Source organism: Panthera leo, chromosome E2 (assembly GCF_018350215.1).
Source record: "Panthera leo isolate Ple1 chromosome E2, P.leo_Ple1_pat1.1, whole genome shotgun sequence".
Taxonomy (NCBI): Eukaryota; Metazoa; Chordata; class Mammalia; order Carnivora; family Felidae; genus Panthera; species Panthera leo.
The window spans coordinates 13838108-14085930 of NC_056693.1; the positions used below are offsets into that span (position 1 = coordinate 13838108).

Sequence of the window (247823 nt, forward strand, 5' to 3'; positions counted from 1 at the left end):
GAAGCTGGGTATCTTTGCAAGGGGAAATGTTAAGTAAAGTAATGTCCTTTGCTATTCCCCAGGATTTCCTGAATCCTGAGAGTGAGTTCCACTGTAAGAATCTCGTCTACACAGCGGTCTTACTGTTGTTTGCTGGCACAGAGAGCTCCAGCACCACTCTCTAGTTTGGGATTCTACTCCTTCTTAAGAACCCCGATGTTTTAGGTGAGCTGGGCTTATGGTGGTTGAGGGCCAGAAAGGGTGGAGGGTCTTGCAGCTATGCTGGAAGGTGGTCACGTGATGGGTAAAGACATACAACTTCTAGCCTTGTCAGTCCAAAAAATAAGATTCACCCCTGTGAAGATTGGTAACTTATGATAAAGCTTTGTTGCTAACAAGGCACTTTGAAGTTGACAGCATAATTTAGTTTACAAAATATTTTTCATTCAATTAAGCAACCCATGGTTTGAAAGGTACTTTCGTACTTATGAAATACATAAGGTGGTTGTAAAATGCTTTATGGTTAATGAAGCTTGCCCCAGTCACAAAGAGTACCATTGACAAAGCATTTGCAGTCTAAAACAGCACATGGCTCTTTTTTTTTAAACTTCTTAAAAAACATTTTTTTTTTTTTGTTATTTTTGAGAGAGACAGAGAGAGACAGAGGGCAAGCAGGGAAGGAGCAGAGAGAGAGTGAGGCACAGAATTGGAAGCAGACTCCAGGCTCTGAGCTCTCAGGACAGAGCCCGAAGCGGGGCTTGAACCCACAGACTGAGAGATTGTGATCTGAGCTGTAGTCGGCTGCCCAATGGACTGAACCACCCAGGCGCCCCCTTAAAGCACATGGCTCTTGACACAACGCTTTGAGATTGACACTTTGAACTTGACAAAGAACTTGATTCTTTGGAGCAGCTTGCTGATTTACTAATTAAAAAGCCCCTCAATTGTTTCTCATGTTGGTGGTCTGCAGATCAGACTTGGAGAAATTCTCATCTAATCAAATTCCCCTATTTCACAGGTAATCAATTTCAAGGTCAGAGTGGGGAAGTGGCTTATCTAAAAATCACATAGCAAATCACTGGGACAAAAGGATATGACACCAGTTTCAGCCATAATCCATCTTTAGTTAAAAAAAAAAAAAGTGGCCAAAGTTTGAATGAATTTCCACCCACCCATCATTACCCACGTGATCCCCACTCATAACTAGAGTGGAAACATCAGACAAGATTTCCCTACAACAAGGCCATTGACTTTCTTTCTCCATGCTTTCATTGAGAAGGAACAATAACATAACACCTTAAGAAAAGTTCACAAGACCCTCCCCCCACATTCTGTAGGTCATGTTTTGGGTGACTTGGTTGAACCCACTATTAAGGTCATTCATTGATATTACCCACCCTACCACTCTCATCATTTTTAGAGAAAGTCCGGTGGAGATTGACAGAGTGATTGACTCACACCGCTTCTAGCCCTGGAAGATTTGGCAAAAATACCTTATACAGATGCTGTCATCTGCAAAATTCAGAGATTCGGTGACGTCATGCCCCTTGGCATCCCCCGCTCTGTCATCAAGGACACTCACTTCTGGAGATACCATCTGAGACAGGCAGGATCCTGATAATCCTGATGCAGTCTTATGATTCATGTCTCTGGTTGTTGGACTATAACGAGAATTTTTATTTCCAGATTTCTGTGGGAAGAAGGGAGATTTTAGAAATGTAGAAATGTCCTCTCTCTTTTGTGCTTTTTTTTTTTTTTTTTTTTTTTTTTACTGTATTAGATGTCAGGAAGACTGAAAAAATACCTCTTGAAATATGTTGTACAATAGAGCTGTCTTTTTTTACAAGCTATTTTGTCATCTCTCCTACTTTCCTCCTTCATGAGAAGACATTCAAAATTTGATGTTTCTCTTTCCACGATTTCTTTAAGTTTATATGAATACATACTGCATACACCTTCCTGCAATATTTCCAAGGTATGTCTGTAGATCCTGCCTCTTGTATTTGAGTTGGGTCTTTGGAGGCTTCTGGTGATCCAGATGTGAATCTTTTAGTTGATGGGTTATAGAGAAGTCCAAAGAGATTTGGGGAAGAGGGTAGTCTTCAAGGATAGCTAGAGGGATCGGGATACAACTATTAACCAAATAGGGCAACGTTATTTCGATAGATCAACCACTAACTGTAGAGCCATGAGTGGATGAGGCTTATTATCAACTGTGGATGTACCATAAGTGAGTCAGCCACTCCTTGTTGATACCCACTTGGGTCCTCTTGACTTTGACACCCTCTTAGGGCACAACCCTGTATCCCATCTTGAACTCTGTCCTCCATCATCCATTCCACTTTGAGAAGCCAGAAGCCTTCCACCCTGGCCACCTCCTGGATGCAGAGGGCAACTTCAAGAAGCAAGAAACCTTTGTTCCATTCTCCCTAGGTAAGTTGGGCCCATCCCCACCTGCTCTCCACCTCTCCCTTGTGTGACTTTCTACCTTTGTCCAGCTCCAAACACCAGGTGAACATTTTTGATAACGATGAGGATTCTGAAGGAAAGAGAAAGCAAGAAATATCCAAGGACAGAGGCAGTGTGAGAGGGAAGGAAAAGGAGGGAGCACAATGGGGAAGATAGAGACTAAACTAATGATGGAGATTAGGTGAAAGACAAACACACACACATGCTCACACATGTACAGACAAAGAGCAGACACATGAATGATCCATTATTGAGGACCTGCTATGTACCAGGAACTGAGAAAGGCATTTGAGCTTTTCTTTCAAAATAAAAATAACTTTATTATTTTTTCTAATTTGTATCCAACATGGAAGCAATAAAATTGAAAGTGAAAATCATCTGTAATTCACTACCAAAATCAGGCTTAAAAAAAGTCTAAGTGGCTTTATTAACTGATTTATGAGTTGGGAAGAATCCCATCTAGCAAGTAGAGAGGAGCTCTAAAAAACCAGATGTGTTAATATTACAGAGGATGTCCTTCCACATTTTTTATGAAATACATGCACACACACAAAGGTAGGTGATGGATGGATGGATGGATGGATGGATAGATAGATAGATGATAGATAGATGATAGATAGAAGATAGATAGATAGAAGATAGATAGATAGATAGATAGATAGATAGATAGATAGATAATCCAAATTTTTTATGAAATACATGCACACACACAATGGTAGGTGATGGATGGATGGATAGATAGATAGATAAATAGGTATATAAAAGAAAGGTAAGATGAAAAAGAGAACAGTAGGGAAGGGAAAAGAGGAAAATTAGTTGATTTACTTCTTATGAGCCAGTTAAAATCCAAGCCCCAGACTAGAATGAGGCCCAGGAAGGACTTAGGGCATAAAAATATAAGGGATATTAACTCTTGTGGTTGTACAAGTGCTTTGATTCACTTATCAAACAGTTCAACTTTTAGCCACTGACTTGGAATTGATCATATGCTAAAATTTTAAATCTCCTTATGTCTATTCTGTGCTTATTTATACAGACCCATATTGACACTGATTCACTGATCTGTCTTTTCTAGCGCTACAATACTAGTTGAATTATTATACCCATAAAATATCTTTTAATATTTTACAAGGGCTAGTCCCCCTCCATTCCTCTTTTTTCTCAGATAGTTATATGGTTCCTGTAACACATTTTGTTCTTCCAAGCTTAATTTTTTTAAAAAATTTTAACGGTTATTTATTTTTGAGAGAGAGAGACACACAGTGCAAGTTGGGAAGGGGCAGAGAGAGAGGGAGACACAAAATCCAAAGCAGGCTCCAGGCTCTGAGCTGTCAGCACAGAGCCTGATGTGGGGCTCGAACCCACAAACTGCGAGATCATGACCTGAGCTGAAGTTGGACTCTTAACCAACTGAGCCATCCAGGCACCCCATTGTTCTTCCAAGTATACTTTTAAATGATTTTGTCAAGGTCTCAAAAAATCCCACTAGGGTTTTACCAGGATGAATTTAAATTTGCAGATTAATTTAGATAGCTTTGACAACTTTAAAATTTGAGATATCCCCAACAAAAAAGTAATGTGTCCATTGAAGCCACTGTCATACCATTTGCTGGCAAGTGGGACTTTCATTTTCTTAATTAGGTTTTACATATTTCTTGCGAAGTTTTTTTTCTAAGAAACACAGGAGGAGATTGGGGCTATAGTTCAAAGTGCCTCTTTGTCTTACCGAGCTCAGGATGACATAGACATAACTCAGGGTGGGGGACTTACCCAGCAGACATTTATTTTCTCACAGTTGTGGAGGTTGAAAGTCTAAGATCAGGGTGTCGCTATGGGTGGGTTCTCATGAAGCCTCTTCTCCTGGCTTGCAGACAGCTGCCTCCTTGCTGTGTCCTCACAAGGCAGAGAGAGAGAGAGAGAGAGAGAGAGTTCTGGTCTCTGGTGTCTCTTCCTCTCTTTACACGGACACTAATCCCATCATACAGGCCCTACCCCTGTGACCTCATTGAAGAAGAAGGCCTCTTCTCCAAATACCATCACACTGGGAGGTAAGGCTTCAACATATGAATTTGGGGGTGCGGCGGGGGAGACACAATTCAGGCCGTAGCACTCTTTTAACATAGTATTTAAAATTTTTAAATGTTTATTTATTTTTGAGAGAGAGAGAGAGAGAGAGACAGAGAGAGACAGAGCATGAATGGGGGAGAGGCAGAGAGAGAGGAAGACAGAATCTGAAGTAGCTCCAGGCTCTGAGCCATCAGCACAGAGCCTGATGCAGGGCTCAAACCACCAACTGTGAGATCATGACCTGAGCCAAAATGGGATGTTTAATTGACTGAGCCACTCAGGTGCCCCTTAACATAGTATTTTAAATTGTTTTAATTAGTATATCAGAAGTTCAGTGGGCTTTTGGGGGGTAGGATATTTTTGTCAAAACTGGGCAATTTCTTTATATTACTTTTATCTATAATACTTTTTTTTTAAATTTATTCTCTTGGTGTTAACGTCTGAAAATAATGATATTTTGACTTAATTTTTTCTTATGTTAAATCATAACATAAGATTTTCCCTAATGTCATGGGCTAGCACTTACAGAATCATGTTAAATAATAGTAGTGATAGTGAGAAATCTTGACTGTTCTGAACCTTAAGAAGGAATATTTTCTCAGGGAACCTGGGTGGTTCAATCGGTTAAGCATCTGACTCTTGATCTCAGCTCAGGTCCTGATCTCACAGTTTGTATGTTCAAGCCCCAGGTCAGGTTCTGTGCTGGCAGCACAGAGCCTGCTTGGGACTCTCTCTGTCTGCCCCTCCCCTGCTCATGTGCACACTCTCTCTTATAAATAAATATATGAGCTTAAAAAAAAAAGAATATTTTCTTTTTCTCTGTTAAGCTTAATGCTGTCTATGACCCTTTCCATATATTTTATGGTTATTCTATTATATATTCTTCTCTATTTTATTATTTTATTTTTTTAATATGAAATTTGTTGTCAAATTGGTTTCCATACAACACCCAGTGCTCATTCCAACAGGTGCCCTTCCCTATGACCCAGCAATAGCACTGCTAGGAATTTACCCAAGGGATACAGGAGTGCTGATGCATAGGGGCACTTGTACCCCAATGTTTATAGCAGCACTTTCAACAATAGCCAAATTATTTTTCTCAATTTTAAATCAAATTAAGGAAAGACCTTTGCTCCCCTCTATTTTACATCAGATTCTTCATTTTTAAACATTTTGATCAGGATTTGATTTGGGTATTCTTTTGTTTTTTAATATTTTGAGAGAGAGTGCAAGTGGGTAAGGGGCAGAGAGATGGAGAGAGAGAATCCAAAGTAGGCTCTGCACCATCAGCACGGAGCCCAATGCAGGGCTTGAACTTACAAACCATGAGATCATGACCTGAGTGGAAATCAAGAGTCGGATGCTTAATTGACTGAGCCACCCAGGTGCCCTTGGTTTGAGTATTCTTAAATATCTTTTCAGCTCCTGTCATAATGGTCAAACTATTTTTCTCCTTTGATCTGTCTAAAAAATAGTAGGTGTCTTAGTGTTGAATCATGCTGTCCCCTAGAGCTGGAATAAGAGAGGCCCAGGAGGGCAGGGGACTTGACCGAGTCCCCGCAGAAAGTTGTGGCCTATGTTAGGGTGTGTGAGGCTGTGATGAACAACCTGAACATCTTGGCTTAAGGCCAACAAGTTAATTTCATGCTCACACAACGTTTATCCCCTCATCAAGTGATGGGCACATGGATTGTTTTCTCCTTTTGGCTCATGTGAACGGTGCCACTGTGGACACTGAATACAGGGTGGCCTTGCATTTGTTTTACTTTTCATTGGGAATGGAAAGCAGATGTTTTTCATTCTCTGCCTTTGGGTGTCTGTGAAGACCCAGGCAGTACTGAAGATTGAATGAGACCATACTGACAGAGGAGCTTGGCATCTAATGAGTGTTATTGAAGTGACTGCCATGTAAATAAATCCTCACCTTCGAGTTGAGGCTCCAAGAGGCAAAGTCACTGGCCTGAGGGCAGAGCTGGACACATAGGAGCCTGACGACTCCCAAGGGTGCCATGGAGAGAGATGGCCTGTAGGTAGCTAGTTCCTATGTTTGAGACAATAGATGTGGGGGTAGGGGGGTTCCAGTCAGGAAAAGTAACCCCCCTTTCCCATTCCATCCTCTCTGCCTCAACCCCAGGCAGTTGCTTGGTCCCAGTGCTCAGGACAAGGGAGGCTGGGGGTCTGAGGTGGGTGAGAGACTTACTACATCTCAGATTACGGTCCTTAGTCTGAGCTACAACTTCACAGCTGAGGGATAGGTCGCGGTTGAGGTCACACATGGAGCTAACCAATGTTCCTTCCCTTCCTTATTGGGGTGCCAGACAGCAAGACTCAGGCTCAACCAGAGCAGGTGGCCAAAAGGAAAGCTGGGGAAGCTATACTCTAATGTTAGGAGGAAAACAGGGCATTGATCTTTCCTCCAAGGGCTCTGGCCCATGGCAGTGCTGTGTGGGATTGAGGTTTCTTGGGAGGGGCTGAGGGAACAGTCCAGGGATTCTCCAGCAGGGGCAAGATCAGGGCTCCTGGCACCAGTCTTACGGGGAATCAGAGAATGGAGGGTGGAGCACAGAGAGAGCCAGGTGGGAAACTCTTGCCTTTTAGGACTTTGCTTTGGAAGTCTGGCAGTGTCACTTCCCCTGCATTCTACTGGCCAGTGCAACTACGAATTCCACCCAGGTTCAAGAGGAAGGGAAGGAGAGGACATTGGATAGCCAACAAATCACACACATAACAAAGCAGGTTACCATCAACAAACATGCAGATATTTACAAATTACTTTGTTATCTAGTGTGCTCAGTACTTTATGATGTGGAAATGTCGGGGTTTGGAGCAAACAGTCAAGAAAGAATTCCTGGGGCACCTGGGTGGCTCAGTCGGTTAAGCGCCCGACTTCGGCTCAGGTCATGATCTCACAGTCCGTGAGTTCGAGCCCCGCGTTGGGCTCTGTGCTGACCGCTCAGAGCCTGGAGCCTGTTTCGGATTCTGTGTCTCCCTCTCTCTCTGACCCTCCCCCGTTCATGCTCTGTCTCTCTCTGTCTCAAAAATAAATAAACATTAAAAAAATAAAAAAAAAAGAAAGAATTCCTGAGACATCTTCGGTGCAAAAGGTGGTTTTGTTAAAGCACGGGGACAGGACCTATGGGCAAAAAGAGCTGCACTGGGGTTTGTGAGGGCAATTATGTGCCTTCAAGTTGGGAGAGGGTTAGGGACATTACAAGCCTCGAAGGTATTTATAAAACAAGGTTTCCAGGACTCTGAGGGGGCTAGCTATAGTTAGGAAAAGGTCATTTATGAATGTTTAGTAAAATCTCAATCATGAGACCCTTCAGATGTGTATCAGTGGGCCATATGCTTGGAGAATGATTGTTAGAGAAGGTAGAGATAAAGGATGTTTTCAAAGGTATTTCTATTATGTTTAAAGTAGACACAGGGGGGGCGCCTGGGTGGCTCAGTCGGTTGGGCGGCCGACTTCGGCTCAGGTCATGATCTCATGGTCCATGAGTTCAAGTCCCGCGTCGGGCTCTGTGCCGACAGCTCAGAGCCTGGAACCTGTTTCGAATTCTGTGTCTCCCTCTCTCTGACCCTCCCCCGTTCATGCTCTGTCTCTCTCTGTCTCAGAAATAAACGTTTAAAAAAAAAATAAAATAAAGTAGACACAGGACCCTGAGGCAGGGGTCTGGATAATGTTAAGCTAAGATTGCCGCTTACCCTTAGCAAAGGGTCAACATCCAGGCAGCTGAGATCCCAGATGAAGGTCACTGCCTGTCTCAAGGACTTGTCCGTTGGCTGTAAGTTGTAAGGATACTTAATTTTTTTTCTTTTGCCTTTGTTTCCCACCTCACTTTACACTGTGTAAGAGACTTTGCTTCTTGTCAATAATTTATTATGAAGCATATAGCAATGTATTTATCTCTCCAAATTATTAAGTGTTTTGCAGTATAAGAGCACTTTGTAATTAATTACCAAACAATTTGACGTGGACAGATCATTTTGCGTTTAAAAATATTCTTTGCTTTCAGCAAAACTGTTTGAGATTTGCGGAGTATTCTGTAGTATACAGAATGCCTTGTTGTTTACAGGGCATTTTGTAGTTTTTAAAAATAGTTTGACATTTACAAAGCACTTTAACATTTACAAAGATTCCAAATGGCCCAAGTGATAAGAGTATTTGTAAACACTGTATGTGGTTTGCACAGCATTTGGTAACACACAAAAAAATTTTCTCTTTACAAAAGACCTCAACAGAATGGCAGGGTGCATTGTTATGAAGTGATTTTCCATTTTACAGAGTTCATATTTATTAATTCCTTTGTAACATTCACAAAAAAGCTGCCATTCACGAAGGGCTTTCCTTCTACCTATAGAACAGGTCAAAATAGAACAGCATTTGATGAAGGCTTAAATGTTTCCAAAGCACTTGGGGAGTAGTTTATAAGCCTTCCAGCTTTCATCTGATAAATGTTCATTTGGTGCCTACCTGGAGCAGACAGTGTGCTAAGGTGAAGGTTAAGCAACAAACCAGGGAGACGTCCTTGCCCTAGTGGAACTGCCATCAAGTGGGGGAGAAAATAAAAAAACAAAATCATGGCAGACAGTGATAAGCGCTATGAAGAGAGAGCAGAATTGACAAACTTAGGAAATAAATAGGAAGAGGCAGGGAGCTTAGTTAGAGCAAAGGTTTTCAGTCACAGAGCACTGCAAAATACTTCCTCCAACAAACTGGGTGTCTACAAAGTGCTTTCCTGTTTACAAAGCACTTTTGAAGTCATCGTAACACTTGACTTTAAAAAAAAATTTTAATGTTTATTTATTTTTGAGAGAGAGAGAGAGAGACAAAGCATGAGCAAGGGAGGGGCAGAGACAGAGGAAGACACAGAATCCCAAGCAGGCTCCAGGCTCTGAGCTGTCAGCACACAGCCAGATGTGGGGCTCAAGCTTAGGAATTGGAAGATCATGACCTGGGCCAAAGTTGAATGCTTAACATCCTGAACCCCCCAGGCGCCCCTTGACGCTTTTTTTTTTAAGTTTATTTATTTATTTTGAGAGAGAGACAGAGACAGAGAGAAAGCAGGGAAGGGGCAGAGAGAGAGATGTGGAGACAGAGAATCTGAAGCAGGCTCTGTGCTGTCAGTGCAGTGCCTGATGCGGGGTTCAAACCCAGGAATAGTGAGATCACAGACTGAGCTGAAACCAAGAATCGGATGCTCAACTGACTGAGCCACCAAGTGTCCCCACACTTGACTCTTAAAATAACTTTGGCAGATGAATAAATATCATAAACTAGTCTTGATTCTGGAAGATATTATCTAGACCAACCCAACATCTCAGACATTAGGATCTAAGAAGGGAGGTGGTTATCCAATATCTCAAAGGAGATCAATGGGGTAGGCAAAACTTGGAATCCAGGATTCCGGACTCCTCACAACTTCCCCACTCTATCACAATGCATGTTTACAAAAACGAGCTGGAATTAAAAATTAAAGTCATGTCCATATAGGACTTTTTACCCGTATGACACTTGATGGTCCCACTAAATAGTGGATGTCTGAGACCTGGCTTTTGGTCCTATTGGTTAGAGTATGGAATGGGAATGACTCCCCTGTTTAGTACCAATTTTCCCAGATTCACCAGTCCTTCCAAGGCTTTCTTGGAAAGCTGCTCCTTGTCAGTGAGGTTCCCTGACACTTACTTCATCCAGAGGAAACACAGAAAGAGGTTTACAAGGTGATTGGCCAGCTCACCCATATGAAATTGGCCACCAAGAAAAAAATCTCTGAACTAAAGCTGCTCCTTGTGAGATCCAGAGACCCTGTAATCTCTCCCCTTGTTCAAGTGCTTTGCCTTCCCCAGAAGTCTTTGTTTCAACAATAACTCACCCCCAAGACAAGACTAGCTAGGGCCAGGAAAATTTTGAATGAGGGTCTTTATTCCAATGAGAGTCTCTTTTGTTCACCAAAGTGTACTGAGGGTCTTCTGCCAGGCTGCCTTTGGGAAGGAGACCTGTGTAACTCTCCTAGGATCACTCAATCCCAGGATATACTCTACCCCTAGCTTAATCCTTTATGACTTCACTGCTGTGAGAAGTGAGACATCATCTCTCTTAGCCTCGATGAGGAAGAGACATTCAAGGAGGATCCCATCTTTATCCCCTTCTCTCGAGGTAAGCAGACCACATCTACTCTCCACATTTAGGGTCTTGGGATGGGGACTGACTTTTCCTACTGGACCAGGGAACAGCAGTGGACCCTATTTATTCAGTCTCCCTATGGGAAACAAATAGACAAATTTTAAATATAAGAAAATGAGATGAGGATGCCTGGGTGTCTCAGTCAGTTAAGTGTCTGACTTCAGCTTAGGTCATGATCTCGCGGTCTATGAGTTTGAGCCCTGCATCAGGCTCTGTGCTGACAGCTTGGAGCCTGGAGCCTCCTTCGGATTCTGTGTCTCTGTCTCTCTCTTTTCCCCTTCCCTCCCCCTCAAAACTAAACATTAAAAAACTTTAGAATAATAATATTAAAACTATAGTCCTAAGTATAGTGTTTTGCTAAGTTCTGTGAGTTGTTCTAGTGAATTAGTGAACTACTGAGAGGGCTGTAGGAAGCCCTGAATTTGTAGCCAGCTAGGCAGAAGTGTGGATGGCTTGGGGATACCTGAAATTTGTAGGTAGAATCTGAAGTGGGGACAGTCCTGTGGGATGGAGCCCTTAAACCTGTGGAATCTGACGCGAATGCCAGGCAATCAGTGTCAGAATGGAATTGAATCACAGGCCACCTCACTGGTGTCAGCGAATGAATGATGAGACAGACACAGGAGCAAAGGAAGTATGTGAGGGAAAGAATCAGGGAAAGAAGAAGGAGAGGAGGAGGGGCCAAGGAAAAGAAGGGCAAGACCAGAAGGAGGGGGAATAGTGGGTAATAGAGTGACAAAGACACTCAGGAAGATGGTGAATGAATGAGTGAGTGAATGAATGAATGAATGAATGAATGAATGAAATGACCTTTTATGTGCCAGGCGATGTAGCAGGTATGTTCGTATGGTTTGGTAATGCATATTATGTAAATAATATATAATGTAAATAATGTATAATGCATATTTATTATGTATATATATGTATTATGCATGTGTATAATAGATTTTATATGTATATGCCAGAAAATCTGTTTGTTAAGACCTGAATCCAACTGAAAGTCTGGAGTCCTTCATTCTGGGGCCCAAGCTAATGGGGAAGCAGCTACCTCTCCTGCTCCTCTCCTGCTCCTCTCCTGCAGATGACAGCAGCATAAGAAGCTATCAAACCTGGGCAGCAGAGTTAAAGCATCTGTTTGCATCCCATTGGTTAAAGCAAGTCACATGGTCAAGTCCAACATGGAGGGGTCTATATATTCTGCCCACAATGGGAGGTGTTGCAAAGGTACATGGCAAAGAATGTGGGTGTGTATATTCCTGTAACAGAGGAGTGAAAATTTGGGAACAAATCAGTCTCTCTCAGGGAGTAAGGTTCTTCCCTTACCCAGTCACCATATAGCCAGAGGTCAGGCATGTGATCCAATCTATATTCATCAAGCGGTCATTCCTTGGAGTTTGAGTCTTGAGTCACTGGCAAGGAAGGAGAGACAGTAGCCATGGAATCTATGACTCATTTATGTCTTTCCAAAACATTTTTCTCTGTTTAAGAATCAGAGTCATGCCTATCCCCTGTACCAAACACTTCTACCACTTCTTATCTCTAGAGTGACTCTTCTTCAAGGGCTCACACTTTCTACCAGCTCTGCCCTGTACATTACTTAGAGTATCTATTCTTCTTAAGCTATCCAGTTGTTAATATTTTTTTAAATTTTTTAATGTTCATTTATTTTTGAGATAGGGAAAGAGAGACAGTGAGCAGGAGAGGGGCAGAGAGAGGGAGACACAGAATCTGAAGGAGGCTCCAGGCTCTGAACTGTCAGCACAGAGCCTGACGCAGGACTTGAACTCACAGACCATGAGATCATGACCTGAGCCGAAGTCAGACGCTCAACTGACTGAGCCACCCAGGGGTCCCAATATTTTTTTAATTATTAATATTTTTTTAATATTAATTTTTTTAATATTTTTTTAATCCACACATTCAAACATTCATGTAAGCCTTCAGCAACATGAGTTCTGCCAGAGTCCATCCTTGTAGACCTCTTGCCCCCAGGTCTTTCTTGTTACAACAGTTTCAGGAGCCCTGAAGGATTCAGTACTTAGGAGAGAGTCCAGAAGATACTGGGAAAAGTGTTCTGGAAAGGAAGCCATCAGAGTCTCAGAATCTGCTTTTGAGAAAAGAGCTCGTTGATTCCTTCTACATTAGTTTCTGTGATTTACATCATGTGACCCTGTTCTCTTGTCCAGAGATTCCACATCTGCACCAAAAGAAGGCAGCTTTCTAGAGGCTGGATGGGTGGTCAATGAGATTGACAAAAATCTGGCCAAAGGGACATTTTGAAATTATTCCCCACCCCTGGTGCCTTCCAAAGGGATGTTTTGGGCAGTCATATCATTTTTACTACATTACCTCACTGTCTTGTCCACAGTTGTTTGGCTTAAAGACAATCTTCAAAAAGACAATCTTCTCATCTGCTGAGAGGACAAGGAGTCAATCCATGGTTTAGATCAATCCAATTCACTTTTCCAACACTATGAACCCAAAGTCACTTTGCTCGAGTAAGTCACGATGCCAGGGAAAGCCAGAAACACATTCAAGCCAAATGTTGTGGGTTCACAAAAGCCTTCAAGTAGGCATGTTGAGGGAAGCAAAACAGGAAGCTATGAGTCCCCAGGGAGATATTGAGAGATACAGCCTTAATTCCCATAATGTGTTCCATGAAAGTACTTTCTGTATTTTTACTTGCATTTCCTTAACTCAATCTCAACAGGGAGATTATCCTGGGTGGGCTTGGCTTAATCACCAGCCCAGTCAGACCCTTCATCCACCAGCTCAAATAGAAGCAAGTGGGGAAGTCAGACCTTCAGGAGAAGGGGCATCAGACTCCCTCCCTGACTGGAGGAGTGTGAAAGCATTTATAGGCGTGTCTAAAATCCATCACGACATCCTTGAAAAGGTTTGGGAGAGAATAGGAATAGGAGGTTTGTGGGCCGCTGTTCGTGGTGCTGATGAGTGGTTGCCTTTCGGGACTGTGGCTGCTTTTCCCAGCCCTGAAACAATGGGGACACACACAAACCTCTCCAAGCATCTGACGCAGCAGAGGAAGGAATGATATGGAAAGAAAAGGAAGGGCGCCTGGACAGAGGGAGAAACAAACGTACAAAATCTGCCGAGGTGGCAGCATCACAGACAGCTAGGAGGAAGCAGAGATTTGTATTGACATCATTTTCCAATAATTGCGCCTCTTAAGAAGTACGTATTTTGTTCTCACTGGGGGTGGAGCTCTTGTGCCATTGATGTAGTACAATTGATAGCTTTCGTTGTGCCCTCCCAGCTTCCGCTCCTCCTTCTTCAGATAGCAGCACCGGTACTTAGCTCTGGGTATCTCAACATCCCCACTAGATGAAATCTACTTGGGGGTTGATCAAGTTGCCCCATGCAAGTTTCCCTGGCCACATGACCCAAGTCAGGTCCACCAGGTACTTAGTCCTCTCTGGATTTTGAATTTTGAGTGGTTGAGTGCCGCAAACAATGAGGACCCAGACACCCTACTGTGGCTTCCAGACCTAGCTGTCAATCAACACACCCCTGTCCCACTGGCCTCTCTCTTTCCTGAACCTCAGGAGTCCTTTCAGGTTGAGGACTGCTACACTTGCTGCTCCCTTTACCTGCGATTCTCTTTCCTCTTTATTTCTCAACTGGCTTCACTTTCATCCTCCAGACCTCTGCATAAATGCTCTCTTTAGAAGATTGGATCAACTTATTTAAAGTAGCCCTCTAGGGGAGCCAGGGTAGCTCAGTCCGTTAAGCAGCTGACTTCAGTTCAGGTCATGATCTCACACTCCATGAGTCTGAGCCCCATGTTGGGCTCTGTGCTGACAGCTCAGAGCCTGCAGCCTGCTTCAGATTCCGTGTCTCCCTCTCTCTCTGCCCCTACTCTACTCACACTCTGTCTCTGTCTCTCTGTCTAAATATAAACATTAAAAACATTAAAAATAAATAAAGTAGCCCTCTAATTAAATTACTTTTAATTTTCTTACTCTGTTTTCTTTTCTTTTTTACGATTTTTATTTATTTTTGAGAGAGAGAGAGAGAGCGTGCACAGGCACAAGCAGTGGAGGAGCAGAGAGAGGGAGACACAGGATCTGAAGCAGGCTCTGAAGCAGGCTCTGCACTGTGAGCGCAGAGCCCAGTGGAGGGCTCGAACTCACAAACTGTGAGATCATGACCTGAGCCGAAATCAAGAGTCAGCAGCTTAACTGACTGAGCCACCCAGGTGCCCCACTCTGTTTTAGTTTCTTGGTCCCACTCACTAGCCAACACCTTGTGTATGTATTAACTTGTTTATTATAGTCTACTTCCTCTACACTATGATGTCACTCTCTGCAGTATCTGTAGTGCCTGGAACACTGCCTGGCCCACACTAAGATCATATGGTCTTTTTCCCCTTTGACCTATTAATGTAATGGCTTACGTTAATACATTTCCTAATACTGAAACATCTTCTGTTTTTTAGACTTAGGAGAACTGAGGCTCAGATATCTAGAAGGGACTTTTCCAAAGTCACATAATCAGTCTGTTATGTTTCTTTAGGTCCTTTCCTTTTTTGTTGGGATTGCAGCAAGAGGGTTCCAAATAGATCCAAGAGACATTAAAAAAATTAAAAATAAGAAAAATGCACAGCTTAAACAGTCCAAGACTAGGATGACAGCTCCATGTGTCTAGGGCACCATGAAATCAAGGACTTAGGTGACTTCTTCCTGCCCGGCCACTTTCAGCGAGTGCTTTAGTTCCTATGTTGTGCGTTTTTTATCTGCCTGGTTTCACATCCTTGCCTGGCTCCACGTTAGAATTAGCAAGAAGCAAGGATGTATGGGATTTTTGAGGTGGAAACCAAGGAGCAGCCATTTTTCTTTGAAGACTGCCATAAGTCACAGACATTGGGAGACAGATTTAGAATTGGTGAAGGGTTCTGATTTGTCCTCGATCTTATTTTTCTACATACAACTGTCCTTCCCAACTGCTGGTCCTGCTGATCAAAAATGGCCCCAAACCCACCACCAGCCATCTCACTTTGAACTCACAGAAGTGGTAGCCCAAAAAGCCAATAAGCTTCTAGAGAAGTTCCTCCCCCTTCGTGGTCTTTCTCTAACAATGGATGTGCCTAACATCCAGATTTCTGACTCACTCATCTGTCTCAGGGCTGTTTAATGAGCTTTCTCTGGTTCTTGATTCCCTGTTCAGATCTTTATCTTTCTAGCTAGTCCCACCATTTTGTAAGGTCTAATTTCTATAATAAATTCCTTATTCTGTAGTATTATAGTCACTTGATTGGACTCAGGAATGAATCTTTCAGCCTCAGCCAAGCCTTCGGATCAATTTAGCCCCAGGTAGCAACCTCAGGAGAGACCCAAAATAAAGTTTCCACCAGTATCATTTCTACCCAGTTTACCTAGTCTCTGTTGTTTCATATTTACTATGGCTTTACAGTTTGCATGGCTCAGGATATGAGAACAAAACGGCACGGAAGGGATATCTTTGGCAACTCATCTGGATGCACCTGAATCCACTTGGGACATCTCAGTCCAGACCAAAGAAACTTGGCAGCATCTGAAGAGTCTCAGAGGTCTTAAAAGCTCCTGAAATGGTACCAGGCCTCAGACTCTCTCTCCAGTTTCTTCCTCTGTATGAAGTGGATGTGGCACATAACAGCATGAAAGATACAGAGCAGATAGCCAGAAGGTGATAGGCATGTCCTGAATGCACTTCTTAGCACATCTACAACAATGGGTGCTCACCACATGGTTAACTTCTATACACTTAGATGACTGTCTTCATCCAATACGTGGCTGTTGCTGGTTGGGTTCTTTGGGAAGCAGACTCTGACATGGAGTTTGGTCTGTAGGATAGTTATTAGGGAGTGTTGTTGGCATCAACCAACACCCATAGAAGGGAGACCAGGAAGCAGGAGTGGGTGGAGGAAGAAGTTAGCTCTGTGGCTGATTCCATACCAGCCTCAGCTAACTCCATGGGTGCTCTGGAGCAATATGGCTCATCAGAATTGTCCTGCATCTCCATCAATCGCTGAAGTGGGCTGCCCCAGAAAAGGCATGACCTTGGGTGAGGTGCACCCTCCCCCTAACTTGTATAGAAAGTTTGATTCAACGTGCAATATTTTCCAGCAAAAAGGCAACGTACAGGAAGGGGTGCTGTACACAACTGCTACAGAAACAAACACGATGCTGGAAAAGAAAGAAAAAAAGGTGGGATTTATTGGTGCTATTTTCCTGCACTCGAAACTAGACGGGCAGTTGTCATTAGCTCCAAAGTAGAAGAAAACAAAGCTGACACTGAAATAACACCATACAGGCTAATGTCAACATCAGTGAAATTTACTCACTGACTCACCCAACAGAAGGTCACTGCCAACAAGTGTTACTCTACACATCCATTAGTTAAATATACAATTTCATTTTTTCCAGTTTTTCTTTCTTTTTTTTTTTTTTTGTTTGTTTTTAAGTTTTAATGCAAAGCCAACATCTTTGCTATCCTGGTGAACATGCCCTTTTGCTCAGAGGGTCTCCTTCTTTGTTGAGCAGAGGTGGACCCTGAGGCTGACAGCTGGGGGCCGGTGACACTCTCAGCCACTGGGCTTGCAATTCTGCCTTGAAGGAGGGTGGGGACGACAAAGTTAATCCATCACCATGGGTCACAGGAATCCCCACATCTAAGGGGTAAATATTATTTTTTAAATTTTTTTAATGTTCATTTTATTTTTTATTTTTTAAAAATTCTTTTTAATGTTTATTTTTGAGAGACAGAGAGAGCACAAGTGGGGGAGAGGCAGAGAGAGATAGGGAGACACAGAATCTGATGCAGGCTCCAGGCTCCAAGCTGTCAGCAAAGACCCAGACATGGGGCTCAAACTCACAAACCATGGGATCATGACCTGGTGGAAGTAGATTGCTTAACCAACTGAGCCACCCAGACTCCCCTAGGGGGTAAATATTATGGAACATGTTTCCTCTTCATTGGCTTATATGTTTTTGATCCTTAATGAGCCTTTGGCTTTCCTTTTGCACAACTGAAGGGCTCACTGAAGCATCTTTCCCTAAAGAAAAAGGACTAAAACATGTCTTAATGCTAATTACAGTCAGAAAACTTTGGGCTTCCTCAAAATAGCAGTTTGGTCCTCTTTTCTAGCCTTTTGGATTTAAAAATTGTCAGGTCCTTGAAAATAGATGTTCAAACAAAAACTTTAACATGGATGTTTGTAGCAACACTATTCACAACAGTCAAGAGGTGGACACAACCCAATTGGCCATCAGCACCAAAAATGTGTTCTATCCATACAATAAAATATTATTCAGCCATAAAAAGGAACAAAATTCTGATTCATGCTCCAACACTGAAACATTTTGAAAGCCTTGAAAACATGTTAAGTAGAAGAAGCCAATTGAGGGGAGCCTGGGTGGCTCAGTTGGTTAAGCGTCTGACTTTAGCTCGGGTTATGATCTCACAATTCATGACTTCAAGCCCCACATGGGGCTCTGTGCTGACAGCTTGGAGCCTGGAGCCTGCTTCAGATTCTGTGTCTCCCTCTCTCTCTGTCCCTCCCCTGCTTGTGCTCTGTCTGTCTGTCTCTCTCTCAACATAAATAAACATTAAAAAGAAAAAGAAGAAGAAGAAGAAGAAGAAGAAGAAGAAGAAGAAGAAGAAGAAGAAGAAGCCAGTCACAGAAGACCACATATCATAGTTGACTCTTGAACAGCGTAGGGGGTAGGTGGCACTGACCTCTTTTGTAGTTGAAAATCCATAATTAACTTTGACTCCCCCCAAACATAACTACTAATATTTACTATTGACCAGAAGTCTTACCAATAATATAACCAGTTGATTAACACATATTTGGTGTGTTATATGCAATATATATTATATTCTTATAATAAAGGAAGCTAGAGAAAAGAAAATGTTATTAAGAAAGTCATAAGGAAGGGGTGACTGGGTGACTCAGTCAGTTAAGCATCCAACTCTTGATTTCCTCTCAGATCATGATCTTGCAGTTCATAGGTTCAAGCCTCATGTTGGGCTCCGTGCTGACAGTGGACAGTGTGGAACCTGCTTAGGATTCTCTCTATTTCTCTCTCTCTCTCTCTCTCTCTCTCTCTCTCTCTGCCTCTCCTTTGCTCTCTCTCTCTCTCTCTTGAAAATAAATAAATAAACTTAAAAGAAAAGAAAATCATAAGGAAGAAAAAATACATTTACAGGGATACCCTTGGAATCTCACCTGGGTTCACCTGAATCCACTTGGGACATCACAGTCCAGGCCAAAGAAACTTGGCAGCATCTGAAAAGTCCCCCAGACCTTAGAAGTTCCTGAAACGGTACCAGGTCTCAGAATCTCTCTCCAGTTTCCTCCCTCTGTGGTGTAGGAAGTGGTTATAGCACATATCAATATGGCAGACACAGAACAGACAGCCAGCAGGTGGTAGGCATGTCCTCAATGTACTTCTTAGCACATCCAAAGCAATCCACACATGTTTATTTGGGGGAAAATCCACATATAAGCAGACCCGCACAGTTCAAACCCACTGTTGAAGGGTCACCTGTATAGGCTTTCATCTACACCAAATGTCCAGAGTAGATAATCCATAGAGACAGAGTGTAGACTAGCGGTTGCCAGGGGCTGGGGAGGAAGGAGGGGGACTGGGTGGTGGCTGCCTAATAGATATGGGATTTCCACTTGGGGTGGCGAAAAAGTTCTGGAACTAGGTGGTGGTAACGGCCGCACAGTATTGTGACTGTAGTTAACGTCACTGAGTTGCACACTTCCAAGTAGTTGAAATGGCAAGCTTTATGTTATGTGTATTTTGCCAAAATAAAAAAATAAAATATTAAAAACTTATTAGGATAAATAAATAAATATTTTTTTTAAAAGGGGCGCCTGGGTGGCTCAGTTGGTTAAGTGTTCGACTTCAGCACAGGTCATGATCTCACAGCTCTTGAGTTTGAGCCCCACATCGGGCTCTGTGCTGACAGCTCAGAGCCTGGAGCCTGCTTTGGATTCTGTGTCTCCTTCTATATCTCTCTCTGCCCCTCCCCCCGCTCATGCTCTGTCTGTCTCTCTCTCTCTCTCAAAAATAAATAAACATTAAAAATTAAGGGGCGCCTGGGTGGCTCAGTCGGTTAAGCGGCCGACTTCGGCTCAGGTCATGATCTCGCGGTCCGTGGGTTCAAACCCCGCGGCGGGCTCTGTGCTGACAGCTCAGAGCCTGGAGCCCGTTTCAGATTCTGTGTCTCCTTCTCTCTGACCCTCCCCCATTCATTCTCTGTATCTCTCTGTCTCAAAAATAAATAAACGTTAAAAAAATTAAAAAAAAAATATTGGGTCCTGGAGCGCTTGGGTGGCTCAGTGGGTTGAGCGACCAACTTCGTTCAGGTCATGATCTCATGGTTCATGGGTTTGAGCCCCACATCCGGCTCTGCGCTGACAGCTCAGAACCTGGAGCCTGTTTTGGATTCTATGTCTCCATCTCTCTCTCTCTCTCTCTCTCTCTCTCTGTGTCCCTCTCCTGCTCACTCTCTGTCTCTGTCTCTCTCTCAAAAATAAACATTAAAAAAAAAACTGATTATAGTTAAAAAAAAAAAAAAAACCAACCTTATTGGTCCTGCAGTAGTCACATCACCTGGTGCTTCTTCCCCATTACCCTCCTGGCACCGAACGGCTTCCGCCCTGGTACCCAAAGCCTCTTTCACTTGGGGGAAGCAGACCCCAGAGGAAAAAGTTGGGTATTGGCCTTCCTTCTAAAACCTCACCGCACAGCAGAGACGGTGGTTGTTCCTCAGGGAAATCCCTGCAGCCCCAGCCCCCAGCTGCTGGGCCCTACGGTCGCAGCCCCTCCTCCCGCAGGGGGCGCACGAGCCCCACGGTGACCCGCTTGACAGGCGGGCCCCACCGAGGTCCTCTGGCCAGAGCTGCAGTCACACCCACCCCGCCGCCTCCCAGGCCAGATCTGTGGGTGGGTGGGGAAGGGGCCAGCCTCGGCCAAGGTTGGTGCTTGTTTTGTTTCCAAAGGAAACAGTTTCAACAGCAGGAGCCAAAACTTAGATTATGAAATCAGAAGTCAGGCCTTGTCGGGAATGGGTGAGAGGGATGGGGCAGTTGGGGGGTGGGGAGGGTGAGAGGAAGCAGGGAGGAGAAGCAAAAGGAGGAGGGGGAGAAGAAAAAGAGAGGGCCAGCCACCTTCACCCCTGCCCTGCTCTAGAGCCCCAACTCAGGCCTCTGCTGCACCTCTCACCTGGAATGTTGTTACTATTAAGTTATCCCTTAGTATTTCCTGTGGAGTAGCCTCTCAAGGGGCAGCAACACAGCAGAGATTGAGACAGCAGGTGTCCTGCCCTCACAGAGCACATGGTGGGAGAGACAAACCTGCCCCCCCCCCCCCCCCCGCAAGAGCGACAGTCCAGAGGGGTCAGGGCTGGGCTGGGAGACACAGGGAGGGGGTCACCACCCAGATGGTAAGCTCTCAGGGAGTTTGGACAACCAGCCTCTCTCTGTTTCTCCCTGCCCTCCTGCCTCCTGCTTCTCCCTGCCTGTCCTTCTCCTTCATCTCTTTACTCCCCCAGATTTCTCACAGGTATCTGCTCAGCTGAGTGGGAGGTTCACTCCCAACCTCCCCAGGCAGGCCTCTCTCACTCAGGAAATGTGAGGCTGGGAGAGCTGGGGGCTGGGGTATGTGTCCCTGAGCATGTGTCAACAGGAGCCAGGCCCTGGGAGATGGCTGCCTGCCTGGACACAGCTCTCTCCCCGACTAGGGACATGGTGAGGGAGGCACTGGGCCGCCGGGGTCACTGCTGTGTCCCCAGCACCTCGCACTGTAATATTCTGGTGAAATCTAACAAAGGAAGTTTCCCTCCTAAAAGTATTTCCAGCTTGATATTCCTTTTTTTTTTTTTTTTTTTTTTTGAGAGAGAGACAGACAGACAGACAGAACACAAGTGGGGAAAGGGCAGAGAGAGAGGGAGCACAGTATATGAAGCACGTTCTAGCTTCTGAGCCGTGAGCACAGAGTCCGACACGGGGCTCGAAGTCACAAACCGTGAGATCATGACCTGAACCGAAGTCGGACACTTAACCGCTGAGCCACCCGGGCGCCCCCGAAGTGGATATTCTTTACTCTGTTAATTCACCATAATTTGGGATCTGGTTCTTAACCTTTGTTTTCTTAGATTCCATATTTGTATGTGACTTTGAATCATCCAGTGCTGTGCCTTGGAGCAAGTTTCTTAAGCTTTTTGTCTCACTTTCCCCATCCACAATCCCCTCCTCCAAGGCATGTGGAGATTAACTGAGTTAATACTTGTGAGAAAGGCAGATAGAGCCACTAGTGGTCCAGGGGGAGCCTTATACATGAGTTTATTGTCTTTACCAATCAACAAAGTTTTAGTGAGCACGTACTACATGCTAATGTAGGCACAGGGGCTGTATAGCAAAGAACATGAAAATCAAAGTCCCTCCCCTCATGAAGGCTGTAAATTCTAGCAGGTGCAGCCAACTAAAAGCAAGCAGCACACCAAATAAATACAATGACTTCAGCCAGTGATAAACACCATGAAGAAAATTAAGCAAGGAAACGTAAAAGATACTGAATGATGGGGGCTGCTGGAGATTGGGTGGTCAGGAAGGGCTTCTTTCAGGAGGTGATTTCTGAGACTCAGCCATGGGAAGCTGTGGGGAGAAGCATTCCTGGCAGAGGAAATGCCTTGGTGAGGGCAAAAGCCTTGAGGCAAGTGCCAGCCTGAAGAACTTTGGGAGCCATCAATGACTCTTCCTGTCCAAATGACAGCTATGAGGACAGGGATTCTCATTGATTTATTTATTGTTGTTGCAACTGTTTGCTTTGGTCCCTGTGGACCTCCATCCTTCAGAACAGCACCCAACATGTAGTAAGGTTAATAATAACCATGTGTGGGTGGAGTACTACATGGCAATGAGAAAGAACGAAATATGGCCCTTTGTAGCAACGTGGATGAAACTGGAAAGTGTGATGCTAAGTGAAATAAGCCATACAGAGAAAGACAGATACCATATGTTTTCACTCTTATGTGGGTCCTGAGAAACTTAACAGGAACCCATGGGGGAGAGGAAGGAAGAATAAACAAAAAGAGAGGCTAGAGTGGGAGAGAGCCAAAGCATAAGAGACTGTTAAAAACTGAGAACAAACTGAGGGTTGATGGGGGGGTGGGAGGGAGGGGAGGGTGGGTGATGGGTATTGAGGAGGGCACCTGTTGGGATGAGCACTGGGTGTTGTATGGAAACCAATTTGGCAATAAATTTCATATATTGAAAAAAAAAGAACAATAAAAAATAAAAAAAAAATAATAACCATGTGTGGAACAAATTCGAGCTGTACCTTCCAGGGATCCAGAATACTTGAGCTCAGTTTCTCCAGGTAGGCATTATGGAACCCCATGATTCACAATCATTTTGAGGGCATTCAGAGGCTCCTTCCAACAATTTTTGGACTCTGGATTAAGAACTCTCACTTCTGCAAATTTAGGGGGCACAATTTTAGGGTCCCCAGTGCTCTCTCTCTCTCTTGGGAGTGGAGGACTTAAAATGGCAGATTGGAGCCAGACAGCCTGGGTGTTGCCTCCTCGCTAGTGACCTTGACTTAACCTTCTGCATGCCTCAGTCTCCCCCTCTGTGAAATGGAGGTCACAGTTGCCCTTACTGTGTGGGGTTGCTGTGGGACCAGCTGGGTGTGTGCAGAGTGCTCAGACCATTCCCAGACATAGTCAGGGCTCTGTCAGTGTTACCTGTTGTCCTTGTCACTGAAGCAGGTAGTTGGGATTACAAGGGATCAGGTCTGTCAGGGCCCGACACATAAAACGTACTAGAAAAATATAATGTCTGCTGGCTGTTCGCAAGGCTGGGCCAGGTCGCCAGCCCTCTGAGGAGATCATCTGTCTGGTCCCCACTGTCACTCTGTTTCTGCCTCAGGCAGGTCTCTGTCTCCTTCCCTGGACTCTTGTGGCTCTTCTTTGTGTCTCTGTGTCCCTCTCCCTCACCTTCTATCTCAGGCTCTATTTCTTGCTTCTGTAGATCTCTCCATGTACCCAGGTCTCTCTCTTTGTCTGCGTTATCTCTGAGTGAGTGTCCCCTAACTCTACCTCTTCCCTCCTCTGTCTGTGTCTTTCCCTCCTGGGCTCTGTCTGTCTTGTGCCTTCCTCTGATTCCTTCTCCTTGCCACTCTGGGTCCCAGTTGACCCCTCCCTCCTGTCCTCTCCACCTCTCTCTCTCCTCATCTCTCTCTGACACTCTCTCTCTGTCCCCTGCCACTCTTTCTCTTGCTTTCTGTAACCCTGAGCTTGCTTTCTTTGCTCTCTTCTTACTTACATATGTTCTTTGCCCAGATCCCTCCCCTTCTGACTCCTGCCAAGTAAGACGGGGCTGATTATGTAATTGTTTGTTATGCATACAGGCAGTGGGGGATGAGGAGGAGACCAGGAAGGAACAATTTTCTTTCTTCTCGCCCTTCTTAGCTCTCTCTTTTTTTTTTTTTTTTTTTCGGTCCACCAACCTGGCCTCATAGATGCTCTCCCAACTCATTCTTCCTGCAGAGATGGGGTAAATGCCCCCCTCATCTGTAGACAGAATAAAACAGTTCAGACCAGAGGGCTGAGGACAAAGCTTTTGAAGGACAAAAGCCTGCAGTCATGGGGAGCTTCCAGGAGGAGATAGACCAGCACTTGGGCTGTCCCTCAGCCCCTAGAAAAATTGCAAAACAATGCAAATGAAGTGTCAATGGAAACTGGAGAATCATCCAATTCAGCTGAGCTTGGGTCTCTGAGGACAGAAGGAAGGACGCCTGGCTTCCAGCCCAGCCCACTGACTTTGAGCTTCAGCAAAGGAGACAATGCTTTATTTTCTCCCTTCTTTCTGGGGACTCTTGGTCACCATGGTGCTCCTGAAAATTCTATAGGTCACTTTCCCACCCACCAGAGAAAAATAGTAAGCAGCTACCCTCCCAACACCCCCATTTCAGCACCAGGGACCTCCACACTCCACTCATAGTCTCCCTAGGTCTTACCCCCTCTCTGATACATACCAGCTGGTCCCACCCCAAATCTTCCCAGGAGCCCCAAGCCAGTCACTGGCGGGAGATAGTTCCTGGAGGGGCAAACTGAGGTGCTAATAATCCTAACTCTGCCCCTGAGAGCCCTGTAACCTGGGCAAGCCTCAGTCTGTCCATGTGTAAAATGGAAATGATGCACAAAGACGTGAAGATCCATATAAGTGTGACAGTTAGGAATCTAGCACAGAGCTGGCGCATAGAAGATGCTCAGGAATGGGCAGCCCCCACCTCTTCTCCCTGCTGGTCTAGCACCCACTGGCGGTCTGTGCTGTGGTCTGTCTATGACCTGCCACTGACTATAATCTGCACTCAGCCCTGCTCAGTCTCTCTGCCCTCTCCAGTGTCCCCAGTTACAGTAAATTCCTCCCTGAGAACAGATTTCAAAGGGCTGAGGACCCCGGATTAGAGAGAATTGGTTGTTGAGTGATAGTAATGCCACAGTGCTGACAGCTTTAAATACATCCAATCTGCACAAACATCCAGGTTTGGCAAGGAAGGTACTGTTATGGGTATCTCATTTTATGGGAATGGAAACTGAGGCTCAAAGAAATTAGGTGTCTTGTTCAAAGTCACACTCACCAATAAAGAAGCAGAGGCAGAGCTCAAACCTGGTTCTCCCTGACCCTAGAATATTCTGTGACCTTGGACCTGTTCTCAAAATTGGAGGGTGCAGACATGAGTGAGGAGGGGCTGGGGGGGGGGGTGAAGACACAGCACTCAACAGTGAGCTCAGAGGAGACTAGAAGTTACATAAACTCCACACCTGTGGCAACTCCCACGTGGGATCCAACCCCCAGGATTTTAATCCAAAGGTATTCAGGTTACTGAAGAGGCTGAATCCCAGGATCTCTGATTCCAGGGCCCATGGCCAAGGACGGTTCCTTCTTCCTGGTAACATGGACATCTGAGAGGTCTTTACCTCTTCCTGTCTGCCACATGTCTGTCCTGGTGATCTTTGCCATCTGAAAGCATGTGAATAAAAACAGCAAGTTGCCCAAAGTATTCATCTCTGCCACGTCCAGGAACCTGTCTGGGACCCCACTCACTATTCCAGAACTTCATAATAATGAGTGCATCAGCTGAATATCAACAGTGTTGTTTGCAGATTGTTTTTCTTTTGTTTCCCTATCAGCTCCGAGTTGATCCCCAAGGCAGACACTGTTCATTGTTCCTCTATGTCCATTTACTCCTTCTAGCCCAAGACCATCCAAAGTAAGACTGCATTCCCCAGCCTCTCTTGCACTAGGCATGACATTGAGACTGTGCCCAAATGAGATTTGGGGTTGAAGGGGTGATGTGTGACAACCTCCACTCCCGTGCTCCATTGCCCTGCTGGTTGGAATGCAGTCCCAGCGCATGAGATGGTGAGCTGGGAAAATCAAGGCAATGCCTTGGGAAATTGTGGAGTGAAAGACGGATGAAATCTGGGTTCTTAGCACTAGAGCTCCCATATCAGCCTCTGACTGCTGACACTCAAACGGGCGTGTCAGAGATATGTTATCTTGCATAAGCCACTGTTATGTTTGGGTCTCTGATACTAACAGATACAACATTTATTCCGCTTATGACTACAACTGAACACCCCTCGGCCCCAAATCTGTAGGAACCATACACCTCCAGCCTCAGAGAGATCCCTAACTATCCCGCACCATTTTCAAAAAGAATTTACCCCCCCACCACCACCAGTGGTTCATTCAACCTTCCCTTCATTCTGCCCATCAACAGGCATTCTTCCCTCCATTCACATCCAACCAGGCAAACCTTTCTAGTATCATCCATTCTTCTCTCCTACTGGGCATCCATTTAGCCATCTATCCACTCTTTTGTCATTATGTCCTCTTATCCATCTATCAGTGCATTTATTTGTTCATCCTCCCCTTCACCAGTCCACACAACCTTCCGCACATTTGCCACCCTCCTACTCGCTAATCCATCAATCCACCCACATCCAGTGATTCTCCTCCATTTGTCCACCCATGCTGTTGTCCATCCTCCCAACCATTCATCCTCCTTTCCATCATTCAGTCATACATGCTTCCACCCAGTCCTTGCTTGTATCCATTTCTACCAGCTTTGATCCTTCCCCCTCTCCATGTCGCCCTCATCAGGAAATTCCACACTGACTGATTCGCTTTCCCTCTTTTCCAGTGTGACCCTCTCCTTGAGTCCTGAGCTCTCTTTTGACTTTTTTTTAGGAGTGAAAAAGTTGGGGTCTGATCTTCTTGTCCAATTTTAGAAGAAAAGAGGAAGGGATTGGAAGGAACAATGAGATGGGCCCTTCTGGGGAGAAAGCACAGCAGGAAGAATCAGAAATGGGCTTCCAGGAGGTTCCAGATGATCCAGGCTGTGCTCCTCATCATCAATTATACACCAGTCTCATCCCACCACATAAGCTCACTCCCCATCACCGCCTGAACCACCACCCTATGTTCTCTACTCAAAGTCCTCTTATCCTGGGTTTCAGCCTCCCAGACTGTGAGAGACAGAAGGAGGGATGAAGAAGAAGGGGCCTCACAAGGATGTGACACAGGGACTGGTGTTGTCCCCACCCCACTCTCCCTACAGCATGGCTTGCCATGAATCTGGGCACATTAAGGAAGGAGGGAGATCCTTAAAAGAAGGACCCAGACAGATCCTAGCATGTCTCCAGCCCTGGTCTATGAGTAGGAGGAAGCAAAAACAGACATTAAGGTGCTAGCAGGTGCGACTGGTCAACAGGGAACATGGGAAGATCTTTTGCTACCTCTTGAGTTTTCTGCAGGATTTGAGGTTGGGGAAAAAGAGCAGATCCAAAAGGAGGCTGGCCTTCTGTTAGAGGTGTCCTAGGAGAGACTATTTGTATGGGGTGCAGAAAAGATGAGGAAAGGGATATGGTATTGTACTGGGTTGAATAGTATGTAACGCCCCCATTCATGTCCAACCAGAACCTCAAAATGGAACATTATTTGGAAACAGGGTCTTTGCAGGTATAATTACTTAAAATGAGGTATACTAGACCAGGGTGGGCCCTAATCCAATGGCTAATGTCATAAGAAGAGAAAATAGAGACACAGACACGGAGAGAACACAATGTGAAGTCACGCATAGACACACAAGGAGAATGCCATGTGATGATGGAGGTGGAGATTGGAAGAATGCATCTAGAAGCCAAGGAACACCAAGGATTGCCAGCAATCACCAGAAGCCAGGCAGACTTAAGGAATAATCATCCCCTAAAGGCTTCAGAGAGAGCATGGCTGACACCTCGATTTTGGATTTCTAGCCTCCAGAACTGTGAGAGAATACATTTCTGTTGTTTAAGCCACCTAGTTTGTAGTGCTTGGTTACAGCAACCCTAAGAAACTAATATGGAAATTATGGGGTCAGGCCTGAGAAGCTTAAATCACGTGGTCAGGGTCTTATCAAGTCTGGAGTGAATTGGTCTCCTTGGGAAGGTCTGGGCTTGGTGTTCCTGGATACAAGCTGGGGCCCCTGGCTGACTCTTTATAGGAAAGGTCATTAAAGTTCCTCTTGCCAGGGAAATCTTAATCCAGGGTCCATAACTAGGAGTAGAGAGTTTCTGTGAAATCCTTAAAATAATGTGCAAGACCCCCTTAGCAGAAATATCCCTGCAATCCAGTTTGGATATAGGGTCATATTCAGTAAAACATGGTCCTGCTTCAAAATTAATTCAAAGTCTGTTAAAACGTGTATTTATCTTTCTATCAGGGCAGTAAGAAGAGCTCATGATGGAATGGAAATGACAAATGTCATCGTGGCAGAGACTGGTTAAGCGTTCGCCAACGCTGTTTCTTTCCCCTGGGCACACAAGATTACATTTCCCAGTATCCCTTGCAGCTAGGTTAGGAGCAGGAACATCAGCATGAGCCTTGTATAAGTGAGAAATAAACCTTTTTGTGTTAAGATAATGAGATTTGGGGCTTGTTAGAGCAACTAGCTGAATAACTTGTGGAATCAAGCACGTAGCCCTTGGGATCTTATTAAAATCTCCTTTCTGAGGCACCTGGGTGGCTAGGTCGGTTGAGTGTCCGACTTCCGCTCAGGTCATGATCTCATAGTTCGTGGTTTCAAGCCCCGAGTGGGACTCTGCACTGTCATCCTGTCAGCACGGAGTCCACTTTGGGATCCTCTGTCTCCCTCGCTCTGCCTTTCCCCCGCTTGCACTCGCCCAAAAGTAAATAAATATATTTTTTAAATCTCCTTTCTTGTCTTCCTCAATTGATCAGCTCTTTGCAATTCTCTGAAGACACTGCCTCATCTCATGCCATTCCCTCACCACCATCTCTTCCCTCATCACTCTGTCCTTCATCGGCCACTCCCCTCATTTGGCCTTCATGCATACCTTATACGTTCCCCTGGGACTGGTGTTTCCACCAGAGTAGCCCCTTCAGAATTATAAATTATCTTATGGTCTCACTGTTTTTCTGATTGAAGCATTCACAAATCCACCCCTATTACCATTGTCTCTTACAGTCTACCTCTTTCCTCAGTTTTTTAAGTGGAATTGGCTGTGGTCAACCATTTCTTTTGTTTTCATTACCTATGCACATTTGAGTGTGGTGGAGGGTGGGTTCACCTGAAAATAACCAGAAAAGAAAAAAATTACAGGGGCTTAAGTAAGATAATGTAATTCTCTTACAAGTTGGACACTTTCAGAGGTTGTCAGTGTAGGGTGCTCCACAGGGTCTGGCTCTTCTCTCTTGTTCTATGATGTGTGTTTTCCATTCCCAAGATCATGCCATGATGCAAATGACTGCTAGAGCTCCAGCCATCAATTCCACTATCCACAATCCCAGCTATCAGAAAGGGACAGAAATTCTAACAGTTAAATACTACTAATAAAAATATATTATTCTTACAGAAACTCAGAAATGTTTTAAGAATCTAATATTAGGGGCGCTTGGGTGGCTCAGTGGGTTGAGCCAACTCTTGATTTCAGCTCTGCAAGCGACTCTGTGCTGACAGTGCTGAGACTACTTCAGATCCTCTGTCTCCCTCTCTCTCTGCCACTCCCCTACTCACCTACTCACACTCTCTCTCTCACAAAAGAATTAAAAAACAAAACCAAACCAGGGATGCCTGGGTGGCTCAGTTGGTTAAGCATCTGACTTTGGCTCAGGTCATGATCCTGCCTTTTGAACCCCACGTTGGGCTCTGTGCTGACAGCTCACAGCCTGGAGCCTGTTTTATATTCTGTGTCTCCCTCTCTCTCTGCTCCTCCCCTGCTCGTGCTCTGTCTCTCTCGCTCAAAAACAAATAAACATTAAAAACAATTAACAATATCAAGTCTTTAATCCATGGACATGGTAACTTTCTCCCTTTCTTTAGATCAACACCACAAAAAGTCAATGTAGTAACCATATTATTAAGTAAGGAAAAAATGCTACCAAATTCATTATACATATTATACAGTACCACATACTACTACTACTGTTTCTCCTTCTCCTCCTCCTCTTCCTCCTCCTCCTCCTCCTCCTCCTCCTCTTCCTCCTCCTCTTCCTCCCTCTTCTTCAGGTTTTCAACTACAACTTCAATTTCTTTAATCGGCATAGGGTCATTCAGGTTACCTGTTTCTTCTTTTGTGAGTTTTGGTAGTTTACATCTTTCGAACGATTGGTATGTTTCACCTAAACTTTCAAATTTATAGACATAGAGTTGTTGCAAAAGTCCTTTACTATCTTTAAAAAAAAGTCTGTTTATTTATTTAGTTATTTATTTAGAGAGGGAGGGAGAGAGGAGGGGCAAAGAGAGAGGAGAGGGAAAATCCCAAGCAAGATTTGCACTGACAGCTCCCACTGAGATCCCACAAACTGAGATCATGACCTGAGCTGAAATCAGGAGTGGAACACTCAGCTGACTGAGCCTCCCAGATGCACCCCCTACTATCTTTTTTATGTCTGTGGATCAGTACTGATGTTCCTCTTTCATTCCTGATATTGGTAATTTGTGTCTTTTTCCTTTTTATCTCCATTAAACTGGCTATATCAATTTTATTGGTCTTTTCTAAAGAATCAGCTTTTGACTTTATTGATCCCATTTTTTTCCTACTGTCAATTTCATTGGTTCCTGCTCTAATTTTTATTACTTCCTTCCTTCTCCTTACTTTAGATTTAATTTTTTCTTTCTCTAGTTTCCTAAGATGAAAACTTAGGTTATCGATATTAGATCTTTCTTCTTTTCTGATATATGCTTTCAGTGTTACAGAGTCCCTGTAAGCATTATTTCAACTATATCCCACAAATGTTGACTTTCATTTAGTTCAAATATTTGTAAGTTACATTTGCAACTGTCTGCTTGACAGATGGATTATTTGGAAGAGTGTTAATTTCCATTAATTTTTAAAAAATCTTTACTTTTGAGAGAGAGAGAGAGACAGAGTGCGAGCAGGGGAAGGGCAGAGAGAGAGAGAGACACAGAATCTGAAGCAGGCTTCAGGCTCTAAGCTGTCAGCACAGAGCCCGAAGCAGGGCCCAAACTCAAGAACCTCGAGATCATGACCTGAGCCAAAGTTGGACACTTAACCGACTAAGCCACCCAGGTGCCCCTAATCTCCATTTAAAAAAACATATTTCCTCTTGTTAATTTCTAGTTTAATTCCTTTATGGTCCAAGAATGCGCAATATATTATTTCTATTTTTTTTAATCTGTTAAGACTTGCTTTATAGCCAAGAATATAGCCTATCTTAGTGAGTGTTTCATGTTTATTTGAGAAGAAAGTGTGTTCTGCTATTGTTGGATGGAGTCTTATGGGTGCCAAGTAGGTCAAATTGGTTCATGGTGCCATTTAGGTCATCTATAACCTTACTTATTTTCTGCCTTCTTGTTCTATCAATTATTGGGAGAGGAATGTTGATGTCGCCAACTATATTTGGGGATTTTTCTCTTTCTCCTTTCAGATCAGTTTTTGTCTTGTATATTTTGAAGCTCTGTTATTATATAATATGTTATTATATTAATTAGGACTGTTTTGTCTTCATGAAGAATTGACTTCTTTTTTATTATGTAACATCCTTCTTTCTGATAATTTTTTTTGTTATGAAATCTATAGTTTAAATCAAAATTAATATAGCTATTATAGCTTTCTTTGAATTAGGCTTTCATAGTATATCTTTCTTCATTATTTTGATTTTTTAATCTAGGTCTTTATGTTGGATACAGATTTCTTAAAGACAACATATAGTTGAGTCTTGCTTTTTTACCCAATCAGGCAATCTGTGTTTTTTCATTAGTATATTTAAATTTTATTTTATTTTATTTTATTTTATTTTATTTTATTTTATTATTTTTGAGAGAGAGCACTCATGTGCATACACACACACACACACACACACACACACACACAAGTGGGGAGGGGTAGAGGGAGAGAAGGCGAGAGAATCTTAAGCAGGCTACACACTTAGTGCGGAGCCCAACACAGGGCTTGATTCCACAACTGTGAGATCATGACCTTAGCTGAAATCAAGAGTCAGATGCTTAACCAACTGAACCACTCAGGTGCCTCTTTCATTAGTATATTTAGACCATTGACATTTAAGCTGGTTATTGATGTATTTGGATTAAAATTTACCATCTGCTAGGTGTTTTATATTGGTTATATTGTTTTTTCTTTCTGCTCTGATTTTAACTGAGTATATTTTATGATACCACTTTCTTTATGCTTGTGACATATTATTTATACCTTTAAAAAAAAAAAAAAGTTTAGTGGTTGCTCCAGACAATATACAATGTTAAATTGTAGGTCTTTATTTTCAAATAAAACTATACCATCTTCTGTGCAGTGAAAGGACCTTAGATGGTATATTACTAATTCCTCCTTCCTATCTCTTATGCCATCATTGTCATATATTTCACTTCCACATATGCTATAAGGACCCAATACATTATTACTGCTTTTGTTTTAAATAGTTATTTGGGTGGCAATTAAAAGCAAAAAGCAAAAATAAAAAATACTATATATTGAAACTTTATTTATTAAATTTCTAACTCTCTTCATGTATTTTGTAGATACGAGTTCGACCTTAATCATGTTTTTCTGACAGAAGAAATTCCTCTAACATTTCTTTTTTTTTTTTTAATATTTATTTATTTTTGGGAAAAAACAAGTCAGGGAGAGTCAGAGAGAGGGGGACAGAAGATTCAAAGCAGGCTCTGCACTGACAGGCTGATAGCAGTGAGCCTGATATGGGCTCAAACTCATGAACCAAGAGATCATGACCCAAGGTGAAGGACACTCAACCACTGAGCCACCCAGGTGCCCCTCCTTTATTATTCCTTTTTAAAAATTTTTTTAAATGTTTATTTATTTTTGAGAGAGAGACAGAGCATGAGCAGAGGAGGGGCAGAGAGAGAAGGGGACACAGAATCTGAAGCAGGCTCCAGGGTCTGAACTGTCAGCCCAGAGCCCGTCATGGGGCTCAAACTCACAAACCGTGAGATCATGACCTGAGCCGAAGTCCGACGCTTAACTGACTAAGCCACCCAGGAGCCCCTTCCTTTAATATTTCTTATAAGGATAAGTATGGGGACAATATAACTCCTTTCCCCCAGCCCTAGTTTGTTTCGTTTTTTTGTGTTTTTTTTTGTGGTTTTTTTTTTTTTTTTGGCTATGAGAGTCTTTATTTGCCCTTCATTTTAACATTTTGGTAAAATATATGTAACATTAAATAAACCATTTTCATCACTTTTAAGTGTACAGTATAATGACATTAAGTACAGTCACAATGTTGTGCAACCATCACCACTATCCATTTCCAGTTTTTTCATCATCCCAAACTGAAACCGTGCTCATTTATCCTTTACTTAAAAAATGATTTTAATGTGAGTTTAGTCGACACACAACATGACGTTAGTTTCAGGTGTACAATATAGTGACTCAATATGTTTATATATTATGCTATGCTCACCACACATATAGCTACCATCTGCCACACATACATCACTATTACAATTTCTCCTTTACTTTTGAATGATGTTTTCACTCAAAAGTATACAGAATACTGTATATAGAATTCTTGATTGACAGTTTTTTCTGTCAACACTTAAAAGATGTCACTCCATTTTTTTCTTGCTCACATGATTTCTTTTTTTTTTTTTAAGTTTATGTATTTATTTTGAGAGAGAGACAGGAGGGGCAGAGGCAGAGGGAGAAAGAAAATACCAAGCAGAGTCTACACTGTCAGTGAGGAGCCCAATGTGGGACTCAAATTCATGAACCATGAGATCATGACCTGAGCCAAAACCTAGAGTCAGACGCTTAACTGACTGAGCCACCCAGGCACCCCTCTTGCTTGCATGATTTCTGAGAAAAGTTTGTTGTACTTATCCTTGTTCCTCATAGGTAAGGTGTATTTTTTCCTCTGGCTTCCTGCAAAGTTTTTTCTTTGTCTTTGGTTTCCTGAAGTTTGAATATAATACACTTACATGTGGGCTTTTTGGTATTTACTCAGTTGGTGTTCTTTGAACTTCTTGAATCTGTGGTTTGGTGTCTGTCACTACTTTTGGGGAAAAAAAAACTTGGCCATTCTTTTTTGTAATATTTTCACTGTCCCGTTATGTCTCTCTTCTTCATCTTCTTCTGGCATTACAGATATGCACATGTTACACCATTTGGTCGAGGAAGGGTTGGAAGATGGGGGAAGAAAGAAAGAAGAGAGGAAAGACAAAATGAGGGAAGCAGCAAGATGAGAGAGAATCAAGGAAGAAAGAAGGAAGATAGGGAGGAGAGTCTTCAAAAGAGGGAAGAGAGGGGAGAAGGAGGATAGAGAAAGAGATGAGAAGAAGGGGGGGAATGGAAGGAGGGGAAAAGTGAAGGGAGACAGGAAGGAAGAGAAGAAGAAAATGAGGAAAATAAAGGAAGGATAATTCTCAAAATGATAAGAACATAATTCTCAAAGTAGATGTACATGTGACAAAGATTATTTAATCCATTAATGAGGGAACCAGATATAAACAAAGCTGGTTCAAAAGACAAATGCAACACTAGGATTTTTTATAAGAAAAAAAAGAAGCTCTGAGTTAAACACAAAATTACTACTGTCTGATTTTATGGCATTATTATTTTTTTAAATTTTGGTGGAGGGTCACCATCTCTACCAAACAGAAAAGATAGTCATCATGACTTAGCTGTTTGGCAGAATTGTAAAAACCTTGGACCCTGGTTAATTGTGTAAACAAAGTAACATTCCAATTTTGGAATGAGATTATCTTTTTTTTTTTTTAATTTTTTTTAACGTTTATTTATTTTTGAGACAGAGAGAGACAGAGCATGAACGGGGGAGGGGCAGAGACAGAGGGAGACACAGAATCAGAAGCAGGCTCCAGGCTCTGAGCCTTCAGCCCAGAGCCCGACGTGGGGCTCGAACTCACGGACCGTGAGATCGTGACCTGGGCTGAAGTCGGACGTCTAACCCACTGAGCCACCCAGATGCCCCGGAATGAGATTATCTTTAAATGGACCTGTTAGAAAGTATGCCTAGCTTGACATGAAAAAGTCCTATAATCACTTTTTTCTTTATTAGATTGTTTTTGAATAATTTCTGAATAATTTTTCTTGGCAGAAGAAAAGAAATTCAGAAGCCCCATTTACTATCCTTCCCATTCTCCAACAGAAAAATGATCCCTACACCACAGTCACCATCTAGAATGTGGTTCCTAAGACTTTACGAGTTTATTTTGGTTGTGAAGGAGAGCAACAGGTATGCACCAGCTGTACCTTCCTGCTGCTGCTGAAAACATCCAGGAGGAGGTGAGAAGTCATTCTGCCCCTCTCCCCACAGTTCCTCCCTTCTCTAAAGCTCATCTCCACTTCCAACTGGAAGAACCCACAGATCACCGAAAGCTGAAAATCATAGAATTCCAGAATCTCAAAAATTAGAACAGATTCTGAGAACCACGGAATCTTAGAAAATTGACAGCTTGGGGCGCCTGGGTGGCTCGGTTGGTTAAGCATCTGACTTCAGCTCAGGTCATGATCTCGTGGTTCATGGCTTTGAGCCCCGCGTCAGGTTCATGGCTTTGAGCCCGCGTCGGGTTCTGTGCTGACAGCTCAGAGCCTGGAGCCTGTTTCCAATTCTGTGTCTCCCTCTTTCTCTGCTGCTCTCCTGCTCATTCTCTCTCTCTCTCTCTCTCTCTCTCTCAAAAATACATAAACATTAAAAAATAAAAATTTTTTAAAAATGCCAACTTGGAGAAGTTGTTTATCTCAGTCTTGGAACCATTCCATAAAACACCTCCCATAATGGGTCTTCTTAGATGATGCATGATGATCTCCCAGACACTTATCTTGCCTCCTTAAAAAAAAAAAAAAATCAGTTCTAGGCATTCTCCCTTCTACCACAGCCAAAAGCGATTTCTCCAGATTTCCATGTCCTTTCTCCACTCAGCTTTTCCTGGTCCTGGCTCCTTGACCAGTGGTGCTGTAATTTTCATTTTAACTAATTTGTTAAGTGCTTGCTGTGTGCCATAACTCACTGAATAGTCCCAAACCCCAAAAGATCAATACAATCATTTGTACCATTTTCCAGATGAGAAAACTGAGGCACAGATACTGTCCAAGGTGTATTCAGACAATCTTAGGATCATGCTATTTTACAACCATCTAATGATGCTAAAAACCTCACATCGGTTGAGCTCTTTATTCTGTGGCAAGCTTCAAAAATCCTATGAAGGAGGTACTCATGTTATCATATCCCAAATACAGAGGAGGAAGGCTCCAGGAGGGAGAGGCTCACTTTCCTAAGGGTTTCATGTCAGTCTCCAGACTCCTAGAGTGTTGCCTCCCGTATGCCATTATCCACGTGCCCTGCCTTGTAAGCTGCTCATTTGGGTTAGAAGGTATCCTGCTTGTTAGGCACACAACTCAGTGCCTGGCACAAAGATGACAATAAATAAATAATGACATCCCTGGTAGCATCATAGCATGTCTTGGTCCCAGAAGGAGAGGCAGATGGCTAGGCATAAAAGGATCCCAGCTCCATTTCATACACACACCCTGTGAAGCTCAAATCATTGTTTCTCCATTTCACTTTGCTCTGGGTGTTTCTCTGTCTCCGTATCTCTTTGTTTCTCTGACTTGTCTCCCTGACCATCTCCGCCTCTGAGTCAATGGTTTTTTGATAATGATTGAGGGAGGAGGAGAGAGAGGGAGGGGGCACTAGCTCTCTAGGTTCCTCTTGTTTCTTCTTTCTTGGCCATGTTTCTCTTTCTCAGTCTCTAGGTCTGTCTCCTGAAACTTCGTTGTTTTTTTTTTTTTTTTTTTTTTCTGATTGTCTCTCCTTCTCTCTGTTTCTTTGAATTTCCTTTGGTCTCTGTGTCTTCCTTGATACCTATAGTTGACTCATTCTCTGTCTCTCTCCGCTCTATTTTGATCTCACTCTGGTTCTGTTTCTCTGCACCTTTCTTTTCTCCTTTGTTTCTCTCCAGTCTTGGTCTCTATCTTGGCACAATCTGCCTGTCCATGCATTTCTCTGCAGTTAATTTTCCTCTTTAACTTGCTTGCACAGTTTAGTTCAAGTGTCTCTCCTCCTGGCTTCTTGCCTAGAGTGGGATGGTGAAGGGGGCTGTTCTAAGGACACTTTCTCTTTTCCTGTCTGAACAGAAAGACCAGACTCAACCACCACCATCACAGACAATTAATTAAGGGACTATTCCCAAATGGGTGTAAGTGTATGTGTGTGTCGGGGAGGAGGTCAGAATGGAAGGGAGAAGCCAAAACTGTGAGGGTCATAGGAGGCAGCCTACAGCTAACTCTTACCCCACAAAAGACATCCTGGTGGCCCATAGAAGATCCAAAAGGTGGTGCACTGGGAGCCACTCAGTTTTCACAGAATCCCCACCACTTCTCTTGGACACCGCATACCTCAGCCCAGCCAGCCAGGTCTTATTCCAAAACCTGCAGGTTCGCTAAGGGATTTATTTTCCAAGTCTGAGAATCTGGACACATGAGAAGGGTATTTGATTTTGTTTAATAACATGTATAGGTAGGATATAATACCCAGGAATTTTGTTTCAGAACAGTAAAGAAGATTGGCAGATATTTGGTACAAAAAGTGCTGAAAACCGTTTATTTAGATAAACAGACAGCAATCAGTAGGCCATGTTTCTAGAGGTGGGACTCAGAGGTGGCCTCTATATCTTAGACTTTGAAAATAAATGTGCACACACAGACACACACCAGCAAAGTCCTGCTAAATCAACCCAAGTAATCTTTGATTATTACCATTTAGCAATGGTAGCACTTTGAGTAGAAACAAGAGAACTCGTTGAATAAAACCCTTTCAACTGAGTTATTTCTTTTGCTATTCCAAATCTTCATCTTACTGTATTTTTTTTAAAAAAATTGATGAATTAGGGTCTGGCAAAGAGAAAGGAGTCATCTTTGTTCTCTACCAAGACTTTCTAAGACAGTGTGGTTACCCTATTTTTGACAGATAGGGAAACTGAGGCCAAGAAGGTTAGGCGACCTACCCAGTGAAGAAAAGGTGGAGCTGAAATTTGAAACCAGATTATCTAATTCCTAAACACAACAGCCTAAAAATGATGTTCAACTGCCTCCCATATCCTACCAGGACATGTTGAACTAGGTTGAGCTGGGGGACTGGAAATATAAAGAAAGAGGAATGTCCCCATTGGATTTCCCTGGGTGAATTCAATCCACCTTTATTCATGTGGGTGATTATAGGTTATATAACCACCCTCCAGATAAAGCAATATCCTCTCTAATGGCATCCCTACCCGGAAAACTTGAATCTCAGGGTGTTCAGATTTCTGCACAGCTGATTTTCCAGAACATATTTAAGAAGGATCTGGTGCCCTGGACACAACCCTTCAACCTGGCACCATGGAGCTGGGAGGGGCCTTCACCATCTTTCTGGCACTCTCCTTGTCTTGCCTACTTATCCTCATTGCCTGGAAAAGGAGACACAAGGGGGGGAAGCTGCCCCCTGGTCCCACACCAATACCTTTCCTGGGGAACCTGTTGCAAGTCCGTACTGATGCCACTTTTCAGTCTTTCATGAAGGTAAGTCTGACTACTCCTCTCACAGAGCCAAAAGCAATGAATTCCATAGAAACATGTATAACCTTCTAATGTCCAAAACACAGACTCTTGGAAACATAGACTTCATAAACCTTAGAATACTGAAATTGCAGAATCTTAAACTCTTGGAAACACAGACTCCTGGCACACTGGAACTTAAGACTCTCACAATCTCAGGACTTTGGAATCACAGCACCTTACACCCTTAAACACAAGAACTCATGCTCTCTGATGATCTTAGAACGTTGACACTCAGTATCATGAAATCTTAAGGTTCTAGAAATTAAACATTGCAGATAGAGAAGCATAGATCTTGGAGCTTAGCTCACCCAGGCCCACCATTTTACAGATGAGGAAACTAAGGCATAATTATGGAGGTGTTGGGGGGGGTGTCTTACCCAGGATCACAGGATCCAAGGCATCTGTGCCTTTTTCTCAATAGTCCTTCCAAGCCCAAGACTCACTTTTATCTGTTATTCCCACATTTATGTTCCCTTGAAATTTCCACCCCTAAAGTCCTTGATTGGTCTATACTTGGTACTCCAGATAGCTCCTTCCTCTTATGTCTTCCTTCACTCCTAGCTCAGGGAGAAGTATGGCCCAGTCTTCACTGTGTACATGGGTCCACGGCCTGTAGTTGTTTTGTGTGGACATGAGGCAGTGAAGGAGGCCCTGGTAGACCGAGCTGATGAGTTCAGTGGCCGTGGAGAACTGGCTTCAATAGAGCGAAACTTCCAAGGTTATGGTAAGTAACAACAACAACAAAATGAATATACACTCCCTATGTCCCCAGTTCTTTGATAAGTGCTCTACATGAATTATTACATTGACTCCTTTGAGAGAATATTAATGTCTTACTAATTTTGCAAATGAGGAAACTGAGGGTGAGAAAGGTTAGGTAATATTATATAGTAAGTGGTAGAACCATTTTGTTTTGAACCCAAGCCCTCTGATTCTTGAGTATCAGCTCCATTACTTTTGTTTTTAATGCGTATCCACTGAAGCCCTTATAGCCAAACTTCTTATTTCTCTATACATATACACACACTCAACCCATAGGTCTCTGCCGCCTCCATTTAAGTAGATATCTTTTTAGTGTTATCTATACACTCATTTCTAACTGCCCACACCTTTCAATTCCAAGCTGTGTCATGCTCTTCTTTCCATACTTCCTTCTATCCATCCATCCACATACATCTCCTTCCATTTATCCACTTTTCCATTGATCCATACATCCACCAAAAAATCCATTTATTAATTAGCCTTTCTTATTCTTTCTTTCTTTATTTTTTTAGAGAAGAGAGTTCATGAGCAAGAGAGAGGGGCAGAGGGGGAGACAGAGTCTTAAGCAGCCTCCATACTCAGTGTGGAGCCAAACGGGGGCTTGATCCCAAGACCCTGGGATCATAACCTGAGCTGAAATCAAGAGTCAGATGCTCAACCAACTAAGCCACCCAAGCATCTATACAAATATCTTTCTATCCAATTTATCTAGACATCTATGAATTAACTTTCCGTTTACCCCTCTATCCATCATTCATCCATTCATTCATTAATCCTTCCATCATTCACTCATCTATTAATCTTTCCATCCTTATATCTTTCCAACCAATTATCCTCTTATCTCAAACTATCTATTATTAACTCTTTATTCATCCATTGAGTCTTTCTCCATTCATCAGTCATTCCAGTCAAAAGCTCTTCCTTCCATTCATTAATCCACTGAAATAATTCATTAAGTTTCCAACATTAATTCATCAATCCATGCACATCTAGTAATTTCTAAATGTTTCTTACTAGAAGGGAATTCCTTTTGTGTAGGTATATTGATATACAGGTGTAAGTTTCTGTGTATATGCATGCTTATGTCTAGAGAATCCAAATGGTATTAGAAAATAGAAGTAGTCCCCCATTCCAGGATATTGTGTATGGCATTCTATCTGTACCTCCCTCCACATTCCTATGCATCCATCCAGTTATTTATCCTGTTCTGGGTTATTATCCTGTAAGAAACTCTCCTTCATCTCCCCCAATCATTGCCAGCCTAATTTCCTTTCCTTCCATCTCAATCCTAGACTGTTTTTGAGGTCCTGTAGGGAGGGAACCATAGTCTCTCCATCAAGCCTAGGAAGTTGGGAGGGGCTTCCTTGAGAGCAGAGTCTAGAGCTTTCATAATTTATCCCAATCCTTGTGTATCACAGAGTTGGACACAGGAAGGGGAGGGGAGGCAGGAGGCTGACATTGAGATTCTGGCAGGTGTAGCTCTGGCTAATGGAGAACGATGGAGGATTCTCCGACGCTTCTCCCTGACCATTCTTCGGGACTTCGGGATGGGAAAACGGAGCATTGAGGAGCGGATCCAGGAGGAGGCTGGCTTCTTACTAGAAGAATTACGGAAGACCAAGGGTATGGAGGTCACAAGGGGCAGGGCTACAAGATGACTGAATGGTTATAGAGAGCTCAGTCGTGAGAAGATGGGCCTTGGTGGGAGAAAGCTCTAGAATGGGAAAGGATGAAAAAGACTAAGGGTTCACTAAGATTTCCAGCCAGGTTCCATGTTAAAAGTTAACATGAAAGACCCTTCAAGACCACTTGTGCAGAAGCTTTAATCAGTGGATCTCAAGAATTTTATGAGCTCCTGAAATCATATGCAGACTTTTACAATGTGTAAATTAGCACCTTTTTCTAGTGACAGGATCAAATTTAATTACATATATCTGTATACATATAACACATACATACAATTGTTATAAAAACATAACATAAATTTTTACCATCCTAACCATTCCTAAGTGTACTTTTCAGTGTTGAGTATATTTACATTGTTGTGAAACAGATCTTTAGAATTGTTTCATCCTGCAGATCTGAAACTCTTAAGCCCATTTGATTATATTTTTTAAGGAGTCTGATCGTTGCCCCAAAATAAGGTCTGGAACCAATGGGATTTGGAGAAGAAAAGACACGGAAGCTAAGAACTACAGAGATGAATAGATAAGAGATAGATAAATTTCTCAAAATCAGAGATTTTTCTTCTGGGTCTCATGGATGCTAAACAGTCTACATAAAGGCTTTGAACATTCATGTACCCCCAGAAATTATTTGCAAAACTGTGTATTTGTGACTATGAAGCATTGTGTTGGAGAAATTGTCCCCCAATCCAGCATCCTGTTTTATTTTTTAATTTTTTTAAATTATTTTTTAATGTTTATTTATTTTTGAGAGAAAGAGAGAGAGTATGAACAGGGGAGGGGCAGAGAGAGAGGGAGACACAGAATCAGAAGCAGGCTCCAGGCTTTGAGCTGTCAGCACAGAGCCCGATGTGGAACTCATGAGCAGTGAGATCATGACCTGAGCTGAAGTCGGATGTTTGACTGAGCCACCCAGGCACCCCCAGAATCCTATTTTAAATGGTGCAGCTGAGGCCAAGGGAAAATTTTTCTTAATAGCTCAAATGGAGTCATTGATAGAGATACACATAATTCAGCCATCCTTTTTTCCCCTAATGTGTCCCATACCACAACTTCTTTCCCAAATCTGTGACTCTACAGCACAAACACAATTAATTAAATACTAATGCCAAAAGGTGATGATTAAACTCCACTAGCATTTTCTGAGTACTTACTACATGCAGGGACTGTGCTAAGCATTTCACATGGATAATTATATTGAAGCTTCAGGTTTAGTGGTTACTAAACCAATTTGCAGACTGGGAAATCTAGACTCAAAATACAAAAAAACAAAACAAAACAAAACAAAACAAATGAAGTAACTAACACATGCTATGAACCAGTGGAGTCAGGACTCATATCTGTGACTAAATGATTCCCCATCCCGTGCTCCTAATCATTGCCTCTAACATAGACAATTTCTATCACCCAGGTTCCCCCATCGAACCCACCTTCTTCCTGAGCCGCACTGTCTCAAATGTCATCAGTTCTGTCGTCTTTGGAAGCCGCTTTGACTATGAAGACAAGCAGTTCCTGAAGCTGCTGCAGATGATCAATGAGAGTTTCATTGAGATGAGCACACCCTGGGCCCAGGTGCCCACCAGCCACCTCCCTGCCCACCCCCAATCTCAGTTAACTAAGCATCTGCCTATACCTCGCTTAATCCTCCCCACAGCCCAGGGAGGCAAGTATCAATATGCCCTGAGTCTCCAAGAAGCAAATGGACTCACCCAATCCTCAGACCCAGTGCTGGATGTTCAGCCTGACTATCTGGCTCCAGACTCAGCCTATGGTGACCCCAGATGCCCATTGTTGACAAACCCTCTTTGCCTATTCCCCACAGCTATATGACATGTATTCTGGAGTCATGCAATATTTGCCAGGAAGACACAATCGCATCTACTACTTGATAGAGGAGCTCAAGGACTTCATTGCCTCGAGGGTCAAGATCAACGAAGTATCTCTTGACCCACAAAACCCTCGGGACTTCATTGACTGCTTCCTCATCAAGATGCACCAGGTACTTCTTCCCTTTTCCCCAATCATTTCCTCTCATTATCTTTAGCCTATAAACTGCAACTTTAACCTATAAACGTGTTATAGACAAAAGAAAAAGTATTGTTTCACATGGTTGACTTTTATTTATGGATGAGATATAGAAACTGTAAAAGCATACATAAACTCTTACACCTTTAAAATAAACTTTGAATCTAAAAATTTTAGGAGCAATGAAACTTAAAACCTGACCCCTTTTAAATCATTTATGATTACAACTACCAGAGACTTACAAATACGGAAAACCAGTCTTTACAGTCTTAGAATTTGAGAAGCTTAGACTTTTAAGTCTTTAAGCATGAGTTTAAACTTAAAAGTCTTCAATATGTAGAAATTTAACTTCTGTATCACAGAGTCTTAGAATTTTAGAAACATATATATTTTTTATTATACAAACCTCAGCACTTGGAAGTTTACAATTATATAGCTTAATGTCCTAGAACTTTCAAATCTCTACTTTTTTCTCCTCCTGTTCCCCTCACTGTCCACTCCAACTGCACTGGCCTCCTCCTTGCTATTTCTCTAACACACCAGGTGCCCTCTGGCCCCAGGAACTTTGCTTTGGCTATTTCCTCTCCCAGATACCCACTGAGTTTACACATCAGTTGTGTTTTCACAAAGGGAGAAAAGAAGAAGATAAAGACAGAAGGTAATTCGATTTCCTATCCCTCTCGTTTTCAGGATAAAAATAATCCCCACACGGAGTTCAATCTCAAGAACTTGGTCCTCACCACTCTCAACCTCTTCTTTGCGGGCACAGAGACTGTGAGCTCTACACTACGTTATGGATTGCTGCTAATGATGAAGCATCCTGAGGTGGAAGGTGAGGGTCCACTTGAACTGCTTACCTGGTGACTCCCACTCCCAACAGAGAAGAAGACGTACACTCGATACTTTATAACCCCATAGCTTTACACTCTTCACACTTCAGAATCTCAGGATATGGAATCTCACAATCTCTGGCTTGGAAGGCCATTTAATTGAATCTTCTACTTGGTGCTTATGTTAGTTTCCTATGGCTGTCATAATAAATTAACAAAAACTATTATCTTACAGTGCTGGAGTTCAGAAGTTCACACAGGTTTTCACTGGGCCAAACCAAGGTAGAATCAGATTCCTTGCTTTTTTCAGCTCTGAGAGCTGTATTTCTTGCATTCCTGGGCTCATGACCCTTCCTCCATCTTCAAAGTCAGTAGCATAGCATCTTCAGATCTCTCTGCCTCAGTTGTCATATCTTCTTCTCTGACTCTGACCCTTCTGCTTCCCTCTTATATGGACACTTGTGATTATATTTAGGGCCAACCTGAATAATCGAGGATAATCACACATCTCAAGATCCTTAACTTAATGATGTCTTCAAAGTCTTTTTTGTCCTATGTGGTAACATGCATGGGTTCCAGGGATTAGGAGGTAGATATATTTGATGGACATTATTTAGCTGACTATAGTGCCAGAATCAGACAGACTCCATCCCCAACAAATTGCAATCTGGTCTGGTTGGGTAACTCTAGCGATGAGGAACTTATTCCTTGCTTAAGGAAAACCCCTAATTTTGGCCCCTCTCCCTTCTAATGCAGTTCAAAACAAGCCAAAAAGTTTTTTTCCTCATTATAGATGATGGGAGAGATTAACTTGATTCCACTCAAACTTTTCTAGTCTCTCCTCCATTGTCCTAGTCATGTTTTACTAATCTAAATAATCACATATTTAATGGACACCTGCTATGTGCTAGGTGCTGTTCTAGTTATTTGAATACTGGATTTTATGTAAATTTTACAACTCTGTGAACTTGGACCATCACACCCATTTGGAAGATGAAGAAACAGGCTCAGAAGGTAAAGCCATTTGCCTCAAGGCCACTCATCCAGGAGGTGCAGGGAGGTGCAGGGAGGAGGTGCAGGTGTACTTTTTTCCCAGTCTGTCAAAAGTCTGTGTATGAAAGCCTATCTGGGATGGGGACACTGCCCTGCTCGGTTCGTGCTTTCAAGATAAATACCAAACATCCCAGGGGGCACTCAAGGCTCCAGGCTGTGTGCCTCCCAATGGTCTGACGAGTATTTATTAACCCCACCAATGTGTCAGGTGTTAAGAATAAAGGGGCAATGCAAACACGCATGGTTGGCTCCCTCAGGGTCCACAGGTATTAAAGATACAAACCCATAGCCTAGCCTTGGCTCTTAGAAACACGCCCTGTGTCCTTGTCTGCTTTGTTTTCTGGCCCCTTCTAGCCAAGATCCATGAAGAGATTGACCAGGTGATTGGACCACACCGAATCCCAAGTGTGGATGACCGAGCCAAGATGCCCTACACAGACGCTGTGATCCATGAGATACAGAGACTGACAGATATCGTACCCATGGGTGTCCCCCATAATGTCATCCGGGACACTCATTTCCGAGGCTACCTTCTGCCCAAGGTGGAGTTGGGTTCATTGTTACCCTTTCTTCCTCTACCCCACCCGTCTCTCCCCCTGGTACCCTGCTCCCATCCTCCAACACTGATTTCTCATAACTTCCCATTTTCATCCCAGGGCACCGATGTGTTCCCTCTACTTGGCTCTGTCCTCAAAGACCCCAAATACTTCCGCAACCCAGATGCCTTCTATCCCCAACACTTCCTGGATGAGCAGGGCCGCTTCAAGAAGAATGAAGCCTTTGTACCTTTTTCCTCTGGTAGGTTTCTATGGTCTGAGTTCACCCCAGGAACATGCTAGATGTGCCCCCCCCCCCAACCATTGGTCTGTATTTGACATTCAAGTCTGAATGGAAGTTGAATGCTATTTCCCAGAATCCCAGAATCTTGGAATCATAGGATATTAGAAGCATTGACTCTGATAATTAGAAAAGGAGTAGCACTAAACAGAGGTCAGCAAACTCTTTTTGTTAAGGATGGAATAGAAAATATTTTAGTTTTTACCAGCCATATTGTATCTGTCTGAACTATACAGTCTGAACTACTCAACTGCCCCACTGTCCTGCAGAAGTGATCACGGACAGTACAAAAATGCATGAGAAAGTCTGTGATGCGAAAAACCTTTATTTATGAAATTTGAATAGACATAGAAATTTAAATTTCATTGAATTCACATGTCACAGAATGTTACCTTTCTTTTGATTGTTTTCAACCATTTAAAATGTGAAAATCATTCTTAATTTTCTTAAAGTATATTTTTAAAATTTTTAATGTTTATTTATTTTTGAGAGACAGAGAGTGACAGAGCATGAGCATGGGTGGGGCAGAGAGAGAGGGACACACAGAATCCAAAGCAGGCTCCAGACTCTGAGCTATCAGCACAGAGCCTGATGCAGGGCTCGAACTCACAAGCTGCAAGATCATGACCTGAGCCAAAGTCAGACGCTTAACCGACTGAGCCACCCAGGTGCCCCTGCATTCTTAGTTTTCTTAAAGAACAAATATTCTGTTGAGTGAATTTGAATATATAATTGGATTTATTAAGTGATTTGTAGAAATGGAAGGTCTTTATAGGAAGGAGGGTGGCCAAGAAGTTATTAGCAAAGGAAAAGAAAGGATTGTTTCAGGCAAGGTCACCTTCCCCTAGGGGAAAAGCAGGGGGCCTTATTAGATGAATTACCTCATTTTCCTTTGGGGGACGGAGAGGGTACATGTGACAGCTCACCTCATTGGAGTTGATCAAACAATTCCTAACTGGTTAAGACTCCATTTCAGGAGGGGAGGTTGAAACTGCCATTAGGTTAGATATTGAGCCTGGTTTGATGACTTGGCCTAACATAAGTGATTCCATTCTGGGCCTGTGGTTTTCTTTTTAACAGTTTACAGGCAGTACAAAAATAGGCAGCAGGTGGTTTTGCCTAATGAACAGTAGCTTGTGACCCATGACATACTAGCTTAGAATAGTATTTTAAGTATAAACCACATTGAACCTGGAGTCAATGCTGTGGTTAGGAAAGAGGACCCCACCCCACCATTTACAAATGGTAGAATCATGGGGCACCTGGGTGGTTCAGTTGGTTGAGCTTCCGACTCTGGATTTTGGCTCAGGTCATGATCTCAGGGTCATGGGATATAGCCCAGCCACTGGCTCTGCACTGAAGGTAGAGCCTGCTTAAGAGCCCCCCCACCCCGCTCTCCCCTCTACCTTTCCCCAGCTTATGGTTGTGTTCTCTCCCTAAAAAAAAATAATAATCTCATAGTTCTCATAATCTCATAGTTCGTGAGTTCAAGCCCCACACTGGGCTCTGTGCTGACAGCTCAGAGCCTGGAGCCTGCTTGGGATTCTGTGCCTTCCTCTCTCTCTCCCCCTCCCCCGCTCACTTGCACGTGCTTTCTCTCTCAAAAATTAAAAAGAAAAATCTTTAAAATGGAGATTCATTTCTCCAAACTATTGGAAGAGTGACCAACAAGTAGTAAGTACTCTTTAAGTGTGAGCTTTCTTTTCAAAAATTTTTTTACTCACTAGTATCTGGCACCTAGTAGGCATTTGATAAAGGTTTGAGAAATTGAAATGCACAGAATCTTCAAATTCAAGGATTTTTTAGAACCATTCCATCTTGGGATCTGGTGGAATCAAACCATCAGAGAAGTAGCTGCCACGTGTTGAGCCCCCCTATAAATGGCAAATCCAAGCTGAGCACTCTCTGTAAGAGTCTTTATAATAACCCCACAAAGTAGGTATTATCATGACCCCAGGGATGCTGAGCAGGGTCAGAAGGGTGATGGGGCCAGAAAGCTCCCCACACCCTTATCATCCCAGTGCAGATATGAGCCGACTTCTCGCCCTCCCCTGTGCCCACAGGAAAGCGCATCTGCCTGGGCGAGGCCATGGCCCGCATGGAACTCTTTCTCTACTTCACCTCCATCCTTCAGAACTTCTCTTTACACCCGCTGGTGCCGCCCGATGACATAGATATCACACCCAGGGTCTCAGGCTTTGGCAACATCCCTCCGACCTATGAGCTCTGCCTCAAAGCCCGCTGAGCGCCCCCTATTGGGCGCGAAAGGAACCGTGGGAGAACACAGCTCTTTCCACCGGTACAGGTGCACCACCTCATCTCTAAATTCTCCCAACAGCTCTAAGAGAAGGTACTATTCCTACTGTCATGGCTCTGCAGGTCAGTGAGGGTCACCTGCAAATATTGAGCTGTGTATCGGCTGGATCCAGTAGAAAAGCAATGCGCTGTCCCAGATTTCAGCAACAACCTGGAGTATTTGCGTTCTCACATTCCCCTCCACCCGCACTTCCCATCTCCACCAAATTCTTGCTGTAGATTCTATGTCTTCATGTGTAGGTGTGCACTGATAGTGACCCAAATGTAGTTCACCAATCTTCTCCCTGATTATCATCTCCCACATAAAATAAAATAAAATAAAATAAAATAAAATAAAATAAAATAAAATAAATGCAGCCAGAGTATCAAGACTGTTGTGTGTAGCAGGCTTCTTGTGTGTTGTGTGTGCTATCACTGTAGGACTTCGAAAACAACTTAAAATGACATTTTAGACATCCCTGTTATTCTTTTAATGTTTATTTCTTTATTTTTGAGAGGCAGGCGGGGTAGAAGGAGGGAGAGGAGCAAAGAGAGGGAGAGAGAGGATCCCAAGCAAGATCCGCACTGTCATCGCAGAGCCGGACCCGGGGCTTGATCCAACAGTGAGATCATGACCTGAGCTGAAATCAAGAGTTGGAGGCTTAACTGATTGAGCCACCCAGGGACCCTCAAGACATCCTTGTTACTAATTATCCTTCGTAGCAGTCAACCACCAGGGATTTCCCACTTGATGGTTCACCCCCTTAATACTCCATGTTCAACCGTCTTGCTGGCTCCTTGACCCCCACCTCCATCAATCTTCTCTCCCTCTAAACCTGCCTTTCTGGTCTAGAAGGAACTTCTTTCAAAATTCCCAGTTCCAAATTCTCCTCATTCCATTTTGATGAATAGTTCAGACACCCTGACTTCTATTATTCTATTTCCAAACTCCAACAACATGCTTGCTGGATGAAAGCTTTCCCTCATATCTCATTTTACTCAACCAATGTTTATTGAATACCCAACATGTGCCAGTACCTTCTTCAGGTACTTGGGATCCATCAGTGAACAAAACACACCCAAACTCCTGTCCTGGTGGAGTTTCATTCTAGTGGGAGAGGTAGACAATGAAGAATAAACATAACCAATGAGTAAATGATACAGCATGTTAGAACAGCACAGATTCCAAGTTTGGGATTATAATCAGGCCAGGGTAGGTGTCACCTCCAACAAGGTGAGCAAGTTATGCAGGTATCTGGGAATAAGTGTTTCTGGCAAGGAGATTAAAAACAGCAGAGTGGTAAGGTGGGAGGCTGTGTATGTGTGTTCTAGAATCCGCAAAGAGACTGTAGTTGGAGTGGAGGAGGGAGGGAGGGAGTAGGGGTAAATGGGAAGAGGGCAGGGCATGAAAAGGCCAGATTGTGTGGAGCCTCATGGACCTCAATAAGGACCTGGGCTTTTAGTCTGAGTGAGATAATGGTTCCTGGTGAGCATAGGGTGTGACATACACTGACTTTTTTTTGGTAATTTTTAAAAATGTTTATTTATTTTTGAGAGAAAGAGACAGAGTGCGAGCAAGGGAGGGGCAGAGAGAGAGAGGGAGACACAGAATCCAAAGCAGGCTCCAGGCTCCAAGCTGTCAGCACAGAGCCTGACGCAGGGCTCAAACCCAAACCGCAAGATCATGACCTGAGCTGAAGTCAAATGCTCAACCAACTGAGCCACCCAGGCGCCCCCATACACTGACTTATTTTAAAAGCAAACTCTAGCTGATGCATGAAGAATAGATTGAGGGAGGGATAGCAGAAATACCAGTTGTGCAAGCGGGGGAAAGTAGGTGGATTTGGAATCTGCTATGAAGATAGAACTGGCAGGGTTTGCTGATTAATTGGATGCAGGGTGGGAGACATAGAGGGTCAGGGATGAGACCTCATTCTTTGGAATCTCTCTTTTAACCTCATGTGTCCCAGGCACATGAGTCCCCATAATAGTTGGCTTTGTAATTTTAGGGAACATGAACAGATTTTGGCTACTTACGTATATAGGGCTGCTGGCTGCTGTAAGTTTATCAATAAGTGCATATTATTTTCTGAATTCTGGAGACACAGGCTCAGACTGTGAGTAGGAAAAAAAAAGAGTTAACAGCCAGGGGCTGCTGCCTCCATTGTCCCCCCAATGACACCTGCAACCCTGGGCACTAGACCACTGCCATGGGACTCTTGACCCATTGGCACCACTGTAGACAACTTCCTGATGGTATTTGTGATTTTGTGATTTCCTCACGATTCAGAGTTCCAGGCAGGACTATCCAGTAAGTCACATGTTAAAGCTTTAGAGCTCAGTGTTTGGTGAGGAAGAATAAATGGCTCTTCCATCTGCTGTGATGGATGGCAAAAGCTTGCTCCTCACCAAGAATTTCAGAATAGGGAATTTTCCAAAAACTGGAAAGGATTTTGAGATGGGGTGAGCCAGAAACAACAAACGTCATTCTTATATACACAATATGTCTATTGGGTCTTCTGGGAAGCAGAGGATGGGTAAGCATTTCACAGAGGGGTAATGCCTGTGAATGATTAGAGAGAGAAGGAACAGAATGGGTCAGGAAGGTCTTCAAATCCAGGTGTTGATGTGACACCTGCAAATGAAAAAAGAATGTATGAAAAAAATTGGGCAAGAAGAGACCCAGATCTCCACACAAAACTGACAGAGTCTCATTCCATCAAAAAAAGTACATCAAGGGGCACTTGAGTGGCTCAATCAGTTAAACACTACAGTGTAGAGCCTGCTTGGGATTCTCTATCTCCTCTCTCTCTCTCTCTCTCTCTCTCTCTCTCTCTGTCTCTCTCAAAAATAAATAAGTAAACTAAAAAAACAAACAAACAGACACATTCCTATCCTCAGTCCCGCACACGGTTGGGATCTGCTGACACTAAGGTGACCAGGATAGAGTCAGTCACAGACCACATGGCTCATAGTCCAGCACATTAATTACTGGTATCAAGGAAGACCAGTAATATATGGGTTTCATCTAACAAAGACCAGAACCAGAGTTATATAACAGAAAGTGATAGACACAGAAGGAAAAGCTAGGCATTAGGGGAATATGGACTTCATTTTCCTTTTCTTGAATGGGTTGCTGATGAGCTGGCTGCTATCAGAGGCTAGTTCTGCCCTTGGGCAGTTAGATGGGTCATCAATAAAAGCAAATGAATTCTTTATGGATTGTCCAGAAGCTCTTGAGACTTTAACTCTGCAGTGTGTGAAAAGCCCTCTCTATCCATATCCGTCATTGTCCTTAACACCTTCATGTTTGGTTTTTATCATTTCTTTACCAGAATTTCCCACACTGCTCCCTCATGAGACACATATATTGTCATTCTTTTCAAAATTTGCCAATTTAATGATCAAGTAAAGGCAACATGCTATGAGTTTAGGTTTTTGTTTCTTTGATTAGTAATGAGACAGGACTTTTGTGTGTTCATCCTTGCATTTCTATTTTTCTGAGTTATCAGTTTCTATCTCTGACCCATGTACCTACTCTATATTCAGAATTTGGGTTTTGGGTAAAGAGATTTTCATGATGCATTTTCCCTTGAATTCAGATTTCTTAAATAATTTATTACTTATGAAGTCAAATTCTTTCTATTTTTTGTGATTTGTCTAATTATCTCTAGTTTTAGAAACATCTTCTCATTGGAGCACCTGGGTGACTCAGTCAGTTAAGTGCTTGACTCTTGATTTCAGCTCAGGTCATGATCTTGCGACATCGGGCTCTGTGCACTGATCGTGGAACCTGCTTGGGATTCTCTCTATCCCTCTCCTTCTCTGCCCTTCCTCTGCTCTCTCTCTCTCTCTCTCAAAAAATAAATAAACTAATAAAAATTTTTCAAAAAAAGAAACATCTTCTCTGTACATACCTTTCGACCCAACAATTATACTTCAGAAAAGCATGCAGAGATGGAAACACAGGGATGTTTATTTCAACTGTGTTTAGAAAGACAAAAATAAGATAAATAATCCACATGTGCATTGTCTAGCAGAGCAGCATGCATTGGTTATCAATCCCAAGAGAGCAGAACCACCATGCACTGGTTACCAATCCCAGCAGAGGACACCAACTACGTGGAGGGTAGGAAAAATCATCACCATGACAACCACCAGAAATAGAAATCCAAACACTTTTGCCCACCGCATCTTGGTATCAGAGTTGCCAAGGAAAATACAGCATAGTCAAGTACTGGATGGAACAATGATGAATTGACATTGAGAAGAGATGGCAAGATCAGCTTTAATAGTGCCTATTCCTCCTCCATGGTCTTTTCTAGCAGTGATGCAGGGCAATTCAGCTCTAGTGCACCTCTCTTTTGCCACATGGAAGGACCTTGTCCCCATCCCATGGGAACAGACATAGCACTGGCATTGGTCACGTGCTATATGATACACATGCTTAAGCAGAACAAAGGGGTACTCACTGAGCTTAAACATGGAAAGATAGGGTGGCTCAGTCAGTTAAACGTCCGACTTCGGCTCAGATCATGATCTTGTAGTTCGTGAGTTTGAGCCCCACGTCAGGCTCTGTGCTGACAGCTCAGAGCCTGGAGCCTGCTTCAGATTCTGTGTCTCCCTCTCTCTGCCCCTCCCCTGCTTGCACTCTGTCTCTCTGTGTCTCTCAAAAATAAATAAACATTTAAAAAATTGTTTTTTTTTTTCATTTTAAACTTCCAGTGTTTCTCTCTAGCCCCTGACGTCTTTCTGCCCATCTCCTTGGGATTAGCAGAAAAAGCCATAATGCAGAGAGGGATAAAATGTTGACCTTATGGGGCACCTGGGTAACTCAGTCAATTAATTGTCTCACTCTTTATTTCAGCTCAGGTCATGATCTCACGATTCATGAGATTGAGCCCTGAGTCGGGCTCTGTGCTGACAGCATGGAGCCTGCTTGGGATTCTCTCTCTCCCTCACTCTCTGCCCCTCCCCCACTTGCACATGCTCTCTCTCTTTCTCTCTCTCTTTCAAAGTAAATAAATAAACTTTAAAAAATGTTGACCTTGCTAATTCTGAAATTACAGGAAGTGCAAACTACTTTGTGTGCATTTCCCCAAGATTTTAAAATCCCCTCTCTCTGACTTACCTTAACAGCAAGGCTGACTCAGAGTTGAAATCTGGTCAGAAATTGTGGAAATTCTCAAATGCAGGCCAACTCTGAAAGGTGTCCCAAAAGACCAAACTCCTTAAAAGAGCCCAAACCCATGCTCTCAAAACCGAGTGTGAACTTCATGTAAGGATTAAAGTGTATGTATCACTAGCTATTGAAGCTGTATGTGAACTGATTTCACTCAAACCAGCCTGTTGTTGTTCCTCTTACTATTTCCAACGCCTGCCTGGTAGACTACCATATGGTCTAGTGATTAAAAGATGGAGCCCTTTGAACAGGCAGACTTGATTCCTTAGCTCTGCAACTTCTGAGTTGGTGATCTCAGCTTCTTCACTTGAAAGCTGTAAAGAATAACATAACCAGGGGCACCCGGGTGGCTCAGTCAGTTAAGCATCTGACTTCAGCTCAGGTCCTGATCTCACAGCTTGTGAGTTCAAGCCCTACATCGGGCTCTATGCTGACAACTCAGAGCCTGGAGCCTGCTTTGGATTCTGTCTCCCTCTCTCTCTGCCCCTCCCCTGCTCATGCTCTGTGTGTGTGTGTCTCGAAAATAAATAAACATTAAAAAATTAAAAAAAGAATAACATACCCTATCTCACAGAGCTGTTGCTAAAATCTCACTTAGCATAGTTCTCGCATGGCATTTGATAACCATTAGCTATAATAATAAATACGGCCATTATTATTATCTGCTGGCTTGTTATAACACCATTTATTTCCTTCCTGCTTCCATGACCCTTTCCCCAAATGGGTTTCTGAGCAGAATGTCTTTGACCTAAATTCCTGGACACATTTAGAATGTAACCACACAGGGTCAGAGGCTGGACCGTTTGCTTGACTGCTATATCCTCAACCACTGAAACAGCGCTTGGCACATAGTCGGTGTCCTATTAATATTTGCTTCATACATAAACTGCTTGTCCAAATTTTCTGTCCATTTCCCAATCTTATTCAAAACAGGCTCTCCTCTCAAGAGCACAGCTTTCCCTAACACTTTCTCCAATGAAGGTGACACATTTGACCACCTCTGATGAGTCTCACAGTCAGAAGGTAGGTCAATACCTCTTGCTTCTCAAAACCACAGACATCTTTGAACATGGACATAATAGGTGCTTCTAAATCTCCTCAGATAAATTCCAGCAGTATGAACATGCCAGGCTCAATCTCCATCAATTGCCTTTTCTCTTGAGTATGATCATATATTCCTGTATATTTCTATGCCCATATATTTTGGATTTTATCCTGGATATGACAAGTAATATACTATAAAGACTCTGGATTCTCTAATGTTCTACTGAAGAATATTAATCTCTTTCATTTTGTTTCAGAGAGCAGTTAACTTGACTGAACTCAAATGCACAGCTCTGAAATCTCTTTTAAGTTCTTTTAACCTCACCTGCCACCTCGGGGAGTTTCCGAGCACCTAAGCACTTCAACAAACAGTCAGACATGTGGGCAGAGTTTTTACAGATTTGGGGCTCCCCAACTCCAGCTCTTACCTTTTGGAGACCCTGTCACTGCTGCCACCAGGCTCTGTAGTCACTCTGCATTCTGTCCTCTAATCCTTCAACTCAGAAAACTTAACAAAGCTTCTGCCTGCGTTCCAGCCATCCTCAAGGCACTGTCCCCACCTGCCTCAGGCCAAAAGCTTTAATCACTGGAAATTCCTTTCTTTTGACCCCATTCAGTATCTGCCTGCTTTGATCCACTCTCCAGTGATGTCAGGGAATCATTTGTTGTGGTTGTTGTTGCTGTTGTTGTTGCTGTTGCTGCTGCTGTTTTTAACATTTTATTCGGAGTTGATGGCTGTTATTTTCAGGATGCTTGATCCAGTAGGAGCTACTCAACCATGACCAGAGTCAGAAACTCCCCACAGCCCCTCTAGAGTATAGCCCTCCACCCTCTTAGGAAAACCCTTCCCTTTTTTTGAATCTGTCTCCTTTGGCCGTCTTCTCTCAAACTTTCTCCCTCTCTCTCCTCCAAGAGCAGCCCTGCTTCTACAAGAAGGCATGAGAGTGGCCTTTGGCAAGAGCTGTCCCAGCAACCAGACAGAAAGCACCTTGACTTTCTCCTTCTCCTTGGCCTTCCCTTGATGCCATTTCAGCCACACTCCCGCAGCCCACCCTGATCCTGGCCGCCGTCTAAAACCTGAACACAAACACTTCAGTCTCTGATCAAACACCTGGTTCTACTCATTCTCCCCTTCACTGTGTGACACTGGTTACCCAGCCTTTGGTTAATGTCCCAAAGAAGCAAACACAGCTGAAGGTCAAGCCTCCCTCCTATTGAAAGACCGGTTTTACTTTTATTTCCTTTTGAACATTTGAAATCTTTTCTTTTAGGCTTACAAGGAAGTTTTCAAACCACAGGATTATCAGCAACAGTTTGCTGATGTCTCATAAAGAAAAAAGGCGGGGCTTGGCAGCCCAGAGTGGGGTTAAGAGCATGAAATCTAGAGTCAACACAAGGCCAGGCCCAGGCTCTACCCTGATCAGCCGTGGAGCCCAAAACAACTCATTTCCACTTCTTTGGGCCTTACTTAACTCATCTGCAAACTGGGCATGATAAACCCAACCTCACAGGCTTGCAGTGAGGACTTGAATAAGATGCCCATAAAGAGCTTCACAGGGTAAGATCATAGGCTATGGAATGCTATCATTGTCAGCAGTACTAGCATTTAGATTTAAACCAAGAAGTGGCACTTGGGTGTCTCAGTCGGTTAAGCATCCAGCTTCAGCTCAGCTCATGATCTCTTGGTTCATGAGTTCAAGCCCGGCGTCAGGCTCTGGGCTAACAGTTTGGAGCCTGGAGTTTGCTTCGGATTCTGTCTCCCTCTCTCTCTGCACCACCCCCCATGCTCTGTCTCTCTCTCTCTCCCTCAAAAAATAAACATTAAAAAAAGAACATTAAAAAATAAATTTAAACCAAGAAGGCTTACCTAAGATTTTCACTTGGAAATGTTTTGAAACTAGTGAGAGGTGGTTCATTTCTCACCTCTGTGAATGTAGTAAATTGTACTAACTGCTATGAACTGTTTTCATTAAAAGGGTTAATTTTTTAAATAAGTATTATCTTGATTTATTTAATTACATATATGCATATACATATATACATATACATATATACACATACATATAAATTTATATATATGTATAAATGTATATATACATATAAACTTTACACCCAGTGTGGGGCTTGAAATCACAACCCCAAGATCAAGAGCCATACGCTCTACTGACTGAAAGAGCCAAGGGGCCCCTTTACTTCAATTAAACAAACAATCTCCTTTGGGAGAGGGTCATAGATTTCAGGCACACTTGTGACCGTGAGCCAGGTTTTCTGGAGTTTGGGTCAGGCTGGGGGTAGAGGGCAGAAAGTTGATTGATGAGGATGGCAGAGGGAGCAGGGGGTGTAGCGGTCACAGACATCTGCTCTGTCCCACCATCTCACATGGCCAAGCCTGGCTTGTGAGGCTCTCTCTGCCCTGCCCTCCTCTCCTCCCCCACCTGTGAGCTCATCCTGCAAGACCCAGTTCAAACGACACCGCCTCTAGGAAGCACTCCCAATCCTCAACCCCAAGTAGTAAATTATCACAAATAACTGTTAATGAATACTAATGGGATCATTGAAGATTTTGGTTTATCCGGATCTGCTCTCTCACCAGTCTAAGAAATCCCTAGAAGCAGGGATTGTGCCCAGTTCCCCAACATGTCTCCTGCCTCAAACCTGCTCCTGATCTGTGTCCCCAAACCAATGCATGACACTCCCCCCTACCCCCACACTGGGCTCTACCCCCACCTCACCCCACACAACCACCACATAACCAAGGAAGAATTCGTTTGTCCTTCCATATCTTTCTCCAGCCCATGCCTCCTCCCCATGCTCATGGCCCTGTCCTCTGTCACCTGGAGCCTATAGAAGCTACTTCTATGTCTCTCCATCTATAGTCTCAGCTTCTCCAAAAACCTGAACAATCCCTCTGAAACACAAATTTAACCATCTTCTTCCCCTGCCTACACCCCTCCTGGGGCTCCCCATCATCTTAGGACACGGTCCAGCTCCCCACCAAGTCACATAAGGTCCAGCAGGTCTGACCCCTGCTGATGGCTACAGCCTCATCAGTGCGCAGGGCCCCAGATCCTTCCACCCTAACAGCACCCGACCATGCTCCACTGCCTTGGCACTTGGATTCCTCTGCCCACAATTCTCCCTCTCTACTCTCCCTATCCTGCCCTGAAAAATCCCTACTTTGCCCTCAGGTGACTCAGCCTGAGTTGACAAGGTTGAAACAGGTACCACTTCTGGGCCCCTACAGACACCTGTGCCACCCAATCCTGCCCTGACCCCTCTGTCTGTCTCCCCCAACCTTGCCCTGACTCCTCTGTCTCCCCCATCCCCACCATGACTCCTCTGTCTGTGACTTCTCACCCCAGCCCTGTGTGTTCTGAGCTTCACTGACTTGTAGCTGCTCTGTCTCCCTTGTGGCATGACAGTTCCATGAGGGTGGGGCACAGTCTGTCTTGGTCACCTTAGTGTCCTCAGCATCCCTCAGCACAGGCGTCATGGAGTGGTGGGTTGACTGAGCACTGGTTGGATGACTGTCTGGAAATTTTTTAATATGTTTTTAAAATGTTTATTCTTTTTTGAGAGAGAGAGAGAGAGAGAACGAGTGGGGGAGGAGCAGAGGGAGGGGGAGACACAGAATGGGAAGCAGGCTCCAGGCTCTGAGCTGTCAGCACAGAGTCCGACATGAGGCTGGAACCCACGAACAGCGAGAACATGAACTGAGACCAAGTCGGACACTTAACCGACTGAGCCACGCAAGCACCCCTGGATGACTGTCTTAAAAGTGTTGATGGCTCAGGAGCCTGGGGGAGACTATGGGAGAGAATTTTCTGAGTGGATATTTGAGTTCATGCAATAGGAGTTGACCCACCTCAGAATGCTCTCAGGACACATGCGTCCGATGCAGGCTTTTTCCGCTGAGTGTAACCCTTGAAAACTGAGCGAGGCAATACCCTGAAAAATAAGGGAATCAGCTGGTGTTTAGAGAAGGGAGACAGAGCCGGGTCAGCATTGTTTGAATGCAAACACAGACAGGCACAAGCAGATCTCAGACAAGTGCACACAGCGTGACCCACGTGCCTACACACTGTGCCCGAATACACACACACGTGTCCATCCACATGCCCATACCCAGTCACCAGTAGTACGTGCACATACACCATTAACACACAGTCAGACATGAGGGTGCACACACAGACATATGTGTAGACATCCCTTAACAGGCATACCCCAAAGCATGTACTCAGTTACCCATAGACAGACAAGGGCTGGTGTGCATTCACACTGGTCTGCACACTGGTCTGCACACACATCCAAGGTCAATGTCCTATTATCAGCCCCAGGGGGGAAGGCTCAGCTGTGCCAAGGAAGGAAAGGCAGGCAGGTTCCCACAAGGTTTTCTCTCCCTTTCTCTTTTCCCAAAGAAGAAGTATTCAGAACTTTAGACCAGAAAAGATCAAATCCAGAAGGGGATTTAGAGAACCCCTTACTCATGTCCTTCATTCTGTGGAGTAATCAGAACAGCTACCATTCGTTGGCACTCACTGCCATGTACTTCACACGCATGAACCCATGACTCCTCTGAAAATAGGCTAAGAGGTGGGTCCTGTTATTGGCCCCATGAGACTCAGAGAGGTGAGGTGACCTGTTCAAGGTCCCACAACAAAGAAGGGACAAGGGATTCCAATCCAGAGCTTAATCATACTCTTAATTGTTAATATAGGCTTGGTTGGGTTTAGGGAAACTGATACCTGCCAAGCCTGTACTATTACCCCTCCCTTCATTAAAACCAAAAACATTCCCTGCCAAGGCACACACACACATACAATAAAACAAACCAACAAAAAAAGCACAACTCAACAAACAACATTCCTCTTTCTGCTTTGTTCTCTGCCCCTTGTTCCCTCCCTCATAGGACTCTGGCTCAGGGGCCTAGAGCAACATACCAGTACTGAGAGTGCCAACCTCATGCACCTGCACTCCTCTAAGGTTAGGGCTAGCATCTGAGCAGGGGGTCCAGCTATCAGATGCTGCCTTGTGCCCATCGGGGCCCCTCTCAGGCCCACTGAAGACCAGTCCAGCACCCACATGGTGCTCATGTCAGAGTCTGCTGGGACCAACCCCAGAGCTTCATGATGCCACCCTGAAGCCACCCCGATGGCCACCTGGGCCTGCTCTCAGACCCTCCTGGCACCAGACATGGCTCTGTTAACGATCTCCTGATATCAAGTTCAGGGCCAACCTGTTTTCAATCCTAGCGTCTAGGATTGAAAACAGAGCCTGCCACTGTATCTCTGCGTCCAACACTGATGCTAGTCTCCACGCCACCCATTGCTAGACTTGGTCTCCACTTGGCCTTCAGGGTGGGCTAGGCCAGTCAATGGAGGAAGGAATGGACAGGGTTCAAATCCCAGTTGCCTACCTGCCACCTGTGTGACTTCCAGTAGGTGGCTGTAGGGAGGCTTGTTCTTCTGAACAGCAAAATGAAGATGCTATGACAGAACCCCACTGCCAGAAGGATTCCATGAGATCACAGTTTGCACACTGCCTCTTCATAGTTAGTGCTCACCAAAGGGGAGCACCCTCTTGTTAAGGAAGAAGGTCACCGAGGACAGGACAGCAGGGCCACCATCTGTCCTCACAACCACTTTCAGCATCCAGGGCCCAGCTCTCTCCTGACTCAGGAGTTTTTCCAAAGCTCTCCTGCTGTCATTCCCTTTGCCTGCTGCTGACCACCCTGCCCAATCCCCAATCACCCCTAGGGTACCTCACACACTCTCCCATCCCCCACCTTCTCTTCTCAAGTGCTCCCCTTCTACTGGCAGGGAATCCCAGCTCCAGAAAGGGGGAGTAAGCGTACAGTTCAGAGACACAGGAGCCCTTGCCCACCCTCTGTTGTCTGTCCTCAGTCTTCTCACTTACGAAATGGGAAACATCAGTATTGCTACTAGTCCCAACAACCATGGAAATGATGAACCTAGCGAGCTCCCCTAGGGACTGGGTAGGACCAGTGTGGCTCTCTGTAAATTACACCCCTTGAGACAGTTGGGACTTTTTTGACAACATATTGGTGGATGTCATTACTTATTTCCAAGTCCTGCCCAGTCCCTCTGCCACTGAGACCATGAGTTACTCTTCTTTCATAAGGAAAGTTCTACTTGAATGTGGCTCTGGACTTCTACCCCTTTCCCAACCACAGACAGGCCATGACACTGATTCTGACCTTGCTCTGAGGTCCCAGTGAGGATTCTGGGCACCAGAGGTGACACTGTGTCCAAAGCAAAAACAGGTCAAAGCCTGGGGCAGGTGCTTACTCTTGATCCCCCTGGATTCCTGTATACTTCTCCCAGGAACCTCCATCACAGCCAGGGGTCACTCAAAGACCCCCAAATTCACTCCCTGGAATTTCCCCTCCTGAGAAAGACTTTTCATCATACATCCCTCCTCAGCAAGAAACCCCAAATCTTCAGCCACACATTCTGTCTCACTGCAACACCCATAAACCCAGATCTTGGATTCTTTTCTCCCAAGATGCCCTAACCCATAACTTTTGGGTCACTTCTCACTCTGACCTCAAATCCAAAGCTTCAGAATCTGAAACCAAATATTCCAAAATCCTGAGGTTCCTAATTTGTCTACTGCTTTACCCAAGTCTACAGCTCTGGGGTGGCCCCTCCTGAGGGGCAACAACTTTCTGTCTTAGGGGCCCCTCCCTATTGATCTCCCTGGGGTCACCTCTTCCTGCCTTGCTGGCTTGCCCCAAGCTCAGCGGTGAGCCCGGGGCAGGAGGGGGTGGGGGAAGGCACTATAGCTGGTAAGTGAAATGGCACAATTAACAAACAGAACCAAAGTCCACCCTTCTCTCCTAGGTGGTATAAAGGCAAACCACCCCAGCCATCTGTCACTCCCACTGCCACTATGCTGGCCTCAGAGCTCCTTCTGGTGGCTTTGTTCACCTGCCTGACAATGATGGTCTTGATGTCTGCCTGGAGGCAGAGGAAGCTCTGGGGGAATCTCCCTCCAGGACCCACCCCATTGCCCCTCATTGGGAACTACCTGCAGCTGAACACAAAGCAGCTGTCGGATTCCTTCATGAAGGTGCCATGAGGCAGGGGATGGTGGAAGGGGGTGGGGCTGGGGGCCTGCCTAATTGAGCTGGGGCATTGTGGCAGGGGGCGGGCAAGGTTGGATGGGAGTCTTAGGAAAGTGGAATTGTGAAGATGGGGCAGCAGTGTCCTAGGCAAGAAAGAGTAGATCCTGGGATACCTGCCCCTTGAGTGCCAGAACCTGGGGGAAATGCATGCAATTGGTGAGGTCTGGGCACAGGGCCAGTTCCCAGTGGGGCCGCTCCCTCTAAGCACTCTCACTTTGGTTAGATCAGCGAGCGCTATGGCCCCGTGTTCACGGTCCACCTGGGGCCGCGGCGCATTGTGGTGCTGTGTGGACACGAGGCCGTGAAGGAGGCGCTGGTGGACCAGGCTGAGGAATTCAGTGGGCGAGGCGGGCAGGCCACCTTCGACTGGCTCTTCAAAGGCTATGGTGAGGGGCTCGGGATGGGGGCATGTGGTCAGGAACACTCGATGGCCTCAGTTTCCCCACTGTTCTTCTCTTGACTCACCTTCCCACCCAAGGCTGAGGCCGAGTTCTCCCCCTGCTCCCCTCTGTCCCTGTCCCTGCTTATTGTCCCTTCTCCCTGGTCTTCTCTAACTTGACCCTGAGTGCCTGCGTCTCTATGTCCCCTGCTTCTTGGCCCCATGTCCCTGTTCTCTCTCAGATATGCCTCTTCTTTCTGTGTGTCTTTGAGGAGCTCTTGGATTTCTGACTCAGAACCGTGGTCAGTCCATCTCCACGTCCTTGTCTCTCTCCTGATTCTTTTCTTCCAACTCGGTCTCTATCTCTTTCAATATTTCTCTGACTCTTGAGTTGTATCTCCCTGTCTCCTCTGAACCCTTCCTTCCCCCACTCCTGCTCTCTGCACACCTCCCTCCACCTCTGCCCCCACCCCTCCCAGCCTCCCCCAACTGTATCCTCCCTCCCCAGGGGTGACGTTCAGCAATGGCGAGCGAGCCAAGCAGCTCCGGCGCTTCTCCATCACCACACTGCGGGACTTTGGTGTGGGCAAGCGTGGCATTGAGGAGCGGATCCAGGAGGAGGCGGGCTTCCTCATCGAGGCCTTCCGGGGCACGCAAGGTGAGCCAGATGGGCGTGGGCAAGAAGGAGGAGAGTACCCACGAGGATGCAAGAGCTTTCTGGTCCTGGAAGGGGACTGGCCTGGGGGAAGGCATCTAGGCTCCCAGCTCTGAGTTCTTGTGCTCAGAGCTTGGCTCATCATTCCGGTGCCCTCCTCCACTTCTCAGGCTGGTGTCAGATTGCCCAGTGGATGCTCCCCCAGATCCCTGTCTCTCCTCAACCCCATCCCATTCCCCAGGCACCTTCATCGATCCCACCTTCTTCCTGAGCCGGACAGTGTCCAATGTCATCAGCTCCATTGTCTTTGGGGACCGCTTTGACTATGAGGACAAAGAGTTCCTGTCACTGCTGCGTATGATGCTGGGAAGCTTCCAGTTCACAGCTACATCTATGGGTCAGGTAACCCATCCCAGTCTGTCTCTACAACACCCCTACTACAACCCTCCAATTGCTTTCCCACATGGAGACAGGTGCCCCAAACTCCCCTCTTCTTCTGGTAGGGTACCTTCAAAATCAGCCCCCATTTTTGGACAACTGAACAGCTGCACCAGAACTCAGGACAGGTACCCAATACCCAGTTTCCAGAGACACCTGTATATCGACAGTAGCTCCTCAACAAGAGAGGAAGGAGAAGGAGAAGGAGAAGGAGGAGAAGGAGAAGGAGAAGGAGAAGGAGAAGGAGAAGGAGGAGAAGGAGGAGAAGGAGAAGGAGAAGGAGAAGGAGAAGGAGAAGGAGAAGGAGAAGGAGAAGGAGGAGAAGGAGGAGAAGGAGAAGGAGGAGGCGGAGGCGGAGGAGGAGGAGGAGGAGAAGAAGAAGAAAGAAGAAGAAAGAGGAGGGCCAGGAAGAGGGGAAGGAGGAGGAGTAGGTGGGAGAGGAGGAGGAAAAGAAGAAGAAAGAGGAGAAGAAAGAGGAGAAAGAGGAGGAGGTAGGGGATGGGGAAGCAGAAGAAGAAGGAAGGGAGAAGGAGAAGGAGAAAGTCAGAGCCTATAGATAAGAAACACACCCTCAAACCAGCTGTCTCTTCCTCAGGCAGGTACTCCCATCCCTACTTACCTTAATATCTAACAGTTGCTCCCTATTAAAATATTCCATCTTTCCATAAATATCCTAACATCTGTACAAGAAGTCACCTCAGCCCACCTCTTGAATACCTGAAGACCAGGTGCTATAAATCTAGCCCAACAAAATCATTTGATATTTACACAAGCGTCCTACACTGGCCCACTAGAATAGCTAGTAAGAGCCACCTCCCAAGCCCAGTTAAATATCTGAACATCAGGACAGGTTCCAACAATGATTCCCTAAATGTGTAAACACCTGGATAGACTGTTCCCCAAACCATGAAATAAGTGTCCCCCAACCCAGCTCACTCAAACACATACAGATGTGCCCCTATCAGCCCATGTGAATAACTGAAACACATGAACAGGTGTGTCCCCCACTTTAACACCTGCACACCAGCCCAAATTAATACTGGAATACCTACAAAAAAGCCCCCAATTCAAATCCTTAAATATATGGACAATTACCTCAAAATTGTGAGACCACATGAATGCCTAAACACCTAGACATGTGTCTCCCAACAAAACCCAACCTATCTGAACACCTACATGTGTTCGCTAATCCAGCCTCACTTGAACACCTGAAACCTGGATATGGGTCCCAATCCATCTCAACGATATGCTGGGAAAGGAGCCCTCACAATTAAGTCATGTAAAAACTTAGATATCTCCTCCCATCAGCTCCATGTAAATCTTAAACACCTGACAGGTGCCTTTAACCCAGTGCCTACCTTGCCCCAAGAAAGGTCCCACTCCCATCAAGACCTGCCTGCTGACAGCTGTCTTTCCCATCCCTTCTTCTCTCCCCAACCCCAGCTCTGTGAAATGTTCCCATCAGTCATGAAACACCTGCCAGGGCCACAGCAACAGGCATTTAAGGATCTGAAAGGTCTGGAGGACTTCATAGCCAAGAAGGTGGAGCAGAACCAACGCACGCTAGATCCCAACTCCCCGCGGGACTTCATCGACTCCTTCCTCATCCGCATGCAGGAGGTACACCCCAACAGCCAGTGCAGAGAGCTGCAGAGCCAGGCAGAGGGAAACCAGGCTGGCATGGGGAGAGCAGAGGCTCGTTCAAACCATTCCCCTCATAACATCCTCACAATCCCAAGTATAATAACTATGGCTGCTCCCTCTACTGAGCCCCTGCCCATGGGCAGGACCTGTGTGTGCCAACCATAATAGCGAGCAATTCCGTACCATGCACTCACTGACTCTATTCCTCTCCTTCTCAATATCCCCACCATAAAAAAGTGTTCTTGAAGAGTAAAGGACAGATAGGCAGGTGGGTAAGGAGTGTGGGAAGGGCATTTTGGGCAGAGCCAGCAGCCTGAACAAAGAGCTCGTAGAACCAAGTCCCTCCTCCCACCTCTGGTCTGGATCTAAGAGAGAGGGTCCAAAGAGAAAGACCCCAGAAGGGCCCTGAGAGCCCTGAGGGGAGTGGGCTTGGCCTGAAGCCCTCTCTCCCTGTAGGAGCAGAACAACCCCGACACAGAGTTCTACTTGAAGAACCTGGTGCTGACCACACTGAACCTCTTCTTTGCGGGCACTGAGACAGTCAGCACGACCCTGCGGTATGGCTTCCTGCTGCTCATGAAGCACCCAGATGTGGAGGGTAAGGCTGCAGGGTGGGGGGCAACAAAGTGGCAGCCACAGGCCCTCAAACTTCCTCTGAGCCCACTGCAACATCCCCACCTTCCCCAGATCCCTGAAGCCTCAGACATACCCTGTTATCCGGAGACTAGGTGATATTCTGCTGATGAGCACCAGCCAAGTTTCACTAGGTGTTCAAGTATTGAAAATATCTGAACGGATTGGTAAATAGCTTCCACCCTGGGTCAAATGTATATCCACTGCCTGCTCTCCAAACCATTCCCCAAACTCCTCCCTTATGCCTACTCATGATTCTGGCACGACCGGGTGAACAGGATGCTGCACCAACAATGCGAATGGCCAACATCTGTTTTGAATGGTCTAAGTCCATGGCACACATGGATGTACCTATTTGGACTATCATCACTGCCCCGAGACCCCAGATACTTAAATACCTTCCCCCTCCTCCCACAGCCAAAATCCATGAGGAGATTGACCAGGTGATTGGCAAGAACCGGCAGCCCAAGTTTGAGGACAGGGCCAAGATGCCCTACACAGAGGCGGTGATCCATGAGATCCAAAGATTTGGAGACATAATCCCCCTGAGCCTAGCCCGCAGAGTCACCAAGGACACCAAGTTTCGGGAGTTCTTCCTCCCCAAGGTATCTTCTTGTCCCACCTTGGGGGACCTCCAACCTGCTCCCTGTGACCCAGCAACCCATTCCCTTAGAAGCTTCCCAGCCCCTGTCCCATTGCTTCAATCAAACACTGTTCCAATCACCATGTCCCTTCATTCCCCTCAGAGATTCCTGAATCCCGTGTCTCCCCCAGAGCTCTTTTCATAGGGAATATGAACCTCATACCCCCAAACTTCCTCTCTCAAGAGACATGAACTTCATGTCTAGACCTCCTCCCTCAAGGACATGGATTTCATGTCCCCCAAACATCCTGCCTAGAGAAACACAAACCTGATGTCTCTCAATCCCAGTCCCAGAGAGCATGAACCCCCATGTCCTCTCAACCTCCTGCCTTGAGAGACATGAACTGTGGTCCCCCACACCTTCTGTCCTAAGAGACACAGAACCCGTGCTCCTCAAACTTCCCTTCTCAGGAGACATGAACCCCCATGTCTGCCAAGCTTCCTGGCTCAGATACCTGAGTCTCATGTCCCCAGGGGACCCACGCTCCCCCGCCTCCCATTTCTTATCACTCAGGGCACCCGCATTGTCCCTCCAACCTCCATGTGCTTTCAGCACACCCTGCCCCCACTCCACCTTATCAAATACCCCTCTCCTCTTCACCAGGGCACTGAAGTGTTCCCTATGCTGGGCTCTGTGCTGAGAGACCCCAAGTTCTTTTCCCACCCCCGAGACTTCCACCCCCAGCACTTCCTGGATGAGAAGGGCCAGTTTAAGAAGAGTGATGCTTTTGTGCCCTTCTCCATCGGTAAGAGACCCCGGTCTGCTTGCTGCTAAGCCACCGCTCCCACCAACCAGGCCTCCTTCATCCCACATCCCGTCTCTAAGCTGTAGCCTGGGGTCTGTCTCCAGCTTGAAAGTCCCTCTAAGATCTACTCTAGAGCCAACCAGCTGCAAACCCCATGACTACCAAGTACCTGTGTCCAGGCAACTGGAAAGGGATGATTGTATCCATTTCACAGATGGGGAAAATCAAAGTCCTTAGTGAGTCAGATATTTGTCCAAAGTCATTTAGATTCTTGAGATTCCTTGGGAGGAGATGAGAGCCCGGCAGCCATATCTGGGTCTGTGCTTGGAAGGAAGGGGCACCTAAATTTCCCATTGCTACAGCTTGGGATAGCTCACCCCTATCCCATGTACAAGAGAAACTGATGCTCAGGGAGGGTTAGAGATGTCTCTGAAAGTTTCTCAGTCCCTGCTCTCTGGGAGAATGCAGTTGGTGGTGGGTAGTGGAGAAGGGAGCAGTGAGAGCAGGCCTCACCTCCAGCCCTCCCATTCTGTCTCTTCAGGAAAGCGGTACTGTTTCGGAGAAGGTCTGGCTAGAATGGAGCTCTTTCTCTTCCTCACCACCATCTTGCAGAACTTCTGCCTCAAGTCCTCTCAGCTGCCCCAAGATATTGACGTGTCCCCCAAACTTGTGGGCTTAGCCACTATCCCACGAAGTTACACCATGAGTTTCCAGCCCCGCTGAGCAAGGGCCTTGCGGGGTGGGGGAGGGGAAGGATGGGGTGGAACAAAGCAGTGGGCGGGGCATGGGTGGGGCTATCAGGAGGGAGGTGACTTAGGGAAATCTGAGGGGGCAAGATGGATAGAAGACGAAAGGAATGGGCCCTGTCTGTTCCCTTTGGTAGAAATAACTCCTTCAGAAGTGGGATGAAGGAAGGGAACATATTTATTGAGTAAATATTCTGCGTCAGCTCTATGCTAAAAGCCTTAGCACGTCCACCTCACCTAATGCCCACAGTCTATGCAACAGAGAACAGTGTTCATGCCCATTTTACAAGTGACAAATCTTAATTGATTCCCAAAGAATCTATAACAACGACAAAAACCTTCCCAGTAAATGAATTTTTCACTGTCACTAAACATACTAAAATCTTTTGTTTTTGTTGTTCTTTTCTTTTTAAAAAATTTTTTTAATGTTTATTTATATTTGAGAGAGACAGAGCGCAAGCAGCAGAGGGGCATAGAGAGAGAGACAGAATCTGAAGCAGGCTCCAGGCTCCGAGCTGTCAGCAAAGAGCCAGACTTGGGGCTCAAACTCACAAACCACAAGATCATGACCTGAGTGGAGGTCGGATACTTAACCAACTGAGCCACCCAGGCGGCCCTGTTGTTGTTTTCTAGCAACGAATCCTAGCAATGAATCCTAGGAAACCAAAATTAAAAACACTATACCACTTACAGTCACTCAAAAAAATGAAATACTTATGTACAAATCTAGCAACACATGCGCAGAACTTATTTGCTGGAAGCTACAAACTACTGAAGAAAGAAATCAAATCACTTTTAAATAGAGAGACAATCTAAATCTCCATAGACAGATGAGTGGATAAAGAAAATATGGTAAATACATACAATGGAATATTACTCAGCCATAAAAGGGAAGGAGTCATCAGTAGCAGTCTTCAGAATGATTCCCAATGGCCCCCACTTTCTGGTATTTATGACCTTGTGTGGTTGTTCCTCCCTGTATTGTATCCAGGTTGATCTATAGAATAGTCAGAAGATCTGGGTTGTCACTTATGAGATTAGAATAGTACAGGGGAATCATTAGTTTAAAAAAAATCAGTAGTCACTCAAAAGACTGGGGTATGGTATTTTACAACTCCTGCATGATGTTGAGAGGAATGGTGCTTTCTGCTAAATTTGCAACCAGCTTTCCCTGTGTCTATCACTCCAGCCTGATTAATGACCAGGCTGGATTTCTTATTGAGGCCAAGCTGATTTCATCTTCCCTGTTAGGTTTTCACTTTTTCAAATGAGCTTGGGGTATGGGGATGGGTTTGGTATATCGGCATTGAAGCTGAATTTTGGTTTGGTCTCAGGTTGGGTTGTTACATGATGTGTTGGATTTGGTGATTGGATTTATAGAATTTAGATGGAAAATAAGTATTGGAGAATGGCCAAATTTGGCAGTATTTGGGATAAAAGATGGAGCTGGAAGTTGGGAGAAAATCATGCATTCATTTTGACCAATAGAATTGGGATGGGATTGTTTACAGAAATTTATTTGTTTTAAATGTTTATTTTTGTGAGAGAGAAAGAGACAGACAGACAGAGACAGAGCGTGAGTGGGGGAGGGGCTGAGAGAGAGGGAGACAAAATCCAAAGCAGTCTCCAGGCTCTGAGCTGTCAGCACAGAGCCCTACACGGGACTTGAACTCACGAACTGTGAGATCATGACCTGAGCCAAATTTAGACACTTAACCAACTGAAGCACCCAGGCACCCCCAGAATTTTTTTTTTTACTTTATTTATTTATTTTGAGAGAGAAAGAGAGAATCAAGGAGGTGCAGAGAGAGAGAGGGAGAGAAAATACAAGCAGGCTCTGCACTGTAGTGCAGAGCCCAGGTCAGGGGTCTAACTGACGAACCGTGAGAGCATGACCTGAGCTGAAATCAAGAGTTGGCAGCTTAACTGAATGAGCCACCCAGGTCCCCCTGATTACAGAAATTTGTAAAGGGAGTTGAGTTGAGGTTTAGGTATATCATCAGAACTGGCTCTGGCTAATCTGACCTGTCAGTTGAGATGAAAGTTGGTAATGAGGATGATGTTAAAATAAAGGTTGGGATGAGAATGATTTGAGCTTAAAAAATGGAAAGGGGAATTGGAACAAAGTACAATTTAAGATAGTTGCTGTATTTGGGGAAGGTGAAGTTTGGACAACTTTATCCCAAGTCATTGACTCTGCAGCTTCCGTGTCGTCTGATGTCACTAGCAAGATCAATGACCCTGGGGGACACCAACATGGGAGAACCATCTCCCTCTTTCATGTTTCAATAATGAGGAAAGTGTTTTCTGGGATGGAAGAGAGGGGGAACAGGCTTACCATTTTCCCTGTTGAACTTGGAAAACAAGAGGAAGTCATTCGGGTCAATGAATTCCTTATCATGGTCCACAAGGGCCTCCTTCACAGCTTGGTACCCCCTAAGGACCACCAGTGACCTGGATCCTGGATACAAGGTGTTTATGGGGCCATACTCCTTACTCAGCTACAGGCAGCAAGACCGAGCTTACATTGGCTGTTTTATTCTTCCTTCCTAAATTGAGGGGCCCTGCAACTCTCTGAGTGACATCAGAGACATCAGCATGTTTTGGAAGCAGTTTTCCCAGGAGTGGGAGGGGTCTGGGCCCTGGGGGAAGTTAGTCCTTGTAAGCTGAGGGTCAGGAATAGACAGATAAGAGCCAGGGGCAGAAGTAAGATGGCTGTACTCAAAATGTCTATGGTGAAGGCCTGTTGCAGACAGTCACTGAAAGGAAAAGTGGGAGAGGTTGTGACTGGGCAGGGGATCCCTGCATCTCTCATCTCCATCTGGAACATGCCTTCCCCAGGCCCCAGATACAGGGGAAGATAAGGAGAGGAAAAGAAATAGAGAGGAATAAAGACAGGCAATCAGTCTGGAGAGAGAAAGGGCTGGAAGGTGAATGGGAGGGAGAGAAAGAGTAGCAGAGGCATAAAGGGGCAGTGACCAGGGGCGCCTGGGTGGCTCAGTCGGTTAAGCGGCCGACTTCGGCTCAGGTCACGATCTCGCGGTCCGTGAGTTCGAGCCCCGCGTGGGGCTCTGGGCTGATGGCTCAGAGCCTGGAGCCTGCTTCCGATTCTGTGTCTCCCGCTCTCTCTGACCCTCCCCTGTTCATGCTCTGTCTCTCTCTGTCTCAAAAATAAATAAACGTTAAAAAAATTTTTTCAAAAAAAAAAAAAAAAGGGGGCAGTGACAGAGGGAGAAACATTAAGAAAGAGGTAGGCAGAGAGACAAAAAGGAAACCAGACAGACATCAAGAAAGACAGAGAAGGGGCGCCTGGGTGGCTCAGTCGGTTGAGCATCCAGCTTCGGCTCAGGTCATGATCTCACAGTCTGTGAGTTCGAGCCCCGCGTCGGGCTCTGTGCTGATAGCTCAGAGCATGGAGCCTGCTTCAGATTCTGCGTCCCCCTCTCTCTTTGCCCCTCCCCCACTCATGCTCTGTCTCTCAGTCTCAGAAATAAACATTAAAAAAAATAATAATAATAAAAAGAAAGAAACAGGGAAAAGGATAGAAAGAGCTTGACAGGGAATGACTTACACAGGGATAGAGAGGCAGAGACAGAGGTAGTGCAAGAAAGAGACAGACCTCAGATCAGACCCCTAGAGACATCGGAGAGAGAGAGAGAGAGAGAGAGAGAGAGAGAGAGGTCACCTCTCTCCTTCTTTCCCTTTCTCCCCTTCTTTTTCCCTCCCTCTCTCTGTCTCCTTTTCCCTGTGTCTGTCCCCATTTTTCCACATTTCTACATCTTTTTCATGCTTCCCATCTGACACTGGTTGGTGCCTCTAAGTTGTTCAACGGGTGCCTCATGGTTTTTGTGCATGGAATGGGGTAGGGCAGTGGGAGAAAGTCCCAGAGCTGTTCTGACCATGTCCTGGGCAACAGGGAATTTTTCATGCCTCCCCTAATGGCTGAGTTGGGAGATGCGGAATTAGGAGACCCAGGGGTTGTCCCTTTCTTCCTCATGGCCCCTGGCCTCCTGTGTGGTAGACATGGTGAGTGAGAATGTTGGTAACTCAGTATAGTACATCATGACTATTTTTTGGGTAACAGACAAAATCCTGGAAACATTTACCCTTAGATCCAATCAATTTTAGAATTGTGAGACTTCAGGTTTGTAGTCTCCTCAATCTTCTAGAATGTAAGCTCCATGAAGACAAGAATTTTGTCCATTTTTTTGGACTGTGAATTTCCACACAAAACATCAGTGGCAGAGGTGGGCTAAGGTCCACGTCTCTATGACATACCCTTTGTACCTTTGCACTGTCATCTCCTGTTTAAGACCAGAACTCCCACCCCTAAGTCCCTCATCTACTTTTCCCATGCTATCCTGACAGCTTGGAGAAAGAGGGAGAAAAGCAGGTGCCCACATTCTCCTCCTTGTCCCTGGCTTCCCTACCACCTTCTTTGGGTATTTCAACAGGTTCTCTACATGCATACCCATGATAGTTCTTACAAAGTGCTTGGCTGCAGGGCTGACGAGGAAATGGTTAGAAGGTGAGGAGGAGAAAGACTGAGAGCCACACAGCAGTTACCAGGTCCTTTATTTTCTTGAATCACCACCATCATCTGCTCCCAGGTCTTATCAAGGTCTTTTGCATCAGGCCCGAAAGGGATGATGGGGGCAGGAGGTCCTGGGTGCCTCCTACTGAGTCAGTGTACCTGGCATCATGCTGGGTGTATTGGCTTGCTAGGGCTGTGGGTACTAAGTACCACATCTGAGTGGCATAAATGTCAGAAACCTATTGTCTCAGTTCTAGTAGTTGTTTCTCGGTTCACCTCAGGGACTGTGGTTGTTGGAGCCTAACTAATTGGCATTGTGGGACAGGACTGTAACAGGGTCCTCCTTAATGTGGCCATGGACTGTGCATCTTGGCCTGGTTTATTTGTATGTCTTAGAATGAAGCTGTGACTCATGCTAGGCTCAGGGAAAAGACTATACCCGTAACTGATTAGCTGTGTGTGTCCCAACCAGGCTTTGGCCCCAGATATAGAGCACTCAAAGGAAGGACTATACCCTGTGATAAATGGATCCATTGGCTCATGAAAGAGCCATCTCTAGGGAGCTAAAAAAAGAGAGGGAGAGGGGCTCCTGGGTGGCTCGGTTGAGCATCCAAATCTTGATTTCGTCTCAGGTCATGATCCCAGGGTTGTGGGATCAAGTCCCATATCAGGCTCCTCACTGAGCATGGAGCCCGCTTAAGATTCTCTCTTTCTTTCTTTCTCTCTCTCTCTCTCTCTCTCCTTAGCTCACATGTTATGCTCTTTCTCTCCCCCACCCCACAAAAAAAAGGAAAGAAGAGGAAATAAGCAACTGTAGGTGACATGCTGAGGTCCACACTCCTAAAAATGGACTGCTCACCAGAACCCTTAAGTTCCCAAGCTGCTGCTGCCTATGCCTCTGTTACAGCAAGAGTTTCTAATCCTCAGGGTTGTAGGGGAAAACATCCAGTGCCATGCTCAGCACAGTGAAGAGGTTAATTCAAACCTGACTTAAGCATTATTAAGTAATCACTGCCATGGTTCTCTATCCATTCATCTGTCAATGGACATCTAGACTGTTTTCATATCTTGACTAATGTGATTTACACTGCAATGAACCTAAGAATGCAGATATCTCTTGGAGATAATGGTTTCATTTCCTTTTTATATATACCCAGAAGTGGGATTTCTGGATTGTACGGTACTTCTATTTTTAATATTTTGAGGAACTGCCATTCTGTTTTCCATCATGGCGGCATCAATTTACATTCACATGGATGGTGCACAAGGGTTCTAATCCACATCATCGCCAGTATTTGTTATTGCTTATCTCTGTGATAGCCATCCTAACAAGTATGAAATATCTCATTGTGGTTTAGATTTGCCTTTCTTTTATGATTAGTGATATTGAACACCTTTTCACATATCTGTTGGCCATTTGTATGTCTTTTCTTGAATAATGTCTATTCATGTCCTTTGTCCAATTTTTAATCTGGTGGGTATCTTTTGTTTTGGGATGTTTTTGTTGTTGTTGTTGTTGTTTGTTGTTTTTGTTTTATTTTGTTTGGCTATCAAGTTGTGAGAGAGGCTGAATGACAATGCATGGTGTGTATGTGTGAGTGTGTGTGTGTGTGTGTGTGTGTGTGTATGTATATCACATTTTCTTCATCTGTTCACTGATTTGTAAAGGAAAAATAAACAAGTAGAAGTACATCACTAAAAAGTTTCTGCACAGCAAACAAATAATCAACAAAATGAGAAAGCAACCTCCAGAATGGGAGAAAATATGTGCAAACCATATACCTGATAAGGAGTTAATATCCAAAATATTTCCCCACTTCAGGATCCAATCTGTGACCATACATTATATTTAGTTGTAATGTCTTTGGTCTTCTTTAATCTAGAATAGATTCTCAACTTTTGTCTTTCTTAACCTTGATATTTTGAATAGCATAGAATAATTGTTTTGGAAATTGTCCAGACATCAATTTGGATTTGTTTCATGTTTTTTTATGCATTTTTCCAATACAATTTTTAACCCTTTGGAAGGCAAAGCCTTTTTCAATAGACACCAAACAAGGCATGTCACCAAAGCCTAAACTTTGGCTTCAATAAGCTCTACAGAAGTGAGCTTTGGAGAAAGCCCTTTCAATTTCCAGTGTCTGTTGTATTACAGTTTCATGAGGTTCTGTGGTCAAGGCCTTTATAGATAGGATTATTAAATGCCACATGACTGTTCACAGTGACCTCAAACTAACAGGAAATTTTAGATCATCTGCAGCTAAGATTTTTTTCCTTCATAATCTGCCTACAGATTTGGCTCACTTAAAAAATTCCTAGTTACTCTTTACAAAACACTGTTTTTACATACAGTAAAACTTATATTTTACAATGAGGTTTTACAAATGCATAAACTCTTTTTTTTAATTTTTAAAAAATCTTTATTTTTGAGAGAGAGAGAGACAGAGTGCAAGCGGGGGAGGAATAGAGACAGGGAGACACAGAATCTGAAGCAGGCTCCAGGCTCCGAGCTGTCAGCACAAAGCCCAACACAGAGCTCGAACTCACGAACTGAGTGATCATGACCTGCGCCGAAGTTGGACACTTAACTGATTGAGCCACCCAGGCACCTCTACAAATGCGTAAACTCTTATCATCACCACCACAGACAGGTTACTGAATAATTCCAACACCCCAAAGAGTTATCTGGTGTTATATTTTGTATTCATATCCTTACCCCACCTCTACTTCCTGGCAACCATGGGTGTGTTCTATGTATCAATATTTTTGCCTTTTCCAGGATTTCATATAAATGGAATAATGCAGTATATAACCTTTTGATACTGGGTTCTTTCACTTAGCACAATACATTTGCAATTCATCCAAGTTGTGTGTATTAACAGTTGTTGGTTTTATTGCTGAGTAGTTTTGTTGCATGGATGTGACACAATTTGTTCATCCATTCAACTCTGAAGAACATTTGGGTTGTTTCCAGTTTATGAGGATGATCAATAAAGTTGCTCTAAGTATTCATGCACAAGTTTTGTCCAAGTATAAATTTTAATTTCTGAGAATAAATACCTGGAAATGGGATTCTGGGTCCTCTAGTTGAATGTACATTTAGCTTTTACAGAAACCACCAAATTGTTATGTAGTATTTTGTATTTCCATCAGCAAAATATAAGAATTCCTGTTGCTCCACATCTTTGCCAGCACTAAGTGTTGTTAATATTTTTTATTTTGTCATTCTAATAAGTGTATGGGGTATCTCATTGGGTTTTAATTTGCATTTCCCTAATGACTATGGTGTTGAGCATTGATTCATGAGCTTGTTTGTCATTCACGTATCTTTTTTAGTTAAGTGCATGCCCAAAAATTTAGCCCATTTTTTAATTGGGTTGTTTGTTTTCTTATGTTGAGGTTTGAGGGTTATTTACATACTCTGTATATAAGTCCTTTGTTTGATATATGGGTGCTGGTTACCTGAATCTACAGGTGTGATAAAATTGCATTGAAACACACACACACACACACACACACACACACACGTGCCTGTAAAACTTGTGAAATCTGAACAAGTTCTGTAGTTTGTACCAACATGAATTTCCTGGCTTCTGATATTGTGCTATAGTCATCTAAAATGTTACCACTGGAGGAAACTGGATAAAGAATACACAGAACTTCTCTACTTTTTTTTTTTTACAACTTCTTGTGAAACTATAACTATCTCAAAATAAAAAGAAGAGAATCCAGAGTGTAGCCAAGTTGACAAAGATATTGAATCTACAATCTTCATAACAACTTAAAAGTTTTTTCCATTAATTTCTGAATTAATGTTTATTGTCTCCTCCTTTACACTATCTTTGAATGTTCTGGGCTGTTTTTTTCTAACTTTTATTTTATTTTTTTTAATGTTATTCATTTTTGAAAGAGAGAGAAAGCACAAGCACAGGGGGACAGAGAGAGGGGGGTATGGAGGATCCAAAGCAGGCTCTGAGCTGACAGCAGAAAGCCTGATGTGGGGCTCAAACTCACACAACCACGAGATCATGACCTGAGCCAAAGTGAGATGCCTAACTGACTGAGCTACCCAGGCACCCCTTTTTCTAACTTTTAAAAATGGATACTTAGCACATTAATTTTATAGACTTCCTTCCTCTCCAATATGAAAATGTAAGGCTACAAATTTATCTCTAAGCAGAATTTTTGCTGAATCCCAAGGGAATAAATAGGAAAATGTGATTTTTCACTCTTTTTCCTTCTTTAAAATTGTTTTAGCTCTTCCTTTGCCTTTCCATATAAATTTTCAAATAAATATCTAAATCCATTAAAAAAAAATCTTGCTGTCATTTCCATAGTAATGTGTTAAGCCTATACATCAATTTGGGGAGAGTTGGCTTTACTGTACTGATCTTCCAATCCATGAACATGGTATGTCTCTCCTTATTTAAAAAATATCTGATTTCTGGGACACCTGAGTGGCGGACACCTGAAGAGACAGACTTCAGCTCAGGTCATGGTCTCGCGGTGTGTGGGATTCTGCTTGGGATTCTCTCTCCCCCTCTCTGCCTCTCTGCTCCTCCCCCACTTGCACACGCTCTCTCTCTCTCTCAAAATAAATAAACATATATATATATATATATATATATATATATATATATATTTGATTATTTTTATTGGTATTTTGCAGCTTTCACCATACAGGCTCTGTGCATGTATTGTCAGATTCTACTTAAGTATTTCATTTATTTCAGTGACTACAAGAGTTATTGTGCTTTTAATTTTGATTTCCTAAAGTATATAGAAAAAAAACAGGAAAAGACTTTTGTATGTTTAGTGCCATTTCTAAACTTATTAAAAGGATTTGTCCTTGTAGCTCCCTTGGGAATCAGTTAAGCTTTCTAAAATGGGCATGTGCACTGTGCCCTGTCACATAGATTTGTGAGAATTAAGTGCAGTAAGTGCATAATGTTTTTAGCCCAGAACTGATACAGAGATTCAACAAATAATAAGTGTTATTATTATTATTATTATTAACAGTATAGTGTAAGGTTTCCCTTCCTCTTATCCCACCTCTGAAGCATCTATCTCTAGCAAGGTGAACAGAGTCCATTCCTTTCCTCTTCCTCTCCTGTCACCTTGCCCCTCAGATTTCCCTAAGTCACCTCCCTCTTGCTAGCTCCGCCCTCCACAAACCCGCCTTCCTGATAGCCCCGCCTCTGCCCCTCCCACTCCTCCCGCAGCCCTCCCCGCGTTCCCCAGCACAGCCCTTGCTCAGCGGGGCTGGAAGCTCATGGTGTAATTTCGTGGGATAGTGGCAAAGCCCACAAGTTTGGGGGACACGTCAATGTCTTGGGGCAGCTGAGGGGACTTGAGGCAGAAGTTCTGCAAGATGGTGGTGAGGAAGAGAAAGAGCTCCATTCTAGCCAGACCTTCTCCGAAACAGTACCGCTTTCCTGAAGAGACAGAATGGGAGGGCTGGAGGTGAGGCCTGCTCTCACTGCTCCCTTCTCCACTACCCACCACCAACTGCATTCTCCCAGAGAGCAGGGACTGAGAAACTTTCAGAGACATCTCTAACCCTCCCTGAGCATCAGTTTCTCTTGTACATGGGATAGGGGTGAGCTATCCCAAGCTGTAGCAATGGGAAATTTAGGTGCCCCTTCCTTCCAAGCACAGACCCAGATATGGCTGCCGGGCTCTCATCTCCTCCCAAGGAATCTCAAGAATCTAAATGACTTTGGACAAATATCTGACTCACTAAGGACTTTGATTTTCCCCATCTGTGAAATGGATACAATCATCCCTTTCCAGTTGCCTGGACACAGGTACTTGGTAGTCATGGGGTTTGCAGCTGGTTGGCTCTAGAGTAGATCTTAGAGGGACTTTCAAGCTGGAGACAGACCCCAGGCTACAGCTTAGAGACGGGATGTGGGATGAAGGAGGCCTGGTTGGTGGGAGCGGTGGCTTAGCAGCAAGCAGACCGGGGTCTCTTACCGATGGAGAAGGGCACAAAAGCATCACTCTTCTTAAACTGGCCCTTCTCATCCAGGAAGTGCTGGGGGTGGAAGTCTCGGGGGTGGGAAAAGAACTTGGGGTCTCTCAGCACAGAGCCCAGCATAGGGAACACTTCAGTGCCCTGGTGAGGAGGAGAGGGGCATTTGATAAGGTGGAGTGGGGGCAGGGTGTGCTGAAAGCACATGGAGGTTGGAGGGACAATGCGGGTGCCCTGAGTGATAAGAAATGGGAGGCGGGGGAGCGTGGGTCCCCTGGGGACATGAGACTCAGGTCTCTGAGCCAGGAAGCTTGGCAGACATGGGGGTTCATGTCTCTTGAGAAGGGAAGTTGGAGGAGAACGGGTTCTGTGTCTCTTAGGACAGAAGGTGTGGGGGACCCACAGTTCATGTCTCTCAAGGCAGGAGGTTGAGAGGACATGGGGGTTCATGCTCTCTGGGACTGGGATTGAGAGACATCAGGTTTGTGTTTCTCTAGGCAGGATGTTTGGGGGACATGAGATCCATGTCCTTGAGGGAGGAGGTCTAGACATGAAGTTCATGTCTCTTGAGAGAGGAAGTTTGGGGGTATGAGGTTCATATTCCCTATGAAAAGAGCTCTGGGGGAGACACGGGATTCAGGAATCTCTGAGGGGAATGAAGGGACATGGTGATTGGAACAGTGTTTGATTGAAGCAATGGGACAGGGGCTGGGAAGCTTCTAAGAGAATAGGTTGCTGGGTCACAGGGATCAGGTTGGAGGTCCCCCAAGGTGGGACAGGAAGATACCTTGGGGAGGAAGAACTCCCGAAACTTGGTGTCCTTGGTGACTCTGCGGGCCAGTCCCATGGGGATCATGTCTCCAAATCTTTGGATCTCATGGATCACCGCCTCTGTGTAGGGCATCTTGGCCCTGTCCTCAAACTTGGGCTGCCGGTTCTTGCCAATCACCTGGTCAATCTCCTCATGGATTTTGGCTGTGGGAGGAGGGGGAAGGTATTTAAGTATCTGGGGTCTCGGGGCAGTGATGATAGTCCAAATAGGTACATCCATGTGTGCCATGGACTTAGACCATTCAAAACAGATGTTGGCCATTCGCATTGTTGGTGCAGCATCCTGTTCACCCGGTTGTGCCAGAATCATGAGTAGGCATAAGGGAGGAGTTTGGGGAATGGTTTGGAGAGCAGGCAGTGGATATACATTTGACCCAGGGTGGAAGCTATTTACCAATCCGTTCAGATATTTTCAATACTTGAACACCTAGTGAAACTTGGCTGGTGCTCATCAGCAGAATATCACCTAGTCTCCGGATAACAGGGTATGTCTGAGGCTTCAGGGATCTGGGGAAGGTGGGGATGTTGCAGTGGGCTCAGAGGAAGTTTGAGGGCCTGTGGCTGCCACTTTGTTGCCCCCCACCCTGCAGCCTTACCCTCCACATCTGGGTGCTTCATGAGCAGCAGGAAGCCATACCGCAGGGTCGTGCTGACTGTCTCAGTGCCCGCAAAGAAGAGGTTCAGTGTGGTCACCACCAGGTTCTTCAAGTAGAACTCTGTGTCGGGGTTGTTCTGCTCCTATAGGGAGAGAGGGCTTCAGGCCAAGCCCACTCCCCTCAGGGCTCTCAGGGCCCTTCTGGGGTCTTTCTCTTTGGACCCTCTCTCTTAGATCCAGACCAGAGGTGGGAGGAGGGACTTGGTTCTACGAGCTCTTTGTTCAGGCTGCTGGCTCTGCCCAAAATGCCCTTCCCACACTCCTTACCCACCTGCCTATCTGTCCTTTACTCTTCAAGAACACTTTTTTTATGGTGGGGATATTGAGAAGGAGAGGAATAGAGTCAGTGAGTGCATGGTACCGAATTGTTCGCTATTATGGTTGGCACACACAGGTCCTGCCCATGGGCAGGGGCTCGGTAGAGGGAGCAGCCATAGTTATTATACTTGGGATTGTGAGGATGTTTGGGGTGTACCTCCTGCATGCGGATGAGGAAGGAGTCGATGAAGTCCCGCGGGGAGTTGGGATCTAGCGTGCGTTGGTTCTGCTCCACCTTCTTGGCTATGAAGTCCTCCAGACCTTTCAGATCCTTAAATGCCTGTTGCTGTGGTCCTGGCAGGTATTTCATCACTGAATAAAACATCTCATAGAGCTGAGGATGGGGAGAGAAGAAAGGACAGGAAGGACAGCTCTCAGCAGGCAGGTCTTGATAGGAGTGGGACCTTTCTCATGGCAAGGAAAGCACTGAATTAAAGGCCTCCATCCAGATGTTAAGGATTTATATGGGGCTGATGGGAGGAGATATCTAAGTTTTCACATGAGTTAAGTGTGAGAACCCCTATCCCAGCATGTTGGAGAGATGGTTTGGGACACATCCAGATATTCAGGTGAGGTTGCATTGGGAAACTCCTGTCCAGGTGTTTACCTATTTATTTCTGACTGATATGAAGGGGAGGTAGGTACCTGTTTAGGTCTCTAGATATCAAGTAGGCTCAGTTGGAGACAACTATCCAGATATTTAGAGGCTATGGAATAGTGATTTCTATACAGGTATTGAGGTATTAAAGTGTGGCAGGTATGCAAGTGTTGAGGTGGGGGAAATACCTGTTCATGTGTTTCAAATATTCACACTGGGCTGGAGGGGAGCACTGCTGTAAGTGTTTGAGTGAGCTGCATTGAGGAACATAATTTGGGTGTTTGGGGAACCATCTATCCAGATGTTTACATGTTTAGAGGCCTTCTTGGTTGGCGTATCTGTCCAGATGTTCAGATATTTCAGTGGGCTCTGAAGAAGTACTTATCTAGGTAGCCCAGTAGGCTGGTTTGGGACACCTGTGTAATACTCAAATGATTTTGGCAGACTGTATTTTATAGCACCAGGTGTTCATGTATTCAGGACATGGACAGAGGTGGTCACTTGTTCAGGTGTTAAGGTATTAAGATGAAAAGATGGAATGTCTTGACAGGGAGCCAGTTCTAGATATTAAGATAGGTAGGGTGGGGGCACATGCCAAGGAGGAAGGCTGGGCTTATAACAGCTATCATGCCTGCAGGCTGTTTTTTGTATGTTTGGTTTGGGTTTTGGATTTTTTGGTGGGAGAAACATCTGTTGAGATATCCAGGTGTCCTTGGAAATGGGGTATTCTGGTGTAGCTGTTCCATTGTCCAAGAGTGGTTTTGATGGAACCCTATCTGGGAGAGGAAGGGAGTTTGGGGTACCTGTCTCCATGTGAGGAAGCAATTGGAGGGTTGTAGTAGGGTGTTGTAGAGACAGACTGGGACGGGTTACCTGACCCATAGATGTAGCTATGAACTGGAAGCTTCCCAGCATCATACGCAGCAGTGACAGGAACTCTTTGTTCTCATAGTCAAAGCGGTCCCCAAAGACAATGGAGCTGATAACATTGGACACTGTCCGGCTCAGGAAGAAGGTGGGATCAATGAAGGCGCCTAGGGAAGGGAATGGGGTTGAGGAGAAACAGGTATCTGGGGGAGCATCCACTAGGCAGTCTGACACCAGTCCAAGAATTGGAGGAAAGCACCAGGGTGATGAGACAAGCTCCCAGCACAAGGCCCTAGAGCCAGGAGCCTGGACTCCTTCCCCCAGTCCAGTCAGTCTCCTTCCAGGACCAGAAAGTGCACATATCCACGTGAATGCTCCTGCTCCTTCTCCCTCATTCCCTCCTGGCTCACCATGCGTGTCCCGGAGGGCCTCGATGAGGAAGCCCACTTCCTCCTGGATGCGCTCCTCGATGCCGCGCTTGCCCACACCAAAGTCCCGCAGCGTGGTGATGGAGAAGCGCCGGAGCTGCTTGGCTCGTTCGCCATTGCTGAACGCCACACCTGGGGAGGGGGGGGGAAAGGGGGTCAACCGTGGGAGACAGAGAGAGATTCAACTCAAAGTCAGAGACATACTGAAAGAGAAGGCGACCTAGTTGGAAGAAAAGAGTCGGAAGGAGAGAGGCAAGTCAGATGCCCAGAGAAACAGAGATTTGGACAGACATAAAGACAGAGAAAGAAGTAAGGGAGGGCCAGAGGGAGGTGACATCTGTGGATATCTGAGAGGTGGCAATAAAAATCCTGAAGGATCCTAACACTGAGCTGGGGAAAGAAGAAAATAGGGAGAGAGAACAAAGAAGGTCGGGAGAGAGGAAAGACTGTTTCCAGAGACAGAGGCATGGGTGTGAAGCAGAAACAGAGTGAGATTCTCACACAGAAGAGGAAAAGAGTAGAGGGAGGATGAAGGGAGGGGAAGCACAGAAGCTTAGAGGGAGAAAAAGACAAGGACGTGGAGGTGGACTGACCACAGTTCTGAGGCAGAAATCCCAAGAGCTCCTCAAAGACATACAGAAAGAAGAGGCATATCTGAGAGAGAACAGGGACATGGGGCCAAGAAGCAGGGGACATAGAGACGCAGGCACTCAGGGTCAAGTTAGAGAAGACCAAGGAGAAGGGACAATAAGCAGGGACAGGGACAGAGGGGAGCAGGGGGAGAACTCGGCCTCAGCCTTGGGTGGGAGGGTGAGTCAAGAGAACAGTGGGGAAACTGAGGCCATCAAGTGTTCCTGACCACATGCCCCCATCCCGAGCCCCTCACCATAGCCTTTGAAGAGCCAGTGGAAGGTGGCCTGCTCTCCTCGCCCGCCGAATTCCTCAGCCTGGTCCACCAGCGCCTCCTTCACGGCCTCGTGTCCACACAGCACCACAATGCGCCGCGGCCCCAGGTGGACCGTGAACACGGGGCCATAGCGCTCGCTGATCTAACCAAAGTGAGAGTGCTTAGAGGGAGCAGCCCCACTGGGAACTGGCCCTGTGCCCAGACCTCACCCATTGCATGCATTTCCCCCAGGTTCTGGCACTCAAGGGGCAGGTATCCCAGGATCTACTCTTTCCTGCCTAGGACCCTGCTGCCCCATCTTTACAATTCCACTTTCCTAAGACTCCCATCCAACCTTGCCCGCCCCCTGCCACAATGCCCCAGCTCAATTAGGCAGGCCCCCAGCCCCACCCCCTTCCACCACCCCTGCCTCAAGGTACCTTCATGAGAGAGTTGTACATTTGCTGTGTGTTCAGCTGCAGGTAATTCCCGATGAAGGGCAATGGGGTGGGTCCTGGAGGGAGATTCCCCCGGAGCTTCCTCTGCCTCCAGGCAGACATCAAGACCATTATTGTCAGGCAGGTGAGCAAAGCCACCAGAAGGAGCCCTGAGGCCAGCATGATGGCAGTGGGAGTGACAGATCGCTGGGGTGGTTTGCCTTTATACCACTTGAACAAGAAGGGCGGACTTTGATTCTAATTATGTAATTGTGCCATTTCACCTCCAGCTACACCCTCCTGGGCTCACCACAGAACTTGAGACACAGCCAGCAAGGCAGGAGAAGGGGACCCAAAGGAGATTAACAGGGAGAGGGCCCCAAGACAGAATGTGTCACGCCTCAAGGGAGTCCACCCCAGGGCTGCAGACTTGGTGAGACATAGATTCCAGAACTGAAGAGTTTATAATATTTGCATGGGGAGCCCCCTGAGCTTTGGATTTAGGATCTCAGAGTGAGAACAGACCCCAACATGTACGTTTTGAGGTCTCCAGAGTGAAGAATCCAATATCTGGGTTTGAGGATGAGATTCCAGGGACTCAATTTGAGGGTATTGGGGCAAGGGAGGACCCCTGGCTGTGATGAGGGTTCCTGGGAGAAGTATATGGGAATCCAGCACGATCAGGGAATGAGCACTTGACCCAAACTTTGACCTGCCTTTGTTTTGGACACAGTGTCACCTCGGGTACCCAGAATCCTCACTGGGGCCTCAGAGAAAGGTCAGGATCAGTGTCATGGCCTGTCTGTGGTTGGGAAAGGGGTAGAAGTCCAGAGCCACATTCAAGTGGAACTTTCCTTAGGAAAGAAGAGAAACTCATGGTCTTCCCCCTTGCATCTGTCTCCTTCTATCTCTGTCTCAAAAATAAATAAACGTTTAAAATTTTTTCTTAACAAAAAAAAAAAAAAAAAAGACTAACTCATAGTCTCAGTGGCAGAGAGACTGGGCAGAACTTGAAAATAGTAATGACATCCACCAATACGGTGCCAAAAAGCCCAGCTGTCTCAAAGGGTGTGATTTACAGAAAGCCGCACTGGCCCTACCCAGGTCCCTGGGGGAGCTTACTAAGTTCATCATTTCCATGTTGGTTTAGGAGAGAGCCGGGCCCTGGATGCTGAAAGTGGTTGTGAGGACAGATGGTGGCCCTGCTGTCCTGTCCTCGGTGACCTTCTTCCTTAACAAGAGGGTGCTCCCCTTTGGTGAGCACTAACTATGAAGAGGCAGTGTGCAAACTGTGATCTCATGGAATCCTTCTGGCAGTGGGGTTCCATCATAGCATCTTCATTTTGCTCTTCAGAAGAACAAGCCTCCCTACAGCCACCTGCTGGAAGTCACACAGGTGGCAGGTAGGCAACTGGGATTTGAACCCTGTCCATTCCTTCCTCCATTGACTGGCCTAGCCCACCCTGAAGGCCAAGTGGAGACCAAGTCTAGCAATGGGTGGCATGGAGACTAGCATCAGTGTTGGACGCAGAGATACAGTGGCAGGCTCTGTTTTCAATCCTAGACGCTAGGATTGAAAACAGGTTGGCCCTGAACTTGATATCAGGAGATCGTTAACAGAGCCATGTCTGGTGCCAGGAGGGTCTGAGAGCAGGCCCAGGTGGCCATCGGGGTGGCTTCAGGGTGGCATCATGCAGCTCTGGGGTTGGTCCCAGCAGACTCTGACATGAGCACCATGTGGGTGCTGGACTGGTCTTCAGTGGGCCTGAGAGGGGCCCCGATGAGCACAAGGCAACATCTGATAGCTGGACCCCCTGCTCAGATGCTAGCCCTAACCTTAGAGGAGTGCAGGTGCATGAGGTTGGCACTCTCAGTACTGGTATGTTGCTCTAGGCCCCTGAGCCAGAGTCCTATGAGGGAGGGAACAAGGGGCAGAGAACAAAGCAGAAAGAGGAATGTTGTTTGTTGGCTCTAAAGGGAGCACAGGAGGGAAAGAGATTAGCAGAAGCCTGGCAAGTATGAGTCCCCCAATCCCAACCACCAGTCTCTACCTGGCCGGACTGCAAGCCTGCGCCCCCCACCACCACTTTCCCACTTTTTCTTGGCAAGGAGGGAGGTAGAATTTTGAGAGTTTGTTTCAGAATGAGGTTGGCACCAGTTAGGGCACTGAGTGTTCAGACGGCCTGTCATGAGCAGGGGAGAGAATCAGGTGCATGACAGGCAGAAGTACATCAGGAGAGAGAGGTCAAGTGAGATTGACCTTGTTGGTCACCCTGGAACTCGGAGTGAGGCCAGCATCTGTCATCACATGCCTTCTCCCCTAGAGGCAGGAGTGTGCCACGCCAGTGAGCAGGGGTCCCGGTATCAGCTTCCACAGTGAGGTAGTGGTGCACCCAGGAAAATCCCTTTCCCTTGCTGAGACTCAGTTTCCCTTTCTAGGCAATAGCACAGCAGTTAAGAGCATGGTTAAGGCATGGATTGGAATCCCTTGTCCCTTCTTTGTTGTGGGACCTTGAACAGGTCACCTCACCTCTCTGAGTCTCATGGGGCCAATAACAGGACCCACCTCTTAGCCTATTTTCAGAGGAGTCATGGGTTCATGCGTGTGAAGTACATGGCAGTGAGTGCCAACGAATGGTAGCTGTTCTGATTACTCCACAGAATGAAGGACATGAGTAAGGGGTTCTCTAAATCCCCTTCTGGATTTGATCTTTTCTGGTCTAAAGTTCTGAATACTTCTTCTTTGGGAAAAGAGAAAGGGAGAGAAAACCTTGTGGGAACCTGCCTGCCTTTCCTTCCTTGGCACAGCTGAGCCTTCCCCCCTGGGGCTGATAATAGGACATTGACCTTGGATGTGTGTGCAGACCAGTGTGCAGACCAGTGTGAATGCACACCAGCCCTTGTCTGTCTATGGGTAACTGAGTACATGCTTTGGGGTATGCCTGTTAAGGGATGTCTACACATATGTCTGTGTGTGCACCCTCATGTCTGACTGTGTGTTAATGCTGTATGTGCACGTACTACTGGTGACTGGGTATGGGCATGTGGATGGACACGTGTGTGTGTATTCGGGCACAGTGTGTAGGCACGTGGGTCACGCTGTGTGCACTTGTCTGAGATCTGCTTGTGCCTGTCTGTGTTTGCATTCAAACAATGCTGACCCGGCTCTGTCTCCCTTCTCTAAACACCAGCTGATTCCCTTATTTTTCAGGGTATTGCCTCGCTCAGTTTTCAAGGGTTACACTCAGCGGAAAAAGCCTGCATCGGACGCATGTGTCCTGAGAGCATTCTGAGGTGGGTCAACTCCTATTGCATGAACTCAAATATCCACTCAGAAAATTCTCTCCCATAGTCTCCCCCAGGCTCCTGAGCCATCAACACTTTTAAGACAGTCATCCAGGGGTGCTTGCGTGGCTCAGTCGGTTAAGTGTCCGACTTGGTCTCAGTTCATGTTCTCGCTGTTCGTGGGTTCCAGCCTCATGTCGGACTCTGTGCTGACAGCTCAGAGCCTGGAGCCTGCTTCCCATTCTGTGTCTCCCCCTCCCTCTGCTCCTCCCCCACTCGTTCTCTCTCTCTCTCTCTCTCTCTCAAAAAAGAATAAACATTTTAAAAACATATTAAAAAATTTCCAGACAGTCATCCAACCAGTGCTCAGTCAACCCACCACTCCATGACGCCTGTGCTGAGGGATGCTGAGGACACTAAGGTGACCAAGACAGACTGTGCCCCACCCTCATGGAACTGTCATGCCACAAGGGAGACAGAGCAGCTACAAGTCAGTGAAGCTCAGAACACACAGGGCTGGGGTGAGAAGTCACAGACAGAGGAGTCATGGTGGGGATGGGGAAGACAGAGGAGTCAGGGCAAGGTTGGGGGAGACAGACAGAGGGGTCAGGGCAGGATTGGGTGGCACAGGTGTCTGTAGGGGCCCAGAAGTGGTACCTGTTTCAACCTTGTCAACTCAGGCTGAGTCACCTGAGGGCAAAGTAGGGATTTTTCAGGGCAGGATAGGGAGAGTAGAGAGGGAGAATTGTGGGCAGAGGAATCCAAGTGCCAAGGCAGTGGAGCATGGTCGGGTGCTGTTAGGGTGGAAGGATCTGGGGCCCTGCGCACTGATGAGGCTGTAGCCATCAGCAGGGGTCAGACCTGCTGGACCTTATGTGACTTGGTGGGGAGCTGGACCGTGTCCTAAGATGATGGGGAGCCCCAGGAGGGGTGTAGGCAGGGGAAGAAGATGGTTAAATTTGTGTTTCAGAGGGATTGTTCAGGTTTTTGGAGAAGCTGAGACTATAGATGGAGAGACATAGAAGTAGCTTCTATAGGCTCCAGGTGACAGAGGACAGGGCCATGAGCATGGGGAGGAGGCATGGGCTGGAGAAAGATATGGAAGGACAAACGAATTCTTCCTTGGTTATGTGGTGGTTGTGTGGGGTGAGGTGGGGGTAGAGCCCAGTGTGGGGGTAGGGGGGAGTGTCATGCATTGGTTTGGGGACACAGATCAGGAGCAGGTTTGAGGCAGGAGACATGTTGGGGAACTGGGCACAATCCCTGCTTCTAGGGATTTCTTAGACTGGTGAGAGAGCAGATCCGGATAAACCAAAATCTTCAATGATCCCATTAGTATTCATTAACAGTTATTTGTGATAATTTACTACTTGGGGTTGAGGATTGGGAGTGCTTCCTAGAGGCGGTGTCGTTTGAACTGGGTCTTGCAGGATGAGCTCACAGGTGGGGGAGGAGAGGAGGGCAGGGCAGAGAGAGCCTCACAAGCCAGGCTTGGCCATGTGAGATGGTGGGACAGAGCAGACGTCTGTGACCGCTACACCCCCTGCTCCCTCTGCCATCCTCATCAATCAACTTTCTGCCCTCTACCCCCAGCCTGACCCAAACTCCAGAAAACCTGGCTCACGGTCACAAGTGTGCCTGAAATCTATGACCCTCTCCCAAAGGAGATTGTTTGTTTAATTGAAGTAAAGGGGCCCCTTGGCTCTTTCAGTCAGTAGAGCGTATGGCTCTTGATCTTGGGGTTGTGATTTCAAGCCCCACACTGGGTGTAAAGTTTATATGTATATATACATTTATACATATATATAAATTTATATGTATGTGTATATATGTATATGTATATATGTATATGCATATATGTAAGTAAATAAATCAAGAAAATACTTATTTAAAAAATTAACCCTTTTAATGAAAACAGTTCATAGCAGTTAGTACAATTTACTACATTCACAGAGGTGAGAAATGAACCACCTCTCACTAGTTCCAAAACATTTCCAAGTGAAAATCTTAGGTAAGCCTTCTTGGTTTAAATTTATTTTTTCAATGTTTGTTTTTGAGAGACAGAGAGAGAGAGACAGAGCATAAGGTGTGTGTGGGGGGGGGGGGTGCAAACAGAGAGGGAGACACAGAATCCGAAGCAAGCTCTAGGGCCGAGCTGTCAGCACAGAGCCCAACATGGAGCTCAAATTCATGAACTGAGAGATCATGTCCTGAGCCAAAGTCAGACACTTAACAGATTGAGCCACCAGGTGCCCCTTCTTGGTTTAAATCTAAATGCTAGTACTGCTGACAATGATAGCATTCCGTGAGCCTATGATCTGACCCTGTGAAGCTCTTTATGGGCATCTTATTCAAGTCCTCACTGCAAGCCTGTGAGGTTGGGTTTATCATGCCCAGTTTGCAGATGAGTTAAGTAAGGCCCAAAGAAGTGGAAATGAGTTGTTTTGGGCTCCATGGCTGATCAGGGTAGAGCCTGGGCCTGGCCTTATGTTGACTCTAGATTTCATGCTCTTAACCCCACTCTGGGCTGCCAATCCCCACATTTTTTCTTTATGAGACATCAGAAAACTGTTGCTGATAATCCTGTGGTTCTTGAAAAACTTCCCTGTAAGCCTAAAACCAAAGAATCCAAATGTTAAACTAATAAAAGTAAAACCGGTCTTTCAATAGGAGGGAGGCTTGACCTTCAGCTTCTTTGGGACATTAACCAAAGACTGGGTAACCAGTGTCACACAGTGAAGGGGAGAATGAGTAGAACAAGGTGTTTGATCAGAGACTGAAGTGTTTGTGTTCAGGTTTCAGATGGCCGCCAGGATCAGGGTGGGCTGCGGGAGTGTGGCTGAAATGGCATCAAGGGAAGGCCAAGGAGAAGGAGAAAGTCAAGGTGCTTTCTGTCTGGTTGCTGGGACAGCTCTTGCCAAAGGCCACTCTCATGCCTTCTTGTAGAAGCAGGGCTGCTCTTGGAGGAGAGAGAGGGAGAAAGTTTGAGAGAAGACAGAGCCAAAGGAGACAGATTCAAAAAAAGGGAAGGGTTTTCCTAAGAGGGTGGAGGGCTATACTCTAGAGGTGCTGTGGGGAGTTTCTGACTCTGGTCATGGTTGAGTAGCTCCTACTGGATCAAGCATCCTGAAAATAACAGCCACCAACTCAGAATAAAATGTTTAAAAACAAATGAAAAGAAACAACAACAACAACAACTCCCCGTGCAGCCACTCTGGAAACAGTATGGAGGTTCCTCTCAAAAAAATAAAAATAGAACGACCCTACGACCCAGCAATTGTATGACTAGGCATTTATCCAAGGGATACAGGTGTGCTGTTTCGAAGGGACACATGCACCCCAATGTTTATAGCAGCACTATCAACAATAGCCAAAGTATGGAAAGAGACCAAATGTCCATCAATGGATGAATGGATAAAGAAGATGTGGTATAACCATTCACAAAAATAAACTCAAAATGGATAAAGGACCTGATTGTGAGACAAGAAACCATCAGAACCCTAGAGGAGAAAGCAGGAAAAGACTTCTCTGACCTCAGCCGTAGCAATTTCTTACCTGACACATCCCCAAAGGCAAGGGAATTAAAAGCAAAAATGAACTACTGGGACCTCATGAAGATAAAAAGCTTCTGCACAGCAAAGGAAACAATCAACAAAACTAAAAGTCAACCAACAGAATGGGAAAAGATATTTGCAAATGACATATCGGACAAAGGGCTAGAATCCAAAATCTATAAAGAGCTCACCAAACTCCGCACCCGAAAAACAAATAACCCAGTGAAGAAATGGGCAGAAAACATGAACAGACACTTCTCTAAAGAAGACATCCGGATGGCCAACAGGCACATGAAAAGATGATCAACGTCCCTCCTCATCAGGGAAATACAAATCAAAACCACTCTCAGATATCACCTCGCGCCAGTCAGAGTGGCCAAAATGAACAAACCAGGAGACTATAGATGCTGGAGAGGATGTGGAGAAACGGGAACCCTCTTGCACTGTTGGTGGGAATGCAAACTGGTGCAGCCACTCTGGAAAACAGTGTGGAGGTTCCTCAGAAAATTAAAAATAGACCTACCCTATGACCCAGCAATAGCACTGCTAGGAATTTACCCAAGGGATACAGGAGTACTGATGCATAGTACTGATGCACTTGTACTCCAATGTTTATAGCAGCACTCTCAACAATAGCCAAATTATGGAAAGAGCCCAAATGTCCATCAACTGATGAATACATAAAGAAATTGTGGTTTATATACACAATGGAGTACTACGTGGCAATGAGAAAGAATGAAATATGGCCCTTTGTAGCAACGTGGATGGAACTGGAGAGTGTTATGTTAAGTGAAATAAGCCATACAGAGAAAGATACCATATGTTTTCACTCTTATGTGGATCCTGAGAAACTTAACAGAAACCCATGGGGGAGGGGAAGGGGAAAAAAAAGAGGTTAGAGTGGGAGAGAGCCAAAGCATAAGAGACTCTTAAAAACTGAGAACAAATTGAAGGTTGATGGGGGATGGGAGGGAGGGGAGGGTGGGTGATGGGTATTGAGGAGGGCACCTTTTGGGATGAGCACTGGGTGTTGCATGGAAACCAATTTGACAATAAATTTCATATATTGAAAAAAAAGAACACTGAGAATCAATGAAAATAAACTAATCAATATCAGGAATGCTTATAACAGTGAAAAATAAATATCAAACTAGTCCATAAAAAAAAAAAAAGAAGATGTGGTATATATATATACAATGGAGTATTACTCGGCAATCAAAAAGAATGAAATCTTGCCATTTGCAACTACTTGGGTGGACCTGGAGGGTATTATACTAAGCAAACTTAGTCAGAGAAAGACAAATATCATATAACTTCACTCATATGAGACTTTAAGAGACAAAAAAGATGAACATAAGGGAAGGGAAACAAAAATAATATAAAAACAGGGAGGGGGACAAAACATAAGAGACTCTTAAATATGGAGAACAGAGGGTTACTGGAGGGGTTGTGGGAGGCAGGATGGGCTAAATGGGTAAGGGGCATTAAGGAATCTACTGCTGAAATCATTGTTGCTCTATATGCTAACTAATTTGGATGTAAATTTTATAAATAAATAAATAAATAAATAAATAAATAAATAAATAAATACAATTCCCTGACATCACTGGAGAGTGAATCAAAGCAGGCAGATACTGAATGGGGTCATAAGAAGGGAATGTCCTATTATTAAAGCTTTTGGTCTGAAGGCAGGTGGGGACCGTGCCTTGAGGATGGCTGAAACCCAGGCAGAAGCTTTATTAAGTTTTCTGAGTTGAAGGACCAGAGGACAGAACGCAGGATGATTATAGAGCCTGGTGGTAGCAGTGATAGAATCTCAGAAAGGAAAGATCTAGAGTCGGCGGGGGGGACCCCCACATTCTATATACATGCATACCATGTTTTCTTGCACTTCACAGATACAGCATATTTTCCAAATGGAAGGTTCATGGCAATCCTGTCTGGAATAAGTCTATTGTGCCATTTTTTCCAATAGCATGAGCTTATTTTGTACCTCTGTGTCACATTTTGATAATTCTCACAATATTTCAAGACCGTTTATTATTGTTATATTTGCTCTGTTGACCTGCGATTAGTGACCTTTGCTGATACTATTTTAACTGTTTGAGGGGGCCACAAACTGTGCCCATATAAGACAGCAAACTTAATTGATACATGTTATGTGTGTGTCCTGAGTGCTCCACCGACAGGTTGTTTCCCTGTCTGTCTCCCACCCCTGGGCCTCCCTATTTGCTGAGACAAAATATTGAAATTAGGCCAATTAAGGGGCACCTGGGTGGCTCAGTCGGTTAAGTATCCAACTTCGGCTCAGGTCATGATCTAGCAGTTCATAGGTTCGAGACCCACATCAGGCTCTGTATTGTCAGCTCTGAGCCTGGAGCCTGCTTCGGATTCTGTGTCTCCCTCTCTCTCTGCCCCTCCCCCATTCACTCTTGGTCTCTCTCTCTCTCTGTCTCAAAAATAAATCAACATAGGGGCGCCTGGGTGGCTCAGTCGGTTGAGCGTCCGACTTCGGCTCAGGTCATGATCTCACGGTGCGTGAGTTCGAGCCCCACGTTGGGCTCTGTGCTGATAGCTCAGAGCCTGGAGCCTGCTTCGGATTCTGTGTCTCCCTCTCTCTCTCTGACCCTCCCCTGTTCATGCTGTCTCTCCCTGTCTCAAAAATAAAATAAACGTTAAAAAGTTTTTAAAAAAATAAATCAACATAAAAAAATTTTTTTGATTAGGCTAATAAATAACCTTACAATGGCTTCTAAGTGTTCAAGTGAAGGAAAAAGTCACACATCTCTCACTTCAAATCAAAAGCTAGAAATAATTAACCTCAGTGAGGAAGGCATGTCAAAAGCCAGCATAGTCCAAAAGCTCAGCCTCTTGTGCCAAACAGTTAGCCAAGTTGTTAACGCAAAGGAAAACTTTTGAAGGAAATTAAAAGTGCTACCCCAGTGAACATATGAATGATAAGAAAGCAAAGCAGTCTTATTGCCATTTAAAAACATTTTTTTTAAGTTTATTTATTTTTGAGAGAGAGACAGAGTGAGAGAGGAGGAGGGGAAGAGAGAGAGGGAGACACAGAATCTGCAGCAGGCTCCAGGCTCCGAGCTGTCAGCACAGAGCCCGACGTGGGGCTTGAACCCATGAACCGTGAGATCATGACCCGAGCCAAAGTCAGACACTCAACCGACTGAGCCACCCAGGCACCCCCCAAAAAATTTTTTTTTAAAAAAGAAAGAAGGAAAAAAAGAAAGGAAGAGAAGATATATAATATGCACCCCTATGTTTATTGCAGTGTTATTTACAATAGCCAAGATTTGGAAGCATCCCAAGTGTCCATTGACTGATGAATGGATAAAGAAGATGTGGTATGTATATGTACAATGGAATTTTACTCATCCATAAAAAAAGAATGAAATCTTTCCGTTTGCAACAATGTGGATGGAGCTAGGGAGTATTACGCTAAGTGAAATAAGTCAGTCAAAGAAAGGCAAATACCGTAATTTCACTCAAATGTGGAATTTGAGAAACAAAACAAATGAACAAAGAAAAAAGAGCAAACCAAAAAACAGACTCCTAACTATAGAGAACAAATTGATGGTCACCAGAAGGGAGGTGGGTGGGGGGATGGATGAAACAGGTGAAGGGGATCGAGAGTACACTTACCATGATGAGCACTGAGGAATGTATAGAATTGTTGAATCACTATATTGTACACCTGAAGCTAATATAACACTGTATGTTCATTATACTGGAATTTTAAAATAAATAAGAATAAGAATTTGTCCAAACATTTAAGAAATATATAAGAACAATTGAGGGGGAGCGGAATATGCTTACAGAAAATACAAAAAGAACCAAGGCTTCTCAACTTATTGACAAAAACTTGCAAAAGCTTACAAGAAAGGGAAATTTCAACTGAATATTTGTCATGAGAATAGTTGCCAAGAAAATCTATGACAATATATTAAGTCAGGTACTGAAATACATAGATGGAATAATGTTCAAAGCCAAATGGGTTTACTGCAGGAAAATATGCCACTTCACAGCCACAGAAAAGCTAAAATAGAAAGACCAGGGGCGCCTGGGTGGCTCAGTCAGTTAAGCGTCCGACTTCAGCTCAGGTCATGATCTTGCGGTCCGTGAGTTCAAGCCCCGTGTCGGGCTCTGTGCTGACCGCTCAGAGCCTGGAGCCTGCTTCAGATTCTGTGTCTCTCTCTCTCTCTGACCCTCCCCCATTCACGCTCTGTCTCTGTCTCAAAAATAAATAAACGTTAAAAAAAATTAAAAAAAAAAAAAAAGAAAGACCAGGCACACCCAAGGATTGCCATTGGTGTGGAACAATAAGAAGTTTCACACCTTGCTCTTGGAGTTGTACAGTAGCACAGTCTCTTTAGGAAACTGGCTGTTTACTGAAATTAAACATATGTCTAACCAGTGAGGAAGCAAAACCTTGGTACATACCCAAATGTGATGAGGGCACATGTAACTACTAGGATGTTTACAGAGAGTTGGCCAAAATAGCCAAACAGTGGAAATAACTCAACTGTCCATCAACTGTAGAGTAGGTAATAAGTAATAGCCTATTCACACAATGATATTCTGCATAGTAGTTTAAAAAAGAACAAGCTGCTGGGGTACCTGGGTGGCTCAGTCAATTGAATCAGTCTGACTCTTGATTTTGGCTCAGGTCATGATCGTGGGATAACGCCCCATGTCAGCCTCCAAGCATGGAGCCTGCTTGCAATTCTGTCTCCCTCTACCCCTTCCCACCCCTTCTCTCACGGAAGGAAGGAGGGGAGGAAGGAAGGAAGGAAGGAAGGAAGGAAGGAAGGAAGGAAGAAGGAAGGGAGGGAGGGAGGGAGGAGGGAGGAAAGAAGGAAGGAAGGAAGGGAGGGAGGGATGAGGGAGGGAAGAAGGAAGGAAGGAAGGAAGGAAGGAAGGGAGGAAGGGAGGGAGGGAGGAGGAAATAATTTTTTTTAGATAGTTTCCTTTGGCTGAGGGACACTAAAGTTAGCAGGATAGGTTGGAGAAAACCAATTTCACTTTATATCCATTTATAGTTTTTGAATTTGGAATCAAGTGAATGTGTTACTTGTTCAAACAGTAATTTCACAAACCTGAGCAGAGGGTGTGTCTGTTTCCAAATGAAGGAAAGAGGAATGATTGGGCCACAAGCCCCAGAGAAACCAGTTGACATAATCTCAAGTAATAGTCGCAGTGTTCTAATTGTCTTTAGGTTCTATTTGAAGTGCTTCACATTTGGTGACTCACTTAATCCTTTAAGTAACCGTTTGAAGTAGATACCATTATCACGTCCATCTCACAGACAATTTAACTGCATCACATCAAGGCCTAGTCATTGCCCTTAGAGAGAGCAGAGACAAGAGACAGACGAGAGCAAGAGGTAGACCCTTGCTCTATTTGACCCAGGCCAGCTTGATCTCAGAGTTGTGCACTTAACTATGGTGTTATGCTGCCTCTTTCTTTTTTTTTTTTTAATATTTATTTATTTGGGGGAGAGAGAGTGTGAGCAGGGAGAGAGGCAGATGGAAAGGGGGACAAAGGATCTGAAGTGGGCCTGCTCTGACAGCAGCAAACCCAATATAGGGCTTGAATTCACAAACCATGAGATCATGACCTGAACCGAAGTCAGATGCTTAACCAACTGATCCAGCCACGGGCCCCTATGTTGCCTCTCTTGACAAGCAATAATGGCCCTTCATGTTTGGGCTTCTAGGATTATGGCTTTTCTACTTCATGTCACATGTTCAGATGTTTTCCCAAATCATAATGAGTGGGGTTGAAGGCTCTTCCAGCCTCCATCTTGCACTCTGCCTGGACCAGTCCTTTTCCATCAACATGCATGCAAGGTTATCTACTACAGATCTCTTCTGCCCTCAAAGTGAGATTCCCTCTGGGGTTGTTGGAGTCTTTTTATGGCATCAGACTTGAGCCAGATGCATCCCAATCTATGAAAGGAGTTCTAAGAAAAAGGAGCTTCAAAAGGGGGAAGGTTAGAGTGTCCTTGCAGGTACCTTGATCCCTGGGCAAATTTACCTCACTCTAACCCAGCGACCAGCTCTGCACTGGAGAAGAGCTCTGCACTGGACACGCTTCATCCCTTAGGCAGTATCTCTTCTTCTGAGAACAGTGCTTCCCCCATTCCATTGGAAACTTGCTCAAATTCATGTGGTTTGGGATGGAGAAGGTAGGAGTGGGATCATGATGCAGGCATGAGCAATCACAGTACACCTTTCCTGCCACCACAATGATTTCATCAGAGATGGCCACATGACCACTCAGATTTCTTTCTGAAACTTTTGCTTGAGCCATTGGGGAAAGAGTTTCCTCTTCTTTAAAAACTAGAACCATAAATACAATGTGTCAGTCAGCTTAGGTTAATTTATGCAGCACTAACAAATGATTCAACAAGGGTACCGTACTCACATAAAGTCATGCTCAGTTTTAATTAGCTATGAATTTGAATCATGTCTTCTTCATTGCTGGACAAAGGTTGAGGAGGAGCATCTACCTGGAGCAGGCCAGTGTCATGTGAGGGAAGGAAAGTAGCAACGCTATGAGATGATCCTTAAAGTTTATGCTTACCAGCTTCTTACCTCATTTTCACTGATGATTTATTCCCCAAAACAAGTTAAGTGGGCAAACCTGAAATGGGAGGGTGAGAAATTTAATCTGTCCATACGGTAAGGTTCAGTAGGGAAGGAATATAATCTGCCAAAGACAATGTAGGCCTAAGACTCCAAAAAACCATCTTACAACCAGTTGGGGAAGCCCTAGAAGAGAACAAAGTCATAAGCAAACTAGTAGACCCAAAAGATACAGTTATGGACAGGGTCCAGAAGGCTTATCTGAGCACCTGAATCCAAACATGGTAACGTCTGTCAACTCAGTGTGAGTTAACCAACTATTTTTGCTAAAGTTGCTTTGAATTGAGTTTCTACCACTTGCAACAGATGAGTACTGACCCAGGGATATTGGAAAGGTTTTTGATTATTCCTGTCCTACACCTCTACCAGGAATTTAAGTGATAAATCAATTCAAATTGGAATCTGTTCTAACATGAACAGCTATGATCACTAAGACACCTCAAAGCAAACAACTTCACTTCCTAGTTCTCACCAATGATCCACACCTCGACATGCAGAACCAAAGTGGCAAACCAAGAATCTGAGAATCACTAACTCTCTCAATCTGAGCATCAGGGACACTGCACTTTAGGATTAGAAATTCTTTTTAATTTACATCTAGGCATTACATTAGATGATCCCCTAGCGTGGTAGATGTCAATCGGAAGCAATTGGTATTTCTTCCCAGCACCTGTGAAAAATCCTTCCCACCCACTGCTTATAAAGAAGGAGGTGGCTGCATTCGGCTTCCTTCTGTAAACCCAGGGCTATTCCCAGACAAGGCATCTGATTGGCAGGAGAGGATGGATGGGAAGGAGGAAAGACAATCCTATTGTCACAGAGCTAACAGAGAAAGCAGGTGTGATCAGATTTCAGCAGAGGTGCTGAGCAGAATCATCTTCAAGCCACCAATGACCTCCCTGTTTTGACCAACCATTGCCCGTGCCCAGTTCCAGAATTTTGAAAGGTTACTCTCCATTTAATGAAAATCTGAACTCATGACATTCATTGGAAGGTGAAGCAGCTTTGAGAGGTCTGGATGTGGGGAAGGCTGAAGAGCTGGCTTTAGCCCAGGATCTGTCACGAGCCACCTGTACTATCCTAGCTCCTATGATTGGCCACTGTTTCCCCTTCTGTGCAATGGGGATGGTGATGACCTCTGCCTCCTCACTTAAAAGCCTCACTTTTAGGTCAAAATGGAAACCGGGGTGCCTGGTGGTTCAGTCGGTTAAGCGTCGGAATTCGGTTCAGGTCATGATCTCGTGGTTCATGGGTTTGTGACCTGCATCCAGCTCTGTGCTGACAGCTCAGAGCCTGGTCCTTACTTCAGATTCTGTGTCTCCCTCTCTCTCTCTGTCCCTCCCCTGCTCATGCTCTCTCTCTCTCTCTCAAAAGTAAATAAACATTAAAAAAAATGTTTTTAAATGGAAACCAGATGATACAGGGCCTGGAAAACTGTCACTGGCTACAGGCATAAGGATAGTTAACATGTGCTGAGCACCTCCTGTTAAACACTGTCCTTTTAGTTCATTTAATCCTTACAACGTCAAAAGGGAGATGTTATGATGACCTGCATCTACAGATGAATAACATGAGCCAAAAAGAAGTTAAGTACTTGCCCAAGTCACATAGGCAGTCTGGCTTCAGGTCACTTGCTCCTTTTTCTACCACACTCTCCTGGGGATTCAGGTTCAACACCAGTTATCTGTTGGGTCATATATGTCTCAGCAACCCTGTTTCCTCCATGCTGAGCCCTCTGACCTGAGACTCAAATACCATCTGCACCTGTCCTAAAAAATAGCAATCAATAATAATAACAAACAAATATTGTTGAGGGTCTATTTTGTCTTACCCATATGAAAATAATGATTAGTTAACATTTATTGAGCATTTCGGTAGACATAATAACCATTTCTCTTGCATGGTGTCACCAAGTCTTTACAACAAATTTGGGAGGAAGGGACAATATCAGTGGTATAATGGGAGGTATCTAACAGCTGACTTGCAGCAGTAGGGGTGGGGGGTATCCTCTAACTTAGAGCTGATTTCAAGTTATCAACTCAACATAAAGTCACTAAACAGTGGGATTGAGAAGAGATGCCTGGTGGCTCTTGTGAGTTGGTACTGACCAGTTCCAACACACCACTGGTTTATGTTCATTTTACAAAGCAAAAAAGCAAGACTTCCATAATTTTCTTAAACTCACAGAGGGAGTAAACAGGGAATTGGGTGTTTGAACCAAGGCAGTCTAGATGCAAAACTAAGACTCTTACTATCTTATACTGTCTCTCTAGACTGGACTCCTCCTTGGACCAGAGATAATTCATAAAGAAACCTGTCCTCAAAGAATCCACTAGGAGGAATCAGCAGATTTATTCCCCAGAGAAACAGTTCCTAGCTTGCTAGTGTCCCTTAGCAGAGACTGAAGGCCTCACTGTGGAACATTAAACGACCACACAATCTGTACTGTCATGAGCTGAGAATTCTCTTATTTGACAAGCCATAAAGTTGGATGTCTGTAGCAATAATCTATTGTCAAGGTAGTTGTATGAGTAGTTGGCTCAGGTTTGGTTCACACCAGCTCCTGATGTATTGTCCTCTCTTTCCATCTCCAACCTTGGCTTCATGGAGAAGATTCTTATGATCGACTGATAAAAGACAAAAACAAAACAAAACAGAAGCAACCGTGGGCCTGGTTTATGTATGTTTCTAAGTCATACTGACACCAAGTGGAAATGGGCTGATGGAGAATTAAAGTTCATTAAATTCATTACATTCCTTCCTCAAAGAAAGTGAAGGAGTAAGAACTTTGAGCAGTATATTTGATGGTCCACATTGACCTGACTGAGAGAGGGCCGAAAGTATGAATATATAGTAACTCATGGGAAGCCAAATGCTCAGGGACTTTGAAAGAAAAAGATTAGAAGAAGACTGATGAAAAGCAGATCCAGGGAAGAGGTGTTTGGACAGACCTCTTAGAATGGCCTTAGAATAGGAAGTTTGGGGGTGCTTTTTTTTCTGACATGAATTCTCAGTAAAGCACATCCAATGCAGAGTTTGGGCTCAGATGTATAGCATGATTTCATGGCATGTGGATTTCACTCAGCCTCTACCTCCAGCCACCTAAGTGCTTCCTCAATAGGCCCATATACAGAACAGACAGTGTCAATGGGAGGGCTATGCATGAACTGAACAACACAGATCTAATCTCAACAAGGCTAACCTCATTACCTCCAATCCTGAGAGCCTAGCTTGCCACCAGCAGAGACCAAAGCTGAGCCTCTGATGTAAGATCATCATTCAGGGGATACCAGCTAGCAATTCAGTGGATTGATTACATTGAATCCTTTCATCGTGAAGAGGGAAGCTATATTTCCTTATTGAAATAGACACCTATTCAGCATATGGATTTACCTTCCTTGACCATAATATATCTGCATTGACATCCACTGACTTAAAGAAGGCATTACTGACAATTGTAACATACTGTAAAATATTGCTTCTGATCAAGGAACTCATTTTATAGCAAAGGAAGTGTGGCAATGTACTCTAATCCATAGAATTCACTGGTTTTACAATATGTTTCATTACCCAGAAGGACTTAGCCTCAGAGAATGGCAGAAAAACCTTCTAAAAACTTTAAAGACTCAGTTACAATGTCAGTTGGAATGCCACACCCTGAAAAACCTGTTCTCTTTTCATAATGCTGTTGATACTTTGAATAAGTGACTGACACATGATTTTATTTCTCCCACAGGATTCAAGAATCAGTGGTGGCATGGGGCATGGTGCCTTTCATTAATAACTCACCTGTAGCGTCTTTTCCCTGCAGTTTTAACCTCTGCAGTTTGGGAGGTCTTACCTGAAAGGAGGAGAGCTTTCAACAGAGTACCTGACATTGGTTCAATTGAAGGGGAGGTTGAGATTGCATCTCAACATTTTGGTCTTCTCATCCTATGGTACCAATGGGCAAAGAAACACTCTTAGAAGGAGCGGGCGATCCTGATTAGGAAGGAAAAATTAGATTGCTGATATATAAGCGGGGCATGAAGAAATATATCTAGCACTTAGATGAGTCTCTGGGTACCTCTCAGGACTTCTATGTCCAATATAGGAAACGTTAGTGGAAAATTACAACAACTGCAAAAAAAAAAAAAATAGAGCTATGGAAGATTTAGATAATTCAGATACAAAAATCTGGGTCATATCACTTGTAAGTGGCCCCACCAACTAAGGTCCTGGTTGAGAGAAAAAGAACCATATGCAATTTGGTAGTTGGGTGAAGGAAATATAAATATCAGGGGCTGGGAGAATATGGTGGGGCAGCTTTCTGACTTGAGGATAATGTGCCAAGGCACCACTGTTTCCTTGAATAAGGAAAGGGTTGGATTTTACCAAACTTGGGTGGGAAATTTCTGAGATGGCAGGAGTGCTATGCTGGGGAGACTGAGTTGGGATAGCAAAATACAGCATGCTTGGGCAGGCAAATTGATGATTTTTAGAGCCCTTGATTCCTTGTTATTATTATTCTCATTTTGCTGGTGAGGACATTAAGTCTCAGAGCCATTGAACAACATACCCACAATTACACAGCTAAAAAGTAGCAGTACCCAGACTTGAACCAGATCTCTTTGGCTCTTTCTTGCCCTTTTGTATTCTACACACAGGCAAAAAGAAAGGCCAAGTGTGAAGTAACTTAACCTCCAGAGCTCTGTATGTTTCATAATCACCATAGTTGTCCAACTCCTAACATGTTCAGATTTGTGTGAACAGCTTAGGTTCCAATTTCAGATGCTTTCCATGGTGGGTGGGGGTGGAGGGGGGTGATGGGAGCAAACTCCAAATCCACGTGTCTTGTTTCATAACAAGGACATTAACAAGTGCTTGTTCAGACCATAACCATCCACGTGCACTGACTCTTGGGAGATGGCTGAAAACCTTGACTCACACAATCTTCAATGTATGGCATAAAGATTCATGAAATCTGGGAACTATGGTCTCAGTACCAAATACTTGAAATATTGCAATCATTATACACAGAATCATAGTCCCTTAAAAATAAAAATGTTCTTCTTTTTAGTGTTTATTTATTTTTGAGAGAGAGAGACAGACAGAGCATGAGCAGGAGAGAGGCAAAGAGAGAGAGACAGAATCCAAAGCAGGCTCCAGGCTCTAAGCTGTCAGCACAGAGCCCAATGTGAGGCTTGAACCCATGAACCATGAGATCATGACCCGAGCCTAAGTCAAATGCTTAACTGATTGAGCCACCCAGGTGCCCCAAAAATAGAAATGTTCTAATATTTGGGGTGCCTGGGTGGCTCAGTCGGTTGGGCTTCTGACTTCAACTAAGGTTGTGAGTTTGAGCCTTGCATCAGGCTCTGTGCTGACAGCTGAGAGCCTGAAGCCTGCTTCCAATTCTGTGTGTGTCTCTCTCTCTGCCCTCTCCCTCTCACGTTCTCTCTCTCTCTCTCTCTCTCTCTCTCTCAAAAGTAAATAAACGTTAAAAAAAAATAAGAATTAGCGATCAGACTAAACAATAAATTCCTATAAACCAATAAGGAAAATTCCAAAGGATATTCAGAGGCAGTCTGCCGTGGAGGAAATTGAACGGCCGACACACATTCTCAACTCAGCGCCACTTGGAGGAAAGTAAATGAAAGCAAGATAGAATTTCACACTCACTGGATTAGCAAAATTCCATAACTGACAACACTGAGTATTGAATGGCAATACAGGACTCTTTATACACTGTGCATGGGAGTATAAATTGGTTCAACTGCTTTGCACAGCAGTTTGTCAATGCCAAGTTCAAGCCAGCAGTTCCACCCCCAGCGATCCACCCTGGAGAAGCTCTCACAGCTGAGCACAGCAGGTGCCCCAGCTAAAATGTCAACTCCATGAGAGCAGGGCATTTTTGTCTGTTTTATTCTTTTCTGTATCTCGGTGCCTACATCTAGTCAGTGTTCGATTAATATTTGCTGACTTGATAATGAATGAACTGAAGACATGGAGATATTGAGAAAGATTGCTCTGGCTCCATCGAGGAGGTGGGGACTAGAGGCAGGAAGAGCGGTGTAGGGTGATACAGGTAGAAAGTGACTGTGTCCTCTATCATGGAGACCAGGTCAGACCAGTCCAGAGGGAGGGGCTGTCCCTCCCCTATTGCACCACTCAGCCAGGAGGTTCTTTTTTTTTTTTTTAAGTTTATTTATTTGTTTAGAGAGAGAGAAAGTGCGAATGGGGGAGGGACAGAGAGAGAGGAGAGAGACAGAATCCCAAGCAGGCTCTGCACTATCAGCACAGAGCCTGACCGCAGGGCTTGAACCCCCTACAAACCGTGAGATCATGACCTGAGCCAAAGTCGGAGGCTTAACAGACAGAGCCACCCAGGTGTCCCACAGCCAAGATGTTCTTAAACTCGTCTTCAGTAAATTGAGAGTCAAGCATGTGATGGGACTCATCACTCAGAAACCCTGTTCCAGGATCTAGGAAACAGTCTGAGCTCCTCAGCCTGGCATTCAATGCCCTTTAATTCCCACCTTCCCCTACACTCAAATGCTCCCCCGCCCCAGGAGACTGACAGGTCACCAGCAAGTTATTTGGGCTGGAAGGGGACTGGGGCTGACAGCAGGTGTCCCATCTAAAATAGGAAGCTGCCACCAGCCCAGGAGACAAATAGGACAGTCCTCCTGACCTTCTCTGTCTTTCTGTCACTCTCACCTCTGGGATCTTCTGCCCCCAGGAGTGTGTCTTTGCCTGACTCCCACACCCCACCCCATGTGATAACTCCTTTCCAATGTCTTCCAGCTGTGTTTCTCTGTTGCCCCTTCTTCCCTGAAAGCTCTACTCTGGAGCTCCTGTGCTTGCAGTGTCTCACTATTTTCTCCTCTAAAGCCAGCCTTTCCTTGAAGCCCTTCAAGTGTTCCCCCCCGGCCTGTTGTCTGTCCCACAAATATGGAACGTCTGTGATTGTTTGATTCAGCCTGTACCTTTCTTCCATGTGTGCCCTCTACCCAGTGTCCCCTTTGCTTATTCTCCAATCCAGCCGCTATTAAGGGAACTGGTCAATGCTGTGTTCTCACCCCAGCACTGAGGTGCCCATGGGAGGAGAGAGGGTTCGTCCCCTTCTGCTCCAGTCAAAGCCCCAGTTCCTTAAGTCCGTCTTTACTTCATCAGCTCCCCCATCTTTGCTTCGAATCCCAGGTCACCTCTCCAGGTCTGTGGCTGAATAAGGAAACCACGTTCCCACTGCCCTGAACCCTTTGCATGCCAAAGAGAGGCTGAAGGGATAATGAGTGGGAGTGTCTCTGGGTCCCCAGGGTTGAAATGGAGAAAGCTCTGTGGGGATGTGAGTGTTCTTCTCTGCAGGGAGTGCCTTGTGCCCAAGAACTGAGGAGGAGAGAGTGCCACCAAGCATTCCAGCATGGACACGGACAGGAAGTAGTCTCAGCAAAGGATCTGATGGAAGTGGGAGCAATGTCTTCTTTCACTTCTGCAGGGATCCAGGTATTACTGTTAATAGAGTGGGTTTGGGATTCTCAGCTTCTAGAATGCAATGATTCAGACCCCTTCTACACCTTTCCTGGGATGACAAGGGGCTCTCAGAGCCGGACTCGCCCTTGGGAGAACAGGAACTTTCATTTTACTCCCCAACCACCCCTTTCCCTTACCTGCCACTGACTCAGAGGAAAGGATCAGGGAGCGCCTGGGTGGCTCAGTCGGTTAAGCGTCTGGCTTCAGCTCAGGTCACGATCTCACGGTTAGTGAGTTCAAGCCCCATGTCGGGCTCTGTGTTAACAGCTCAGAGCCTGGAGCCTGCTTTGGATTCTGTGTCTCCTTCTCTCTCTCTGCCCCTCCCCCACTCACTCTCTGTCTTTCACAAATGAATAAACATAAAAAAAAATAATAAAAAAAAAAAAGAAAGGGTCAGGACCAGGGCACAACCCAGCCCCAGGGCCACAAGCTGACACTGTCACACACAACCTCTTGTTCGGGATTCTCCCTCCATTTTCATCAGTGCCCCACCTGGGAGGAAGATATCAGGCTGCCATTACCTGGGCTTTGGGAGGCCAGGGAGGGACATTAAAAACAATTCTCAGATTAGGGGCACCTGGGTGGCTCAGTCGGTTAAGTGTCCGACTTCCTCTCAGGTCATGATCTCACGGCTTCTGGGTTCAAGCCCCGTGTCAGGGTCTGTGCTGACAGCTCAGAGCCTAGAGCCTGCTTCCAATTCTGTGTCTCCCTCTCTCTCTCTGCTCCTCGCCCGTTCATGCTCTCTCTCTGTCTCTGTCTCTCTCTCTCTCAAGAATAAATAAACATTAAAAAATAATAACAGTTCTCAGGTACCAGGTATTTACATGGTCAGGTGCTCTGCTAAGCATATGACATGCTTGAGTTCACAGCGCTCTCTCAACAGCCGGGCGGTGCAGAAACCAATACCCCCACTTGGCAGACGCAGTCACTGTGGCTCACTTAGCCAGGACACACAGAAAGGACAAGGTCTGTCTGATTCCAGAGTCAACCCCTCTGCAATGACTATTGATTCACTAAACGTTCCTTGAGCACCTACTATGAGTCAAACACTGTGGATGTAGTAGCAAACAGACAGTTCAAGTCCTGCCCTCTTGTTACTTTCAAGGAGGGCAGAGAGGCTGTAAATAGACACACACACATAGGTTCTTTTTTTTTTTTTTAAGTGTATTTATTTTGAGAGACAGAGAAAGCAAGCAGGGGAGGGGCAGAGAGAGAGGGAGGGAGATAGAATCCCAAGCAGGCTCCGCACTGTCAGCACAGAGCCCAATGCGGGGCTCGAACCCACGAACTCTGAGATCATGACCTGAGCTGAAATTGAGAGTGGATGCTTAACCAACTGAACCACCCAGGCGCCCCAGCACACATACATTTCTAACGTCAGGGAGCAGTGAGCACCTCAAAAAAATACAGCAATTAATGGCTGCAGAGGAGTGGAGGTGGCTGTTTCCCATAAGGTGGTCAGCAAAAGCAACCGTGAGGACGAGAATTTGCTTCGAGATCTGAATGCCGTGAAGGAGTGAGCCATGTAGATGAGTTTGAAGAACAGAGAAGGCAGTCTGTGGAACTACACCCAGCATGTAGATTATTTTTTTTAATTGAAGTCTAGTTGACACACAATGTTACATTAGTTTCAGGCATACAACATAGTGACTGGACAACTCTATATGACATGCTATGCTCACCATAAGTGTAGCTACCATCTGTCACCAAACAACGCGATGACACTATTATGATACCATTGATTATATTCCCTATATTTCATCCCCGTGGCTAATAACTGGAAGCCTGTACCTCCCACTCCCCTTCACCCATTTTGCTCATCCCCCCTACCCCCTCTGCTCTGGCAACCATCAGTTTGTTCTTCAGATTTATGGGTCGATTTCTCTTTTTTGTTTGTTATGTTTTTTAGAGTCCACATATAAATGAAATCATATGGTATTTGTCTTTCTGTCTGACTCATTTCAGACAGATAGACTTTGGGTCTATCCATGTTGTCACAAATGGCAAGACCCCGTTCTTTTTTATGGCTGAGTAATATCCCATTGTGTGTGTGTGTGTGTGTGTGTGCACGCACGTGCACACGTGTATACACAACTTCTCTATCCATTCATCTATGGATGGACACTTGAGTTGCTTCCAAATGTTGGCCATTGTAAATAATGCTGCAATAAATGTAGGGGGGCATATACCTTTTCAAATTAGTGTTTTCATTTTCGGTGGGTAAATAGCCAGCCCTGGAATTGCAGGATCATATGGTAAGTCTATTTTTAATCTTTTGAGAAACCTCTATACTGTTTTCCACAGTGGTTGCACCAAGTTTCATTCCCACCAACGGTGCACAAGGGTTCCTTTCTCTCCACATCCTCCCCAACACTTGTTATTTCTTGTCTTTTTGATACTAGCCATTCTGACAGGTGTAAGGTGATATCTCACTATGTTTTTTTTTTTTAAGTTGTATTTATTTTAAGTAATCTCTACACCCAGCATAGGGCTTGAATTCACAATCCCTCCATCAAGAGTCATACGCTCTTCTGACTAAGCCAGCCAGGCTTCCTTCATTGTGGTTTTGATTTGCATTTCCCTGATGATGAGTGATGTTGAGCATCTTTTCATGTGTCTATTAGCCATCTGTATGTCTTATTTGGAAAAATGCCTATTCAGGTCCTCTGCCCATTTTTTATCAGATTGCCTGCTTTTTTAGTGTTCAGTTGTATTAGTACCTTATATATTTTGGATATTAACCCCTTATTGGATATATCATTTGCAAATATGTTTTCCTAGATGCCTTTTTGTTTTGTTGATGGTTTCCTTCACTGTACAAAAGCTTTTTATTTTGGTAGTCTCAATAGCTTATTTTTGCTTTTGTTTCCGTCGTCTGAGGAGATATAGCCAGAAAAATACTGCTAAGGCAGATATCAAAGAGATTACTGCCTATGTTTTCTTCTAGGAGTTTTATGGTTTCAGGCCTCACATTTAGGTCTTTAATCCATTTTGAGGGGCGCCTGGGTGGCTCAGTCGGTTGAGCGTCCGACTTCCGCTCAGGTCATGATCTCGCGGTCCGTGAGTTCAAGCCCCGCGTCGGGCTCTGTGCTGACAACTCAGAGCCTGGAGCCTGTTTCAGATTCTGTGTCTCCTTCTCTCTCTGACCCTCCCCCATTCATGCTCTGTCTCTCTCTGTCCCAAAAATAAATAAACTTAAAAAAAATCCACTTTGAGTTTATTTTTGTGTATGGTGTGAGAAAATGGTCCAGTTTCATTCTTCTGCATGTATCTGTCCAGTTGTCCCAGCACCATTTATTGAAGAGACTGTCTTTTCACCATTTATATTTTCAGAATGCATATTTTTTTCAAAATCTTGTTTCACATGGTATTAGAAGACACTTATCTCATAACCAAATCCTCCCAATTTCTGATTCCTTTGAAAAGCCAGAGTGTATCCTTTGGGAGTCCCCATCACACTCCCCAACACAACAATCCAGTGTGGCCCCTGGGCACAGCAGCCCACCTGGGTTTCCAACGCTGAATGGTGCTGTCCAGGTACCAGGTTCTGAAAAAGGAAAAACAAGTCTCGTTGACAGTGCAGAGGAGCTCGGGGTCTGTGAGGAGTTCCCTTCCAGCACGGGATGGTGACACTTGAGCCAGGACATCTCTCCCCAAACTCTCCCTATTCCTTGACCTCCAAGCTAGAGGTGAGAGCATATGACAGGAAACTTGGTTCATTCATTTATTCATTCAGCAGCTCTAGTAGTTCACAATCACCCAGTAGTTTCTGACAGTCAAGGCTGCTCGTGAGGGCCCACACCAGGCAGTTACAAAAAATTTCCTACAGGGGGCGCCTGGGTGGCTCAGTAGGTTAAGCGTCCGACTTTGGCTCAGGTCACGATCTCACAGTTCGTGAGTTCGAGCCCCGCGTCGGGCTCTGTGCTGACAGCTCAGAGCCTGGAGCCTGCTTCACATTCTGTGTCTCCCTCTCTCTCTGCCCCTTCCCCGCTCATGCTGTGTCTCTCTCTGTCTCAAAAATAAACATTAAAAAAAATTTCCTACTGAAACGTTCAGTCCTATTGTTTACCCCTCTGTCTGCCTGCCCTTCATCTCCATTCTCTGAGCTGATGACTTCGTAGATGTGAGGCCCAACATTTCCCCCGGCTCTTCCTGAAAGAATGGGAGGCACATTCTGCAAATTAACTGACCAGGTACTGGTACTTTTTTCAAGTATCAAGGTCATGAAAGGCTGAGGAATTGACATAACCGTTATCCAGTATGACCTCCATCCTGGATGCTGGGTGTCAGGGAGTAAGGACGGGGGACTCCCAAAGGACACAGCCCTGGATTTTCAAAGGAATCAGAAAATGAGGGGATCTGATTATGAGACAAGCAGTTGGTTGACTCAAGTCCTCTTCTAAAACCATGTAAAACAAATTTTTTTTAAAAAAATCTACATTCTAAGGGGATGCCTGTCTGGCTTGGTCGGGGGAGGGAGTGGCACGGTAGCATGCAACTCTTGATCTTGGGGTCATGAGTTCGAGCCCCACGTTGAGTGCAGAGATTGCCTAAATAAATAAGTAAACCTCAAAAAATCTGCATTCTAAGAATACACAATGGGGAATTTATAAATATTCATAAATTGGAGGAGCCTCAGAAGACACAAAAAACTAAACACAATGTGAAATTCTAGATGACATATTGGAAGAGAAAAAGGCCACTCATGGAAAAACATAAACTGAAATACAGTCTGTAGCCAGTAGTGTTGTACCAATGCCAATTTCTTTTTAATTTTATTTTATTTTTTAATTTTTTTAACGTTTATTTATTTTTGATACAGAGAGAGACAGAGCATGAATGGGGGAGGGTCAGAGAGAGAGGAAGACACAGAATCCGAAACAGGCTCCAGGGTCCGAGCACAAAGCCCGATGCGGGGCCTCAAACCCACCAACCGTGAGATCATGACCTGAGCTGAAGTTGGATGCTTAACCTACTGAGCCACCCAGGTGCCTCTGTTAATTTCTTAGTTGTGTTCATCGTATCATGATCTTGGAAGAGGTTCTCATGAGGGGAAGCTAGGTGAAGGGGAAGCAAAATATCTCTATACTCTCTGCAACGTCTCTGCACTTCTGAAAGCATTTCAAATTTATTTGTTTGTTTGTTTGTTTGTTTGTTTGTTTGTTTGTTTAGAGAAGGAGCAGGGGAGGGGCAGAGGGAGATGGAGAGAGAGAATCCCAAGCAGGCTCCATGCCCAGCATGGAGCTGGATGCAGGGCTTGATCCCATAACCTTGAGATCAGATCATGAACTGAGCTGAATCAGGAGTCAGACTGAGCCACCCAGGTGCCCCAAATATATGATTTTATAAAAGACTCTTCAAATATCTGCCATTTTTTTATCTTCCTCAGTGTCTTTCCACTGCATGAAAGCTTTTGATCAGATAATGAAAGGGAATTCTGAAACCCTTTAACATCATTTCCTTCATTAATTACCCTAAACCACAGCTCTTCTGAGTCATATTTATTGACCCCTCCTGTGTAACCTTCCCCTGAACCCCCTTTAAGGTAGAATGGCTTATAGGCAGAATGAAAGGCCACTTCTGGAACCTCTTAGAACTGTTGAGCTTGCACAGAGGTCAACCTCTAACCTCAGTTTCAGCATCAGAACGATGGGTAGAGACAGGACATATGGCTAAACATCCTACCACCACAGGATACCCCCACACACACAAAGAATTATCTCATCCGAACATCAATAGTGCCAAGGTTGAGAAACCCTACAATACATCCCTTCCTACCCCCATATTTCCTCTGTAGCAAGGAAAGCAAGTCAGGCTGCAAGAAGAATTCAAAGCCCCTTAAAAGCTCTCCTCATGAAGGCCATGTTCCCTAGTGAGGCAGTCCCATTGGGACTCTCTCAAACCAGTTCTAGGGTCAGTTGTGGGCTTCAGATGGATCCAGTCCTGCCTCCTCCCCCAGAAGTAGGGGTAGATGCCAAGGGAAACTAGAGATATATAATCTCATAATTAAGCCTTCTTCCAGGACCTGCCCTAACCCACCTTTCTGAGATTTAAACAACAGCATGGGCCCCGCCTTCATCCCGGCCATGTGCCTGAGACCTGGGGTGTCAAGTTCCCCAGGACCTTCAAGCACTTCCTCCCCCACCTCCATGGGAAAGGTGAACATGGTGTATACCCACACACCTGTGGGGGCACCCAGAGATCCACCTGGCCTCCCAGGCCCTTGACCTCAGGGGCTCTCTCTCCCATCCTATCTTCTGCCACTGGAGTCCTAGGCTCACTCCATGTTTTTGAAACCTGCCCTTCTGATCTGGCCAGTTACTGGGGCAGGTGCCCAGAGCAGACATAGCTGGTGGGGGCTGAGGAGAACAGGGGGAAGACTATGTGGGCAGAAGGCAGCAGGGGAATCATTCAAATCTGAGATCTGGCAGCACCTAGCTGGCTCGGTCAGTGGAGTGTGCAACTCTTGATCTCAGGGTTGTGAGTTCAAGCCCCACATTGGGTGTAGAGATTACTTAAAAATAAAATCTTTAAAAAGGAAAAAAAAAAAAAAAAAAAAAACAAGGGGTGCCTGGGTGGCTCAGTTGGTAAGTGTCTGACTTCGGCTCAGGTCATGATCTCCCGGTTCATGAGTTTGAGCCCCGCATCTGGCTCTGTGCTGACAGCTCAGAGCCTGGAGCCTGCTTCAGATTCTCTGTCTCCTTCTCTCTCTCTCTCTGCCCCTCCCCTGCTCATGCTCTGTCTCTCTCTCTCTCTGTCTCTCTCTCTCTCTCTTTCTCTGTCTCTCTCAAAAATAAATAAATGTTAAAAATTTTTTAAACAAAACCAAAAAAATACCCAAATCTGAGGTCCTTTCTCCTCCACTTCTCCCAAACCCTTCTCCCAAACCCTCCTCCTAAACCCTCCTCCAACTTCCCCCTACTTCAGTCCTGCCACTGCAATCTGACTCATGGAGGTGTGAGACAGAAAAAGAAAGGGACAGAAAGAGAAAGAGACAGAAAGAGAAAGAGACAGAAAGAGAGATGCTCAGAGACAGGAGGAGATGGTGGCTGAGAAAGATGTACAGGGAGAGAGACAGAGAGAAAGAGAAAAGGCACGGGGAGAATTAGAGACAGAACAGAGATGAGAGACAGAGACTCAGAAATGCAGAGGATGAGAGAACGAGAGAGACAGAGACATAAAGAGAGACAAAAAAGATTCAGAGGCAGAAGCAAAGTGAGACAGATACAGAAACTCAGAGACAAACCACAAGAGACAGAGAATGGCCAGAGGGCTGTGAACAGGCTCCAGAGAATGGGAGAACTCCAGCCCAGGACAGAAAGGTCACCTGCAGTCACAGGCAGAAATGAACTTGACCCCAGATGAATAGAACCAAGTGCCTAAAACACCAAAGAGACCCTGCCCCCACCCCTGGCTTATTTTGCCCAGCCCCAAAACCCCGGGTCAAACCCAAAACCAGACTCAGGGCTCCAAATGGCAAACAAATGGAGATTTTGCCCCACTCCAGGAAAAACGGCCACTATTGACCACAGGGATGGGTGCTGAGGTCAGCCCGAAAGAGGCCAGTGGAGGGTTCCCAAGGGATGGCACCCACCCAAGGCATCACTCCAACTGGCTGCAAGCCCGGGCCACTCCCAAGGTAAGGTATAAAAGTGAAAGGGATTAAAAGTCACTGGGAAAACTGGGTGTGGAGGGTCATGGGCTGTGGACAGAGGTGATTTAAGAGCAGCCCCCTTCTCCCCAGGCCACAGAGCCACAGGGCACACGCCTGGAGCAGATCATATCTCAGCCATCCTAGAAGTTCAGCAGGTAAAGGGCCAAGTACGGTTCACAGAGGAGGAGGGTGGCTCTCAAGAGTGGGGTCATCGGCTTCATTTCCTTGTCACTACGATTGGTTGGGATCTCCCTTTTCCTCTTTTGAGGGTTCTCAGGGTCTCTGGGCCTGTGTTTCTGGGGCTCTCTCTGGCTCTGTTCGTTCATTTGACAAGTGTTTTAGAGCTCACGGTAGGCTGGGCACTGGGTCTTGATCACTGGCTCTTTACCCAGTAGGTGGCATCTGTGGAATGAGCCCTGAGCCCATGGGGTCAGAACCCCTGATTCTTTTCTATCTGATTCTGCCCCCTTCTCTGTCTCAGTCTGTCTTGGCCTCTATTTCTAGGTGTCTGTCTAATGTTCTGTGTGTGTGTGTGTGTGTGTGTGTGTGTGTGTGTGTGTGTGTCTGTCTCTCTCTTGCCCTTTCTCTACCTTTCAGTGCCCATCTCTAAGTCTCTCAGGAAGTGTGTCTGTCTGTCCACCTCTCTTCTGTCTTTCTCTAGCTCTGTGCCTTGATTTGTCTGTCTCTGTCCTTGCGTGTCTCTATCTCTTATCACTCTCTGTGTGAGAGTCAGTCTCATGATAGATGGCAGATGATGACAGACAGACAGATGACAGAGAGACATCTATAGATATTCCGATATCTTACTTGGTTTTTCCAAATACCTCATTATCTCCATGTGTATCTCTGTCTCTCTGTCTCCATCTCTCCATCGGTCTCTGTTCCGTTGCTGTCTCTCTTGCTGTCGGTCTCTCTGCATTTTGACTGCCTCTGCCTCTGTTTTCTCCTGGTCTCCATGCCCTTTCTTTCCTTCTCTGTCCCCACCCCTCACTTCTGTCCCCTCAGGCCTTGGTTGTTCCCTCTCCCTGCCTCTCTACCTCCTCCCTTCTCTCTCTCTGTCTTTCTTTTTTTAACATTTATTTATTTATTTATTTATTTATTTATTTATTTATTTTGAGAGATAGCCCAAGCAGGGGAGGGGCAGAGAGATAGGGAGAGAGAGGATCCCAAGGTGGGGCTCAAACTCAGGGAACCACGAGATCATGACCTGAGCAGAAATCAAGAGTCCAATGTCTAACCAGCCGAAACACCCAGGTGCCCCTCCTTCCTTCTTTTCTTCTGCCCCCATTTCCAGGGTGTGGGGGAGGCAAGTCCCAGGAGCTGCAGAGTGAAGGGATCTTGCTCCCTCCCTGGCCCTGCGGGTCCTATGCTCTCCCACTTCGCTCCCCAGATGCCTGCGGCTGCTTTCACCATAGACAGTATGAGCACAGCCATCTTGCTCCTGCTCCTGGCTCTCACCTGTGTGTTCCTGATGCTCAATTCAAGGGGCAAGAGCCGGCTGCCCCCAGGCCCTAGGCCTCTCCCACTCCTGGGAAACCTGCTGCAGCTTCGCTCCCAAGACATGCTGACTTCTCTTACCAAGGTGCAAGGACCTAGGGTGGGGTGAGAAGGGAGGAACAGGGGGAGGGGTCCCAGGGTCCCAGACCCTCCCCCCCCATGACATCTGTTTTCCTACCCTCAGCTGAGCAAGGTCTATGGCTCGGTGTACACAGTGTACCTGGGGCCCAGACGCGTAGTGGTCCTCAGCGGGTACCAAACCGTGAAGGAGGCCCTTGTGGACCAAGGGGACGATTTTAGTGGCCGTGGCGACTACCCCACCTTTCTCAACTTCACTAAGGGCAATGGTAAGCCTGCTCCCCATCTTCTCCCCTCTCCAGCTCACTCCACACTGAGGGAGGGGATAAGGGTAGGGGACTGTCCTCCCAATTTTGGTGACACTCAGGGCTACTGATCTCACCAATGACACCAGCTGGGATGGAGCCAGACAGTGCTAGTCTAGGTGGACTCACTTCCCCATCCCCAAATCCCACCACCATTTTGAAATGCACTTCCACACCAGTCCCCGACCTGCGTCCAACTCCAACCCCATTCTCATCCCAATCCCTATCTCTAGCCTAACCACATTATCAAATCTCCATCTCAGTCAAGTGGCCAAATTATCTGGCCCAGCCCACATTGTCCACCTCAACCCAGTCCTCGTCAACCCTACCTCCATGTTCCCCATTCCAACCTCAACTTTCATGGTTACCTGCAACACTGACTTCATCTCCCTCCAACCTCCATTCCCATTATGAACCCTCTCCCAAACCCCACATTAAAACCTGTTATCAACCCCATCCTGACCATCAAACTGAACTCCACCATTATTTTTCTCCCCAGCCCCAGCCCTATCTTCTATCCCAATCACCCATTGAAGTTGCTCATTCCCAGTTTCATTTTCAACCCTAATCAAACCGCCATCACCAAAACTAACCCCAGCACATATCCACCCAGCCCCAAGCTAATCTCAAGCCCAATCTACCAGTCTTTTCCATTCTATACAACTCCATTCCCATCAGCAACCTCAATTTATCATCAACCCCATAATCCCCCCTCCTCCCCCATTGTCATCCCATCCCAATCCAAACCCAGGTCCATCCCACCCAGCCAACAACTCACATCAACTCCAAACCTCTCCTGTCTCAATACCCTGTCCTCCTTAGGTTTGGAAATCACCTAGTCTTCTGGGTTTTCTTTCCTTTTTTTTTTCTTAAAAATTTTTTTAATGTTTATTTTATTTTTGAGAGAAAGAGACAGAGTGTGAGCAGGGGAGGGATAGAGGGAGAGGGAGACACAGAATCTAAAGCAGCCTCCAGGCTCCGAGCTATCAGCACAGAGCCCAACACGAGGCTCAAAGCCATGAACCATGAGATCATATCGGAACCAAATCTGGACGCTTAACGGACTGAGCCACCCAGGCACCCTGTTTCTTTCTTTCTTCTTTTTTTTTTTTAACATAAATCTTTTATTCAGAGAAAGCCATAAGACAAAGCCCAATAAATGACAAGGGAAAGGGAGGGGGAGAAAGAGATAAGATTGGCAGAAAGTTGCTCTGATTGAAAGGGGGATCCTGGAGACCTGCATCCTCAACTATCCTTCTCCCCCTAAAGAACCCCTGAGGCTCCTCCTGTCCCCTTCACTAGGTGGATACCAGCTGCTCCAGGATTTGGAAGCAAAGAGCTCTAGTTGAAAGCAAGAACAGGGCACCTGGGTGGCTCAGTGGATTAAGCATCCAGCTCTTGATTTCAGCTCAGGTCATGATCTCACTGTTGGTGAGATCAAGCCCCACATCGGGCTCTGTGCTGATGGCATATGGAGCCTGCTTGGGATTCTCTTTCTCTCTCTTTCTCTCTCTCTCTCTCTCTCTCTCTCTCTCTCTCTCTCTCTCTCTCTCCCCTCTCCCTGTCTCTCAAAATAAACTTTAAAACAAACAAACAAAAAATCCAGTGCATTGAGTACACATTCCACCTTCATGTCCCCTTCCCGGTCTTGGTCTGATGACCTCACCCGTCCAGGTGCACCAGGTGCAAGGAAGTGGAGACAGTAGCGGTTTCTTTCTACTTGCCACACAGAAACCATCTGGATACATACTTTATCTGTTACTAGTTCTTCCTTACATAGTACAAAGGATAACAACAGGGTTCTGCTCCTTCCTGGGTATGTGCCTTTGGACAAGTGGCTTCCTCTCTCTGACCCTGAGTTGGCTGGGATGAGAAAGCTGTTTGTTCCAAGTCAATGAGATAAGGCAGACGGTGCAAGGCAATCAGCGTCATTTTTTTCTTCTTTAGCTTCTAGTTCTCTGCTTGCTCCAGGGAAACCAGAGACAAACACATCGGGAGACCTTATCCTATTGTAGCCCCATCACTAAATTATGACCACCTAGCATAGTCAGGGCTGGAATAGGGAGCTGTAGGAGACCAGCGGCAAGTGCCTGAACCAGCCAAGGGAGGGTCAGCATGGGCATCGCGGAGGAAGGGACCTCTAAGCTGAGACCTAAAAGATGAGGACTACCATTCAGGAGCAGACAGATGTTGAAGAGTGTTCTGGAAGGACTAGCCTGTGCAAAGACCCCGAGTCCAGGGAAAGAAGGTTCCTAGACGAGGTCCTAATGTTTATCTCTCTTGCTTTTCTCCCTCGTTTGTGCTTTCATTAATTAATAAGCAATCACCAGCACCTCCCGTGTGGTAAGGCCCGCGCTGGACAATGCTAGGGACAAGGTGGTGACCAAGACAGCCCCTCCACCCCCCATCTTCACAGCTTAGAGAAGGAGATAGCCCCATGGCCAGACAGTGATGGTCCAGAGTGATCAGGTCTGTGATGAGGGAAACAGAGAGATCAGGACTATGGCGAGGAAGCCCATGGCCCTAGGGAAGCTCAGAGAAGGCACCTGACCTGGCCTGGAGGGTTAGGAAGGGCTTCCTGGGAAGGGGTAGATTCCACACTCTGAGTCTCTCCCCCAGAAGACACCGGGAAAGGGGACTCAGGTGGCGGCGGTCTTGGAAATAAGCCATCAGTAGAGCTGGCCCCTCCCCTTCTCGCCAGGCCTCGCCTTCTCCAATGGGGACCGGTGGAAGGCCCTGAGGAGGTTCTCCATCCAGATTCTGCGGAACTTCGGGATGGGGAAGAAGAGCATCGAGGAGCGGATCCTGGAGGAAGGCCGCTTCCTGCTGGCGGAGCTACGGAAAACTGAAGGTTGGTCCTCGAACGCAGTTGATACGCCTAACTCACATCCATCTTCCTTAGTCGTCAGGACTGCCAGAGAGTGTGGGCGTGAACTTAAAACTGCTGCAGGCTCCTCACTCGGCCCACGGTAAGAGTGGTGCCCCCTGGAGATGGGTCAGCTCCAGGTGCTATGTTCTTTGAGGTACGGCAGCAAGACGGGTTATGTGGTGGTTGTTCCGTTGCGCTGTCCCTGCGTGGTATTCTGAACGCAGTGTGTATCATTGTGGTGGATGGTGATGATGATGATCCTTTTTTTGTTTAACATTTATTCATTTTTGAGAGAGACAGAGCCCAAGCAGGGGTGGGACAGAGAGAGAAAGAGACACATAATTCACAGCAGGCTCCAGGCTCTGAGCTGTCAGCACAGAGCCCGACACAGGGCTCGAACTCACAAACTGTGAAATCATGACCTGAGCTAAAGTCGGACGCCCAACCGACTGAGCCCCCCAGGCGCCCCATGATGATGATACTCTTGACACCACACCACTTATGGGGGCCCTGTGTTAAGCACACTTTGGTGCATAAGCCCCTGGAGCCTCAGAACAATCCATTTTGCAGATGAGGAAACAGAGGCATAGAGATCAACCAACTGTCTTGAAATGATCAAGCTAGTCAGTGGAGAAGCAAAGGTTTAAACCCGGTTCTTGCCGACACCAAGGTCCACACTTTGCACATGAATGCCCATTTACTGAGTACTTCCTGAGACCAGGGACTGTACTAAGCTCTTCACACATATGAACACATCCCACGTCCCCTGAAACCTTAGGAAGCTATTACAAGTGACCAACCTCAGGCCCAGAAAGGTTAAGTCATGTGCCCAGGAAGTGGCAGAGCTGGGGTGTAAAACCCAGCTCAAAACTGCCCACCCATGGAAAAAAATAATAATAATAAGTTAAAAATAAAGACACTTACATGGTGCCTACCATGGGCCAGCACTGTTCCAAGAATTTCGTGTATATTACCTCCTTGAACAATCACCCAAACCTAAGCAGGAGTCCTATTTTAAACCCCATTTTACAGGAGAAGAAACTAAAACACAGAGAGGCAGACAGTCCTCTACCCTGATCTCCAAATCTTGCTGGCTTTTGACAGGGAAAAAAAAAAAAAAAAAAAAAAATGATGCTGCAGGGTTGGAATGATGGGATGTAAGTAAAGGAATAACTGCCTGAGTTAGTTTCCTGTAGCTGCTATTAAAAAAAAAAAAAAAGCCGCAAACTTAGTGACTTAAAGCAGCACACATTTATTCTCTTACAGTTCTGGAATCCAAAGTCTAAAACTAAAACGGGTGGGCAGAGCTGACTCCTGGAAACTCTAGGGGAAAATCCATTTCCTTGCCTTTTCCAGCCTCTAGAGAGGCCACCCACGTTCCTGACCTCGTGGTCCCTTCCCCTCTTCTTCAAAGCCAGCAACACAGCATCTCCCAATATCTGTATTTCTATCTCTCTCTCTCTCCCTCCTCCCTCACTCTCCCTCTCCATCATCACATCACCTTTTCTTACTCAGACCCTTCTGCCTCCATTGTAATTACATTAGATCCACTCGGATAAGCCAGACAATAATCTCCCCATCTCAAATTCCTTAATTTAATCACAAGTTCACAGGCTCTTAGAGATTAGGACATGGACATTTGGGGAGGGGGGGCATTATTCAGCCTACCACAGCACCCTGGCTTATACAGGCTCAGGATGGGCCAGGCCCTTACCCAGCCACACTTCCAACTCCTTCCACCAGCCCCATGAGGAGAAGACTGTCACCAAGCCCATTTTACAGACGAGAAAGCTGAGGTTCAGAGAAGGGAAGTCAGTTTATCCAGGTCACGCAGAGATTAAGAAGCCAAGGCCAAGTCCAAACTGTATCTATCTAACTCCAGACTCAGCTTTCTGGGCCGTGCTGTGTGGCATGGCTAATGGGCTATTTTCTGTGATCCCTTCAGTGGTCAGACCACTGGGTGTTAGGGGTTGTGTCGCTGTGTCACTGCTGGCTGAGGCTGTAGTGTTGTCAGGCGCTGATGTAGTATTGTGTTGTGTTGTTTATTGCGTGTGTTGTCTTGTGTGGTGCGTGCTGCGGGTCGGATGGCGGAGAGGAGCCTGTTCCGTTGCTTGGTGGTGGTGTGGATGTGCCGCAGGGCGTTGTGGGTTCTGCGTTGTCAGGTACTCTTGCGGTTGTTTATGACGCATGCTGGGTGGCCAACGAGCACTTGTTTTGTGCTCCAAGTGACCTTGCCTCGTTGCACTGCCATTCAGGAATCCGGTATGTTGCACAATGTGCCCCTTGACTCATTCTGCCCCTGACCCTCAGGCAAGCCCTTCGACCCCACGTTCGTGCTCAGCCGCTCGGTGTCGAACATCATCTGCTCTGTGATCTTCGGCAGCCGCTTTGACTACGACGATGAACGTCTGCTCACCATTATCCGCCTCATCAATGACAACTTCCAAATCATGAGCACCCCCTGGGGAGAGGTCAGGAGGCCTAGTTGGAGGGGGTACAGGGTTGGGGTTCGTCCTGGGACGTAGGGGAAACGACGGGCGGGGAAAGGGTGCGCTTGACCCTGTCTGGCCCCGCCCTTTCCCGTCTGGCCCCGCCCTTTCCCGTCTGGCCCCGCCCCGCCTAGCCTAAGGTCACTCTCTCCACCAAGTTGCCACAGAGTCCCCGCTCCACCTCGGCCTCTCCAGAACCTAGCTGACCCTCAAGACTCCGCCCGCCCCGTGCCTACCTGCTCCGCCCTGACCTCACCGGCCTCTGCCCCCCACACACTGCCTGATCCTCCAAACCCCTCCGACCCTCCCCCCATCCCCAGTTGTACAACGTCTTTCCAAGCGTCCTGGACTGGTTACCTGGGCCGCACCGACGCCTTTTCCGGAACTTCGGGCGCATGAAGGACCTCATCGCCCGCAGCGTCCGCGACCACCAGGACTCCCTCGACCCCAGCTCTCCCCGCGACTTCATCGATTGCTTCCTCAGCAAGATGGCACAAGTAAGCCCGGCCTGGAAGTCTCATCCCTGATCTGACCTGCTGCCCCAGCCTCAAGCCAACGAGGATCCCGGGTTGAGCGGGTTTGAGAATGATCTCCCTGCCTCCCGGGAAGTGCAGTTAGAACTCCCGGCTCTGCTCGGCGGGAGCCCAGAGCCACTCGGGGCCACGGCCCGCCCCGATTAACAGCTCATTAAGAAGTCCCTAAGGCTCTGTTAATTGTGGGCCCTGCGGCTGAGATTTTCTCTAGCCAGCCCTTACGCACTCCCCAGCTTCCCCGACCGAAAGAAAGTTAAACAGAGGAGGGACTGAGCTGACACCCAACAGGAGTTGTGCAGAGCTGAGCCTGTGGTCAGTGTCCGGCGGGATCTCCTGGCCCAGGCTCATATCCCCGCCCCTCAACCTCCGCAGGAGAAGCAAGACCCGCACAGCCACTTCCACATGGATACCCTGCTGATGACCACACATAACCTGCTCTTTGGGGGCACCGAGACCGTGGGCACCACGCTGCGCCACGCCTTCCTTGTGCTCATGAAGTACCCAAAAGTGCAAGGTGCGCGCGCGCCAAGCCTGCCCACAGCGCCAAGGGCCACACCCGCTCCGCACGCGTGCCCCACGGGCCTCAGCTCGCTCGCATCGAAGCCCCGCCCAGCATGCCAGACAGCCCAATCCTCCGGCTTACGCCCGGGACCCACAGCCAAACCCACAAACCCACACGGAGGCCCAGCCCACCCACACGGTTCCCGCGGTCCACACAGCTTGCTGGACCCCGGACCCCGGACCCCGCCCTCATGGTCTTGCTTTGCGGCCCACCTCTGACCCTGACCACCCAGCACGCGTCCGGCCTCGGAGCAGGGATCTCCCAGTCCGCCTAGAGCCTGGCCCTGAGCCTCAGCCGCAGGGCCAGCCAGGAACCATCAGTCTGACCCACAAAGTCTGACCACCTGCGCACACAGCACGGTCTGCGACCCCATCTCGCCCAAACCCCGCCTCTGGGCGGATCCCGGAACCCTGGCCTCCGGCACAGAGTCTATTAGGGTCCACGCCGCCTGCCGCATCCGGGATCTCTCGGAGCTTACGCACAGCCCACCCACTCGACCCACCCCCCAGCGGGCCATGTCCTCCCATCCGGGACCTGGACTCCAGGCAGCCCCTAAGCCCCTCCCGCCCAACCCCGCCCCTAGGAGCCCTTGCGCCAAATTTTCGTCCTCACCTACAACTCTCAAACCAACCCTTCCCTCCGTGGCCCCCGCTGACCCCCACAGGGACCTCTGCAGCGGCCCTCCTACTGAGAAGCAGGGGCTGGACCCCGCCCACACAAGCATACCCCTCTCCCCAGCCCAGTCGAGCCCCTGGTACCCCCGACTAGGCTCCCCTCTCCACCTGCAGCCCGCGTACAGGAGGAGATCGACAGCGTTGTGGGACGGGCGCGGCTGCCGGCGCTGGAGGACCGAGCGGCCATGCCTTATACAGATGCGGTGATCCACGAGGTGCAGCGCTTCGCAGACGTCATCCCCATGAACTTACCGCACCGCGTCACCCGGGACACAGCCTTTCGCGGCTTCCAGATACCCCAGGTGTGCTGGGCACCTGGCAATGGACAGCTGGCACACTAGAAGAGGCATCCCAGATTTGCTAATGGCTTCCGGGGCTCTAGCAAGGAGGATCCCAGGCCCTAGCAATCAGTACCCTGGGCCTTAGCGACTGGCATCCCAAGCCCCAGCAACAGACATCTGAGGCTCTTCAATCCAGAGCCTCAGCCCCTTCCCAAGACCCTATTCGGTACTGTAATGGACTGGATCCTGACCCTGAACTCCAGATCTCTTCCCCATGACAGGTTCCCTAACCCCTCTCCAGCATCCCCAGGCTCTAACACTTCATCCTGGGGGTCCCCTGTGCCTAAGCACTGTCCTGAGACTTCTCCCTCTTCCCAGAAACCCCAAACCTGCTCTGACAAGGGGAGGTATCCCCCACCCCCGTGCACACAGCTTCCAGCACCCGCTTGGGACCCCAGACAGTGACACACATTTCCTGAATCCCTGATGGAGTCCTATGCTTCACATCGCCTTCTCAAGTCCCTGGGACCTCCAGCCCGGTCAAATGGAAGTTTTAGCTTGAGAATCTCCCAGACTTTCTACCCCACTGATTCTGCCTCCCTACTCACACAGGGCACGGATGTCATCACCCTCCTTAATACAGTCCACTATGACCCCAGCCAGTTCCTGACGCCCCAGGAATTCAACCCTGAGCATTTTCTGGATGCCAATCAGTCCTTCAAGAAGAGCCCTGCCTTCATGCCCTTCTCAGCCGGTGAGAACCACAGGGGCAAGAGTCAGGGTCTTTGGGGCCCCATATTCCTACCTACATTCCTCAGTCCTTTTTTTTTTTTTTTTTTATTTTGAGAGAGAGAGAGAGAGACAGGGCACGAGCAGGGGAAGGGCAGGGAGTGAAGGTGAGAGAGAATCCTAAGCAGGCTCCCCTCTGCCAGCGCAGAGCCAGACTTGGGGCTCAGTCTCACCAACCCCCAGATCATGATCTGAGCCGAAATTAAGAGCCGGATGCTTCACGGACTCAGCCACCCAGACGCACCGCCCCCCTCCCCCCACCGCCCCCCCCCCCACACCTTTTTTTTTTTTTCTTCAGTCCTAATTCCACTCTCAAACCCTCTCACTTCTTCATCCCACCGCATCCTCAGCTTCGGATGTTCTCACTCCGAACTCTGTTCCTATAGGCAGATAATGACTAAAATCCTTGCGGAGGGAGGCGGGGAGGCAGGATATTAATTCAACTTGGGCGGTGGGGGGGGGGGGGGGGGGGGTCACCGTCAGCCACTGGGTGGCGCAGGTGAGCAGTTCTAGTTTTCCTTGGCGTTGGTCTTTATCCTGCTGAAAAAATATCTTTCCTGTTCAACCCAGTAGCAGAAATAAAAAGGAGGAAGGAGGAAGGAGGAATAATAATAAGCCACTTACCATGTTGTCTACTGTGTGCCAGGCAAAACTTTTAAGAAGACCTATTAGAGTGGTGGCTAAGAGTTAGGTTTTACAGCCAGACCCCCAGCTCAGTCATCCCCCAGCTATAACGGCCTGGAATATGTTACTTCACCTCTCTGTGCCTCAACTTCCACGTCTATAAAGTGGAGATTGATAAGGCCCACCTCTTGGAATTATTATGAGGGTTAACTTAACATCAGTATACTGCCTAGAGTAACCTATGACACGCAATGACCTACATGGCATCATATTCTCATTTACCTGAATTTACCATTCACAACACTCTGAGGTACTATTGTCATCCCCATTTTATTTCATTTCACTTTTTTTTTTAACGTTTATTTATTTTTGAGACAGAGAGAGACAGAGCATGAACGGGGGAGGGTCAGAGAGAGAGGGAGACACAGAATCCGAAACAGGCTCCAGGCTCTGAGCTGACAGCACAGAGCCCGACGCGGGGCTCGAACTCACGGACCGCGAGATCGTGACCTGAGCCGAAGTCGGCCGCTCAACCGACGGAGCCACCCAGGCGCCCCTCATTTCACTTTTTATCATCCCCATTCTACATACCCAGAAACTGGCTTGCCCAAGATCACAGAACTCGTAACTGCAGAGTCGGGATTGGAACCCGTGAACTCGCCCTTGTATCGTCGGCCAGATCCTTGTTGGTCCCGGATTTAAAGCGCCTTTACAGATCTTTAGATGGGTGGGTCTGTGACGTCTCCAACCATTAGCTTCATATGTTTTTCTCCGAGAATTTGGGACCGGAGCCCCTCACCCCGTCTCATCTCACCGCTCCTGGGCCACCTCCCCACCCCCCGCAGGTCGCCGAGTGTGCCTGGGCGAGTCGCTGGCGCGCATGGAGCTCTTCCTCTACCTCACCGCCATCCTGCAGAACTTCTCGCTGCAGCCGCTGGGGGCGCCCGAGGACATCGACCTGACGCCGCTCAGCTCCGGGCTCGGCAACTTACCGCGGCCTTTCCAGGTGTGCCTGCGCACGCGCTGACGCCGCGGCCCTTCCAGATCCGCCACGGAGCCGGGAGGCCCGCCGTGGGGCTGGCGCCGTCCTCTTCTCGTTCCACTGTGCCCGTGATCCCTCTCGCTGTCACACTCGCTTCCCCTCACCTGAGCCTGCCGCCTACCGGTCCGTCCGCCCCCCCATCTCGACCTGGTCGGCGCCCCCCAGAAGCAGAGAAGCGCAAAGGGAAGGGGAAGTGCTTGCCTCGTTCCTATTGCGCGCCCTCTTGGGGGCCGTTTGAATCATTTTCTAGTAAATTGTAAAAGATTCCAACTGCCTTGGCTGAATTATAGAGAGGACGGTCCCCCAGGATGGGGGGAAGGAATGTCTGGCTGCAGAGAAAGGAGACACCAAACTGACCGGTTCTTCCGTCACCCTTAGAGTGGCTAAAAACTGGGAGAAATTGTTTCCCAGGGTAAGGGCTGTGAGGCCTGACGACAGAGAGGCAGAGAAACCCAGGCAGAGAAAAAGACAGCAGTCTAGAGACATAAGGATGCGGTCGGCCCAGAGATGCGGTACAAAGATGGAGATAGAAGCAGGGAGAACATGAGAGACTGAGCGATAGACACACAGAGACTGAGAAATAACAATTACTCAAACTTACACAGTGCTTCCAATGCACTCTAAGGCCCCGTTTAAATCTCCCTATGAGGCAAAGCAGCATGTTACACTTTTAGAGACAGAGAGATGAAATGCCTTGGCCAAGATCACACGGCTGGAGGGCGACAGAGCTGGGATCAGGATGCAGACTCCAACGCTGGTCCCCTCCACCTCACAAGTCAGAGACACAGAGCAATGCAGAGGGGTACAGGGACGGAGAAATGGGGAGACAGAGAGGAGAGAGAGAGACAAAGAAAGAAACAGAAATGGCCAGAGAAAGCCAGAGAAGAAGGGCAATGAAGGGGGGAAGGGAGGCACCAGGAAGCCTGAAAGACTATTCCCTTGTCTTGCAATGTATCCCTTTGGGGTAGGGCTAGCAGTCCCAGGCATGGGGCCTCCCAACCTGAGACTGGGCTTGTTAGCCTGACATCCTGCTGACAGAAGCTTTTCTCAATGAGTGGGCAGGCATCTTAAGCTCCAAGGAGCCAGAGTCAGAGGGGCGGTGGCCCCCCAGCCATGGGCGGAGGTGGCTTAGGTGACCGTACCCTAAATGGGGCCTCCCCAAGGCCATCCAGAAGCTAGGACACAACACACTCTGCTGAGACTTATAGGCGGTCCCCACACCCATAGGCGTCGGCTCCTTAATCCCCATGCTGTTCCCACCACAGGCCAACGAGAGTCTGCCCCAAGGGCCCAGGCAGGGACGCAGAGGTGGAGAGAGAGAGGGAGAGACTCAGAGGTCCCGAGAAAGAAAGGTGGAGGGACAACAGCAAAGAGAAACACATGGAAATACTGAAAAAGAGTTGGAGAGAGACAGGAGAGACCAAGAGATGAAGAGACAGATGGGAGAGATCATGAAAACCAAAGACCAGGAGTGAGACAGAGAGACAGTGGACAGATGCTCAGAGACAAGGAAGACAGGAGATGCTAAAACAGAGATAGAGGGGCACCTGGGTGGCTGAGGCAGTGAAGCATCCGACTTTGGCTCAGGGCATGTCTTGAGGTTCATGAGATCGTACCCTGAGCCAGGTTCTGCACTGACAGCGCAGAGCCTGCTTGGGATTCTCTCTCTCCCTCTCTCTGCCCCTCCCCTACTCATGCTCGCTCGCTCTCTCTCTCTCTCAAAATAAACACACACACACACACACACACACACACACACACACAAGATGAGACAGAGACACAAGAAGAGAGACAGTCACAAGGATTCAGCAAGACAGAAACTGAAAAAAATAGAGTCTAAGTTAGAGATAGAAACAGACAGAATTCAGGATACAGAGAGTCATGCATTGGTTCAACATTTACTGAGCCCCCACTGTGTATTTCAGTGCTGGGGATACAGAAGTGAACAACAAATGCCAGCTCTTGAAGAGACCCAGAGAAAGCAGTTCATCTGAAAGCCTGACACAGTGGGATGGGGCCAGGTCAGGGGAGGGCACACCCCGCAGCACCCCTGCTGTCTCTGGAGTCAGCCCCTGTAATGGGGGGGGGGGGCGGTGGGGGGCAGGGGGCCTGCCCACACTCCTTGCCAGTCATTGGGTTCCTGGACAGAAAGGCTGACAGGGAAGGAGATCCATGGCAGAGATAGAGGCAGGGAGACAGGGAAGAGGGAGATTAAGGGTAAGATAAACTGGGAGGGATACAGATATGAACAGAAGCAGGTACTGAGAGTAAAACGGAAAGAGAGAGAGATGAACAAAGAAACAGAAATTGAGAGTGAGAGATGAAACAAAGATAGAGACAGAGATACTGAGAGACATTCCTGGAAACAAGCCCAGTTCCAGACAGTGCACGGCCCCCACCCTCTCCCCACCTCTGGGCCCTGTGCCAGGCACCTGTCAGAAGGCTTGATCTGGTGAGGCACGGCCAGGTGAGGCAGGTGCTGGTGGGAGGGTGGGCCTCATTCCTGAACAGTGTTTTGAACTCTGACTCAGCCCCAACCCCAACCCTACCCCTGGGCACCTTGTGCCCTCCGGCCCACACCCCCAGGCGTGGCCATCAAGACCTGGCCTCAGGTGGGGGTGCCCAGCGAGACTCGTGGGAAACTGGAGACATGGGGTGCAGCAGCATGGGCATAGGACATTCAGGGACATCTGGGAACTAGAGCATTGGGAACAGAGGTGGTGAGGGGTTCAGGGTAAGGCACAAGGCGGTCAGCATGTGGGAAGGCACCCAAGAGTCATAAGGCTAGGCACAGAAATGCCAGGCTGATGGGTGCCAGGAGGCTAGGGGATTTGAGGGAGCATCTGGTAGATAGGTACAGAATACCAGGTTCCAAGAGCAAGGGAATGGAAGTGACAAGGGCTCAGGTGCGAGTCCCTAGCAATCACAAGCACAGGGCACAGGAGTGCCAGGCTAAAGGGTATGTCACCAGGGGTGTTTTTAGGAGTCAAGAATGTATTTAGGAATCAGAAGTATAGAGTACAGCATTCAGGGGGTCTCGGGCCCAAAGGTGGCCAGGGCCTTCAGAAATGCACATCTACAGGCCAAGTAAGATGGACCCGAAGGACCCAAAGGCTCAGTAGGGTGCACCTGTTGGCCAGGTGTATTGATGTGAAAGATGCAAACAGGTGCATTGACATGGAAGTTGCCAAATAGGGCACGCTGGGCCTGGCACAACAGAGAGCTAGAGCTGGGGGCTGGGTGGAGACCTCGGATGGGGAATCTGCAGAATGAGTGGTCTGGAGACGCCCACCTCTCCCACTCCCGGTATGCGCCCCTCCTCCACCCAAGACCCAAAGGGAATCACATAAAGGCAAAGGGGGGCAGGCATGGAGGACACAGAGCATGATGTCCACGGGTGTCACAGCGCTGTTACTGCTGCTGGCGCTAGCCAGGCGGGGTTGGGGTGCACAGAGCCCTCAGCCTCGGCGGGGTCCTACCCCCTGGGCCCAGGCCACTCCCACTGCTGGGGAACTTGCTGCAGCTGGAGTCTGGACGGCTGGACCATACTCTCATGGAGGTAACCCCGAGAGTGGGTGGGGATGGGGGGAAGGATTCTGGACTCGTGGAGGTGGGACTGGGGGCTGGAACACACCTGGTTCTCTGAATGAAGACAGCTGAGGGCTCTGACCCCACGAGTCCTGAGGAAGGTTGAGGGGCCTGGAGTCCTGGGTTCCAGGGAAGGAGGAGACTAGGGGTGGAAGCTGGGAGCCCCGGCATCAGTTTGAAGGAGGAGGGGGACAGTGGGCCTGAGCTCCCGGTACCGCCCGCTCCCTGCCTCCCTCTACCCGCCCCGGTTTCTGGGTCCTGAGGGAGTTAACAGCCTAGGGTGGGACGTCAGATAGGGGATCCGGGGGGAAGGGGTGCAGAGAGGTCCGCTCTCCTGGTTCAGGGTGGGGAAGAGAGTACCGAGGGCTCAGACGCCTGGTTCTGAGGGTGCAGAGGGCTCGGGACCTCGTCTTCCAGATCTCGAGGGAAGAGGGAGCTGGGGTCCTGGACTCCTGTGGATGAAGGAGGAGGTGGGGATCTGAGCGCCTCGGCCAGGAACGAGGGGCTGAAATGGGGACTCCTGGGTCTGAAGTTAGAGAGAGATGGGGGCGGGGCTCTGGGGTGGAGGAAGCGGTCAGGAGTCCCGACCGGGACCCGCTGAGCACCGGCTCTGCGCAGCTTTCTGGCCGCTGGGGCCCGGTGTTCACGGTGAGGCTGGGCCGGCGCCCTGCAGTGGTTCTCTGCGGCTACTCAGCGCTGCGGGACGCATTAGTGCTGCAGGCGGATGCCTTCTCTGGCCGTGGGGCCACGGCTGTGCTCGAACGTTTCACTCGCGGAAACGGTGAGTCCCCGGCGGCGGCGGAAGTGCTGGCCTGGACCACCCAGTTCGAGCGATTTAGAGGGTTGGACCGGGGCAATGGGGCGGTGCCTAATAAGAATAAAGGCCAATGAAGGCAAACAGCAGGAAGGTGGGGCGGAGCTAAAAGGGACCAAATAGGGGCGGGGGCGGGGGGTGGTGCCGGTTCCTCGTGCAGCCAATAGAAGAGAAGAGCCTAAGAGTCAAAGCCAAAGAGATCAGGCGCTCGTAAGGGATCGAGACCAGTAGAGGTGAGGCCAATGTGCGGATAGGACCGAGAAGGCTGGGTTTGCAGCAAAAAGGTCTGGAAAGCAGCAGAGTGAAGGGTGGCGAGGAGGCGGGCTCCAAGACCGGACGCTTCCAGGACGGGCGTGGCCAACTCCCCGGGTGGTCCCCTTCTCTGCCCCACCCCCAGGCATCGTGTTTTCTAACGGGCGGCGCTGGCTGACGCTGCGAAATTTGGCACTGGGAGCACTGAAGGAGTTCCGGTTGGGAGCGCGGACCATAGAGGAGCGCATCTTGGAGGAGGCGGATTGTCTGCTTGGCGAATTTCAAGCCACCATTGGTGCGGCCTGGTCGGGAAAGGAAAGGGACCTTTTGTGGATGTGGCTAATGATCAAGAAAGGGTTGGTGGGGCGCCTGACTGGCTCAGTTGGTAGAGCGTGGGACTCTAGATCTCAGGATGTTCCAGCACCGCGTTGAGTGTAGAGATTACTTAAAAAGGAGGTGCGGCACATTTGTAGTGAACAAAGTCAGTAAGCCAAGCCACCGCATTAAGACCCCGTCCTGTTTCCACCCCCAGGAGCACCGTTTGACCCCCGGCGGCTACTAGATAATGCTGTATCTAATGTTATCTGTTTGGTGGTCTTCGGGAACCGCTATGGCTATGAGGACCCAGAGTTCCTGAGGCTCCTGGACCTCTTCAATGACAACTTCCGCATCATGAGTTCCAGATGGGGTGAGGTGAGAGGGCCCACCCCAGTCCCTTCCTCCCGTGTCAAACCTGTACCAAGCCCCAAGTACATACACTTTGCCTACATTGGATCATTAGATTGAGAGTCTTGGAATCTTGGAAGGGAAGAGTTCTAGAACTAAGAACATTAAAATCCTGGTGCAAGGGCACCTGGGTGGCTCGGTCTGTTAAGTGTCCAACTCTTGATCTCAGCTCAGGTCTTGATCTCAGGGTCATGAGCTCAAGCCCCGAGTTGGACTCTGTGCTGGGACTAAAGCCCTACTTTAAAAAAAAAAAAAAAAAAAAAAAAAAGCAAAGTCCTGGTTGTAATTTCCCCTGCAGGGGACCTAGTGGTCTTGTTCAAGGTCCAGTTGCCATCTTGTCCCCCCAGATGTACAATATTTTCCCCTCCCTCCTTGACTGGTTCCCAGGTCCACACCACCGAATCTTTCAAAACTTCACGGAGCTTCAGGTCTTCATCTCTGAGCAAATCCAGCAGCACCAACAGACACGGCTGCCAGGGGAGCCCCGCGATTTCATCGATTGCTTCCTCGATCAGATGGAGAAGGTGCAGGCCCCTATTACCCTAAATTCTACCCATGCCGCCCACCAAGAGGTGCCAGGCACATGGCAGCCGCCCATCTCTGTACGCAGGAACAGAAAGACCCAGAGAGCCACTTCCAGGAGATGTTGGTGATGACCACACACCTTTTCTTTGGCGGCACTGAGACCACAAGCACCACTCTGCGTTACGGGCTCCTTATTCTGCTTAAGTACCCTGAGGTGGCAGGTCTGTGAGCTGGAAAGCCTGGGATGAGGGGCTAGGGTTTGGGGGTGGCTGGGGGTCAGGACACACGCAGATCACGCCCTCTGCCAAAGTGCAGTGGTAGGTCGGACACGCACCCCGAGGCTGGAGGACTGCAAGCGCCTGCCCTACACCAACGCGTGCTGCACGAGTTCCAGCGCTTCATCAGCGTGCTGCCGCTGGGGCTGCCACGCGCCCTCACCCGGGACACCCACCTGCGTGGCTACTTTTTGCCCAAGGTACCCACCGAGCAAGGGGATTCTGTGCAGGGCCCCAGAGCTCCTAGAACCTAAAGCATCAGACCTGAGCCTGTCCGATGCTGAGTTACAAAGTCCTGGGAACAGAAAAGAAGGTCCACCTTCCCAGTGGCTTTTACAAGGGGTCTTGGATGGATAAAAGGCCATGGCTAATCAAGTCCACAGGGTAATCCTTATGCATCCCCCAGGGCACCTTTGTGATTCCTCTCCTGGTGTCTTCACACCAGGACCCCACCCCATTCAAGGACCCAGACTGCTTCAACCCCACCAACTTCCTGGACAAGGGCGAGTTCCAGAGCAGAGATGCCTTCATGCCCTTTGCCCCAGGTATGGGCCAGGAAGGGAGGGGACAAGCCTGGGCAACCCCCCCCTGCCCCGCCCCCAGCAGCTACATGGTTCCCACCCTGCGTCCCTGTGTGCTCAGGCAAGCGAATGTGTCTGGGTGCAGGCCTGGCACGGTCCGAGACCTTCCTCTTCCTCACCACCATCCTGCAGGAGCCCCACCAGCATCGACCTCACCCCGCAGTACGCCGGCCTGGGCAATATTCCCCCAGCCTTCCAGCTCCGCCTGGTGGCCCGCTGAGGCCAGGCTCAGCTGCCTTCTGCTCACTGGCTCTCAGACCTCCTTACCTGCCTTCGTCAATAAAGGCCCTGAATTGCAAATGGACAGGTCTCCTTACCATTAAGAGGGAGAGGAAGAGTCAGAAGTTTGCAGCTCTGAGGTAAACTTTTATTTCTTGGCTGACAGGACTTTTCACGCCCATGCTCCTCCCAGCACCTCTTCTCCTGCCCACGTAGTGGCAGCCTAGTCCAAAAGGTGCCACGGCCATAGGGGTTGGGGAGTCACTTCACATTCCAGGCTGGAGGAGTTGGGGGGGAGGGGCTTGGAGATACTCCCCCGCCACAACAAACCTTTGCCAGCATCAGGCCATGACATTCCCACCCCTATTCCTGCATCCTGGTGGGAGGCAGCAATACCTCCTTCCAGCTCTCCATGTCTGAGGGGCACGACCAGACAGGGCAAGCCACAGGCCCCCAGCTCCAGTGACGTAGTTCCCAATGCTGGCCCCTGCCCAGGTCACAACCCCAGCCCCCATCAAAGGGCAGCAGAGGTCTCTCCTCCTCCTTGGTCCTCAGCGTCAGACGGAGCCCTCCACACCAAGCAGGACAGAGGCAAAGCCAGAAGCAGCAGCGGTGGCAGAAAAGGAGCAGGCACCGAGACCGGTGGGCTGCTGGGCCAGCAGCACAGGGGCCAAAGGCTCTCCCGAAGTCAGGGCAAGCTGTCTGTCCATGCAGCTCTGGGGCTGGCCACTAGGTGGGCGTAGCAGGTTGTGAGACAGGTACTTGGACACCTTTCTGCCCGGATGCTGGGGGTTAAGAGGAGAGGAGAGGGGGAGTCATCAGGGAAGGGACACAGAAGCCAAGAAAAACCTGGGAAGATGGAGGAGAGGCCAGAAGAAATAGGGCTCATGCTGGGGGGTGCTGGGAGAGTGGGGCTGTCTAGAGAAGATGGGCAGAGAGGAGAAAAAAATGAGTCACAAAATTGAGTTAAGAGACTGACAAGGTGAATTAGGGGACTTGAGGCCTTGGGAGGCACATGGAATAGTAAGGGTTTGAGGGAGGGGATGCCCTTTGGGAAGCAGGTACCTAGCTGATACTTGTCTTTGGCTGCTGCCCGCTCCTTGGCATCAAAATACCAGACAGTGATGGCGTACCTGGGGACCAGAGCAGCCCCAAAGGGCAGTTAGAGATTACTTTTCTTCAATTCCAGCCACCGTATCCAGTGACACTAGAGTTCACCCTTCGGAGCCTGGTTCTGTTCCCATTTAGGCCCCTCTCAGCACCTCACCACTCCCTGGCCACTCCCGGGTCTGACAAGTCTTTGTTGGCACAGAACGGGACACCTGAGCACATCCCCGCAAGCATGGGTCATACCTGGTGGCATAGGCTGGTTTCACCTCATGGGGGTTCCGCCGATCAGACCAGAAAATGAGCAACCGATCAAAGAGTGGCTCGATGTTGGCAACCACAGGCCGGCCCTCAGGGAAGATCTGCAGCAGGCCGCCATGCACCTGAGGGCAGGCCAGAGGATGAGGCAAGAGGCTGGCCGGTCCAGCCCCCACCCTCTGCCTTGCACTACCCTGCCCTCCGGAGCCTGCCAAGGGGATGTGGCAGCTGCACATATCATTCCCTCCCACCACTCAGGTTCTTAAAGTGAATGACAGCCCAGAGTCTGCATCACCATGGAGCCGGGGCAGGAAGCTACTAAAGACAGGAAATGGGATGGGGTAGGGGTGGGGGGGGGAGGGGAGGGGAGTGTTCCTTAGACCAGAGGTGAGGCAGACAGCACCATTCACCCAAGGGGGGGGGGGTGCGTGCTGCCACCACATGGTCAGCTGGAGAGAAGGAGGTGCCATTTCCCAGGAAAAGCCAGCCAGCAGGCTAACTGCACTGCCCGGCTGTGGACTGAGAAGAGGAACGGGAGAATGCCAGAAGCTGAGCTGGGAGCGGAAAATGGAGCGATGCAGCCGCCTCACCCTCACCCCCTACCTTGACGTCCCAGTTCTGATTCAGGTAATAGATACAGGTGATGCAGCGGCCATCGCCATGGGGATTGTCAACATGCCTCACGTACCCCAGCCCGTTGCCTGGGTAACACGCCACCATGGCCTGGCAGAGACAGATGGAGGTGGGTTTACTGGGGCTAGGCAGCGATATTTGGGGAAGCAGCCATTACCTCCTCTCTTTCACCCCTCCGTGCCCCTTGTCTGTCCCCCGACTCCTCCAAGAGCTCCAGCCCCCAGACTTTCTTCTTTTCCAGCTAAGCCACCATCTACCAGAAACTTCAGCTCTTGGGCCTGATAACCCTCTCCCTGTACACACATGCCCAGAGCCTGGCACCCAGGTGGGGCTCAATGAGCGACTGAGGATTTTACTTAAAGATAAATTGACCCCCGCCCCTCTGAGACCTCTCAGTGGAATAAAACCAATTTAAATGTTTTCTGGTATGGAAGAACGTGGCCTACTGCTCTAGACCATGGTTCCTGACCTTGGCTTCAGAGTGGAATCACCTGGGATGCTGATGCCCAGGCCCATCTCAGAGGTTCTGAAATATCTGGTCTAAGGTGGAGGCTGGAAATTTTAAAGGTTCCCCCAAGTAATTCTAATGTGCAGCAATGCTGAGGACTGCTGCCCTTGACTACAAAGAATCCCAAGTTGTGTGTTTCCTACACATATGAAAAGGTACCCAAACCCTGTGTGTGACTAGAACCTGAAATCCAACTCCCACTCCAAGAATGACCTTGCTGGGTAGCCCCTGACAGTCCCATCATCTACATGGGCCTCAATGGCCTCATCTGTACTAAACACCTCCTCTGTTTACTGCCCTCTGACTCCAGAACTCTGGATTCCTGACCCCCACAGACCTAAGAGAAATCACTCCAGCTCTTGGCTTCGGTGTGTACAGGTCTAGCCACAGGGTTCTGACCTCCTCCCCCTGCTGGGTGCCATCCCCCTGGCCACCCTTGACCACATGGAGGCCTAGGGCCTGGCCACTCGGGGTGCCTGTTTCTCGTTAGGGAGCTGACAGAAAAGTGGATGTGGTGTAAGGAAAAGGGCCCAGGCATTCCTTCAGACCTAACTCCCAGGTTCGAGTCCCAGTGCTGCCACACGAGCTGTAACATCAAGCAAGAGACTTCACTTCCTTGTCTCAGGTCCCGCATCCATGAAATGGAGCTGATCAACTACCTCACAGGTATTGTGGGAAGCAAACAAGACAGATGTTTGGGCAGGCACCAAGCAAGGTACCTGTCACATGGAGAGCCAAAGCACAGACTAAAATGACGCTAAAAAGAAAAAAAAAAGTCCCTATCCTACCCTTTGCCCAAAGCCACTTGGGAGGACTGTGTAAGGCAAAAGGGGAGTACTGGCAGGCAGACCCTCCGGCTCCTTGGACCACCTGTCTCGACGCCTTGACCCACATTGGTGCCAGGCCACAGACCACCTGCTGATGCTCCCCACTAACGCTCAGCTACACCTGTAGGCCACAGCCCTGAAAGACAGCCCTGACCAGAAAGATTGGCATCTGCTGCCAAAACAGGAGCCTTGCCTAGCACTCTGTGGCAGGCCAGGCCGACTCAATCCTCAGCCTTCTTCCAACACATCACTCCCAGGGCTCAACCCAGCACGAATGGTAAACAGCTCTGCGTTAAACACGTGTCCCCAAAAGAGCACAGCGCCTCCCTGGGGAGGAGCAGCCAGGAGGGCTTCAGCTGGGTAAGGCCATCCAGCCGTGGGGAGCCATGCTTCTCTCTGGCAGCGCCAGGGTGAGACCTTGGCCCCCACACCCCCGGTTCAGGAGAACCTTCTTTGCACTACTCACTCCCTGCAAACGGGTCAGTGTTCTGAGCAACCACACCACTGGGAGGAAGAATGTGGCTACGTCCGGGTGGCCTGCCATCAAGCCCTCCCCAGACAGAATCCAAGCAGAGATTTTGCTGGTTCTGCACAAGGACGGGGTGAGGAAGGGAGTCCAGTGCTGTGGCCTCTTTCCCACAATCCATCCCCACACGGCAGCCAGAGACCCTTTTCTCCAGCTCTTCCTTGCTCAGATCCCTGTCAAGACCCCCACCACATTCCAAGAAAATACAAAATATAAATTGTGTATTTTCACAGCCTCAGCCTTCAAGGCCACCAACCTCACCTACCATCCCCATCACTCTGCTCCAGCACCTCGGGCCTCCTCACTGCTCTCACCAGACCAAGTTCAGCCACAAGGCCTCTGCGCCTGCCTGGTACACACTTCCCCTGGTCCTCCTTGTTGTTCACATCTCGGGTCCAAGGGCACCTTGAGTATCCGGCTGAATACACCTGGGCTGATCTTCCATTCTACCCTCTCAATGTGAAATCAGCACAAGTACTTGTTTACCTAGTACTGGCCTGACAGGCAGGCCCATGGAAGCCTCTGGGGCCGAGCTTGTCTCCCTAGCGCCCAGGCAGTAGCTGCTGACTGAAAGCACTCCTCTGGGTCTCAGGGACTCCAACCTGTCCGGCCCTCCACACCCTTACACAGGGTCTCCCACCACGCATGCAGGGACAGCGTCCGTATTCTGGTATGGAATGGGAGTCGTGCATGAAGACTGGCAACAGAAACAGGCCCCTTAAACTCCCACCGATCCCCCCACCCACCCACCCCCACACACACCATGGCCCCAGAGAAGCATCTACTTCCGCTCCTACCAGGGAAAAGGACAACAAGCAGAGTGACATGGAAGTCTGCTCCTCACCCTCCCATCTCAGGGAAGGGGTAGCTTGTGTCAGAGCCAGGAGACTTAAAGATTTAAGGGCTATTGGTGACAATGTGCCAAAAACCCCAACCCAAACACACAGAGTTAGAAACTGGGGAGTGAGACAGTCCCACCTCCAAGCTGCTCTGAAAGGGACAAACCAAGCCAGCCAGGCCCGCCCTATGGTCCCCGATGGCAGTCCTTGATGCCAGTGGGAGTCAACTCTCTCCCATCTGCAGGTCAACTGAGCAGAGAGACTAGAGAAAGTTGGGAGAACAAAACAGGAGTTCCACTCAAGAATGACCAACAGATGGGGTGCCTGAGTGGCTCAGTCGGTTAAGTGTGCGACTTTGGATCAGGTCATGATCTCACGGTTCCTGAGTTTGACCCCCGTGTCCAGCTCTGTGAGGACACTCAGAGCCTAAAGCCTACTTCGAGTTCTGTGTCTCCCTCTCTCTGCCCCTCCCCTGCTCACACTCTCTCTCTCTCTCAAAAATAAATAAACATTAAAAAAAAAAAAAAAAGAATGACCAATAGGCAGATTGTTTCTGACGCCAGCCACACTGGTGATCTGTGCCCCCAACACCTCTGTGGCCACCCACCTCAGCTCACTCTTATTCCAAAGCCTGGGGAGGGAGGCCAGATGTTGCCCTTTGAAGGTAGGAAAGCCTGGAGTTGCTGTCTCACTGGGGCAGGGGAGGGTCTGAGAGGAACTCCAGTGATTGGGTTGGGTCCTCCCCTCCATTCTCAGTTGGCCTGGTTTGTACTTACCTCCCAGAGCAACAGAAGTCACCCAAGACTAAAATAGTCCCAACACCCCCAGTCCCCAACCACATCCAAAGCACCAAAGGAGAAGAAATCGGCTCCCTCTACTTTCCCCTTCTCTCTTAAAACTGCCAAAGACTAGCTGGGGACTTAACTGATTTCTGTATCCTGTAGATGAGCAAACTGAGGCTCAGGAAAGCATGCTGCTCTGGGCCACTCAGCTCTCGTGGTCTCCCGCCCAAACTCCCTCCTATGAAGGTGGGTGACCTGGGGTGCAGGTGCTGAGGACCTTGTGGCCAGGGAGACTCCCACTCATCTCTCCTGCTTCGCAGGAGCAGAGCCTAGGGAAAGGCCTCCTCTGGCTCTCCAGCTATCAGGTAAGGGAGGAAGAGGAAGGAAGTAGGACAGGACAAGTTCCAGCTGGGTGGGGAGGATGCCGACTTCAGCCCGGAGGGAGCCTGGATCCCTAAGCCAGCTCCAGCCAGTGGCAGAGCTGTACAGAGGCAGGACCCAGGATGGGATCAGACTGAAGAGGGAGACATCAGGAGCACAGCCTCATGCCCGCAGGGAAGCAAGCAGCCCCGCCACCAGCCAGGCATCACTGGAGTGCAGCAGGCACTCCCTACGAGGCCTTGTCCAGAAAGGCCCTGTGGACCAAGGTCTTCTGAAAAGCTCCTGACCCTAAGTTCCTGAACAGGCAGCTGGAGACACTGATGACTGCCCATAAACTCCACAAAAGAGCATTTTTCTTAAAAAAGGGTCTGTGGTTCTGACAGATTGTCAAAAAAGCCCAGGTGTCCAAAAAAAAAAAAAAAAAAGGATTAACAACAACTACTCTAAAACAAGAAAAAGGTACCAAAAGACACAAAATAGAAAATCAAGAAAACAGATTAGGACCAACAGGAATGAAGAGATGGATAAACGAGACAGAAAGGATGAGGGGAGAGTCTAGGATGGGGAAGCACAGGAAAGGTGGAGGACAGGACCCCCATCTCCCAGGCCAGCACACAAGCAGACAGCGCCACCCTCAGGAAGCTGTCCTTGCTGCAGATGCCACAGCATGGCACAGGGGTACAATGGAGTCCAGCGCCAGCCAGGCGCAGCGGGCAGCACCTCCTCCCTCAGCCTGGCACTGGCTTCACCGCTGCCACCCTCCCCACTCTGTCTCCTGGTTCTCCTGCCTGGAAGACAGAACAGACGGACCAGAGACAGACAACAGGAGGGACTAGACAGACCAGGAGACGGGGATGGATGAAAAGATAGAGAAACAAGGAAAGAGAAAGTGCACAGACCCCCAACGTCCCCACACGGAGGCAGAGCCCAAAGCAAACTCCAACACCAACACTCCCCCCACTGGAGCTGTCTAAACCCTTCTGTGACCCCAGAAGCCGGTCTCCAAGCGCACAGGTACCCGATAGAGAAGCGTTGCCCCATCCCCCTCCAAGGCCCTTGCAGCCTTACCTTGGTGCGCCCGTTGATGACGTAGCCACCCAGGCGCCCAGCACAGTGGCGGATTACAGCATCCACGTGGGCCATGAGGACCCCGATGCTTCGGCAGCCCGGCTCGTGGCCTTCCACCCAGGCAATCTGGTCCCCGCGAATGCTGCGTGGCGGGATAGCCCGCTGGCTCACCAGCTGCCCGTCACGCAGGCGCCCACTCCGCTTCAGGGCCTCCACCTCGGCCAGCACACAGCCACCCAATGCTGCCCCCAGGAAGCTGTCCTTGACACAGATGCCATAGTACCGCATGCAGGGCACAATATAGTCCAGGGCCAGGCGCTCGGGCGTGGCGGGCAGCACCTCCTCCCTCAGCCCTGCGCTGGCCTCGCCACTGTCACTGCTGCAGCCCATCCCGCCCTCCCCTTCGGCCTCTGCCTCCCGGTTCTCCTGCCTGGCCCAGGACCGCTTGCTGGGTGCAGGGGCATCCCCGCCATCCTCTGCCCACTTCCGTTTGGGGGCCTCAGGCCGGGCGCCCTGGGCCGCCAGTCGCTGGCACCCCTTGGTGACCAGTGCTGCAGCGCCCTCACTCTGTAGGGGCCGCAGCTCACCACCATCCTGCCCGCCTAAGCCCTCCCGCAGGGGGCTGGCTGTGGTGGAAGTGGCTGTGACCCTGGGGGTCCCGCTCCCCGCCGAGGCCTCACCAGGTGCTCCTGGTCGGTGGTAGGAGGGTAGCAGGGGACAGGGCAGGTAACTCTCCACCCCCATCCTGGCCCGGCCAGGCTCCAAGGGCTCTGACACAGAACCCGGCAACTGAGGGAGAGCCTGACTCAAGGGCTGCGGCTGGCACGGGCTGTCCATGGCAGCAGCGTCTTCATCCCCCGGGCATGGAGGGCACGGCCCGGGCCCATGGTGCCACCCTCCTCCGCCTCCGCCTCCTCCACTTGATGCAGCCGGGGGCCGGAACGGCTGAGCCTGGCGTGGGGCAGGATGAGGCAGGGCAGGCAGCAGAGGCTCTTCTCGTGCCCTGGGGGTGCTCGCTGGTCCCCAAGTCCTCTGCCACCCCTAGGGGCTTGGGAAAGGACCCGTCAGGGTGGCTGCAAGGGGGAGAGAGAAAAAACAGAATGTGAGAAGAGCTAGAGGCAGTCCGGCGGGGGGTAGCGGTGAGGAGTGGCAGGGGCAGTGGGGAGGAAGGCAGACTTGGCTACGGAGACCCCCCCCCCCCCCAAACGCCAGGCCAGGTCGGGGAGAAGATCATGGGAACTTTGGGCGGGAGGGGGGAATCACGGAGAGAGAAGGCAGTGAGGGAGGCAGCCGAAGAGAGGAGTGAGACTGGGGAGATGACCCAAAGGCACAGGACTGCGGTGGGGGCTCGGACACAGAAACTGAACAGCAAGGAGAGAGGGGGCCTGGAGTAGAAAAGGAATACTGGGGCAGCAGGGAGCGCGAGAGTTGGAAACAAATATACAAGGTGGGGGGGACTCTGCCTGGGGATTCCAGGGACACACGGCGGGAACGTAAGGCTCCACAGACAGAGCAAACCGGGGAGTCCAGAGACAAAGAGAATGGGGGGGTCCAGAGACGGAAAAGCCGACCGGAGAGAAGCTGGGAGGGCGAGCCTGAGACGGCCGGACTGAACGAGGCGAAGGGGTCAACCTAAGCCCAACGAGAGGAAGCCAGCCGGCGGCTGACACACACCCAGACGGAAGGGAGGGCCTAAGACAGACAGACAGACAGACGGAAGGCAGCCGCGGGAGGAGGGTCCACAACGACAGGGGGAAGGGCGGGGGAGGGGACAAGACAAGAGAGGGCGGCCCCTCCCAACCCCCTTCGGTGCGGGCCTCCCAGCTCGGGGCGCCGCAGGCGACGGAGGCCCGGCCGGTGGACCGCTCGGACCCCGGATTCCCTCCCCCCCACCACCGCCGTCGGCCGGCGCGCGCTCTCCGCTCCCCCGCCCTCAACGGCCGGCACTCAACGCGCCCGGCGCGTTCCCTCCCCCACGCCCTACCCCCACCCTTCCCTTCCCGGGGTCGCAGCGCTCCGCCACGCCGGGCCGGCAAGCGCCCCCACACCTCGCTCGGCTCGCGCCCGCGCCCAGGCTCGCGCGCCCTCTCCGCCCCGCTCCCTTCCTACCTCTCTCCTCACCGAGCTTTTTCCTCCGGCCTCGGCGCCGTCGTTTGTGCCAGCCGCCCAGCGCCGCACAGCGCGCCATACCCCGCCCCCACCTCCCGCGACGCTCCACCCCTGCCTCGCCCGCTGGGCACGTGACCTCACCCGCTGAGGAGACCGTGCGTGCGCAGGCGTGAACCGCGCGGGGCGGAGCAAGGAAGTTCAGAACACCCTCCTGGAGGTAGGGGAAATGGGTCGGCCGCCAACGCGAGGCTCATTTGCGTACTGCACTCCGCCCCTTTTGCCCGGGAGGAGGAAGGGGGTTAAAAGGGCTAGATCGGAGAAAGGGGGGAGGGTTCTGCGGTAGGCCAGGCGATGTGGGAGGGGCATGCAAATAAGGTTGTTTACATAGGCCTGCCCACCCTCTCAGAGCCCAGAGCGCCGGAGAATGACGTGTAGCCGGGTCGGACAGTGGCATGCAAATGAGGTTATTTACATGGGCAGCCCCGCCTTCTCACCGCCCAAGAATAGAGATGTGATAAATGTCTGCACAGTTAGTTGGGAAATGTATGTAAATGCGCACATTAGTAATCTACTTAAGTACCTTCTATAACGGAGGGAAAGAAGTGCAGAACGCCCCTGAGAGAAGAGAGAGCGGACTGGAAGGGATGTGTGCCAAAATATGATCCGCTTCATCCTGCCTCTTCGGGACAATTGTGGGCAACCTAGGAAGGCTACGCAGAGAAGACATTTGTCTAACAGCCTTGGGTCTATGAACATTTTGGGCGACCCTGCCTGGAAAGACTATGCAGATGTCATTTAAATACCCTGCCCCCTCCACCATTGCCAGGGCAGACGGGGGTTTAGGGGCTCAGGCCTGCCCTCTGAGTGGGTTAGTGCTGACCTGGGGATGGCAGAGAAATTGGGAGGGTCTCAGGGGGCTGCACCTGTCCCTGGTTTTGTCAGTTCACCAGGACGCAGAGAGATATACACCAGTCTCAAGTATGCAAGGGTCAGGGTTGCACAAAGGCCCACAAAGCCTTTAGGGGCATACTCAGGGTTCATGGTCACACACGGGTGTATCAAAGATGCCAAATTCACACTAAGACAAACACACCTCAGGGGCATACATACACAGTCACACACGCAATAGTCAGACACTGCCTGGAACTTTCAAGCATCAAACACACGTAGGTTTCACCTACAAACCTGAATTTTCATTCCCCGGCATTGGTGCCAAACACCACCAGCCTCATGGATACAATCACTGAGGACACAAAGCAGTCACAAGCAACAGTGTCACACACCATCAGCACACATTCCTACAGATGCCATCACACACCCATCACACACATCACAAACACAAGGACATCAGCGCTACACAGGTGGGCCTCCAGCATGCCTTGTCACAACAAGTGCAGTGAGAAACCCCGCTCCACAGCAAACATCTGAGTCATGGTGTACCCCCACATCATATCCAAACCACAAACATGACCCCCAAACACGTGGTTCTTCCATCAGGGACCTCTTCTGTCTCCCCTCCCTCCCCATCACCCCAAAATAACGGAGGCCAAGACGCAGGTGTAAACAATGCTTTATGGAGGTGGAGTAGGGACTGAACAGGCCTCCAGGCAATAAATAACACATACTCGCAATGGCAGGGCCAGGCGGGAAGCTGGGGCCAAATGCCCTGGTCTCAGGCTTTGGGAACTCTTAGAGTATGGTTAGGGTTTCAGGGGGGACAGGGGTTAGCCAAGACAGAGGAAGCAGCAGCAGGTACGGATTCCCCCTTCCCCCGTGGCTCAGTCTTGCCCCTCAGCCAGGCCCCACCAGGCCAGGGAAGGGGGATAGGTGGCGGGGCAGCTTCTCTGGGGCCAGGACAGGTGAGGGGCTCTGCCTCCCAGGGCCTGGGGCTAGGCCCCAGCCAGAGGGCAGGGCTGGTCCTGGAGAACAGGTGAGCTGAAAGAAAAGTGTGTGGTGAACTACAGGGATCCTCAGTCTGTCCAGCCGGTATCTCTGCCTCATTTCTGGGTATCTTCCTGCCCTCCTATCTGTGTCTGTCTGCCCATACCTTTCTTTTTCTCCCAAAGTTCCTACATTTGCCGTCTGATTTTCTGCAGGCAATTTGGAGCTATCTCTTTGAGGGTACTTGTATCTCCCTATTTATCTGTCTCAGAGAGCTGACCCCTGGAGTCTATTAGAGGAGTATCTCAATATCTAAATTTCGCATCCCACCTTTGTTATCTCTGTGTTCCTGGATCACCGTGGCTCATTCCAGTGTTTTCCAAACTGAAGAGCCGCATTTGGTTAGTGGTTGTTGCTTCAGCTACAGATAGCATTACCTGGGAGCTTCTAGAAATCCGGAAATCACTTCAGAGTCTCTGGGGTGAGGCCCAGACATCAGTAGCTTTTAAAGCTCTCCAGGTGATTTTAGTGTGCGGCACTGCATGAGTGGGCTGGGAAATCAGTTTGGTGGGCCTTGGCCAATTTGTCAATGAACGAATAAAATAGAATAGAGAATATCAGGGGGCGCCTGGGTGGCTCAGTCGGTTAAGCGGCCGACTTCGGCTCAGGTCATGATCTCGTGGTCCGTGAGTTCGAGCCCCACGTCGGGCTCTGTGCTGACAGCTCAGAGCCTGGAGCCTTTCAGATTCTGTGTCTCCCTCTCTCTGACCCTCCCCCGTTCATGCTCTGTCTCAAAAATAAATAAACGTTAAAAAAAATTAAAAATAAAAAAAAAGAATAGAGAATATCAGAGTACATCACGTGTAATAGGAATATTGGTCCACAGCGACAGCAAACAGATTGCTGGGTGTCAGAGGCTGGGAGGATTGGGGAATGATTGCCTAATGAGCACAGGGTTTCCTTAGGGTAATGAAAATGTTTTGGAACAAGACAGAGGTGGTGGTTGCACAATTTTGTGAATGGACTAAGTGCCACTGAATGGTGCACCTTAAAAGGGCTAAATTTAGGTCATGTGAATTTCACCTCCATCAAAAAACATTAGTGCTAGGAAAGTGTTTCAGTCTTCTATGTGTGTGTGACTGTATTAGATCAAAGTATACAATTGATTTCCTCCTGCAGACTGCAGTCAGTAACATCTGAAAAAGCACTGTCTTATTACATTTGATTCACTGAGGGTAAACACTGAAATGGATGCTATACTAAGCCCGAGGGTGAAGAATACACACCCATCCATTTCTACACAGCCCGACTCTTTAAAATGGATAGTGAAAAGAAAAATAATTCACAGCCCTCATTTATCGAGTCTCCACTAAGTGTCAGGCCCTGTTCTAAGGACTTTACATGGATTAATGTAATTAATCTTCACAAAACCTACGTGAGGTAGGTACTATTATTAGCCCCAATTGGAAGGTGAGGCAACCAAGGCCCAGAGATGTTAAATAATTTGCCCAGTGTCACACAGATAGGAAGTGACAGAGTCAGTTTAAACACAGGCAACCTGGCTGGGGAATCTCTGATCTGTCACCTCCCTCCCTTCTCAGATGGGGAGGACAAATACAAACAATAATGATCAAGTATTCAGACTGAATGCTTTAAAAAATAGGGGGCAGTTGTGAGACCACTCAGCTAGAGGCAGTGACCCCATCTGGGAAGCTGATAAAGGTGTCCTGCAGCAAGAGTCATTTTAGCAGAAAGCAGATGAGTGGCATCTGGCCTAAGAAAGGAGCCTGGAGGACAGACAGGCACACCTAACCGAGCCACAGCAGAGGCAGAGGCATGGAAGGAAAAGAATTTTCTGCCCTAAACACTCACCCTTGACTCCTCTCTTTCAAATGCCATATCCATTCATCAGGAAATTATGTTGGCTCTGCTTCAAAGTATACCCAAGGTCTGAGCACTTTCCCCCACTCAGCCACTCTGGAGCTGCCAATAGCGGGAGGTGGGGAGCAGGGGTGGGTGTGAAACACAGGGGTAATTGGCAAGACAGACACCCTCCCAAAGAGGTGAGGATGGGACCTGATCCTGTAGGATCCTGCAAGCCCGGCAAGGAGTCTGGACCAACCATAGGGGAAGTGAGGCTTGCTGGAGGAGGGGGAGGCGGTCAGAGATGGTGTTCCTGGCAGAGGGAACAGCATGAGCAAAGAGCCAGAAAAATGGAAAGAACTTCGGTGTGGCTGCGGTGGCCTGAGTGCTGGGGAGAGGTGTGAGCTGAGGCAGGAGAAGCTGGCGGAGGCAAACACCAGGCTGGGAGCTTCAGCTTGGTCCCACGAACCCTGGGAGCCACGGGTGGTTTTAAACAGGGGAGGGACAGGATCAGATGTGTGCTTTAGAAAGACCCAGTGGCTCCATCAAGAGGGTACAAGACTGGAGACAGAGACCAGGGAGGATACAAAGCTATCCACGTCTCAGTCCCTCCTCCCCCCCAACCCTGGTCCTGTCCACCATCTTCTCTCAGCTTGACTTTGCAGTAGCCTCCTCACTGGTCTCTCAACAACCACCCCCGCCCACCCCCTTCTCTCCCCTATATGCAGCCAGAAGGACCCTGGGAAGACCTGAATCAGGTCCTGTCCCTTCTTTGCTCGGAGCCCTCCTGTGGCTCCCATCCCACCCAGGGTATAACCCAGAGCCACCTCAACAGCCAGGCCCTACCTGATGATCTCCTTCCCCTGATCCCTGACCTCATCTCCTACTTACCGCTCCCAGCCCTCAATACACACACATACTCCACTCCAGCCACACTGGCCTCCATGGACTTCCTCATCCAGGCCAGGCATGACTTACCTCAGGGCCTCTGCACTGGCTGTTCTCTCTGCCTAGAACATTCTTCCCCCAGGGACCCATATGACCCTGTCCTTCTCCTCCTTCAGGTCTTTGCTCAAATGTCACCTCCTCAGTAAGGGCTTTCCCACATCATCATAAAACTCCACTCCTTACCTCCCCACCCCAACTTCCTTGCTTTGTTTTTCTCCATAGCTCTTATCTCCTTAACTACAATATCATTTTCTTATGTGTCTTGATTATTGTCTGTCTCCTCCCCAGAGCATGTTGGCCCTGCGAGGGCAGGAATTCTCTAGCCCACTGCTCAAACAGGACCTGGCACACAGTGCACACTCGATAAATATTTGCCAAATGGGTGGGTCGGAGATCCAGGGCAGCAAGGTGGTGGTGAGATGGAGAGGACATCCCTGAGGCCAGGATGATGGCTCCTTTCACTAAACCGTTTTTGCGTCTCTCTTTTCTCACCCTGGTTTTCTTGTCACCTCTCCTTTTCTGTGTCTCCGTCTCCGCTCCGTATCCCCCCCTTGCCAGGACACCACCCCTGCCGTCCCCAGGCCCTGGGCTCCCACCTGGCTCCGGACGTCTCAGCAGCCACAGGGCTGAGGGGCCACGGCCTGGGCACTCCGAGGCTGCCGCAGCTGGCGGAGGGATGCGTCCCCATACTGAATGCCTGAGCCCATCCTCTCGGGGTCGAGCTCACCTGGGGGGCAGGGGAGAGGTCAGGACTTGTTCCCCAGAGACCTCTGGGCCCTGCCTTCTACTCCCACTCCCACTCTGGGCAGTCAGGGGCCTCACCTGAGTCGATCTTGTTCAGGATGGTGCGGGCACACTTCAGGAAAGCCTCCTCCACGTTCTCACCCGTGAGGGCACTAGTCTCCAGGAACATTAGCTCTAGGGGGCAGGGCCTGGGTCAGTCCCCAGCCTCCCCTTGACTCTGACCTGCCACCTCTCATTCTGCCCTCACTCCAGGCCTCTGTTGTCCTGCTGTGAAGGGCCACCTCCCCAGGTTCCCGCCTACACACCTCTTCCCCTAGAAAGTTCTCTCTGACCTTCCAGCAGGACCAGGTGCCCCACCCTGGGCTCCCAGGGCCCCCCTGTGTCTCCCCTATCCCAGCCCTGACCTCTCTGGGCTGTCATTATCTGCAGAGGGTGGTGTCCCCTTTCCCCACCCACTAACGGTGAGCCCACGACAACTGGGCCCAGGGTGTCTTTCACACTCTGTCCCCAGCACCATCTAGGACAGGCCCAGGCCCACCACAGTCGACCCTTCAGCCACATGACAAGGCCGCACAGAAAGTAAGAGCCAGGACTCAAACCCACATCTTTCTCATGGCAAGACATCCTCTAAACCTGGAAGTTACAAATTGGGGAACATGGAGACAGACCCTGAGCCAGTAGATGTTTGGCCCACACGAAGTTTTCAAGTGAGTTTATACTTGCACACCTTTTGCTGTGGCTGTTGGTCCTGTTCACGCCCCTAACACTGGTGCCTGCTAACCTGGGGTCTGCCCTGTCCTATCTCTCTTATTCACAAAACAGGCCTGGCCCCTCGGGCCATCGAAGTTTGCAGCCCCCACATTATACCAATACCCTGCACTGGCCAAAACCTTCTTAGCAGCCAATGTTCCTCAAGAGGCCGCTGTGCGGTGGGCTCTCCATGGACCAAATCCCTTGAGCCATCCATCACGTACTATGTTGAGACAGAAAGGCCGTGACTCCCACTTGTCAGATGAGGAAACGGGACCAGAGTGGTGGCACAGCTCACATGTGGCAACACTTGAATTTGAACCCAGACCTCTAAATCTCCACATTCTCTTGCTGGGCATAGCTGCAGATGGCCGGGAGGCCTGCAGGCCTGCAGGGACTGCCCCTGCTCCTCTGCTGAGCACCCCCTGCCCCCCGCCACTGGCCCACCACAGGACCCTCACCGTTCTCCTGGGCAAAGCGGGAGGCCTCCAGGAAAGTGACCTCACGCTCCGGGTCCAGGTCCTTTTTGTTGCCACAGAGGATGACCACGATGTTGGGGCTGGCCAGCGTGCGGGCATCCGTCAGCCAGGCAGCCAGCGAGTTGTAGGTCTCCCGGCTATGGAGAAGGGAGACAGGAGGGAGGCAGGCACAGGAAAGGGGCTCTGCCCAGGCCCTGCCCCACCCTCTCCTCTCCCTGTACCCACCTGGTGATGTCATACACCAGCAGAGCTCCAGCCGCGCCTCGGTAATAACTCCGTGTCACCGACCTGTGGGGCCAGGGGGACCCAGTCACCCCCGAGGCTGGGGTCTGCCCTGAGATTGCCCCCCTCTGCGGAGAGAGACTGGTGGTTCGGAGGCCCCCCTTCACTGCTGGCCCATCCCCCAAAAGCTGGCAGTGGTCTGGTCTCGCCACAATTTCTTTCTTTGTCTCCCTCAATCTCTGTCTCCTTTAGCTGTCTGTCTGTCTGTCTGTCTGTGTCTTTCTGTATGTCCTCACTGGTCTGTGTCTTCCTGTTCGTCTCTCTTGCGTGTGTATGTCTCTCATTCTCTGTGTCTCTCTATCTCTGTCTGTCTCTGTGGCCCTGGTTCTCTCACCCTCGCTCTTGATTTCTCATGCGTTCATTCATTCACCTCCCCTTTGCCCAGGCCTGGCCACGTGCTCTGCAACTACATCCGCTTGTCCCTCTCCCACTGTGGCCGACTGCATGCATCTCCCAGTCACCTGTCTGGGTCCCTCTGGAACTCAGGCAATCATTCCACGAGCGTACACTGAGCACTTACTGCAAACCCAGCGCAAGCCGCACACCCTTCACCTTCTCTGTGTCTCCCACACAGTGGATCTACACGCCAATATTAACGTAGCAGCGACGACGTGCTGGCCTGGGACCACACTTCCTCATGGATTGGGTTCCCTCATGTGCCTCCTCTGTCTCTGTATCTCAGATTCAGGGTTTCTATGCATCTCCCACCTTTTCTGCAGCCATTTCCTGAAGACATGCTGTGCACTGAGCCCTACACCTTTCTCTCCCCCCCCCACCCCCCGCCCCAAAACACATCCATTTCTCTGTCTCTCTGGCTCTGCCTGTCCCACCCTCCCTGTCTCTGGCTCTGACCTGCTTCTCTTTGTGTCTCTTTATCACCCTTATCTTGCTCTTCTGCTCAGTCTCTGTCTCTCTTTCTCTGTCCCTTTCGGAGTGTGTATATCTCTTTCCAGTTTCCCTTTCTCTTTCAATCTCTCTTTTTTCCATCTCTACCCCTTGCCCCCAACCTAAGCACCTCTCCTGGGGTGCCAGTGTCCATCCCTCCAGCCATATGGGTCTATCTATCGCTGTCGCTCTAGGGTCTGTTGGTCTCTCCCTTCACTAGGCTTCTTTCTCAATGTCATTTTGAGAGACAGTCTCTCACTGTCTCTGCTCTCTCTCCAGGACTCCTGCTCTCTCTGGCTAGAGGTAACTGTAAGCAGTCTCTGTCTCTCTCCCTCGACCTTGCCTGCCCTCTCAATGTCTCCTGGCTCCTGTCATATCTCCAAGTGATTCTGCACACACAACCCCCCCTCCCCCGCCCCCATTTTCTTTCCTCTGTCCTCTGCCCGCCCCCTCCCTTGGGAGTCCAGGCCACCTACCGAAACCGCTCCTGGCCGGCTGTGTCCCAAATCTGTAGCTTCACAGTCTTCCCACCCACGTTGACCACGCGAGATCCAAACTCCACGCCGATTGTGTGGTTGGAGTCCTGTTTGACTGGGAGTGGGAGGGAGAAAAGAGGCAGTGCAGGGGCTCAGAAGATTCCCTGTCCTCCAAGTCCTCCTCAGCCTGTACAAAACCATTCTCATTGCAGGGGTGACTGAGGCTCAGGGAGGGTCTAGCAAAGAATACATACCAAGGCAAGGACCAGGCAGCCAGCACTGGAACTGTACCTCTGGCCAGCCCTGCCCCTGCCCACGTCATGCCCATGCCCACAGTTCAGTGATCCGGGGACCATTCCCAGAAACTCACACTTATTCTCAATGAACTGATGAAGGAGACATGATTTTCCAGTTCCTGCGCTGCCAATCACCAGGAATTTGAAGAGGAAGTCTGGGCAGGTGGAGTCAAAATCAGGAAAACCCATATGGAGAGAATGATACAGGGCAAAAGATGGAAACCAAGAGACCATCACAGTTACAAGGAGACAAACAGACACAGGCAGAATCAGAGCAATGGGTAAGAAGGGTAACAGACAACTTTTATATAGAGCTTACTACATACCAGGCACAGTTTTAAAGTTCTTTACTTACGTCAACAGCTTGCTTCATTCTCAGAAAAACTCTATGAGGGAAGTATACTAACAATCATCCCCATCTTCCAGATGAGGAAACTGAGGCCAGAAAAGTTAACTGGCTTGCCCACAATCCCACAGCCAGGCAGAACAGGGATTCGAACCCAGGTCAACTGACTCCAGAGTTCAAAATCTTACCTACTATGTTGTGAACACCTCTTGAAAGCCATCTTGAAATCCTACCCTTCACAATTTTACCTTCTACCACTCTCTCATTCACTCTGCTCTAGCCTCTAGACTGAATAGGCCTTCAGTCTATTCCCTAAAAATGGCAAGCTGGTTCCCACCTCGGGATCTTTGCACTTGATCCCAATGCTTTTCCTTTATTTGTTGAAGGAATGTAGTAGCTCCTTCTGACTCTTAAAACAGTGCTCTTTCTATCGCACCCTGTCCTCCCACCTCCAATTCATCCCTTCATCCAGATTTTCCAATTCTCAGCCCCTCCTTCCCAGGCCCAAGGCCCTGCCCCTATCCTCAAGTTTAAGCCCCACCCCTTGTCACTAGTCCCTCCCACCTCCTAATTCAAGGACAACTCATCCCCAACCCCATTCCAGACCTCTCAAGCCAGAGCAGTCCCAGGGTCCACAGCATCCCCTCAGGATTCTCCTAGCCCACCCGGCTCGACCCTTGCCATTCACAGTCAGCCCCACCCGATCCACTCAGGCTCCGCCCTGACACATTAAGGCCCACCCTTTCTCTCAAGGCCTGCGCAGATCCACCAGGACTGGCTACTTCAAATCCCGCCCCAGATCTATTTAACCCACACACCAGACCCTCAGGCTCCGCCCAAATAGATGGAGCTCAGCCTCAGACCCACTAAACCCCTCCCAGTATCCACCAGGCCCTGCCCCATACCAGACCCCGCCCCCTGGCACATAAGGCTCCGCCCCATTCCCCAAAGGCCGCATCCTCTCTGGGCCCAGACCCCAGACTCCGGCTTCGGCACACCACCCTCACCGTAGGTCTCGGCCATGACTCGGTCGCGGCCGCTTGGGGCCGCAATATGGCGCCGCGGCCGCGCCTGCTCCTCGGCTGGCAGCCGCTCCACTCCGGCTGCAGCCCCGGCTCCTTCCTACTCCCGGGGCCGGCGCCGCCACTTCCGCCTCCACCCCCCTACGGCGCGACCCGCTAGGGCTGCGGGATACCAGGCCACGCTGCCCAAAGGCAGGGATTGGCGAACTCGACGGCCAGGAGGCGGGACAAAAAGCACGGATTGGAGGCGTGAGAGGGGGACGTGCCGACGGAGGCGGGATTAAGACGAGCGATTGGCTGAGCAAGTGGGAAGGTACCGTACGGAGGTGCTTAGCCGAGCTGAGAAACGGATTTGGTCAGGAGTACGGGTGCAGAGTCGAGACTCCAGATTGGGTAGGAGCGGACCTGGGGGCGGGGACACAGCTGCAAAGAAGGGGCATGGGCAGAATTGACAGAAAGACCCCGAAGAAGAGCGGGTAATGAGCTGGCAAGGGCTCTTTCTGACCTCAAACGCAAGGATGAAAATTGCGGGAATACGCGCAGGCTAACCTCCCACCTCCCTTTTCAGATGATCTTCCATGAAAACCTCTATTCTGCGATTTATGTCTTCCTCATGGTCCGATTGGCTCATTCCCAATAGTTCAACTCCCTTCCATTGGTCTAGAGAGGACACTACAACCCGCAACCGGGATGTTCAGGTTATTCCACCTTCTCATTTGCTTGTGTGTGATATCTAAGCTTAGGTGCCCACCTCCAGTACCCAGCTTGGAGCAAAGAGCTTTTAGTGAGTGGAACTCTGCCTAGCAACCACTGACGTTACCACAGTCAGTGGGTTGACTGGCCAAATTCAGAAACCTGGGGAAACATTTCCTTTGTTACCCACCCCCCCAACCCACCCCCCCTCCGCCGCCCCCACATAAAGACCACAGAGACCCGCAGTTTGCACTTGGCTGATATATTTGCATAAAGCCGGGAAGGAAAAAAACCCAGCAGGGACAGTGGTAGGCTGAACTCACTGGCAGTAGAAATCCCATTTCTGAAAAAGAGAAAGGGAAAACAGTGGGGAGAAAACCAGCGGTCACACCACAAAGGATCTAGCGGTTTTAGCAAAAGCTGTAGCAGCAGGGGCCAGGTTTGGCCAAATGCATGCTATGCAAATTAGCCCAGAGCCCTCTAATCTGCACCGCTCAACCTGACATAGACTTAGAAATCCCTCTGCATTTTACAAATGAGAAAACCAAGGCACACAGCTAGGCAGCCGGGGAGCCAAGGGTAGGAGGATCATTGCCCATCATCACAACCCAAGAGTCCCCCCTCCAGATCCCTGCCAGCCCCCAAGAGACTCACATCTGTCTTCACATCAATTTTGCCAGGTTTCAGGGTCTGGTCTTCACGTACGACACTACTGGGGAAATAGCCCAGACGAGCAGCTAAATCTCCATAGTAATCTCCCTGAACCTGGGGAGGAAGAATTAAAAGCCAGGGTCCGGAAAGATGGCAAACTTATTCCTGCTGAAGACCTTTGTACATTTTTTCTTCCTGGTCTCCAGATGGCTGGCTCCATCCTTGTCACTCAGATCTCAGCCTCGAGGCACTGTGTGGATGCCCTCCCTGACCCCCTGATGTAGTCACCCAAGTCTGTACTAATTCTCAGAGGAGCATATATTTGCTGATGTTTTTTGATGGCTTGTCCCTTTCCATTAGAATTAAAGGGATCATTCGCTGTTCTTTCTTCAGTGTCCGTAGGAGACTAGCACCATATAGTTAGTTCATGCCCTATAATTGCTCAACAAATTAAAAATCAAGATCACAATACCCCCTCCCCCTGCCAAACTATTTCAGTCCACCGCTTCAAATTTTCCCTTTAGGTGGAAAATTAGGGTGTACTCCCACCCCAGCCCCATACCCTTTCCTCTTCTGTTCTCCCAAGACTCACGCTGCCTCCCCAGAAGAGCCGCCCTCGGCCCTTCAGCTTGGAGAAGACGTACACGACTTGGCCCCTGTGTATGGTCAGGAAACGGCAGTCGGGGGCCACATAGTCTTGCAGGGCCACAGCCATGGAGATGGGGTCTGGGGGAGGAATAGAAGAGAATGACAGCACCCTCCACACAGGCTGGCAATCCAAGCCCCCAGTCCTCCACCCCCCACCCCCCAACTCTTACAGCTGCATTCCTCATCAGCACACAGCTTGCGGTCAGCCAGCTTGGGCATGGCGCGACCCCCGACACTAGGCCCTGAGAAGGCAGACAGCAAAATGATGACACCGAGGAACACTGGCGACCCAGCCATGGTGGACTGTGAGCAAGAGAGTGGCCAGGGTGGAGGTGGGGTCTCCAGTTTCCTCCTGCCCTCCCTCTCCCCAGCAGCACAAGGAAACTTGTGTTCTTGGTCTCGTCTCCGCCCTTAACCAGTCCCAAATTTCATCCACACCACCTAGAGGCTGCTACCCAGCCAGAACCATTTCAAGGACAGGGTGAGGGCTGCCCGCCCAAGGAAATACCCAAATAGGCCCAAAGCAGCCCAGGCCACTCCAGGTGCCAGCCACCCCCCTGACAACCAGAGGCCCGGACAGGCAGGTTGAGCTATTCGATTCCATCTTGAGTCCACTTGGGTACCTGGGCCCCTCCGAGAACAGAAACAGGGAGCCAGTACAGAAAACTACCTTGGAATTTCCTGTAAAGGACAGAACAAGGCAGCCCTTTGATTCCCAGGAACAGCCCCCACTCCGAAGGACCAAGTATTACATGCCAGGCCTTACTTAGGCTAGGCAACGCTCTACCATAACCACTATTTGTCCTCACAAGCCACTTCCCGAATGGGTGACCTGGGCTCAGCTATTTCTCCTCGCTTTTCTCCTCTGTAAAATAGGGACAATGAAAGCTAGCAGTCCTTTAAAGAGCACTCACCACATACATTTTTATTAACTCAAATGGACACTCTCCATCACCTCAAGAGGGCTGTTATAACCCCACTCTGGCCAGCAAGCAGAGGGGCCAGATTGGGGTCCAGGCCCATACCCGTCACTTACTCAGCGTGGAGTTGTCAGTTGTCAAGAGAAAGCGGTGGGAGATTTGAACTCAGGTCTCAACCTCTAAAACTGCCCTTCAAATAGATCCACGGACCAAGATCATTCTCCTGAGTGGCCATCTCTGTCCCCAGGCATTCTCACCTTTGGCCTCAAGTCCAAACTTCCATGAGGGGAAGTAGATTGGGCGCATATGGGCATGGGGATGGGGAAGAATCCACGTGGCACGAAGCCTGGACTGACTATCCCTATGCACCCAACACCCATCACCACAACCGTGGGAGAAACCACTGTGCTCAAATGTCCCCTCAAACGACTGGCTTTCCTTGATCACCCAGGACCGTTCCCCAGCCCTTCTGCCCCACCACCCCCGTCGTTTGTACCAAAAGTGTTTGCAGTTAGCTCATCTGTTTCACTCACCACTGCATGTCCTGTCCCAAGAACAGTATCTAGCACATGCCAGGTACTCGGCAAGCATGTGCTGAATTTATGGTGTTTACTAAGTGCCTGGCAGTGGGTGTGCGTGTTGGGGGCAGTGGCGAGTACCGACAATACCACAGTATTAACCTACAGGAATTCTCCCCTCGCACAGGAAGAAAATGAACCTTAGAGTGGGGACATCAACGACACAAGGGAGCAGCTAAGGAGTCCACCAGGCAGACAACAGAAACCAGGACCCGCTGATCACAGAACCCGTGGTCACCGGTGTGGTGGGCGAGGTGTTTGCATTTGTCTACAATACTTGCCTCTTAGTGAAGACAATCCCCTTCCCCTTTCAGATCCTATGAGCACAAAGACTGTATTTGGTGCTGTGAAGTCTTCGCTGCAAATGCTGATGTTCCTCTTTAATAGAAAGAGCAGAGAAGTACCTGGGGGAAGCTCAGTCGGTTGAGCATCTGACTCTTGAGTTTGGCTCAGGTCATGATCTCATGGTTTGTGAGCTCAAAGACTGCATTGGGCCTCTGTGCTGACAGCACAGAGCATGCTTGGGATTCTCTCCCTCTCTCTCTCAAGATAAATAAACATATAAATAAGTGAAAATTTTGGGGCGCCTGGGTGGCTCAGTTGGTTGAGCGTCCGACTTCGGCTCAGGTCATGATCTCACAGTTCGTGGGTTCAAGCCCCACATGGGGCTCTGTGCTGACAGCTCAGAGCCCGGAGCCTGTTTCCGATTCTCTGTCTCCCTCTCTCTCTGCCCCCCCCCCACTCACACTCTCTCTCTCCTTCAAAAATAAATAAACATTAAAAAAAAAAAAATTTTTTTTTAAATAAATAAGTGAAAATTTAAAAAGAGCAAAGCAGAAGCAGGCTTGGGCTTAGAGCCTTTGCAGAAGATATCCAAACAGAACATTGTCTTCCTGTATTTATTTTTGTGGTCAATTTTCTACTTCTGGCAAAGGATTTCATTTTTCTATCTATATGGCATGAAGAAGGGTCTTAAGCGATTTATGTATGTTTTTTAGTCAATTACAAATTTCCGGGGGTGGGGATCTGGGTGGCTCAGGCTCAGGTCATGATCTCACGGTTTGTCAGTTCGAGCCCCGCATCAGGCTCTATGTGGACAGCTCAGAGCCTGGAGCCTGCTTCGGATTCTGTGTCTCCCTCTCTCTCTGCCCTCCCCTGCTCGCACTGTCTCTCTCTCTCTCAAAAATAAATAATAAAACATTAAAAAAAAAGTTTCCAGGAGTTGGGTGCCTGGGTGGCTCAGTTGGTTAAATGTCCCACTTTGGCTCAAGTCATGATCTCATGATTCATGAGTGAGAGCCCTCAATCAGGCTCGATGCTGTCAGCGCAGAGGCCACTTCGGATCCTTCCCCCGCCCCCCCGCCCCTTTGCCCTTCCCGTACTCACACACGTATGTGATATATGTATGTATGTATGTATGTGTGTGTGTATGTATTTATACACACACACATACATACATACTTTTAAAAATTTTCCAGATCAGGGCACCTGGGTGGCTCAGTCCATTATGTTTCCAAGTCTTGATTTTGGTTCAGGTCACGATCTCATGGTTGTGAGATTGAGCCCTGCATCAGGCTCCATGCTGGGTGTGGAGACTGCTTGAGATTCTCTCTCCCCCTTGGGGCACCTGGGTGGCTCAGTCAGTTAAGCGTCCGACTTCAGCTCAGGTGACAGTCTCATGGTTCGTGAGTTCAAGCCCCACATTGGGCTCTCTGTTGTCAGCATGGAGCCAGTTTCGGATCCTCTGTCCCCCTCTCTGTCTGCCCCTCCCCACCATGCTCTCTCAAAAGTAAACAAACATTAAAAAAAAAAAAAGATTCTCTTCCTCTCCCTCTGCCCCCCTGCCCTTCCTGTGCTCTCTCTCTCAAAAGTAAAACAAAATTCCAGATCAAGGGTGTGAGGGACTACTAAGGAAGGTCCCCATTCGAGCTCCCTTCCATTCATAGTTTCAGTTAGATTACATGATTGTCCAACCGGAAACTACATTTCCTAGACCTTCCCCTGCCGCCAGGGCACTGGAGCCAGAGCTGGTTTAGTCACCTGCCCCAGGCTCCTGGCTGGAGGGTAGCCGGCAGGGAAGATCAGCAGTGTTTGACGGGGCCACACCCCTTGTGCCTGGTTAGTAGCTCCCCATGTGGGATGGGCAGTTCCATCAGCTGCAGTGGCACCTTCCTGGACTCCAGACTGCAGCTCAGTCACAGGTTGCAAACCTGAACTCAAGTGTCCCCAACCCAGGCTGCCACTCCTACTATTCTTCCAATGAGTTCCTGAGTACCCTGCTCCCATCCTTTTCTTCCTGAAGTATCTAGCATGGTTTTTGGGAGACTGCTGCTATGACAGAAAGCATTTTTGTGAAGATTTGAAAAAGGTGAAGAAAAACCTCTTTCTTGGGGCACCTGGGTGGCTCAGTCGGTTAAGCGACCAACTTCAGCTGAGGTTATGATCTCGTGGTTCGTGAGTTCGAGCTCTGCATCAGGCTCTGTGCTGACAGCTTGGAGCCTGGAGCCTGCTTTAGATTCTGTGTCGTCTTCTCTCTGCCTCCCCTGTTTGCACTCTCTCTCTCTCTCAAAAATAAACATTAAAAAAACAAGAAAGAAAAACCTCTTAACACTCTATCATGTTAGAAAAAAACATATAAGTCTATAAAATGAATAGTGTATCCTTAAAGGTAGCATCCTTGTGCAGTACACAACCTGCCCAACTGTACATGGCAGCCTAGGTTTCAATTTCCTGCTCTGAATGCTGATGCAGACAAAATAGAAATTTTCCCAAAGTAGTAAAGGTAACTGAAACTGAGACAAAGTTATACCCTATTCTGTGTTTTCCCAAGGTTGCAAACCCCAATACCCTGAGAGGTCCAAACACCCAGAATATTCTGATGTGTGAGAAAGGGAAGCACAGAGAACAAGAAAATAAGAACGACAAATGGTTGTGAAAAACCAAACCTCAAAAAAACCACTTTAATTCCGACCTAACAGCACCAGGTGCAATGTCTGGGGACAGACTCTGGGTACAATGCTGTGTGGCGACCACTCACTCACACACGGCTCTGAGAAAGCCCCCGAGGGGGGACTTACCTTCAGGGGGCTGAGCCAAGGGGGGAAGGGGTGGCCCCAGAACAGGGGGCAGGGGCAGGCAGGGGAAAAAGGTGCTACTTCTTGGCAAAGGAGATCTTCATGGCATTGTTCTGGGTGATCTTGAAGCCCTGCAGGGCATCACGAGCAGCCCCTGCCTGTACCTCATTGTCAAACTCCACGAATGCGATATCATGCCGCCCGGGGACCAGTCGGACCTCCTTGAAGCCAGGGAACCTGAAAGAAGGGACAGACCTCAGGTATCCAGACTTGGCATCTCCTTCTAACGTTTTGGTATCTGGAGCGTAGAGGCCAGGGATGTTGCTAAGCATCCTACAAAGCACAGGATGCTCCCAGTAACAAAGGACTATCCAGCCCCAAATATGCAAAACGCTACATCGAGGAACCCTAACACAAACAGGTACACACAACATAAGCATATCGTTTAAGGAAATACTTCTATGAACACCTATGCAACCATAAATAACCTAAACCAAGAAACAGGACACTGCCGCCATGTCCTTCCTCAATCATAACCCACCCACCCCATTCCAGAAACAAACACCACCCTTTTCATGATAGGCTGTTTTTCTCCATTCCCTCTTCTCTGCCCTACCTTCCTTCCCCATTAGGCAACCATCTTCAAGTTTACTAGGCATCCTTTCTTCTGCCGCTATTCCTACAAAATACCTATCGCTTGGGGCGCCTGGGTGGCTCAGTTGGTTAAGCGCCCAACTCTTGATTGCAACTCAGGTCATGATCTCACGATTTGAGTTTGGGCCCCGCCTGGGGCTCTGTGCTGACAGCTCGGATCCTGAAGCCTGCTTCAGATTCTGTGCCCCCCCCACCTTCCCCGCTTGTGCACGCGCTCTCTCAAAATAAACTTAAAAAAAAAAAGAAGTTTTTTAGAATGTAAGATCATAAGCAGGGCCACCAGGCGAGCACACACTCCCCTTCCTTCACTAACTAGTGAACAGTTTGTGCGATAGCCACAGGGGCCTACACCCCGGCACGCAAGATTTTAAATATCCCCACCGCCAGCAAATGCAGTTCGAGTTGCCAATTATGGCCGATCCAGCCAGTGCTCCATGCCACCTCATGGCTGTTTTTTGTGCACCTTGCATTTCTGACTCAGAGGCTGGAAAGACGAAGCCCAGAACCTTGACTCCCCCACCCCTCACAAAAGTGGAGGAAGGTCCAGCATGCTCAGCTACTGCTTCCTCCGTTTTTGCCTCCAGTCACTGTCCTGCCTGCAAATCCCCAGCGGGCTCAGGGCTCCACCTGCACAACCCCCAGACTGGTCCCCATGGCGCCATCTCCTGGCCATCGCCCATGGGGCCCCTGCCCAGCTACCGGCCCCACTTACTGGTTGAAAAGCATGGACAGCATGAGCTCGTTGGTCTCCTCGGGCAGGTTGGTGAGGAACAAGATGTGATTTGGTGGATTTTCGGAAAGCTGCAAGGACGTCAACAGACCCCGTGAGTCTAGTGGGGACTTACCCCTTACCGCCTTCCCATTTCCCACCCCCTGCCCCACTGGAGTTCCTTCCGGTCCTTCGCCTGACACACCTGATGTTGCCTGTCGACACTGCCTTGCCCCCATGGGACGATAAGGCACAAAGAGCACTGCTGTATCCATTAGCAGGTGCTGAGCAGAAGTTCACCAAATCAATCTAGGTTCTGGCCACCACTCTAGCCTCACCCTGCCTTTCCAAAGTTCTTCCAATAAACATACCGATCCCTCTCTACCCCAGGGCCTGGCCCCACTGCCATATCCTTATTCTTATCATCTAATGGCACCTCCTCCGGGGGGGCCTGCCCGGATCACCCACCCTAAAACAGCACCCCCACCCATCCCTCTCTAGTCCCGTGTTCTGTTTGTATGAGACCCCAGAAGTAGACACTTACAGGCTGGGCAGGTGGCATCTGCCCCGGCATAAGTTGCTGGGGGGGCATGGCCCCTGGTGGGATCTGGCCGGGCGCCAGGCCTGGAGGCGGGATCATGCCAGGCGGTGGCATGTACGGAGGCTGGCCTGGCATGTGGTGCATGATGCGGGGTGCCTGAGTCATCGGGGGCATGCCCTGCAGAGAGAGGGAGGCAGGACTGAGCGGGGCGGCTGACGGGCAGGAGACAGGTTTGGGGTCAGCAGGAGGCAGAGAGAAGAGGTCATCAGAAGAAACCCTGGGTGTGAAAGACAACAGGGAGAAAGACCCAGATTTGGAAAGAGGTGAAAAAGGGACCTATAGAGACAAAGGTCACCCAAAGGGAAATGGATGGAGCAAACCAGACCCAAGCTTCAAGGGCAAACTCAAGCCAGAAAGTTAAAAAAAATTTTTTTTCTAACATAAAAAAAAAACCAGTCAACGTGACCTAACCTTGTTTATCAATATAGGAGCAGAAAAAAAAAAAGAATACTGGAAAAAATCAAATGCTGACAACTGTTAACAAAAGGAGTGAAAAGAAACGCTATAATGAGCAAGCTGTACTTTTCCTTCCAAAAATAAACTTCAAGGCAAAAAAAAGGGACCTGCAGAAAAAAGAACACAGTGCAAGGCAGAGGTGGACAGGGACAGTCGGGGCAGAGGCAGAAAGAGACGGGAGAGGTGGTGGCAAAGGGGGAGAAGGGAGCCAGTCTGAGGGCACACAACTCATGCACCCAGGGGAGATACCCAGGGAAGGCACCCCGGGGAGGTGGGGCTGCTAGAGTTGAAATCACAGCTGCAGACAAAACAAGGTGGACAAAAAGCTGGGTGCAGAAGAGGAGAGTGAGTAAGAACAGGGAAGCTGGGCAGTGACTCTGACACCGTTGCCAATGCCAGACAAAAGGGGAGCTGGCGTGGGTAAAAGTAGGACAAATACAGGGTGATCCGGTCAGAAAAGCCAACGTGGAGACTCAGAAATAAGGAGTAGATGCAATTCATCTATCCTACTAGGGGCTTTCTCGATTCTGTTTAGAAAACGGGACGGCTCTACTTTTTGTGGCCTCACAAAGGTCCCAAAGAGATTTTCCTGTTTCCTTCTAGAATCTTTTTTGTTCTAAGCTGTCACACTGAGGTCTCTAATTCACCTCAAGTTAACTGATACAGTTGAGGTAGAACTAATTCTTTGCCTTACAGATACCCAGTTGGCCCAGCACCATTTACCAGCAGAAAAAAAAAAAAAAAAAAAGGCCTTTCACTACTGGACCCCAGTGGTAACTTCATAGGCGAAACAGACTGCCAGCGCCTTCCCAAAATTCCTGTTAGCATTCTGATTGCAACTGTGTTGAGTTTTAGACCAATGTGGAGAACTGACATCTCAACAAGTCTTGATTGAGTCTCGCATCCATTTGTTGAATTCATCTCCCACTTCTCTCAGCGAGATTCTGTTGTTTTGGTGGGGGGTTCTACACACCTTCCGTTGGATTTACTCCCGAGCTCTTTTTCAGTTTGGAGTCTACTTCTTTGGTGCTATCACACGAAAATAAAACTTCTTCCGTACCGACCTTATGTCTGGTGGCCCTGCTAAATTAAATTCGCTAATCCAGAAAAAATTGATGCGTGGCTTCCTCTGGATTTTCTGCATAGGCATTAACTTAAAAGACACAGGCAGCAGGATCAAGGTCAAGGGGAGGAAAAAAAAAAAACAACAAAGGACTGAGACACAGAGAGAGATCCTGAGAAAGCTGGGCAAGCAAGGAGGCATTTCTAAGTGCAGACACCATTACACAGGTGTTTAATCCCTGAGACAGGCGCACAATCTCTAGAAGCAAATGAAGGAGAGGGGGTGTGAATGCCCAAGGGGAGACCCCTACACATACACTGTGCCCATAAGCCAGGCCATGAGGAAGGCCTGATGGGGGAAAGAGCAGTATCCCTGGGCTCTGGCTTACCGGGACAGGCCCCTGGACAGCCCCCACCACGGGGGCGGCTGCCCCACCCTGCACGGCCTTCTTAGCAGCTGGGGTCTCCTGGCTCTTGGGCTTCCTCTTCTCCCGCTTGCGGTCCCGCTCCACGAAGGTGCCCTTCATCTTGGCAATGATATCCGAGTCAGTCTTGGCATACTGAATGCGCTGCCAAACAGAGAGCAGAAGGGTGAAGAATGTAGATTTATTTCAAGGCCAAATGGCCCGGGTACAAGAGCAGACCTTTCCAGTCACTCCGAGAGCCATGTTACAGAAATCACCAGCCTCAACATTCTCATCTGTAAAATGGGGACTGTGGTATTTCCCATTCGAAAGGATGAGTCTAAGGACTAAATGAGCTGAAGTGCTTTGAAGGGTAGCTGGCACGGACTTCGGTCACTGGGTGTTGAAGGGAAAATGGGACAGTCCTGGACATCGGGCCAAAGGCAGAAAGCCTGAGGAAAAAAAGGGCAACACAGGAACACTGTGCAAGGGGGTTCCGGTCACACCACAGTTTAGACTCCCAGGCTAATAAATCTCAACCTCAATAGTCTATGGAGAACCTAGACTCTGTGGGTACAGCAATGAGCCTATCAAAAGGCCCCTGCCCTCATGCTGTAATTCACTGAGGAAGACACAATGAAAAAAGATTAAAAAGTGAACTGTAGGGGCGCCTGGGTGGCTTAGTCGGTTAAGCATCTGACTTCGGCTCAGGTCATGATCTCACGGTTCATGGGTTCAAGCCCCATGTAGGGCTCTATGCTGACAGCTCAGAGCCAGGAGCCTGCTTCTGATTCTGTATCCCACCACCCCCGCACCTCTCCCGCTCATGTGGTCTCTCTCTCAAAAATAAACATTAAAAAAAAAGAAAGTGAACTGGAGAAGTGGGTGGGAAGTGCTGAAAAAACTGAAAATTTCAGGGGCGCCTGGTGAGCTTAGTCTGTAGAGTATGGGACTCTCAATCTCAGGGTCAGGAGTTCAAGTCCCACATAGGGTGTGAAACCTACTTTAAAAAAAAAAAAAAAAGATTAAGAATTGAAAATTTCATGGGGCGCCTGAGTGGTTCAGTTGGTTGAATGTCCAACTCTGGATTTCAGCTCAGGTCATGACGTCGTTTGTGAGATCGAGCCTGGTGTTGGGGTCTGGAGACCGCGGAACTTGCTTGGGATTCTCACTCCCTTTCTGCTCCTCCCAGGCTTGTAGGTACACATGTGCTTATGCTCCCTCACTCAAAATAAATAAATGTTTAAAAAAAAAAATTTTAGATGTGGCCAGGAAAGGCCTCAATGATGTGACCCTGGTGTAGAGACAGAGGAATGGAGGGAAAGAGCCTTCTAGCAAAGGACCAGCAGAGTGAAGGTGTGCAGTGTGTTCAAGGAAAGGCAAGATCAATGCAGACTAGGAGGGAGGAGAGAAAATCACAGAGGCATCGGAGGAACTCTGGAGACCTTGGTGAAACTTGGCTTTTTTTTTTTCCTGAGAAAGCTGGGAGCCATGGAGTGTCATAAGCAGGGAGTGATGAGACTTCACTGGTGTGCTGGAAGAAACGCTGTGGCTGCGGCACAGAGAACAGCCTGTGGGGAGCAGGGGTCAGAGCAGAGACCAGGTCAGCAGCAGGGGAGGGGTGAGGAGTAGGCAGCGGTGGATATTTTGAAGGTAGGGTTGACAGGCTCCCCGACAGAGCTCACTGGTGCTTGAGTGTTTGATATGGTCCAAGGGGTGATTTGGGAAGCAGAGCAGGGAGGAGGATCAAGTAAGATCGTGGTCTTTATACTTCAAAAACTAATTTCTAGCTGCTCCAGAAAAACATCAGAAGATGTGGCCAAGTCTGGGCTCCCACGCCCAGAGAAAACAGCAGGCAAATCAGTGCCCCCTCCCAACATGGAGGGGAGGGTTCCAGGCTACCCCACGGCCCCCAGGGCCCGCTGTCTTCCACAGGAGGCGATCTGCCTGGGACCTGGACACCTGAGCATTGCTTTCCCTACCCAAGGGAGTAGGTTCAGGGAGGCATATTCCAATCAGATGTAACTCAAACACTGGTTAAGAGGGACAAGGGGAAGGACCCAGGAACCAAAGATGTCTGCCAGTGATGTGGCAGGAATTCTAGTTCAGGGCGGGCACTTTAAGCCATTCTTCACCTCCCAGAAGGCAGCCCACCCCCCGGCCGGCCACTTAGTCTCCTTAACACCTGCAACCCACCCGATTCTCCCCATTCACGACCCCCCGCGCTGGTCCTGGCCCAAACCCTCACACCTGGGAAGCTGACCCAGCCTCCCCTAACCTCCCCCCTCAAATCCATTCTCCCAACGGCCAGAGGCAACTCCCTAAACCCTTCCATGGCTCCCCACCACCTGCAGAGTCAAGTCCACTTGCAAGACAAACTCTGGCCCCTGGGCCTGACTTCTGACTTGCTCTCCAGGCCATACTCTGCCCCCACTCCCACCCTTTCGCTCCAGCCAAACAGACTTGACCAACTTTCCTAATGTTCTCGGTTATCTAACGCTTTCTCCCCTGCTTCCCCCAGCTAGTCTTTCTCCTTGGAGCCTCAAATCCAGAAAGCCTTCCCTGAACCCCTGGACTGGGTAAGGTGCCTCCTCTAAGCTCTCCAAGCTCTGGGCACCTCCCCCATCCCAGCCCTGACACTTCTAAGAGGTCACCATCTGGGGGCACTGTGTGTCCTCCACCCCCACCCCAGTACAAAGAACAGTGAATGCTGACAAACAGCAAGAGGGACTGCCGACTTTAGGAGACTGGACGGCGGGAGACGGGAGGCCCAGACCCATCCAGTCTGCCACAGCACCGCGGTGCGCACACACCCTCCACACCCACAGTGCTCACCATGGGCTTGTCGTAGAAGGGGAAGCCCTGCATGGAGCGCAGGGCGTTGGTGGCGCTGCTGACCTCCTTGAAGATGACAAAGGCCTGGCCCCTCATCTTCAGGCTTCGGGAAACCAGGATATCCAGGATCTGGCCAAACTGGGAGAAGATGGCGTACAGGGACTTCTTCAGCTCTGCAGGGGGAGGAAGGAAAGCACCCGTGGGTGACTGGAGGTCTTGGTACCTTGTCCTGGGGGTTGAGTTCCTTTTCCAGAGCCAGGCATGGCCCAGAATGGACACCATCAGCCAAAGGCCACGGTGCCACAGGTCTGGAACCCCCAAGAGGCAGCAACACCAGCAGCGGCCAAGAATCACTGGGATGGGTCGTGTGCGCTCCCGTGTGCACGGACAGTACTGGTACCTGCCTCCTGGGGCTGTCACATAAAGTACAGGAGCCACACATAACAAAGGGCACACGGTAAATGCTCGATACACGTGAGCATTCTTTTCTTTGTCACCGGCACCTTGACCCAGGCCTGTGTGACGTGGCCCTGGCCAACATCTCCAATATCATCCCCCCACACTCCACCCCTCTCCCGTTATCTCTAGCCGCACTGGCCTCACAGCCCTTTCTCAGGCCGGTACACACGTGTGGCCTCAGGACCTTTGCGCTGGCTGCTGCCTCCACGGCAAAGACCTTTCTCCTTCTGGTCACCCAGGTCTCAGTAAAAGTGTTCCCACCACAGAGACCTTCCCCGACCACCCTGTCTAAATAAATGCCACCTACTGTCGCTCTCTCCACTCCCTTGTACCTAACTGCTTTTCCCTCCCGGCATTTCCCACCTCCTGACGTCATGCTGGCTAACCTGCCGTTTAGCTATCCTGAAGAGCCACAAGCCTCTCCACTGTTTACTGCAGTACCCCCATGCTCAGTGCAGGCTGTAGCACCCACGCTTCTCCAAAAACAGTTGCATGAATAACAATACCACTAAACGTCTTTTTACGGAAAGAACTTCACTAAATTCTTACAACTGCTTCCTGAGGCAGCAACTGTAATGGTCTCACTTTTTTAATAACGTGGAAACAGCTCTCAGAGGATTTGTCACTGGCTCAACAGGAGTGTCCCGAAGGTACCGGGAAGAGCCTTAGAGAGCTGGGATGGGGGCCAGGACCCAAGTCCATCTGAACCCAAGGCCACCATAGATCACTAACAAACTGCCATACCTAACAGAATATAATACCAGGGCCCCTGGGTGGCTCAGTCGGTTGAGCGTCTGATTTCAGCCCAGGTCATGATCCCACAGTTTGTGAGTTCGTGAGTTTGAGCCCCGCTTCAGGCTCTGTGTTGACAGCTCGGCACCTGGAGCCTGCTTTGAATTCTGTCTCCCTCTCTCTCCGCCCCTCCCCTGCTCATGCTCGGTCTCTCTCTCAAAAATAAAATGTTAAAAGAAAAAAATTTCAAACAGAAAAGGCACCCGAGCTGAAGACACTTGCTGAAAGACTAGGTGAGGAAAGAAAAGAAAATTCAGGAGAGGGTGGGGTCAAGAGGGAAGTAAAAGGTGTTCTGGCGCAGTCAGCCAAAAATTCTGCTGACACCATTTCTGGTGTTGGTCTCCATCCGCCACACCCGTGAACCCAGTTTGGGGCTCGGCCATTCCCCCAGACTCTGGGCCTCTCTCCTTCCCTTCTCTCCTGCCCACTCAAGTTCACCGTCCACACATCGTGTCCCTCGCCTGGCTCCCAGATGCCCTCAGGACAAAGTCTATGGGCCTATCCTCCCACAAGATCCCATGAGCTATCAGCGCACTGCTCACTGGAAGGTTCTGAGTCCCAAGCCTCAGTCACACACAACTACTTGGTAGTTTCCAGAATAGCCTGGGCTCTCTTTTGCTCCTACACACCATCATATGTTGGTCCAGGTTCAGAACGCTCTTCTCCCTCATATCATATATACTGTTTCTTCGACCTGGAAGGCTTTTCCAAGACATCTCCTCTTCCACGAATGGGAACAAATCCCTCTATCTAGATGCTCAAACCCAGTCCTGATCACTCTGGTTGTGCTTCCCAATCATGGCCCTGGCGACTCTGGGCTATCACTGTCTGGAAGCAGGTCTGTCTTTCCCAATGGAATATGGCTCCATGAAGGCAAAACGGGGAATGTCTGTCACCGGGTGTTTTCCCAGCATCATAGAGAATTGGCTGAGCATGATACTCTAGGAGCATATAAGGAATTTATGTGGCTTGTTTTGCTTTCTTCAACAGTAACTTTATTGGTAACCTCAAAACTTAATCCCAGCAAGCTCCATTGGTTCTCCCAACAATTTTCTTAAGGTGATAATAAGAGCTAAGTTCCATCCAGCCCATACTAACTGCCATGTACCATAAAAGTCAACACCGTTTGGATATTTAGCTAGTTTAATCCACGTAACATCCACGCAAAGAAAATATCAGAGGACTTTGCTCAATTTTCAAATATAGAAAATAAGGTTCAATCAAGGTGATAATGTCAAAAACCGAGTTCTTAAGCAGAATTCCGTAGTGGTGGCCTCAACCACTTTACCTTGCTGCATGACCCTGGGCAAATCACATCATGCCTGAGCCTGTCTCCTCATCTGAGAAACAGGAGTAATAGCTCCTTCCTGAAGGTTTGTTGTTGAAAATTTACTGTAACAGAGATTTACATACCAGTACCTGGTAACAGTGCTAGCCATCGTTACTATGATCTCATTTTCTTTTTGAAATTAAAACCTATCCATTGTGGGCTGATCGGGGAGAACAAACACCACAATGACCAAGACAATCCCAGAGCTTACCCTCATGCTCACATAACAGCCCAGAGCAATCAGGGCTTGAGCGGGAGATGTCCAGGGCCTATGGGAAGTCAGAGGCAGGCACCAGAGGGGAAAGAGGATGGGGAAAGCTTCTTGGAGGCGTCCTGTGAGCTGAAGCCTGGAAGGATGGACAGTGACCAAGTTGATGGCCAAGCTGATAAGATGAACTGAAGGAGTGTTAGAGACACAGAATGCAGCGTGGGCAAAGGCTCAAGGATTAACCCTAACAGTTTGGCTGGCTAGAGAAAGGGAAGGAAGAGAAGTGAATGCTGGAGATGGAAGAGTGCGAGGTAACCTGGAATCTGGACTATCCTGAGAACTCACCATCCTTCTTGATCTTCTCGTTGAGGTTGTTGATATAAATAGTGTGGTTGGGGCGGGTCTCGGGGACTGCCATGGAGAGAGGTGCCGAGGTAGAGCTGAAAGAAGGAAAAAGGTTAACTTCAGCCCTGGGTTTCTCCGAATCCTTTGCCCCAAAGCGAGCTTAACGGGCTGCTCAGGGATCTTCCTTTCACGAGGAAGCCAGGAGAGGCGGGAAGGAGGCAGAGACTGGAAAACAAAGCGAAAGCAGGACACGGCTCCGCCTCCCCGCGTGGGAAATCTCGAGAGGTTTACTACGAGTCCCAGGATGCTCTACGCGAACCAGTAGGCGGAGCGTCCTAAGTGGCAACTCCCATAGGCCCACGAGCTCAAAGGGCGGCCCAGGAGAAAAAGTGCGAATGTAAGAGCCAGTTAAGGAGAGAAAACTCCGCGGCGCCCTAACCTCGCGCAGCGAGAAAACAGTTTCTCCACAGGAGGCACGGGAAAGCCCAGGCGCCAAGCGCTCCGCCCGCCCGGCGTAGATGGCCGCCTGCACCCCACATTACTCACCAACAGAGGCGCAGCTCACGCAAGTGTCGCCTCCTACGTTTCTGAGAGCCGACTGTAAAAGCTTCCTCTCCTGGTCCCGCCCTTGTCTTTCTGCAAGCCAATCCCGTGCCGAAACTCAGCAGCTTAACCAATCAGAGTAATCCTCGCCCCTTCGCCCAAAACTTGCCAATCAAAACGACATTTGGGTTCCCGCCTCGGCCGAAAACGCCCCACCGGACCCGCCCCTGGGGGGTCCACGGACCAATCAGTGAAGGCCGAGCCCCCTCACGCGCTTCTTGCCAATGGAGAAGCCGCTCGCGCTTCAGTCTCTTCCGGGGGCAGTCCTTTGATAGCTTCTCCTCTCCCCCACCGCCCTGCCTTCTCTCGTCACGTGACGCCACTGGGCCGGACACGGGTCGCGAGTACTACCACGTGATATGGGAAAAAATGTGTGCTGCGGCCACCATTTTGCTGGAAGAGGAGGAGCGTTTTATTTTCAGGCTCCACTACGTATCCCGGCGGTGTTGCGGCTCACAACGTCCTCCGATCCCTGAACCTTCCCCAGCCCACGGGACTTTTCCTTTTGCGCTCTGATTCCAGGACCTTCTCTACGACTAAGCCATTCTCCCTGCCGGGTGTCCTTTTGATCTCTTGACCTCTGATTCAAAGGTCAGCTTGAAGGTTCCGAACTCGGGCCTGGAATGTGAGGGGTTACAGAGCCTAAATTCCCTAGTCTCTAGCCCTGGGCCCCGAAGTCCCACCCCGTAGGGCCTCGCCCCAGGTCCTATCCTTCGTTTTCCCAAAACTGACTCCCGAGTTTCCAGACCTGGCCCGGGATGATACCATAACTTTTACTAAATTACCCTCCTTGAGCCTGGCAAAGCAACCCCAAACCACAAATCTATTCCCGGATAAAAGACCACTCCCTGTTAACTGTTAGATCTCTGATGATACGGGTCAGCCTAACCCCTGCTCCCCTAGTTCCACATGTCAGTCCTGATCCTTTTAATCCCACTGCTCGGCACCCAAGTTCTGGAACTCCGCTGTAAAACCTTCAGAACTTCTATCCCTGCGATTAACTCATTTTAGAGGATCCATCCCTCTCCCATCCTCAAATCTTCCAGGCTATGCATGCCGTAGGAGACCCAAAAATGAGTTCTCCATGCTCTCCTCCCCTAGAGCCCCCAGCCCCTTCTCCAGGAATCCCTGTTCCCCAAGGACCCATCACTCCACCTCTTTCTCTGCCCCCAAACCTGCCCAGTTTAGCTTTGCTGCCCCCTGCCTCGAATCTCCAGGCCCCTATTCCCCCACCACCCCCATTGCCGCCTCCACCCGCCGTTGGGGGGCCGGCTCCCCCTCATGTCTTCGGTCTAGAGAAGAGCCAGCTCCTGAAGGAGGCTTTAGAGAAGGCCGGCCCAGTCCCCAGGAGCAGAGATGACGTGAAGAGGCTCCTGAAGCTGCAGAAGGACCGGTAGGGTCTCACCGAACCACCTGTCCGCAGATCACTTCTGCCATCTCCTCTTGGGGTTTCCCATTTCCTCAAGGTCAAACAACCTGAGTGCTTCAGCCCCCTACTTAGACCTGTTCAGTGGTGTACCTTCACCAAAGAAGAGAGATCCTGCCCTCACAGGCACCTAGTCCAGCAGCAGAGACAGATCCCTCCCTCACCAGTGACAGAGCTGTAATGAGGGAGTCCTGAGGGATCACAAGGCCAAGGCTGGCGGGGGAGGTGTTAGTGGGGCCTGCCTGGAGAAGGGGACCCCTGAGAGCTATCCTGTAGGTGCAGGGGTATGCGATGAGGGGAGTAAACAAACTGTTCAGAGGTGCGGGCTGAAATGGAAAGGTGTTCTTTTCAGGCATCTGCAAATATTTCTTTCACAGGTTGGTGGGGGGCAGGTAGTAAACATGGGGTTCCACAGGTGGACCGGAGCCAGATCACACAGAGCACGGGCGCCACGTGGAGGAAGGTGAACTGTCCTGAGGGCACCGGGGAGCCATTGAGGGGCTTTGCACAGAGAGGGAGGCTACCTGAGGGGAGTAGGGGTGGTAAGACAGTCAGGGGGCCCAAGAGACCCAGGCAGGAGGGGGCTAGACCTGGCCTTGAGGCTGTGGTGGGTGAGCCGATACAATGAGTTACTCAGACCCGTGGAAGAAACCCCCAGCTCTCTAGATAAGTTTATAATCTGTTCTAAATGCCCTAACCAAAGGGAGGCAAATGTAATGCAAGTAACAATCACCCGTTATTCCAGGTCTGCCGTTTATCAGGCCCTGTGCTAAGTGTCCTTAGGTATGTACTTTATCCTCTCAGTGATTCTTTGAAATAGGAACTATGATGTCATTTTCCATATAAAGAAACGGAGGCTCAAGAAGGTGAAGTCACTTAGCCAAAGAGGTTAGAAGAGGTAGAGCCCAATTTGCATTCAGGCGGCTTTTAACCACTGTGCTGTGATAACACCTTTCATCCGGAGGGTGCCCCAAACTGGGAACCAGGAGCTTTAGGTTCCCCCCCGACCCCAGTCTTGCTCTTGGAACAGAAATACTGTCTAAGCAAGTTGCCCTTCCCCTCCTGAGCTCTGGGGCAGGATCGGGATCAAAATTTTCGGAGTGGCCCCCCCCAAGGGTGGGGCTGGGCAGGCCTGCGAGGGCTCATTAGCAGGGTGATCTCTTAGGCCGTGAGCATGTTGTTACCTGTTTCTACTCTAGGCTGAGTTAAGGAATCTTCATCCCTATTTGACAGGCACGGGAAGGGAGAAAAAAATCGCAGGAAGCGTATAGGTATAGAGACACCTCTTTGAGAAATGTTGTCTAATTAGTCCATTTTTCTGGCTCCTAGTGGCAAAGCTTTTACACGTCTGTCCTTTGCTCCTTCAATAACTGAGAGAAGGAGCAGGGAGGGAGCAGAAGGTGGAAGAAGGGTTCCCACTGAGCAGATGAGGAACACTGAGGCCTGGGAAGGGAGAGGTGTCTCCTCAGGGGAGAAGGAAGTCTTCATCAGAGCCTGGAGCTGCCCTCAGGCTTTAGGACAGCCAGGCCGGGCGCCTTTCGCCACCCCTCAACACCACTGTTGCAGGATTTTTTGCCACAATACCCGGGGTTTATTGTCTCGCAGCTTCGAAGAGTGAAGAGGTGGACACAAAATGAGCAGCAGGCAAAAAGTTTACTGGACTATAAGATGAGAAAGTAAGAATAGTACGAAAGTGCTCTTTGCAGAGGGGACCTTTGAAAGTGAACGCCCAAGGACTCTAGGCAAGGGTCCTTGTTTTCTAAGGTTCTGGTCACCCTCCCCCCCCCCCCTTCCGCCTTGTTCCTTCTCAGGTTATTGGCTGGACAACTCTAGGTGCTGGGTTGTCCACTCCTGATTGGCTCGTTTCCATTGTAAGAGGTGGTCTATGGCCCCACCGTTCCTTGTGGGTTGTAAGACTTTAGGGTCTGATATTTAGTCGGGTCTTTTGTCAAATTCCTGAGGAAGTAGGTAGTGTCTGTTAACATTCTTAAGAGGAGCCTTACCCCTGGTGGGGGGGGGGGGGTTGCTGTGGTCAGACACTCCCAGCATTGTGCCAAAATATGTCTCTCCCCACCCAGGGACCTCAGGTCCTAATCCTTTCCCTCTCTGCCTGTTTTATCCTATTTTTTTCCAATCATACTGTTGACAGGCAGACCTCAAGGGGGGACCGAGGAGCTGGTTCCCCTGTGACCTGAGCGCGGCTCTTATTCAGTTTCAGAAGTGACTTGCAGTGGATCCTCTTCTGTGCCGACCTGCCCTCCCTCATCCAGGAAGGCCCTCAGTACGTGCCCTGATCTGGGACCCCAACCCCTGTCTGCCTTTGCTGTGCTTCCAGAGAACCTATCTGTAGGGTGGGGGGCGTGGGTTCATCCCAGCCCGCATGAGGCAAGGAGGAGGGGTGGGAAAGGGGGAACTTGAGGGGGCGGGGGTCCAGGGCGCATGCGGAGTAAACTGCTGGAATGGATGAGCAAGTAAGCAAGTGAACGGCCTTCATCTCTGACTCCGCTTCTTCCGCACCTCCTCCTCCTGAAAGCCCAGGTGACTTTCCCCACCCTCCCGTTGTCCCTGCAGCCCTCCAGCCCTGGCCACAGGCCATGGTCTCCCTCTCCCCCAGGAAGAGGGAAGTGAGGTCTCCCCACCGGGCCTGGGAGAAGGAGGGAAACCCCCAGTGCAGTAGACCTGTTCCCCACACTCCAGCTTCCGGGACAGAGAGGGCCCAGTAAAGACCCGACTTAGGGGTTCAGGGACTGGGCATGTCTCTCTCCAGGTGTGGGCTGGTGGCCTTGTGGATGGCAGGCACGCTCCTGGCACCGCCCAGCGGCATCCCCCTGGAGAGACTTGTGCAGATGGCCGTGGACAGAGGCTACACGGCCCAGGGAGAGATGTTCTCCGGTGAGTTGGGTTCAGAAGGGTCGCAAGCCAGGCGTGCAAGGAGACCCCGTTCCGTTCTTCAGGCCCTTCTCCCCACCCAGTAGAGTGTTACGAGTTGGACTCTGGAAACAGGATGTCTTCATTCCCCCGCCCAGCTCTGCCACCTCCTGCCAAGTGGCTGTGGACACGCAGCTTGCCGTCTCTGTGCCTCATTTTCTGCATTTGTACAAAGAGGTGGCGGTTATGGTGACGATTAAAGGCGCCGATCCTCAGTTAGCCCGTGGCTTGGAGCCAGGCACATGGTGATCCTTCTGTCTGTGTCGTCCTGCAGTGGCCAACATGGGCAAGCTGGCCCAGGAGGCACTGGGCTGCCAGGCTGAGCTGCTCTGCGGTGGCCTGGGTGGTCCCAACAGAGACCGTGTCCTGCGGCACCTCGTCTCCGGACATCCCTTGCTCATCCCGTATCCCAGGGCCTAGAAGGGAGCTGGGTGGGGATGGGGAAGGGTCGTTCCCAGGACCACACCGCAGCTTTGGCCTTAACCCCAGTGGCAGCTACGACGAGGACTTCAACCACGAGCCGTGTCAGAGGAAGGGCTACAAGGCCCACTGGGCAGTGAGCACAGGTGGGTCTTCCCTCCCGCATCCCTGTATGCTCACCCTGGATGTCCCTAGCCCCTATCACCCCTACATTCTCACCCTTATGCTGGCATTTCACTCATACTTGAGGCAGGGACTGGGGCTGGGCTGTCCCTGTCCCAGCAGGGTACTCAGCAGGGACCTGGCAGGGAGCAGGTGACTCAGTATCTGCCAGTCACCGTTTCTGTAAACAGAAGCTCAGAGCATAGACTTTAGAATCAAACAGGACTCCAGGTCTGGTCCAGCCACTTCCAGGCTCTGTGACCCTGGGCTTCCATTTCTCCGTCTGGAAATCAGGATGACAGTGGGCAAAGTACATAAAATCTGAACAACGCAGGCACATTGCTCGTGTCAGTAAACAGCGATCGGCCTGGTCATTCCCAGCTGCCTACAAGAAGGTTGATTCACACATTAGGTGGCCTGGATTGAGGCTCCCCCCATGCCGGGGTCTGTGGCCTCGAGGGCTCCACTGAGCATTGTTTTTGTTTTTTGTTTTTTTCACTAGACAGCAGGAGAGGATCGGGTGATGATGCTTGCTCTGTTTAATGCCACCTCCCCTCCCTGTGCTACTAGGCTGGAGGAGGCGGGACTTAAAAAAGCCTGGAGCCTGGAGCCAGATACCCTGGGTCAGTCCCAGCCCAGCTGTGTGCCCATGGCCCACTGACTTCTCTGTAACGTGGTGTGAGGGTGGTACCACGCCTACCCTGAAGGGCTACGGCGGGGAGCTCACTCCAGCTCACGGCCTCTGCTCTCCTCCCAGGGGTCCTGCTGGGGACGCAGGCTGTGCCAGGCCTCGGCTATTCTGAGGACCCCGAGCTGCCAGGTCTGTTCCACCCGGTGCCCAGCACAGCCCGCCAGCCACCATCCCTGCCAGAGGAAGGTTCCCCAGGAGCCGTCTACCTTCTCTCCAAGCAGGGCAAGAGTTGGCATTACCAGCTGTGGGACTACGACCAGGTCCGGGATAGCAACCTGCAGCTGACAGACTTCTCGCCCTCGCGGGCCGCTGATGGCCGGGCATACGTGGTGCCCGCTGGAGGGGTGCGGGCCGGCCTCTGTGGCCAGGCCCTGCTCCTCAGCCCGAAGGACTCCAGCTGCTAGCCTGCTGCATCCCTGAGCCGGGTGACAGGGCCCCCGGCCACAGCTCGGCTCTGTCACCATTGGAAGAGTGCCCCAGTGTCCTTTTTCCAACAGCCGTGGGAGTGGGCTCTGTTCCTGAGGACCTCCAGCCAGAGATCCTCCATGCAGAGGCCCCCTCCCACTCCCCGTATGTCTCCTTCTCCCACACTCGCCCCCGGTAGTAAGCTCCTACTGTGTGGCTGGGAGCAAAGCCAGGAGCAGCTAGACAAGCTCCCTGTCCAGGAAAGACACTGACCACAGGTCAACCCGCAGGTCCCATCTGTCCCACCTGAATGTTGCATCCAGCCATTTTTCACTGGTGACCATCCTCCTCTCTCTGGACTGGAGCCTCCTCACTAGACCCTTTGCTGCCCCCCAGTCTGTTCCCATGGAGCCTAGGAAGCCTTGCTTTTTAAAATGCAAACCAGGGGCGCCTGGGTGGCTCAGTCGGTTGAGCGTCCGACTTTAGCTCAGGTCATGATCTCACAGTTCGCGAGTTCAAGCCCTGCATCAGGCTCTGAGCCTGCTTGGGATTCTGTGTCTCCTTCTCTCTCTGCCCCTCCCTTGCTCATGCCCTGTCTCTGTCTCAAAAAGTAAATAAAAACATTAAAAAAAATGTTTAAATGCAAACCAGGCGGGCAAACCAGCCTGGGTGGCTCAGTCCATTGAATATTCCACTTCAGCTTAGGTCATGATCTCACGGTTCGTGGGTTCAAGCCCCACATCGGGCTCTGTGCTGACAGCTCAGAGCCTGGAGCCTGCTTGGGATTCTGTGTGTATGTCTGTCTCTCTCTGCTCCCTCCCTCTCTCAAAAATAAGTAAGCATTAAAATGCAGACCAGGTCTCAACACTTGCCTCCAGAGAAGCTTTCCAGCAGCAACTTTTTGCTCATGGGAGGGAGTCTCCCAGCCCCAGCTCATCTCTCCTGATCTCGGACTGTTCTTCCTCACACTTCAGGCCACTAGCCTTACTGGCCTTTCAGGTCCCTCGAGTGTCACTCGCCTGCCCCTACCCCTCTGCTGAGAACTCCATTCTCTATTTTGGCCTCTCTTTCTCAGGGAAGACTCCCTAGCCCCAGGCTAGGCCCCTCCCTGACCTTGGTGTTCTGATTGAGAAACTGGACAGTAAGTGCTAACTTATCAAATTCTTCAAGTTAGGAAGGTAGTAGATCCTCCCCCATTTTACAGATGAAGAGACAGGGACCTGGAGAGGAGCAGCCACTGGCCTAAGGTCACATCCTGGCTCCCAAGCGGCAGCACCAGGATTCCAACCCGGCAGTTAGAACCCGGCACGCCTAGAAGACGTGGAGAAAGGTTATTCACTGAATGAATACCTGTTGCCTCCACTCTGGAAGGGGAGGAACAGGTTTGCCTTGGTCACTCATGTAGCCCAGTGCCCAGCAAAGGTACGGTGTTACTAATCAGGAGAGGGGTGTCCCCGCCCTGGCCACTCTGCACCAGCCCGGACACCCCGGTTGGCGCTGTCCAGTGCACTGTCCTGGGAGCCTCCCGAGGGCACAGCCTGGAGCTGTCTTGGTCACTAGTATGTCCCCCACATTGTCCGACACAGAGCCGGGCACCTGAGTAGCAGCTTGGTAAATGCTAAATGAGTGAACCAGCCTGCTCTGCGCCCGAATCTCTCCTGAACAGGTCATCACCCCATTACCCCGCCCAGCGCTAATGGTGAAATCATGAGCTTTGAGCCCACACGCCCCAGATGCGAAAGAAAAAATCCACAAAGTTGACGTTGAATGTGATTTATTGGGGCGTCGTCACAGGGGGAAAGCACATGAAGCGATTTTGCCTCCTGTTCCCCAGCGCTGCCCCAGCTAACGACTAGCTCTCATATAAATAAGTATAAAGACAGTTTGTAGAAAAAGGGGCACGCCTCCTCAGGCCTGGAAGACACATTAGAGCTTCAGCTTAGGGAAGAGGGAGGTTCCTAGTTCCCAGCCTCCTAGACTAGGAAGCCCAAGGTACAGGTGCAGGAGGAGGGGGACGGAGGGGCATCACCCACACCTGAGAAGGTGCTGGGGTCTTTGGTTTGGACCAGGCGGCAAGCCCTCAGTCACAGCCACCTACCCTGCGTCTCTAGAGGAAGGCAGCTCTGATTCCCAAGCCTCCTCTTCTAGGTCTGAAAGCCCTTCCTGCCACCAGTTGGCTAGGAGCAAGGGAAAGGGGGTCAGGGGTGAGAGGAGGGGGTCCCAAGGCTGAGGCTGGTGCCCGAGGAACGAGGCTGTGCTAGTCAGTGCTGGCACAGGACGTGGCTGTGGCCTGGGTCGGCAGGGGATCAGCAGAGTTCTCTCAGGAGTGGGGAGGATCCCATGGGGTCAGGGGAGGGCAGGACAGAGAGAACTGGGTCCCCGCCCAACAGCAGCAGCTCTCAGACCTTGTGGTGTCACACCCTCCTGAACCTCTGTCAGCGCTGGAATGGCCCCAGAGGAACAGATGGGGTTGTGACTCTCCCAGGCAGACAGGTGTCCCCTGCATTTGTTCACAGGTGAGGTCTGGTTCCCCCAGGCGCCAGAGAGGAAATTCACCCTTCCCAGGCCTCCGGGAGCCAGCCTGCAGCCGGGAGAGGACTGACAAGGAGACGGTGATTACAGTCATCCCTATGGCGAGAGGCACGTCGCCCCTCAGAAACCTTCCTGGCTGGTCAGAGGGCCCGGTCTGGTTCTGATACAAGGTGGGATGCAGCCATGGCACGTCCCCTCTCCAGTCTTCAAAACCTCTGTATCATGAAAGGGGCGGGCGCTGCCTGGGCTCCAGGGCCCTCCAGGCCTTCCACTCATGTCTTGCGTGGTGAACAATGCAACCTCTCCTAACCCCGAGGTCAACCCCCACGGCCAATCTCGGGGCACCGCCAGCCAGATGGGCACCATCCAGTAAGTCAACCTGGCAGTGGGCAAGTGGGTCATCCCTGGGCCAGCCCCTGAAGGAGGCGGATCAGGTTGTCCAGACCCCAGAGGTACCCATCCTCACGGTTGCCCTCAGCCCAGGGCAGTCGGTGGCTGAGCGTCTGGTGGTCAGGCAGGACTACCGTCTTGCCAAAGTCGATCATCCAGACCCTGGCCAGGCCAGTGTGGTCATGCACGAAGAGGAGGGAGCTGCCCACCACCTGCAGGGACAGAGGAGGGAGGTTAGGGGGAGGGGCAGGCACTGGCTTGGGTCCCCTCCCCAACAGGCAGCTGAGCAGGGTGCTGAACTCTGGAGCCCGAACTCAGGCTGTCTGGGTTCAAATCCTGGCTCTGCCACTTAACTGGCTCGGTGGCCTTGGGCAGGTGACTTAACCTGTCTGTACTTCCGCTTGCTCACATACAAAGCGGGAATAAGGGAATAACTGTACCATTTACTCAAAGGCTGCCCTGCACGTTACATGTGGGAATTCATCCGTATAAGCTCTTAGAACAGTTGCCAGTATAGCAAACAGACGACAATGTTAACCATTACCCTTTTCCAAGCTGGGGTACAAACAAACACCTGTAGAATCTTGCACGGGAGAAGCGGATAATGTCTTCCCCTTGGAGAATGGCTCAGACCCAGCAGAGGGCTGCTGGTGACCCTAGGGCACGGGGCTTCCATTCTCTAGACCTCAGTTTCCCCATCTGTAGAATGGTGATGCTAAGGTCATTGCAGCATTCCATGAAGCACTTTGCAGTGCTCGACACACCGCCCTCGGTAGATGCTGGTTTGGGGTTTTTTTGGGTTCTTCTGGTTTTGTTTTTTAGAAACAGTACTTTCGTTGCCTCCATGTGACTCCAGGTGGGCAAGCCCCTCCCCTTTTCCAGTGGGGTTTCAAACTCCACTGCTCCCAGAGAACCCAGGTGACGGGGCAGGTGGGCAGGTGGCTGGCAGAGGAGGCAGCCTCCACCCCACTCTGGCCTGCTGGCATATGGTGAGCAGCCCGGTGCTGCCACGTCTCCCAAAGTGCCAGGTAAACTGGAAGTCTCATGTTTTAGATGTTGGCAGCTTATTTTTTAAAATGCTAAGGCACCAGGTGGGTGAAACCGAACATGAGCACATAAGGGATGAGGTCCCCAGGCCTCCTCTTTGTGACTGGTGTGTAAAGCCCAAGGGCAGTGATGGGGACGGCAACGAGGATGACATCTGATGGTAATGAACATGACGGTAACAGCTGGCACATGCCGAGGGTTTACTGTGGGCCATGCTCCCATGTATATAAACCTGCTTCGTCCTCCCCACGCCCACGGGGCAGGTGCTCTGTTAGCCCCTCCTGCCTGTCAAGGAGACGGGTCTGCAGAAACACTCCCAGGCGCAGGTGGCTGAGGTGTGTAGAGCAGGATTCGAACCCAGGCAGCCCGACTCCCAGATCAAGGATCTTTCAGGAGTCGCCAGGAAAAAAAAGTGAGGGGGACCTGACAGGGGAGGTGGAAGAGCTTGGAGAGAGGAGGGAGAGGGAAAGGACACACGCTGCGACATCCCCACCTCATAGACCTGCTGAGACGGCCCCAGACTTCCAGAGACACACGGGCTGCAGAAGGGAGGGATGGGGGGGGGGGGGAGCCACCAAATAGGAATGCAGCCACGGATAATTGGAAATAATTATGATTACAAAATAATTTTAAGAGCAAGGAGTTAAATGTGCTTCCATGCTCCAAAGGGCACTCGACAGTTGCTGGTCTCACACCTCAGCAGCCCTGCGAGGAAGGCACCATTGTTCTTCGTGTTAGGAGGAAACTGAGGCCTTAGAAAGTAAGTCCCGTACCCAGCGTGGAACAGCCTTCATTCCAGGCCACCTGTCTTGAGCCCCGGAAATCCCCTTTGCTGCCTACCATCAAAAAGCAAACCCCAGACCTTGGGGGTTCCTTTTAATAGCCTTGCCCGGTAATCTGTCAGCTGTTTGCCAGGCGCTGACACCCCCCCCCCCCCCACTGAACCCCCAACCCCCGACCTCCCACCACCCTTGCACACGTGGCCTTCTGCTCCCCATGGCAGCGGGGGCTCGCACCTCATGGGTCTTGAAGAAGGGGGAATTCTCCAGAGCTTCACGAAGTTCTTCCAGGCGTGCCACGTACTTTCTCTGTGTGAGAGGAAGCGTTTCACGGTCAGCACAGGGACTTTGTGGGTCCTTACCCGCCTTGAGGCCTGACCTCATCCTATACCCTCAAAGGAGCGAGCAGACCACAGCCAGGAGGGGATCAAAGGAGCCACGGGGAAAATGGGTGGCGGGTGGGGGCTTGGATGCACTGGGGTAACACAGACAAGAGTGTGCTTGGGAGAATACGTGCACACTCATAATTCCTAGCAGCTCCTCCCGCCAAGAGTGGAGTCGAGTCCCTTTAATTTCGGCTGGGTCAGAAGATCTGCTTTGGCCAATAAAACGTGGTGGAAATAATGGTGGCCATTCTGAGCCCGGCCAATCAAGACACTTCACAATTCCACTTGTTCTCGGGGCCACCTGTTTCTACGCTGAGAACGAGCCCAGGCTAGCTTGCTGCATCATGAGAGGCAAGCGGCCAAGTCGTGAGCCAATCACCAGACATAGGAGCAGGGCCCTCCTAGACCAGCCAGCGCTAGCCAAGCCACCAGCTGACCGCAGATGGTGAGCAACGCCAGCCACTATTGGCCATCCTCGGCCTAAAGCAGAAGACCGTTGCCTTACAAGCAGCGGTGATGGCGGTGGGCTTGAGCTGCTAAATACAGGGCCCGGTGTCCCGCTCACCAGGATTCCACGGTTCCCGTCCACAAAGTCCTCTAACACCTTTGTCACCTGCTCCAGCTCCCGGGTCTTCTTGAAATTGGTGTTGCAGGTCCCATTGGCTTTCTGCAGGGCAAGGGGTGAAGGCCCAGTATCACCTTTTCCTTCTCACGCCCGACACCAAGCAGCCTCAGGCATTTCCTGGGACCCCCTGCCTGCCCCTCACACTTGCTGGTTATTCAGGGGGAGCCAGCCCACCTGCTCAGCCCAGTTCAACCCAGCCCCAAATCACACTCCAGAGCAACCAGTCCTTCTGAGTCCAACCTTGAACCCCCTGGTTGAGCCGGTTTAGCCAAGTGGGCTTTGGAGAAGGGTAGATCTGGCTTTGAACCGTGACTCTGCTACTTCCTAGCTGGGCAGCCCTAAACAAGCCACCTCACCGCCCTCAGCCTCAGTTTCCTCACCTGGAAAATGGGGACTGCGTTGCTATTGACTGCCTAAAGCTGGTATAAGGATTAAAGGAGACTGGATATGTAGGATGCAAAGCATAGTGCCTGGCGCACAATTAAGTAAGCACTCCATAAATGAGACTAATAATTTTTATGTCTGAGGGGGGCTCAGAGAAGCCATCTGAGTCATTCTGCCACACTGTGCCAGGTGCTGTGTGGGTGCTGATAACATGGAGGTAATAGGACAGACACAGTCAGGTGAAGGAGGCAGGTATAGAACAATAAAATCATCACAAAGGGAGAGAACACAATAATAGAATATAGGGAGCCATGAGGAGGTAAAGAGAGGGCCCTGATTGAGCAGGATGGAAATTAAGGTGGGCTTCTTGGAGGAAGCAAAATTTGAAAGGAGACAGGAAAATGACCGGGTATCAATCAGAGGGAATAGTAGGGGGAAGAGCATGTGCAGAGGTCCTGTGGCAGGAAAAGAACAAAGCTCTTTCAGGGAAATGAAAGCACTGTGGCTTGAAGGTAGACAAAGAGGGAGGGAGAGAGGAGGGATGAGGCTAGACCCTGGAGGGCCCTCTAGGCCAGAGAACTTCTCCCGAGGGGACTAGGGAGCCATGGAAGGGTTTTGAATAGGAGAATGACAGTAGGTTGTACAACTTGGAAAGGTGGCTCAGGCGAGGCTGTGGGGAAACAGGCGGGGTGCACAATGATTCTACTCTTGTGAAAGGAGTGTGGCAATCTCTGGCAAAATTCCCAGCACATTTCATCTCTGACCCCGTCTTCCTCCTTCTGGGAATCTAGTCTACAGTTAAACCTATACACTTGCAAAGTATCTCATGTACAAAGTGATTCACTGAGGCACTGTCTGTAATGGCAAAAAGTGGAAACGCAGGTGGCCATCTGTAGGGGACTGTGTAACATCCACAGAGAGCTATTATATAACTGAGGAAGGAAGAGAGGAAAGGAAGGAAGGAAGGAAGGAAGGAAGGAAGGAAGGAAGGAAGGAAGGAAGACTTGCTATGGAATGAAAAGCTGTCCAGGTTTCTGCCACCGTTTGTGTAAGACTGGGAGGAGGAAACGTTAGGATATGCAATTGCATTTGTGTGTATTTGCAGGAAAAAATAGAAGAAATTGATAAAGTGGTTCCCCATGAGCAGGTCGGGGGTGGAGGGACAGAATGGGAAGGATATCAGCAAAGCTAGGAGAGAGATTTCCCCTGCATATCCCAGTATGTTATTTTGATTTTTGAACCGTGTGAATACCTCTTCAAATAATTAGGTGTAATTTACAAAAAAGGAGAGAAAGAAGGAAGGACAGAAAAAAGAAAATCTCTCCCCATAAGGGGGGAAAAGGATTCTTCAAGCTGCTGTGTTGGATGAGGATCAGAGGGGGTGAGACCACAACCCAGGAGCCCAGGAAGGCTAGGGAGGGAGAGACCAGAGAGGTTAGGGCAGGAGAGATGGGCTGGACCAGGGCAGGGCTGCGGGGAGGGGTGGAGACAGAATCTGGAGCTGCTCAAGGAGACAGATAAACAAAACTTGGTCACTGATGGGGGTGAGAGAGAAACAGGGCTTCTCAGAGCCCCCATCTATTCATCTTCTACAGTCTCCTGCTTTTTCTCCACATCCTGCTTCTTTCCAGCCTTCCCTGATGCCCATGCTCCCCAAGAAGCCTGGCCTCAGATCTAGCTCCTAGCACTCTGGTGACAGGCTAGCATCTCCTGGCCTCACCTTGATGCCCTCAATCCGGAAGCCCAAGGTGGAGGTCGAGCTCACGGTCTCCCTCCACTGCATGTAGCGGGGCTTGGTAATGGCACCCTGGGCGTGTTCCTCAGGGGTGGGGGCCCCAGGGTCCACAGCCACCATCTTCTCATACATGTCCTTCCGGGGCCGGGGCCGTTCTCGTGCCTTCACCAGCTCCTCCTCCAGGTAGGTCCTGGGACAAAGAGAACGTGGCAAAGGAAACTATGAGGAACAAAGATGGAGGACATACTCCCTGATATCAAGGCAAGTTATAAAACCACAGCATGGCACAAGAACAGACAAATAGATCGATGGACCAGAACAGAGTCTAAAAACAGACACACATGTGTACATTCACCCAAATTATGACAAAGAAGACCCAGCAATTCGGTGGAAAAAGGGAAATTTTCTCAATAAACAGTGCCAGGTCAAGAGAATAGCCATATGGGGGGGAGGGGGCGGGCAGGGTAAAGAACCTCAATCCCTACCTCACACCATATATAAAAATTAATTCTAGATGGATTGCAAATTTAGATGTGAAAGTTAAAACAATAAAGCTTGTAGAAGAAAACATAGGAGATCTTCATGAACTTGGAGTAGGTGGATTTCTTAAACACAAAGCTACTAATCATGATGACAAAAATGACAAACTGGCCTAAATCAAAAGTGCTTCTGTTTATCAAAAGCTACTATTAAGAGAGTGAAATGGGAAAGCTGGACAATGTGTGCGTGTGTATGTATGTGAGTCTCCAACAAAGGAATTGTATTCAGAATATATAAAGAATTACAAATCCCAGAGAAAATGACAGCCCAACAGAAAAATGGGCAGGGGCACCTGGGTGACTCAGTTGGTTAAGCGTCCGACTACTTTTGGCTCAGGTCATGATCTCATGGTTCCTGAGTTCGAGCCCCACACTGGGCCCCGTGCTGGCAGTGCGGATCCTGCTTAGGATTCTCTCCGTCTCCCTCTCTCTCTCTCTCCCCCTCCCTGCTCACTCTCTCTCTCAAAATAAATAAACTCAAAAAGAAAGAAAGAGAAAGAAGGAAGGAAGGAAGGAAGGAAGGAAGGAAGGAAGGAAGGAAGGAAGGAAGAAAAAGAAAGAAAGAAAGAGAAAAGAAAATTGGGCAAAATATTCAAAGAGGCACTTTTCACAAGAGGATCTCCAAGTGGCCAGCCAACCAATGCTCAACTTCTTTGGTCATCAGAGAAACAGAAATTAAAATCCTAATGAGACACTCACCAGAATGGTTACAATTAGCAATACCAAGCACCCAATGAGAAGATAATACAACTGGGACTCCCACACACTGCTGGTGGGAGCACATGCGGGTACTACCACTCTGAAGACCTGAGAGGCACCATCTCCAAAATGCCCAACGCTGGCCCTCTGCATCTGCCCTGTGGCTAAACCCACCTGCTGCCCATCTTGCAGTCCATAATGGAGGGGCCCTCAAAATCCGCCAGGAGATCTTCCATCTGGTTGAAGGCCTGGCCATCCCGCTGCACCGTGCCGTAGTAGGTGGGCACGAAGGGTCGCAGGGGGTCGCTCATCAGCTGCTCCAGGCTGCGCTGCTCGCACTGACAGAAACGCTTCAGGATCCGACCATCCTCTCCTGCCTGGAAGTTCCCTATGGGAGCACAGCCGACGAGAGGGTCAGAAGCTGGATCAGCCGGAGCCTCCCCTCATCTCCCGCGCACGTCAGATCCTGGCTGCCCTCATCTTGCCTGACCCCTTCCAGAAGGCTTTCTCTCCTTCCCTGCACCTCTCAAAGTCTTAGCCAGCATGTGGCAAGGGAAGGGCCTACTGCTGCTCCTCATTTCACCAGAGTCCTGTTCACAGCATGTAGGGGCCTCACTTGTTTTGTCATTTCGGGTTGTGAGCTCATGATGGGCTGTGGGAATCTGTGTGAGATCAGATTCGAGAGCGTGGGGCTCCAGAGCAGCTCTGCATCTGCTTCTGCCTGGAGTCCCGCCGTGCTGGCGCCCGGGGCCACTTCACGTCAACTGACAACTCAGGCATTTCCTGGACCGCACGGACTGTGTAGATCAGCGTTACAAACTCTTATTGGGGCAAATCGTATTTTCAGCTTGTATGCGCCAAAGATGGCCACAACAATAGTTCCTGTCTCCCGGGTTCTTCCAGAATTTCACCACTCCCCACCAAGAAGTGGAATCTAAGTCTTCTCTCCTTGAATCTGGGAGGGCTTCTGGCAGAAGTGACACCGTGACTTCAGATTCGAGGTCACAAAAGGAGATGCGACCTCCACTTTGTTGGCAGAGACGATTGCCTTTGCAGTCCGGAGATGCCACGTAAGAAAGCAGACTCCTTGTGGCGCCTGGTGGCTCAGTCGGTTAAGCGTCCGACTGTGGCTCAGGTCATGATCTCGCGGTTTGTGAGTTCGGGCCCCACACTGGGCTCTCTGCTGTCAGTGCAGGGCCCACTTCGGATCCACTGTCCCCCTCTCTCTCTCTGCCGCTCCCCTGCTCATTCTCTCTCACTCTCTCTCTGTAAATAAATAAGCTTTAAAAAAAAAAAAATGAGGGGCGCCTGGATGGCTCAGTTGGTTAAGCGTCTAACTTTGGCTCAGGTCACGGTCTCATGGTTCACGAGTTCGAGGCCCACATCGGGCTGTGTGCTGATAGCTCAGAACCTGGAGCCTGCTTTAGATTCTCTCTCTCTCTCTCTCTCTCTCTCTCTCTCTCTCTCCTCTCTCAAAAATAAACATTTAAAAATTTTAAAAAAAATTTAAAAAAAGCTGACTCCTCTGAGGCCACCGTACTGTAAGGAAGCCCAGGCTGCTCCACAGAGAAGCCACATATAAGCTCTCCAGCCAGCGGCCCCAGCTGAGACTCAGCCAACAATCGGTGGTGAGGCACGTGAGTGAATGAACTTCAAAAGTTTCCACCTTGTACTTCCAAGCTGTCCTACCCCAGACTCCATGGAGTAGCAACAAGCCATCCCTTCCATGCCCGGTCTGGACTCCTGACCCCAAACCCGGGAGTGCAATAAAATAGTTGTTTTATTCCACTAAGTTTTCTTTTAACCACCACTAACTTTTGAGGGTTCTTTGGTATTTTAACTCAGTAACTGGAAAACATGGCAACGGCAGCCCCGGGTTTACAGTGTCGGGGGCGTCGGGGTGTGGGGGTGGGGGCTGGCCTTTTCGATGACTCAGATTTAAGGATAAACTAGGTAGGTAAGCTCCCTTCTTATCTTCCTTTGCTGGTGGGCCCCATCTGTCTGGTCCCCACCGGTACGCATTTTTGTGAATAAAGTTTTATTACAACACAGACACAGTCGTGTGTTGATGTATCATCTCTGGTTGCTTTCGTGCTAAAACAACAGAATTGTGCGGTTGTGACAGAGACCGTATGGCTCACAAAACCCAGGATGTTTATCATCTAGCCCTTTACAAAATATGTTATGTCCTAGGCGTTGTGCCGCTATGCGCCGGAGACATCACACGAGGTGCTGGGAGAAACCATTAGAGCTGCTATTTATTGAGCACCTACTATATTCTGGACACGGAGGGGCTGAGGAATGATTATTCCTACTTATGAGGGGCCTGTGTCTCAATCTCCATATATATATATTTTGATGGTAACCCTCCAGTGAACCCTGCAAAGGAGGTAGGATTAGCTCCATATTACAAGTGAGGAGGCCCGGTGGGAGGAAGTAACTTACCCAGGATCACCTGTAAATAAGTGCAGAATTAGGGTTTGCGCCCAGGACCATTTTTCCCCCAGGGTTGAGGATTTGCTCCCCATCCCCCTGGCACTGGGAACGGCCCTCAGCCCCTGCCCAGGCCTAAGCACTTCCCGTAACAGCCTCAGGAAGTGGAGACTGTCCTCAAGCCCATTTGACAGATGGGGAGACTTGAACTACAGAGAATGGCCCTGTAGCTTTCTTTCCCCAGCTCAGTTGTCTCTGCCCAGCCTGTCTGCCCGCCCCCCCACCCGGCCATCCCCTGCACCCCTGCTCTCACCAGCGTGTCCCGACAGCTGGACCCAAGGGTAGTGTTTTCGGAAGGAGACCACGAAGGGCGAATATCTCAGAACTGTCTTCAGCTTCTTCCACGGTTTGTTCTGTTGTGAGGCACAGTGGGGTGGGGTCACTGCTGAGGCTGGGGAGGGCGGGGGATGGGATGCAGCACGGAGGGGAAGCGGGTGGACCAGGGGGCTTCCTGGGAGTGCTGCTCCCGAGCTCATTGGGGTGAGCGAAGCCCACTAGTTCAGCAGGCTTGAGATTCCCCATAGGCCTCAGCAAAGGTGGGGAAGAGTCTGTCCATTTCTCTCTGTCCTCGTCATCATTTTCTTTAGACCCTTGTCTTTCTGTCCTTTTCAAATGAGTAAAAATAGGCCAGGTCACACACCAAAAACTTGGAAACCTCACTTCTGTCCTGAAACCAAGTCAGACCTTCTGGAGAAAATGATAGAGGCAGGACTTGATGAATGGAGGCTGAACCACAGAGAAAGACACAATTAGAAACAGATGGCAAGGTGACGACAGAGACAGAGAGGGACAGAGATGGACACTGGGGCAGTCAGGAGAGCTGCTCACCAAACAGCTCCAGCCCATCCTCCCTTCTAGGGACATCCCTGCTACCTTGAACTTCGGCTACTGGCTTGCTTTGGCAAGTGAAATGTGAGCCTAAGCGTTAAAGCCAGTACGTGATTCTCCATGTTCCTTTCCCTGCTGTGGAAGTGGGTGGGGAGTGTGGAAAGAGAAATAGAAGCTTCCTCGGTCTGGGCCTTGACGTCACCCACCAGTGGCCCATGGTACATGTGCAGTGTCAACGATAATAATCCTTCGTGGTTCCAAGTCACTAAGTCCAGGGGTTGCCTGTTACCACAGCAAATCCTGACCTAGCCTGACTAATACAGTGACAGGTTACCAAAAGACAAAGAGAGAAATATAGAAAGACAGAAAGGGAGACACGCATACCAAGTAATGACGGGAAAGAAAAAGATAAATGGAAGCAAAGAAAGAGAGAGAACAGCAAGAGAAAACCAGTAAAGCAAACTGAAAACAAAGATTTCATTGTATCACGTTGACTCAATCAAGAGGTTCTTGAGACTGGCTTAGAGTCTGATTCACATGTATGAGCACGCGTGCAAACACATGAATACATTCTCTGCTCCAGGCATATGGCAGTCCCTTAGACAAGTATTAGGAGAATGGGTCCTCTCCAGAGAAGGAATCTATGTGGCTCATCCCCCCACTACCCTGGGGTCAAGGCCATGTTCTCTCCCGCGTACTCAGAGCCCAGCTACCTAGCAGACATCTAATTGACAGTGGGAAGGTCAAGCAGAGGCAGGGTGTTGGACTACGGGATTCAGGAAGGGCTATTCCTTCCACCCTGCAGCTGCCAGCCATGAAGGGAGGTGATTAATAAAGGTTCCTGTTTACTAAGTACCTGGAACATTCCAGGCACAATGACAAAGACTCGGTGAGCCATAACCTACTTAATCCTAAAAACACAACCCCAGGAGGATTGTTGACACTGTGTTACAGAGGAAACAGAGGCTCAGGGGGATGAAGTCACTTGCCTAAATCACACAGCACAGTGCTGGGGTTCTAACTCTGAACCCACTGCCCTGGGCTTACACACTACAGCCCTGCTGGGCTATAAACGCTGAAGGGTGGGATTGGGGTTGTCATGGTTATGACTGTGTCCCCAGCCCATGACCTAGCACACAACAGCTGTTCCAAAAGCATTGCTTGGATTGAGGGAGGTTAGTTGTAACTATCTTTTTTTTTTTTTTTTTTAATCATAAGCAGTTCAGTATCTTGTCTCTTTCTTGGACCTGATGGTTAATCTGCGCTTTCTCAGATGATTTCATGATGGTCTCATCTCCCATGTCCCCTCCTCCAGGAAGTCCTCTCTGATACCTCAGGTGTGGCCAATCACCTCCTGCGATCTCCCACGACACTAGGCGTCCCCCATCCCAGCCCCCTGACCACTCTGTATGGTGATGGGCCTGTCTTCTCCACTGGCCTGGGAGCTCCATGAGGGTAATGTCTCAGTCCCTGCTGTGTCCCTAGCAAAACCAACACAGGGCTGGACACATACCAGAGGCTCAGAGACTGTCAGTGGTCTGATTAGGAGGACAGGATGGATGTGTGAAGGAAGGAAGCGGGGAGGAAAGGAAGAAAGTCGTGGGACTTCTAAGGTCAGATGGGATTTCAAAATTAAGCCAGAAGGAAGCAAGGGTTTGTTTTCTGGGCGGTGGGAAATGAGTGAGCAATAGCTCACGAGTGGAGGCAGGATGGCGGCAGGGCGTTCGAGGAACAGTGTGCACTTTGGCCTCCTTGCAGTGGAGGGGGGTTAGGAGGGGAGAAGGGAAGCTGAATGCGGGAAGCAGCCTGGAGACAGGAAGCTCTAAACACAGGGTTGAACTCCTGATCGCTATCTGGAGGGCCCTGGGGAGCCACGGAGGGTGCTGAAAAGCAGGGAGAGTTCAAGAGTTGACCAGAGGTGGGTCTTGGAAGCAGATTCTGGAAGGATGAAGAAAAACTGGAGACACGGAGGCGTGGGAAGAAAGCAAGTTAGGGACGGATCCACCCATACACCACAGAGCTTGAAATAACTGGGTTTTCAACTCAGCCAGGACTGAGTTAGAATCCTGGCTCCGACCAGGCTTGGCCAGCCCTAAGCAAGTGACCTCACCTCTGCACACCTGTTCCCTCATCTATAAAATGGAAACAATAATAGTCCCAATGTCATTGTGCTGTCATAAGGGTTAACACATACACAACCCTTAGAAAAGTGCCTGGTATGCGAAGGGTTTGAATCCCAGCTCTGTGTCTTCCAAAGTGTGTGACCTTGGACAAGTGTCATGACCTCATCTGTAAAATGGGGATAATAACAGTATCTCCCTCATAGGGCTACTGTAAGGATTAAAAAAGTTAATACGAGCAAGGAGCTTAGTACAGAGCTGGGCGTGAGTACTAGTTGCTATTTTTTTTTTTTTTTTTTTTCCCATTCACTCCCAGATCAGCTGTTTGGAGATGCCAAGAACGTGAGAGAGTAGGTGGAGGGAACAGCTAAGGCAGAAAAACCAGAGGGTCAGCTCCTGTGCTCTGGCACAGGCAGGTTGAGGCAGGTCTGTCTCTACCTGTGGCCACATGTGTGAGCACATTCCTAAGGGAGCCCCCGGGGGGTGAGGGGGGCTCAGGGCAGACTCTGGCCAGGGGCCCCAGACAATGGGAGGGCCCAGCAGGCCAACCTACTTGAGTCTGTCACACCTGCCTCCCAGCTGACCTTCCCTGAACCTGCCCTGCCAGCCCTCCTGATTCACCAGGAGAGAACCGCACCCAAGGTGGGGGGCATGGGGGGGGAGGGGGCGGTGAGGGTGGAGGATGTAAACAAGAGTGTGCAGGGGGCCCCCTGGGGAGCTGGGAAGCAATGGTGAAACCAGCCGGTCCCTGGCTAAGCTGGGGGTCCTCAGCGTTTGGGGCTCACACAGCCCTCTGAGAATCTGATAAAAGTTGGGGGCTCACCCCCTACAAAAGCAAATGGCTAAAGGGTGGCAAAGGTTCATGACCCCTTAAGGCAGCCACAGTGCCTTAAAAATTTAGGGTAAAGGGGCACCTGGGTGGCTCAGTCGTTTAAGTGTCTGACTCTTGATTTCAGCTCAGGTCATCATCTCACTGTGCTGAGCCTCCTTCGGATTCTCTCCCTTTCTCCCTGCCTCTCCCCTGCAGGTGAGCTCGCGCGCGCTCTCTCTCTCTCTCTCTCTCAAAATAAATAAAAATATTTTTTAAAAACTTAGGTTAAAAAGTGTACCCTTTCTGTCCTCCTTTACTTGTGCTCTTCTAGAGGATCCGACAGAAATCATACACAGTTGCTTCAAAACTATGTGTGTAAACACACACAGACTCCCACGATCACACATTTTCAGGAGTCCCTAGGCACCATTAAGTCAGCCAGTGGCTGTCCATTTTAGACCCCAGGACCGGAGGCAGTGGGTGAGGAGAAAGGGAAAGGATCAGGAGGATGCCTGGAGTGGGTCGGTAACCTGGCTGTCAGAGGGAGGAGGTCGACAGATAGAAGAGGTACCTGGAGATAAAATTGCTGGTGGGTGCTAGAAAACTTCTCAAAGCAAAGACAGGGAGATAAGGGGTCTGGGGAGATGTGGCCCAAGGGCAGAACGGTTCCCACTCACCCCAGACCTGTCCTCGGGGTCGCTGGCACCTCCGCCCCCGGCCACCACATCATCCTCAGACTCGTCGAAAGAGGAGGCAGAGGAGAAGCCGCCACTGCCCCCCTCAGCCCGGGAGGGGGGTCCCACTGGCTGAGCATCAGGCTCAGGTGTTTCAGGAGTGATGATGAGGCGGGGCACAGGGGTCAAGGGGCTACACTCCAGGCGAGAGTACAGGTGAGCCCCCAACTCCCTGGGTTCTGGTTCCTCTAACAGGCCATCCTGCTTGGATTCCCCCAAAAGACAGTCTGTCCCAGGTTCTGTCTGGGGTCCATGAGTATCTTGTGTCTGCGGACCATCAGTGCCAGGCCGAGTCCAGGAGCCAACAGAATCTTGCTGTGTTGGGAAACCATCAGTGCCAACCTGCTTCCAGGCTGTTTTAGTATCCTGTTGTATCTGGGAGCCATCAGTGTACAATTCTTTCCAGGAGCCATCGGCACTTGGCTCTGTTGAGGGACAGGCTCCCTCTGGCTCAGTCCGGAGGCTGGACCTGTTCCTATGGGTCCAGAGGTTATCAGCCCAGGTCTTGGCCCTCTCTGGTTGGGTCTGTGACCCATGTATTTCTATCTCTGTCCAGGGCCCATCAACGACGGGCTGTGTCCAGAGGCTGGCCTTCTCTGGCTGAGGCTGGAGGTCAGACAAGTGTGAATCAGTCAAAAAGCCATCTGTCCCAGTTTCCGTCCAGGGACCGGCTGTCTCCAGCTCTGAGCAGTGGCTGCTCCTTTCTGGATATGTCCGGAGGCTAGATATGTCTGTCTCCGTTTTGGGGCCGGGCCGCTCAGTCTCCGCTCCGAGGCCAGCTGCTTCAGGCTCAACCTGTCCGTCTGTCCCCGGCTCAGGCCCGAGGCCGACCCTCTCGGGCTCGCTGTAGAGGCTGGACCCCTCGGGGCTGGTCCGGGGCCCGCCCCCGTCCGGCCGCCCCGCCGGGCCCCCTGCGCCTGGCCCAGGTCGCTGCTGCCCCGGCTGCCGCCGCCGCCCCCCTCGCGGCGCCTCTAGCCCCATGCGGGCCGCCCCCGGCAGCTCCCCGGCCTCTGCCTCGCTTAGGCTCCCCCGGCACGGGCAGCGCCTCATGCCCGCTCCCTAGGTTCGGGCTTCGACCCGACCCAGCCCCTCCTGCCCCTTTAAATCCCGCGAGGGGTGTGGCTGGGGAGCCCCAACTCCCGGGTTCCGGCCCGCGGAGCTCCAGCTCGCCCGGCCACCCAGGGGTTAACCGATACTCCCTCCCCCGCGCCCCGGGAAAGCCCCGAAGCCCCGCCCCACCGGACGTGACGAAAGGGGGACGGGCGTTGCCTGGCCCCGCCCTCTCGGGTTGAAGCAGGGTGGGCTCCGAGCGCTAGATCCTCGTCCAGGTTGTGTACTGCGTGCCGGGGTCCTGGTTGCGGGCCGGTGGGATCCCTTCCTAGACCCCTGCAACGAATCCGATCTTCCTACACCCTCGAATAACCAGTTTAGCCTCCCTGGAACCTTCGGGGACGAATCTAGCAGCGCGCCCATTCTTCAAAGGGGGCAAGGACTGACTTTGAAAGACGGAAATTCTAGTGACCTGGGTTCGAGACCCGCCTCTGCCACTTCCTGGCAGAGTGTTACCTTGAGTGTGTGACTTCTGTTTCCCAGCTCCTGCCCCAGCCCCAGGCTCACTTTCTCACCTGTAAAATGAGGATACATAATACCATTTTATTGTTTTCGAAAACGTGTGTTCAATGCCACAAGAGCCAAGCATTTTTGAACAACAGGGAAATTAAGAACCAGAGCAGCGAAAGAATTTATGTAAAGGCAAAGCGAGGATGCCTGTTTTCAAATCCTGGCTCCAACAGTCACTTTTGGGATGATCTTTCCCCACAGTCTTGTCTCCTCAGAGCCTCAGTTTTCTCATCTGTAAAAAGGTTAGCGTTAATAGTTTTCTCGCAAGACTGTTATGGGAATTTTTACTTATTTATAACAACATTTACATTTGTACGCTTGCTTTGTGCCAGGTGCTGTACCTGCCAGTTTATACCCCAACTCCTGTGAGGTAGGGATCATCATTTTCCCTTGCACAAACAGGAGAACAGAGGCACAGAAAGACAAAGCAGTGAGTCCAAGATCACACATCTAAGTTGTGTAGATTTGAATTCAGGCCTACTTAACCTAAAGCCTGGACTTTGGTTGCCTACAGGGCAATATAACTTGTTTAAGGCTGTGGGTGTTGGAGAAAGAGCCAGAAGTTGAGTATTTCCTCTAAATCAGATCATATCTTCCTCTGCTCAGAACCCTCCCTATCCCACTTAGGGTAAAAGCTGTAGTCTTTACTGTGCCTCACGATGCCCTAAGTGATCCGGCTCTGGTTACATCCCAGACCGGCTCTCCTCTGTCTTTCCCCCTCACTCACTATGCCCATCAGCCTCTTTGCTATTTCACTGAGATATTTTCCACCACGGGGCCTTTGCACTGGTTGTTCTCTCTTCCTGGAATGTTCTTCCCTCACATATTCCGATAGCTCCCTCCCACACCTCTTTCAGGTCTTTGTTCAAATGCTACCTCCTCAGCTACCTCCTCAGCGAGGTCTTCCCTGACCACCCTGTTTAAATTCAAAATTTTCTCTCCACTCCCTGCCTCCCTTCCCTGGTTTATTTTTCTCCTTAACACGTATCACCTTACTAAATATACTTACTTATTTTGTTTATTGTCCCCCTCATTGGAAGCCAGCACCCAGAGGGCAAATAGTTTTTCCTGGACTCTTCCTTTTGTGGCCCCTAGAAAAGTACATGATAAGTGTTTAATAGAAATTTTGGAAAGAATGACTTTTCCATAAGAAGTTTCTCTCATGTATAGAGCTTTTGTTCCGTACCAGGTCCTGTGCCAACCTCATTACAGACGCTATTTCACTGCGTCTCTTTCTCTCACTAACACAGAGCAAGAGAGGATGCTACAGCCCCATTTGACAGATGGAACCCTGAGGCTGAGAAATCGGCCAGCCTCTAGCTGGTCTTTGCTGGTCACCGCCAGGCTATTTGATATGACCCCATAAATGTGAACCATGTGGCACCGGACTTCACACTATCAGCCACAGTCCTGTGGCTATTGTCATAGGTGCTTTTTATATATTTTTGCCCCCAAGGGTGAGCTGTCACCCAGCTCCTGAGTCAGACCCTTACGTCTGGAAGGTGATGGGGGTGTTTTGTCTTGAAAATGAGTCATCTGGGGGTGGGGCATCGGGCACAGGCCCAGGGCTCTAAAATGAGTCATCTCTTCACAGACCAGTGAAAAATCATAGCAGGATCCCCCTAACAAATCATATAGGCTGGGAAGATGAAGTCCAGAAAGAGGGCTCACATAGCACAGGCACAGAGACAGGGAGGTCTGATTCCCGACAAGAGGGGTTAGAGAGTGGGAGGGGAGGGTTCTGAGAGGGAAGAGGCACATCGCTCCTTCTCCCAGCCGTGAGAGAGATGCCCCAGCCAGCTGCTTCTATTCCAGACTGTGAGGAGGGGTGAGTCAGCCTGTTGGGGGGGGGACAGGCTTTAAGCCTGCCTGTATCCCCAACCCCACCCCCCAACACACACCCAGATGGACTGGAAGCTGGTTTTCTGGGATGCCAGGGCTCCTGACTCAGCACTGGGAATCTTGGCTGAGTGTGTTCTGGGAAATGTCAGGCCTACAGGAAACAGAGGGCCCCCACTCACACCATCCCGCAGGTGGGCGGGGAGTGAAGAGAGCAGGGTGTATGAGAGAACAGGGGCCCAGTGTGCAAGGGGCTGAGCATGAGCGGGTTTATGTACACAGGAGAGTTGAGAGTATGAGAGAGAGACAGTTGGCAAGCAAGGCATGGGGTTTATCTGTGCAAAGGAAGAGGCTGGGTGCCAGGTTGTGGGTGTTTGAAGCAGAGGCAAAGTGGAGGGGCTCCCAGGGCAAGGGAAATGTTTGCTGGGAAGACGTGTTCAAAGGAGACATCCAGCCTGCTAGGGGCAAAAATAAGAAGGGACATTGGCAAGATGTTCGTGCAGAGCAGAGATGCGGAGTTTGTAAAGGATGTTTGCAAAAAAGACGGTGTGGGGAAGAGAAAGGTCTGCCAAGCACACAGCACTCAGGTGAGCGGAAGAGCACGAAATGGCACGTGCGCGTTCCTGCGGTGCAGCGACAATCCCCAGCAGGCCCCAACGCCCACCCTTAGGCCCCGCCCCTCACGCACAGCGGGGTGTTCTACGTGCCAGTCAGTGAGTTGCTGCTCCGCCATTGGCTAGCTGGCCGGAGTGGGCGGGCGTGCGGAGATTCCCGGAAGCGCAAGAGGCCCCGGCGCGTAGTGGACCCGGATCCAAGGAACAGTGGGTGCTTAGCAACGGGGGGAGGTGCCCAGTAATGGACGGGGGTGGGGGGCAGGAATTGTGAGTGCCTAGCAACAGAGAGGAAGGCGGTGCCTAGCAAGAGGGGGGCTCAGAGGAGTGGAGAGGTAGCCCTGGAGGATCTGTGGGTGTCTAGCAACCGGGGAGGACCCTAGCAACGGCGGGGAGTGGGACAGGGCGAAAGTGGGTTTTCGGAGGTGCGCAGGAAGAGCTATGGGTTCCTAGCAACCAGAGAGGGAACCAGGAGAAATTCGGGGAATTATTGACAGGAGAGGAAATCTTTGGTGGGTGGGACTATTAGGGTGGACACAGAGGAATGTGAGGGCTTGGCAAAGACAAGGCAAAGCAAGGAGGGCAGTGCCAACTCCTACCCGAATAATCCCTCCTGTTCTCCCCCAGGCGATGCGGCTGGAGGTGGGGGGCTTACTGCGGGGGACTTGTGGTCAACTGAGCCGGACTGTTGGTCTGCCTTGTGGGGCCCTGGGGCCTGGGCCCCACTGGTGGGTAAGAGACTGGGGGCGGGGGGGGGGGGGGGCGGGGATGTTCCTAGGCGGAAGAGGCTGAGGGAAGCCTTAGGGGGTAAAATAACAGGGAGGGGTCCAAAAGGGCCAGGAACCCGTGTCCTCCACTCCTTACCAATATCCACTTTTCTTGCAGGGGCCATGTGGGGGTTCTTGGGCCCAAATGTTCCATAAGGATGGGCCTAGCAGAGGCCTGGGTGAGGAGGACATTCGCAGGGCACGGGAGACTCGTATCAGGAAGACACCCCGGCCCCAGGTATCATTGTCTCCCACCTACCCAGCAACACCCCTTGAAGGCAGCTGGCCTCCCAAGCTTGGGGAAAGGTATGGCGGCAGGTTGGTTGGACTCCCTGGGCACCTTCCCACCCTCAGACTTTCTCCCCATTTCCCAGCTGAGCGACCGCTCTCGAGAACGCAAGGTGCCCGCTTCCCGCATCAGCCGCTTGGCCAACTTTGGGGGTAGGTGTGACTGTGGGAAATTGTGACCTAGAACAGAGGAGGCCACATTTATAGAATGAAGTAAGGGAGAGGGTGAATCAGAGACAGGAAGAGGAGTAAGAGATGGAAAGAGAAGGAAGGCAAACGCTTGCAAAACTAAGAGAAATAGAAAGGAAGGTAACATTTATTGAGAGCTTGAATGTGCAAGGCCCCATGTGCACTCGATCTCTGCACAGAAGTGATGAGTGTTAGTTTCCATTCTGTAGATGAGGAAATGGAGGCTGAGGGAAGAGAAGTGACTTGACCCTATATTACACAGCAGGATTGTTCAAACTTCAGGTCACGATCTGCATGAAATAATTCAATGGATTGCAGCCAGCATCCAAAAGAATAGAATGGAATATGTGGGTGCACATGTAAAGGAAATTTTCGTTTCATGAAACATTACATATATTGTATATATAACATACATTTATATTATATTACATATGTATCATGTATCTATATACATACCATATATATGTATGTATGTATACATATCTACTGTTATAATGCAGGTGTCTTCTTTAGTATGGATGATGGTTCAAGTTTTAAAGATACTGATTCACAGTCTAAAGAGGGAGTCAAATGCACTGGTTAGAGCTTTGATTTCAGGCTCAAGGTTCAAGGGGTTGATTCTGCTACACCCTTGCTTTGTGACTCTGGACGGGTTACTTAACTTCTCTGAGACTCGATTTCCTTTTCTGTAAAATGGAAGTTTTTCTGTGAAACTTATCTCACGCAGGTGTGAGGACAAGATGAGGCAATGCATATAAGGTGCTAGGAATGGTTCCTGGCAGGTAGCAAGTGCTCAGAAAATGCCAGTTGCAATTATTTACAGAAATGGGGATAGTGCAAGAGGCAGATAGACTCAAGATGCCTTTAGGGACAAGGAGACAGAGGAGGCAGAGGAAATCAAAGGCTGAGAGATAACATCAAAAGGAGGGACAGAGAGAAGGAGGCCAAAACAAATGTACCATGTGGAGGTACATGTGGAGGGGGAGAGATGGAGAAAAACCAACTTAGACAAGGAGAGGCACGAAGAAGATGAAGTGTGGACAGAGAAACGGGATCATAGGAAGACAGAGAGACTCAGGGGGATCATTTGGGGGCCTTCTTACTCTTGGCTGCACACTAGAATCATCCAGGATGCTTAAAAAATATATATGAGGGCAGCTGGGTGGCTCAGTCAGTTAGGTGTCAGCTCAGGTGTTCAGCTCAGGTCACGATCGCATGGTTTGTGAGTTTGAGCCCCGCGTCAGGCTCTGAGCTGACAGCTGGGAACCTGGAGCCTGCTTTGGATTCTCTGTCTCCCTCTTTTTTGCCCCTCCTCCACTTGCACTCTGTCTCTCTGCCTCTCTCAAAAATAAATAAAGCATTTTTAAACTATATATATGTGTGTATACACACACACACACACACACACACACACACACACACACACATACATGAATTCCAAGGATCATCTCAGGCCATGATAATGGGCATTGTATTTGCCAAAACTCCTCACGTGACTGAGATGTGCAGCCAGGGGTGAGAACTGCTGACCCCGTAGATAGACATGGAGAGAGGGGTAGGGAAAGAGGCAGCTGTACCTTGAAGGGAACCCCAGGCAGGGAGAGAGTAGGTAAGAGACTGAGTTGGGGACAAAGACAGACAAAGAGTTGCCAACAGAAAGCTGGGAGACAGCTTGCTTAGGGAGAGGCTGAGCACAGACAGGGGATCGGGGGAGAAGCCCGGGGCAAGCAGGTACCCAACCTTCTCTCTTACTCCCCAGGACTGGCTGTCGGCCTGGGATTGGGAGTGCTGGCTGAGGTGGCCAAGAAGTCCCTGCCAGGAGGACATCTACCATCAGGTGAGTGAGCCAACTGCCTGGTTCAGACCTTGACCTTGCTGTGTGACCTGGCACAAGTGGCTTCACCTCTCTGAGCCCCGGTTTCCTCCTCTGGACAATGGATGATGTCAATGATGATGATGTACCCACCTCTTCGGGTCATTGTGAAGACGCTTTCAGGGTCATGATGGGGAGAAGTATATCATGTGAGAAAAATAGGAGTGTCGGGGTCTGTGGTCAACAGAGATAGAAAGAGAGGTGTTGAAATTAGCCCTGGTGGCTAAGATTCCACCAACAAATCAATGTCTGGAAACAAAAATGGGGGTAGATATTCTGGATTAAAAAGGGACTAAGGCCACAGTAACTGACAAATGAAATGTGTGACCCATAATTGCATGTCAGTTTGAGAAAAGTTACTATCGAAGACTTTTGGGGACAAATGGGAAAATCTGAATAGGGGTATTAGAGATATTAGAGAATTAGTGTTCATTTTCTTAGGTGTGATTATGGCACTGTGATTGTGTAGGGGAATATCCTTACTTTTAGCACAGGTTGAGTGCAGCTACATGTAAATGGTCTGCAAAACTGAGTGTTTGGGCACATACACACACACACACACACAGATAAATTATGCAGGTGAGGCAGAACGTGAAAAGTTTGAATCGGGTGTGCAGGTGTCCATTATACTGTGTGTGCAACTTTTCTGTTCGTTTGGATTTTTTTCAAAATAAAAAGTCGTGTATAAGTGGAGGATTAGGCTTTAGGTAAGGCCATACTGAGTCTACACGCTGTTCTGCCACTTCTGTGCTGTGTGACCCAGGGCCAGGCACTGTACCTCTCTGAATGTCTTGCTTCCTCACCTTGAAAATGAAGGCATTGGTAGTTGTCTGTTTGTTTTTTTTTTTCCTTAATGTTTATTTTTCATTTGTGAGAGAGAGGGGCGGGGGGGTGGGGAGAGAGAAAGAGAGAGAGCATGCAAGAGTGGGGAAGGGGCAGAGAGAGAGAGAGAGAGGGAGACAGAGAATCCAAAGCAGGCTCCAGACTCTAAGCTGTCAGCACAGAACCTGATGCAGGGCTTGAACCCATGAACCATAAGATCATGACCTGAGCTGAGGTTGGACGCTTAACTGACTGAGCCACCCAGGCGCCCCAAGGCATTGTTAGTTCTTACTTCCTGGGCTGATTGTGGGGACTGAGCCAGAGAATCCACAGACACACTTGGAATTCTGCCTGGCACAGGGCAAGCCCTAGCTAGGGAAAGAGCTCAGTACATTTTTTTATCAAATAAATAAAAGCTTAATATATGCTTTATTGGGGTGCCTGGGTGGCTCAGTTGGTTGAGCGTCTGGCTTCAGCTTAAGCTATGATCTCACAGCTTGTGAGTTCGAGCCCTGCCTCGGGCTTTGTGCTGACAGCTCAGAGCCCGGAGCCTGCTTCGGATTCTGTGTGTCCCTGTCTCTCTGCCCCTCCCCTGCTCACGGTCTGTCTCTCTCTCTCCTTCAAAATAAATAAACATTAATTTTAAAAAATGAATAAATAAATGCTTTATTGAGTAATCGTATAATTTCTATGTGGAGCTGTGCACGTATCCTAAGCGCGAAGCTTGGTTCATTTTCACAAAGTGGATACATCTGCTTCCGCAGAGCAAGGAACCCTAAGGCAGCAGTTCTCAAACTTTTTGGTCTCAGGAGTCTGCACACCCTTACAATTTAGGAATAGATAAACAAAATGTGTTATATTCATACAATGGGATACGATTCGACTGTAAAAAGGAATGAAGTACTGATCCATGCTACGATGTGAATGAATCTTAAAACTATCTTAAGTGAAAGAAGCCAGACACAACAGATCACATATTGTGTGAGTCCATCCATATGAAATGTACAGAATAAGTAAATCCATAGAGACAGCAAATTGATGGTTTCCAGGGGCTCAGAGGGAGGCGGTTGGGAGAAATGCTGGGCGGGGCGGGGGGGGGGGGGGGGCGGGCGGTGACTGCTAATAGGTATGGGGTTTCTCTTTGGAGTGTGAAAATGTTCCAAAATTGCTTGTGGTAATAGTTGTACAGCTCTGAATATATTAGAAGCCATTGAACTGTATACCTTAAAGAGGTGAATTGCATGGTTGGTGAATTATATCTCAATCTGTTAAAAAAATAGAATGAGGACCCCAAAGACCCTTTTATGGATTATATTTTTGCGTTGTATTTATGGGTTTTTACTGCATTAGAGATTAAAACAGAACATTTTAAAACACAAGAATACACACACACATTCCATCAGCTGTCAGAACAATGGCATCGGGGCTCCTGGGTGGCTCAGCAAATTAAGCGTCCAACTCTTGATTTCAGCTCGGGTCATGATCTCACAGTCGTGAGATTGAGCCCCGTGTCAGGCTCCACACGCATCAGGCTCCACACTATGTGTGGAGCCTCCTTGAGATTCTCTCTCTCTCTCTCTCTCTCTCTCTCTCTCTCTCTCTCTCTCTCCCTCTGCCCCTCTCTCCTGCTTGTGCTCTCTCTCTCTCTCTTAAAAAAAAATGGCATTGGGGCGCCTGGGTGGCTCAGTCATGATCCAGCTCAGGTCATGATCTCACAGCCCGTGAGTTCGAGCCCTGCATCGGGCTCTGTGCTGACAGCTCAGAGCCTGGAGCCTGTTTCAGATTCTGTGTCTCCCTCTTTTTCTCTGACCCTCCCCTGTTCATGCTGTCTCTCTCTCTGTCTCAAAAATAAATAAATGTTAAAAAAAAAAAATTACCAAAAAAAAATGGCATCATCACAGGTCATGGAGGTTCTGGAAAACTCCACCGAACACTTATGGGAGAATGAGAATAAAAAGGGGCAAATAACATTAATATCATTATGAAAGTAGTTTTGATCTCACAGAGCCTCCTTGAAGCGTCTCAGGGGCCCTCAGGGTTTCTAGAACCACACTTCGAGAATCACTTCCTCTCATTCTCTGGAAGCTCCTATCTGCCCGCTCTTGGCCACTTCTCCTTCCAGGGGAAACCACCCTCTTGGCTTCTGACCCCCAAGATTACTTTTGACTGTTTTTGCTTTTTACACCAACGGAATCGGACAATGTATTCTCACATGTGTCTGGCCGCTTTGGCTCAACGTTCTGTTGGAGGGATGCCTCTGGGTCACTGTGAGTTGACGCAGGCTGTTCATTCAATGCCGTAGGAGTCACTTTGTGACTGTTTCCAACATGCCTTTGCTCATGCAATGAACTGTCGCTTGGCTTGTTTCCGGTGGGGGACTGTTCTGAGGAGTGCTCTTTGGGAACCTTCTAGGACTCTCCGGACGCACACATGCATTTGTCTTGGGTACATACCCAGGAGAGAAGTTACACCAGGTATAGGTGTATGCTCTACTGGAAACTTCCCAGAGGGCCCATGCCATGACACTCGTCAGCAGTGTGGGTGTTTAGGCTGCTCCTCGTCCCTGCCAACACTTGGCATTGCCTTTTTCATTTTAGCCATTCTGGGGATTATGCGGTAGTGCTACAATGATTATTTTTGTGCTTGTGACACAAATGATTATTCTCTGCCCCACAGAGAGCGGCACCCGGCCAGGCTCCAGTCCCTTCCTGTCAGAGGCCAATGCCGAGCGGATCGTGCAGACCTTGTGTACAGTTCGGGGGGCCGCCCTCAAGGTTGGCCAAATGCTCAGCATCCAGGGTACAGCGTGAGCCTCAACTCCTGACCCTTGACCTCACGTCTCCCCCACCCCCACACACCAACAAGCACCAACTTCAGATACTCCCACGGGGGCCCCTCCCTCGCCTCCTCCCTCACTGCTTCCCCTTGTCCCCCTGTCTCCCAAGACAACAGCTTCATCAGCCCCCAGCTTCAGCGCATCTTCGAGCGGGTCCGCCAGAGCGCCGACTTCATGCCCCGCTGGCAGATGCTGGTGAGTGCCCGGTCGGGGAGGGCTGGTGAGGGAGGCATGCTCCACCCGCCTGACCCTCCTGGCTTCATGGCTCTACTCCCTGACTGACTCTGAGCCTCAGTTTCTCTGTCTGTAAAACGGGGACCACTAAAACACGTCTCAGAGGATCGCTGAGATGACTAAATGAGAGAGTGGTGCAGGGTGCTTGGTCCAATCCCTGGCAGGCTCAGGGCTCTGTCACGGCTCCTAAAGAGGCAGGGATGTGCCGTGGTTGGGGGCCAGACTTTGTGAGTTCAAATCCTGGCTCTGCCGTGTACTGCCTGTGTGATCTCAGACATGTGGCCTGACCTCTCTGTGCCTCAGTTACCTCATCTGTGAAATGGCGGTGGTGATGGCAACACCCACATCATAGGGTTACATAAATCAGTATAGGTAAAGCACTTAGAAAGGGCCCCTGGCACACGGTAAGTGACATGCCAGTTCTAACTGTTATTAGTACTGGTTTTTTAATTAAAGGCGATCATGTCTGTAAATAGGTTGGCACAGTGCCTGGCACTGAGTAAGTGCCCAAGACACGAGCTGTTCTTCTAATAACTGGCTAAGGGTGTGGAATCTGGATCCAGCTGCCTCCCTTCCTTCTGATCTCTGTTCTGCTCACTCACCACGTGACCCTGGGTATTACTGCCCCTCTCCGAGCCACTCTGGATAGGACCCGGCTCACAGGAAGCCCTCTGTAAATTTTAGCTCTTTTATTTTTCTTTAAGTTTATTTATTATTATTTTCATTTTTTTAATTAAAAAAATTTTTTTTAATGTTTATTTATTGTTGAGAGAGAGAGACAGAGCATGAGTAGGGGAAGGGCAGAGAGAGAGGGAGACACAGAATCCGAAGAAGGCTCCGGGCTCGGAGCTGTCCGTAGAGCCTGACACAGGGCTCGAACTCATGAACTGCAAGATCCGAAGTAGGATGCTCAGCCAACTAAGCCACCCAGGTGCCCCTTTAAGGTTTTATTTATTTTTGAGAGAGAGACAGAGCATGAGTGGGAGAGGGGCAGAGAGAGGGAGACACAGAATCGAGCTGTCAGCACAGAGCCTGGTGTAGAGCTCGAACCCATGAATTGCAGGATCATGACCTGAGCCGAAGTTGGCCGCTTACCGACTGAGCCACCCAGGCACCCCTATTTATTTATTTTTGAGAGGGAGGGAGGGAAGGAGGGAGGGAGAGAGAGAGAAGAGAGAGAGAAGAGAGCACAAGCTGGGGAGGGGTAGAGAGAGAAAGAGAGGATCCCAAGCAGGCTCCGCGCTGACAGCCTCCTATGCAGGGCTCAAACTCACAAACCGTGAGATCCTGATCTGAGCCGAAACCAAGAGTCAGATGCTTAACTGTCTGAGCCACCCAGGTGCCCCTTAGTTCTTTGTCACGTTATGTTTTTCTTTTATCTTTGAGAGAGACAGAGTGCAAGCAGGGGAAGGGCAGAGAGAGAGGAAGACACAGAATCTGAAGCAGGCTCCAGGCTCTGAGCTGTCGGCACACAGCCCAACATGGGGCTCGAACTCACAAGCCATGAGATCATGACCTGAGCCGAAGTCCGACACTCAACCGACTGAGCCATCCAGGCGCCCCTTCTTCTTTATCACATTAACCTTGAGTTAATGATACAATATAGGAGTATAATGAAGGATTATTATCAGTCTTGACTTTACATAATAGCAATCCCCACAATAGCCCACATGGCCTCAGGAGTACAGGTTCAGGCCGGGTCTCTCGGTCTGCCAGCACCTGGCTTGTCACCTTTGCCAAAAGACTTAGCCTCGGTTTCCTCATCTGTAAAGTTGGGTAGTAGCCAGGAGCTTAGCCTAGAGGCCAGCATGGGGTGAACGGGATTATTAACACATAAAGCGCTCAGCACGGAGTGAACTCCTTTGCCCACAACAGTGATGCTGGTTGTTTCTTTTGGCCACTGTCCCCAGAGAGTTCTCGAAGAGGAGCTGGGCAGGGACTGGCAGGCCAAGGTGGCCTCTTTGGAGGAGGTGCCCTTTGCTGCTGCCTCTATCGGGCAGGTGCACCAGGGCATGCTGAGGGATGGGACAGAGGTGGCCGTGAAGATCCAGGTGAGGAGACAGGCAGGGCAGGGGTGGGCACCCCGCTGTCCCGGACGAGTGACTCCCGCTCTCCGTCCCTCCCTGCTCCTGCTCGCAGTACCCAGGCGTTGCCCAGAGCATCCAGAGTGATATCCAGAACCTGCTGGCAGTGCTGAAGATGAGTGTGGCCCTGCCTGAGGGTGAGGCGGCGCTCCAGCCCTGGCTGCGGCGGGGAGAGAGTGGGGCTCGGGGCAGGGTGTGAGTGTGGGCGAATGTGTAAGTCCACGCGTTTGAGACAGAAGGGACACCAAGGCAGGGAGAGCCCAGAGAACCTGAGTGTGTGAGAAGAAGACGAACTTAGAGATTCTGACACAACCAGAGACAGAAGCCTATGCTGAAAGAAACAGACACACAGGGTGCCCAGAGAGGGACTGGAGGTCTGGAAAAGAGCCACAGTAGCAGGAAGGGAGGTCTGGAAAAGAGCCACAGAAGCAGGACCTCTTGCGCGCGTGCATGTGTGTGTGTGTGTGTGAGAGAGAGAGAGAGAGAGAGAGTCCTGGACACAAGATTTCGAGGCCGTGAGAACGGTGTGAGAGGCTATGAAAAAGAGAGAGTAGGTGGTGTGTGTGACCATAGAAGAGATGCCTGGGGACTGGTACACAAGCCTGTGGGAGAGGCCCCAGGAGAGACTGCAGAAGAGGCCCGTGTGAGGGCCAGACGGCAGGTGTGTGGACAGACGACGTGGTAAAAGGCATGGAGCAGAAGGTATGAGGGGCTTCAAGAGACAAACGGACAGCGAGAGAAAACGTCCCTGAGTGGAAGCCTGGGGGTGGCTGTCATGGCGGGGACAGGCCGTGGCCTGCCCTGGCTGACACGGCTGCCCCCTCAGGCCTGTTTGCTGAGCAAAGCCTGCAGGCCTTGCAGCAGGAGCTGGCCTGGGAGTGTGACTACCGCCGTGAGGCGGCTTGTGCCCAGAACTTCAGGTGAGCTGAGCCCCCTGCGTCCCTGCCGCCCCCCACCCTCCCCCCCAGCCCCGGGACCCCTTGCTTCCCTCCCAGGAGGAGAGGGAAATGGATATCCCCACCCCCCAGCCGCTGGCAGCTGGAACCCTGGGGTGGGACCTGCAAACTCTTTATTCTCTTCACTTGCTCATCCATCTCTCCCTCACCCCTGCCTTGATTTACCCCCTGGGTCCTCTGGGAGCTTGGGCACGCCACTTCCTCTCTCTGTCGCTTTTCTCATCTGTCGAATGGGACACATAACCACATGGAGTCAGGAGGAAGAAGGACTTGTCGACAGGCACTTAGTCATGCCACGAGATACCGTCATTCCACTGGACAAAGAATAAGCAGTCTGACAGTAATGCTGGTGAGAGAGGACAGGGCTCCAGGCCAACCCTTACATACCGTGGGCAGGGAGAGAAATTGAGATAAGCATTCAGTTTGGCATCATCAAGGCTCAATATTCCCATACAACCCCGTAATTGCCCTCCTTGCTAAATAAATGCTCCAGGGCCCCTTGGGCTGGTGTATACCATCAGCCTTTTCCAGAATGCTCAGAGCAGCAATAGCCCCAAAGTGGTCACAACCCAAATCTACGAAGTTCATCTAGCAGGGTAGATAAATGAAGGCATAATCCATCAGCGGAATATCACACAGCAGCGAAAATCAATGAACCAGCTACGGGGAACCATGTGGTGGTATCTTAGAAGCATCGTGATGTGCAGCAGTTAAAATACATTCGGTGAGACCCTCCACAGCATGGCCCACGGGTTTATTGAGCCAAGGTCTGTAGATACGGAGCAAGAGAAGGGGCAGTAGAAGACAGTGACTAGGGGCATGGGCCCTGGGCTCGGATGTGGGATTCAGTCCCAGGTCAGCCCTTAGCAGCCTGGGTGGCTGAAATCTGCATGCTTGGGACAGCATCCTCCTCATAGGGGAGTGAAGGAAAAAGGGGATTGTGCTTTAATCAGCCCAGCAGGAGTGGCTCAAATACCGGAGATTTTATAACAGGGACAAAAATACAAGTGTCAAAGTGGGGCCTTGAAGAGGACAGGATGAAGTGGGCTGGGTGAGAGCACTCGTCTGTGAGATCTGGAAGCCCCCCTCTCAGTACCCTTAGAATAAAACCCACATCATTCCCCTGGCCTTCACGACCTCCTTGCCCCCCTGAACCACCCCCTGCCCAGCCCTCCCACTGGTCCCAACCACGAGTCTTGCTCATAATCTTTGCCTCCCAAATCTTACGTTGACACACTTACCTCAGTCGATTATGCAGTCCCGTCCCTTCCCTTCCCTTCTGTCCCAGGCAGTTGTTGGCAGGTGACCCTTTCTTCCGAGTGCCAGCTGTGATTGAGGAGCTGTGCACGACGCGGGTGCTGGGCATGGAACTGGCTGGAGGGGTCCCCCTGGACCAGTGCCAGGGCTTAAGCCAGGACATCCGGAACCAGGTATGTGGTCTTGAGGGGACAGTAGGGAGGGCACTGCCCCAGGTCAGTGCTGGCAGGGCTGGCTAGACACGTAGTCCTCCCTCTCCGGTCAGAAAGAGCTTTACAGGGGCCGACTCCGTGATGTCTGTTACTCCTCCCCACTCCAGATCTGCTTCCAGCTCCTGAGGCTGTGTCTGCGGGAGCTGTTTGAATTCCGATTCATGCAGACGGACCCCAACTGGGCCAACTTCCTGTACGATGCCTCCAGCCACCAGGTTGGTTCCCTAGGATGTGTATCAGGGTCCATGAGCTGCTGTAACACATAGTTCCCGAACATTTCAGTAGCTCAACACAATAGTAGTTATTACCCACATAACAGGCTGGAGTGGCCGTCCTCCGCACGGTGGTTCAGGGACCCAGGCACCTTCCCTTCTGTGATTGTGCCATGCCCTTAGGCCTTGCCATGCTCTCCTTCCAGTGAAAGGGGAAAGAGAAGTTAAGAGGGTAGCGCCCTGCCTAACTGCTTTGGCCAGACGTGGCCCATCATTCCCTATATCATTCCATTGATAAGAACTGGTCACACAGCCTGTCTAGGTGCAAGGGCTGCTGGGAAACGGAATCTCCGCGAGGCAGTGGTTGCCTAGTGGCACCGCTTACGGAAGGCTGTTCATCATTGCCACGCTTGTCATTCACTTAGAATGCGCCAAGCGTCTACTGCCTCTTGACAGTGATGCCAAGACAACTCTGATCCTTGCCCTTCTCAGAGTTCCCAGAACAGCGGAGGGACCCGTGACCAGACAGTGATGACTGAGTAGTCAGTACCACGATGGGGAAACGTGGGCCAGAGTGGCAGTGAAGGGGAAGCACAGGGGGCTGGGGGAAGCCAGGGAAAGTGGCTGACTCAGCACGGCGTAGGCCAGGTCAAGGAAGTTTTATCAAAGGCAGTGCCATTCAAGCTGACACCAGAAGGATGAGAAGGGGAGGGCCACCTGAAGAGCAGCGAAGAGTGTTCCTAGCAGGGGACACAGGGTGGCCGAGGGTCTGGACTGAAAGACTTAGCGTGCCTGGCTGCCAGATGGCTTTCCAAAGTCGTCTGTACCCATTCTGTCCCCAGAGGGATCTTTCTAAAAACAAATCTGGCCAAGCTGTCCCTTCTGCAGCTCGCCAGCCGCCTCAAGATCAAGTCTGAGCCTTCTGCTGAGTGTGATGTGGCCCCACTGAGTCTCCAGCCTCAGTCCCCTGACACCTCCTCCCCCCCCAAGTGCACAGATACCCTGTATCCCTCCTAGGCTCAAACTGCTTGGAAGTATTTTTCTAACTGCAGGTAAGGGGGTGTGATAGGAGTCCTGACATCAGTTTACTGGGTCTCAACATCTTTTTTTATTTTTATTTTTTGAGAGAGAGAGAGAGAGAGAGAAGAGAGAGAGAACAAGTGGGGGAGAGGCAGAGAGGGGGGAAAGAGAAAATTGCAAGCAGGCTCCACGCCCAGTGTAGAGCCCAACATAGGGCTCGATCCTACAACTGTGAGATCATGACCTGAGCTGAAATCAAGAATTGGATGCTGAGCCACCCAGGTGCCCCTAACAGCATTTTTTGTTTTAAAGCCATAGAGTAGAGAATATCAGTGTGTCGCAGATGGGAGGGATCCAGAGTATTTCAGGATGCTTTTGTTTGACCTTATATTTGTGTGTGCATGGGCACTGGTGTCCAGTATGATCTGTATTTCTTACTGTGGGTTGTGATCAATAGTGTGAACCCTGCTGCCCTAAAGAAACTCTTACACATGTGTCCACAGGGCACTGTTTTTAATAGCCAGACCCAGAAGTAACCATGGTGTCCATCAGCCAGCTAAACGCCTTGTGATAGATTCACACAACGAAGTCCTTACACAGTAGTGAAAAAAATGAATGAGCTCGAGCTGCACATAGCAATGGGGATAAATTGCAAAACCATGCTGGGCACAAAGAATAAGCTGCAGGACACCTATCATAAATGCCCTTTGTATGAAGTTTTCTTAAATGTTGATTTATTTATTTTGAGAGAAAGAGCGAGAAGGGGAGAGGCAGAGAGAGAGAGAGAATCCCAAGCAGGCTCTGCACTGACAGTGCAGAGCTGGACACAGGCCTCGAACTCACAAACTGTGAGATCATAACCTGAGCCAAAACCAAGAGTTGGACGCTTAACCGACTGAGCCACCCAGGTGCCCCCAGTAGGAAGGAAGTTTTAAAACACACAAAGCATTACTATTTATTGCTCACACATGCCCGAATATGTAGAGAATATAGAAATTCACACATGGGAATTTCAGGAAATGATAATTTAGTAATAATAACTTTAGGAAAGTGGTGGCCCTGGAGGAGAGGATGGGGACAGGACAGGCTGGGGGCCGTGGGAGGTATTTAATATTTTAAACCGGGTGGTGGGATTTGTGGGTGTTCATTTCACTTTTCTACGTATTTTATTCTTTAGATTTCTTTCTATGCCTAAAACCTGTTATTATAAAAATAAGTAGGACCAGAAATATAAAAGCCATGTCCCTTCAGGTTTTATGCAGGGGTGGATGGGAAGTGTGGGCCCAAAGCCAGGAACCCAGGGAGGCAGCCAGGCCGGGACTCTTGAGAGGAGAGGCAGGGTGTGGGAAGGGACCCGGGTGCCCCACCCCCCACCATGGACAGTGGGGGTGGGGGGTGGACTCCCAGCATCCCTTTTACCATCTCCCATTCCCAGGTGACCCTGCTGGACTTTGGTGCAAGCCGGGAATTTGGGACTGAATTCACAGACCATTACATCGAGGTGAGTCCCCCCAACTCTGGTGTCTTTGAAGGGCCAAGCCTTAAGCCCACTACTGAGGTGAGGGGGAGAAGGAGCAGTATCATGTCTGGAGTTAAGAAATCAAAAGTAATAGTAACAGTTAACAAATACCAAGCCCTTAATATGATGTCAGGCACTGCTTTAGGTGCTATACATGTGACACCTGATCTAAACCATAGTGTGTGGGGGCGGGACCATTTTTAGTCTCACTTTACAGAGGAAGTTACTGGAGCTCAAAGAAGTTAGGGATCCAGACTCAGGGAGCCTAGGTCCAGAGCCCGGGCTCCCAAACCCTGACCAGCTCCCTTCTAAGAGGCCCACAGTGGCCATCCTGCCACCTCCCCACACCCCAGGCTGTCCCAGGCCTTAGTGTTCAGCCTTACACTCAGATACCTCCCTGGCAGGCTGCTTGTGGGGGCGGGGGGCACAGCTCTCCTCAGGAAGCGTTTCTTCACTTCTGCTGCCCGTCCTTCCCACCCACTTACTGGTGGCGTCTCGTTGCTTCCAAGGCATCTCATTTATTTGTTGAGATTAGCCATTTGACCTGGGTCTTCTATTCATTTACTCATCAATCCAAATATTCTCTGACAATTCCCCCTGTACCCAGCCCTCTTCTGGGCCCACGGACAACAGCAACCAATCCAACCTACTGTCCACCTTCACAGAGCTCACAGACCAGGAGGGAACAGACAGTAAGGACCCAGAGTGGTCAGGGCTGGAATGGGGAAGCACGGGAGACTGTAGGACCCCAGAGGGGGAGGCTGGGCCAGCCTAGGGGGTCAGGGAGAGCTTCCTGGAGGAGAAGCCCTCAGAGAAGAAATCTGAAGGATGAGGAGGCCAGTCAGGAAGAGGCAAAGAGGGTATTCCAGACTGATAACATAAAAAGGCCAAGAGGAAAGAAGGGATATTCCCGTTAGAGCAGTGCTTCTCAAACTTTAGTGTATATGAGAACCCCACAGTCCCCATGACCAGCATGATCCTATTAAATGCAAATTGTGGTCTGGAGTCAGACATAAGATGCTGCATTTCTAACACACTCTCAGGTGATGTCAAAGCTTACTGGTACAGGACCACACTTTCAATAGGAAGTCCTAGAGGACCAAAAGGAAGTTCATTTCTGACTGGGCCAGCAGGTTAGGACAGAGTAGGAGCCAGCTCTGAGGCCAAATCACTCTGGGTCTGAAAAGCCATGCTTTGCAGCTTGAACTTTAATCCAGGTACCGTGGGGACCTATGGAAGGGATTTGAGCAGGGAAGCACAGAGAATTAGAAAACTCCCTCAGAATAGCAGGTAGCCTGGGAGACTGGGGGCTGGGAGCCCAGGACAGGGAAGAAAGGACAAGGCCCAGGGCTCTGGCTTGGAGACTGGAGGATGATGGGGCCACTGGTGACATAAGGACAGGAAGGAGGGGCTGGCAATCCCCCCCCCACACACACACACATACACACAGGCCCCTTGGGCCCTCTCTCAAGGCCACTGGAGGCACAAAGCTGAGGCCTCTCTCTGTGTAGTTGGGACATCTTGTGTGTCCCCCCATTCTCCCCCAGGGCTATTGGCAAGGCTCTCCTCCAGTCTCTCCAGCCTTTTCCAGTTTAAAAAAGCCCTGTCACACCAGTCCCTGAGGACCACAGGCCTGACAGATGGCCAGACAGGCTCGGGCAGGGGGGACTGAGACAGACTAGAACTGCCACATTTAATTCCATATTCCCCTTCCTCCCAAGAAAGTGGTTCAGATTTCCACTCCTCGCCTTGCTATTCCCCCAGTCAGCCTTTGTCCTTTTCTGTGAAGTAGGGACCTTCACATGCACCTCTTAATAATGGTAGCTCATCATGGTTATGGCTCTTTCTACAGGCAGGCTCAGTGCTAAGCACCCCACAGATCCCACCTCCTTTGTCCCTGCAGCCACCCATGAGGAAGACACTTTCATCATCCCCACTTGACAGATGAGAAAGTGGAGGCCCAGAGCAAAGCGACTTGCCCGGAGTCTCTCAGCCAGCAAGTAGCTGGGATGGAGCCCAAGCAGGCTGGCTCTGGATTCTGTCTGTCCGCGCCCTCAACCCCTGCTCTCCCCACGTGCACTCACGTCTGGCGAGGTGCCTAGCTCCGCACACTAATTTGCCAAACAAAGGTTCACCAAGGATCTCCTGAATGCCAGACCTTGTGCCACATGGGACTAAGCACAACCGGGATCCCCGTTCTCTTGGGGCTCCAAGCCCCTGTAGGAGACAGACAACCAGGCAATGACAGAGATGGCCCCATGGCAACCTCACATGCAGGTCTGGGTCATGGTCACATCCTTGTCCAGTTGAGTGTGTGGACCCACAAATAGCACTTGACATTTACTTCCCTCTGGCTGTTTCACTGTGGTAATTTCCAGGCAGGCACTATGTTCCAGGCCAGGTGGGTAGAACCCCTGACCACCCCCACCCCCAGGTTCTGGAACGGTCTTGAGGGAGATATAGATAGGGGCAAGGTGAGGAGGGAGCAGCTTCTAGGGGAGAGGGCTTAAGTAGACGAGAATGCAGGTGGGTACAGGGAGGGCCAGGCTTCTAGCTGGTTCATCTCCAGTTTTCAAGAGCCCTCCTTGAACTCCACTCCCTTGGCCTTTGATTTTCTGATGAACACCTGTTTCCCAGGTGGTGATGGCAGCAGCCAATGGAGACAGAGACCGGGTCCTGCAGAAATCCCGGGACCTCAAATTCCTCACAGGCTTTGAAACCAAGGTTGGGAAACACTTGGGGGGCGGGGGGGGGGGGTTGGGAGCTGCTTATCTGTACTGGGGGGGCTCTGGGGAGGAGTGGGGGAATGAGGGCTACTTGGCTACACAGAAACCCTGGGGAAACGCGCCCCATTTATCTATTCTAGAAGGAGGGAGTGGGGGACTGCTAGTGGGTACGGGGGGTGGGGAAATGGAGGCTGTTTCTCTGTTCTAGGGACTGAGGGCTACTTTTCTATTGGAGGCTCTGAGAGGAAGTAAAGAGCCATTTGGGGGAGGCCTAGAGGTTCTGGAAGGAGTGGCAGATACTTAACACTCCTCAGGGAGTAGGGGGCTTGTGTTTATACTTGAGACTATGAGGGAGATGGGTTAAGTGGGGGGCTGTATGCCACACTGCGGGTCTCTTGCTTTCCCCATCCATAGGCATTCTCGGATGCCCATGTGGAGGCAGTGATGATCCTGGGGGAGCCCTTCGCCACCCAGGGCCCCTACGACTTTGGGGCAGGTGACACTGCCCGCCGAGTGCAGGGCCTCATCCCTGTGCTGCTGCAGCACCGGCTGCGCCCACCGCCGGAGGAGACCTATGCCCTGCACCGCAAGCTGGCAGGGGCCTTCCTGGCCTGCGCCCGCCTCCGCGCCCACATCGCCTGCCGGGACCTCTTCCAGGACACCTACCACCGCTATTGGGCCAGTCGCCAGGCCTAGCCTCTGCCTGCAGCCTCCTGACCAGAAGGGACTTGGGTCAGACCCTTTAGATGGCCTCCATCCTGTGATTCTGGCCCCAAAGCAGGCCATCCACTGCTGTGATGCCTCCTTTCCATTCCCCTGCAAGCCTGGGGACCATCCGGTCTGATTTCCCCATCTTGCCTAGCTCCCTTCCTTGGGGCTGGGGAAACCTCCAGCTAGGGAACTCCCAACTTCACACCCCCATATCCTGATCTTCCCACTCCCGTGTGGGCACCCAGGAACTCTACGCCAGGGATTAATTTATTTTTGCCAACGTTTAAGAGCCTTAGGCCCTCTGCACCCAGTCATGCAGATCCAGACTCATCTAGATGGGGAGCCCCACACCTCTGGGTCAGGTCTCTCACCGATCTGGCCAGTGAAAGGGGAGGAGCGGTGGCTGGTGGAGGCAGCCCTCACCTTTGCTGCCCTCACCCCTCCACCAGCTGCGTTCTCCCGGGCTCTATCCTTTCTGTGTGTTGGGGAGGGGGTAAGGGAGGGTGTTTGAAACTTCAGTCAGAATAAAAGTGGCTCTCCCTTTCCCGGCTCTTTTCTCTGCGCTGGGTGGCGGTGGGGGTGGGGAGGAGCTCTCAGCCAGCCTCCAGGTGCAGATGGCCAGCCCCCTCCCATCCTCTGGTCTGAAAGCCCCAGCCCTGCCTGGGCCATCTGTTGCCGGGAACCTCCTTCTACCCATTCCCTCCCACTTGCCCGCCCCCCCCCCCCTCCCGCACGTGCTGACCACCTGCTCGAAAAGGCCAAGGCAGCTGAGAAGGCCAGCCCTCCCCGTCCACGTCCCCCCCCCCCCCCCCCCCCCCCCCCCCCCCCCCCCACGGCCACCTCCCAGGCCCCTCGCTCCCTCCCCTCGGCTCCCAGCAACCTCGCCTTTGCTAATGGGCCGTAATGCCCCTGCCAGCTGCTTTGCCAAACCCACAGGATTGAGTGGGAGCTGGGGTGCAGTGGCGGCCAGAACCGCGCCCAGGTCCCAGCCCCGCGCCCCCGCCCCCAAAGCCGAAGGGCTCCCGCACCAGGATGCCGGGGTCTGTTCATTCCCCCTCCCCTTCCTTGCAAAAAGTGCCTCGTCACCGCTCCTGCCCGCCCCCGCTAGGCTGGAAGAACCGTGGGGTTAGCTGGAAGATTTGGGTATGTGGGGCGGCAAAGAGCTTCCCGAAGCAACTCTTTTGCGGACGTGGAACAGAAGGGGACCGGAGGTCAAGGGTCACGGAGGGGAAGAGAGCCCACGCCAGGATGGGCCTGGGGGGAAGGTCTCTGCGAGGCTCACATGCTGCCTCAACCGGGGACTGGCCAATGGGCGTGGCGGGGCGGTGGCCGCGCTGGAGTAGGCGGGGTCATATCTGCGTGTGGGCGTGGCCTGCCGGCCAGGGGGTGGGGCTTGAGCCGGCCGGGCGCCGGGCCGGGGCGGGGTTTTTTTTGCATATCCCGCAGGCGGCGGGCCAATGGGCGGGGCTGGGGCGGGGAGCCGAGGCAGGAGGGGCGCTCCCCCGCCCCCGGAACGGAATCCTCCTGGGAGCGGAGCAGGCTCGCGCGCGTGCATCCCGCACCATCCCCCGGCCCCCGGCCCCGGCCCGCGTCAGACCGCGCTGCCGCCGCCGCCGCCGCCGCCGCCACAGCAGCATCAGCGCTCGGGGATCCGGGCCCAGCCGGGGCCGCGGGAGGCGGGGGCGCCCGGGCCCTGGATGTCCCGCAGCGCGGCGGCCAGCGTGAGAAGGGCGGGAGAGGGGGGACTCGGGTGGGGGGCGGCGCCGCTGCTGATGTGGCGGAGGGTGGGAGGCGGCCGCGGCGCCCGGATGGAGAGAGGGTGCCAAGACTGGGGAGGGTGGGCCTGGGTGGGGGGTCCAGAACAGGCCCCCACCAAGCCAAAGCTTGAGAAACAGGGGGTCTGGGGCACAGGCCCTCTCTTGCCAAGGCCCTGAAGATAGGGATCTTGGACGTAGACCTGCCCCTCAAAAAAACCAAGGACAGGGGGACAGATTCTAGGTACAACTCCCTGGGCAAGGTTTTGGGGATGGGGTCCAGGACACAACCCCCACATCAAGCCAAGGCCTCCAGGAGGCCATTCCAGACCAGATGCAATCCCTACCCCTCCCTCCCTGAGGTGGTCTCTGAGCACAACAACCCTCTAGGCAAGGTCTTGAGGCTGGGGTCCCTGGGAATGGCTTCCCCACCAAGCCACGGCCTAGGGGGCATCCCAGGCACAGTCTGTACCCAGGCCTCAGAGACACCCTGGGCACAGCATCCCCCCCAATCCTTGGGCGGCGTCCCAGGAATAGACCCTTCTCAAAACAAGGTCCCTGGGCCTGGGACTCCACCCCCCACCTAGCCTGAATAAAATAGGGAAAATTTAGGCAACCCCCAAAGGCTTGGTCAAGGGTCCCTGGGGCTGCCCAGCTGGCTGGGAGTGGCCCCACCCGCAGACAATGCGCCGCCTCCCCCTCCCGGGTATGGCCCCCCAGGCTTCAGGATTCAGGCTGGGGGTGGGGGCGGCTCCCCAGGGACCCAGCACAGCCCTGTCTGTCTGCAGCGTCTGCGGTGACGGTGACGGGCGGCTTTGTGTGTGGTACCTGGGGGGAAGGGGGGAAGCAAGCGACGGGAGGTGGCTAAGAGTGTGACCCGGTGTTTGTGTTACTGTGGGGTGTGTGTGTGTGTGTGTGTGTGTGTGTGTGTGTGTGTGCGCGCGTGTGCTGGAGCTGGTGACTGTGAGGAATCCTGTATGTGTGTCTGCGTGTTGTGCTTGTGGTTGTGTCTCGCAGTGTGAGCGTTTGTGTCTGTTTGTGACCCCAGCATTTGTGCGACTATGTGTGTTTGACAGCTGCTCCTTGTGCAGAACCCTGTCACTTTTTAGTGTGTGTTTGTGTGTGCATGGTTGTGACTGCGTGGTTGTGTCTGTGATTACATCTTTTGTGACCCTGGGTGTGTGCTTTGGTAGCTATAACTGTGTTGTGACGGTGTGTGTGTTGGGCGTGGGGTTGGGCGAGTTTTGTGTGGCTGACAAGCTGTGGGTGGAGTTGGGACTGTGTACATGGAGTTGTGTCTATGACTCTATGTCCATGTGCCACTCTCCCACTGACTTGTGAGTGTTTGTAGTTGTGTCCGTAACTGATTGTATATGTGGGTCACGCATATGTCTGTGTGACACACAAGTCTCCCTGCAATTCTGGGTGTGTGTCTGCCATTGTACATGAAGTCACGTTGTGTGTGGTTGTGTAATGGCACTGTGACTTCTATGACGGGGGTTGTGTGCTCATGGCCACATCTGTGTAACAAGGGTTGTATAAATGACTCCATCTAGCTCTGTGTGTTGATGCTAAGTGACTCTGTGCATTTATAGTTGTGTGTGTGTGTGTGTGTGTGTCCCCATGTGCATGCTGGACTGCCTGGGTTTCAGTCTGCGTGATTTGGTGACTGGGTGACTGTCCTGACTGTGGACGTGGCTCTCTCAGGGACCATGTCTCCTGTGTCAACTCAGCTATAAATGCTGTGCCTGGGTCACTGCATTTCTGAGTTCTCTTTCTTCATCACTGTGTGCTCATGATGTTTGAAGTAGAAATTGTGTGCAGATGTCTCTATGTGTGAGATGTGTGTCTGTCCACACGGGGCTGTGATTGTATGCGACCACATGCTTATCCCTGTGACTTGTGTGTTCGCCTGAAGAGAGACTGTGCGTTTCTCTGTGATGGGGTGACACGGTGGGACGTGGGGTGACTGTATCGAGACCAGGGTACGTGGCTGGGTAATGTGGACACTGATGCCGTGTGGTGCCCACGTGGCCATTTCTGAAATGTGTATGGCTGTGACAACCGGCAGTTGTCTGGCCATCCCTGAGTGTGGCCATCCTTAGGGACGGTTGTCTCTGGTTACCTGCGTGTCTTGAGTGTGCGTGCCTGTGTCTCTAGAAGGCATAGGCCATGGCCGTCGGTGTCTCTGTGTGTGATTGGGTGTGGAAGACCATCCGTGTAAGTGTGGCTCATACCGTGACCGCATGTGTGCCCCCCTGACAGGGTGTGTGTGACTGTGACAGCACGTGACCAAAACGGTGCTTTGGTGTGACCGATACCAGAGGGGCTGGGTACCCGTGTGCCGCTGTGGGCCTGTAGATGATTAAACACACGTGGCTGGATGTGGCTGTGCGTGGCCAAACGTGTGTCAGGTGTGACAGCACTCGTGCCTGTGTGTGACTTGGGCGAATGGGTGCCCTCTGACTGCCGTGATTCTGTGTGCGTGGGTCTGCAACATGAGTGTCTTGGGCGAGGGCCTGAGGAGTCATGACTGTCGTGGGGAGTGCGCTCCTCTGGTGGGGGGGGGCTGTGCCTGGGCCCAGCTCTTTGTATGTGGCTGAGAAGACAGAAGTGACCACATATTTGGTAGCTGATGGGCCCAGATGTTTGTGGCAGTGCCTCGGCAGGCTGGGGCTGGAGATGCGCGTGGACAACGTCCGTGTCTGTGAACGTGGATCTGTGACCAGATGGTTATTGTGGCTGCGACTGTTTATGTGCATCTGTGCGATGCGGTGTGTGTGGCTGTGGTCGTGCCTGTGTATGACCACACGTGGAGAGCTGTGACCAGGTGCCTGGGGCGACTGTAGACATGAGTTGCACGCGTGCATGTGACCGCATGTTTATGTGTAGCCTGGACAGGCGTCTGGAGGTCAAAGCCACTCCCTCCTCACACCGTCCCCTTGCCTCCTGAGACCAGGACATCCCCAACACGTGCCCCCAGAAACACACCTACTCATTCCTAGGCCCTTGCTACCAGGTGGCTGATCTCCTGAGTAACGGTTGCTATGACAACCAGGGCTCTCACCAGGGAGCCTGAGATGGAAGGGGGGGGGGGGGGTTGGCTGTTGTCCAAAGAGGTGGGGAGGTAGGGGACCGAGCCCCAACCCAAGCCAGTGTCTCACCTTCTCCTCCCTTCCTTGGGCAGGGCGGACCCAAGAGGCCTGAGCAGCGTTTGCCCCCAGCCCCCTGTGGGGCCCTGGGGCCCCCCGAAACCTCCAGGACGGAGCCAGGTGAGTGACCAGGTGGGGCCAGGGCAAGGCTGAGCAAGCAGGTGGGTCAGCCTGACACAACCAGAGCAACTGTCCCTTTGCTCCCACCGCAAAGGCTGCAGAGGCGCAATCACACCCATGAGGGGACACCCTCGAATGTCTTCCCCGCACACTCAGTGACCATCAGTCACATCCTCACAAATACCACTCGTGAACACACTCTCACAGACAACAGCCCTGCGTTCTCAACCGCTGCACTCTCGGCCAGGGACAGGATCTCTTGGACAAGCCTCACAGCTGCACACTGCCACAGGTGACCGCCATCGAAGACCACAGCCACGCCCTCAGGCAGACACACGGCTGGGAAGACGACGGTCATGGCCACGCCTTTGAAAGACAACGGCTTCATGCTCGCCCACATCCTCACAGGCACGGCTCCCAGACACACACGGACAACCACTCTCGCACTTAGACCCCCTTCGGCAACAACCTTCAGGGACCTACTCTTCCAGAAACAACCACACCCTTGGACCCAGACCCCCCCCCTCACAGATAGCATTTCCGGACACACACTTTCGCAGACAGCCACTGTCAGACCAGTGTCCTTCTGTATGTTCAGCCTTCAGAAATACACGCTCACAGATAATCTCTGCATGCTTAGATCCAGACAACGTTCAGGAATACACCAGTTACGCGCATACACACACACAGAGTCCCCATCTGCTGGCAGTGTTCTATCCTCGGTGTCCTCTCGGGCTCCTCCTGGGACAGTCCGTATGGCTTATCAGTCAGAGAAGACTGTCTTAGTCAACACAGACTGTCCCCACCTCCGTTGTGGCCACCTCCACTACCGCCCCTTCCCCTGATGGTTACAGGTGCCCACCGCCCCAGGGGCTCCTGCCTTAGACCAGACACAGTTGTCAGAGGAGTGCATCTCAGAGGCACAGAGACGAGCCCCCAGCCTCCACACCCTTGGGTTCTGGACCTCAGTCCCTGGACCTTCTGTGTCCCCCCCCACATCGAACCCAGGCCTCCCACATCCCCCACATCGGACCCGTGCAACACCAGCTCTTGTGCCCTCTGACCGTCTCAGCCCCTGACCTCCTACCCCTAAAACTCCTGGCCTTGTGACCCCTGAGCCCTATGCCTTCTAACCCCCATGCCCTCCAATGTCTCGACTCCCCATTAGTTTGGATCCTCATGCCTCTTGACTGCCACGTCCCCGATCTCCAGACAGCTCAAAGCGGACTCCTGACCCCCATCCCAGACCTCCATGCACCTTTGCCCTGTTTTTCTTCTGAATCCCCACCGCTGACTCTGGCACGCCCCTGCCTTCCCTTGCCCCGTTTTCCAGCGGCCCCTGACCGCTGCCGCTGCATGTTCCCTGAGTGCCACGCCCTCTGACCCAGGGACCCCCTGACCCTGTAACCCAGATCCCGTGTTATCTGACCCTCCCTGCCCTTGACCTGCGTCCCTGTTCTGTGTCACCAGAAGGGGCGGGCACCATGAACAAGTTACGGCAGAGCCTGCGGCGGCGGAAACCAGCCTACGTGCCGGAGGCGTCGCGCCCCCACCAGTGGCAGGCGGACGAGGATGCGGTGCGCAAGGGCACTTGCAGCTTCCCAGTCAGGGTGAGTGGGCGGGGCGCGGGCAGGGGCTGTGTGTATGCGGTCCTGGGGTCCCGGGGTCCCGGGGTCCCGGGGTGCTGGGTGATGTGGCTGAGGCCCTGGCCCAAATGCGAGAGACGACGCATCCCCAAAGAACCCCACAGCCTGGGCCCTTCAAAGTTGGGATTAAAACCCAACACGCATTCTCTTGTACCAGGAAGGTATTACCTGGGGAGCCAGGGGACATTCTTCGTTGAGTCACCCCATCCTCTGGGAGCTCACAATTAACAAAAGGCACCGGAAGGCCACAAAAGCCTGTGGTATTTGCACAGCCCTTTACTGTGAAGTGCTTTTTGGTTTAGACCATCACGACTCTTCAAAATGCACACTGCGCTTCCGTGAGGGAGACAGCAGGATTCAGGTTCAACTCCCAACTTAGTCCCTTGCCTGGCGGGGTGACGACAGCCGATTGTCGTAAACCCTCCGTTTTCTTTTCCCTTCCCCTGGAAGCAGGCATGGAGTGGGTGGGAGTGGGGGGGGGGTCCATTTGGAAGTGTGAGAAACGCTGGGAAGGAAAGAAAGCCAATAAAGGTTGTGTCACTAACCTGCAGCTGTGGGCACTCGAGCTTGATGTCATCGGGAAAATGCTGGGAAATAGAGCCATCCCCCCAATGGGGTAAGGAGGCTGGGGTGAGCGCACCCCAGCTCCCATGGGTCGTTGGCAGACCGGTGCTGAGGCCCGGAGACGCAGACTCTGGCCCCTAGAAGGACGGGAAGTAACATGTTAGGGCCAGGAATAGAGGCAAGATGGGAGTCGGAACTACCCGCTAGCCTCAGTGTCCTCCTCTGTGTATCTGGGATGGGAACAGAGGACCCACCTCGCAGAGTGGCGGCACCGTGAGTTAATATGTGTGATGGGCTAGGGGACATTGGGTGACACGTGGCAGCTGCTCGGGAAACACTAGGCGGTATTGATTACTGTGCTGCTTTCCTGTCCTCCCGTCTCGTCCCCACCAAGTACCTGGGCCACGTGGAAGTGGAGGAGTCCCGGGGGATGCACGTGTGCGAAGACGCTGTGAAGAAGCTGAAGGCGGTGAGTGAGGGCTGGGCCGGGAGGGGGCAGGGCCGCACCGGAAGAGGCAGCCCTGACCAGGCCCTCGCTCCTCCTCCCCCACCCCCAGATGGGCCGGAAGTCCGTGAAGTCTGTCCTTTGGGTGTCGGCCGATGGGCTCCGAGTGGTGGACGACAAGACCAAGGTAGGAGGCTCGTGGGGGGTGGGAGTGGGCCCCAGTGGGCCCCCTCTCCTCACCCTGCTTGAATCGGGGCTCAGGACACCTTCCCACCCACCCCCTTGATGTCCCTCCCTCCCGGACCTTCTAGGCCATGTGCTCCTGCAGCATCTTGGCACTCCTCATGGTCGTAATTCAGGACCGAGTCCTACAGTTACCTGTGAGCTGGCGCAGGTAGTGGGTGTGGAGCCGTCGCCTTCACTCGCATCCCTGATCGCCCACATATCTGCGGGGTGACCCAGAGTGTGAGGTTCAACCCCTCCGTGCTTCAGTTGCCTCATCTGTAAAACGTGGATAAACGTGGCCCCTACCCTTATGTGAGAAGGTGTATGCACGCCGTGTAACTGTCCCTGGGGCAGCATATGTGCTCAGATCAGTGGATGTTAGCTGTTCCGTGTTTATTGTCCATGTTCCCAGCCAGACGGGAGCATCCCGGGGCCCGGACCTGAGCATCTGTTTGCTCACCATCGACTTCCCTGCACAGAGACTGCCCAAGGCAGCACAGGGCAAGAGTCAGGTTACCAACTGAACGGGATGGACACCTTTGCACACGCAGTTCCTTTACCCTGAAAGACTGTTCCCTGCCTTTTTGCCTGGTTAACACTTCCTCCAGGGGCGCCTGGGCGGCTCAGTTGGTTAAGTGTCCGACTTCGGCTCAGGTCATGATCTCGCGGTTCGTGGGTTCGAGCCCTGCGTTGGGCTCTGTGCTGACAGCTCAGAGCCTGGAGCCTGATTTGGATTCTGTGTCTCCCTCTCTCTCTGCCCCTCTCCCGCTTGTGCTCTGTCTGTCTGTCTCTCTCTCTCAAAAATAAATAAAACATTAAAAAAAAATACTTCCTTCAGGAAGCTTTGCCTGGCTCCTCACCAAGCTGTGTCAGGCACCCGCTCCTGACCGCCACAGGTCCCTGCACCTCCCCCACCCCGGCCCTGGCCCCTCGCCTGTGCCTCTGTCTGGTGATGGGCCTGATTCCAACACTAAGCCGGGATCCCCGTGCATGCGAGCAGGGCCCACTGCTGTTTCAATGGGTGCAGGGTCCCCACCCCGTGCGGAACAGGACAGAGAGCAGTCGCTAAGGGGAGTGCTGAATGAGTACATGAAAGATAGTTCAAGTTCCTCTCCTGGTTTCCCTGGCCACCTTCCAGGACCTGCTGGTAGACCAGACCATCGAAAAGGTCTCCTTTTGTGCCCCTGACCGCAACCTGGACAAGGCTTTCTCCTACATCTGCCGTGACGGTACCACCCGCCGATGGATCTGCCACTGTTTCCTGGCACTCAAGGACTCTGTGAGTATCACCGGAGGAAGGATCACTGGGAGGAAGCCAGGCTGAGTCTTGTCTCCCTGGAGTCGGGCCAGTCACTCTCCCCTCCCCTCCCCTCTCCTCTCTGTGCCCTGTGTCCTCACAGCTCCTAACTTAGAGGATTATGGGGAAGCTTGCGTGGGTTAATACCAAGTATTTGGAATGATGGCCGGACATCAGAAGCGCTCGGGGAAACATTAGTTATCGTCCTCCTCATTATCAGTGGTTCTTCATATGTCTCTTACTTTTCTTTTTTACGAGGGTCGTGTGCATATAGTAACATGCACAGGTGGTCCCGGCACAGCTCCGTAAAATTCTTGCTTATGTAAAAACCCCACCCAGGTCAAGTTGTAGAGCGTTTCCTGCCCCCAGCAGGCTCCCTCCGGCCCTTCTCAAAGATACCCCCCCAGGTCCTCCTGCTTCTTTCAACCTTGATTCATTGTGCTTGCAGTTCTTTACATTTGAGGGGGTGAAGGCCCCCTCTGAGAATCTGATGAAAGCCACAAATGGACTGTCTTCTGTGATACAGTCTCACAGTTAGGATTCTGAGGCTCTGACAGAAAACCCCCAGCTGTCAGTCATTTCAGTGAGATAGAAGTTTGTTCCTGTTTCATGTGAAAGACATCCAGAGGCAGGCAGGGCAGGATTGGTGTGCTTCTCTCTGCTCATCAAGGGCTGTGGCCTCCCCTCCATGATCCAAAATGGGTGCACATGCTCCAGCCTTCACATCTTCATTCCAGCCACATGAGGGAGGGAGGCATGAAGAGGGGCACACCCTCTCCTTTTGGGGAGTCACGGGACAATTACATCCCGTTGGACATCCCTGGCTGCAAAAAAAAAAAAAAAAAAAAAAAAAGGTGGAATATATAGTCTTTATTTTGTCCTGTTCCCTGGACCCTGACCTCAGACCCCACCCAACTTGGTAGGAAGGCAGTCTCAGCTGCGTACATTAGCCAGTGTTCAGTGGCTGGCAACAGAAACTAATCTGGCTAACGTAAATCCAGAATAGTGTGATAGGAGGCATCTCACAGAATCGAAGGACAATCAGAGCATTAAGCATCAGAAAGGTCAGGGAGCTGGGCAGCCTGGGGACAGAACGTCAGGGGACAGTTCCTTTCACTGCATTGCTGCAGAAATTAATCCAGCCTCCCAGTGTCGTGGGTTAAAATTCCAACAAGAGGGCATGGGATTGGCCTGGCAATGGATCACTGCCCACCCCTTGGTCAGGGGAGGCTGGAGCACACAGCCTGACATACCCAGTGTTGAGGGGGAGCTCCCCAAAGGGAATCCAGGGTGCTGTTATCAAAAGCAAGAGGAATGGATACTGGGCAAGTAAAACGACATGCGTCCCTCTCAGATTCTAACAGTATCCCCCACAAGGATTCCTTCGTATTTCAGAAATCCCCACTCCAGGAGTTCTGAACCCCCAAAACTAGTTAGTACCCCCAACTTCCTCACTCGTACACACAACTCCAGATCTCAGAACTGGGGGAGAAAGATAAATTTGAGCATGTCAGGATTGATTAGTCAGTACTGATTATGGCTGGCTGGGGGGCTAGCATGGAGATACGAGAAGCCCAGAGCCCATAGCAACTGCTGTTTCTTGGGCATAGTGTACCAGTTGTAGCAGTTATCTGTGGCTGCGTAACAAATTGCCCCAATGTTTAGCGGCAATCAATTATTATCTCTCGGGGGTTTTGTAGGTCAGGAATTTGGACAAGGCTCAGCTGGGTGGGTCCAGAGTCGGTCGTGGCTGTTACAGTCTGGAGCTGTAACACCAGGAGACTGGCCGGACGTCTCCCACTCTTCATGTAGTCTCAGGACCTCTCCAGAAGGTCTCTCCAAGCCTGGAGGCTTCGGGGGGGCTGACTTCTTACACGGTGGCTCAGGGCTCCCAAGTGAGTTAAAGGAGCAAGAGAGCGAGAGCCCAAGCTCGCGCCAGGAGGAAGTGCTGTCGCCTGTGTGGACTTAGTCCTGGAGACCACACGGCATTGCTTCTGTGATATTCTGTTTGTCCAGGCAGTCACAGAGGTCTTCCCAGGCTAAGGGGAGAGAACACAGACTCCACCTCTGATAGGGGAATGATATAATTCTGGAAGAGCGTGTGGTTGCCAGAAACTTGTTGTGGCTATTTTTGGAAAACACACTGCCATGTGGTTCGTGTGGATTCAGTGTCACCCCACCTAGCTGTGGGACGTCGGGCACAAGTGGCTTCCCTCTCTGGGACTCAGTTTCCCCCTCCATAAAACGGAGATAATAGCAGTGGCTGCTGACAGGTGTGTTGGTGAAGCCTGTCTATTATGGTCACACACAGAAAGTGTCAAATAGGGTCCCATCACAAATGTCCAGTAACTAGGAGCGGTTGCTTTCATGTGACAAGTACTTGGGGCACCTGGGGCCGGTCGGTCAGTTAGGTGTTTCGGCTCAGGCCATGATCTCACAGTTCGTGAGTTCCAGCCTCGTGTCAGGCTCAGTGCTGACGGTGCAGAGCCTGCTTGGGATTCTCTCTCTCTTCTCTCTGCCCCTCCCCTGCTTGTGCACTCACTCTCATCCCCCCCCCCCCTCAAAATAAATAAATAAACTTAAAAAAAAGAAAAGACAAGTACTTGAGGGTGAGAATCCAAGCAAGAAAATAGTGTGACCTTGTCTGCAATTGCTTTCCACTCGTGAGCCTCAGATTTTAAGCATTAAGCAATAGGACTCCCAGGATTCCTCAAAGTGATGCTTTATTTTTTGAGGTGCAGTTCACGTAAAATTCACCATTTTAGGGGCGCCTGGGTGGCTCAGTCGGTTAAGCACCCTACCTCGCCTCAGGTCAGGATCTCACGGTTCGTGGCTTCGAGCCCTGCATCAGGCCCTGTGCTGACAGCTCAGAGCCTGGAGCCTGCTTCCGATTCTGTGTCTCCCCCGCTCTCTGCCCCTCCCCTGCTCATGCTCTGTCTCTCTCTCTCTCAAAAACAAATAAACGTTAAAAAAAATTTTTTTTAATTCTTCATTTTAAAGCATACAGTTCAGGGCGCCTGGGTGGCTCAGTCGGTTAAGCGTCCGACTTCAGCTCAGGTCACGATCTCGCGGTTCGTGAGTTTAAGCCCCGCGTCAGGCTCTGTGCTGATGGCTCAGAGCCTGGAGCCTGTTTCAGATTCTGTGTCTCCCTCTCTCTCTGACCCTCCCCTGTTCATGCTCTGTCTCAAAAATAAATAAACGTTAAAAAAAAAAAAATTAAAGCATACAGTTCAATAGCATTTAGTATACACGCAATGCTGTTCACTAATCATCTCTAGTTTCCAGTGTTCTCATCACTCTTTTTTTTTATTTTTATTTATTTATTTATTTATTTATTTATTTATTTTTGCAAGAGAAAGCAGGGAGGGGCAGAGAGAAAAGGAGATAGAATCTGAAGCAGGCTCCACGCTGTCAGCACAGAGCCTGATCCATGAGATCATGACTGAGCCGAAATCAAGAGTCGGATGCCTAACCAACTGAGCCACCCAGGCGCCCCTTATCACTCCTTTTTTTTTTTAATGTTTATTTACTTATTTTGAGAGAGAGAACAAGCTGGGGAGGGGCAGAGAGAGAGAGGGAGAGAGAGAATCCCAAGCAGGCTTTGCGCTGTCAGCGTGGAGCCCAGTGTGGGGCTCAAACCCACAAACCATGAGGTCATGACCTGAGCTGACATCAAGAGTCGGACCCTTAGCCGACCAAGCCTCCCAGGCACCCTTACCATCATTCCTAAAAGGGACCTTATACCCATTAAGCAGTCACTCTCTGTTCCCCACACCCACCTCCCCAAGCCTGGTAACCGCTAGTCTGCTTTCTGTCTCTATGGAGTTATCATACAGCCTGCGGTCTTTTGTGACTGGCTTCTTTCACTTAGCAGAATGTTTTCAGGGTTCATCTGTGTTGTAGCGTGTGTCAGTACTTCCTTTTTCATGGCTGAATAGTATTCCATTGTATGGCTCTATTACAAGTTGTTTTCTCTGTTCATCCATTGATGGATGTTTAGGTTGCTTCTACCTTTCAGATATTGTGAATAATGCTACTGTGGACATTGCTGTGCAAGCATTTGTTTGAATAGCTGTTTTTAATTTTGGGGGGGTCTGTACTTAGAAGCTAGATTGCTAGATCATACAGTAGAGCTACATCTAACTTTTTGAGGAATTGCCGAATTGTTTTCCGCACCATTTTACATCCCCACCAAGCAATGTACAACGGTTCCAATTTCTCCACATCCTAGCCAACACTTATTATTTTCCTTTTTTTTTTTTTAATCATAGCCACCTTAAGTAGGTGTGAAGCGGTATCTCATTGTGGTTTCGATTTGCATTTCCCTGCTGACTAATGATGTTGAGACTCTTTTTATGTGTTTATTGGCCACTCATTTCTCTTCTTTGGAGAAATGTCTATTCTAATCCTTTGTCCATTTTTTTCAACTGTTTGTCTTTTTATTGTTGCGTTGTAAGAAATTTATATATTCTGGATAGTAGATTCTTATCAGTTCTATGATTTGCAAAAATTTTCCTCCATTCTGTGGGTTGTCTTTTTACTTTCTTGGTAGTGTCCTTTAATGTACAAATTGTTTTTAATTTTTTTTTTTTTTTTTGAGAGAGAGAGAGAGGGTGCAAGTGAGCTAGGGGCAGAGAGAGAGAGAGAGAGAGAGAGAGAGAGAGAGAGAGAATCCTAGGAGGGGCAGGGGAAGGCGGGAGAGAGAGAGAGAAGCAGGGTTCACCCAAATTGGGGCTCAAACTCATGAACTGTGATGATATGACCTGAACCGAAGTCAGATGCTTAACACTGAGCCATCCAGGCACCCTAAATTGTTTTTAATTTTTATGAATTCAGCGTATCTATTTTTTCTTTTGTTGTGTGTGTGTTTGGTGTCATAAGAATCCATTGCCAAATCTAAGGTCATGAAGATTTACTCCATGTTTTATTCTAAGACTTTTATAGTTTCAGCTATTACATTTAGGCCTTTGATCTATTTTGAGGTAATTTTGTAAACAGTGTGAGGTAGGAGTCCAACTTAATTTTTTTTCCCTGTGAATATCCATTTGTCTCAACACCATTTGCTAATAGAACTATTCTTTCTCCTTTGAATAGTCTTGGTACCCTCACTGAAAATCAATTGACCATAAATGTGTGGGTCGATATCTGGGCTCTCAATTCTATTTCATTGATGTGTATGTTTATCCTTATGGCGGTATCACATTATTTTGATTACTGTAGCTTTGGAGTACTATTTTATTTTATTTTATCTTATTTTATTTTCAATATATGAAATTTGTTGTCAAATTGGTTTCCATGCAACACCCAGTGCTCATCCCAAAAGGTGCCCTCCTCAATACCCATCGCCCACCCTCCCCTCCCTCCCACCCCCATCAACCCTCAGTTTGTTCTCAGTTTTTAACAGTCTCTTATGCTTTGGCTCTCTCCCACTCTAACCTCTTTTTTTTTTTTTCCTTCCCCTCCCCCATGGGTTTCTGTTAAGTTTCTCAGGATCCACATAAGAGTGAAAACATATGGTATTTGTCTTTCTCTGTATGGCTTATTTGACTTAGCATCACACTCTCCAGTTCCATCCACGTTGCTACAAAAGGCCATATTTCATTCTTTCTCATTGCCACGTAGTACTCCATTGTGTATATAAACCACAATTTCTTGATCCATTCATCAGTTGATGGACATTTAGGCTCTTTCCATAATTTGGCTATTGTTGAGAGTGCTGCTATAAACATTGGGGTACAAGTGCCCCTATGCATCAGTACTCCTGTATCCCTTGGGTAAATTCCTAGCAGTGCTATTGCCGGGTCATAGGGTAGGTCTATTTTTAATTTTCTGAGGAACCTCCACACTGCTTTCCAGAGCGGCTGCACCAATTTGCATTCCCACCAACAGTGCAAGAGGGTTCCCGTTTCTCCACATCCTCTCCAGCATCTATAGTCTCCTGATTTGTTCATTTTGGCCACTCTGACTGGCGTGAGGTGATATCTGAGTGTGGTTTTGATTTGTATTTCCCTGATAAGGAGCGACGTTGAACATCTTTTCATGTGCCTGTGGAGTACTATTTTAAACAAGGAAGTGTGAATGCTTGGGGCACCTGGGTGGCTCAGTCGGTTAAGCGTCAACTTCAGCTCGGGTCATGATCTTGCCGTCCGTGAGTTCGGGCCCCGCGTTGGGCTCTGTGCTGACAGCTCAGAGCCTGGAGCCTGTTTCGGATTCTGTCTCCCTGTCTTTCTGCCCCTCCCCCGCTCACGCTCTGTCTCTCTGTCTCTGAAAAATGAATAAACCTTAAAAAAATTTTTTTTTAAAAACTTCTAAAATTCTTCAAAAAAAAGTGTAAATTATTTTATTTTGTTCTTTTTCAAAATTCCTTTGGCTGCAATTCTGGGTCCTTTGCAATTCCATGTGAATTTTAGGATCAGCTTTGCTGTTTCTGCAAGAGCAGCTTTTCTTATTTCTTCAAGAGTCTATTGGGATTCTGATGGGATTGCATTGAATGTACAGACCACTTTGGAAATACTGCTATATTAACAATATTAAGTTTCCAAATCCATGAACATGGGATGTATTTCCATTCGGTTAGGTCTTCTTTAATTTCTTTTAGTAATGTTTGGTAGTTTTCAGCACACATGTCTTTCACTTCCTTGGTTAAATTTATTCCTAACCATCTTACTGTTTTAGATGCTGTTGTACATGGGATTGTTGTAGCTTCATTTCTGGGTTGTTCACTGCTGGCATATATAGATATAACTGATTTTTGTGTATTGACCTTATATCCTGCAACTTTGCCAAATTCATTTATTACCACTGATAGTTCCTTTGTGGATTCTCTAGGATTTTCTATATATAAGATATGTCATCTGCAAATAGAGATGATGTTACTTCTCCCTTTCCAATTTGGATGCCTTTATTTCTTTTTCTTGTCTAATTACTCTGGCTAGAACTTCCAGTACAGCATTGAAAAGAAGTGATGAAAATGGGCATCCTCATCTTGTTCCTATTCTTATGGAAAAGCTTTCACTCTTTTACCATTGAGTATGATGTTAGCTGTGAGTTCTTCATGAAAATCCTTTATCAGATTGAGGAAGTGCCCTTCTTTTCCAAGTTTGTTGAACTTTGTTTTATCATGAAAGGATGTTAGATTTTGTCAAATGCTTTTTCCCCATTAAGGGAGATGATCATGTGGCTTTTTTCCCTCTTTCTGTTAATGTGTATTGCATTCACTGGTTTCAGAGGTTGAATCAACCTTGCATTCCTGGGATAAATCTCACTTGACCTTGGTGCATAACCTCTTTACTCTGCTGAGGAGTTCAGCATGCTAGTATTTTGTTGAGAACTTCTGTTCCCAAGTTTATCTTTAAAAGGTGGCTGAGGGGCGCCTGGGTGGCTCAGTCGGTTGGGCGGCCGACTTCGGCTCAGGTCATGATCTCGCGGTCCGTGAGTTTGAGCCCCGCGTCGGGCTCTGTGAGCTCTCTCAGCTCAGAGCCTGGAGCCTGTTTTGGATTCTGTGTCTCCCTCTCTCTGACCCTCCCCCATTCATGCTCTGTCTCTCTCTGTCTCAAAAATAAATAAACGTTAAAAAAAATTTAAAAGAATAAATAAATAAATAAATAAATAAATAAATAAAAGGTGGCTGAGCATCTTGGTTAGGAAACAGAAGCTAGGTTGATCTCGTGAGAATCCCAACCCTGCCACTCACTTATAACGGGTGTGTTGACTAAGGCTCAGTTTCTTCATCTGTAAAACAGGCTCATAAGCATGTCCATCTCCTGGCATGATTGTGAAGATTCCAACAAAGGGTGGACAGATTTAAAGTGACACCTATGTGGTGTTTCCCTGTGCTAGGCTCTCGTGCCGGCTTCCAGTGCTATGTGCCTCCTTGCATATATTAGCTCATGTAATTCTTGCAACAACCCTGCTAAGTGAGTGCTGTTAGGGCCCACATTTTACAGACAGGGAGGCTTAGGCACTGAAAGGTAGAGTGGTGTTCTTGAGAACACGCAGTTGGAAAAGTAGGAAGCCAGAATCAGTGTGGCCTTGGAGCCTCTTAAGTATGTACTCAAGAAATGGGCTGTTTTTGTTTTCATTTTTTTTTTTAAGAATTTAACTTTTTTTTTTTAAGTTTATGTATTTATTTATTTTGAGGGAGACAAAGAGAGCACAAGCAGGGGAGGGGCAGAGAGAGAGAGAGGGAAAGAGAGAATCCCAAACAAGCTCCACACCACAAGTACAGAGCCCGACATGGGGCTCGAACTCGCGAAACTGAGATTGTGACCTAAGCGGAAACCAAGAGTCGGACGCTTAACCGTCTGAGCCACCCAGGCGCCCCCACCCCAGGTCATTCTCTTTTGAAGTAAAATTCCCACCCCCACCCCCCAAAGAACGGCCACTCTTTGACTTTTTTTTTTCACGGTAGATGAGTTTTGCTGGTTCTCGAACTTCGCATAAATGGAGCAGGACGGCACTGCTCTCTTGTTTCTGGCTTCTTTCCCTCAGAGCTGTCATTTGTTTCCGTCCCGGTGCAGACGCACACGGAGGCCCCGGGGTGGGGTGGGGGCGCTTGTCCAGGATCACCCGACACCCAGCCGCGGGGAACCCAGGGCGTCTGGCGTCCGGCCTGCACAGCACAGCGTCTCTAAGCCCGCGCGGATCTCCACCCACAGGGCGAGAGGCTGAGCCACGCGGTGGGCTGTGCCTTTGCCGCCTGCCTGGAGCGGAAACAGCGGCGGGAGAAGGAATGCGGGGTGACGGCCGCCTTCGATGCCAGCCGCACCAGCTTCGCCCGCGAGGGCTCCTTCCGCCTGTCGGGCGGCGGGCGGCCCGCTGAGCGAGAGGCCCCCGAGAAAAAGAAAGGTGGGTGCAGCGCAGAGGGCAGGGCTGGGCACAGAGTGGGCCCCGGGGGTGGGGGGGTGGGGGTTGGGGGGGGGATGGGGGCTGGGGATCCGGTGTCGCTGCGGAGAGCTGCAGAGGTACCGGGACTCTGCAGTTTACAAAGCAGAGCACCAACCACAAAGTTTGGTTCCAGTTTATAAAGCTCACTTGGGTTTAAGGAGTTCTTTGGGCAGTGTGCTGCAGGCCACAAATCACAGCAGAGCTCCCGGCGCTTCATTATGAGGCATTTCAAACTGTGTATCCGGGCCGGCTAATGGGTTATGAAGTCAGCTTGGTGGATTGTGGCTTGCGCTGAAAAAAAAAAAAAAAAAAAAAAAAGAAAGAAATAGAAAATAACAGATTAGCTGAATGTAGTAAGGGTAAGTGTAGTTGAATGATACTTTTATCTCAGTATATATATTTGCTTGTGTGTGTGTGTGTGTGTGTGTGTGTGTGTAACAGGTTACCGTGCAAAAGGTATTTCTTGCTCTGGGTTGCCATCAAAAGGGTTTAAGAAAATACCTGGTAAGGGGCACCTGGGTGGCTCAGCTGGTTACGTCGGACTTCAGCTCAGGTCGTGATATCTCAGCCTGTGGGTTGGAGCCCCACGTTGGGCTCTGTGCTGACAGCTCAGAGCCTGGAGCCCGCTTCGGATTCTGTGTCTCCCTCTCTCTTGGTCCCTCCCCTGCTCATGCTCTGTCTCTCTCTCCCTCTCAAAAATAAACACACACACACACACACACACACACACAAAGAAAAAAGAAAACACCTGGTAAACTCTAACATTGTACGTAAGTGGCAAATACTTCGTAAGTTCTAAAACTGTGTTCTTTTTTTTTTTTAATTAATTAATTTTTTTTGACAGAGCACGAATGTGCCCACCTGCATGTTGGGGCGGGGGTGGCAGGAAGAGGGGCAGGTGGAGAGGAAGAGAGAGAATCTTAAGCAGGCCCCACACCCAGCGCAGAACCCGATGGGGGGCTTGAGCTCATGAATGTGAGATCATGGCCTGAATCGAAATCAAGAGTCAGATGCCTAACTGACTGAACTGCCAGGTGCCCCTGAAACAGTATGTTTTTTTTAAAATATAAGCATACTGTGTTCTGAGTCACAGTGTAATTTTAAGTTTATGTATGTATTTTGAGAGAGAGAGAGCTGTAGGGGAGAGTAGGGGCAGAGAGAGAGGGTGAGAGAATCCCAAGCAGGCCTCACGCCGTCAAGCACAAAGCCTGACATGGGGCTCCACAAACTGTGGAGATCATGACCTGAGCTGAAACCAAGAGTCAGTCTGTCATTTGACTGACTGAGCCACCCAGGTGCCCCCACCCCCAGTTGTGTGTGTGTGTGTGTGTGTGTGTGTGTGTGTGTGTGTGGATTCTAGTTTTTTAATTTTTGGAAAACACTGCTTAGAATTCATAAAGAACTGGGGCCCCCGGGTGGCTCAGTCGGTTAGGCATTCAACTCCTGATTTCGGCTCAGGTCACGATCTCAAGTCTGTGAGAATGAGCCCCTCGTTGGGCTCCATGCTGATCATGGAGCCTGCTTAAGATCCTCTCTCTTTCTCTCTAAAAAAAAAAAAAAAAAAAGAATTTACAAAGAACTTACCATGGGGAACTGACCCAGATTAAAGGAGACTAAAGAGATTTGACAAGTAGTAATAAACACAAGGTATGGTGACCCTGAACGCTGAACTGGATTTTGGATTATCTGTGTCTATAAGGGACATGATTTTTTTAAATTTTTTTTAATGTTTATTTATTTTTGAGAGAGAGAAGAGACAGAGACAGTGCAAGAGGGGCAGAGAGAGAGAGAGGGGGAGACACAGAACTCAAAGCAGGCTCCAGGCCCCAAGCTGTCAGCACAGAGCCTCATATGGGGCTCGAACTCATGAACCGTGAGATCATGACCTGAACTGAAGTCGGATGCTTAACCAACTGAGCCACCCAGGTGCCCCCAAAATTAAAATATTTTTAACTAAAATAATAATAATAATAAAATATTTCTAACTAAAGAGCTAGGAAAACAGAACTTTTTATTACTTAGAATATTAGAGTGTACAAAGTATGTTTCTTTTTTTTTTTAATGTTTATTTATTTTGAGAGAGAGAGAGCAAGGGAGCAGGGGAGGGGCAGAGAGAGAGGGAGAGACAATCCCAAGCAGGCTCCATGCTGACAGCCTGGGGCTCAGTCCCACAAACGGTGAGATCATGACCTGAGCTGAAATCAGAGTCGGAGGCTTAACCAACTGAGCCACATGGGTGTCCCCAGAGTATGTTTCTATTTATAAATAACATGACCATTTGCAAACCTCTTGACAATTTACAAAGCTCTTCACAGCTTACAAAGTATTTTACAGTTTACATCATCTATTTTTTTTAATATTTATTTTTGAGAGAGAGACAGAGACAGAGAGCGAGCCAGGGAGGGGCAGAGAGAGACACACACACAGAATCCAAAGCAGGTCCAGCCTCGGAGCTGTCCGCACGGAGACTGACATGGGCTCAAACTCACGAACTGTGAGATCACAACCTGAGCTGAAGTCCAGTGCTTAACCGACTGAGCCACCCGGGTGCCCCTTCATCATCTATTTGAATTTGTAAAGTATTTTACCATTCACAAAGCAGATACAAAATGAAGTTAACAGAGGGCCTGATCCAGTATATGATGTCTTATATTGTTTACAAATGAACGCACTGGGTACACAGTCCTTCACGGTTCACAGGTATTTCTTTACTGTTTCTAGAGGCTATTGGAATTTACAAAACATGTCATTCGCTTTAGAGTTTGCAAGCGGTTTTACTGTTTCCAAAGGATGTTATGGTTTCCAGGTACTTTGCATTATAGAAAGCACTTTACAGCTTGCACAGCAAAATGAGAGTTCACGAAGTATGATATGATTTGCTGAACACATCACCCAGCATTTTGCTGTAGATGCCCCGATTTACAGTCTCAAGGCACCTCACTTGCCCTTTGACAAAGAGCTCTTTCCAATTTAGGAGTTGCGAACCAGTGCATTTTTCACAGTGTTGTTTACCAAGCTTTTGTCAGATTCTAAAGCACTGAACATTCGCTGCCTCAACTGACCCTCTCAGGAGGCCTCAGGAGGGCAGTATTAGGGGTGGTTACCCCAGGTTTAGTCGGGGAAACTGGGGCTCGAAAGGGAGGGGGCTTCCTGAGATCCCCCAGTAAGGTGGGGACAGAGGTGATTTCCTGGTTCCAACCTGCCCCACGTGGTTCAAGCTGCCCCCAGCCAGGCCTGGGTGAGAGCCTCACCGCTTCCACCTGGAAGATGGGAGAAGCAGTGCTGGGTGACCTCCCTACCTCTCTGGGCCTGAGTTTAGTCTCCGATTTGGGCTGCAGCTCGGGTGAGGCCCTGATTGGAGGATGGGTGTCTATTTGTGTTTTGACAGGGCTTGGGCGGGGGGAGGGTCCCTGCCTCTGAAGATCCCACCTTGTACTAGGTGGGGAGACCAGGTACCCCCAGAGGACAGAGGGCAGTCCCAGAGTGGACAGGATGGAACAAGCTGGGTCTAGAACAGTAGGTAGCAACGGGTGGGAGGGGCGAAATAGTTGAGGTGGGAAGAATGGTAGGAAACAGAAAAGACAGAATGACAGGAAGACGGCGTGATGTGGAGAGAGCAGGCCAGAGGGAGAGACAGGTTAGGGCACTTGTCTGGGACACCGACTCTGGGGTCAGCCTGTCCCTTCCTAGCACTGTGGCTTGGGCAAAGTCACGTACCATTGCGAGGCCTCAGTCTCCACATCTGTAAAATGGGGATAGCGGTCATATCGACCTCATTGGGTAGCTGTGAGGCTCGAATCACTGACTGCTTGCAAGCATTTGGAACAATGCCTGATACATTCATTATGCACCAAATAAGCGTTCGTTAAATTAATCAGAAAGGGAGACAGAAGGTCTCAGAGAGAAAAACAGAAGAAGCAGCAGAGAAAGCCAGATTGGGGGCAGAAACTAGCGACACAGAAGGTTGGGCTGGAGGAGGACTCCCGAGAGCCTCCTGGGGCAGGCGGTATTGGCTTGGTGAAGATGAGAGGCATTTCAGGGCTCTTACCAGCCTGTCGCGAGGAGAGGACACATTGGGTGAGGAAGGCAGCACTGGAGGACGATCAAGGGGGCCGGGTGGGAGAGGAGCAAATGCCCCGGTGGGGTATCTAACCGCCTGTCCCCCCGCCTTGTCTCCAGCAGAGGCAGCAGCTGCCCCATCTGCGGCTCCTGGCCCTGCCCAGCCTGGGCATGTGTCCCCGACGCCGGCCACCACATCCCCTGGGGAGAAGGGTGAGGCGGGCACCCCGGTGGCTGCAGGCACCAGTGCAGCTGCCATCCCCCGACGCCACGCCCCCCTGGAGCAGCTGGTTCGCCAGGGTTCCTTCCGCGGGTTCCCAGCACTCAGCCAGAAGAACTCACCTTTCAAACGGCAGCTGAGCCTACGGCTGAATGAGCTGCCGTCCACACTGCAGCGCCGCACTGACTTCCAGGTGAAGGGCACAGGTGAGCCCGTGTCTCAGTGGGAAGAACATCAGGATCAATACCATACCACCCTCTGTAGGAGGCAACAGATAGAGAAGAGGTGGATGCACCTTGATTGATTAGCACTGTCTGCCACGGGAAAGGAAAGAGGGGTGGAACACGTCATGGTTGATTAGCAGTGTCGGCCACCATGGGGGGAGGGGGTAGTGCAAATATGATCGATTAGCAGTGTCTACTAATGGCAAGGAAAAGCAGAAGGATGGCATAAGCCATGATCAATTAGTAATGTTTGCTCTAGGTACGGAACCGAGAGGTACCTCACACATGCACGCATCATGATTGATTAGCAAAGCCTGCCATGGGCTCCGGGGGAGAAGAAAGCTGCCTAGACGCCCCTTTTTGCTCAGGAGGAGACTGAGACTCCATAAGCTAATGCTCCCTCCAAGCATTTGGCCAGAGAGACATGAGATCTGACTAGGTGAAGGATACAGGCTCAGGGTAAGGGAGGATTGTGATGGGTTAATGGCGTCCGCCCAGGGCAGGGAGAATAGAGTGATGGCATATGTCATGATCTCCTTACAGTGCCTGCCATGAGCAAGAAAAAGGAGCGAGGCGATACACCATGTGATTGATTAGTGAAGGTTGCCATGGATAAGGGAGAAGAGAGAGCAGAAGTTCTGTTGTGCCCAAGGAGAGGTTCCCAGAATTTGGCCAGTGGAGACATGAGGTGAAGGGCACATGTGAGCACGGGGATCAGGGGTCACGGAGCATAGTGATGGATTTGTGATGTCGCTGGTCGGCAGAGGATCAGGCAGAAGCAGCACCCCCATCTTCCAGGGACAGTGCTGAGGGAAGCGGTGACACGTCATCATCTATTAGCAGTGCCTGCCCTGGGCAGTGATAGGAGAGGCAGTATAGCTGTTCTGTTTTTCTTGGAAGGAAGATGGAGTTACAAGGACCCAGCATTTGGCCAGTAGAACCATGAGGTTTGGCCAGGTGAGGGGGACGGTGAGCAAAGAGGTGAGTGGGAAAAACGCGTCGTGCTTGATTACTAATGTCTGCCATGGGCCAGGAATAGGAGAGAGGTGGCAAGTGTCATGTTCTCAAAGCAATGTCTGCCACGAGAGAGGGGGAAGAGAGGTGGCATGGTGCCATGTTCTGCCCCAGGGAGGTGGGCAAGCGGGCTGCCTCTCCTCCCAGCTGTTGGTGAAGTCACGTGGTCTGGCCCGCTTTCCTGCTTCCATATGCCAGATCGGAGACACCCACCTCTCGTGGCCTCGGGGACTGGCGTGGGAGGCGTTGATCTGCGTCCAGAAGGCTGGGCTGCTCGCAAAGGTGACTGCTGAGCAGATGCCAGTGCTTGCCGAGACTGACGCACACGCACTCTGTGTCCCGCCGTGTCCCTCGGCCTTCACACAGCCTCGCATTTGCTGTCCTCATGCACCCTGCCATGACGCACCCCCCAGGCCTGTCACACACGCTCCCTGAGAGGTGGCAGGCTCCCCAGGCTTCAGGTGGAAGCTTCACGCGCCCGTAGCCAGTCGCACACTTGCTCGGATGTGACCTGCCCCCCCGGAATTTTCAGATTCACACAAGTCACTCTGCCGCAGGTGCCACACACAGAAGTCACACGCTCAATGTGACTCAAAAGTCACACCCCCTCTTGGGTGTCACAGAACCAGATGTTTCCATTAACACACACTTAGGCACGTGTCCAGATACCCCACGCAGATCGGCGCACACTCACAAACCACACACCCGGATTCGCACACACGTGGAAGTCGCACCTGCAGATTCACGCACGCTTGCAAACACATTCATACGTCACACGCGGCTGCCTGGAGTGGCTCACGCTTGGGAATCACAGGACGCCACACGCCTGGATCTCGGTCACAGATGAGATTCTGAGATGCCAGGCCCTCAGAAGCTGCACACCTATTTGGACTACAGTCATCATAGACTTGACCTAGAAACCACACACCCTCCCACCTGGGCACGCCCCTGTCACACCTGCTAAGTCCTCCAGCCCATTTCTTTCTGATGCTCAGTGGGGCATCGCATGTGCTCCCTTGGAGACGACCACTTGCTGAGATGTCACAGGCTCTTGTCCCACCACACTGGCGTTTCTCTTGTCTATTTGGATGGCACTTTTTTTCATCCCAAGCTCTCATGAGGCCACCGCACCTGTTCAGTGTCCCCTGTCTTGCTGGCACAGGTGCATCTCTAGCTTCATGATGTGTGTAATAGGCCAGGCCAGGTATGGTGGACAGGGCCCCCCCCCTTCTCCACCCAAAGGAGGACGAATGATCCCCAGCCACCGCACAACAGGGTGGCCAACGTTCATCCTGACTCATCAGAGCTCTTGCCATGTATGTGGTCGGATGTATTTTTTAATTAATATATATTGTCGAACATTTAAAATATTTCTCCTGATTTGTAGCTACACACAGATTTTTTTTAATGTTTATTTTTGAGAGAGAGAGAGAGAGCACGTGCACGCACACGAGTGGGGGAAGGGGGCAGAGAGAGAGGGGGACAGAAGATCTAAAGCCTGCTCTGTGCTGACAGCAGAGAGCCCCACACGGGGCTCAAACTCATGAACCACAGGATCGTGAACTGAGCCGAGGTCAGATGCTCAACGGACTGAACCACCCAGGTGCCCCACTATACACAGATCATGATGTCCTCCTTGGTTTGGGACCCCAACCACCAAAATGTCACGTACCGCGCTTGGCTGTCGTACCACTCAGATGTCACGCACACATAAGCACGGAGTTAGCACTTTCATGGCCCCGGCCATTGGTTACTGCAGAGTAGACCCACGACCTACATACCTTGTGAGGGAAAGGACCCCAGGTGGTGAGAGAGGGCCACCTAAGGGCACGGGGTCAAGGGTAGGGCCTGGGCCTCTTCTCTGACCTCCACCCTTCCCTGACTTCCCAGTGCCTGAGATGGAGCCCCCTGGAGCCAGTGACAGCGACGGCATCAATGCTCTGTGCACACAGATCAGCTCGTCTTTCGCCAGTGCTGGAGCACCGGCACCCGGGCCACCACCAGCCTCAGCAGGTAAACTCTGCCCCTCCCTGCAGTGCCCCCCTGCAGTGCCCCCCTACAGCCCCCCTGCTCCACTCAGGGAGTACCTCAGACACTCCAGGAACCTTGGAATCCCACGGGCTTAGAACCACGGATCATCTAAAGGCTATGGGACCGTCCTGGCACCGTGGCATCAGTTTAGAGCCTTGGATCGTCTTAGAATCACAGGGTCTTCTCAGAGCCATGGGCTCATCCTAGAACCATGAGATAACATTAGAATCATGGGGGGCCACTTCAAACCACGGGATCAATTTTAAACTTTCCTGTCCTAGAACCATAAAATTGAGACACCTACAGCCTCAGAATCACAGGATATTAGAGTGTCCAGTTCTGGAACCATGAAACCTTGGCATGACCTTAGAGCCATGGGCTTGTTCTAGAACCATGGAAGCACTTGGACCTGCACTATCGATTTAGATCTCTAGAATCTTAGAAAACACAAGCTTAAAACCATTGAACCTCACTCACTAGGTGAGACCTGTCCATGCAGTCTTCAAATCTTAGCCTCCTAAAACAATACATTGTCAAAATACCAGAATGAACGGTGGTATTAAAAATCTTTAATAATGGGTTTGGCACTGACCAATCAGAAGGGAAGCTGGGCTGGGGCCTGTCAGTCTTGCCTGTGCTTTTCCATCTTAGGGCCTTAGAATCTCAGAACTGTACTTTCTTAGCACTTCAGAACCATGCCCTGGTCCAGGATGGTTAAGCCACTTGCCCCAAAGTCAACACAGCTAGTGAGGAGCAGAACTCGATTCAAGGCACGCAGCCTGGCTGCAGACTCTGATCCCCAGGCTCGGGTTCTCTTGGCTGCCGCCCATGCCCCTCAACTGCCCGTTTCCTCCCTCTAGGGACTTCTGCCTGGGGTGAGTCCCCCGTGCCCCCTGCAGCGGCCTTCCAGCCTGGGCACAAGCGAACCCCTTCGGAGGCCGAGAGGTGGCTAGAGGAGGTGTCCCAGGTGGCCAAAGCTCAGCAGCAGCAGCAGCAGCAGCAGCAGCAGCAACAGCAAGCGGCCTCAGTGCCCCCTGTGGCCCCTGCCCTGCAGCCCTTTCCCGCCCCCGTGGGGCCCTTCGACGCTACACCTGCACAGGTGGCCGTGTTCCTGCCGCCCCCACACATGCAGCCCCCTTTTGTGCCCGCCTACCCGGGCCTGGGCTACCCGCCCATGCCCCGGGTGCCCGTGGTGGGCATCACACCCTCACAGATGGTGGCCAATGCCTTCTGCTCAGCCGCCCAGCTCCAGCCCCAGCCAGCCACCCTGCTCGGGAAAGCTGGGGCCTTCCCACCCCCGGCCATGCCCACTGCCCCGGGGGGCCAGGTCCGCCCACGCCCCAATGGGGCACCCTGGCCCCCAGAGCCAGCACCTGCCCCGGCCCCCGAATTGGACCCCTTTGAGGCTCAGTGGGCAGCGTTAGAAGGCAAACCTGCTGTAGAGAAGCCTTCCAACCCCTTCTCGGGCGACCTGCAGAAGACTTTCGAGATTGAACTGTAGCCCGAGCTGCCCTGCCCACCCCAGCATCTCCAGGTGCCCACACCTGGGAATGGAGGCCCAACCTCTCCCTAGTCCCGCTCCCTGGGGCTACGCCCCACCCCCCAACACCCCTTCTAACCGCCCCCCCCCCCCCCGGAACCACCCCCCACAACCACTACAGAACAGACATTGTAACGCCCAGGTTGTGACAGGATGGGATTCAGGGACGGACCAGCCTGGCTAAGGGACCCATTTCACTGCCAGACTTAGGCTGGTGGTGCCCTTCCCCCCTTCCCCCAAACCCCAGACACAGCGGGATGGCCACCGTCCCACTGAGTGCCCTCGGTTCAAGCTACATCTCCCAGTTTCTGTTGTTGACCTTCGACCTTTCAGTGTTGGGTGGGATGGAAAAGGGAGGCCCACTTAGGGGCTCTTCTGGACCCCACAGGAGTGCCCACCCCAAGTCTGGCCGTCCCCTTCCAGACACAGCACAAGCAAAGGGCTTCCCTCTGCCCACCTGCTGCGTTCACTGCCAATGCTGTGCTCACCCCTATCACCCCTCTCCTCCACTCGGGGGCCCACATCTTCCTTGGGCCAAGGTCTCGTGGGGGCAGGGGCCAAGTTGGGGGCCCAGGAGTTGGGGTGGGGGGAAGAGGAAGGAGATGCTCAGTTACCTCACGTCAGTGCCCGCTGGGGAAGGGCCCGGGAAGAAGGGGGGGGTGCCTGGCGGGTACTTTTCTATCTTTTATTTCCAGATTTTTTTGTATCTAAACTCACAGATTTGTATTATACAAGGACAGCCAATAAAGGAAGACTATAATGGTGCCCCTCGGACAGCAGGGTGTGTCCAGGGGGGATGGTGTGGTGACAGAGCCTTTCCTCCTGAGTCATCTCAAAAGCAAGAAAAAAAGGGGGGGGGGGGATGTGTCCCTGCACAATAACCTCGGAGCTATAACATGGTCGCAGGGGATGCTGACCCGGCACGTGAGAGGTATTAAAGGGGACCCAAAATTAATCACCCCAGTTTCTAGCTCTTACAGATTTTGAACCAAGGAATTTAAAACATTGTATTTGGCTGGGAGTAAGTTCAGTATTGAAATTTTAAATAACCACGTTTGGAATCCTGTATCTTTAAGCTGGAAAATTCTTGTTTGGTCGATTGCATTTTCCATAACTTAGGCCAAAGTGTCATCTGACATGGCAACACGTTGTTTTTAAGTCTCTACATTGTTTCTTGGGTCCCTTGATACAATCTACAAGTTACATACTTTAAAATATGCAATGTATAAATTATATGCTTAATTATTTATAGCTCTTGAAAATGAGGTGATTGATTTTGTGAAACCCAAGATTATATCCCCAGCTGATGGATTGGGAAATCCAGTCACTTGCCCAAGGCCACACATCTGATTTGTGGGGGAGCTGGGATTCAAACCGAGCTCCTGGCCAACCTCAAGGCCAATCATTAAACCACCAGGCTGCAAGGGAATAAGCTTAGAGTCTGCCCTCTGGAGTTTACAGCCCATAAGCCAGATGTGGACCCTGGACTAGGGGACCTGTGCCAGACAGCTCTACTAGGGTGCCCAGGGATCCCCAGGGAGGGAGCACAGGACTCTAGCAGAAATAAGCCACACTTTCTCATCTCCAAGCTTTGCAGATGCCCTTCCCTCTGCCTACAACACCTTTCCTGACACAGCACCTTTGCCCAGAGAGTGCCACTCATTCTTCAGGCCTCAAAGTATCACCTCTCCTTAGAAAGGGAGCCTCTTCCGTTGTTCCGCCCCCTCCCATCCAAAGTTTGACCCTTCAGGTTGAGTCAGGAGCGCCCCTCCCCACTTGGGCCCCGGGGCTTCCCCCTCCAGGCCCTAATTCAGTCCCAGCCCTGACCCATTCTGGGCAGTCGCTATCTGGTCCCCCACTGGACTGTGAGCGAGGGGTGAGTCTGGGTGTGTCTCACTTCGGTGTCCCGGCACAGGGCCAGGCACAGAAGAGGCAAGCTCAGCAGTTCAACTCGGCAGATCTCTGCGCTGGCAAGGGAGAAGGGCAGAAAGGGCCTGGGACTTGGACAGAGATGGTTCAAACTTTCGGACTAATGGGGAAACCGAGGCCACGCTGCGCACACAAAATCAGGGACAGAGGCAAAACCCTCTTCCCTGTCACTGGCTGATCTTTACCCAAAACTATTCTTCCTGTGTCCAGAGTCATCTTTCTCAGCCGCCCCTGCCCCAATAGTCCCTGTAGATGCAGATGTTCTGGTCCCAGGAGCCCCACAGGCCCGTTATCTCCCGAGGACCTCCCACAGGCTCCCCTTAGCCAATTTCCCCATCTTCCCACACATGATGGAGACTGGCTCTTCATGCTGCTTGTCTCTCCACAGAGACCATAGATCTGGGGTTAACCTGCCACCCTCCACTTCCCCCAGCCTTGGGCTCTCGGAACCCTGGAGATGGCGAATTAACACCCCCGCCCTATCTGGTAACCTCGTCCCACCTAACCCCACAGTGCTGCAACCCTACTCCCGCCCCATCCTACTGCCATCAAGGTCATTTTTCTGGGGTCATCCAGCTCCGGCTACTTCAGCGCCCCCTTTCCAGTTCTGTTTGGAAAGCCCTGACCACCCCCACAGCTGCTCCCCCGAGCCCCGCCCCTGGGGAAATAGCCCACGTGCCCCGCTCCCCGTGCTCTCAGGAGGGTTCCGCCCCCTGCTGGAGCCCCGCCCCTCGAGGTGCCTCCTCTCCGGGCTCTAGCCGGGCAGCTAGGGCTATTTTAGAACCTTCCACGGGAGGCAGTGCCTAGCGCCCCGCCCCCTGCCCCATGCTCTTTGGAAAGCTCCGCCCTGCGTTCCAGCCGAGGGGCGGCCCCCACCCCCCCCCCCCCCCCCCCGCCCGCCCGGCCGGTGGTCTCCCGCGGAACACACCCCACCGCGCCGGCGCTCTGCGGCTCTTCGACAACCCCCCCCTTCCCCCCCCCCCAGGCTCTCACCGGCTTTGGTGCGGGAGTCTCTTTGGAAAGGTTCCTCCCTCCCCGAAACAGCCCCCGCCCTCCACTGCCACCGCCGGACCTCCAGGCTCTAGCATAGCCACGTGGATGAGCACGAGCGCGGGAGAGCAGCGCCCCCTTGTGGCCGTGTCCTCGGGAACTCGCGGAAAGCTGGAGCCGTGGCTCGGAAAGAGAGACCTGCCTGACCCGATGCTAAGGCAGAAAAAGTATTTTTTTTTTTTAATTTAAAAATTGGCGTCTTGGTCATCAACATTCTTCAGGCTCTGGTTCAGCCGTAGGCTTCTTTAGTAAGTGCTCCCTGAGTCTTCCCATCCGGATCAGCAGTCTCCTGTGCTTCCTGGAGGAATCCCATCCCTGACCACCCTGCCCTTGCTTCCCCATCGTGGTCCCCACGCCCCTGGGCTGTCACTGTCGGCCTGTGAAGGCAGGGACAAAGGCTGTCTTGGTCACCACTGTGCCTGCACAGTCGGGGCACAGAGTAAGGCTCAGACGACCAGCACCTCTTAGGGAACATTCATTTACTCCCTCAACCCACATTTTGCTTTAATAGTTGTATACAAAGGAGGTCATAAAAGTCCCCCGTTTTAAGTGTGTTGGTGATTTGGGGTTGCTTTTACAGAGTAGTACAGCCATCACCACAATCCAATTCTAGAACACTTCCATCACCCTGAAAAGATTTCTTGTGCCCATTTGCACAAGATCTACTTTCTGCCAGGTCTGTATTCTTTTCTCATTTTACCTGCATTTGTTGACTACTTGCTTCCATCAGATATTAAGTGCTGAGGATACACTATGACACACGCAGGCTTTGCCCTTCAGGGAAGTCAAAGTCTGGTTGGGGCAATGGCTAATGGGAAAATATGTCCACTCATTCATTCATTCAAAAATATTTATTGATGTTTATTGAATGCCTTCGATGTGCCGAGGACCTAGGGATAGAGCATGGTGGGGGAGGGGGATGAAAAAAATCCTGCTAAGCTGTAGTTGATATTTTAATGAGAGGATAAAAAATAAGGAAATAAACAAGGAAATGTGTGATACAATGGCTGGTTGAGTGCTATGTAATGTTATGAAGGGAAATAAGCCCAAGGAAGGGAAAGAAAGTGATGTGGTGTGGTTTTATTTTTTTTTTAATGTTTATTTGTTTATTTTGAGAGAGAGGGCATGGGGGAGGGACACAGAGAATCTCAAGCAGGCTCCACACTCAGTGCAAAGCCCGATACGAGATCCCACAAGCCTGGGATCGTGACCCGAGCTGAAATCAGGAGCCGGACACTCAACCGACTGAGCCACCCAGGTGCCCCTATGCGGTGTGATGTTAGACAGGGTGTTCAATCGTTCTCAGCACGTCTCTGAGAAGTAAACATTTGATCGGGAACGTGACCTATTTTATAATAAAATGTTAAATATCTCATGTAATTTATTGTATACTGTACTGAAAGGGAAAAGCAGATGGTTATATGGGTACAGAATGGTTGAAAGTGACTAGGTTTTTTACCCCTGTGATCCTGGGGCTGACTGGGAGCTACAGCTCACTGCCACTGCCCAGCCTGGGGGTACTGTACCCCATATAAATGAATCCAGGGGGGAAAAAAATCAAAATTCAAAATCTGAAGTACAGTTTCTACTGAATGCACAGTCGAAAAGTCAAAAAATCGTAAGTTGGGGACGGTCTGTATGATGAAGTTTTGGGGTGACGTGGGGTGGTCCGGGGCAAACAGCCAAGAAAGAATTCTTGAAGACGTCTTTGATCTTCAAAATCAATGGTCAGTAAAATCAATGGTGATTTTATTAAAGCACGGGGACAGGACCCGTGGGCAGGAAGAGCTGCACTGGGGTCCTGATGGGTAACTGATTACATACCCTCAGGTTGGGAGGGGGTCAGGGATAGAGTTAGTCTCGAAGGTATTTGGGGAGCAAGGTTGCCGGGACCTTGAAGGGCTAGCTGTTGCTATGGAAATGCCATATTACTATTTAGTAAAACTAAATAGTATGGGACCCTTCAGATGTATATGTGGGGGCCATAAGCTTGGAGTATGATAGCCAGCATGTATCTTGGGGGAGTGGAGATAAAGGAAGTTTCCAAAGGAATTTTTCTATGTTAAAGGAGACTTAGAGGAACCTGGGGGGTCAGGATACCGTGAAGCCAAGATTCCCTTTCGCCCCCGGGCAAAGTGTCAGCATGGGGCAGCTGAGCTCCTAGAGGTCACGCTGCCAGTTTCAAGGACTTGTCAATGGGCTGTGGGCAGTAAGGGAAGCTCATTTTTCATTCGCCTTAGTTTCCCACATCACGGTGGCAAGCACTTAAGCCCCTTTCCTTTGTTCTCGGGGAGCCAGGAGTGTCCGAGGAATATCACACAGATCCCCCCTGGGGGGTGGGGGGTGCCAGCCTGTATTTTGCCCTCATCATGTAGTTTATTATTTTTTAATGTGTTTTATTTTACTTTTGAGAGAGAAAGAGGTAACGCGCGAGCAGGGGAGGGGCAGAGAGAGAGGGAGACACAGAATGGGAAGCAGGCTCCAGGCTCTGAGCTGTCAGCACCCAGGCGCCCCTCAGCTCAGGTCTTGAGCTCATGGCTTTGGGTTCAAGCCCCACATTGGGATCTGCGCTGGGCATGGAGCCTACTTAAAAAAAAAAAAGAAAAAGAAAAAGAAAAAGAAAAAGATACAGCATAAGGAATAGTCAGTGATATTGTAATAAGGTTGTATGGTGACAGATGGTCTGTATACAGATGTTGAATCACTATGTTGTACACCTGAAACTAAAGGCAAATTGTGTGTCAACTATACTCAAATAAGAAAAAAAAAAAAAAATAGTAAAAACAAAATGAAGGAAAATGAGAGAAATCTGAGGATCTGGTGAAATTGTCACCAAGGTTCCCTACGGCCTTTATCCAGCAGGGAAAAGGGGGACAGGACAGGACAGGACTGGACAGGAAAGGAAAGGAAAGGAAAGGAAAGGAAAGGAAAGGAAAGGAAAGGAAAAGGAGAGGCGAGGAGAGGGGAGGGGAGGGGAGGGGAGGGGAGGGGAGGGGAGGGAAGGGAAGGGAAGGGAAGGGAAGGGAAGGGAAGGGAAGGGAAGGGAAGGAATTAACGTAGAGAGCAGGTAGGAGCAGTAACTGAAAAACAAAAGGAAACTATCCTGTTTTGATCCCATGGAATTGAGACTTCTCAATAAACCATTTCCACTTAGAATTGGGACGTGGAGGCCATGACGCAGGTGGGTGGTATTGGACGCTGTTTGTACAGGGGTGGGTCTTGCGTTAGTACCAACACGAGCCCAACTGTAATTTCCAAAGAGGTCTGTAACAACGTTTCCCATTCCATATGTTTTCCCTGAACCTTGACACCCCTCTCGTCGAGGAGCGAGGCTTGTGTGGCCTCTCTCTGGAGGCGGCTTCCGCCTCTTCCGTGAAACACACTTGGGGCCTGAGCCACCCTGTGAGAATGCCAACCGCCCTGAGGCCACTAGCCTGTGAGGAAGCCCAAACTGATCCACGTGGAGAGACCACGTGGAAAAGCCCCAAAACAACATGGGGAGAGAGAGCTGCCCGCCCGCCCGTCCCCAGCTGCTTCTGTCCCTGCTTCAGACACTAGCTGATTGCAACCATAGGAGATCCGAAGCCAGAACTGCCCCGGCGGGATCCTGCCCCCAAATCTGACCGCAGGCATGGTGAGAGATAATAGCCTGACTGTTGCTTTAAGCCACTATGTTTTGGAGAGATTTGTTACCCAGCAATAGTAACTAGAAAGAGGGTGAGTGCAGAACATAAGTAGCTTGCAGAGAACTGCAGCCTTCAGAGCTGAGAAAGATCACATAGTGACAACAAGGGCAGATAGCATTAAGTGCTTTCTGTGTCCGAGCACCGTTTTAAGTGCTTGGCATTAACCAACTAATTTTTTTTAACGTTTATTTATCTTTGAGAGACAGCGGGGGGGGGGGGGCAGAGAGAGAGGGAGGCACAGAATCAGAGGCAGGCCCCCAGACTCTGAGCTGTCAGAGCCTGATGTGGGGCTCGAACTCACCAGCAGTGAGATCATGACCTGAGCTGAAGTCGGATGTTTAACCGACTGAGCCACCCAGGCACCCCTAGCCAACTAATTTAATCTGCACAGCAACCCTAGGAGGAGCGCGTCATTATTACCTCCTTTTTACAAATGGGAAACTGGGCAGAAAAGACAGCAGAAAATGGCTAAAAACAATCCGCACCCCGGTTGTAGCTTCAGCAGCTGGTGTTTACCACTCACCTTACCAACGAGGTACGTGTGACTTGGCTCCGCCAATCTGGGCGTTCAGCCACAGGGATTGGCCCTGCGATGGGCATGTGACTAGATCCGGAATGATCGCGTGACCTCGGCCCGCCAATCAGAGCCAGCCTCATTACTTTGGCAGGGAAAGCTGAGCCAAAGGTGCCCTCCTTTAACTTCGGGTTATGAATGAGGTTCCCAGAGGTGGGAAGGCTGCTGGCAGCCATCTTGGGAAAAGACGGGGCACTGGAAAAGATGGGGCAGAGGGATGGAAAGAAATCGGGTTCTTGGTGACGTTGCAGAACTGTTGTATCAACTTTAGCTGAAGCCAGCCAAGGGTGGATTTTCCAGTCACAAATTCCCTTTACAGCAAAAGCCATTGGAGTCAGCTTTTCTGTTACTTGCATGAGACTAATAAAACATATTTAACAACCAGTACTTTGGGCACTAAGCGATCAGCGTGGTTCGTTGCCGGGCCGGAGAACGATACTTTCCTTGCTGCATTGCGGGGAGGGCTGGGAAGTCCCGGGGGAGGGACCGGGGCAGTTGGAGTGGTCATGGTGAGGGATATTTTGTGGGCCTCAGGGAAGCATGATTTTACCAGCCAACCCAGAAATATTTTAGTATCTCAGCAATCGACATGGCAAGATAGTTTATCCGAGCTGAATGTTCACTTTACTTGCTGACTGATACAACCGCCTTTTGACATAAGCTAGTGTGAATGGATTTCTGTTTCCTGCAACTGGAAAAAAAGACATCCTTTCATGAACCTGAGTCATGAATCAAACCTTTAGGAAATAACAAATAGCAGTGAGATCTGGCTTTAACCATAGGAGGTCATTTCAGCTTTGGGTCAGGCAGAAACCCTACGGAGATTTTGACTGAGCTGCCAGAGTCCACACCCTTTGGCCCAGGAATCCTGCTTCTGGGACATACAAGGATGTGGATCGCGGCATTATTTATAATGGGAGGAAATTGGAAACAGCTTCAATGTCTGGCAACGCTGCCTCGTTGAATAAACATCGTGCAAACATTAGAAATTGTGTTTACACAAAGATGTTTTAACAGGGGACCAGCTTACGTTTTAAGAAGGGAAAAAGTAGGGCTGTATAAACAATTTGCTCACACAGTTATGTAAAATACGCGTGCACACACACACACACACTTTCTTATAGTCTGAATAAAACAGAAAAGACTGAATGGAAATACATCAAAATGTTAACTACAGTAGTGATGTGGGATTTTCAGGCAAAGGTATCTTTGTCTCTCTAGTTTCCTGTATTTTCCAAGTTGTGCTTAACAGACAAAAGATTTATTCATTTATTTGTTTCCTTAGAAATGTTAAATTTTGTTAAAGATTTTTTTTATTTAAAAAAAATTTTTTTTAACGTTTATTTACTTTTGAGACAGAGAGAGACAGAGCATGAACGGGGGAGGGTCAGAGAGAGAGAGGGAGACGCAGAATCTGAAGCAGGCTCCAGGCTCTGAGCTGTCAGCACAGAGCCTGACGCGGGGCTCGAACTCACCAGCCGTGAGATCATGACCTGAGCCGAAGTTGGACGCTTAACCGACTGAGCCACCCAGCCGCCCCTTAAAGATTTTATTTTTAAGGAATCTCTGCATTCAACGTGGGGGTTCCAAATTACAACCCCAAGATCAGGAGGTATGTGCACCATGGACTGAGCCAGCCGGGTGCCTCCAAACTCTTTTTATTTTCAAAAATTTTAACTTAGATTATGAACATTTCCAGATACAGAAAAACAGAGCGACAGTAAACCCACATGGGGCCCATTACCCAGCTTCAAGAACCATCAATATTTTGCCATTTCATCCTCTTTCTCCTCCCACTGTTTTGAATACTTAAAAAAAAAAAAACAAAAACAAGTGACAGACATCACATCCATTTAAACACACTGAGCATCTAAAAAGGGGGAGGATGGGGCGCCAGGGTGGCTCAGTTGGTTGAGAGTCTGACTTCGGCTTAGGTCATGATCTCACAGTTCGAGAGTTTGAGCACTACATTGGGCTCTGTGCTGACAGCTCAGAGCCTGGAGCCTGCTTGGGATTCTGTCTCCTCTCTCTGCCCCTCCCCACTTGTGCTCTGTCTCTCTGTCTCTCAGAAATAAGTAAATGTAAAAAAAATTTTTTTAAAGGGGAGGAGTGTATTTCCTTACATAACTACAGACACATACACCTAATCACATCTAATGAAACTAACACTTTTTTAAAAGTTAATTTACTTTAGTAATCCCTACCCCCAATGTGGGGCTCGAACGCATGACATGATCAAGAGTTGCATGCTCTTCTCTCTTCTGACTGAGCCAGCCAGGCACCCCAACACATTTCTTTTTCTTTCTTTCTTTCTTCTTTCTTTCTTTCTTTCTTTCTTTCTTTCTTTCATGATTTTATTTTTGAGAGAGAGAGATTGTGGAGGGGCAGAGATAGGGGAACAGAGGATCTGAAGCCAGCTCTGTACTGACAGCAGAGAGCCCCATGCAGGGCTTGAACTCACAAACTGTGAGATCATGACCTGAGCTGAAGTCAGACAACTTACTGAGCCACTCAGATGCCCCCCTCAACACATTTCTTTCTTTCCTTCTTTCTTTTTTAATTTTTTAATGTTTATTTATTTTTGAAAGAGAGAGAGTGGGGGGGAGGGGTAGTGAGAGAGGGAGACACAGAATCCGAAGCAGGCTCCAGGCTCTGAGCTGTCAGCACAGAGCCTGACGCGGGGCTCGAACTCACGAACTGAGAGGTCATGACCTGAGCGGAAGTCCGACGCTCAACCGACTGAGGCACCCAGGCGCCCCTAATAGCCAGTCCTGATTCTGGCTACATTTATTGTATTTGTTCTTGGTTGTGTTGTGGTTGTTGTTGTTGTTGTTGTTGTTTTAAAGAAGCTCTACTCCCAATGTGGGGCCTGAACTCAGGACCCCAAGATCAAGAGTCGCATGCTCTACCCAATGAGCCAGCCAGGCACCCCTGCTTTTGTTTTTTTTTTCACATTCTTATTTACAAACA

General features: G+C 49.5%; 13 protein-coding genes and 3 long non-coding RNA genes across 30 annotated transcripts; 8 read left to right on the forward strand and 8 right to left on the reverse strand.

The window, feature by feature from the left end:
* The first annotated feature begins 38614 nt into the window (after positions 1–38614).
* LOC122208296 (cytochrome P450 2G1) lies at positions 38615–48580 on the forward strand. Its single transcript, XM_042919200.1, has 9 exons — positions 38615–38794; positions 39395–39557; positions 41069–41218; positions 42692–42852; positions 43103–43279; positions 43996–44137; positions 45543–45730; positions 45845–45986; positions 48089–48580. The coding sequence occupies exons 1-9, from the start codon at positions 38615–38617 to the stop codon at positions 48268–48270; spliced, it is 1485 nt and encodes a 494-aa protein (XP_042775134.1). The 3' UTR covers positions 48271–48580.
* A 2305-nt stretch (positions 48581–50885) lies between these two features.
* Positions 50886–59984, reverse strand: LOC122208297. The gene is made up of 3 exons (XR_006197190.1): positions 59963–59984; positions 58412–58494; positions 50886–50955 (listed from the first exon to the last, which is right to left on the reverse strand). It is a non-coding gene; the product is annotated as an uncharacterized LOC122208297 (long non-coding RNA).
* A 1459-nt stretch (positions 59985–61443) lies between these two features.
* LOC122208295 (cytochrome P450 2A13-like) lies at positions 61444–67948 on the forward strand. The gene is made up of 9 exons (XM_042919199.1): positions 61444–61638; positions 61917–62079; positions 62581–62730; positions 62969–63129; positions 64609–64785; positions 65266–65407; positions 65860–66047; positions 66690–66831; positions 67373–67948. The coding sequence occupies exons 1-9, from the start codon at positions 61459–61461 to the stop codon at positions 67552–67554; spliced, it is 1485 nt and encodes a 494-aa protein (XP_042775133.1). The 5' UTR covers positions 61444–61458; the 3' UTR covers positions 67555–67948.
* A 9139-nt stretch (positions 67949–77087) lies between these two features.
* Positions 77088–84334, reverse strand: LOC122208294 (cytochrome P450 2A13). The gene is made up of 10 exons (XM_042919198.1): positions 84228–84334; positions 83109–83336; positions 82669–82831; positions 81765–81914; positions 81361–81521; positions 80047–80223; positions 79513–79654; positions 78873–79060; positions 78088–78229; positions 77088–77546 (listed from the first exon to the last, which is right to left on the reverse strand). The coding sequence occupies exons 1-10, from the start codon at positions 84243–84245 to the stop codon at positions 77365–77367; spliced, it is 1551 nt and encodes a 516-aa protein (XP_042775132.1). The 5' UTR covers positions 84246–84334; the 3' UTR covers positions 77088–77364.
* A 27481-nt stretch (positions 84335–111815) lies between these two features.
* On the forward strand, positions 111816–123782 carry LOC122208685 (cytochrome P450 2F5). Its single transcript, XM_042920006.1, has 10 exons — positions 111816–111927; positions 113163–113354; positions 113454–113616; positions 116354–116503; positions 118832–118992; positions 119331–119507; positions 119916–120057; positions 120894–121081; positions 121673–121814; positions 123319–123782. Exons 2-10 carry the CDS (start codon positions 113163–113165, stop codon positions 123498–123500), a joined length of 1497 nt encoding a protein of 498 aa, XP_042775940.1. The 5' UTR covers positions 111816–111927; the 3' UTR covers positions 123501–123782.
* Positions 123783–127613: 3831 nt separating this feature from the next.
* LOC122208916 (cytochrome P450 2F2-like) lies at positions 127614–130580 on the forward strand. Its single transcript, XM_042920364.1, is given in 10 exon segments — positions 127614–127884; positions 128315–128464; positions 128702–128862; positions 129243–129419; positions 129506–129645; positions 129701–129792; positions 129795–129895; positions 130102–130240; positions 130338–130407; positions 130409–130580. Coding segments are annotated over 10 exon segments (1389 nt in total). The 3' UTR covers positions 130497–130580.
* A 41-nt stretch (positions 130581–130621) lies between these two features.
* Positions 130622–139654, reverse strand: EGLN2 (egl-9 family hypoxia inducible factor 2). Of its 5 annotated transcripts, none has more exons than XM_042918025.1 (6): positions 139546–139654; positions 137425–138497; positions 132464–132583; positions 131849–131985; positions 131561–131628; positions 130622–131280 (listed from the first exon to the last, which is right to left on the reverse strand). In XM_042918025.1, exons 2-6 carry the CDS (start codon positions 138259–138261, stop codon positions 131225–131227), a joined length of 1218 nt encoding a protein of 405 aa, XP_042773959.1. In that variant the 5' UTR covers positions 138262–138497; positions 139546–139654; the 3' UTR covers positions 130622–131224. The 5 variants fall into 5 exon arrangements, with proteins under 5 accessions (XP_042773959.1, XP_042773960.1, XP_042773961.1 ...); XM_042918026.1 differs by lacking the exon at positions 139546–139654 and adding an exon at positions 139226–139308; XM_042918027.1 differs by lacking the exon at positions 139546–139654 and adding an exon at positions 139099–139207.
* A 1437-nt stretch (positions 139655–141091) lies between these two features.
* On the reverse strand, positions 141092–149704 carry RAB4B (RAB4B, member RAS oncogene family). Of its 2 annotated transcripts, XM_042918031.1 has the most exons (8): positions 149491–149704; positions 148212–148292; positions 147842–147956; positions 146424–146486; positions 146181–146335; positions 145048–145143; positions 144822–144952; positions 141092–141468 (listed from the first exon to the last, which is right to left on the reverse strand). In XM_042918031.1, the coding sequence occupies exons 1-7, from the start codon at positions 149504–149506 to the stop codon at positions 144837–144839; spliced, it is 642 nt and encodes a 213-aa protein (XP_042773965.1). In that variant the 5' UTR covers positions 149507–149704; the 3' UTR covers positions 141092–141468; positions 144822–144836. The 2 variants fall into 2 exon arrangements, with proteins under 2 accessions (XP_042773965.1, XP_042773964.1); XM_042918030.1 differs by lacking the exon at positions 149491–149704 and having other exon boundaries at positions 148212–149468.
* A 228-nt stretch (positions 149705–149932) lies between these two features.
* On the forward strand, positions 149933–153471 carry LOC122207820. The gene is made up of 3 exons (XR_006197022.1): positions 149933–149981; positions 150074–150203; positions 153123–153471. It is a non-coding gene; the product is annotated as an uncharacterized LOC122207820 (long non-coding RNA).
* Positions 150451–152883, reverse strand: MIA (MIA SH3 domain containing). Of its 2 annotated transcripts, none has more exons than XM_042918033.1 (4): positions 151668–152883; positions 151442–151575; positions 150853–150963; positions 150451–150541 (listed from the first exon to the last, which is right to left on the reverse strand). In XM_042918033.1, the coding sequence occupies exons 1-4, from the start codon at positions 151792–151794 to the stop codon at positions 150518–150520; spliced, it is 396 nt and encodes a 131-aa protein (XP_042773967.1). In that variant the 5' UTR covers positions 151795–152883; the 3' UTR covers positions 150451–150517. The 2 variants fall into 2 exon arrangements, with proteins under 2 accessions (XP_042773967.1, XP_042773966.1); XM_042918032.1 differs by having other exon boundaries at positions 151412–151575.
* A 2453-nt stretch (positions 153472–155924) lies between the features above and the next one.
* SNRPA (small nuclear ribonucleoprotein polypeptide A) lies at positions 155925–166563 on the reverse strand. The gene is made up of 7 exons (XM_042919492.1): positions 166471–166563; positions 165925–166019; positions 162791–162963; positions 159941–160120; positions 157977–158150; positions 157436–157524; positions 155925–156306 (listed from the first exon to the last, which is right to left on the reverse strand). Exons 2-7 carry the CDS (start codon positions 165995–165997, stop codon positions 156147–156149), a joined length of 849 nt encoding a protein of 282 aa, XP_042775426.1. The 5' UTR covers positions 165998–166019; positions 166471–166563; the 3' UTR covers positions 155925–156146.
* Positions 166564–166686: 123 nt separating this feature from the next.
* Positions 166687–173048, forward strand: CE2H19orf54 (chromosome E2 C19orf54 homolog). Of its 4 annotated transcripts, none has more exons than XM_042919488.1 (7): positions 166687–167920; positions 170166–170234; positions 170721–170845; positions 171156–171285; positions 171377–171447; positions 171970–172086; positions 172221–173048. In XM_042919488.1, the coding sequence occupies exons 1-7, from the start codon at positions 167577–167579 to the stop codon at positions 172556–172558; spliced, it is 1194 nt and encodes a 397-aa protein (XP_042775422.1). In that variant the 5' UTR covers positions 166687–167576; the 3' UTR covers positions 172559–173048. The 4 variants fall into 4 exon arrangements, with proteins under 4 accessions (XP_042775422.1, XP_042775423.1, XP_042775425.1 ...); XM_042919489.1 differs by having other exon boundaries at positions 170172–170234; XM_042919491.1 differs by having other exon boundaries at positions 172034–172086; positions 172221–172531.
* Positions 173049–174316: 1268 nt separating this feature from the next.
* ITPKC (inositol-trisphosphate 3-kinase C) lies at positions 174317–189828 on the reverse strand. Its single transcript, XM_042919855.1, has 7 exons — positions 188605–189828; positions 184422–184521; positions 181850–182063; positions 180423–180627; positions 178259–178360; positions 177545–177616; positions 174317–175693 (listed from the first exon to the last, which is right to left on the reverse strand). Exons 1-7 carry the CDS (start codon positions 189709–189711, stop codon positions 175490–175492), a joined length of 2004 nt encoding a protein of 667 aa, XP_042775789.1. The 5' UTR covers positions 189712–189828; the 3' UTR covers positions 174317–175489.
* A 550-nt stretch (positions 189829–190378) lies between these two features.
* On the reverse strand, positions 190379–196121 carry LOC122208124. Of its 2 annotated transcripts, XR_006197118.1 has the most exons (4): positions 195716–196121; positions 193596–193673; positions 191291–191372; positions 190379–190513 (listed from the first exon to the last, which is right to left on the reverse strand). It is a non-coding gene; the product is annotated as an uncharacterized LOC122208124 (long non-coding RNA). The 2 variants fall into 2 exon arrangements; XR_006197117.1 differs by lacking the exon at positions 195716–196121 and having other exon boundaries at positions 193596–193683.
* COQ8B (coenzyme Q8B) lies at positions 192865–210972 on the forward strand. Of its 4 annotated transcripts, none has more exons than XR_006197116.1 (15): positions 192865–192941; positions 193359–193463; positions 193617–193736; positions 193873–193939; positions 195735–195812; positions 199347–199469; positions 199616–199701; positions 201651–201791; positions 201880–201961; positions 202651–202744; positions 204069–204210; positions 204357–204464; positions 205350–205513; positions 206917–206982; positions 209638–209661. XR_006197116.1 is itself a non-coding variant. In XM_042918824.1 (15 exons), exons 2-15 carry the CDS (start codon positions 193362–193364, stop codon positions 210420–210422), a joined length of 1578 nt encoding a protein of 525 aa, XP_042774758.1. In that variant the 5' UTR covers positions 192865–192941; positions 193359–193361; the 3' UTR covers positions 210423–210972. The 4 variants fall into 4 exon arrangements, 3 of the variants coding, with proteins under 3 accessions (XP_042774758.1, XP_042774759.1, XP_042774760.1); XM_042918824.1 differs by lacking the exon at positions 205350–205513 and adding an exon at positions 210141–210972 and having other exon boundaries at positions 209638–209724; XM_042918825.1 differs by lacking the exon at positions 205350–205513 and adding an exon at positions 210141–210972 and having other exon boundaries at positions 192874–192945; positions 209638–209724.
* A 1101-nt stretch (positions 210973–212073) lies between these two features.
* NUMBL (NUMB like endocytic adaptor protein) lies at positions 212074–237692 on the forward strand. 2 transcript variants are annotated; one of them, XM_042920028.1, is made up of 10 exons: positions 212074–212158; positions 215379–215463; positions 216934–217073; positions 218068–218142; positions 218231–218305; positions 219482–219622; positions 228298–228487; positions 232706–233011; positions 235934–236056; positions 236935–237692. In XM_042920028.1, exons 1-10 carry the CDS (start codon positions 212135–212137, stop codon positions 237573–237575), a joined length of 1800 nt encoding a protein of 599 aa, XP_042775962.1. In that variant the 5' UTR covers positions 212074–212134; the 3' UTR covers positions 237576–237692. The 2 variants fall into 2 exon arrangements, with proteins under 2 accessions (XP_042775962.1, XP_042775963.1); XM_042920029.1 differs by lacking the exon at positions 212074–212158 and adding an exon at positions 212949–213015.
* The last annotated feature ends 10131 nt before the right edge of the window (positions 237693–247823 follow it).

Coding starts and splice junctions, on each gene's coding strand:
- LOC122208685 (XM_042920006.1), top strand. CDS start 113,163: ATGCCTGCGGCTGCTTTCACCATAGACAGTATGAGCACAGCCATCTTG. Junction 116,504..118,831: donor GGAGCTACGGAAAACTGAAG/GTTGGTCCTCGA, acceptor CCTGACCCTCAG/GCAAGCCCTTCGACCCCACG. Junction 119,508..119,915: donor TCCTCAGCAAGATGGCACAA/GTAAGCCCGGCC, acceptor CAACCTCCGCAG/GAGAAGCAAGACCCGCACAG.
- SNRPA (XM_042919492.1), bottom strand. CDS start 165,997: ATGGCAGTCCCCGAGACCCGCCCCAACCACACTATTTATATCAACAAC. Junction 162,964..165,924: donor CGAGAAGATCAAGAAGGATG/GTGAGTTCTCAG, acceptor CTCCCCCTGCAG/AGCTGAAGAAGTCCCTGTAC. Junction 156,307..157,435: donor CTGTCCATGCTTTTCAACCA/GTAAGTGGGGCC, acceptor CCCTTCTTTCAG/GTTCCCTGGCTTCAAGGAGG.
- LOC122208294 (XM_042919198.1), bottom strand. Junction 82,832..83,108: donor TGTACAACTCTCTCATGAAG/GTACCTTGAGGC, acceptor CACTTTGGTTAG/ATCAGCGAGCGCTATGGCCC. Junction 80,224..81,360: donor TAGCTACATCTATGGGTCAG/GTAACCCGTCCC, acceptor CCCCATCCTCAG/CTCTATGAGATGTTTTATTC.
- CE2H19orf54 (XM_042919488.1), top strand. CDS start 167,577: ATGCATGCCGTAGGAGACCCAAAAATGAGTTCTCCATGCTCTCCTCCC. Junction 170,235..170,720: donor CTCATCCAGGAAGGCCCTCA/GTACGTGCCCTG, acceptor GTCTCTCTCCAG/GTGTGGGCTGGTGGCCTTGT. Junction 171,286..171,376: donor GGACATCCCTTGCTCATCCC/GTATCCCAGGGC, acceptor CCCCAGTGGCAG/CTACGACGAGGACTTCAACC.
- COQ8B (XM_042918824.1), top strand. CDS start 193,362: ATGCGGCTGGAGGTGGGGGGCTTACTGCGGGGGACTTGTGGTCAACTG. Junction 195,813..199,346: donor AGGAGGACATCTACCATCAG/GTGAGTGAGCCA, acceptor TCTGCCCCACAG/AGAGCGGCACCCGGCCAGGC. Junction 209,725..210,140: donor TCACAGGCTTTGAAACCAAG/GTTGGGAAACAC, acceptor CCCCATCCATAG/GCATTCTCGGATGCCCATGT.
- RAB4B (XM_042918030.1), bottom strand. CDS start 148,371: ATGGTCTCTTGGTTTCCATCTTTTGCCCTGTATCATTCTCTCCATATG. Junction 146,487..147,841: donor GCCGGCCAGGAGCGGTTTCG/GTAGGTGGCCTG, acceptor CTGGCCCCACAG/GTCGGTGACACGGAGTTATT. Junction 144,953..145,047: donor CCTGAACAAGATCGACTCAG/GTGAGGCCCCTG, acceptor CCTGCCCCCCAG/GTGAGCTCGACCCCGAGAGG.
- LOC122208295 (XM_042919199.1), top strand. CDS start 61,459: ATGCTGGCCTCAGAGCTCCTTCTGGTGGCTTTGTTCACCTGCCTGACA. Junction 62,731..62,968: donor GGCCTTCCGGGGCACGCAAG/GTGAGCCAGATG, acceptor CCCATTCCCCAG/GCACCTTCATCGATCCCACC. Junction 63,130..64,608: donor CAGCTACATCTATGGGTCAG/GTAACCCATCCC, acceptor CCCCAACCCCAG/CTCTGTGAAATGTTCCCATC.
- ITPKC (XM_042919855.1), bottom strand. CDS start 189,711: ATGAGGCGCTGCCCGTGCCGGGGGAGCCTAAGCGAGGCAGAGGCCGGG. Junction 184,522..188,604: donor ACCCCGAGGACAGGTCTGGG/GTGAGTGGGAAC, acceptor GCCTCACAACAG/AACAAACCGTGGAAGAAGCT. Junction 180,628..181,849: donor GACTGCAAGATGGGCAGCAG/GTGGGTTTAGCC, acceptor TCTTTGTCCCAG/GACCTACCTGGAGGAGGAGC.
- LOC122208296 (XM_042919200.1), top strand. CDS start 38,615: ATGGAGCTGGGAGGGGCCTTCACCATCTTTCTGGCACTCTCCTTGTCT. Junction 38,795..39,394: donor CTTTTCAGTCTTTCATGAAG/GTAAGTCTGACT, acceptor CTTCACTCCTAG/CTCAGGGAGAAGTATGGCCC. Junction 41,219..42,691: donor AGAATTACGGAAGACCAAGG/GTATGGAGGTCA, acceptor TCTATCACCCAG/GTTCCCCCATCGAACCCACC.
- EGLN2 (XM_042918025.1), bottom strand. CDS start 138,261: ATGGACAGCCCGTGCCAGCCGCAGCCCTTGAGTCAGGCTCTCCCTCAG. Junction 132,584..137,424: donor TCATCAACGGGCGCACCAAG/GTAAGGCTGCAA, acceptor TGTCTCTGCCAG/GCCATGGTGGCGTGTTACCC. Junction 131,986..132,463: donor ATCAGAACTGGGACGTCAAG/GTAGGGGGTGAG, acceptor GCCTGCCCTCAG/GTGCATGGCGGCCTGCTGCA.
- NUMBL (XM_042920028.1), top strand. CDS start 212,135: ATGTCCCGCAGCGCGGCGGCCAGC. Junction 218,306..219,481: donor TGGTGGACGACAAGACCAAG/GTAGGAGGCTCG, acceptor GCCACCTTCCAG/GACCTGCTGGTAGACCAGAC. Junction 219,623..228,297: donor TCCTGGCACTCAAGGACTCT/GTGAGTATCACC, acceptor CTCCACCCACAG/GGCGAGAGGCTGAGCCACGC.
- MIA (XM_042918032.1), bottom strand. CDS start 151,794: ATGGCTGGGTCGCCAGTGTTCCTCGGTGTCATCATTTTGCTGTCTGCC. Junction 150,964..151,411: donor GGAGAACAGAAGAGGAAAGG/GTATGGGGCTGG, acceptor CTTCCTCCCCAG/GTTCAGGGAGATTACTATGG. Junction 150,542..150,852: donor AAATTGATGTGAAGACAGAT/GTGAGTCTCTTG, acceptor TCTCTTTTTCAG/AAATGGGATTTCTACTGCCA.